General features: G+C 32.5%; 2 protein-coding genes across 2 annotated transcripts; both read left to right on the top strand.

The window, feature by feature from the left end:
- Nucleotides 1-5,281: 5,281 nt before the first annotated feature.
- Nucleotides 5,282-163,082, top strand: LOC126734964 (CD109 antigen). Its single transcript, XM_050438830.1, has 31 exons — nucleotides 5,282-5,514; nucleotides 68,725-68,821; nucleotides 68,874-69,098; nucleotides 73,234-73,414; nucleotides 73,488-73,656; nucleotides 73,709-73,805; nucleotides 73,863-74,019; nucleotides 75,259-75,497; nucleotides 90,638-90,824; nucleotides 90,903-91,061; nucleotides 91,116-91,368; nucleotides 91,429-91,604; nucleotides 97,793-98,076; nucleotides 99,514-99,704; nucleotides 101,606-101,743; nucleotides 101,804-101,896; nucleotides 102,483-102,630; nucleotides 131,384-131,517; nucleotides 132,430-132,590; nucleotides 134,672-134,782; nucleotides 134,855-135,009; nucleotides 144,786-145,082; nucleotides 145,826-145,935; nucleotides 145,992-146,180; nucleotides 149,004-149,178; nucleotides 149,240-149,434; nucleotides 155,705-155,931; nucleotides 155,993-156,170; nucleotides 157,106-157,280; nucleotides 161,604-161,709; nucleotides 161,835-163,082. Exons 2-31 carry the CDS (start codon nucleotides 68,739-68,741, stop codon nucleotides 162,020-162,022), a joined length of 5,181 nt encoding a protein of 1,726 aa, XP_050294787.1. The 5' UTR covers nucleotides 5,282-5,514; nucleotides 68,725-68,738; the 3' UTR covers nucleotides 162,023-163,082.
- Nucleotides 163,083-212,743: 49,661 nt separating this feature from the next.
- On the top strand, nucleotides 212,744-228,433 carry LOC126734969 (60S ribosomal protein L10a). Its single transcript, XM_050438837.1, has 4 exons — nucleotides 212,744-212,890; nucleotides 213,008-213,163; nucleotides 213,608-213,929; nucleotides 228,223-228,433. The coding sequence occupies exons 1-4, from the start codon at nucleotides 212,886-212,888 to the stop codon at nucleotides 228,391-228,393; spliced, it is 654 nt and encodes a 217-aa protein (XP_050294794.1). The 5' UTR covers nucleotides 212,744-212,885; the 3' UTR covers nucleotides 228,394-228,433.
- The last annotated feature ends 15,360 nt before the right edge of the window (nucleotides 228,434-243,793 follow it).

Genomic DNA, 243,793 nt, shown 5'->3' with positions numbered 1-243,793 from the left:
GTCAAGAAAATTTGACTCTACGACCGTAGCCGTTGTGACAGTGCGTTCCTCAAAAAAGGCATTAGCAGAAGATAATGTAGTTTTGTGACAAGGAAATTAAGAATTTTGTAAAATAGGAGCGGTCCACCATAAAGAACAATTTACTAGTTCGGAAGGCAGCTTGAAAATGAGGTTAGCAAACAGTGTTGCCAGGTATTACTAACTGTCACGCGCCAGTTTTGACGCTAAAATGCGCCACCAAAGCGCCACCTTTTGACAGGACACAAAAACTATTAAAAAATTAGCGGAAGTTTCAAATATTGGACTAATGTGGATTTCCTTTTATTCACAGTTTCCTATATAGTTCAGTTCAGAGATCTATTAGAATCTTTGATGTACCGCAAATAGTCCGTGTGCCGGTGTTGCTTATATTGTCTCATGACATGCATCTTTAAACCGCAAAATTTTATGTGGAAAGAGTCATAAAGTATTATTCTAAGCGATATTTAATCATTTCATTAAATAAATAAATGTTTTAAGCATTTTTTTAAGAATTTATACATTTGATTCGTAAAATGTGACTGCATGTGCCCACGTACTATTTTGTTAATCGCCTGACCTTAGTCACAGCCACTCAAGCGTGAAAAGTTGCACAGGTCCGGCCTTAAAATTCATTTGTATTTAAAACTTTATTATTCGGGATTTTTGGGTTTAGTTTTATTAAGTTAGAAATTCAGGATAGTTGATAGCAAGATAATATTTAATTTAAATATAAGATTTAAGTACGTTAAATGAGTTTAAGCAAAATTTTTATTTTCATAAGTTTAGTTTTTAGCGCCATCAGTCCCTTATGTCAAGTCTCTTTACTTTGCAATATGTCAAGTTGGAATAATGTATTGACTACTGTTAACCCACTGCATAGCTTTCATCAAATAGTATTAAACAATTTTAACACTCCTTTTCCTGTTGTCAATATTAAGAAACGAAATAGAAAACCTCGATATACTAAGGGTTTACGAGTATCTGAGAAAAATATGCGCTTCCTTTTTTACATTAGGAAATACGCTATGAACAATGCAACATTTTTAAATTATTATAACAGATACCGCAAGATTTACAGAAACTCAATCAGAATGGCTAAGTGGACCTACTTTCAAAGGAGGATAAATAATTCCTCCAACAGAGCAAAAGAGTCTTGGAAGATTTTAAATGAGCTTAGGGGTAAAAATAATGTTTTGGTTATTCCAAGTACCTTAGATTCCAATGTCCTCAATTCCTTCTACTGTGATATTGCTAGTAACCTTACAGCCAATCTCTCACAAAAAATAGATCCCAGGAGCTATCTCAGCAATGTGGTAGTAGCCGAATCTTTCTTTTTTGCCCCCACAAGTGTAGAAGAGCTTAAACAGTTAATGGTTAATATTAAGAATAAGAGTTCATGCCACAACTGCAGGTAACTGGTGTGCCGATGATACCACCATCCTCTGGCATGACTCTGATGTTTCTCAAATGGAGGCCAATATACGTGCAGATTTGTTAAAAATAAAAGACTGGTGTGATGCAAATTTTTTGACATTTAATGTTTCCAAAACAAATATCCTTAAATGTAATACAAATAATATATATTTAAATAATGAAGCCATCAACATGCCACCGTTCAGTAAGTTTTTGGGTCTTTCCATAGACAAGTTCCTTAAATTTGAAGACCATATTGTGAATGTATGTAGAAAAGTCTCATCAGGCTGCTACGCCCTAAGGGTTATTGCCACCAGTCTTAATTTCTCCATCGCCAGATCTGCATACTTCGCGATTATCGAGTCGCACCTTCGATATGGAATTTGCTTTTGGGGTTCATGTTCAAATTCACTTTTTAGTTCAGTGTTTGTACTCCAGAAAGGGGCAATTAGATATCTATGTGGGGCCAAGCCTCGCGATTCATGTCGCCCGCTTTTTGTAAGTCATAATATTTTAACCCTGTGTTGTATTTTTATTTTGGAAACAGTTTGCTTAGTTTTTAGAAAATATAAACAGGAACTCCACTTAGGAAGCCACTATAATACGCGACAAAACTATTTGTTGAGGCTACCCATTCCTCATTTTGAACTTGTCCGTAGCTCTATCATATATGGAGGTAGAAAGCTGTTTAATAAACTTCCACTAGAAATAAGACAACTTAAGACTGAAAAAAGCCTACGTACAAGGAAGAAAATATTTCTTGCTAGTAAAGCGTACTAAACTATGTAGCACCTAAACTATGATGAATTTTTAATGATTAGCATTTAGGTATTTTTCAAAGTTTTACTATATAATTTTATTTTATTTTAAATTAGTTTCTCGTTTTTATTCCTTTAATGTACAGTCTATTGGCTTTGTCTACAACTTCTATGTTTATATTGACAATAAAGCATTTTTGAGTTTAATGAGAGAGTAGGTGACAAATTACTTAGGCCCATTTATTCTGTGGATTAAGGCATTAAATAGTTACTTTTTGACACAAAAGTGTAAAATGTTTTGGTTTGTCTTCAAATTTTATATATTTCCTTTTTTTGGGAATTGAGATTTATTTTTACATGGTGGTGATTATTAATGGGGATTGTGGCTGCCATATTCAATGTCCTTTATTATAGTTTTTTTTAATTAATACATATTATGATATATTATTATAATAATATACTCATGAAAACCCCCAATCTCTATATTTAGTACCAACTTCTTTTGATAAAAAGTAATTATGTAGTCAGAAAATTGGAAGTATATTTTTTTAAATAAACTTTTACATTAAAAATCATCTGGCTGTCTATACTTTATGCCTTTAAAAGACACAAGTTTAAGTTTTACTTATAAAAAAAAAACCCACTTTACATCCTGAACGTATTTATTAATTTGTTTGCCTCGTATTTAGTTATTATGCATATTAGGAGAGATTAGATAAAAATTAACAAAAATAAATGCTTATACTAAAAACTAAAAATCTTATACAAAACGCTACATTTTAAGTATATTGGATCCTAAAACTACAGTGAGGATACTAAATACTTTTATAAATTTAACCACTCTTTTGAATCTGGCCCAAAAAGTTAATACAAATTTTGTAAATTCTGTTTTTTTGCCATTGTTCTTTAGCAGTTTCTTCCATTAAGGAAGGAAACAGTTTCTCTGTTGCCGCCATGGATTCCAACTTCATCTCGCACATCAGCATATGGATTCTAAAGCATTACATTATATATACTTTATTGTGTCGGTGAAGGACAAACAGGGGCAGTAAGCTGAAAAAAACAAAACTTTAAACTTGTTTAATTAATAAAAATAGGATTTTCTTACTATGGCAAAAAAGGGACTTTTTTCCAGAGAATGGAGGAAGAAGCAGTCTTCATTGTGTTGCTGAAGGACAACAGGGGTAGTAAGCTGTAAAAAAACAAAATTTTAGATTTGTTTTCTTATTAAAAACAGTGTTTTTCTTACCATAGCAAAACAGGATTTTTCCCAGATAATGGTGGAAGAAGCAGTCTTTATTGTATCACTGAAGGACAACAGGGGCAGTAAGCTGTAAAAAACAAAATTTTAAACTTGTTTTATTAATAAAAATATGGTTTTCTTACTATGGCAAAAAAGGGACTTTTTTACCGGGTGCTGCATCTTATTACGCACCATAGGAATTACAATGCAAAAATAAAGAAATAGAAATTCCTGCTTCCCTAATTGTCTTAGCTAAAAAGTCTATAGGACCTTTGTTGTATAGCAAATTAATTTTGCTATAAGAACGAATTTTTATAAAACTTAAAAAAGATTCAAAAAGATTTTTGAATCGTGGAGGCAAAATCGTCGAAAATATTCTTTCCCTTTTCCCTTCCCATCACCTGTTTGCTAATTAAGAAACAAACATTACCTTTTTTGAAACTTCAAAAAATCTGTCATATTATGTTATAACAATATTTATTTGCAATAAACTACTGTACAAAGTTTAAACTAATAATTACACTATTTCATAACTATTTTATAAATAAAGCACTTATTTCCCGTGTACTAGTTCCAGAATAATAAAGTTTTATCATCTTTACTTTTTCCTGTATAGAATAAATCATTTTAGAAATTTGATACTGTAAAGTTTCAAAAAGGGTAATGTTTGTTTCTTAATTAGCAAACAGGTGATGGAAAGAGAAAAGGGAAAGAACATTTTCGACAATTTTGCCTCAACGATTCAAATATCTTGTTTTATAAAAATACCTTCTTATAACAAAATTAATTTGCTACCAAAAAGGTCCTATAAACTTTTTAGCTAAAGCAATTAGGGAGACAGGAATTTCTATTTCTTTATTTTTGCATTGTAATTCCTATGGTGCGTAATGAGATGCAGCACCCGGTATAGATATACATATTTATTATTTTATTAAATATAATAGTAATTACCTAATTTTAATTTGTTTTTTTTTTGTAATCAGAAACAAATGTGTTTAAATACTCATATACTTTATTTTAAAAAAATATAGGAATAAAATAAATGGGAATTCTACAAAATAACTTTTTTCATAAAAATAATGACAACAAAAATATTACATATTTCTAAATTAAATATTCTAAAATATTTAACAAAAAAAAACTATATATAAAGCAAAATCAATCAATTTCAATTCAAAACACAAACCACAAACAATAATGTTGCCGCCATGTCAACTGTCAACATGACAACTGTCACGGTTTGACGGTTGACGAGCAAAGTTGTCATAAGCATCTGTAGTGCTAAAGTCCAGTTTACGTTCACGCTCATTCAAAGGCGAATGGCAGACGATCCCTTTTGGTAGTTGGATTTGTTTATGACATTAATAGTATTAAGAACCAACCAAAACCAATGCTTCTTTTGACTAGGGACACTTTAGGCGCCCGGCGCATGTACCAAAATTTTACACGCCATTTGAAATTTAAAAGCGCCACTTTGGCGCAAATGCGCCACACCTGGCAACCCTGTTAGCAAACCACATCAACAGTACCGCTGATTATTTCGACGATGCCGACCGACAAAATCCGAAGGCGTGATTTTATTGGTCCGCATGGGTGCGGAAATTAATGTATCCTGCCAACTTCATTCTACGAGCGCCCTCTTTTATTTTGTGTATGTATATCTCCTCGCGTCATGACCTGAATAAAGAAATCTGTAATCGCGCTTTTACAAAAACTAAGCAGAAAAGCTGAAAATCAGTATCGTCGAAATAATTCTGCGTTCTGACAACGTTGCAAAATCGTCGTTTCATTTTTCAATGTTGCCGTTAGCTTTTAATTTTTCTCTTTTTTTCCAGTTTGCAAGAAGTCCTTCACGTAAAAGGTGTCGCAAGTCGCAGTAGCATTTTGTTCGGCATAACCTAACCACGACTGTTCGTAAAGTCCCCGCGAAATACCGCAATGTTTGGTTTTGGCAAATAAGCCTCGGATACAAAGTGATAATATCCCAAGTTTGAAATAACCGAGTGCGTGTTGTTTTTTTTTAACTGTTTATGGGTAAAAAGACCTTTCGAAGGAATTGAATAAGAATACCTGCATCAGGTGAGCCATAGACCGTTGGTTGTTTTGCTGGTTGACGTGTTGGGCGTCGTCCATCATGGTATAGAGACGTTTGTTATGATTTACCTTTTTCTCCCTGTCATGAAATCGTTTCAAGGTGTCTTTATTTTGAATGTGTCTTCAAATTGATTTGACTGAACAGTTCTTATTTCTTGCAAGAATATCTCTTATTTAAGACATATCTTAACAGCATCAGCACAAATTATGAACATGTGAACTTAGATAATATTGTTTCCCTGGCTTAATTAATTACCTGATTCGCCTGTTCTTAAAAAATAGAAATTACATGATTCATTCAATTAATGTTCATACCTACATTGTTTGTTTATTTCAATTATGAAACTGAATTGACAGGGAGTATTTCTATTTATATTCAGTGGATATTACTTTATAGCTTCAAAATTGTTGGATCTGAATTTTCACCTTGGTTAACTAACATCCTGTGTTTGACTTGAATTTCTAGATTTTACAGTTCATGTCTATCTTCTATTAGAAACTACCAAGATTACAAAAAAAGACTTACAAGAAAAGAAAGTTTTTGTTTTTTAGTCGTACCTAGAAGTTCTTGTAATTTCAGGATTAAAACAAGTGAACTTATGGGAAAATAGGGTATAAGTTTTACACTAAAATGTGATAAAATGTTCCTATAATTTATTTTACAATAATGAGTAAATTTTATACATTAATATAAATTATCAAAATTCCATATTACAAAGCTTTTATAGTTTAAATGGGTTGTTAAATGGATGGAACTCACATTTTAAGCTTTTTCCCATAATTTCAGGTAAGATTAAAATGAATAAATGTTGAAACATTTGCTATACAAATAAACTGTACATGCTGAAGACATGAAAGTGTTTTAATTAGATCGTTTTTTTAGAAGTTTTTTAACTACATTGTTTGCATTTTCCAAGGAGTCATTGATATAATTATCATTTATGACCAATGTTTTCAAGGTGTATGCTATTTGGTACACCGTCATTCTATTTTGCTTTTTATTGCATTTAAAGGTCCTTTAGAGTCTTGAAAGTTAAATCTCTTTTAAATGGAAGCAAATCTTGGCTCCAATCTAAAATGTATTTAAACTGATTTTTGTATTAACATGAATAAATTATTTGTATTTGAATTTATTATTTGTAATGTACTTTGACTTAGTGACTAGATGGTAGAATTCTTTTTTGTAGTATTCACGCACCCCTCAAAGATCTTTTAGCATCTTCAGGAGAAGATTAAATCTGTTTTAACCTTCTGTCACGGATATTAACATCGGTAGGGAGTAAAAATAATTTAGTAGGTTATTGGTAAAACTGTTCTGTGATTTGAGAACTAGAGAGAGAACTATGAGATTATTTGCATATAACCAAAATAATAATTTTTACTTCATTGCGTTAGAAGTATTACTTAAGTACCTTTCTCCTTAATATATCTTAAATCTCATTTTTTAACAAATTTTCTTTAGATCCCCAGTACCATTAATTTCTTGTAAGTCTAAGTCTAACTTAGAGAGTTCTTAAGTTACGAGTATTTTTTATGTCTATATGAATTTGATTATGATGTACTCAAAAATATGTTGCAATCTCAAGAACAAGAGTAGAACAATAGTATTTAGAAATTTAAAAAAAATTCTTAGGATTTTTATTATTATTAAATTGATATAATTTCTTTTATAATTATTATTCCTTAATTCAAAATGTACAGTTATTGAAGTTATACCTACACTAGGTTCCAGGAAAACCCATAGTTTATGGTTTAGCAGAAATACAATTTTTTTAATAGCTTGTAACTTCTGAACAACTCAGTATTTTTTTCCTATTGATGAACTTGTGGCCTAGCCAAAACCTAGGACTACCAAAATATAAAAATTGTGGTTGGGCTTTGGTAAGATTTGAAATTACAAATAAAAATTTTATTAGTAATTTAGGAAGACATATACTTAACCTAAAACTTTCACATAAAAGTTCTAGGTTAAATTAATGAATTTGAAAATTTAAGGATGTAAAATAAATAAGGATTTACATGCTTACATTTTGTTTACCTGCTTTTGAAAAAACTTTAGTAAACTAGGTTATTTTGTAATTCATTACAAGCATTTCTTTGATAGAAAAGCTGCTCCTAACTCCTCTATATGTGAATATGTACTCTATAAACTTTTAATTTTAGATGTCTCCAAAGGTTGACGGGATTACAATCAGGTGCTCGAGAATAATATTGATTGGGGTCCGGTAAAGTTAAAGGGACGTCTAAAAACCGATTTTCTTTTGAAAATTTTTACATAGAATGTTGAGTGTGGTCAAAATATTGATAAAAAAGTGAGGATGATTGGAAAAAATACAAAATTTTGGAAATTATGAAGGTTTTTCTACATACGTTAAATACGTAATTATTGCCAACTTGCACAAGGTTTTTTAGCTCTTGATTTTGCTATAGTTAAAAAATATACATATTGGGGCAATTTTGGAACTTTTTGGGGGTTATTATTGTAAATTTATATAATTTTTTATCGCTTTGGACCCCTTTTAATTACATACTTTGTAATTTACACACAAGAAAAATCAAACAACAACCTTCTTGACAAAAATGGCAGTGGCTTCACTACGTCCCCAGTAGTATTTTTTTGTTTTGCCGGGAACACTTTTTAGTTGGATGGGTTGGCTGTGGACTCAATTTTAGATAATAAAGGCATAATATAGTTAGATTTTACATTACATGAACAAAACACATTTATCAGGTGTTAAAAAATAGGTAGTATTTATTTAAATTATTTGATATTTTATGTAATTTTATATATAATAAATATACATTTTGAAAAAAAAACATAATTTAAGATATTTAATTATTTATAGGTAAATAATAACGATGAGGTTTAATGTATTTTAACTTGTAGTCAAAACAATAAATATCTTTAAATTCATTATAGGCATTAGGAATCGCGTATTTGTGCCTATAATTCCCATTTTCTAATTATTATCCCATTCGCTAAGTAGGGCTCAAACGACTACCCAACCCACTATTTAAATAGTGGGCACAAATACGCGGGGCGGAAGCCCCGCGTACTTGTGTCGTACTTGTGTCGCTACTTTGTGTCTATAATTCTCATTTTCTAATTATTATCCCATTCACTAAGTAGGGCTCAAACGACTACCCAACCCACTATTTAGCGCCAACCCAAGGTTCCAATCCCTTTTTGCAATCCCAACTCCACATGTGCGCCAACCACACAGTCCCATGTGCGCACACGGGGCTGCCGCCCCATGTGCGCCCATCTTGTATGCGCACACGGGGCTACCGCCCCGTGTGCGCCTATGATTATATTATAAATAAACAAATACTTACCTATAATGAGACAGGACAGAAAATTACGATAATCGTACTAGTACAGTAGACACTCCCAATAAATATGTGACACTGACAGTTTTTTTTTATTTATGAATAAATCCGTATTTACATATTTGATATTCCTGATTTGCGTGTGAATGGAAATTTCTGTTTATCACCTAAAGAAGTGATGTAAATCCTTCTAAGTTGCAGAATTTTGTTACTTAAGGTTTTAAATTTAAATTAATAGCATAATAATGGTCAACGTGATGCCTAGTCGCAAATAGAGTGTAGTTAAGCCGGGTGTAATTGATGTGTGTGAAGCTAGCGTCCGATCGATATCCAGCAACCAAAATCGAGAACGCAGCATATGCCGGTTGCCAGCGACCAATTTATAGTCCGCGCTCCCTGTTATTTAATCAATATAATGCCCGTATCTCCAAAAATTCCCAAGGGATTTTAATAATTTTTTGTCCAGATATTAACAATGAATACCTAAATCGACTGACGATGGTCTCAAACCTCTACAAACTAAGGTTTTGTTGTGAAAATTAATTAAAAAGTCAAATGGTAAAAAAATGAAAAAGGCTCTAACTCCCAAAATTCCCAAAGGATTTGGATAAAACTTTTTTTTATAAAAGATAATAAATATCTAAATTGATTTTAGATGGTTGCAAACCTCTACAAACGAAAGTTTTTTGGTAAAAAATTATTGAATTTTTAGATTTACAAAAAAAATTTAAAAGCTATAACTTCCAAAATTCCCAAAGGATTTGAATGAAACTTTTTTACGCAATTAGTAATAAATATTTAAATCGATTTTACATGGTTGCAAATCTCTACAAACGAAAGTTTTTTGGTAAAAAATTATTGAAGTGTTAGATGTAGAAAAATATAAACGGCTATAACTCCCAAAACTCCCAAAGGATTTGAATGAAACTTTTTTACGCAATTAGTAATAAATATTTAAATCGATTTTACATGGTTGCAAACCTCTACAAACGAAAGTTTTTTAGTAAAAAATTATTGAAGTGTTAGATGTAGAAAAATATAAACGGCTATAACTCCCAAAACTCCCAAAGGATTTGAATGAAACTTTTTTACGCAATTAGTAATAAATATTTAAATCGATTTCACATGGTTGCAAACCTCTACAAACGAAAGTTTTTTGGTAAAAAATTATTGAAATGTTAGATGTAAAAAAATATAAACGGCTATAACTCCCAAAACTCCCAAAGGATTTGAATGAAACTTTTTTATACAACTAATAATAAATATCTAAATCGATTTTACATGGTTGCAAATCTCTACAAACGAAAGTTTTTTGGTAAAAAATTATTGAAGTGTTAGATGTAGAAAAATATAAACGGCTATAACTCCCAAAACTCCCAAAGGATTTGAATGAAACTTTTTTACGCAATTAGTAATAAATATTTAAATCGATTTCACATGGTTGCAAACCTCTACAAACGAAAGTTTTTTGATAAAAAATTATTGAAGTGTTAGATGTAGAAAAATATAAACGACTATAACTTCCAAAACTCCCAAAGGATTTGAATGAAACTTTTTTACGCAATTAGTAATAAATATTTAAATCGATTTTACATGGTTGCAAATCTCTACAAACGAAAGTTTTTTGGTAAAAAATTATTGAAATGTTAGATGTAAAAAAATATAAACGGCTATAACTCCCAAAACTCCCAAAGGATTTGAATGAAACTTTTTTACGCAATTAGTAATAAATATTTAAATCGATTTCACATGGTTGCAAACCTCTACAAACGAAAGTTTTTTGGTAAAAAATTATTGAAATGTTAGATGTAAAAAAATATAAACGGCTATAACTCCCAAAACTCCCAAAGGATTTGAATGAAACTTTTTTACGCAATTAGTAATAAATATTTAAATCGATTTTACATGGTTGCAAATCTCTACAAACGAAAGTTTTTTGGTAAAAAATTATTGAAATGTTAGATGTAAAAAAATATAAACGGCTATAACTCCCAAAACTCCCAAAGGATTTGAATGAAACTTTTTTACGCAATTAGTAATAAATATTTAAATCGATTTCACATGGTTGCAAACCTCTACAAACGAAAGTTTTTTGGTAAAAAATTATTGAAATGTTAGATGTAAAAAAATATAAACGGCTATAACTCCCAAAACTCCCAAAGGATTTGAATGAAACTTTTTTACGCAATTAGTAATAAATATTTAAATCGATTTCACATGGTTGCAAACCTCTACAAACGAAAGTTTTTTGGTAAAAAATTATTGAAATGTTAGATGTAAAAAAATATAAACGGCTATAACTCCCAAAACTCCCAAAGGATTTGAATGAAACTTTTTTACGCAATTAGTAATAAATATTTAAATCGATTTCACATGGTTGCAAACCTCTACAAACGAAAGTTTTTTGGTAAAAAATTATTGAAATGTTAGATGTAAAAAATATAAACGGCTATAACTCCCAAAACTCCCAAAGGATTTGAATGAAACTTTTTTATACAACTAATAATAAATATCTAAATCGATTTTACATGGTTGCAAATCTCTACAAACGAAAGTTTTTTGGTAAAAAATTATTGAAGTGTTAGATGTAGAAAAATATAAACGGCTATAACTCCCAAAACTCCCAAAGGATTTGAATGAAACTTTTTTACGCAATTAGTAATAAATATTTAAATCGATTTTACATGGTTGCAAATCTCTACAAACGAAAGTTTTTTGATAAAAAATTATTGAAGTGTTAGATGTAGAAAAATATAAACGACTATAACTTCCAAAACTCCCAAAGGATTTGAATGAAACTTTTTTACGCAATTAGTAATAAATATTTAAATCGATTTTACATGGTTGCAAATCTCTACAAACGAAAGTTTTTTGGTAAAAAATTATTGAAGTGTTAGATGTAGAAAAATATAAACGACTATAACTTCCAAAACTCCCAAAGGATTTGAATGAAACTTTTTTACGCAATTAGTAATAAATATTTAAATCGATTTTACATGGTTGCAAACCTCTACAAACGAAAGTTTTTTGGTAAAAAATTATTGAAATGTTAGATGTAAAAAAATATAAACGGCTATAACTCCCAAAACTCCCAAAGGATTTGAATGAAACTTTTTTATACAACTAATAATAAATATCTAAATCGATTTTACATGGTTGCAAATCTCTACAAACGAAAGTTTTTTGGTAAAAAATGTTTGAAATGTTAGATGTAGAAAAATATAAACGGCTATAACTCCCAAAGGATTTGAATGAAACTTTTTTACGCAAGTAGAGGTTTGCAACCATGTAAAATCGATTTAGATATTTATTATTAGTTGTATAAAAAAGTTTCATTCGAATCCTTTGGGAGTTTTGGAAGTTATAGTCGTTTATATTTTTCTACATCTAACATTTCAATAATTTTTTACCAAAAAACTTTCGTTTGTAGAGATTTGCAACCATGTAAAATCGATTTAGATATTTATTATTAGTTGTATAAAAAAGTTTCATTCAAATCATTTGGGAGTTTTGGGAGTTATAGCCGTTTATATTTTTTTACATCTAACATTTCAATAATTTTTTACCAAAAAACTTTCGTTTGTAGAGGTTTGCAACCATGTGAAATCGATTTAAATATTTATTACTAATTGCGTAAAAAAGTTTCATTCAAATCCTTTGGGAGTTTTGGAAGTTATAGTCGTTTATATTTTTCTACATCTAACACTTCAATAATTTTTTACCAAAAAACTTTCGTTTGTAGAGATTTGCAACCATGTAAAATCGATTTAGATATTTATTACTAATTGCGTAAAAAAGTTTCATTCAAATCCTTCGGGAGTTTTGGGAGTTATAGCTGTTTATATTTTTCTACATCTAACACTTCAATAATTTTTTACCAAAAAACTTTCGTTTGTAGAGATTTGCAACCATGTAAAATCGATTTAGATATTTATTATTAGTCGTATAAAAAAGTTTCATTCAAATCATTTGGGAGTTTTGGGAGTTATAGCTGTTTATATTTTTCTACATCTAACACTTCAATAATTTTTTACCAAAAAACTTTCGTTTGTAGAGATTTGCAACCATGTAAAATCGATTTAGATATTTATTATTAGTTGTATAAAAAAGTTTCATTCAAATCATTTGGGAGTTTTGGGAGTTATAGCTGTTTATATTTTTCTACATCTAACACTTCAATAATTTTTTACCAAAAAACTTTCGTTTGTAGAGATTTGCAACCATGTAAAATCGATTTAGATATTTATTATTAGTTGTATAAAAAAGTTTCATTCAAATCCTTTGGGAGTTTTGGAAGTTATAGTCGTTTATATTTTTCTACATCTAACATTTCAATAATTTTTTACCAAAAAACTTTCGTTTGTAGAGATTTGCAACCATGTAAAATCGATTTAGATATTTATTACTAATTGCTTAAAAATGTTTCATTCAAATCCTTTGGGAGTTTTGGGAGTTATAGCCGTTTATATTTTTCTACCTCTAACACTTCAATAATTTTTTACTAAAAAACTTTCGTTTGTAGAGGTTTGCAACCATGTAAAATCGATTTAAATATTTAATACTAATTGCGTAAAAAAGTTTCATTCAAATCCTTTGGGAGTTTTGGAAGTTATAGTCGTTTATATTTTTCTACATCTAACACTTCAATAATTTTTTACCAAAAAACTTTCGTTTGTAGAGATTTGCAACCATGTAAAATCGATTTAGATATATATTATTAGTTGTATAAAAAAGTTTCATTCAAATCCTTTGGGAGTTTTGGGAGTTATAGCCGTTTATATTTTTTTACATCTAACATTTCAATAATTTTTTACCAAAAAACTTTCGTTTGTAGAGGTTTGCAACCATGTGAAATCGATTTAAATATTTATTACTAATTGCGTAAAAAAGTTTCATTCAAATCCTTTGGGAGTTTTGGGAGTTATAGCCGTTTATATTTTTCTACATCTAACACTTCAATAATTTTTTATCAAAAAACTTTCGTTTGTAGAGATTTGCAACCATGTAAAATCGATTTAAATATTTATTACTAATTGCGTAAAAAAGTTTCATTCAAATCCTTTGGGAGTTTTGGGAGTTATAGCCGTTTATATTTTTCTACATCTAACACTTCAATAATTTTTTACCAAAAAACTTTCGTTTGTAGAGATTTGCAACCATGTAAAATCGATTTAAATATTTATTACTAATTGCGTAAAAAAGTTTCATTCAAATCCTTTGGGAATTTTGGAAGTTATAGCTTTTAAATTTTTTTTGTACATCTAAAAATTCAATAATTTTTTACCAAAAAACTTTCGTTTGTAGAGGTTTGCAACCATCTAAAATCAATTTAGATATTTATTATCTTTTATAAAAAAAAGTTTTATCCAAATCCTTTGGGAATTTTGGGAGTTAGAGCCTTTTTCATTTTTTTACCATTTGACTTTTTAATTAATTTTCACAACAAAACCTTAGTTTGTAGAGGTTTGAGACCATCGTCAGTCGATTTAGGTATTCATTGTTAATATCTGGACAAAAAATTATTAAAATCCCTTGGGAATTTTTGGAGATACGGGCATTATATTGATTAAATAACAGGGAGCGCGGACTATAAATTGGTCGCTGGCAACCGGCATATGCTGCGTTCTCGATTTTGGTTGCTGGATATCGATCGGACGCTAGCTTCACACACATGTGTAATTGTGAATCATACGTAAGTAGAAAATCCTTTATAATTTTTAAAATTTTGCATTTTTTTACTTCATCCTCACTTTTTTATCAATAAAATGTTCAAACTCAACATTCTATGTAAAAATTTTCAAAAAAAAATCGTTTTTTAGGCGTCCCTTTAACTTTAACGGACCCATTGATTGAGACTGTTGCTCCCTCTCCACATATTTTAAAAATGGTTCTTCAAGAAACTTTTTATTACTGATAGCAGTATTAATTGAAACATAGTATATTTTTTCACTATTTCCATCATTCTTGTTATTCAATCAACAGAAATATGGAAGGTGTGGGGGACACCATCTCTTGTAAATTGAGCCTCATCTGTAAACAAACAGCTCTTAAATATTTTTGGTTTCAAATGTCCCACCTGCTAAAATCTGTGATATGTTTTTTTCAACATGTAAATGACACCCTCTTGATGTTTATTTGATTTTACTCTGAGAAATGTACCTACCATGTTCTATAAGGTATCCAAGCACTCTTGAAGTTTTAAAGTTAGGTGATTTTCTGTTAGGAAATCTTTCATTTTCCACTTTTGCAGCATAAGCACTGTCGGCATACTTCTGGCATTGCTGTGGCATATTTAATTATTTTAAAAGTTTCAGTTTAAACTTTGTGTAGTTCATGATAAATGTTAAAAGTTTGATATTAACTTAATAAATAATGTCAATTATAATTGTTATGTATTAATTATACTGTAAACATTATAATTGTTTGACATTTGTGGTACAAATTAAAGCAAAATATGTCGAACACAGATACTTTAATTCCAAAGCCTACTTTTGTAAAGAAATAAAAAAGGAATGAGATATCTTCTGGAAAAAATGACAATTAAAAGCTGAAACCTAAAATTTTCAAGTAGGAATAATTGATAATTAGAAATATTTCATTCTGGAAATTTTTCCAAAGCTTAACCAGAATTTTTTATTTTGGTAGTCTCCAGAGGCTGGATTGCTAAATTGTTTGAATTCAATTTGCACATGAAAGCAGGTGGATTTAGCACAAAATTTCATAATTTTTAATGCTACCACCAGTTGGTTGCCATGGAAATAACAAACTTTTGTCCACAGATTTTATTCGAATGCCCCAAAAATCCAGCTACAGGTAGGCTACCATAAGTAAGTACACCAAATATGGAAAAAAAATAACAGCTTGTTAAGAATTTATAGTTCTCTAATACTAGTTTGTAATAATACTACTTGTTATAAAACTATAAATTCTACTACTTGTATTCCACAAATAATCTTTTTAGTTGACCCTTTTTCTTTTTACATGGCTATATAAAGTTAGCCTTAGTCATGAATTTTAGGTTCATAAAAGATCAACAGATTATGGAAAAAAGCAAGAAGAAAACATTTTTCTGACAAGCTTGGTCACCTTTTGATCTAACTATATCCTTTAATCTTTACATCATATTATGAAAATAAGGATTCTTGCCTGGTTTTAAGATGTTATCTTTGGCAAGCTTCAGTTTCTATATTAAAGTGATAAAAGTATCAGCCATAGGCTAATCTGTTCTATTTTTGATATTTTTAAATGCTATTTTTTTGTAAAAAGTAAAAATCATATTGACTTAGCTATAGACTGTGTTAATTATATATTATTACAGGGCTAATTTTTATAACTAATATAGAACCTGTTTTTCATAAAAATGTAACCACCATCATCCTATAAACATTCCAAAAAAAAACAGCCAAAAGAATTCAGATAGTATGAAAATTTATTACCACAAACACCCACATAAACATGACACTCTGACCTCATGCCTTAAAGAAAGTCACTACTTTTAAAAATCAGATTAACTCAAATCTATTTAAAGTTCTTATTGACTTCTAAAATGTTTATTTTAAGTATTCTTGAACAATAAGCCATCTATCATGTGGTAATTAACATCCTCAGGATGTAAAAAGCCTAGAAAACAGCATATTTTCTATTTCTTATTGTTGAATGTTTTTCCAACCAACAGTTAATTTATCATTATTAAGTGGTCTGTGCCGACTGTCCCAAATTATAAGGTAGGACATTAAAACTGATATAAAATATGTATAATCTATTTTTGAAGGTAAGTATGCTAGTTTATACTTTTAGAGATATTTAACCATTTTTTTTTTGAAGTTATGTTACTGAAACTTTATAATTTGCACCTTTTCTTGCGTCTTTTAGTTATCTTAGTCTTAACAAATATAATGGGTAACAGCAGCTTATTTTCCGCTTAGTTAAAAATACACCTGGTCAATAGCCTAAATATGCAGACTTGCAATACAACATGTCTGGCATATATTTTAAGTTACTTTATGAGCCCCACAATCTTTATAACTAGTTGGTTATTATGTTTATTACGTTAATTTTCTTGAATTGTAATTGTCCTGAGCATTTTTTTCCCAACAAGATTTTTCTCGAATCACTGTTATACGGAACAGAGTTTCTCTTGAAGCACTGTTTTCTAGACAAAAATTTCACTTGAACATTTAAATTGCTCAGGATGTCAATAAAAATAGGCGTTTTCCTTTAAATAAAAATTGTTGGATGGAAGTACAATAACCCAACCCAACCATGAATAAATTTTACTGCTGTATAAAATATGAGAACTAAAATAAAAGATTTTCAGCAGGCACTTAGTTGCTGCTGCTATGATATTGTTATGATTGCAGAGACTTGGTTAACATCTGAATATTCAGATGCTGACATTGGAGTACCAAACTATGATTTATATAGATATGATCATCAAATAGGTACAAATACTACCAAGGCTTGTGGAGGTGGTGTATTGATTGCGGCTAAAAAGAGTTTATGTACACATAAAATTGGTATCACACTTGTTGATGTGGATATTTATCAGATCTATTTGACTTTTACAATTGACAATCAAAGCTTTGTTGATTGTCAATTGTAAAAGTGGTTGCATTTATATACCATCTCCAATTCCACTTCAAGCCTATTTAAGCCATTGTGAATCCGTTGATCATGTATATAGTAGTAATTCAAGTAGTTTATTTGTCTTGGCAGGTGATTACAATTTACCTCATGCTAGATGGGAAAATGATGATCTTGGTTTGGTGGTTGGTGGTCGTCTGAAGAATGACAGAGAGTCTGTGCTCTCTCTGGCCAACTGCTTTAGCTTCTATAACTTTTTTCAGGTAAATGGGGTTTTTACCAATGGGGTATTTAAAATACCTTAGATCTTGTATTTAGTAGCTCAGATTTAATTAGTGTGGAACATGCAATAGACAAGATTTTTGAGAATAGCTTGCACCATACGGCAATTAGTTTTGACCTTTGTTGTGCAGAAAATTCTGATGATATGAGGAATATTTTTATGATTTTGGTAAGGGAGATTACATAGCAATTAACGATTGTCTTGCTGGGATAGACTGGAATCAATTGTTTTTAGGAGAGACATCTATTGATGTCATAGTTTCAATTTTCTATAATGTGATCTACTCCTCAATGGACAGGTTTATTCCTCTTAAGAGGTACAAAAGTTTTTCTTTTCCATGTTGGTTTTCTTTAGAGCTTCGCAGTTTGATCATAAGAAAGAAACAAATTCACAAAAAGTTTAAAATTAGTGGTCAACAGCAGGAATATGATGAATTTGTATTTTTGAGACATCAATGTGAGTACTTAAGAGCGTTGTGCTATCAACAATATATTAATAAGGTGGAAATGAATCTGGCTAGCAATCCGAGGTACTTCTGGTTATATATTCGAAACAAAAGAACTGGTTTTAGCCTTCTCTCCAGAATGACATACAATAACAGGATTAGTATGAATATCTCGGATACTGCAGATATGTTTGCAGAATACTTTTCATCCGTCTATTCAGATGAGCAAGTCAATGACATACTATCTTTTGATTTTGATAAATCAACTTGTCTGAGCAATTTAACTCTGTCAACGCAGGATGTTTATGCGGTTATGACTTCCTCTAAGAATAAGCTCAGCCCTGGACCAGATGGGATTCCGGCATTCTTCCTAAAGAAATGTGTTTGTGTTAGTATGAAATCAATACTGTAAATTTTTAACACATCTCTGGGTACTGGTTCTTATCCCACTCTCTGGAAGAGAAGTTTTCAAAAACCCATTTTTAAATCTGGTAGTAGAAATTAAATTTCCTATTATCGGGCTGTGTGTAACCAATCTGAGTTGCCAAAGCTGCTTGACTGCCTAGTCAGTCATAGGATTGCCTGGAGTTTTAAATCTTTATTTAATCCTGAGCAATTTGGATTTATAAAAGGCAGATCTACTGATGCTAATTTGGTGCTGTATGTCAACTACCTCTACCACAGCTTGAAGGGACTTTAGGTTGACTCAACATATACAGATTTTTCGAAGGCTTTTGATAGGGTTAACCATTGGGATACTCTTGCAGAAGCTTAGGGCTTTAGGTATTGTGGAGCCTCTTCTTTAGCGGATCTCGGGATTCATCAGAGCTAGAACCCAGATTGTTAATCTTGGAGGTACATGTTCCTCTGAAATTTTGGTGCCATCTGGGGTGTCACAGGGCTCTCACTCAGGCCCTGTTTTGTTTTGCCTCTTTTTGATTGATTTAGTTTGGAAACTTAAAAAAATTGTCATGTGCTAATGTTTGCTGATGATGTGAAGCTATTTAGGCCTATCACATCCCTTTCTGATGCTGTGCTCCTGCAAAAAGACCTTAATTTGTTCTTTGATTGGTGCCACTTGAATAGAATGTCCCTTAATATCAATAAGTGCCATAAGATTACCTTTTCTAAGCAAAGAAACCCTATTGCTTTTCTTTATAAAATAAATAATGTAGCAATTCGGTAAAAATCTTCGGTGTTTGCACTCCATAAGAAAGTTTGCCTTGGACAACTCCAAATTCATATCCTACTTTAATAGATATCGCAAAATTTACCGTGATACAGTGAAATTGGCAAAAAACTTATACTACTCAAGTAAAATAAACCAATCAAGAAATAAGTCTAGAGAGTCTTGGAAAATTGTTAATGACTTACGTGGCGAACATGGGAACCCTTCTGTTTCTAATAGCACGGTGTCGGCCGAAACACTCAATCATTTTTTCCAGGGTGTTGCTTTGGGTCTATCAATATTATTGCCTCAGTCTGTTGGAGATCCGCGCTCATACTTACACAACATTAAGGTGCCTGAAACATTTTTGTTTAGACCAACAGATTCTAGTGAAATAATGGAAGCTCTATCCTCAATGAAAAATAAGAACTCCTCTGGATGGGATGGGCTGTCACTAAAGGTCCTAACAGCGCTACCGCTACCAACCCTTGATTCTTTGGCTGAGGTGTTAAATGTTTCACTTTCAAGTGGGTCCTTTCCACATTTACTCAAGGATGCCTTGATTATAACATTATTTAAGGGTGGAAACTATGATGACCCATCAAATTTCAGACCCATAGCCCTGCTTCCCACGCTTGGCAAGCTTGTAGAAAGATTGGTAAAAACTAGGATGATGGAATTTCTGAAACGGCATAATGTTCTTAACCATCAGCAATTTGGATTCCGGACGAAACTGGGTACATCTGATGCTATTTTCAATTTTTTAGAGAGTCTGTACATGGGGTTGAACGCTGGGGAGAGTGCGGCGGCGGTGTTCTGTGACTTATCTAAGGCGTTTGACTGTGTAAGTCACAGAATACTGCTACAGAAGCTAGAAACCTATGGATTCAGAGGAGTTGCTCTCGACTGGTTTCGTTCTTACCTATCTGGAAGAACACAAAGGGTATTCTTTGACAATGATATGTCATCCCGTCTGAATATGGACGCTGGTGTACCCCAGGGTTCTGTTCTTGGACCAATATTGTTCCTGCTATATGTCAATGATATCTCTCAAATTCCAATTAGGGGCAAATTTACTATCTTTGCGGATGATACAACATTACTTTGGCATGACACTGACACCAAGAGATTAAGGAATATTGTTGATGAAGATTTAATTCTTGTAAAGTCATGGTGTGAATCTAATAGATTAACTTTTAATATTTCTAAAACTAATATTTTAACTTTTAAATGTAACCTTGGAACTGTCACTTTGCAAAATGAAACAATAAGTCCTTCTGAAACATGCAAATTTTTGGGCCTGACGATTGATAAGCAATTAAAATTTGAAAATCATATCTCCTCTTTATTAGGGAAGTTATCATCCAACTGTTATGCTATTAGAGTAATAACACATTCTCTGGGACGTGATGTGGCCAAAATTGCCTACCATGCTCTTATAGAGTCTTATCTGAGATACGGTATTGTGTTTTGGGGTGTGTGCTCTCAGTATTTGTTCAGTTCTCTATTTATTTTGCAAAAAAGAGCCATACGCTATATGTGTGCAGCTCCCTTTCGTAGCCCCTGTAGGCCATTGTTTTTAAAACACTCTGTCCTGACATTGCCATGCCTTTTTATTTTAGAGACTGTTTGTCTTATCCACAAAAAATATCGCCATCAACTTGGCCCCCCCTCCTCGGGTTACAATCTCCGAACAACCTTCTCTTTACCTCTACCTATCCCAAAAAGTGAGCAGATTAAGTCCTCTTTTGTATATGGGGGCAGAAGGCTTTTTAACCACCTACCCCTTTATGTAAGGCTAATAAATTGTGAAAAACGTTTTAGGAAAAATATAAAGAAACTCTTGCTTGCTAAAGCATTTTATTCTGTAGACCAGTTTTTAAATACAATCTTTTGACAGTGAAGAATTTTGCGCAGCGTAATGTGAATTCTTACTACCCTTTCTTTGGGTGTGTTCTATATTCTATGTATGTAAGAATTGTTAAAATTTTTATATTTTTGTAAAAGATTATGTTGTCAACTATCTTTAAGATTTTATATAATGCTTTGTTAACAACAGATGATGTTATGTAACAATAAAGCTATTTTTGACTTTGACTTTGACAATTGGTGTGAAAACAGAGGTTTCTGACTTAGGAATATTTATTGACCCAGGTTGTCTTTTAAAAGTCACATCAATCAGGTGACTGGTAGGGCAATGAAAATGCTGGGTTTTATCCAATGGTCTACAACTGATTTGTCTTTGTTTACTTTTTGATTACTTTATTGCTCTCTTGTTAGGCCCATCTTGGAGTATGGCTCAATTGTGTGGTCCCCATCATATAACTGCTATATTAAGCAGATTGAAAAAACTCAAAATAAATTTTTAAAGGTAGCTGCTTTTAGATGTGGTCACAGGAGACAGGAGTATTACTATCAGTGGGTCAGGGATAACCTGAACTTACCCACATTAGAGTCACGAAGAACATTACTCGACTTATTCAAATTCAAATAGTTTATTGTCCAACAGGAAAATTCCCAATTACAAGACAATCAAAATAATTAAAATTAAAACAGTACAAGTTATAAGTACCTTAAATAAGTAGTACAAAAAAAATAATATAAGACATATAAATACAGGGTGTCCATTTATAAACTGACACATTTTAACTGCTTATAAGTCGAGAACGAAAAATGACAACAATGTGCGGTTTTCACAGAACTTCATCAATATTTTTAAAGTTTTTTTTGACAGTGTTGCCAAGTTTTAAAATTTACCTGAAATAGGAGGAAAAAACTGATGATTTTCAAAGGACGATTTCTCAAAAATTTTAAATGTAACACCCTGTACTTTTTAATTTCACGTGAAAGCCTGTTAAATCCCCTTTCTGAAAATGTATAAATTTTCTTAAATTCATTATTTTTTTTTACAAATCCAATTTTAGTAAATGACACCTTTTTGAAAATTTTCCTACAATAAATACCTATTAAATAACATTCTCGGTATCAAGTGACAACAATACCAATTGTAGCTTGTCAAGGAGGCTGTGAGTTGCACAATTTGTTTTGTGGGCTTTAACTACTGTCAAATCTTTTTAACATCATTCGTTGGGCAGTCCCAATAATTTGATTTCTATATGAATTTTTGCATTTTTTAAAGATTTTGAAAGATTTAAATATGTTTACCACCCGGTAAAAGGCACGTTGCGTGTTATTATTTAGTGAATGCAAATCAGTTACGTAGACGAGAAGAAGATTTAGGCTGATTTTTGAAAGAGCTCCACCTTCACGCAATTCTATACTTCATTGGGTACGCCAATTTTCCCAGGAGGAAACAGTTAAAAGAAAAGCCTACGAGAACAAACTTACTATAGATAGACTACTTAGAACAAACCTAAATGCACAAGATAATCAGTTGGATGATATTTTGCTGGTAAAAGAAGTGTTGTCCTTAAAAAATAACCAAATATCTATTAGGAAGATAGGTCAAACGACAAATTTGTCAAAAAGTAAAGTACATAAAATTCTAAAAATAATTAAGTTTAAACCCTACAAAATTCAAACTTTCAAAAAAATAGAAAATCGCGCGCTTGAAAAAAGATATTTAATGTCCGAAACACTACTGGATCTTTTTAGAAATGAGCCGGATACCAATTTAATAATGTCTGATGAGGCAACATTTCACATCAGTGGTCGAGTAAATAAGCATAACTGCCGAATTTGGGGAGATGAAAATCCTCGAGTGTATAACGAATTTGAGATTCTCCTAAGCTGAACGTTTGGTGTGCAGTACCGAAATCTAAAATTTATGGGCCATTTTTTTTTCAAGAAGCAACAGTGAATGGAAACAATTACACCGATATGTTGGAAACATTTTTTTAGCCTCAACTTCAGCAGGATGGAATTTTAGACACGGTCTACTTCCAGCAAGACGCTGCACCACCACACTTCTCCAGGGACGCAAGGGATTTCTTAGATATTACTTTTGGAAACAGATGGATAGGGCGAGCAGGTCCAATCGAGTGGGCACCTTATTCTCCCGATCTAACCATTCCAGATTTTTTTATATGGGGATATGTAAAAGACCGTTGCTACAATCCAACCCCAAGAAATTTGGATGAACTGCGCAACAACATAGTAAACGTTTTCAACCAAATTACACCGCGAATGCTACAAAACGCCTTCGGCAACTTATTTCCCCGTCTACATTTGTGTTCCGAGCAAAATAGGGGTCATATTCAGCAGCTAATTTATTAGTTATAAATTATAATTAATTTCTTCAATTGTTTGTTGTTAAAATTGTTGTAAATAGTTGTAATTTAATACATAGAATAAATACTTTTTATAGACATGGAAATAGCGCAAATTATTTAATTATGACCATGCTAAAGTGATACATAGGAAAATGTTCATCAATCACCGAATATGTATTCTAGGAAAATTTTCAAAAAGGTGTCATTTACTAAAAGTGGCTCTGTAAAAAAATAATAATGAATTTTAGACATTATATACATTTTCGGAAAGGGGATTTAACAGGCTTTCATGTCAAATTAAAAAGTACAGGGTGTTACATTTAAAATTTTTGAGAAATCGGCCTTTGAAAATCATTAATTTTTTTTCTCCTATTTCAGGTAAATTTTGAAACTTGGCAACACTGTCAAAAAAAACTTTAAAAATATTGATGAAGTTCTGTGAAAACCGCACATTGTTGTCATTTTTCGTTCTCGATTTATAAGCAGTTAAAATGTGTCAGTTTATAAATGGACACCCGGTAATATAAATAATATAAGGCACAGTGGAGCTTTGCTGGACAGATTTGTTAAGTTAAGAGAGGGATAAAATATATGGTGCCTCCTTGTATTGGCAGGAGGAACAAATAGAGGTAGCCTCTCTAAGAGCTCAGAACAATCAATTTTATTATTGCAAAGTTTATATAAAAATATCTGACTAGAGGGAATAGTATTTTGCTTTAGTGACAAATAGTTGAATCTATTCAGCAGGTACTCCTGTTCCACACCTCTTACTGGATATACTCCATCCAACTTAACAGAAAGTAACTTTAAGATTCTGCGCTGTACATACTCCAGTCTGTTAACATGAACATCATAGATAGGGAACCACAACATAGAGCCATACATTAATTTAGACTTTACTAATGAATTGTACAATACAGTCAAGCTGGATATATTCTTAAATTGAGAAGTGGACCTTACTATAAACCCGAGGGATTTTAAGGCTGAACTAGTGACCTGTGCTATATGCTGGTTGAATGTGAGCCTCTTATCTACTTCAATGCCCAAATCCTTCACTGAAGAACAGTCTAGCAACTGAGAACTACTCATAGAGGTACTATATACAAAACATACTATAAGAGATTTTATACTCATATATATGGGTATAAAATCTCTTTATGAAGAATGGAAATTGTCATTTTTTTACATTTGTCACAGTTTAGGGGTAGTTTATTTTTTTCACACCATTCAAAGACCCTATTCATGTCCTCTTGTAGCTTCAGGCAGTCCAGCATAGTAGGAATGATATGAAACAACTTCAGATCATCAGCGAATAAAAGACAGAAACTCTCCATACAATCAACTAAATCATTAATAAATAGATCGAACAGCATTGGGGCGAGGTTACTGCCTTGGGGCGCACCACTCGAAGCCATGTAATACTCAGACCCAAAACCATTAAATTCAACATACTGAAGCCTGCCAGTCAAATATGAAATGAAGAACTCCATCAGACAAGGATGAAATCCAGCCAAAGCCAGCTTCCGTGCCAGCAAACCATGATCCAGCCGATGAAAAGCCTTCGAGAAGTCTGTGTAAAGCACATCCAACTGGCTTTTCTGATTTATAGCTAGATATGCTGTTTCCAAGAAACAAGCCATATTAGTGACAGTAGATCTTTTTTGAAAGAAACCATGCTGCTTTTCTGTAATTATGTGCTTAATTTAAGGAGACAATTTATCATGCACACATATCTCAAAGGCCTTCGAAAAATTAGAGAGAATTGACACCGGTCTGTAGTTTTTTAGTAATTGACACTGGACATATTTTAGCCTTTTTCCACTTTTCCGGAAATGTATTGGTCTTGAGTGATAAGTTGAAGATTTGTAAGAGTAGTACAGCCAGGGCCGATGCACATTCACGCAAAAGAAATGAAGGTATTTGGTCAGGACCCGCAGTTTCTTTGTTTTTTAACTTCTGTAAAGCTTTTCTTACATCTGCCTCAACAAAAGATTGGACCAAAATGTTGTCTGAACCATATGTATCAGATTCTTTGGGCTGAGCAATAGAGGACTCAACATAAACACTCCTGAAAAAATCAGAAAAAGCATTTACAATACTTTTAGGACCCACAACAGTGGTATCTTTATAGCTCATAGAACCTGGAATGCGAGAGTTGTTTCGTTTAAGGTGAATGAACCTCCAGAATTGCTTTGGATCACTCCGAATAGCTTACTCAGTCCTGGATATATACTCGTGATAAGCAAGATCCATAGCTATGTTAGCTATGTATTATGAGAATAAGACAGCATAATATGTTGGTTTAAAATTCAAAAAAATAATTGCCTAAATTTATATAAAACGAATTGATAAATGAAATGTTTAGTCTTATTTAAACTAACGTCTCGTTTTTGTTTTAATAAAATAATACCGTCAGGTGAGGTCATGACAACCTATTTGTTTGTTTAGCTTATCATCTCTGGACAAAATACGTTTACTGCTTGATGTGGTTATATATAAATCAATATATTTGCCTCCATCAATATTCAATTTTGCGGTTATTTGGCAAAGGTGCCGCTCAAAGGTTCAGCCAATATCTCAAAATGGAATATCCTTGACGTCAACTATACTCATATATATCCAAATCTATTAGGAAATGTCTGTACCCATGCTCGAAGTAGTCTATTTTAAATAGTAAATACAGTTTAAACTTGGGAGGACGTGATAGCTTAAGCAAAGTATATAGATTTCAACTTCAATAGATTTCAAATTTCAATTTCAATTGTTAGACTGTGGCTTAAGAGTTTCTGTAATTGGCAAGGTCATACATATACTTTTATTTATTTATCATCTATTAAATATACCTATGGGTTAATTAATATTAAAAGCTATATGTATAGCGCAATATTTTATTATTTTTAATTAAAAAAAAAACTCGTCACTTCTTAATTTAATTTTAATAAAAGTCAGTTGCGAAAACGAAGGAATTATTTTCCAAAAGTAGTAATAATCCGCTGTTATGTTTATCTTTGGAGGCGATAAAATTAACATATTTGCCCCTTTGGTTTCGTAATTTAATAGGGTGAGGGGAGTAGTAGTAGTAGTAGTTGTAAGGGTGGGGGAGGCAGAGCTCGGCAAGTAGGCCTGAACAGTCCCTTTTCGCCAACCTCAGAATCGCCCACCCCTACGCCTCCACTCCCAATGCGCGGTCTTCACTGAGTCGGCCCGTCCTTTTAATAAAGGCTTGCACGTTGTCCCAGTCCAGATCTTTAAGATCTCCCCGTTGGAGTGTCGTTGCTCCGAAAATTTTTCTTCTCAGGCGACTCCACCTATCACAGATACCTAGTATGTGGTATGAAGTTTCCTCCCCTGTACCGCAATTTGGACAGAGTGGGCTTTCTCTTATGCCAAGAAGGTGTAGATGCCTGTTTAGACTGTTGTGCCCGGTCAGTATTCCCACCAAGTATTTGATACTTTGTCGGGTCTTTGTTAGCAGTCGCCTTGCTTTAGAGCTTTAGCGTCGTGGTCTGGTATCATTTCCTTGGCCTGTCTACATCCTTCTGTCCTTCTCCAATTCTTCCTTGTTTTTTCCCAGGCCCCATTATTGAGTGCCTGGGAGATTTGTTTTTTACTAAGAAACTACCTACGAAAGGGTTAACGGAACCTTGTCTTGCCAGTTCATCGGCCCGCTCATTGCCCTCGACACCTTGGTGTCCTGGGACCCACCTCAGTCTCACTTTTCTGTGTGCTGCAAGCCTTTCCAATGCCTCTCTGCATTCCTGGACTAGCGCTGAGCTGGTTCTGGGTTTCTGAATCGCCTTGAGGGCAGCTTGACTATCGGAGTAGGTGCAAATCCCCCCGTTACCTTCCAATGCCTCTCGTTTGTTTGATACTTCGAGTATAGCAAACACCTCCGCTTGGAAAACTGTGGTGTGTTTCCCTAGCGCGCAGGATTTCCCTGTGTTCGTTTCCATTCACCAGGCACCAAAGGTGTGGCGAAAGGCAACTGCCTTGCGAGCAGCCGCCCTTCACCCTGGCCTCGACACGACAGTCTCCCAGTGTAGCACTGATCTTCCAGCGCGGTTTTGACCCACCTGACAAGATGAGCCGGAGTGCCCCTGGTCAGGAGGGCTTTGCAGATAGTATCTGTTTTTGCCTTATCAAATGCTTCTCCACGTCAAAGAAAAGAGCAAGTGCTATTTCCTTGTTCGCTATGGCTTTTTCAGCTTTGCTCACTACAGCGACGTGCAGATACAGTGAAGTGCTGTGTCGGTCGACTTCCCTTTCATGTAGGCATGCCGATTCCTATGTAGTGGCGATTCTATTAGTCTCCTCTGTTATATACCTGTCTATAAGCCTTTCTATAGTCTTTAGTGGAAATGAAGTCAGTCTTATTGCCCTAAAGGACTTTGGTTGACGGTAGTCTTTCTTGCCCGGTTTTGGGATAAAGACCACATTTGCCGCCCTACATGTTAGTGGACATACCCCATTGCAATGCTAGCCTTAAAAACTCTCTTTAAGGCAGTGTGGTTTCAAGGCCTGCCTGCAACATCATGGGTATGATTCCATCAGGTCCCGCAGCTTTATATGGACTAAACTCACCCATTGCCTAAGCTATGGCTCCGGATCTGGTTCCTCGCCCCAAGGTGCAGCGTTTCCTTCTCCAGAAAAGTGAGTTTTAAGAACAAGCTCGTCGGACTTCGTTTTTGAATTTCCTTCTAGCTGTTAGGTATCAATCCCAGTTCTCTTGAGTCCCCTTTGAGAGCGCGGTGGTGCGACTTTCTTACGTTTTTTTTTTGAGACGGTCCAAAGTGGCATTCCACCAGGGTAATCTCTTATTGCCAACTCTCCTGGGAGGACATGTGGCCTCGTAAGAACTGATGAGTATACTGTTTAGCCGTACTACTTCTGTGTCTAGTTCCTCTTTGGAGGCTATGACTCCACCTACAGTACCCATGGACTGAACAAGGCCCTTTTAAAATTTGGTCCAGGCTGTAGCCCTCGGGTTTCTCTTGAGAGGCTGTTCCTCTTTATCCGAACCGATTTAATTTTTTTAACTTAACATAATTCTTTTTTGGGTTGGTGATGTGTGTTGTCATGTTTTGCACTTAGTGCGTGTGCTTATGTGTGTGGGTGATGTATATGAGGAACTGAAGCAAAGCCGCAGCGACAGTCGGCTCACCCACGAGTTGACGTGGTCAAGACTTTACCTTTCAGGAGGATCCGGCAGCCGCAACTGTATCCCCTCGATGGATGCAGCAGAGTCTTACCACAGGTGCTACCTGGCACTACTACATCCATCGAGACTTTTCGCCAGTTGAAAGGGTAGCCCTTTACCCTGGCTAGGCAAGGGTGGACCCCTATACTAAATGACGGCCCGTGGCAGCCCTGAAACCTTGGTTGTTACGTTGCTACCTCTCCGGATGGCTCCATTTAGGGCTCGGCCTTGTTTTCTCATAGGTTATGCCGAGCAGCGGTACGACCCCTCTCAGCCCCTGCGTGTGTTCCCTCCTCCGTCTATGGGCTTGGGACCATCTAGGTAATCGGTTTGAGCCCTATTAGCTTACGCTAAGTGGATCTCTATCCAACGCTTCACTAGGCGGAGTTAGTCAAGCGGATGAAGGGAAGAACCTTGAACATACTATGTGATTCACCAATAAACTATACGGACTTACACAGGCAATATAACATATTTCCACAACATAAAACATTTTCATAAAGCATTTTTCCTAAGATTTTTAAAATTATATTTATAAGCTTGTTTGCATCATATAGTGAAGCCTCTAATTAAATTACAAATAATTGTGTGACCTATCGTCCCACTCAATTCATGATTCACAAATCAGAATAATCGAATCAATTGGTTAGTTTCGACCAAAATGGGCCATTTCCGTTGTTCCTTTGCTTCGGTTGAGGTATTATGCACTCTGTCACATACTGTTGTTTGTTATTGTACTAAATATTTGTATATATACTTTTAAGGTAAAATGTAGGCATTTTCAGATTCTTTATTGTGCCTTTAATTATCTCTATTTAAAAGGCAGGAACACAATAGTTGTTTTAAAAATTAGCAAAAGCCTATCAAAAGGAATAAAACGATCATTACTCACAGATTCCAATAAAAATCAGAAAGGACTTCAAAATTTATGGGAAAAACTGGATACAAATTTTAGGAGTAAAAAATGAGAGCAAACACTAAAGAAACCAGAATTATTTATTATTTTTTCCCCTTTATTTATAATGGATTATAATGCAATGGGAATATAAATGAAGATTTTTAATTTGCTTTATTTTTTTTACATTTTGTTAACATTATATTTCTTTATTACATTGGTCAAATGTCGCCACGCGACTAGTTACGTCACAACGGACCTGCGACTTTTTAAGGGTTAAACGATATTCAAGGAATTCACATCCTGAAACCTTTGGTATAGCCTGCAAATCTAGACACAAGCAGCAACACTCTGCTCGTGTTTTCCTAACGATATAAGTTTTACTCGCTCTTATAAAGCGTGTTTCAATAAGAGCGCTAGATTTGTGTTCAATAAAACCTTTAAAAACATTGTTTTCTGTACCAAAGCGATGAAATATTTATTGATTTAAAAAACATACATTTGGGAATTATGTACGATACAAAATATCTTGTAAATGGCCGCCACGGCTTTGCCGGGATATGCAAGCATACCCTTTTGACGAAATGCTCAATAATGTTATTGTATACATTTGGTGCTTCGATAGTTGCAGGCTCATTGGCATAAATCTGACTTCAGATAACCCCAAAGCCAGAAGTCTAAAAGGAAATGACACGACCAGGAGCAAACTCGTGGAAGATCGTCAATGTTTCATGTGGGGGTATAACATTTGGAATCATCCTGGTTTCCAGATGTGGTCAAGATCAATAGCTTTCAAATGAGGAACAAGAAACTGTTATCATAGTACGACCATTCATCATTCACCGTTACCTTCTTCGTTTTCCAAGAAAAACGACAAGACATTCTTCTAGACCGTAATGAAAATTATACAGTGATACGTTCGTTTTGTGTCTGTAATTTTGTTGTCCCACTATCTACACAGATCAGTACAAAAACATGCTGCGCAAACATTCAAGACCTGAATCTACATCCTTTTAAAATTTAGATCGTGCAAGAATTAAAGGAAACTAACTAAGATTATCCTAGACAATTGATGTTTGCCAACCAAATGTTGAGGAATTTGATAACTTTGACAGAATTTTCTTCTTGAATGTGGCACATTTTCATTTGCATGGATACGTCAATAAACAAAATGTTCGTTGTTGGTCGGAAGAAAATCCCGCAATTTTAGCCGAAATTGCGAATCTGGAAGAAATTGCGGCCGTTTAGGCCGTTTGTGTCAGTTATGCCGCTATGATCCATGATCTTTTTAGCCTTGCCCTCTAAACCTTTGAAGGCTTTAATGAGCAATGGTTTCAGGCAGAGCAGTGGTGTAATAGCACTTTTCCCAAATAACCTCTGGCTTCAAACGGTTTGTTTTGTGGGGCTATTTAAAGAGTCGAGGTTATAACAGCCCCCAAGAAATGTGAGAGAGCTTAAAAATCGTATTCGGCAAGAAATTGAAGCCATTACTAAGCACACATGAATTTCCACTAAATGTATGGAATATTGGATGCATTGGATTTTTAATACTTACACTTCAAGTCTTTTTTCACTCTCAACCTTCTGGATATTAAGGAGTTAAAATCCACTGCCAAAATAATATAATTCTCGACACGACTTTCATATTTACCCTCAAGTGGTTGAAATATAAACCTTAACCTTAGTACAGCGGCTAAGGAACTTAAAACTTCATACAAATTAGAAAGATCGCTGCTGTCACTTGAGGTTTATAATTGAAATTTTATGCCGAGGAAAAATAATTGTCACAGTAATCGCTACAGTCATCAACAACAAAAAGAGAGATTAACCTTGTTTAATATCTGCTATAGGTAACATTCCACCTGGCTTTGGACTAATAAAAAATATACTTTTGGTTTCAGAAAAGGAAATTTTATTTGAATGGTTGGTTCTGTTGGTTGTTCTTTGAATCAATTATATGTAATGTGTCCACTACATCTAATATTTAACCCAAAGTTTATTGCACCAACTATAAAATGGGTGTTTTTCAGTGGCTAGGCCGGGTCCGGTGGTAAAAATTGTATAGTGAGATGTATATTTTATATTATGATGTAAATATAATTCTAGAATTATATCCTGTATGTACAAAAATATTAGATTTTCGAGATGAACATTCTAATATTTTAACCTGATCATCCAAGAATTAACACGTAAATCCAATAATTTACTAAACTGCTGCTTGCCTCTTTATTAAATTATTTATTATTTTTGTCTCTTTATTAATTAAAATGTGGTAATTTCAGGGTATGTTCGTGCAATGTTTATTTTCCAGACATTTGCTTACGATTATCAATATATCTTTTCAATCAATTTGTACTTTTTTAATGTTATTTGTTAAAAGTTAGTAATTATTAGTATATTTAGGGGATGTGTTAATTAATCATCTTTTTACGTTAAGGCTTAAATACCGAATTTTGGAAGAAAATAAGCTTAAAATGTTTGTTATTTTGTTTGCTCGAATAGTCTTGTGTATTTCGGTTCCCCTAAGTGTATTTTTATTAGTATTTATATAGTCTACGTGTGGTTTGAATTTCCGTGGAAAGCGTGACTTTTATATAAACAAACTTATACAGACTACACATGCCTAAGAATGAAATTTTTAGTTACACTGAAATCTAGATTTAGATCCGAATTCTGAGATTTTAAGGATTTTTGAAAAATCTGGCTTATGGCAGCTTTGACATGCTAATAATGGGTCCGTAGGTTAACATAATAGCATAATATAAAGAAACGATTTTTTACTCTCCTATATAGTAACCATGTTTAAACCAACTTTTTATATAAATATTTTTTTCCATTTAACAAGACTAAAACAAGAGTTTTCTGGCATAGTTCTATACGATCTTTACCTTGGTATAGTTATGTAAATAATGCTAAACAATCCTAGTCTTATGTCGAAAAGCTCAATTCTCAATTATTTTCGTTCCATATTAAACATGTTTTTGCTTGATACCTATTTTCTTTATAGTAATATAAAAAAAATAACAGCATTGTTGGAATATAAAATATATAATTTTATTTTAATTTTAACAATCCACATATTTCAAGTACATAATATGAAAGATTATGAGTCCTTTATGTAAAAAACGTAGCAAATATCAGTACATTTGACAAAATTTTATGTGTCGAATAAGTTTGCAATATTCATGTTACTTTCATAAATAAAATATATTCATTCCTAGGCAAGACATTTTTCTCACACTTTGCTGTCACGTCAACAAGAATGCGTTTATCTTTTGGCACCCACATATGTTAAACATAATTTAATAAAATGGCATAAGAACTTCTTCCCGCAACGATTTTATTTGATATGGAACTTAGAATCGAGTTACGCAAACGATTTTTTTTAATTTCAAACTTGTTGAAAGTTTGAAATACCGTCTTAGGTTAAAATTTTTCATTCACGTTAAGACCATCTTCTTCGTTTGATTTCTTAGAGAGATAATTAAGTCCCGTAAGTATTTGATCGACCTATTCTGATACCAGATTAGCATAGCTAAAAATCAAATATCATCTTTTAACGAAGTGGGGTGTAAAGTTTGTCAGGGTGAATAAATATTCTGTAAACGATCGCACTATTGCTTTAATATAAAACATACATTTAAGAGTTTTGAAATATATGCGCCAATTGCCAAGCAAACTTTCCGGTAGACCGCATTTCACAGCCCATAAATCGGAAAATATCAAAACCAACGACCATTACTTTCACGCGTACTGAGGGGTATTTGCACACCCCCCTGGTTTTATTATAAAAATGTAGCGGCACGAGCCAACCAGAGGGTGAAATAAAAAGCCCAGCTAAAAACAGCTGCCTGATCTAGATAATACAATAGAAAAGAACATGGCAGATCATGACTGGAGGTGAACATAGGCCTAAAACCGTATTAAGTTTCAAAATAAGATAGTTTGACGATTTGACTAGTGTAGATAATTTTTTTACAGATGTGACTATCCAATTTTGTTTAAACATTGCAATGATAAAATTGGCAAAATAATTCATATTTATGTTAGATTATTTTAAACATGTTTCCAAAGACAGGTATAAATTTCCAAAAACATAGCTTAAATAGCAAAGTTAAGGCAACAACCAGAAAGTCTTTTTAAATACTCAACAGTGATTGATACTTCAGCTTTTTTTTTGTATCAGAACCATTAGGTCTGACAGGTCTAAGAAAAAAAGATTCAAAACATGAAGGCATAGGCAACGCAGATATTTCAAGAACTTTCAGGAGAGATTTTTCACCTTAATTATTTTGTCAACTATATTTACTGTGTATTAAAATTTTATTTCTGTCTATGTTTCTTCTAACTTTATTCAGGCAAGACTGGTTCTAACTATGTAAGACATTTAAAGCATGTTTAAACCCAAATGGCCAAAAAAAGAGTAAAAATAGATAACACGTTTATTATTATTAAAGAAATTACCAACGTGTCTTTTTCCTACCTTTCATAGGGATGTTTTTCTGTTTGCAGTTAGGAAGCAGTAATTTTGTTGGCCACTTTTTAACTTATTTTTTATCGACAGAGTAGCTTTAAATTCCTCACTAAGACAAACTAAAGGGTGTTTAAATTTGATTAAAAAAGATATTCTTAGTTTTTCTCTTTGTCTGCTTTTGAGTTTTAGCTGAAATTGGGTTCGTTTTTGTTCCCATTAATTTGCTTACTCCTTTGAACACCGCCCGATATATCCCTTACATTCATCAGTGGACATTTTAAATTCGATAAATAGTCTGTTCTCTAAGCGGCTCGGTAAATTAAATACAAATGCTGGCTAAAAACATAAAAGTATTTAAAAAATATTGTAAAACGATTTATTATAAACCAACACATCTTAAACTAAGTTCATTTATTCTTAAAATGTGTCATTTGTTTTACAATATTTTTAAAATTCTTTTTAGACAGCTTTAGCTTTAAAACAACGTATTTTTATTAGAAGATTTGATGATGACCTGATAGAGGGTGGAACACCTGTAATTTAAACATTTGTGACTTTGAATTTGTGTTTTTACTTTGCATTTTGGACGTTTTAACCACTAGATATTTTAAATGCCCTCTTAGTAAAAGAATCAAAACCATGTGTTCTAGGATAACCTCCACTTATTTTATGATTTTAATTCTAATTCTCTACCAAAAACTCTAGTAAATTTTTTAAGGAAAGAACCCTTGCACCTTTTGAATATGTTGAGAATATAAAAGAGTATGCCAATCGGCATGTTTCGGCGGCATTCTTTTTGTGTTAGTGTTTGGATGCTCTTTTTTTTTCTTCTTCTAAAAGACGATTATCAGGTATATTAAGATAGCGTTCCATGACGTTTCAGAAATCATGAAATTTGAGAATCTCAATTTAAAGCTTCAAATTGTAAAACTATCTATTTTAAAAGTCTAAACTAAAACTTTGATATTGACTTTTCGATTAGGAGTTAGGGTCTGTTGTAATCTTTTTACATACACGATGTGTTTTCTTGAATAGGACCACCTTTTTGAAATAATCTATTTAAAAAAATTAACGTGGAGGTGTTATGATATACTAAAAAATCGTTTAGTAGTCAGTTAAATATGTTTGAGAAACACTGGTTATATGAGCTACTTAAGATTTACTCGTTTAGTAAGCTTGTACATTTAACACTGCGCAATGTAGATAATTTTTTGTATTATTCCAATTGCTTTCTTTGTTTTGAAATTTTATCCCTCAGCTTGAATTTTAGAGGCTCCCTGTGCTAGAATATTGAAATTATTACTTACGGTCTAAGAGATATTAAAAGGAAAATTAAAAAAAAAAAATTAAAAGGAAATGAATATCAAATAACCCTATAAACTATATTAGTTAAAAGAATGCCTGTTCGATAAGCCACGTTGGGTTTGTTTACTTTCAAATATAAATCTGATGCCTAGAATACATAGAAGGGCTTCAATCCTTAAATATTGCGGTGTAAAATTAACCCTATATCTTGCATTTTCTGGAATGTTAAGGTTTCTTAAAAACCAAAAATGTATTAAATAACGATTGTATTTTATTCGGCTTCTTGGCCAGCAAATAAAAAAAATCTTATGACCAATAATTAAACCCATTTCCTAAAAAAATAACAGTTATAACACAAACTTTCATAACATTCATAGACTAAAAAAAGTAACTGTTTATTAGTTAAGATTTAAAAACGCTGGGACCGGGCACCTGCTATCACGTTTCGAGGAAATTTCTTTTGGGTCGATCATTGGGTCAGATGCATTTTAAAATATGCAGGTTGGAATATTTCGTTAATGGCCAATTAATGTTCGTTAATGACTATTAGAAAATCAAACAACTATGCGTAAATTCTTATTTAATTCAAAGAATATTTATTTTAGTCGTAAAATTAAAATACAGTATATCGGATAGAATAGAACATCAACAACAGAGATCTGCATGTCACCCCTCTTCAACCAACATCCTCTTGGTTAATTAGATATGAATAAAACTGGGGGGCGAAAGCCCAAACGGAGATCAACAAGGAATTTATACCATAAATCAGAACGTCAGGGGTAGAGGATTTTCAAATAATCGGGATTAGCAATTGCAGATGAAATGGTCTAACGATTTTGAATCTTTCATGAACAGTAACTTTTAACAAAATAAGCGTCATTGCTTGTGATTAAGTAATGACACTTATGATGACAAGTATTTTTTTTTTAAACGGAGTAAATAAATACGGGGCGGGCCAGAAATGTACGGAAAAAATCGAAAAATTAATTGTGCTAAACTAAACTACATCTTGCGGTGTATTATAAGTTAAGTGTGAGGCAGCTTCAAAATTGAAAATACAAACTGAGACTTAATATATTCACTGGTAGAACTTATAAGTGAATTGAAACACTCTTTACACAAAAATAGTGAACTGATTTATTACACAAGTATACACCAAACATGATGACTTAAAATACTAGAAACATTTATTTATACACTGTATTTTTTTTTATACTATTTATTTCGATTTAAAATTCGCACCAATAATTACACTTGAACTAGTCTCCTAGCGACGAGAGCTCCTTATACAGGGTGATTCGATCCCCCTGTGCAGGGTATCCTAAATTCGAGGGTGACCATTGGGATCTCGGAAACCGTAAGAGCTACGAGGTCGGTTAAATAGAGGCAATGTTGCGCCATTTGGAGCTTAATAAAATGACGTTTAAAATATTTTAAAATTCCGGATACTTCCGGAGATATCCAAAATTGAAAAAATAAAGTTGATGATGATCGAAAAAAAAAACAAAACGTCGGATTAATTTTTTTTTTCGTCATCTTGTAGGAAATAAAAAGTGGCAATGAAAAACTGTTTTTAGTTTTCCGATGTCTCTTAAAATAAAGTCGGTAGAAGGTAAAAACGATTTTGACAATTTTCGATTTTTTTCGGATAACTCCGGAAGTATTCGGAATTTTAAAATTTTTTAAACGTCATTTTATTAAGCTCCAAATGGCGCAACTTTGCCTCCATTTGTATCCACTGACCCTGTAACTCTTACGGTTTCCGAGATTCCAATGGTCACCCTCGAATTTGGGACAGGGTACTTATGTGTGGTATAAAGTCATGCCTGGGGTATAAGAAAATAAATATTTAAATTGATCAATTCGGCTTTATTACCAATATACAGGGTGATTTCCGCATTTTGTTAAAAACTTGTTTTCCCTGTTGTGCCTAAACTTTTTTTTAATTTTGTATACAATCACCTTTCGCGCATTTACCCTTTTTGACGTTTAGAAAGTAGCAAAGTTCCATTGTCGGATTCAGCCGATACACAAAAAGGGCCTTTTAATTATGAGATATCCTGTACATCCGAATTAATTTCTTTGACTATTTTCCTAAAAACTACCCACATTCTGGAGAAAAATATGCTACTATGTTGAGTGGCACACTTTAAATTTTTTATAGGTCTCCATACTCGTTACTGTGGTAACGCTAATTGAGCGGAAATTCGGCTAGTGCTAGTGGTGGAATTTTCTCGTACAAGGTTTGAGAATATTCTCTTCTTGAACCACGTTGTTAGCACCCATTCTTTCAACATGAAAATCCGTTGTGGGAAATTTAACCTTCTCACGCAATGTAGTAAAAGTTGTGGCAAACGTTTGGTGATTCGGAATTCTCCGCAAATCGTCTTCGTTACCATCACAGAATCCGTACAGAAACACGATATCTGCATACTCAACTTTTGTAAATAACGTAATTTTTACCATTGAAACTTACAAAGTTCTTGCAAAGGGAGAACAATATGTTGTGCTTTTAATAAGCATCGTCAAACAAAAACGAAATAGGTGCATAAATGTCATCTTAAAAACATCTGTCAAAAATCCCAAACTTACTTGATTAGTTTGAAACATTAAAATGTATTGAAATTAAATGATGTTTTCTTTAGCAATCGTAGGTATACATACATATAGCTTTCTTGATGTTTTCTTTAGTACAGCTTAGATATCGCTTTAATCGCTAAAAAAACCTGCGTAGCATCTAAAGATTTTTTTTATACATAACCTTTGGTGTGCCACGGAACATTGACATATTTTTCTTCAGAAATTAAAAAGTGTGGATGCCCAAAAGGTATTTGCATACAAAATTGTTAAAAAATTTACTAAGCCTTTTAGGAAAAGAGAATTAGAACTACAAGGTGAACAAGTTTTTACCAAAATACGAAAATCACCCTGTATGTTGGTAATAAAGCCGACTTGATTAATTTAAATATCCATTTCGTTATATCCGAAGCGTGCCTTATAAATAACATATGTACAATGGGTCATGAATTACCCTATATATTAGTAAGACCATTTTTCCGAAACATTTGCCAACCTTCCGCATGTGCTTCTAAATGTATAGCAAAATGTAAAATTTAAAAGATTACAGTATATATACATACATTTATAGATTACATTTTTATTAAATTAATTGTCATTGAAAAGTTTAGTTTTTGTTAATAAGTATCGTAGTGTGTTTTGTGATTCAAAAATAGTTCTTATATTAAATTTTTTAGCAACTCTTATCAGAAAAACCTGAAATAAATGGTAAAATAAGATTTGTCGTAAAAATTGGTTGATTCAATTTTATACGTGGATTACCAAACTCTTTCTATCAAAGCAATTTTGCAAAAATTCTTTGGGATAATAATTTTGTATTAAGATATTTTTAATAAAATCTTTTTCAGTTGTTAAAAATTGATTATTACAAATAATGTGTGTGTTTTTACCACTCCTCTTTTTACCATTATTGTATGATTAGAATTAAAATTCAGATATCTATTAGTATGAGTTGGTTTACGGTAAATTCTAGTTTCAAAATTTTGTAAATATTTTTTAATTAAAATAATAAAAGCCTCCTTTTTAAGAATAAATTTCATAGTAGATTCTTTGGAGTTAATGTAATTTAAAAAAATTATCTATTTCGTTATGGTGATGCAACAAATGCAAAATTAATAATTTAATACCAATTGCATAAGATTATAGACATACTAATGCTTAAGATTACACACATCATACAAAAATAATAAAACACATAAAATCTTAGAAAGGGCAAGTAAAGCGTTATTAAGAGATAGAATTCAATTTCATAGATGTAATAAAATTAATTAAAATAATGAAATACAAAAATTTAAAAATAACTTATTTAATTTAGTTAATCAAAATGATTTCAATCATATATGTTTCTGTATAAATAATAGTTATTTAAATAATTTTCAAAAACAAAAACAAATTCACATAAATAAAATAAATCTACTTTATAATGAAAATATAAATCAAGAACTTTTAAACGTAAATAATAATGAATTTATAAATAAAAAGCTTTGTTAAATCTGACGTACAACCGAATACAAGAAATGTTTTTTTCGTTTTATCAATCTCACAACCATACATTCAAAGTAAGGTATCAAAAAGCCGCCAAAATGATATTTTTATTGTTCAAAAGTTCAGACGAAAGTAAATAAATCAAAAGATCAACGGTATTTGCTATAAATAGAATAACAGCAAGAACTACAGTATAATATAAACGCGAAACCGATTTTAGGGTGAGCCAAGTCTGCACCATGTTAATGAAAACACACTGACAAAATTCAAAAGTGTTATAATTGTTACCATATACAGACCATATATACAGTGGCGACCAGCTAATTAAAAACGACACAAAATTTAATTTTTTTGGAAAACCATTTTATGCAGTTTTACGAATTATATTTATTTATAAGGGTTAGACATATTAAACACATTCTACCATAAATCAATAGTAATCTATTCAAAAATCTAGGAAAAAAAAAAGTTTACAAAATTAATGGACAACAAATTAAAAACGAATTCAATATTTTAATTTTACACCAAAAAAAATCAGTATTTGGTAGGATATCCTTTAGCTTCTTTTATTGCTAGACATCTTCTTTGCATAGATTCTATTAAAGTTTGACAGCGAGTAATTGGGATGGAATACCAAGCTTCTTGAACGCCTTTCACTAGTTCGTCCATGTTTTTAAATTGCTTTGGCTGAATTATTCTTTTAAGATCATTCCACAGATTCTCTATCGGGTTGAGGTCTGGACTACACGAGGGCCATTCAATTACATCAACGTCGTTTTGTTCAAACCACCTTTTTACTGAACGTGCTGTATGCTTGGGGTCATTATCCTGTTGAAATTTCCAGGTAATAGGTAATTTTTCTTCTGCATATGGCAGCATCACATTTTCTAATATAGATTTGTATTTCTCCTGATCCATAATTCCATCTATTTTATAAATTGGTCCAACTCCATACCATGACATGCAGCCCACATCATGATTGAACCACCTCCATGTTTAACAGTTAATTTTGTGAATCTTGAATTTAATTCCTCACCAGGTGGTCTTCGTACGTAAGTACGACCATCCGATCCGATGCGATTAAGTTTTGTTTCATCCGACCAAAGTATATTTTTCCATTGGGTAAGGGTCCAACTCAAATGATCGCGTGCGAACTGCAATCGGAGTTTACGATTCTTCTTTGAGACAAGTGGCTTCTTTCGGGAAACTCTTCCAAATAGTTGAAACTCATCAAGTCGGCGGCGAATTGTTCTGATGGCGAACTGATGGCTTCGGATCGTTTTGTGCATACATTTCACGTCTGATATCTACTGCTGTTAAATGGGGCGACTTTTTTGCTAAACGTACCATAATTTTATCCTCTCTTGCGGTTGTTATTCTAGGCCTTTTCTTCCTAGGTACATTTCTAACCGTGTCGTGAGTTTTATAATGTTTAATAGCATTATGAACCATAAATTTGGAACATTTTAGCATTGCTGCAACTTTACTGTATGAATGCCCTTCTTGAATGAAATTTAAAATTACTTGTCTTTTTTCAGGGTCACAACTCTTTTTTTTACCCATAACGTTTGTTTTATATTGACCTTGAATTACTTAAGTGAGACACCAACTAAATGATAAATAAATGCTACACATTCATATTCGACAAAAATTGATAAAAAAAAACAAAAGATGAATCGTTTTTATTTAGCTGTCCAAGGTATTTCTAAATTGTTAAAATATCAGATTCCAAACCTGTTTTAAATCCAAATATTTATGCATGTGTAAGCTTAACATGAAGTGATAAAAACATTTATGTGCAAATAGAAAATATACCGTATGATTTTAGCATAAAATATTAAAAATTGTATCGTTTTTAATTTGCTGGCCGCCACTGTATATTATGCCACGCCTATGGCCGCCTGAAGACCTATCTTAAGAAATAGTTGATTCTTCGAAACTGTATTTCCACGTACAAAAGGGGTGGTCCAATAGCGCCCCAACAAAAAATATAAATTTAAATACTTTTTATACAAATTTTGAAACGGCACAGTTTTAGGCTCAACAATGCACAACTTTGCCCTAAATTTAACCACCTTCTTATCTCTTATATTTACGGAGATCCCAATAGTGAACTAGGAATTTGTAATACGCTGTATAATTATGTATGATTTTATATACAGGGTGTTTCAAAAGTCATGGTCCAAACTGAAAGGGGAGGTAGGGAAGGCTATTTGGAATCACAATAACCCCCTATTTTGTTATCCGATTTTTGATGGTTTAGAAGTTATAGCTGTTTTTCAGTTTTTTTCTATAATTTACTTCTGGCTTAAAAAATTATTTTTTTCTATGTCTGGGGCTTTATTTTTTAAATATATTTTTTTGTTTTTATTCCAGCAAATGTCGAGTCTTTTTAATAAAAGTGTAGTGTAATTTTTTTTTGTTTCACTGCAGAAAATCTTGTTTAATTTGTTTTTGGATTCTTCAAAAATGAATTTTAACAATTTAATGAAGCACTACACAGTACACAAAGACCTACAGGAATTTAAACCAATGTTTAAAAACTTCCTACTATTTCTAGTCTTTCAATAAAAACATTTACCTCATAGTGTTTATTATTTGACCAATGTATGTTAAGAAAATTTTTAGAAAAATGAAACGTAAAAGAAATAAAATTATACCACATTTTTTGCTTGCATACCACAAATTTGGTACTATTTAAGTGCGCTTGACCTTCAAATTGGAATTCAGAATGCTATCAAGAGCCACAAACAAAAATGGTATTCTCACATGGACCATTTTAATTAGCCAAACCGACTATTGTTGGTATTTTCTGTATTGTTTTCTGTTTGTCTTTAGCTAAGCTAGCTTTTTTTTTGTTTTCTGACCTATTATACCATTAAAGTAATAATTAATCTGCATCGAGATGCCGGATCGGTATACCCCACGGGAATATGCTGAAATGCATTACATTTATGGATTGTGCGGTGGGAACGCTCGCCTTGCTGCAAGAGAGTATCGTGATCGTTATCCGGATCGTGAACGCTTTCCCGATCACAGAGTGTTCATACGAGTACATAACTCATATTTGCGGGGAGAAATACCTGGTGATGTACAACAAATAGACAGACTGCGGTTGGATGATGAAGAGGTGCTTGCTTTGATAGAGGCGGACCCTTCTACAAGTATTCGTAGAATTTCTAGAGCTACTGGATTAACTATAGCTACGATACATCGCATGTTGCGGACGAACAACCAGCATCCATACCACGTGCAACGTGTTCAAGCCCTCTTACCGCGTGACTACGCGCCTAGAGTAGCATTTTGCAGAGAAATGCTTCGACGCTGTCTGCAAGACCCGGACTTTTTTGACTGCATTTTGTGGTCCGATAAGTCTTCATTTCAAAGACTTGGTATTTTAATATTCACAATCTTCACTATTGGGCTGTAGAAAATCCGAGAATAATAAGGCAAGATCGCTTCCAGTACCAATTTGGTGTAAATTTGTGGGCCCTTTCGAGTTACCGGTCAGATTAAATGGAGAGAGCTACCTAGATTTTTTAGAACACCAACTTTATGATCTTTTGGAAGATGTGCCTCTAGAATTACGGGCAAGAATGTGGCTGCAACGCGACGGAGCGCCAGCGCATAGTGCACGAATAGTCAGAGACTATCTAAATGGTGCTTACCCAGATCGTTGGATAGGCAGAGGAGGAGTGGTATCGTGGCCGCCGCGCTCACCTGACCTTAATCCTCTTGACTATTTTTTATTGGGAAACTTTAAAGAACTTGTATACCAAACGGAAAATAATACTGAAAATCAGCTTCGTCAAAAACTGCGAGATGCAGCAACAAGCTTACGAAACAATGCTCGAGCATTTAGAAACTTAAAAAGAAATTTTATAAGACGATGTCGTTTGTGTATAAGAGCCGGCGGCGGCCATTTTGAACATCTTTTTTAAATAAATGCCAATGAAATATTCGAAGTTTTATTTTAGCTTTTATTTCTTTTACGTTCCATTTTTCTAAAAATTTACTTAACTTATATTAAACAGATAAAGACCTTTAAGTTAAACGTTTCTATTGAAAGGCTATAAGTTGTAAGAATTTTTAAAACATTGGTTTAAATTCTTGCAGCGCCTTTCTGTACTGTGGTGCCTCATTAAAACGGTAAAATTTGTTTTTAAAGAAACCACAAAAAAATTAAACATGATTTTCTGCAGCAATAATACAATTTTTTTTTATGATATACTTTTATTAAAAAGACTTGACATTTTTTAAATAAAATACTAAAAAAATATATTTAAAAAATAAAGCCCCAGACATAGAAAAAAATCATTTTTTAAGCCAGAAGTAAATTATAAAAAAACTGAAAAACAGCTATAACTTCTAAACCATCAAAAATCGGATAACAACATAAGGGGTTATTGTGATTCCAAATAGCCTCCCCTACCCCCCCTTTCAGTTTGGACCATGACTTTTGAAACACCCTGTATATATAACGATTTTAAAAAAATATTTTATTCAATGTTTCAGTTCTTTAAAATAAATTAAAACCAACTTGTTGTAAAATTTTGATTGTTCATCACAACAGCAATATATAATTTATTTATAGACATTCCACTAAGAAAATTTTAAGGAATGCAGAATATAAACACAATTTATAGATAACACAGTTGGCCATCTACTTAGAAACGACGAAAATAAACGGATCACAATTTGTGTTTTTTGTATCTACAAGCCTGGTCTTGTGTCTTCCACAGTTTCAAATGGGTAGAAAAAAAAATTGTGATCCGTCAATGCGTAAAATAATTTTTACGCTAAGGGAAAGAGGTTGGACTTATAGTAAAATAGCTGACCACCTAAAATGTTAAAAAAAATGGTTTTCTATACAGTCAAACACATAAAAGAACATAAAAGGTATGAAAATATTCCACGCAAGAGAAGATCTAAAAAAACCAGCCAACGAACTGATGAAACTATTGTTCGAATGGCTAAAATGAATCTATTTTTAACCTCCAACCAGATTAAAGAAGAACTTTCTCCAGCTATCGCGATATCATCACGAACTATAAGACGACGACTTAATGAGGCCAACCTATTTGGACGAGTATCCCGCAAGAAACCACTGCTAAAGAAGAAAAATCGCCAGGCTAGATTAAAATTCGCTAAGGACCATATTAATTGGACCATAAAAGAGTGGAAAAAAGTATTATGGTCTGATGAGACAAAAATAAATCGCATTGGTAGTGATGGTAGAATATTTGTGAGAAGACCAAGGGATGCGGAAAATAATCCGAAGTATACAACCAGCACAGTCAAACATGGAGGTGGAAATATAAAATTATAGGGATGTTTTTCCTGGCGTGGTGTTGGTCCATTAGTGAAAATTTACGGTATTCTTGACCAAGAAAAATATAAAGATATTATGTAGATGCACATGTTGCCGTTTGCTGATGAAAATTTGCCGGTGTCTTGGGTTTTGCAACAAGACAATGATCCCAAGCACACGGCTAAGTCTGTAAAAAAATGGTTTGACGATAACCATATTGATGTACTTGATTGGCCCTCATGTAGTCCGGATCTCAATCCCATTGAGAATTTTTGGAGAGACAAATATTTAAAACCTTAAAGATCTGGCGGAGAAGCAGAGCAGGCGTGGAAATCGATACCACTAGCGAGATGTCAATGGATGTCATCTGGTGGAGTCAATGCCCAGGAGATGTAGAGCTGTCATTGAAAATAAGGGATTTGCTACAAAATATTGATTTATTTAGGGTTTAGAGTTCTTATTTTGTTTTTTTAAATTGATAATTCTTTGGTTTCTAATTAGTTGTCCAATTCAATATTTGTATAAAAAATTAACTTTTTTTTTAAAGTATATATGTGAAGACAAATCCACTAAATTTATGGTAATATTAAAGGTAAATGTTAGTTACGACAATGGGCGAGAAATTTAAGAATAAACAATTTTATTTACAAAAGATTGACGAAAGAACGTCAAATTAGATATACAGGGAGACGTTTAATTATGCATTTACTGAAGTTCTGTCAATTACTTCCTCACCTCCAGCTAACCTCACTTTAATATGTCAAATGGGAACCCCCATCGTGTGATTCGTCAGAGGAATAGATTGTTTTTGAAATAATCATAAAATCATTAGTTTTTGCTTTATGAAAAATTTATTGGTATACCAACATTTGATAATACTCGGATGGATTTTCAGTTGTGGAAAAGAATATCAGCCATATGGTGACCGTTTCCATCGACGTAGTTTTGAAGGCGTTCGAGGAAATTAGCCTCGACTTTTTGTAGAAAATCTCTATTGATTTCACTAATTTACGACGATTATTTTCATAAACTTGCGGTACCGAGAGGCCATAAAACGTCACCGAATCTTTAAATTAAATGGTTGGCAAACAAAGGAGGAAAACAGCCATAAATGCCCTGGCAGTGTGTGCTGTGGCTCCATCTTGCTGAAACCACAAACAGTTCCGGTTAATACGTCTTCTTTTTAACTCGGGAATAAATAAGGTGTTTACCAAATTAACGTAACGTTCAGACGTTACTAAAACGGTAACCCTATTTTCTTCAAAAAAATAGGAAATAAAGTCAAGGCACCGAATGTAATCTGACGCACACCCCTCCCTTCTCTTATGGCCAATCGCTACCTGTCCTAAGAACGTTCGCTCTTTGTGCCGCACCCTGTATAATATCTAGTAAAAAAAAACGTTTATAAATAATAGAACGCAATACAAGTTAATATTTTACTTATATTCGTTTATTTGAAGAAAACTGTAAAATAACAATAATGAAACGTCTAAAATAATTGCATTTCCTATTTATGAGCGCGCGACTCTGTTTCATATTCCCGGCCAGTCCACAATTCAACCCCAGCAGCATCGAGAGAATCTCGTATCTTCGTCTGTTTCACGTTATCCGCGCCGAACTTGCCTATCTTTATCTGACAAATATTAATTGTTGAACAGGCCGAGGTGCCGTGGAAAGACTCGAATCGACCGTAAATATATACGGGGATCGATCACTAAATATCGTAATATATTTTGCAGAGTATTTTAATGCGTATATGTATTATGTTGATTGTATTTTGTACATACTCAATTTTAGAGCTTGACCAAGTAACTTCACATAAACTATTAAATTACTAATTATGAATTCTAACTAATTATGAATTCGTCACAACAATAGAGGTTTTACTCATATTTTTGCTTATAAGTCTGCTAGCAATTGGTTTACTTGAGTCATCTCGGAAGTGTGTTTTGTGGTTTTAGCCATAGGTTATAATTTATTTTAATTGATGCGTATTTTTCTGGTAAATATCCCACTATTAATGTCTGCCTTCCCCTACCCCCTCTGGTTATGAAGTATATTTCTTACTAATTTTCGCACTAAAACTAACAGTTAAAAATATTACTGATTCAAGTTTTACTTCCTTACTTTTATTTCCTTCTCTTAGGCACCATTTTTTAATATTAATAATATCCGCCAAAAAATACCTATTACACTATGGTAATATCAATTTTTGACAGCCCGGACTGAATATTATTAAATTACTTAGCAAGGTAAATTAGGAAAATTAATGCGTAAGTTAATTGATTCTGTGGGAATGCATACGTCTAATGTTCGGCATAATTATAAAGAGTACTACTATTGATTTCAGAACCTTCATGATCAACTGAATAATTTTGTTTTACAAAGGTTATTTTTTAAAGATTGCGTCAAATACTTTTCTTGGCTCCGCCTATAAAACATAAGCGAAGAATTATTGAGAACACATCAGAAAATGTACCTATTTATGATATAAGTCGATACCCGTGTTCGGTTCTAGAAGAGCATGGTTCTAAATAAGCATCTCACATTACAATTAAGAGCAATTATCATTTATCAAGAAGAAATATATATATATATATATATATATATATATATGACAGTTATATTAGTCATAACTAATTATTTGTTTGATTCTTTGGTTGTAAAAAGATTCTAAAAAAAATAATATGTATAAAAAAATTTTATGTGTTTTCGTGTTTTTGCAATTGTACTCACCTCCAAACGCACTGTAAGTCTTTATTCTTTTTATACATTTACGTTCCAACAATAAATAAATTATCCTGGGCTGTTCGAAGAATTTAGCAATGAACCAGTGCTAACCAAATGACAGTACTGAACGACGAACGATGCTAACTAGTAAGTTGATGCAACAAGAGATATGACGATCATAATTTACGTCCTAATATTTAGATACTTTTATACCAATTCTTCTCTGCAAAAATTGGTTTTAGATGAAGCTTTGAATTAACCTCGGAATTAACGAAGTGAATGAGCGACTGATACCAATTTCATACATGATCTTTCAACAAGGTTAGTTTTATTAAAGCTTATTAAACGTGTGCTTTGTTGTGTGTTTTGCCGTGAACAACCGTAAAAAGCACCATAACGATTTAAAGAATTAGAAATACAAAGATATTTTCTTATATCTTTTGGTTGACGAATTTTATTTTTACTATCATTTAAACTTTAAAGTAATCTCAATGGACAGCATTGTTTGTCTGGGCTCTGCACTGACTATTTCTACTTTGTTTTTACAATTTTCAAAAATCATTAAGTATTATTTAGAAGAATTTTAATGAATAGGAAGCAGAAAACTTACTTATCTTGATTCATAAGTGGTTCCAAGCGATAGCTCTGTCTTTATAAATAAAAATTTTAAAATGAATTTATGTATTATCTGCGTATGCCGGAACCTGCTAAAGCTTAGATTTTTAAATGTTGCTGAAAAACTAAAACTTCTTTGAAAAAGGAGAAGCCGTTAAAGAGAAAAATCTCGATGTCTTGTAGTACTACTGCGTATCAGTCAGTAGACCAACTAATATCTATAATTTTATATTTTTATATCTTAAAATATGTTTCTTCTTTAAGTAAACCTGCATTTATGTTCTAATTATGTTGGTAACAAATACTACCGTTTTACCCCATTTGATATTCTCAACCACTTTAGCTGATTTATTTTGCTTAGTCATACTTCCTTAAGTTGCTAACAAAGCTACATTATGAATGTATTATAGTCTGTTTTTTGAAACATCTAAACGAGGATAATACACTACATTGTTCCTCAACTTAAAACTATTGCTGAAACGATCTGCATAAAGAGCTTTTAGTTTTATATGCTCTCTAAATCTATATACATGGCAATGTTTTTGGCGCATTTTGCGAAAGTTAAAACTTGACCATCTAGCATATGGTCAAGCTTTAACTCCCTTAGGGCGCCATTGTTATTTTTTTATTTGATTTTACCACTTTTGTTAGCCCCTCATATTTTCAAATTGATAAGTCTGAAACTTTTTCAGATCATAACTCCCCAAATTTTTATATAACACATTCTTTTTGTCACCTTTAAACAGATAAAATACATCTTGGCTATCAAATAATGGAGATATTTTTATTCTTCACCAAACTCATTAGGTATATAACTGTTGGTCTTAATTGAATTTTAATGAGATGCAGAAATATCTTCAAAAGCTAGAGATCAAAAATTCAATCGTATCCCATGCCGCAGGCCGATGATAGGCCCCTTTATTTTCGTCGGCTTTTTTAACTGTTTTTTTTAATTCCACAAGCCTTTTTGACCTTTTCATTGTGGATTTGTTGAGTTTGAATTAATCACTTCAGTCGACTGTTCTTATCGCTAAACCGGGTGACATAATAGCAATATTTTAAAATAAACTGTGTTAATGACTCATTAATATCTTAAAAACGGTTAACACTATTTCACTATTCATAGAATAATAAACAAATGAAGCTGTTTTATATAAAGCGAAACACATTTTTGATTATCTAACATGAAATTTACGAGGATGCGGTATTAAAAAATAATTATTTATACAAAGATCCCAGACGTTAAAATTAGAGCCACTACTACTAATTGCCTTACAGAGAACAACTAAGAGCATACGACAGACGTACTCACCTAAATGATTTAGGCCTAAAAGTGGCATTTACAAATCTTTTTTAATTACTTCTATTTTTAACTTTTAAGTACTTATTTAACTTAGGTATCCTAATTTATCTAAATTTAAATTTATACCTAATAAGTATTTTCGTGGTCTAGTGGTGGTGCATTCGGTTTGTATATGAGTGATTCGAAGTTCGAGTACTATTATTGCCCTTTTACCTGTCGTTATTATCCACGAAGAAATTTTGCGAAAAAAAATACAGCGTGTTGAAACTGGAGATATTTTACAATCTTTTTCATGTGATATTTTTATAAACTAGCATTCAGTCTTTCAAAATTACTTTATTGATAAATATTTTTTCTGTTTCCAATAATTAAAGAACAATTAGACAAATTAAATTATTACAACAGTCTATTGTTTAGCCTGCCTAACATACAGTGTGAGTCTATAACTTGGAATAAATTCAGTAGTTCGTATACATTTTTTTTCTGAAAAAAATCCTCGGATCCGTCGATTAGTCTTTTTAGTTGGGCTCTTTTTTGTTGAAAACAAAGTTATACAGTGTGTCCCAAAAATGAGATATGACGTCATCGACAATTTTTTTAAATAGTAGCCCTAATTTTTTATTGCGTATTTTTAAAATTTCTGCTGCAAAATTTCAACATGTGATTAACCGTTTTCAAGATAATTAAAATCTTTTTTTTTTTATTTAATATAAATTGAAATGGATATAAAAGATAATAAAAATATTTTTTTTAATTTAATATAAATTATAAAATCTATTTTACTCAAACAGTTTCTTAACAAATGTTTAAAATGTAGTGCATTTACTAGTTAGTATTATCCTAAACGTACATTTTTCAGATTCATGTAGAAGTTAATATCCACTGTGTCCCAAATTAATGTTAAGGATATTTTTTGTTTAATGGCTTTTATTGCTTATTTCTAAAGGGCACATCGACTTATACGAGACAGCAGAATTTCAGGAAAACCTCGTTTTTCAGAAAAACAAAAATTAACTCGATTTTTCTTCTTTTTATAGGTGTTCAACATGTAGCCCATTTACTATTTGGCAATGCCCTAAATGTATTTCAAATTGGCTTTTAACATTTTTTATAACTTCTAAAGAATTTAATCTACCTTCATGTTTATTCTGGTTTTTAACTCCTCAATTTTTGCGGGCTTAGACACCTAAACTTTGGATTTCAAATATCTCCATAGGAAAAAATCTACAGGAGTTAGATATGGTGATTTTGGTGGGCATTAAAATTTTCTACCAATTTAATTTTTTCTACCAATCCATCAGCCTTGAAACATGTACCTGTTCGAAATCGTTCCTATCCAGTCGTACAGGACGTGCAAAATGGGGATGCGCACCATCTTGTTAAAACCAGATGTTCCTATTTATTTTTTAAGCATATCAGCTTCTATTTGATCAGGAAACAGAGCAGCTAGATTTGGAATAAGTTCTTCTGCTAAAAACTGGAAATATCTTGATTCATTTAGATTTTCGTCAAAGAAAATTTGGCCTACAATTCCTGTCCAAACATTTACTTTTTCTGGGTGTTGAGTGTGGCCTTGTCTTATCCAACATGGATTTTCTTGTGTGCAATAACGGCAATTTTGCCGATTTTCTGTTTTAACAGTATTATTCCGCAGTAGTTCCCTAAATTGTTTGCAAAAATTCGATTATTCCATCTGCATTCTCTTCATTGAGTTCCTGAAGAATAGTTAGTTTAAATGGATGAAATTTCCGTGCCTTTAGAATCATTGCTCCTGAAGACTGACTCACTACCAATTCGCGCGCTACTGTGGAAATACTATTATATAGCGCATATTTACGAGAAATAGTTCTTCTAACGTGGCCATATTTTCCCGAAACTGATTTTTAATTTTGCTTACAGTACCTTGCGATATCGATGGTAAAAATCTGTAACTGATTTTAAAATATTCAAGCCCTTTTTAGCTTTTTGTAATATATAATTAATATGGGTTCAATTAAAAAGTAAAAGACTTACACTTAAACCAAATCTTTTAACAATGTTAAAATTTATTATTTTTACTAGTTGAACGAATATGGAATGCCACATTATTTCCAAATTAATAAAATTCCTTACGAAAAAAAATATGTACAAAAAAGCAGTACTCTTAAAATTATGTGGTTCTAAAACTTATTATATATTATATATTTACATATATTATATATATACTATATATTTACAGTATTATTCAGTAAAAAATTAAACCAAGTGGTTTAAATTAATAAAAAATAAAGTCATCGATAGCATCGTAACATGTATTTTAATTTTGAGACACACTGTATATTAATTTCTACATAAATCGTTAGAAATGTTCAAAACGATTTTTAAGTATGCTTAGGATAATATTTAATAGTAAATGGACTACATTTTAAACATTTGTTAAAAAACTTTTTGAGTAAAACAGATTTTATAATTTATATTAAATAACAAATTTTTCTTTTAATTATCTTGAAAACGGTTAATCACATAAAGTTGAAATTTTGCAGGTGTGTATAATCTGATATATTCTTTAAAAAAATTCACAATAAAAATTACGGGTTACTATTTAAAGAAATCGTCGATGACGTCATATCTTATTTTTGGAACACACTATATAACCTTGTTTTCAATAAAAAAGAGCGCAACTTAAAAAAGCAATTGACGGGTCCGATTTTTTTAAGAAAAAAAAAGTATATAAACTATTGAATTTATTTAAAGTTACAGACTCCAATAGTTAACCACTGATACATTTTAAATTTATTTTGCAGCGCTTTTCAAACATCGTTTAATATGAACTAATTTGTGTTTAACTTAAACAGGCCTTTTTCGCTTGATTAATTATATACGCGGAGCCATAAGGCTTTTGAATTTCAAGTAAGTTTGTACTTAGACTCTCATCGACTATCTGGGGAAGGACAGAACAATCTCAGAGCTCTACTATGCCGAATTATTGTGCCAATTCGACGCTGACTTACATATATAACGGTCCCATTTGGAGAAGGAAAAAATACTCTTCGCCATGCCTAAATTGGTTGAAGTGGGCTATAATTTTTTACCCCATCCATCGAGTTCATCAGATTTGGTCCTGTGCGACTTGTTTCCAAACCTAAAAAAAAAATAACTCGCAGGGTAGAAATTCAAATCGAATGAGGCGGTTATCGCCGTCACTTAGGCCTAATTTGCAGACCTCCAGAAAACGTTTTTCAGGCGGGTTAGCGAAGTTTGAGCATCTCTAGATGAAGTGTATTGAGTTAAAAGGAGACTATGTAGAGAAATAAATTGTCACTTCTCTCAAATTTTCGTTTTTCTTTTATAGGCTAAGTACTTATCGGACCACCGTCGTGTGACTTGCTAGTTTTATCTCAACGTAATTATGGTGATGTGGTCTATGGTTGGTGCTTGGACTATGAGGATAAGAAAAGAATACAAAAGCTACACAATTCACGACTTATTTTTGGAATTTGCAGACGAGAACATGTATCACATAAATTGAATGAATTAAAATGGCTAAATATGTCTTATCGGATTCATTGTGTTTTTATTATAAAATTAAAAAAAAACCGTAGCCCACCATACCTTTATCGAAAAATTTCTTTTATTACTGATGTTTATCATTTGAATCCTGGAAGAAAAACGCTTCAAATTCCTAAACATCGAAGTCAATATTTTGAAACGATCATTTTCTTACAATATTGCCAAAGAATAAAGTCTTAACATATATTTACAGTGCTGTGTGATGGCAAGTTTACTGAATAAAACAGAGACAACCAAACAAAAAAAAACAAAACTTTGGTTGTCTCTGGAATAAAATACAAGTTGCTTCACTGAGCTCCACGCGCCGAATTACCTATTCACCGCCCCACACTTCATATGCCGGGCGACGCTCCAACAATCGAATCTGTTGGGTTACACAGTGAGTAGAGTTTAAATTGTTTTGATGTGCGAGCGTTTTATTACTAGTTGTACCGGGTGGACTCAGTGGACTAGCAAATTATTATAAACTATTATATTAAAATGTCGACTTATTGTTCGGTAGGCAGTTGTTTTACAAAGCGTGGAAGTGGTTTGTTGTTTTTTAGATGTCCCAAAAATGAAAATATATGTAAGCGGAAATGCCTGTGTATAAGCCTGATGAGATCATCGACTTGATTTTGGTTCTTTGCAAGCTCAGCAAAGCTGAGCTTGAGGCGAGGGGAACACGGGAATGGGTCGCGCGTTCTGGCACCGTTGCATCAGTCTTCGCGGGCACCGTATAACTGTAGCGTCAAGTTATTTTGTATAAGTTTAATAATAAATGATTGTCCTTTGTTTTGAAGATTTATTGTTTTATTTAGGGTTAAAGTAACCCTAGTGTTTACATCAGAAGTGGGATACACTACGTGCGGTGTAATTTTGTATCAAGATAAACTTCTTTTGTGTTTTTTTTCCTTTATACCAAGAACAGAGCTGAAGAAAACAGTTCGCGTCGCGGAAGTATCGAGTCCGTTAACAGTGTAGTGGGTGAAGTGGATGGGGATGGTGAACTTCCACCTCAAAAACGTCAAAAAGTAGATTGGCAAGAAACTTTGGTGAATTTAGTCGCTGCTCAGCAAAAGCAGTTGGCTGAATTATCTCGCCAATCAAAGATGCCTACACAAATGCTGACGTGTTCAACGCCAACGCCCAGTACCTCGGGCGTAGATTTTTCTCATGCACCTGTGCAGGGAATTATGAACGCAGGGTCTGTGACCTCATTTAACTCACCAGTTATGATCCGGATAAAAGTGCTTACTCTATCGAAGAATGGGTTGGATGACGCAAGCAAACTAAAAGAAGAACTCAATATAAGTGATTACCTCATGATTTCTAAGGCGAGAGAAGCTTTGAAAAATCGTGCCTACCGCGATTGTTGTGATTGGCGGCCACTTTCTCGCAGCTGGGCAACCTTTTGTGCAGATTTGACAAGTGCGTTTTCAGATCGAGAAACTCCAGGTGCACGTGCATTTAAAGCCGCGACGCTTCGCAGCTGAGAGTGTGATTCACTTAGCGAGTATGGCATTCAAAAATTGCGCCATGTCAGCCGTTTTCATGAAAATCCATGGTTTAAAATTCTTAGTATGGTGGAATTTGGGATGGATCATGGAGAGGTACGTTCTGCATCGCACATCCAAAATCCACAAAATGAGCGGGAATTGCTAAAATTATTTAGCGAGTTTGATGCACGACGTCCTGGCTCATCAAAAATTCCCAGAAATTTCAATTCTGTTGATGTCAGCAGAAAGCCAGATCGACGGTTTGAAACAACAAATAAACAATTCTGGGGAAGTTGTTTCAAGTGCGGCCGTCGAGGACACCAACAAGATGCATGCCAAGTTAAAGAACAATTAGAAAATTAGCCACACTGAGGCTAATTGTTGCTCGAAAATGGTAAACCGAAGAAGGCATTTGTTCTTAAAAAATGACGCCAGATGCGGAGAACCCCTATTGCCACTGTTTTATGTTCCAACCAGGCCCCAGTGGTAAAATATCTCATTGACACCGGTTCCGATATTTCAATTATAAAGGAATCTGTTGTGAAAGCAATTAATGGAATTATTAAGCCCGAGAACAGCGTGCTTGTTTTTTCGGGACTCGGTTCTCAAGTGGTTTATGCCGTTGGCGTTAGTGACCTAATAATTGTTTTGCCTACGTTGACTTTGGAAATTTGTTTTATGGTAGTTTACGATAATGTTATTCCTGGCCATGCTGATGTTATTATAAGATGGGATGTCATCAGTCGACCTTCCATTGAGAAAGGTCATGATGGGATCGAATTACACCACTCAAATGCGATTGAAGCCAGAGTGTTTAGTTTACAAGTTGATGTAGTGCGAATTAAGCAATTAGATTTAGAAGATAGTTTAAGGTATCGTTTAGAGAGTTTATTGACATTTTATAAAAATAGAACCCCAGATAAAATTACCTGTGCCAAAATGACAATTCGGTTAAAAGGCAATACTCCGGTAGTGTACCGTGCACGTCGTTTGGCGTATCAGCAAAGAGTGGAAGTGAATAAAATAATTAAAGACCTTGTAGATAAAGGAATTATTCGAAAAAGTCGTTCTGAATATGCTAGTCCTATAATACTTGTTCAGAAGAAAAACAATAAAACTCGAATGTGTGTTGATCTTCGCGATGTGAATAAAAAGGTGTATAAGGAAATTTATCTCTTGCCCATCATTGATGATCAAATAAACGCTCTATATCATGCCAAATATTTTACAACGTTGGACATGAAATCTGGATTCTATCAAATGGAAATTGATGAAGATTCTAAACACATTACCGCCTTTATTACTCCAGATGGACTGTATGAGTTTAATCGGATGCCTTTTGGTTACATCGATGCTCCAGCAATTTACCAAAGAGCTATTGATGAAGCATTGGGTGAGTTAAAAGGTAGTAAAGCCTACATTTATTTGGATAATGTTCTCGTGCCTTCAAAAACAATCGAAGAAGGAATAAAGAATCTCGAAGAGGTGATTAATGCTTTGTCAAGTAATGGATTTTCTTTAAATTATGAGAAGTGTGCGTTTTTTAAGTTGGAGACAGAGTATCTTGGTTTTTTGCTAAGTGAGAAAACAATTCGTCCTAGCCTGCGAAAAGTGAATGCGTTACTTCAATCGCCTACTCCTAAAGATGTAAAAGGTGTTAGACAGTTTATGGGACTTGCTGGATATTTTCACAAGTTTATTAAAGGTTTTTCTATGCTGGCTGCTCCGATTACAGCATTGTTAAGAAAAAATTGTGTTTTTGAATGAACTACAGAATGTGAGAGTGTTAAACAATTAATTTTAAAGAAACTTACTGAAACGCCAGTTTTGCGTATGTTTAATCCGGCATTAGAATGTGAACTTCACACTGATGCAAGCTCAATAGGATAAGGAGCTCCTCTTTTTCAAAAAGAGGATGGGATTTCTCGACCTATTGCTTGTTACAGTCGTCGCACTACAGACTATGAGTCGAGATATCACTCATATGACCTCGAGACACTTGCTTTGGTAGAAGCAGTAGAACACTTTCGTGTCTATTTGTATGGTGTCCATTTTGTAGTGTATACTCATTGTATAATTCGGTGCGCGCAACAGCTATGAAAAAAGATTTACACCCGCGAGTGGGTTCAACTACAGGATTATGATTTCTCTATTGATGAGTATAGACCTGGATATAAAATGGCACATGTGGACTATTTAAGTCGAAATCCTCCGGATGATGAGTGCATTTTAAAAGTGTGTGCGTTATAGACTTTAAAGCCCCAGAAAATATCAGAGATAAAGACTCTGCGAGATTTTCAAATGAATGATAATTTTTGCCGTGATATCTTAAATAATCCAGACAGTGGTCCAGACTTTATAGTCAAAAATAATATAGTGGTTACTAAATTAAAACCTCATAAGTGTTTTGTACCTTGTGCTGCGCGACTCTTAACAATGAGATTGTATCATGATGAGTCATCACATATCGGTTGGGATAAGTGCATCGGCAAAATGCGAGAAGACTTATTTTGGCCAAAAATGGGACAGTGCTTAAAAAAATACATTAGAAATTGTCGGGCATGTGTTTTAAGAAAATCGCACACAGGGCGTCGAGCTGGAATGTGGCAGCACGGTGAAAAGCCGGATGATATTTTGCATACCTGGCATATCGACCATGCAGGTCCATTGGTGAAATCAAATGGCTGCACCTATATTCTAGTGATTGTTGATGCTTTTTCTAAATTTTGCAAGTTACAACCAATTCCCCGAAAAACGACAGAACACTCAATTTGTGCGTTATATAAAGTTTTTGAAGAGCTCGGTGCTCCAAAACGAATAATTGCTGACAGAGCCGCTGCATTTACTTCTATGACTTTTCAAAACTTTTTAAGTGAACATAAAGTACAATGTCATCACATTGCAACTGGTATGCCCCGTGGAAACGGACAGGTTGAGCGTATCATGCGTACACTTTTTAATCTGTTACGGTCTACACTAACAGACAAAAATGAAAAACAATGGACGTCAATATTACCTGAAATAGAGAAAAATTTAAATTTTACGATTCACGCAACAACTGGGTACGCCCCTGCAGTGCTTCATCTCGGAATAAATCCCAGATTAAGTGCCACTCAACAAATCAATTTTTGGGTACCTCGCCAGCTAATGAAAATTTTATTGACCCTGACAAGGCCGTCGCAGCAGCCCGAGTTAAAATAACAAATCGAGTAAAACAGCAAGCTCAACAGTTTGATATAAAACGGTATTGTACCAAATTGTTTAATGTTGGCGATCAGGTGGCTATTGAAGACTCTCAGTTGGCTGGTGGAGGAAAATGAAAACAGAAATATAAAGGACCGTATGTTGTACGGAATATTCTGCCTAATGAGAGATATGTTTTGTCTAAAGAAGGGTGTAGGACAACAGTAGCTGCTCATGAACAGCTTAGGCGGTGGCCTTCTTTGGCAGAATAAATAAAATCTGAGTAATAATTATTTGTTTACTATTTTACAGTGCATTGATAATTTGTTTTGCTGAAACAAGTTTTGAATTTGATTGTTTGGAAAATATGATATGATTAATATATTTTAAAATGTTGTCTAGAACAATATCATAAAATAAGTATTTTATGATGAGAGGATAGTGGCGATCCCACTATGCCTATGTGAAGATGGCAATCCCATCTTGGTTTAAAAAAAAACGGGTAGTGGCAATCCTACTATGCCTAGTGTGAAGACGATCCCATCTCGGTTAGATAAAGGGTAGTAGAAACGTTCTCACTACACCTGGTTGCAAGATGGCAGTTCTTGGGTTTAAATGGATCAAAAGTTAGGATAATAGAGACGATCTCACTATGCCTGAGCAATGTGGCAGAACCTTATTGGGTTTAAAAGTGGATAGTAGCGATCCTACTATGTCCAGTATAAAATGTTGCTGAGTAAAAATAGTGGAATTTTCACTATGCCTACTATTGTGTGTTACCTTCCCTTCATTTATAAAACAAAGATGATAATAAAATAATTGTTGTGCTTTAGTCTCGACAGTTAATCTGTTGCTGAATTTTTACGATTCCAGATGTTGATTGATGCAAACTTATTGCTTGAGCGAGGACGCTCTAAGAACAGGATGGCCGTGTAAGCGGAAATGCCTGTGTATAAGCCTGATGATGAGATCATCGACTTGATTTTGGTTCTTAGCAAGCTCAGCAAAGCTGAGCTTGAGGCGAGGGGAACACGGGAATGGGTCGCGCGTTCTGGCACCGTTACATCAGTCTTCGCGGGCACCGTATAACTGTAGCGTCAAGTTATTTTGTATAAGTTTAATAATAAATTATTGTCCTTTGTTTTGAAGATTTATTGTTTTATTTAGGGTTAAAGTAACCCTAGTGTTTACATATATATATAAAATATATAATAAAATATATATTTATATATATAATAAAATAACAAATACGAAATAAGGGTAACCAATTACATGCCAGGTTATAGTACCTCTCTGTCTTGAAAGGGTGTGTTGTGACCAAAATAACGTGCGGAGTTTCATTTTCACATTAAATAAAATATAAAAGTTGGATTTTGGTCAACTTCTTATTTTATTCTTATATTATTTTGCTATATAAATGCGTTATGGAACTTTTGTACATTTAACTCTTATTTTAATTTATTTGTCTGTATAAATCCAGCTTAAGAGACTACATTGTTTACATTTTAAAATGGCAAAATATATTTTCCTCTCAATCTTTTGTCCTTCTTTTACAATATTGCACGTTTGCCAGAGCTATTTATCCGCTTTTTAAGTATTAAAAAATGTAATACCTTTTAAAGGTTATTTGAGTCAGAAACATAACTGAGCTTATAATGAAAAAAAACTAATCGAAAATTAATAAAATTCATAGAAAAATCGACTTAATTTAAAAGCAAAAATATTAATAAAAGCAGCAGTCAAAACAAAAATATCTTGGAGCATTCAAAAATTTAGTCACTTCGGCAACGTTGCGCTACAGTCTTACGCACGTTTTACTATTTTTCGAGTTCTCTCAAAAATTATGAATGAATGAATCCCGAGCGATGTTGCCAAGGAATTAAAACAAATAAACGCTTTAAATTATTGAGTCTAAGGGCGTATTTTGTGTTTAGAGTGTTTTATCAGTTTTTTGTTGTTTTCGTACTTTTTTGGAGAAAATTAATGCCAAAATTAACGATCATGGTGCATTCTTGTGTAGTAAAGAGAGTAGAGCATTAAAATCCAAATTTAACGTTTCATCGGTAAGTTTATTTGTTTACGTTTAAACAGCAAAAGACTTTTGTATTTTTACCACCAGCGTCGTCACATGAAAAATATTAAGGTTAATTAATTATGTAATGACATTTTTCGCCTCTATTTAAAATTGCACAAGAGCGACGAAATGAACACGTATAGATATAGAAGATTATTTGTACAGTACACAATCCTAAGCCGATTTGTAAGGGAGGGAAAATGAAAATTTTGTCGATTATTATAATATTATTTGCACTACTGCATAAGCTCTACCCCACTGGCAACAAACCAAACAAAAATTAATTGAAAATATGCATTGTTGGCAAGGGGTACTAACAACACTTTCTCCATCCTTTTCTCTCTCACTACTAATTTTAAAACAATAAAATTCCACATTTTTGGGCTGGTTATGAATAAAACATTACGTTTATTACTTATAATGTCTTTGGTAATGCTATTATTAGTCTGACAAAATAACAAAAACGTCAAAAAGTGTAGTAATCAATCATTTAAAATTCAAACATGTCATTACTTAGTATTTATGTCTATCTTTTAGTTGTTAAGTTTAGTAACAGTAATATATGCATTTTTTTCACACAAACTTTTGACTTTGATTTAAAAATAAATCCTAATGAAACCAGTCGTACCAAAATAACCTTTAATAAGATACCTAATTATTAACAAAAAAATTTAACCATTTAGTTCTTGAATTACGTAAACTTTGATAATGTAAAACTTATTTAGTTTGGTGGCTATAAAAACAAATAATTTATAGTATTATCAATTTACATATTTTTTCCCAAGTAGGTACATTAAATAATAATTTTATGCCAGATAATAAAGTTATTATAAAATCGTGCTCCGTCTTCCCCTACAGTTCGAATTGGATGAAACTCGTAAAATAATAGCTATTTTTTACCAGAATTCCCCTTTACATTTTTTGGTAGTTCCCAGTCGGCGAGGAGCTCGGCGGCCTGCCTTTGAGATCGAAATATGAAAGGTTTTTCGCCGAGTGAAGCAACTTGTATTTTATTCAGTAAACTTTGGTGTTGGTCAGTAAATAGAGGATACATTAATTTCCGCACCCATGCGGGCCAATCACGGTGCTTTGTCTGTGATTAGCTCAGATAATTAAGGCGCGTATTTCAAATCTAATTATAAGAGGAATTATGGTATTTGAGAAAAATAAACATACGGAGCGTTTTACTTACGTAAAGAAATTGTTTATTTTCAGCAAATGGTGGTAAATAATTTTGTTACATGATCTTATTAATTTTGTTTTTACTAAAATAGAATTTATCTCATTTCAGGCACTTATTGGATAGCTTTGAATTAATTCTCAGGCTCTAAACTCCGCTCAATTAAAATTTAGTATAAAAAAATTGATAATTTTAATAAATAAAAGGACACATTTTGTTATTATTTCATGTAGTAATCCATTATATTATTTAAAATTTTCATTTTAAAATGAAAAATTTTCTTTTTATTAAATTTAAATTTAAATTTAAATCTTCTATTTTAATAATTTTTAAGAAAAAAAATACCTACCATCTACTAGAATTTTAACTATTATTCTTGATGGACAAATTCCTTGCATATGAATGCTTCCTTTAGACTTTAAATTCCGTTGCAAACATGTACTGACATATCCTAAAACATGATTAATTATTGAAAAATTACTGACTTAGATAATTATAAAACTAACTAGGTACCTTTTGAATCACTTCTATTACAATTATAGTAAATAAATTCTTCCCCATTAGCACATTTCTTTCTTCGATGAACAGCATAATCTACCTCTCTGTTTTCTGCAGTTTACCTCCAAATTTCAAACTCTGCCAAATTCCTAAAATTTAAAACAGATTCTTTAATATGTATATTATGAATACTAAGAAAGTGTCTTATTAAAGAATCATAGGATGTAAACTTCTCTTTGTCCAGGCAAAGGGGGCAAATAATGTGTTGGCTCTCTTTTTCACTCTGTTTTTTATTATGTATATCCCTCATATGCCGATACAATGTTGAAGTAGAAGAAAATGACTTTCCACAATCTTCACATATTAATTTATTATCCCTCAAAAAATATATACTGTTCAATAAAATTTCACAAAGGTACTTAATTTTAAAAGCACTTACCTGTTTATATCCATGTTCACCGAATAAATTAATGTAAATATACAGTGGTGTTTTGAATTTGCAAGGAAACAAGATAATGTAATTAATAATAATTACTCTTGGTCGCACAAATTGTAAATAAACAACAAAACGTTTCAAAAACTCAAAGCTCAAAGCTGAAAATTGAAAGTGAGGTTAGCAAACCACATCAACAGTCCCGCCGATTATTTCGACGATGCCGACTGACAAAATCCGAAAGCGATCCGTGATTTCATTGGCCCGCAGGCCCGCATGGGTGCGGAAATTAATGTATCCTAGTAAATAGCCTTCTAAACCTTCTGTTCGGCATAGAGTTTGCTTTTAGGTTTAGTTTAAAAGTGTGTTTTATTTGTGTTAAAAAAGATTACAAATAAATGATGGAATTTTCGTATTGTGACACTTAAGAGTTGGTTTATATATTGATGATTGGCCGCAGTGTTACAGAGCAAAATCTGCTATATGCAGAAATCTCAATCTTTTTTTCCAAATGAAATCTTGTTGTTATTTTATTTTTATTATTTTATTTTTTATTTTTTATTATTTATATTATATTATTATTATTATTATTATTATTATTATTATTAATTATTATGAATATGAGCTCTAGCGGACTCGAATCGGGCCTTTTTTATTCTTCTTTAATAAAAGCGACCTATTAACAGACCTCTTCCATCCTCCCCAAGATTTCAATTAAGCAGACGGTTTTCACTTAACCAGTACGTTAATATCAAATTGCTTCGAGAGTTCGTTTCTAATTTGTCTGGAATTTTATCTGGGATGAAGTTTTGATATTCTTAAAAGAGTTTTATTTTATTTAAGAAATAAGAACTTGTGAAACTAGTTTTTTTCTTTTTAAGCACGATACTTTTACTTAACTTATATAGAAATCAGAGTGAAGGAGAACCATCAAAAAATATAACCCACGTACTAAAACAACGATCGGAAGAGATAGCAACGATAACTGAAAAAGAGGTCCTAAAGAAATTGTCAGATTTGAAGTTGTTGTAGAAGCCATACTCTAGCCAATAACCAAACTCTTCAGTATATGTCTAATTGAAGGAACAACCCCACAAATATGGAATAATGCTTATATTACTATTATCTATTAAAATGCCAACATCACAGACCTTCAGAACTATAGACCTATCTGTCTGTTGACGCACCTATACAAATTGTTCACCAAAAAGCCGGATATGGAACAAATGACCATCTCCAAGTGATAAAGCTCTCGCTAACTGTCATACAGACCATCGGTATAAATACATGCGGAATTATAAGATCGGTTCAGGATTGAAAAAGGCGTTCAACAGCGAGACACAATCTCTCCCAAACTTATGAATATATATTTAAACAGATCGAATTAGACAATAAGGGCATAAACGTGTATATAGAAGAGCTGAACCAAGCTGAATCGTTCTGATCTAACACGGACGTGACGAGGCAAACGAAGTCTTAGAACTGCCACAGCTTTTCAAAAAGTAGGCTTAAAAACCAACATTGTCAAGACCCAATTAATGACAAACTTAGTTCTCAGTTGTAACATAATGCTAATAAGAAATTGATTACGCAACATCTTATAAATGTCTGGTACAGGATATCCGAATAGGAAGGGACAATCAGACCTGCGAACTAACCAAAAGGACAGGACTGACTTAGTCTGCCTTTGGCAGGCTAACCAAACAGTGGTCTATTGAGACTGATATTGCGAGATAAAATTCGGAATGAAGAACTACGTAGAAGCAAAAGTTATGGATGTAATTGGAAGAATTACACACTTAAAATGGAACTCCGCGTCGCAAGAATTTCAGATATAGATGGACAAAAAGAATGCTAAAATGGCATCCCAGAGACGAAGCACACAGAAACAGACGGCGGCCACCGATTCGATTGACGGACGAAGACAAGCTACTTTATGATCATTATGATGAATATGAACGTTAATAAAAGTTTCGATATATGCTGAGGTCATAAATCGTAAGTCACAAAAATATCTGAGGGTATAAATCAATGCATTGATGTGCATAAATGTGCCATGAAAATAGTTGTTACAGTTATTAAAGTTGAAAATTAGTGAATATTTAAAACACAAAAAATAATATAGGTTTTCCAGTAGAATCCAAATATGCAATTCCATGCGCAGGCTGTTCCGTGTAAAAAAATTTAACCTGCTTGGCAACCAAACCAGGAATTACAGGAAAAATTTTTTCCGGTAGAAATGTGAAGAATAATTACTGACAAAAAATATTATAATTAATAACAACTTGCATTAAGGTCACTTTTTTGTATACTGGGTAATTAGGGTAAATTACCGGCATTATGCGCAACTTTTTTTTCCACTCTGCAGGTATAAGTCTATGCTTGGCGTAGTCTAGCTTCAACAAATAGTTTCCTTTTAATTGTACTTATTTCAAGCTTAAAATGTATGAAAAGCTTTATTGAAATTAAGCGCTTTGATATATTTGACTTTGTAAAAAGAATTGAATGTTCTTATTTTAAAATTTTAAAATGTTCTTTTAAAAAAAAATTTAGCTTGACTAGCATTTTCAAATAGAAACGTATCATCCATTTTTCTCTAAGAGACCAAACGAAAACTAAAACAAAGGTAAGGACACAAAGTCACGGTCTCATCCAATCTATATAATTTATTAAAAAAGCTTAAAAGCTACACGTGTTTTAGGTCTAGGCCTGATGATGCTCCGACAGGAGCGAAACACGTGTAGCTTTTAAGCTTTTTTAATAAATTATATAGATTGGATGAGACCGTGACTTTGTGTCCTTACCTTTGTTTTTTTGTTCGTATCAAGGCAAGCTTGATTTAAAAAAAATAATAATATGCTAAATTTTATTTTTTAATCAAGCAGGGCTGGATGCCAAACGGATTTTTGCACTTTGTTGTATGCTGGATGCTCGTTATCTCATGTTTTATATATGTTCATAATCACTTCCTTTTCAGCAATGATCAAATGTTTTCGTATTCTTTTCTTGGGGGGTGACAATGGGGGTGTACGTGGCGCGTCAGCCATTATTTATTAACAAAAAAATAACACAATCTCAACTTTTCAATATTGCGAAGATTCAAATATTCGAATAGCAGAAAATTCAACCAAAACGATCTGAAGCCCCTCGACTAATAAAACTAAATAAAACCCCAAGTCATGAACCCTATCGAGGCTCTAGGCCACGCCTCCGGCGCAGAACGATCACGTGACCACTCCATCTGTTCGGTAATCCAAGTTATAGTGCGGGTATACACGATCCGGTTTCAACGGATGCGGTAGAAACGCAGCGGTACCGCATTGGTACGACAATACATAGGTTTAAATAGGAGGCGATACACGATGCGTTAGCACCGACGGAAGAGAAACGCAGCTTGCTACGGAAGACGGGATGGTCCTAGCCAACACATGTACTTAAATGTATCGCGATACACGTTCCGGTTGTAACGTGCATTTTCGCCTAAATTATTAAATTAAATATCTTGTTTTAACACAATTAACAATTCACCAAATGATTTTTAAACATTCTGCAATAATTTTTTCATTATACTGCCAAATATTTGTATAAAATTTGTGGATTTTTTCTGATAGGATGATGGATGGTGATGGGTGCTTTCAATGGTTACGTTATATTGGCTTGCGCAAAAGATCTTCTGTGAAGACCACAAATAACTCATAGCAATTAAGACATTATCTCTCTATGAAACTCTCAAAGCAATTAAATTTTGGAAATTTTCTTAGTGCATATCCGTTTTCAACGCAGTGTGTATCGCGTATATCCCATGCGGTGGAAACGCATCCGTTTCTACCGCATCCGTTGTTAAAACCGGACCGTGTATACCCGCACTTAAGAACACGTGCCTTTTGAAAAAAAAATCCCGTAGGAACAAAATACCGGAAACGGGTGTTGTGCGTATCTACCCTTGAACTTCTCAGCATCTGGACTGCATTATGTATGGATTTAGTTTATTTTCATCCATTTATACATATTTCTCTCATGTATAGCATTAATATAGGACATGTTTATTGAGATTGGGAACTGTAGCGGTGAATGCTTAGCTGTTAAACGTAAACTTAATCCCAGTATGATTAATATGATCAGTCATTAAAAGGATAATTTCCAGCTAGTATAAGAAATTACAAACCGTTAAATGTTTTAAAAAAATTATTCAAACAAGTTTACTTAACGGTAATTAATCGGCTGATATTACATCTCCATCGGAACTTAAATTTGTTACGATCTAATTTGGTTTTCATCCATCACTGCACTAATAAGGTTTCCAAGTTGTCTTGTTGTAAAATAATTGCTTTTCAAATAAAGACAATTCATATTTACCCACTGGACCAAATAATTATTTACCTACATTATAACAAAATCAAACACTATTTTAAATCATAGTTTACTCCCCCTGTTTTCCTACACATCACGTAACTAACTTATTTGTGTTACATCTGTTTATACTTACGTATAATAACACCCCCTAAACACAATAACCTTTTAATGTCGCATCAGCTATAAATCTTAGGAACTGGCAAAAAGAACCCCAAGCAGATCCCTGAAGAGAGTGCAACTTATGTAACAGTTGGGCACTAAAGAGTAAGTAAGAAGTAAAACATTTTATTGTCAATGAGTCGAAAACTAGCTCTCTTATAAATCACATAAGCACTCTATAAATTATATCCGCTTATTAGTAAATTAATCTAAATTGAATTAATTAATAAATATGAAATCTTAAAAATGAGTAGTGATTAATGATTAATTACTTCCAAAAAAGAGAAACATTACAAAATTTTTCTCTTATTACCATATTTATATATTTTTCTGTTAGTATCATATGAGAAAAAATACTTCCAAAAGATTATCTTAACAGAAATTGGGTGATTTGCGACCCACAGGTTTTTAACCCTCTGTTCATTGATTTTAAAGTGGTAACAGGTTCTACTGTGCGAAATTATTGATTTCACAATCGCGATTATGAGGTTAGTTTAATTTTTGCAACTAAAATTTAAATAAAGAATGGATTAAAATGAGCTTTTTTTTAAAATATAAATTAGCATTTTTGTTATTAGTAGTCCCGTATCTTTTAATTGGCGATATATATACAGGGTGTTTGATTAAGGGTCAGAGACCATTTTAGGAATGATAGTAAATCTAGGCTTTTTGAGGAGAAAATCGGTTAATAAAAGGGGCCAGAAGAAATTTCTGAAAATAATTGTTAAGTTTCTAACTCTGCACCTACAGGACATAATTGCTATGGACAGGAAGAAAATGTGGTTTTCTTGAAAAACGCCCCCATTAATATTACAAAGAAACATATCGATAATTACACTACCATTCTATTCTACATTTTATTAAAAAATTATGAATAAATGCATTTTATTAAAAAATTATGCGTGAAAGGAAAACTAAAATGACAATTATACTCAGAAATTCATGACAAACCGTTATCAAGTAGGTTCCAAAATTCAAAACTGTTCGAAAATAACAAGGTCTATTTACTTTGTAAGAGGTCAGATTAAAATTAATGTTGGCGTCTAATTAAACATTAGTTTAGCCGATAATTGAAGAATACATTTTTGTGTTTTTAATTTCATATGTTTTGTTGGTCTGTTACGTCTTATTTCACAAACTATTGACTTTAGGCATATGGTTTGCTATACAAAAAGTATTTAAAATATATCATAGAATTTTAAAGCGTCATAATATACAGGGCGTTCTATTTAAAAAAAATGAAAGTCGACCCCAGAACTTCTACTTGAGGTACCCTGTATTAGAATGTTTTTATTTCAAAACGCGCAAGTGACAATACTAATCGATGTGTCCAAATAATAAAAGAAGAAGAAAATACCTGAATTTCAAATGAATTTATTCCTTTCATCGTGAATACACTGTATATTAGAAAATTTACACCAAATATTTTTCATATATAACTTTTGGTCGCACATTCAAAATGCATATAATAAAATGTCTGCTTTTTTACCTAAAAATAATCGTTATAAAAAGAAATCATATCGTTTTTGCATTTTTTAACTAAATGGCACTAAATAGAAAACGTTTTTCGTCATCCCGTATTTTGAAAGTTGATCGCCAAGATCTCTACTATGCCACTGGACTAAATAATTGCAATTTAGTTAGGGCTAAATTAGTCCCTTTCTATTAAAAATATTACTGCTTTTTTTCTAGAAGATTGCCTTAACGGTTTAGTTATCTTTGACACCTTATGTTGTAAATGAGCCATTGTTTCATGTCTATGAATAAAAATTCTCAAAATTTCTTTATACAAAGAATTAGTTTTATATCACTTGATTCAACAAACCCTATATTTCACTTTTTCTTATTGATTGAGAACTCAATTATAGTATAATAAAATAACTACTATTGTTACTCTGTATGGTTTGCCTTTGTGTAATTTTTCCTTAATTTGCAAATTATATTTAGCCTCTATTTTGAAAATCTTTCAGACTTTCTTGCAAGCTAATTTACATAATTCCAAAATTATACGTATATGTACTTTACTATTTTAATTTAGCAATATTTTAATTTCTTTTCGTTTTGAGTTTATTTGTTATTTTAAAAATATCTTTGGATGCAAATCTGTTAACTCCTAATTTATGTATTTTCGTTTAAACTTTTCAAACATTTGAAAAAAAAAACAGTTAGTATGATTTAAGCTTCCATTAATAATAATGTTTTTTTTGTTTTGTGTAATGTCTATAAAACGTACTGAAAATTACATGATAGAAAATCATTAACTTAATTTGATTTTTGTCTTTAATTTTATATTTAAGTATAAGTTCTAAGTATATTGCCTACGTACTGAACTTAGTATTAATTTTTCTGTTTTAGCAAAAACAATTGGTATGAGGTGGAAAATATCTGCGCTATGGACTGTCCTTTTCTGCGCTACTTGCCTTACCTCAGCACAAGATACAAATCAATTTAGGTAAATTGAATATCATTTTAGCTCATTTAAATTATTTTGTGGTTTTTAATAGGTATAACCCTTCAAGTGTGCCCCCCACTGATCAATTTAGAGGAAATCAGCATCCAGACCCGCAATATGGCGGCGGTCCAGATCATAATTCTCTGGATCCTTCTGAACCTTATGGGAGAGATAGAGATCACTATAGTGATCCTGGGAATCTCGATTATAATACACCTTATAAAAATCCTTCGGAATATGATCGGCGGCAGCAACATTCCACTATCATTAAAGAGGCGTAAGTTTTTTTTGACCTAAATTATATATATCATTTGACAGATACAACTATGGTTATTGCTCGAAATTTAATTTTAGCTGATACGTTTTTAAACTTATATAGTGGTTATTTTTTTAATTCGTGTTAAAATTTTGAAATTAGGCGTAAATGTAGTAACATGCTTTTCTGTAGTAAATATTAAAATATTTATTGATTTAGAAAATATACATTTGGGAATTATATATGAAACAAACAAAATATTCTTCTATATGCCCGCCACGGCTTTGCTGGCCTTTCTGATGAATTTTAATAATTTCAATACTCAATACTCAAATATTTATTTCCATAGACTCATACAAATAAGTATCGGATAATGTCAAAAAATAAAATTATAAGATCTAAACATACAACTTTTAAAAAGGCCTTAAGCAAAAACAATAAAATCTACAATTAACTAAAGACTAAGAATATAGGAAAACTACAGCTTTTAACAAACAAACAAATACGAATTATGGGAGTAAAGATGAGACGCTGCAATTTAAATATTCTGTTACCGTATAAAAGGAATTTTTAATTAAAATTCTTTTCAATAAAGCTTTGAAATTATTAACCTTCTCAATTTTTTTTATTTCAATGGGAAGATGATTGTATAATTTAATTGGTAAAACTACTGGGCTGTTTGCCACTTTGGTTAATTTATGTTTTGGTAAACCCAAATTTAAGTTAATAGTGGGGTTCCTCTAGACAAAGAATAATCAGACAGGTTATGCCTTATATGCATGACCGAGTTGAAAATAAATAGGCAAGGAAATGGCATAATTTTCAAGTCACTTCTAGAACACATTATGTCATATGACAAACATGACTGGACATAACCAGAGTAATAAAGAAGTATCAGGTCAATATCGATTTTATTACGTAGCTGCCAGATCACATAGGCATAAATTGATAATTTCTTTAAAACCATATCTACATGATAAGACCAACTAAGATGTTCATCGATTAATATTGCTAAGTACTTGACAACCTTATTTTGTTAAATGGTTTTGTTATGCATTTTAACAAGCAAGGTTTTATTCAAATCGGTAAGACTAAAAAATATCATTTCAGTTTTTGATTTATTAAGCACTAGGCTGTTCTGATGACTGATACTTACCATTCGGTCAACTACCCCGGTTGAACCTCTAGATAGTTCTTCTAAGTCACCACTCGACATTGATATAACAACATCATCTGCAAACGCAGCTATATGGTTGCCAGGAAATTCGTCCAAGATGCTATCAAAAAATATGACAAATAACAGTGGCCTCAAAATGCTACCCTGTGGGATACCACTAACAACTGGTAGGGACTCGGACGCAACTGAAACATTTCCATTCTTTAATATTGTTTTTTGATATCTACCGGTCAGGTAGGATTTAATCCATTTATGGGCAAGACCACGCATACCACAGTCATTAAATCTATCCAATATTAGGTTAATATTTATTACATCAAACGCCCTATTTTTTTACTTAAGTCAAAAAATAGGCTTACACATTTATTGTTTAATTCCAAATTAGACAAAACATATGAATATAGTGACAAAATTGCATCTTGTGTAGAGCGACCCGTCCTGAAACCAAATTGATAGTTACTGAAAAATTTTTATTTGAGTAGAAAAGACTCCAAACGTTTAGAGAAACACTTTTCAAAAACTTTCGAAAACACCGATAGGAGTGAAGTTCCTCGATAATTGGATATCAGATGCTTATCACCTCCTTTATGGATAGGGACAACAAGAGAGTTCTTCAGAGCCGGCGTAATCGGTGTCACCAAAAATTCAAGGACGTGTTTAATAACACAGCAGGGAATTCCATCATCACCAGCCGAGTGCTTATTAGTGACGACAGATAAGATAATTTCACGTATTTCAATTTCATCATACGAACATAAAAATAATGAATTTAAAATTATTTTATTATTTAATATTTTTGGCCATTTATTTGTTAAGGCTAAATTCCTCCTATTATTTACAATTTTGTTTACAGACTCAATAAAAAAATGATTAAAAAGTTCAGTGGCTTCCTGCATATCAGATTATAGCATAAATTAGAACCGTTTTCGTTAAAAAAATATTCCGGTTGTTTGGAATATTCCGAATTGTTGGTATTATTTTTAATCACTTAAGCCATACTGTCTTCGAGATAAAATTAGACTTAGCAAAAAGTTCATTATAATAGGTACGTTGGGCTATTTTGGTTTTTAAAAAATTTTGTTTTATTAATATATTATATTTCTTTAAAATATTTTCTTTATGTGTGTTATATTTATAGCTCTTAAAAATTGACCTTCATTAATCAAATCTTCTGTCATCCACGGCCTGCGGGTGGTTCGACTTTCAGGATAGCACCTTTCCAAAGGAAATGAATCATATACAGCAAACTGAAAAGTGTTAAAAAAACTGTCAAACTGAGAATCTAAGGAGGATCCATTACAAAAAGTTGAATTTAAATTTATATTTGACACCATAGAATAAAACTTTTTAATATTATATTCCTATGTAAAGAACCTTTTTTTCATAAGAAGATGATATATTATTATCATTATAATTAATTTGATTAATATCGATTTGAACTGTGGAGTGTCAATAGGTTTATAGGTTTTGTTGTTCATTGAATTATTAGTAGATGACATTAATGGTAACTGATCTGTGGATTTGTTAATGATTTGTAACATTAAAATAAATTGTTTTTGTTCCAAAATTCTATTTTCTAGGTGAGAGATTAATTTAAAAAGATCACTCACCTTAGAGCATATTTTAACTCCATTCTTGTTTTGGAGCAATCTAGTTTGCCACACACATTGTTTTGATCTGAGTTAACCTCAAAGCCACTGTTATTGTCGGAAAATGCATTTTCTCGCACACAAAAAACTGCAACCAGCCTACTTTTAATGCACAAAGCACTTCACTATTAGCAAAAGTTGATGGTAATTTTTGAAGAACAATTAAGTCAATTATTTCATATTTTTGTAACTTTTTTAATACCGCTGATAGAACAACCTGTTATGTGAGCCATCTTGTGGTACATCCTGTGGTATTTCATTGATACAGTGTCTAATTTCGGCTTTTAATGCTTCCATGGTTGCAGGCTTATTGGCATAAACCTGTGACTTGATATAACCCCAACAGCCAGAAGTCTCAAGGCGCAAGAATGTGGAGGTCATTATGATCACGAAATTGAAAAATAACACGACCAGAAGCAAACTCAAACAAGTGCAAGATGCTTGACGGGCGATATGACATGTGGCACCGTCCTGTTGAACCCACATGTCGTCAAGATCAATACCTTCCAAATAAGACACAATAAACTGTGTTATTGATAGCACACGTTTGCCATTCATCGCTACTACATTACTTTTTTGTTTTCGAAAAAAAAACGGTCCAATTATTTCTCCAGACCATAATGCACACCATACAGTGACACATTGTGGATGCTTTGCTTTCTAAAGAATCATTTGTGGATTTTCTAAGCCCAAAATGTGACAGTTTTGCCTATTAACGAAGCCATCGAGATGAAAATGGGCCTCATCATTGAAAATGATTCTGTTTGCAAAATCAGCTGATTTTATTCACATTGAAGATACTTTTTTTTTGTAACCTACAAGAAGTGGGCTTTTGACCAGTCCATTAAAGAAAATTATTTAATTATTAAATTAAACTAAATTATTAATTTAACTAGATTATTCATTATTCTTGATTACTTCCTCACATTTTCTGGGCAGCGATTCTTGATTGCAGTTTAGCTATTTTGAATATTGCCTGTATCTTCATATTCCTACTTTTTGAATAATTTCCTTCAAACTACTTTGATTTGTGATGTTATGTATAATCAGTATTTTTAACTCCACAAATTGTCAGTTAGATTTCGATTTGGATAATCTAGGACCTAATAATATTTTTTTAGGTCACTGTTGCTGCTTTGCCCCTTTCTTCACAAAATTTACAACTAGGCTTACAAAATTTCCACCACATTTATGTATCTTTAACAAAAATTAACTATTTCTGTTAGTTATCAATCGGAGTAAAAAAATTTATAACTGTCAAATTTGTCAATTTAATAATTATAAAAATGAATCAACAAAGTAATTTAATTTCACTTAACTACGCTTTTAGCACCTATTTTATAGTAGCTTCGAGACTAGTACGTCCAGGTCAATTGTACAGGGTGTCTGTCACGATCTTAAAAGAAAAGCAGCCTCTGAGTGTTAGAGCGTCAATTTCTCGAAATGGCGTTGAAATGTCCTCAGATGTAAAAGCTGTTAAGGAGGGAATCCCAGAGACTCTTCTAATGAGGGTAAGCAATCTCTGAATAAAATATTTGTTAAAAAAAGTCGTGTGATTGTTAGTTAATAACATTTAAATTTTAGGTGCCTAAAACTAGTGCTATAGGGGAATATAAGTTAAAAGTGGACGGCCTTTATGACGATATTTGGGGAGGCGTTGCTTTCACCAATGAAACCGAACTTGCTTTTTCACAAAGGTCCATGACTATATTTATACAAATAGAAAAGCCTGTATATATGCAAGGGGAGACAGGTAAGAAATTTTAAACCATTTATATAAGTTTTTACATTTCTTAGATTTTCAGTTCGTTTTCGGACCATACCCATTAATACTGAACTAAAAGCCTTTGACGAAGCGATTGACGTATATATGTTAGATCCTAGTGGGCATATTATGAAGCGGTAAAGTAGCTATTTTATATTAAAAAAACTATTAGTATTAAGTTTATTGTTTTCTAGTTGGCTTTCAAGACAGTCCAACTTAGGTACCGTTAGCTTGGACTACCAACTTTCAGATCAGCCTGTCTTCGGTGAATGGAGAATTAAAGTGGTGGCGCAAGGGCAAGTAGAAGAATCTACTTATATGGTGGAAGAATATTATCAAACACGTTATGAGGTAAGATTTTCATGGTATAAACTTTTGTTAATAACTATAGAAGTTCTCATAATACAGGGTATCCCCAAAAGCTCTTTTCAAAATCTCACCACATATTCCTGATATCACAATAGATCGATTTAAAGCAACTTACATTAGTCCGAAATTGCTCCGATTCTGATTTACAAGACGGATAAGTTGAAAAATGAAAATCGATTTTTTTAAATATATGCATATAACATTTCTTAACGTATTACCTTAAAAGTCGATGTCCAGGGTTTTTTTCGGATGCGAAACCCGAATATACACACTTTTCACTGTGGCCATCAGGGGGCGCTTCACACTGCACTTCTAATGGTTTAAAATGTCCATAACGTCCATGTAGTTTCTTACTTTTTTGTTAGATAAAAATCTCATAAATTTTCAACAAAAAAGCCTTTTGTTAGCTATTAAAAAGTTAGCGGTTTTCGCGATAATTCGGTTTTTAGTTGTTCGATGTCTCCACGGTATATTCAAATATTTTAAATTAAAAACAATTAGTCTTATTTAAGCACGAAATTAATCTATTAAACAAAAGTAATTTTTATAAAAAATGTTTAAAATGTCTATCATTTTCAATTTCGAATACAAAGATTTACACGCCTAAGAAAATTGAAATTAACTCTCATCACTTTTGCATTAGCTCGAAGAATATTTGTTATTTATTTATATTATTTATGTCCTGTGTACGTTCTGTTTGATAATTTGGTATAGGCCGATTTGGAAATCTTTCTCCGAATTTAAAATATTTGAATATACCGTTGCGACATCAACCATCTAAAATCCGAATTATTGCGAAAATGGCTAACTTTTTGTTTCAAATTGATAAAAAAAATTGTTTTTTTTACAAAAAATTAAGAAGTTACACTGAGAAAAAATGTATAGACATTTTAAATCAATCATCAGAACTGCAGTGCGAAGCGCTTTCTGATGGCCATACTGAAAGAGTGTGCATATTCGGGGTTCGCATCCCAAAAAACCCATGGATACAAATTTTTAATGTAATACGTTAAAAATGTTCATAAATTAAAAAAAATATATATTTCTATTTTTTAACTTGACCTGTCGGTCGGAATGGGAGCAATTTTGGACTATAATAAGTTGCTTTAAACCAGCCTATTGATATTTATGTTCTCAAGAATATGTGGTGATATTTTGCAAAGACCTTGTGGGGATACCCTGTGTATTTAAGAGACATGTAATGTAAGATATTTTCTTTAGGTTAATGTAACTATGCCTGCTTTCTTTCTAAATACGGATCCATATATTACTGGAATCATAATGGCGAATTATACCAGTGGCGCTCCTGTGAGGGGTAATCTAACACTAAAAGCCTCTGTCAGACCCATTCGACCAATCGATGTAAATAGAATGTTAAAGAAAAATAGACCCAGACCCATAGAAAGTAATTTGTACGACCATTTTGGTCATAATGATTTTTGGAAGGCTGATAATTATGGGTAAGTATGTCCTCTTTAGAAAATATCAGAACTTTGTTAAACAATATTACATTTTATGAATCTGAATCTTGAACTGATTTTTTTTTTTAATTTGTTATAATTTTTCCGACATTTAAATAATAATAATTCAGTTACCCAGTAATAATGCAACCTTAAAATAGGTTATCTCTTCACAGTTCTAATACACATGATACTAATTATTACTACAAAAGGGATTTTAAGGCAGTAGAAACTAATATTAAATGAACTCCATTATAACTCTAACTGGAAACTAAGTAAAATTGATTCAGTGTTGACAGTATTAACTAATATTGCTAAATATTAACAAAAAATAATAAATAAAATTCTATTTCCCATATCTAGGCAGTAGCTTATTGTACCTACTAGAGACGTGTTCACCAAATCAAGTATGTATTTAAAATTACTCCCAAGTTTCTAGCTTTTCTAACAAAAAATAGTTTTAAATTATTTCATTCGGAAAATTTGAAAAAGGTATGAGAACGATGTTTTTGTGCTATGAGTGGGTAGTGATGAATTTCTTTCTGATTTCTTAACTTTTATCAATTCTATCTATCATAATATAGCATTTACTTTGGAAAAGGAATCAGAAAGAAACAAGAAACTACCCTTCTTAGATCTGATCCATCAAAGAAACTTCAGCAATATCTCTTTCGAAATTTACGGAAAACCGCCATCCACTGACAATGTCATTCAATTTAATTCTAATTCTCCTCATCAACACAAGTTTGCTGCTTTTAATTTTGTATTTTATCGCCTTTTTAAATTACCTTTATTAAAGACTGCCTTTCTAAAAGAACACAATACAAATAAAACCATAACTTTAAATAATAATTTTCTTTTAAACAAATTCTACAAACATTACTTTAAATTTTATAACCGGTACAAGCTAACGATGTTATTTATCCCCCTAAAAATGACACTGAACAAAATTTTAAAAATTTTTGATGCTTAAGCTATTTTGGTGGCATTCCAACAACTATGCAACATTTTTAAGTCTTTTGTTACTATAGCTTTTAAGACAACTATTTCACGTTGACAGGACTTGGTGAAGATTTTAGATAAGCCAGAGCCTCTCTCTAATTCTGGTGTATATTACCTACGATGTGCAGATTGCTCTGCTGTTTATGTAGTCTTACTTAGTCTCACGCTTACTTCGTTTATTCCTAAATAAAAGTCAGTTCTCGGTGGCGCAGTGTCATAAAGGCAAATTATAGGCCTTTGTGACACTAGGAGATGTGAAAGCTATTAAGTCAACTTCATGAGTTTTATTTTTAATTTTTATTTGTTTAGTTTTATTGTTTGTTTGTTTTTTGTAAGAAATATGTTGTTTTGTTTAGGTTTTATTTCTAGTGCTATCATATAGTTCCTTGGTAGCGCCTGAGGGTGTATTATTGGTCTTCAACCTTTCAGGTAATGCTTTTGAAACTTTTTTAAATCGTTATTTAAGATTTATCTTGCAATAAGGTTTATTTTATGTTTTTAAATTTGATGATGGTTAATTCTTTAAGCGAAAGATGTAACCGTTCTGATCGTTGACTTTATATGTGAGTTTTAAGACCGAGAATTCGTGTTTTTCGCCTTGTTTAAAATTTCAATTTGGTTTTAACTGGTTTTCTAAATCATTTTTTTGTTTTTCGAAAAATAGTAGTTTAATTTTTAAGGGATTCAATTTTAAGTGATGTTTTTCTGAGTGTTTATATAGGAATCTGCTAATTGAATTTTGATAATTATTTAAAAATATACAATAAACCCAAATAACATAAACTTAGAAAATAAGTCAATAATCAGTTGAAATTTCTTTACTTGGAAAAGCCTCACAAAAATGTGATTCAAGACTATTCTGCGGTATTTGCTAAATTCATTTTAACACAAACATTAATTACATATTCTCCGTTCAAAAATAACATTCATTTGATAGATGAGCTATAACTACTCGAAAAACAAACAAAATCATAAATATAAAATTATAAATTTTGTAGATGTAGAATGACTAAGAATCAAATTATATTTTTCGATAAAAGATGATTTTGATCTACACCACAGGTACGCGTACCAAGATAACGTAGTTACCAAACTATTTAGAAGAAAAAAATAGGTCTTTTTTTATACAGAAAGCTCCACCGGAAAGTGAAACGGAAATCTCTGTTTCCTCAGGTATTTTATGTGTTTCCTCAGGTATGTAAAAAACATTTATTCTTCTCATTTGTTTTTATCCTAAAGTGACATTATCATTTTGGCATTAGCAGAATTCATTTTAGTTATAGTCACCGCCCAACATATTTGATTTTGGACACTTTGGCTCTAAGTAAATTTGGTTTAAGTCAGCGAAAATCCCTATGATGTTGATTATTATGACTTTCAGTTTGAGTGGTTTAAGTGGTAACTTTTAACATTGTTATCCTTTGTAGTCCTAATAACATCTATTAATTATCATTAGTATCCTTTGGGGTGGTTGAAGTCATACCTGTCTGGCCGCACCCAGAGGGTGGTTGCATCTGGATTTTCGTCAGGGATAGCACACCTTAAATGTGGTTTACCTCAAGGGTCAATGTTAGGTCCTATTTTATTTTTATTATACGTTAATGACTTAAGCTCTCTATGACTGCATGAACTAGTGGTTCAGTTTGCCGATAATACTACAATTCTGTGGAATAACAAAGATCAAAAAGTAGTCAGATCTCTCATAGTAGAGGACCTTCACAAAATTAAAGAGTGGTGCATCTGCAATCAGCTTGTAATCAATGTTGATAAGACTTTTGTTCTGGGCTTTAAGTGTAATGTAGAGGGTTTTTTGTTTGATGAGCAGAGCCCACTACATGGTGGGGATTATTGACGATTTCTCGGACTCTTCATTGATGAGAGTTTAAGGTTTTTGACAACCACGTTTTGGGCCTCGCTGCTAAACTTTCTTCTAGTTGTTTTGCAGCCAGGGTTGCCAGGCATGAGTTGGGGGGGTTGTTTGCTCGTTCAATTTATTTCGCCTTAATAGACTCTCATAGATTGCCATTTTGGGGTTTGTGCTCCAAGGGACTCCTTAACATAATTTTTACTATTCAGAAAAAAGCATTAAGGTATCTGTGTGGTGTTGGTCTGAGAGTCTCTTGTAAACCTCTTTTTGTAGCTGAAAGAATTTTAACAGTTTTCTCACTCTTTATATTGGAAACTGCATAATCTCCGTAATCCACCATCCTGCACCAGTCATAATACTCGTCAAGTGGCCAACTTATGTCTTCCAATCCCCACCTCCTCACTTACGAGAAACTCTCTTATATTTATTAGTCGTAATATATTTAATCATATTCCTTTTTCGATTAGGACTGTTACAGACCTTAAAAAGTTTAGGAGAGAACTAAAGAAATTAATCTTACCAAAAGCTTACTATAGCATTGAAGAGTATTTTAACGACTCATTTTAATATTTAAAATTAATTATATATCTGTTGATCAGATTTATTTTTTATTTTTTTTTATTATTCTTGTTTTATGTTGGTTCTCGCCTTTTCTTTTCTTCTTTTTTGATTTTTTCTTTGATTATATAAAATACGCTATGTACAATCAAAATCGATTCTGTATTCTGTTTTTGTCCTGTATCCTGTGTAACCAAATAACTACTAGTATTATAAATTCTAGGATTAAGAAGCTTTTAGCACAAGTTTGTAAACTTAGCAAATAAAGTATATTTTGACTTGACTTTGACTAGTCTCTATATTTTGTCAGATCGTCTGTGAACCGTAAAATACTTTACTGTTTTATAATTTTCTGAAAACTGATTTAAATATATGTATTACTTAAAGAAGTGAAAATTATTATCAGATACAAAATGTGGATCCAATTTTTGGTAACATTTGGTGGAATAATCGGGACTCTTGGAAACTAAAAAACTGTTCGTTGATTTTTGGGTACGATAAAAAATAACTATGAACCAGTAGAACTAGGGATGCACTACTGAATCGGATCTCAGAAGCCTGTATTGAGATATGAAATATTCCAATTCAAATATGTTCTTTGGTCTAGCCTTGTAAATATGTATAATAGATGTTGAAAGACATAGTTTCTAACATTTAATTTAAATTTAGTTAAGATCGTTTTTTTAGTATTATATTCCATTTTAGAAATAGGTAATACAATTCGAAATAGATTTATAGTACAGAAGCACAGTCCATAAAAATATCTAATTATTGTAAGAAATACCTTGAATAACATTTTTTTCTTGTAAATAATTCGGTGACGTGCTGCGCTGCTGGTACATATGTACATATAAAAGTTATTCGTTTTTTGTAGAATATGTATGTTCCTTAATCATCAACTTCTATAACATAGTATTAAAACATGTTTATGCCGTTTAAAGAAATTTATGATTTTATATTTCTTTTGATAAAAATTTAATATTCTGTATTTCTTTAACGGATCATGTTTTGCGTATAGTTTGTATAGCAAAAAATATTATTTTCGAACCTAGAATACGTTATCAAAGATTGTATATTAAAACCTGAAATACCCCGTATTAAGATTAGTTTCGATATGAATATCAGTATTCTGCCACGGCCAGCTAAATACTAGCTCCCTCCCCCCACTTATTTTTTTATGTGAAAAAGCAAGCACACTATCCCTTGCAATTATATCAAGGGGTGAATTCTGGGGGTAGTTGTAGTTTAATATGAGCTAATTAAAGCACGGTTACTTCAAGTTTCTATACAGGAAAAAAATATTAATGTAAAAAAAAAGTATTTTTTATATACATTTTAAATTAACTATAACTTTAACTTAGGCATACCGAGGATTTTTCGAAGGTACTTTACCCCAAAAACGTTTTTTGTTTTTAAATTAAAAAAAAATAAATTTGTTGGTAACAGCTAGTAACTATTGATAAATGAAATTCATCGATTACTTACATCAAAGAGCTAATACCCTATTATATGTTCAATTAATATACAGTATGTTCAACACAATATTTATGTTATATTTAGATATATCAAACGACATTTAAAAAAATAAGAAGTGTGAGGCTTGCGCTATCTTTAAAAAACATCTCGTAAGTATGACACACTGATATGATTTTTTAAGTAATATTATTTTTTTATAATTATTGGAAATTATTCGATGTCCCAAGCTGCACAGAAAATATACCACAGAACAAAATTATTTATATTAGTTATAATAAGAGCCTACTGAATAATAAAATATTACTTAATGGCTTTAATTAAAACAATTCTGTCTTCTAAACAAACTTTTATAACAAAGTTTTAGATATAACTATGTGACATGTGACAGTTTAATAAAATATTTTTATAATGCAATAAGTAATTTGGTATAAAGCATTTATAAAACAATCTTATATAAATACATATATTGTGTATGGAAAATTTGTTATTTACTTGCTTCATATTTGTTTTAAAACATCTATAAAATATATATAAAATCATTTTATTAGGTGAACGAAGGCTTTATTATAAAATAAATTACACTCTCTAAAATGTTATTCATATAATATTTCTAAAAGTTTTATAAAATAAATATGTGTTTTTATCCACAAAATTATTGTTTAAGAAGAGTATATACATTTTTGAAGACTACGCTTTAAACGAATTTATGATATCTGCTAGAATAGATTCTGTTTTGTTTTTTCTTGCCAATACTTATTTATAAAGTATTTTTTTTTAAATGTCTAGAAATTCTTCTTGAAAAAACATTAAAAATCAGGACATGTTAAAGGAAAAGTAAAGAAGAATATTTTAAAAACCATATCATCAAAAATCATTCATTCGGATTCAAATATTATTGAGGTGATTAGATTGCCGTCTTCGTCAAAGGACATTTATCAACCTGAAACATTGGAAATTGGTCAGAATGCTGACATATCAAATATCGATGATAAAGGAGAAGCTACAAATAGTACTAATAAAGTTAACGAACTTACTGACATTTTTAAAAAGATAGAGACGAGTAGTGAGATAAGGTTGAGGGCAATAAACAATGAGTCCAGATTTTTAATCAAAGAATTCAAATTATTATTCCTTCAGATCTCTTAGAATAACAAAATCAAACCTTTTTTCTTGAATTTTACACCTATAAAAGCGCCATCTGTTAAGTGTTGATAGCGTTTTCGAATAAAACAATTATATTTTACGCAGATTCTTTATAAAATAAAAATCTATATCGCTTTTATCACAGAGAAAATAATTTTGTTATAGTAGCATTTCTTATAAAATTAAATAGATTTATCTAATGACGCCATTATTTTAATGACGTTTATTTAGATTTGTTTCCGCCATGTTGGCCTTTATAGTTAGGTCAAAGTTTACTGAATAAAATACAAGTTGCTTCACTCGGCGAAAAACCTTTTATCTTTCGATCTCAAAGGCAGGCCGCCGAGCTCCTCGCCGACGGGGAACTAGCAAAAAATTTAAAGGGGAATTCTGGTAAAAGATACCTATTATTTTACGAGTTTCGTCTAATTCGAACTGTAGGGGAAGACGGAGCACGATTTTATAATAACTTTATTATCTGGAATAAATTTTTATCTGGAATTAATATTTAATGTACATACTTGGGAAAAATATGTAAATTGATAATACTATAAATTATTTGTTTTTATAACCACCAAACTAAATAAATTTTACATTATCAAAGTTTACCTAATTCAAGAACTAAATGGTTAAATTTTTTTTGTTAATAATTAGGTACTTAGGTATCATATTAAAGGTTGTTTTGGTACGACTGGTTTCATTAGGATTTATTTTTAAATCAAAGTCAAAAGTTTGTGTGAAAAAATGCATATATTACTGTTACTAAACTTAACAACTAAAGATAGACATAACTACTAAGTAATGACATGTTTGAATTTTAAATGATTGATTACTACACTTTTTGACGTTTTTGTTATTTTGTCAGACTAATAATAGCATTACCAAAGACATTATAAGTAATAAACGTAATGTTTCATTCATAACCAGCCCAATAATGTGGAATTTTATTGTTTTAAAATTAGTAGTGAGAGAGAAAAGGATGGAGAAAGGATTGTGTAGTGTACAAATAATTTTCTATATCTATACGTGTTGTTTTTGTCGCTCTTGTGCAATTTTAAATAGAGGCGAAAAATGTCATTACATAATTAATTAACCGTAATATTTTTCATGTGACGACGCTGGTGGTAAAAATACAAAAGTCTTTTGCTGTTTAAACGTAAACAAATAAACTTACCGATGAAATTTGGATTTTAATGCTCTACTCTCTTTACTACACAAGAATGCACCATGATCGTTTATTTTGGCATTAATTCTCGTCGGAAGCGTCACTGAATTCCTTCCTTAATGTGTGACATGCAATGATGTTAGAATTATCTGTGCCTGGAAAAATAGTACGTAAATTTGTAAATAATTCTGATTTCCCTATACACCAAAAAATTGCAAATATTAAAAGGTACCTTCTATAATACATATTGCCATTATAAGTGCACAAATTAGAAGAAAACATAAAATATACTTGTCGATGCTCTGGTCAGGAACAATGTAGGAATTGCGTCGGGTCTAAGATGTTGATTTGAAGGGGACATAAAACTGCTCTTCGCAAAATGCAAGCTACAGATATTAACCCTTTTATAACATTGTTCCGGAGTAAGATCGGCATATCTATATTCGCCAGTAAATCCCAAAATACCTTTCCAGAGTTGGCACCTATAATTAAAAAAAGAAACAGGAACCAGATCATAAAGTAACTAGGAATGCAATCATGAATTTAATAAACAACTAATTCCAATGTACTTACCTATTTTCATTTTTCGGACATCTAAAAAACATTAAATCACTTCCACGCTTTGTAAAATAACTGTCTACTTAACAATAAGTCGACATTTTAATTATAATAGATTATAATAATTTGCCAGTCCACTGAGTCCACCCGGTACAACTAGTAATAAAACGCTCGCACATCAAAACGATTTAAACTCTACTCACTGTGTAACCCAACAGATTCGATTGTAGGAGCGTCGCCCAGCAAATGAAGTGAGGGGCGGTGAATAGGTAATTCGGCGCGTGGAGCCGAGTGAAGCAACTTGTATTTTATTCAGTAAACTTTGGTTAGGTGAAGTTACTTGGACAAGCATAAAAACTAAAAACGTTTAGCACGCGGTTTTTATTTTCTTTATGATGCATTGGCGTACATATAACTTTTGTTTCTCTGGTTTAATATATATATAGTAAATATGTTATTTTACAACCAACAAAAACATTTATCAAGTCACGCAAAAGTCATGGTTAGATTAAATGACCCATATTTTTCACACTGTTTTTTTTTTAATTTATTACAAAAATTGTCAAAAAAATAAAATACCTAATAAAATACTCATTAATTTTAATGTCAATGCTATTTAACCTTAAATTTTTATCTTAAAAAACAGTACTGTAATTTTTTTTTATTAAGCAGATATTTTAATCTATTAACAACGATCATTGTATTTAAAAATTGTAATTCAGGTTTAAAATATATTCAGGTTGAAAATGACACATTAAGTTAAGTTTTGATACTCTCGTTATCGTTATCGTTAAGAAATTGATACTCTCTTAAAATGTGATCGGTAAAACGGTCATAAACTAACACAATTTTTTATCACTAGTATCAAAAGGCATTTTTATTGTTCAAAAGTTCAGACGAAAGTAAATAAAACAAAAGATCAACGGTATATAGCAAATAGAATAACAAAAACTACAGTATAATATAAACGCGAAACTGATTTTAGGGTGAGCCAACTCTGCACCATGTTAATTAAAACACAGTGACAAAATTCAAAATTGTTATAATTGTTACCATATACAGACCTATATATTATGCACGCATCTTAAGAGATGGTTGATTCTTCGAAACTTTACTTCCACGTACAAAAGGGTTGGTCCAATAGCGCCCCAACAAGAAATATAAATATAAATACTTTTTATAGAAATTTTGAGGTAGCACATTTTTAGGCTCAAAAATGCACAACTTTGCCCTAAATTTAACCATCTTCTTATCTCTTATATTTACCGAGATCCCCATAGTGAACTAGGAATTTATAACACCCGTATAATTGCACGGTCCGTCAGAGAAATATGATTTTTTGAAATAGTCATAAAATCATTAGTTTTTGCTTTAGGGAAAATTTATTGGTCGATCAACATACACAAAGATATAGCATTTGATAATACTCTGAGGGATTTTCAGCTATGTAAAAGAATATCAGGCATATGGTGACCGTTTCCATCGACGCAGTTTTGAAGGCGTTCGCGGAAATTAGCCTCGACTTTTTGTAGCAAATCTATTGATTTCACTAATTTCCTGGCAGATTACATCTTTCAATTCATCTAATTTACGACGATTATTTTCATAAACTTGAGGTCCCGAAGAGGTCATAAAACGTCACCGAATCTTGAAATTAAATGGTTGGCAAACAAAGGACGAAGAACTTAGAACATTGAAAGGCTAGAAGTAGCATGCCGTGGAACTATGGGCGGGTTTGTTTGCTTGCAACATCTCTGATGCAATGATGCCAAATGTTCATAGAGAAATGGCAAAAATCACTTTATAATATCATAAAAATTTTCAGTTATTTCCGAAGGCTCAAAACAATACTACTGCTCCCCTTTAATAAAATATCAAGCATTTTTTAAAAATAAATTTGATAAGATACTCTATATCGAAGTCAATATACGTTAAATAAATGAAAATAAAGTACGAAGCAACGAGAAAACGGTAATGGCATCGCAACGCCGCTCGATCGCATTGTTGATCCCACCGATACGAGCACTCTCTACCAGTGACGTCGTCAACAAATATTTACCTGATAAATTTTTATTAATTTTTATTATAAGTTTGAGTATAAGTAATATTACCATTTACGAGCTATTTATGTGTTTTTTTAACGGACTTCGTTAGAGGAAGGTCCTAATAAAAGGCAGCATTTTTGTCAAAGCATTTTTATGGAAATTAAATATTTTATTAATATAATATTATAGATTGCTTAATAAATCATGTTTTAAGACACAAATTTTTATTATTTTGCATAATTTTATTGTTATTGTTATATTGGACAAAACTCAGTTTTACATCACTTACTTTATATCACATAATATATACTTCTATGGTGCTGACTTTTTCAAAGGGACAGTATTGCTTCAGCGGAAAGAGTTAAAACTACAAGGATGTTCAAATTGTGAAGGAGTTGCAGGTTTTTTATAGGTTATAAGATTTTTATTATGAGTATTTAGCCTGTACAATGGTTTTGAGACATTTAACAGTAACCTATGTAATACCTAATACCAATTACTATATCATATTATTTTATACTAAAAAACAAAGCTTACCTAAGAATAAAGACTATGTACAATAGATTAGATTAGATAGTTTATTAGTAGTAATATACAAACAAGTACTTTTACAAGTCAAATAAAATATGTAGTATGTTGGGCTTTTTCGAAAATCATGTTATTATTTCTTAAGTATTTTAATAATGACTTGAGAAATCTAATTCAATTTCTTTGGCGCAAATTTGCTTGTTGCAATCTTTGAATTTTAATTTTTTGTTCTTTATTTTTTTTTCCATAATTTGGTGACGAGTGATTTAGCTTTTGAAACGGTGGAATCATCAGTGCTTAGGTCCTCAGGATATCATTTTCATTTTACCCTAGAATAATATACATAAAAATATAGTAATACCAAAATTAAAAAGAAAAAATTTAAAAAATGTATTATGACAATCCAATTGATCAATAAAATGTATGTTATTATAAAGAATCTTTATAATATCATACATTTGATAAATTGCATTTAATGAAACAAATATAACACAATAAAATACTGTATCACTTTTAAATAAGATATATAGAATAGGATGATACATGGCATAAAACTAGTAGTCTATTCTGAGTGTATTTTTACCTTTTCCTTGGCAGAGTCAGGAAATGTGTAGCAGTTAAACAAAAACGGCTTGGGATGAGAAATAGTAATTGTTGACCTAGACCCCACGGTAACTATTAATCTCAGATGCAGTTATTGTTGATGATGAATGATCAGATCTGTAATTATACAAAATTTGGTGTCTCAAGAATATTAATCTATTTTAGTTATCCATACTTGTCTATATTAGCTTCACTGTTTGTACTATAAAGGGTGTCCAAGATAAGAATCCTAAGCATGGGGATCTCGGTACCTGTTGGAGATACAGCTTCGGTTAAATTAGGAAAAAGTTGTGCACTTTGAAGCGTATTATGCCTGGTTACTATTTCAGATCAAATTACCTTTGAAGTAGAGCTGATTTTTTTAAGAAAGTCTGGCTACTAATAATATTATCTTCCTTATATAAGAAATCACTTCTAAGGATGTGATCTGAACAAACAAATATGTTCTTTTTAATTGTGTTGATTTCCGTTAATGAAATCCATTGTTCCCTTTGGGCATATATTAGACAATCTATAATAAGTATTTGATATTTAATCAAAAAGCAAAAAAAATTACAGTAATAAATTAATATGTGGTGCCAATTACTATATGTATTATTGTAAGTTGCAATATGGTAAAACAAACTTTAACTTAACTTTATACATACATATCAATATCTAAATAAATTTCAAAATTCTTTAAAGGCAATAAAAAATTAGTAATTTCATCTATCTACCTAATATCTATATTAAAAAAACATAACTATATATAGATAGATACATTTAAAAATATAAATATTTTGGCATTTTACGCACACTTTCACATTCACAAGTTTTTATTAGGTTTATATCTATAAGATCCCCTATTCTACGTTTATGATGATGGTTACCCCATGCTGTGAGGTTATGAAAGTATCGGTACTTACTTGTGAAAAGATCGGCTGGAATCACCTTTTTATCATGATGCGGCACAAACGACACAAGTTTTTGATATCCTAGCAATTTAAAAAAACACTAAAATATGGCCTTTTTCCTTTTTAAACCAAAAATGAATAAAAATACACGAATCCCGAAAATAAACAAAGAGGCCGTTTGACAGATGACACTACGCGTATGGCTCAGGCGCTTAAGCTCCGGTGTTGTCGCTTCAAATTTTTTGGAAGCAGTTTTAGGGATAAGAATGTTAATAATTTTGTTTTTTTTTTGCTTAAGGATATTATATTTATTCTTAAAATAGGTTAATTGTAGTATTTATACTTTTTATTTTAAATTTTGCTATAAAATACAACACAAATAAGTTAAATTAACGTTATAATGGTTGTTAAAATATAGCTAAAAATTTCCTCCGTTGGAAATTTGTGTCGACTTGACAACAGAGAATCGGCGAATATGTTTGTAAACAAAACACCCCTCTTGCCCCTGTGCACATGTTGGACTCAAACAAAGTTGTTGTTTACTAATTCTAGCCTTTCAATGTTCTAAGACGAAGAACAGCCATGGATGCCCTGGCGGTGTGTGCTGTGGCTGCATCTTGCTAAAACCATAAACGGTCACGGTCAATATGTCTTCTTCCTAACTCGGGGATAAAGGTGTTTACGTAACGTTTAGACGTTACTGAAACGGTAACTCCATTTTCTTCAAAAAAATAGAGACCTATCAAGCCGAATTTGAATTCAATTGAAATGCTTTGAGTCAAGGCACCGAAAGTAATCTGACGCACACCCCCCCTTCTCTAATGTCCTAAAAACGTTCGCTCTTTGTGCCGCACCCTGTATAATATCTAGTAATAAATGACGTTTATAAAGAATAGAACGCAATACAAGTTAATATTTTACTTATATTCGTTTATTTGAAGAAAACTGTAAAATAACAATAATAAAACGTATAAAATAATTGCATTTTCTATTTTTGAGCGCGCGACTCATAATAACGTTTCATATTCCCGGCTCATCCACAATTCAATCCTAGCAGCATCGAGAGAATCTCGTATCTTCGTCTGTTTCACGTTATCCGCGCCGAACTTGCCTATCTTTATCTGACAAATTTTATTATATAAAGCCCGGAGGCTGTGGAAAAAATCGAATCGACCGTAAATATATACGGGAATCGATCACTAAATATCGTAATATATTTTGCAGTTTATTTTAATGCGTATATGTAGTATCTTGACTGTATTTTGTACATACTCAATTTTGGAGCTTGACCAAGTAACTTCACCTAAACTATACAAATAATCAAAAATCTTCTTAAAAAGCAACCTGACTTAACAGGCAACTGACGGAAAGAATAGTTCAAGAATGCCGACCTGTTTCTAGAGAAACATTTACAGATGTACGTCAGGAGCTTTAATACAGTGACAATATTTTTTTAAACGCGTATCTAAATAGGGCTCTATGCTTATCCCAACTTTTATTCAAACTTATCTAATAATGTAGGTTCTTCTAGCTCACACATATAAAATGGGTATTATACTCACTTGGATGAGATATCTTTAAATATTTCATTAATGGAGAAATCCTCCACGAGAAAACTTATTTTTGCATATCTTGCACTTGGCCAAACATTTATTTTATTTAGATATTTTTTAAAAATCCCATACTTTACTTTTATTACTTGATATGTTTAAGACATGAATAAAAAAGAATTTAAACTAAAAAACAAGTCCATAGATAAACTTATACCGGGTGGTGCGTCGCCGAGCGGGACATAGGAAATCTTATGTAAATTTTAAGGGGGTCAATTATTGGCTTCCCTGTAGATTTTACAGAAAAATTTAAGATACGTTACCATTACTTTTTTATCCAAACTTTTATTTAATGTATTTTTCGTCGATTGAATAATTCATACTTGTTTTCAAATATCGACTGTCACTGATTTATTGTCACTTTTCCTCACGTCAGTGACAACATTCATTGCCAAAAATTTGCTAATTTTGCAATTACATTGCCAAAAATTTGCTAATTTTGCAATTAATTATCAGCTAATAATTACATTTAATTGAATAATTCAAGATTCGCTTATTAAAATTTTTTGAAACTTTGCACAAGGGTTTGCCAGATTGGTCTTTTTAAAAAGTTATCTTACATTTTTTCTGTAAAATGTACAGGGAAGCCAATAATTCACCCCCTTTAAATTTACATGGGATTTCCTATGTTTCGCTCGGCGACGCACCACCCGGTAGAGTGAGAACCTCAGTTCACTCGTTCAAATTTGTTTACGAGAAACACACACATCTCTCATTTCTATTGGTTAATGGGCCTATGTAATCCCTGTAAACTCCATCTTTGACATTATACGTGACTGGGCAATAGCAATAAAGGAATGGGGATGAGTCCCGGAAATTAGATATATTATATTTTCTTTTTCTGACGTGAATAAAGACATGGTAAAATTTGGCGCTGAACTTCCGGTGGCCGATCTACTAGGCGTCTGGAAGTTCGGAGCTCGGTAGTTCGGCAAAATATGAGTGTGTTCCAACTCTATATTTTACTGTCACTTTTTCTTATGACGTAGTGCCGTATTTTAAGGCAATTCTTCAGATAGCTCTTCCGCTTTTATTTTAACTTAAACTTTGCACATTACACAATTCGTTCAGTTTCTCAGCACTATTCTTCATTCATGAAAATAAATAGCTATTATCCTATCGTAGATTTAATACTGTGCAGATTTTTTTAAGCAATTTTTCTTTATAATCTGTAATTTATAATATGTAAGGGTTTTGTGCTGACAAACAATCTTTTAAACTTGGTAAAATGATTACTTTTTTAGAGATTCAAAAATAAAATATAAAGCATTCTCAATAAAGCCGTAGATGTGAATGTATATAAGAATAAATAAAAAAATATTTCGGTGTTCCACTGAGCAGAATAGAAAATAATTTTATGTTGCCTATTGTTTCAACTTCTTGATCTTTAAGCGTATTATAATATCTATTATAATCCCAAAAATTATATTTTATTAAAAAACTGGATTGGGTTGCTTCTCCTGTTTACTTATTTAGACTTATTACACTTTTCTTGGAGATGTGTGAATTACATAATATCTTAAATTTAGTGTGAAGCATATTATTGCTATTTAACCTTTATATTATTGTGTGTTATTATGTCTTTATATTATGTTTAGTGTGTTCTATTTGGATCAACCGTTATTGTATCAACTATCTCACATTTTCACAAACATTTATATTTTGTTTCTTGAAATAAACTTTACGTTGCAGGCCAGATATTAACCAATACGGCAGTAATCCATACGATGGTCCCTATGGAAACAGATATGACAGTTACTATGGAGATTATGACATCTATAATAAGCCCATTATAGAGACATATTATAACTTTCAAGAGGAGTTACCCCCATGGATGCCACAACCACAATATCTGGAAGCGGTACCTAGTTTGAAATTTGTAGGTTTATTTTATTTGCAAGTTTTTTATTTCATTTTAGCATTATCTGCTTATCCAATAATATAACAATAATTTTAGTTTTATGGTACCTGTGAGTTCAAATTTCCATTACGGGATCTTTTGGCCAAGGTTCCTCATCAAGAAGGTTTAGAAGTCGTTATAACAGCCGCAGTTGGTGATAGATTTTTAGATGAAATCATCGAGGGTTATTCCACAGCTAGAATTTTTAACTCTTCTGTTAGTTTTAGTTCTACATTTAACTCAAAGAGAAGCTTCATGTAACTTTTTTAGGTTAAACTAAGATTCATGGGGGATTCTCCGCAAGTTTTTAAACCTGGAATGCCAGTTACTTCTTATTTAGTAGCTTCTTATCATGACGGATCACCTCTTTCGAAAGAAAGTCTCGCAAATAGCTACCTGGAAGTAAACGCTTTTGTGGAAAAAAGAGGAGGTGGAAGACTCGACCTTAGACCGATGAACCTATATATGATGGATTCACAACCTGGTATTTGGGAGTATTACATTGACTTGCAGAGTGAGTTAGGTAAGCGTATAAACTACTTCAAAGTATTAGGATTGAATCCCATATTTCTTTTTATCAAAGGAATTTCGGGGGCAAGAGAATTCGAGGAGCTAGCCCAAATGCACTCGTTAAAAATTCACGCCACTTTAAGGGATGATTTTACCAATCAGCATTCAAGTGCGGAAATGTTGATGTTAGCACATCATAGTATTAATGATCAACATATACAGGTCACTACGAGCACTAATAACCCTAGGGTAAGTTAGCACCTTTTTAATCCTTGACTAATTTATAACGTTCATCTTATTTATTGAAACCATCTTTAATGCATCATAACACTTTTATTATATGTCTTTTTTTTTTAAGATTGATTTTGGTATTTAAGTGTGAGGGCAATGTCAAATATCTAATTAAAAAATCATTATATTTCGTATTGCCGTTCTCGAATTACAATAACTACTTGTAGTCGCAATTTTTTCTTAGCTCGGTCATCACGAATAATTTAAAGCAAGTTCCCTTAGTACGTTCCACTTCCCTGCTCCCCACTCTAGCCCATATTCAGTCGCCGCCACAACCAGTCTTCACTGCAATTTTTTCGTGCGCTCGGTGTTGACGCGTAGATTTTCAATCTTAACATTTAATTGTGAAAAATCGGAAAAATTTCAAAACAAGTGTCGATCAAACAAAAGAAGAGGAAGCTAAAGAAGTTACTTGAATTATTGGACAGCTCAAGTAAGTAAAATATTGCTATTCTGTTTATTTATTATTTCTCTTAGGATCCCTTATATTTCTTAAGAAAAACAAATGACCGCGTGATTTACAGTAGTGTTCACATATGTGATATGCTTAAACTGTATATTTACCATAGGATTCATATGAATTCCTGTAATTTTCGATTATTTAGAATTTTCAAATGAAGTCTAGTTAATAGAATGCCATACAATTTTTTTACAGTATACACATGAATGCTGTATTAAAATTTATTTTTACTTGTCCACCTTTTTTTCGCATGAACTCGAGGTCGGGGCGGTTGGAATTTTCTTATGGCGTAAATATTTACGACAGATGTTCGAAGATGGTTTTATATTTTTCTGCATTATTGCAGGTTCGTCCGAAAGTTTTTGAAATGAGGAACTAGGGACGGACTCGGATTCGGATGCGCCATTAATAAGTTTGATGACACCGACTTCCGCAGTTGATTTGGCTAATGAAGGTGCGCAAGATATTTTAGCGTTATTAAGCAACCAATCATCAATTACTAAAGGTCCTGATAAAGAAAATCGTAATGCAACCATAGATTCTTATCCATGTATTGCTAACTGCCCAGCACTTCAACCACCTATAATTAATCCAGAAATAAAATGTTGCCTGGATGCAAACGCATTAAAACAGGATAATTTCCTAAGAAAGTTACAATCTCAGTTGGCGGCTGGTATAAGCGCGATAGCGATTCCGCTTGACCAACAATATGGAGTAGCCAAGAAAACCGAAACTGAAGAGGCAAGGAAAGAATTAGAAAAAAAATGTGCTCCTGTTAAAATATTTTCGAATTTTTTCCACGCCCTGTCTTTACATCGACGTCATGGTATTGTTCCTTTTTTGGACATTAGGGTGAAGAAAATTTTGGATGATTGCCCAATAGACGAATTTTTGTTTGGAAAATCTTTCCCGGACCAATTAAAAAGCTCTAATGAAACACAACGTTTGGGTTCCAGTATTAGGAAGAAATCTATCCACAATATACTACTTCCAAATCTCCAGTTGTACAAAAAACCAATCAAGCTAAAGCCGGTCCTTCAGGCATATCAACATCTTTAAACTATCGGCACTCACAGCGCCGGACTCGTGTCAAAAAGGAGGAGGGAAGCTGGACCCACCATTCCAGGAGAGCATATCCTCCACGTTAAGAGAAGAACCAGATCAGTTATTAACTAGACAGGTAAATAATAAACACGCGGGCCGCCTTTCTAAATATTTAGAAAAATGGGCTCTTATCACTAATGATCATACTGTTCTCTCTTGATGAAATTCTAGATCTTAATCTTTGAACATCTAGTAACAAGTAGTTATTGTAATTCGAGAACGGCAATACGAAATATAATTAAATGACCAATTGACTTACCTTAAGGATAATTGATCTATATTATATGAGTATTGCCGTTCGAAGAATTACAAACCCACCCCAGTATCCCACCCGGATAGGTTGATCCAGCATTTTCAGCAAAATTGCAGTGAAGACTGGTTGTGGCGGCGACTGAATATGGGCTAGAGTGGGGAGCAGGGAAGTGGAACGTACTAAGGGAATTTGCTTTAAATTATTCGTGATGACCGAGCTAAGAAAAAGTTGCGACTACAAGTAGTTATTATAATTCTTCGAACGGCAACACTCATATAATATAGATTAATTATCCTTAAGGTAAGTCAATTGATCATTTAATTATTAAATAAAATAAGATTAGTTAGCATTGAGAACATATTTATGTACAGAAGATAATGATTATCTCTTAATGCGGATATTAGAGGTAGAATCAAGGATGTGTGGCAAGGGAAAACGAGCTAAACGGTTCATGCTACCGTACGTTACACGTATAATTTGCTAATCATATTTACTGAGAAAGAAATGGTTTCAGAGTTTAGGGCCACAAGATAATTGAATTGTAGGTTATTCTTTAATTTGTTTTATTTAGCAAGTTATATATTCGGTCAATCATCTCCTCACCTCCAGCTAACCTCACCTTGATATATCAAATGGGAACCCCCATCGTGTGACACATCATTGTAAGCAGTATTAAAATGTCTATTCAACAGTGCCAAAAAAATTAAATCGGTTGACATTATCAGCGAATAGTGAGCAAATATAAAATTAAACGTTCCTCTGTATGTTTTAATTGTCGTTTTGAAATGAGAGAGAGAGAGAATTTAGGTTTGTAAAGGCGCATCAGTATCTGAGGCCATTTAGCGCCCTGTACGTTTTTTTTTATATTTTATTATATAGATTTACTTCTTTTAAAAATTCTATTATATTCTTTATATTTTCTTTGTTTGGTTCAAGTATATGTTTTAGGTTAGTGGTGATTGGTAAATTGTGTTTTATTTTAAATGTATGCAGTCTATTGCAATGTGCAAAAATATGTTTTATGGTGAGATTATAATCGTTGCAAAATATTTTGGTTGATTTTCCTTCTTTAAGATATATTCATGAGTGGTTTTAGTGTGGCCTATCAGAGTTCTAAAAATTATTGATTGGTCTTTTCTGTTTAAATTTACATCTAGGTAAGGTGAAGGTTGTATTTTGATTATCTCAAGGAGCTTATTGTCGGTTTCGTCTAAATCTAGTTTGAGTTGAGTTAAATTTTGTATTTTGTTATTTATTTGCAGGAATAGATCTCTGTAGTAAAAGATATTTGATAGTTTAGAACAAATACCAGTTGGATTTTTTGCCATGTTATCAGCTGTTTCATTCCCGTCTATACATATGTGACTGGGAATCCAGATAATACATACTCAGGAATAATCTCATTCATCTACAAAACAGCTACAATGACTGTTAAATTTGACGAAATAACACCAACGAAGAAAATCGTAATGGAAATAGGAATCAGACAGAGACATACTATTTCTTCAAAAAACTCTTCATACTGACGCTAGAAAACTTCTTCAAGACGCTGTATTGGTAAGAAAATGGTAATATAGTGGACGCTAAAATGCTCAACCATTTGCGATTTGCTGATGACGTTATCATTTCCTCATCGTTAGAGGAACTTCAGAGAATGCTCGAACAACTAAATCACGCATCTGCAAAAGTAGGCCTTCGAATGAATCTTTAAAAAATTAAAATTTTAAGCAGAAATGAAAAACAAATTAAGTCAATCAACAAAAAAAGTCAAAAATTCCGAACAGGGACGTTTTTCGATAAGTCCGTTTTTTCGGTCATGGTGTATCCCAAGCAGCACACAAAATCTACTACGAAACAAGATTATTTTATATTAGTTATATTAAGATTATTATTGTACAATAAAATATTACTTGACGGCTTTAATTAAATTAGTATACGTCTTATAAACAACCTTATTTTATAACAAACTTTTATAGATAACTATGTGACAGTTTAATAAAATATTTTTATAATGCAATAAGCAATTTGGTATAAAGCATATATAAAACATTATTTAACTATTGTGTTAAGCAAAATTTGTTATTTAGTTGCTTTATAATGGTTTTAAAACATATCTAAAAAATAAGATATAAAATACTTTTATAAAGATTTTGTGGTAAGTTATATTAAATGAACGAAGACTTTGTCATAAAACATATTACTTTCAGTGATTTTATATATAAATATTAAGGATTATGTTTATAAAGATATAAGTTTTCTAAAATAAATATGTGTTTTTATGCACAAAATTGTTGTTTAAGAAGATTATATAACTTTTTGAAGACTATGCTTTAGATTAATTTATGATATCTGCTAGAATAGAATCTGTTTTGTTTTTTCTTGCCAATACTTGTTTATAAAGTATAATTTTTTTCAAAATATCTAGAATTTCTTCTTAGAAAAACATTAAAAATTGGAACATTTTAAAAGGAGTAAAGTAAAGAAGAATATTTTCAAAACCATATCATTGAAAATCATTTATTCGGATTCAAATATTAGTGAGGTAATTAGATCGCCGTCTTTATCAGAGGACATTTATGAACCTGAAACATTGGAAATTGGTCAGAATGCTGACATATCAGAAGATGAAGTGGAAGCTATAAATAGTACTAATAAGGTTAACGAACTTACTCACATTTTTAAAAACATAGAGACCAGTAGTGAGATAAGATTGAGGCAATAAAAACAATTATAACAATTATATTTTAATCGGATTCTTTATAAAATAAAAATATATATCGCTTTTATTACAGATAATATAATTATGTTATATTAGTGTTTCTTATACAATTAAATAGATTTATTTAATGACGCCATTTTTTAATGGCATTTTAATTTATTTAGATTTATTTTTGCCATGTTGGCTTTTACGAATTAAATGCATATTCAATTTTAAGAAAAACATACTTAAATTACTCTTTACTTTAGTTAGTTTAGTTGATATTCCTAATTTATTTATGTACATAATAATTATAAATGTAAGGCAAAATTGAGCGAAAAAAATTTCCATTTTTTAATCTTAATTTTAGGAAATTATTTTTACTTATTCAAAATCTAATATTCCAAAGAGGCATCAAAAATTAGATGCGAATATCCACCTTTAATATCAGTAAAATTCGTTGCGCAAGAAAATATTCGTCCGAAGAAACCTAAAATAATGTTTTCCTTTATAATAATCATTACAGGTATGATCAGCTAAGCCGCTATGAGGCGTGGTGTTGTTTTCAATTTCGCCATTTTTCTTTTCTTTTTACAAGAGGTATGGAGCTTATAAACTTTGGTAATTTTATTAATCTCTAATAAATAATCTCAGCCGAATACAAATGGTGTTGATTGAAATATTTATATTTTATAATGGTATACAGGGTGTTACTTAAAGGTATGTCATAATTTAAAAGGGACATTCCTGGACCGATCTTAAGTCAAAAAGTTCATATAAACATGGGTCCTAAAATGATTAGTTTTTAAGATACAGGGTGTTTTATTTTTATTGTTTAAGTTTTTTTTTTCGTTTTTAATAAATTTTTCAAATACGGTTTAAAATATTGAACTGAATTTTGGCACAGGATATTATGGCATAAAACACATTTTTTTATGTTCACCTACTTTTTGTAGCAACCAGTGGCGTAGCTATGATGAATTTTTAATACAATTTTAGAAAAAAATTACTACGCCATTGACTTACGAAAAAAATTATAATTTTATCTTAATTATCAATCAATTATAAACAAAAAAATCTTCCTTGACTTACTGTAAATCTTACCGTTTGGGTGTAATCGTTAATTAAAAAAACGTCTTTTATACATAAAATGCATCTTTAAAAATTATGGAAATAAATCAAGTTAGCTTTGCTCGTTGCCAGCAACTGTGTTTTTGTTGTTGTAAACATTATGACACTGACATTAATGATTATTTTTGGTTGTGTTAAGTTTGAGTTTATTTTCAGTTTTTATCAGGTACATTTTTCAAATATTTATTTTCAAGCTATTTTTTACAAACTGGTGAACAAAAAGCCACAACAATTAAATACAATACATACATACATAATTTACAACAAATTTTGGAAATGACCACCTCTTGCCTCTATGCAGGCTTCTGCTCTTCTTCTCATAGAATCACGAACTCTTTCGAAAATTGCAGGCGTGTTTCGTATAGTTTCACATCCGTCAATAATTCTATTTCTTAGTTCTTCTAATGTCACAATTGGTGTCAAGGATCTTACATAGTATCTTCATACAAGTAAAGTGCAGCACAGCATATTTTTAAGTTATATTTTTACTTCATTTGCAGGTAGGCGAATTCATGGTGTTCCACATACGCGCAAACCACTTTATCAAAAAAATTAACTATCTTATCATAGCAAAGGGTATAATTTTACTGACGAGTGACCACGATATGAATGCTCATGTCACCAGTATGGCGTTGGCTCTAAGCGCTGAAATGGCGCCAGTAGCCACTATTGTAGTGTGGCACGTGGGTGAATATGGTGATTTGACTGTTGACAGTTTAACGTTCTCTGTTAATGGTATCAGCAGGAACAAGTTCCAGGTTATGATCAATAACAAGAAAGCTAGGTAAGTGCGTTATCCTGACACCAAATGCGGTTAATATTACTAAAAATATACTAATAAGTAAATGCAAAATGTTTATTTTTAGGCATTATATTGTTTCATAAATAATACAAACTTGTATTTTTTATTTTGGTTTTTAGCTTTTTGTATAAATAATAACATCTGTAGGCTAGGCTCCTGAAGATTTAAAAAATACTTGATGTAAATTGAATAAAAAGATTCTTTTGTTGAACTGTTAAGAGTTAATTAAATTTTTGCTCTAAGGAAGAATAATTAAATTGAAACCTTTTTATTCTGAAATCTCGATACAAATTAATAGAGAAACTGTTTAGAATATTGGATAAGTTTTTGAACTAATTAAATTCTCCGCCAACATTTGAATTAATTAACTAAACATAGGTTAACTGAAAAAAGTTTGGAATAATGCAATTTTATGTAAATCTTGTTGTATTGGTCTACACGTGAGAATAATTTAGGCCGTGGTCCTTTTTAGATTACATCATGTTTATTACAAGCGTTAAAAGCTAGAATATAATATAATAATGTAGCCTACAAATTAGTAAAAATATTTTTAGTTACTGAGACTTGTTTCGTCCTCAATCTGACTACTTTTTGCCAAGGTTTTTATATTTTTTATAAAAATAAGTTGCATAAACTCTTACCTTCAATTACATTATAAACTATTTTAACTTTATAACGATTTTAAAGCTTTACCAACGGAAGAATCTTTTCACTAATTTCTATCGTTGTTATGTTAGGCTAAAAAAGGTTAAAGGCTAGAAAAGGCTACCTAATTTCTTCTGTGACTAGTTCTTATAATTGGAAAGTTAAGTAGGATAAAAACAAAGCCAAACAAAAACTATTATTATAATAAATAATATTAAATTTATTAATTTAATTTTAAATCGGTTGATAAATAAGCCCATAAGAAGAAAAAAACTAAGTCTAATTAATGAAAGGCTTTGATTTCTTGAAAGGCTGCGTTCTGACGCGTTCTTCCATTATTTTCCAATTGACATAATACGTCATGACATCTTGTCAAGTGATATTTTAGTGTTTACTGATATTTCAAATATTTACTAACTGTATTTCTGAAAAACTGCATTTCAAAAGTGGTTGTTCATAATAAGATGCTATTTAAAAAAAGAAGGTCAATGGCAAAAATGCTTTAGAAATTTTAGATAGATTGTATAGAAGATTCAAGAATAATCAAATACAAAGAATATTATTTTTCCGTGATTACTTGAAGTCAAGCCTGTCCCCAAGGTTCATTTTTAATACATTTAGTGAAATCGGCGGAATAATTGAAGATTAAATTTTAAGGATTAAATTTTAATATAACTTTTTTAATGATCTAAACATTGAATTATCTAATACCAAATTAGTTTTAGGGAAAAAAATATAATAGCTGTTTTAATATCTAAGTAAACATCTTTTTAGAACTGGCCATAAAGTTGAAGTGGTAATCTACGGAGAACCAGGATCTTATGTGGGTCTTTCTGGAATAGACAGATCATTCTATACTATGCAGGCTGGAAATGAATTGACATACGCAAAGGTAATTACTAAAATGATGACATTTGACGAACGTTTAAACGGCACTCGACGTCATGGCTGGATGTCACACGAAGGTAAGAGTAAATATAGTTTGATTCATGTATCATAAATATACAGGGTTAATCAAGACATGAAATATTTTAACAGAGTTAAAAAAATTGGGAATATCAGAGGCGTTCCAGAAGCATCTTTTAAAATGGTTTTTATCACATACAGGGTGTTTCAAAGTGCAAAAACATATCAAAGTTATGTTTTTTTGAATGGAACATTCTGTATAATATTCGATTTTTGTATTCTACATCGTAAATAAAGCTAGGTTTTATTAAGGTTTACCTAGTCTAAACATTAAAGTTCTTGAAATATTTTGTGTTTTGTGAAAATACTGACACAATTTCAATAATAAATTTCCTAATATGTGTTTTCTCCTTTTTCACTAAGGAGCACTAAATTATTAAACTTTATATTTCATTTGTAAAAATAGTTACTATTTTATATAGGACGTTCAGACAAATTAGCTTTAAATTATTGCAGTTTTTACAAGGCAATAAGTTGCTTAATTTAAATGCAACACTCTCAATTTTATATCGCCAATAAATGTGACAATTAATTTTTTTTCGAATTTAATAAGGTCTTCTTATACCTAAAATATCACATTTTTATGAAAATTACATTTTTTTAAAATACATGTTGCATTGACAGGTTGGCGGGTCGTGTTGTTTATAATTTGTTGGTCAGTTACTTAAATGCCTTTTTAAAGTTCTCATTTAATAATAAAATCTTTATTGTACTATTAAATGAGAACTTAGATAATATTTTTGTTTGCTTAAATTACGTTATTGAAAATGAAACTTTACCCTAGAAAAGAACGAATTGACATGGTATTTATTCGTCGTGAATTTCTCCAAAATAGCTTGTTGGCATATCGCATCTGCGCTGAAAGGTTTCCCAATAGAAATCTCCATCCAAATAAGGCCGCTTTTGTAAGACTGGCTCAATTTAATGAAAGTGGAAATGTTGAGTACAAGACGGATCTTAAAAGAAAACCCTTAGCGGAAATAGAACATATTGAGTAGGCCGTTATTGCTGAGGCTGTCGAAGATCCTTATATCCGTCAAAACCAAATTGCAGAAAATCAAAATATTATTCAAACAAGTAGGGTACTAAATCAAAACTATATCCATCCCTATAAAATTCAAGAACTTCTCTACTACCAGCAGCGTCTTGCGTAACTCTGTAACACACTACTAACAGCAGCGGCTTGTGTATTAAAACATCAACAGTCAGTCGTATTTAAACATTTTTATCAATTTAACTGACATTTAAAAAAAGTTGTTGTCTCATAAAAACTGTAATAATTTAGACGTATTTTTTTAACGTCCTGTAAAAAAATAGTAACTATTTTACAAATAAAATGTAAAATTTAATATTTTAGTGCTCCTCACTGGTAAAAAAAAAGAGAAAACACATCTTAAGGAATTTTTTGTTGAAATTGTTTCGGTATTTTCCGAAAAGAATACAAAATATTTCGTAAACTTTAATGTTTAGGCTTAGTAAACGTCAATAAATTCTATCTTTATTTACGATGTCGAATCTAAAAATCAAATAATGTACAGGGTGTTTCATTTAAAAAACGTAACCTTGATATGTTTCTGCACTTTGAAACACCTTGTATGTAATGAAAATAATTTTAAAAGATCTTTTAGAACGCGTCTGATAATCCCATTTTTAATTTTTTTTTACCCTGTAGTTTAGCCATAGTATTCCGTGTCGTATATCGTGAATATCCCCGTATATACTAGAATTTATTTTAGATATTTGTAAATTCTAGGATGTCCTTAATTGTCCGTGAATTAATTATTTAGTTTAGTTAATAACTCCTTAACAGTAGTTGGATGTTTTTAGTTTTTATTAAATAAATTCTAAATATTTATTTTAAAATGTATTAATCTTCTCAACAATAGAATGAATTTTTTAGGCTATCCCGACGAACTAGTATATTTTCCCACGGGCACTTACGGTATAGATGTAAATAGAACATTTGAATATGCTGGTCTTGTTGTTTTTAGTGATTTTGAGTTACCAAGAAGGCCTACGTTTTGCAACGAGTCATTAGGTAAGGTAATTTTTTTTTGCTTCTCATTTTTATATTTATTTTTTTATTATTTATATTTAGGTTATAGAGAATGTCTGAATGGAAGATGCTATAGATTGGACTTAAGATGCAATTTTATCAAAGACTGCGAAGATGGGACTGATGAAGCAGGATGTAAGTTTGACTATTTTTCATAATTATTAGTCTTTCCTTGTTTGCTTCATTCGCTCGTTGGATCAGATAACACGTATATCAATCCCGTTTAGGCATATATTATTGAGCATTGTTGCTTTCACTGGTTCAAATAAATAATTTAATTATAGTTAAATAATTAATTGTAATTATTGGTTGTGATAGATCCCAAAACAAAGAGTTTACTTGAGTTAGATGTTCTGATCCCCTGCAAGACCTTGCTTGCTTGGTTTGTTTGAAACTCAAAACGATTCTGGCGGTTTACACTACGATTATACTTTTCGAGCGATACTTGGTTATTCACTAACTCGCGCATCAGGGACTATTGTTGTAGAGATTTTGATGCATGACAACTATGTGCGTTAATATTCTTTAGGAAATTAGTGGCAAAATTAATAACTATGTACTTCAAAAAATATAAAAACGCTACATTGGATGTTTTGAAAAAGATCTAAAGTTATATTGTTCGCCCCTACAAAATCAAACATCTTTTCTAATTTAAGAAATCGGAACTTTTCTTTATCATTTTAAAATTATTATTATATTTTTCTGTTATGTGTTATTTCAGGTACTTATGAAAATAGCACTGAGCTAGCCTTGTTTAGAAAATTCAGGTTCAACCGTGTTCAAAGGCAATATGAAAACGTTTGGGTGTGGAAGGACGTAAATATTGGACCCCATGGAAGATATATTTTTAATGTCGACGTACCAGCTCGGTAAGAAAACAATATTCATGTAAATTTTAATATATTTTTTTTCAATAGATTAATAAGTAAGAAGTCATTAGTTGAAATACTGTCATTGTTGTAATTCTACAACGGATAAAAACTGTAAAATCTAAAATTGAACACAATTTAAAATAAGTTAATCCGCGGCAACGTCGCTTTTCTACCATGCCGCTACCAGCCTTTTGATGTTCTATAAATAACCGCCACCAGCGCGGCGTCTTTGTGTCAGTCGCTCGTCACCTCGCAGCGAGTCGCATTTGAACCGTCTCGCGGTATCGTCTCCGTTTCAGTTGTAAGATGGAAGACACGCTCGCAGCAAATCAAAATTGAACTTTGTTGTTTTCTCTTGAATTAAATTAACTTTACAACAAAAAACCGCTGCAGAAATTGAAGGCGGTTGAGTGAAGCAGTAATCGGCCCCCATGGTGGAGCAGTTCTTCTTAAATCCTTAAATTTGTAAGTAAGGTCTCTCCTTACATAGGAGACCGCTACAAGTGATTGGGGCAGTAAAAAACCTCCCCACATTTGTTGGTCCTACGAGCTCGGATATATTCATCGACTTCACTTAGTTTATGTTGTAAAGATTGCTGCTGTTTCCTGTTTAAAGTTCCTGATTCCTCCTAATGTTCTGGGTCTCTCCTAGAGTGGATTGGTAACCAAATCTCCTAGTACACAGTACTCTCTCATTTAACTTAAGTTTTCCAAGTGGACAAAAAATTGTATGGAAAATCGCAAATCGCTAGTTAATGCGTAGTGCTCGGTTAGTGCTCGCGTTCTCAAGGACTTATTGGTAAGTTCGTTCCAAACTCTTTGTAAATACTCTTTTGGATTCATAAGGATAATAACTTTGCTATAAACTATTGTGTTAAATTTGTGCATGTGCAAAAAATAAGGTTTTAATCTCAGTTTAATAAGGTGCTCTAAATAAATCTCTTAGCTAAGTATAGCTTAAAGTAGCTCTGACTCAATCTAAAACTGTAAATTGGTTTACAATAACTACTCATGTAAACAAAAACCACTCGGTTCTCATAATTTGTAAAGTTTAACTAGGTTTTAACCTAATTATATGTTTTATTTACCGTTTTCTCTTATCTCAGTTCTCTATATTTAACATATAGTATATCAAATTCACAATGACAGAACCTAGGGAAAGTGCAGAAGCACCAGACTTGACAGTGGGTGCAAATAAAAGACTGGCTAGTTTAAAGACTAGAATCACTCGTACTTATAACTGGGTGCTGCAAAACCCAGACTGTGACTCGATCAGTACTCTTGAAATAAAAAAGGAGCAATTAATCTCTTATTTTAATGATTATGAACAAATTCAACAAGAACTTGAGCAGTTTGACAGTACTTTAATTTCCACAGAAGTAGACGAGTGGGAGGCAAAGTATGTCACAACCCTTACTTTAATAAAAGATAAAATTTATGCACACACCTCTTCAAGATCTGGTTCTTCTACTACTATAGTGAATAATTCTAGTAGAAACACTGAAATTGGTAATTCACCAGCCTCATCAAGTGTCAAACTACCTCAACTGTCAATAAACCCATTTACTGGGAATTTTTCTGAATGGAACTCATTTATTCAATTATTTTCTACGCTCATTATCCAAAATAATGATTTGACGGATTTACAAAGATTTATATATTTAAAATCCTACCTCAAGGGTGAACCGTTAAATCTTATTCAAAACATTGAGGTTGTTGATACTAATTTTCAAATAGCATTAGACACATTAAAGGATAGGTATGCAAATAAGTCTCGTGTTATTAGCCTTTTAATTAAACGCCTGCTGAAGGCTCCCTCTTTAGTGAAAACAAGCTCTCAGACCTTAAGAGATTTTTTAACTCAGTCTAAACAAACACTGCAAGCGCTCAGAAATATGAATGTACCAGTGCAACACTGGGATTTAATTCTCATTGAAATATTTTTAGAAAAGGTTGATCATTCTACTCATAGAGCCTATGAATATGAAATAGGTCCTAAGTCAATTCCCACTCTTGCTCAGTTTCATGAATTTCTGGAAAAAAGATGTGAAATATTAGAAAAGCTCAGCTTTAATGAATATAAACAAGAATCTAAGCCATCTAAGGCAAGGGTTACCCTACATAATGCTGAAAACTTTAGGTCAACTGGCCCCTCGACTGGCCCATATTTAAAATGCTTGTTTTGTTCAGCGACAAATCACAAGTTATATCATTGTGATAAATTTAAATAAATTTCTCCACAGGATAGATTTAATTTCACTAAAACTCAACAGTTGTGCAGAAATTGTCTAGGCACAAAACATATGGTTGGGACCTGCAGCTCTCAGGTCTCATGCAGCATCTGCAATGGTCGACACCATTCCCTTTTACACCTAAGTTACCCAGCAACAAGAAGTATTACAAGTACTCCCTCAAGTGCTTCTCAGACAAATAGAAATCAGATTTCATATCTCTCTTACAACCCCTCCAATAGCGCCCAAGTCTCTGGTCATCATTCATCGCAAAACCCTGCTAAAACAGCAAGTTTTTCGAGTCCAAGACCTCAAACATTACACATAACTACACAACAGGAGGAAGATACTTCCGTGGTTATTCCTAATTCCTCCAGTTTTTCGACACAAGATATAACAGATCCCTTAGAATGTTTTTAGCCTGAAAATCAAACCTCATGCCTCTCAGCTATTGCTCAGACAGGCCAAAAAAGTCATATACTTTTAGCCACAACCCTTGTTACACTGTATACTAAGGATGGAACTCCGGTAACAGCAAGGGCACTTCTAGACAATGGAAGTCAGACTTCCTTTATAACCCAAGAATTATGTAATAAATTAAAGCTTACCTCATATTCAAGAAAACTTGAAATTTCCACTCTTTCTGAGAAGTGTTCAATGTCAGATTTGATGGTGGATGTAAAGATATTTCCACATAACAGCACTACTAACAATTTTGATGTCTCTTGTGCAATATTGCCAAAAATAACGTCAAAATTGCCCCAAGTAAATATAAATAGATGCTCACTAAGCTTACCTCAGAATATTAAGCTTGCTGATCCGACATATTCTGTGCCTGGTCCAATTAATATACTTCTCAGTTGTGATGTTTACAATGAAATATTAATTGATGGACTCATTAAGTTAGGAAAGGGATTACCCACCCTACAAAATACTTACTTTGGATATATTATATCTGGATCTCTTCCTAAAAGTTCCTTGAATTATAAGAGGAACCTGAATTACAATACTCAACCTGAGGAAAACTCTTCAGATATGTCAAACTTCTCATTTTTTGTTCAGACTAGCCCAATATGTGATCCTAAACAAAATTCAATAGAATCTCTTATGCAAAAATTCTGGGAGGTTGAAGAAATAGAAAGACCTGCACTCGCTTTAGAAAATAAGGCCGAAGAGATTTTTAAGGCCACCACTACTTTCTTGCCAAATGGAAGATTTCAAGTCGATTTACCTTTAAAAACTCCGAATGAATTTCAAAAGTTAGGTGACTCTTTTTATAGAGCAAAACAAAGATTTTTGAATCTTGAATCAAAACTTAGTAAAAATAAGAAACTCTACTCTGACTATAAATCCTTTAACGAGGAATACATTTCCTTGCAGCATGCTAAAGTTATTCCTCTTACCCTTACGAATGAATTGTCTCACAAAAAGTTCTTTTTGCCACATCATTGTGTGTTACGAGAGGATAATCTCACTACTAAACTCCGGGTAGTGTTTGATGGTTCCATGAAAACCACCAGCGGAGTCTCCCTTAATGACATTATGCTTAAAGGCTATTCAATTCAGCCAGAACTCTATGATGTCCTTTTAAATTTTAGACTCTTTAAGTTTGCCTTCACAGCAGACATTCAAAAAATGTTCAGGCAGATCAGAATTAACCCTAAGCATACGTTTTTGCTGAATATACTGTGGCGTGATTCTCCTTGTGAACAATTGCAATGTCTAGAACTTCAGACAGTGACATATGGCACAAATTGTGCCCCATTCTTAAGTACACGTTGTTTAGTTGAGTTGGCAAATTTAAATAAAAATAAATTTCCTCTAGGAAGTATCGCACTCCTAAAAACATGTTACGTGGATGATATTCTCTATTCAACCCATGACCTTGATAAATTAAAAAAGACTTATTCTGAAGTGACTCAACTTCTTAACATGGCTGGTATTCATTTACACAAATGGTGCTCCAACTCCACTTTATTTCTCAAGGATATTTCCAACTCATCACAAGAGCAAAATTATATAATTGCTCCAGAAAATGGTTCGAACAAGGTGCTAGGACTCTATTGGGATCCAAAGGGTGACTATTTTTCAGTGTCCTTACCCAATCTCCAAATAAAGAATAGTTATACGAAGAGAGAAGTCCTCTCTATAATAGCCCAAATTTTTGATCCAATTGGTCTCATCAACCCAATCACAGTAATTGGAAAAATAATTATGCAAAAGGTATGGATCGCTAAATTAGACTGGGATGATTGTTTAAGTCCAGATATTCACAAGGAATGGTTAAAGTTTATAACAGAATTTCCCGCTCTCAAGGGTCTAAATGTACCGCGACCATTACTGACTGAAACCAATATCTTAAAACTAGAGTTTCATTCCTTTTCAGATGCCAGCATAAAGGCATATGGCTCCTGTGTTTACATGCGTGTTGTTTACTTAAATAAATGTACATCTTGCATACTTATCTCCTCAAAAAGCAGAGTGTCTCCAATAAAAAATATTACACTGCCTAGATTGGAGCTTCTGGGTGCTCTTTTGTGTAGTAAATTGACTAGAAGAGTAGTAACTATTCTACAGGAGCAAATTCCTTGTTCATTTACGGTAAACCTGTGGACAGATTCTGAGATTGTATTAGCATGGATTCGTGCTTCTCCCTCTCGATGGACTCAGTTTGTGTCTAATAAAGTAGCAAAAATACAAGAAGTGGCCTCTAATTATACCTTTAGATACGTCAAATCAAAGGATAATCCAGCGGACATTCTCTCTCGAGGAATGACACCTTCAAATTTGATAAAATCAGATCTCTGGTGGCACGGCCCACCTTTTTTGCAAGATACTAATTTTGATTTAGAAACCTATAATGTACAAATCAATGTTCCAAATCCACCCGAAGAAAGGGTATGTAGTCATCTGAGTAAAGTTTCATCGGAACAGTTTTGTGATTACTTATCTAGCAGATTTTCAAATTTTACAAGGCTACAACGTAGCTTTGCGTACTGTTTACGATTCATTAATAAATGTAGGAAATTAGCTCAAGAACAAGACACATCTCTTACAGTAGAGGAGCTTAAAAACTCTGAGAACAAATTAATTGCTTTGGTTCAAAATCAATATTTTTTCTACGAAATTAAACAACTCTTGAATGAGAAACCCCTGAAAAATAAACCATTTTTAAAGTTAAACCCATTTATTGGCAAGGATGGAATGCTGCATGTTGGTGGTAGACTCAGCAACTCAGAAGTTCCTATTGAACAGAAATTTCCTTTATTATTACCTTCAAGATCTCATATTGTGCAACTTCTTTTGAGAAGGGAACACATAAGATTGTGTCATGCGGGACCCCAAAATACTCTATCCAATGTTCGACTTAGGTACTGGCCTCTTGATGGGCTTAGAGAAATTAAAAGAATCATTCACTCTTGCTTAACTTGTTTTAGATTTAAGGCCCAAGCAGCTGCCCAACTTATGGCTGACTTGCCAAGAGAACGTGTGTGTCACCGTGTGTATCTCTCACCCCTTTTCAAATGTAGGTATTGATTTTGGAGGCCCATTTTTTATTAAGAGCTCTAATCTTCGAAGGGCACCAATAACTAAATGTATGGTTACTCGTGCAGTCCATATCGAATTGGTGTCTAGCCTTTCAACTGAAGCCTTTTTACTCACCCTGAAACGTTTTGTTAGCCGACGAGGAAACCCAAAGATAATTTTTAGTGACAATGCAACAAATTTTTTAGGTTCCAGTAACCATCTCAAGGAGGTTCATGATTTTCTCTCTAAACATAGTATCTCTCAGGCTATCCAAACCTTTCTGGCAACTTCTGAGATTAAATGGAAGTTCATACCCCCTCGATCTCCACACCATGGAGGTATTTGGGAAGCCGCTGTTAAAAGCGCAAAACAGCACCTCATTCGACTAGTAGGGAATACAAAATTCACATTTGAAGAACTTAGCACCGTTATGACCCAAATTGAGGCAGTGTTAAATTCACGGCCACTCTGTGCCATATCAAATGATCCCTCAGACTTGACATTCCTTACTCCCGGACACTTCCTAATAGGTAGATCTCTTACCTCATTTGCTGAACATGATGTGACCAACGTCCCCGAAAATCGACTAGATTTATGGCAAAAAATTACTAACGTTCGGCAAATTTTTTGGAAAAGATGGTCTGTAGATTACCTTAACAGACTTCAAAATCGCCCGAAGTGGTTATATCCTTGTCCCAACCTTAAGGTTAATGACTTAGTACTCCTAAAGGAGGATAATACCCCTATTTTACATTGGCCTATGGCTAGAATAATTGAACTTTTACCAGGCAAGGACAAAAGAGTCAGAGTGGTTAAGGTGTTAACTGGAGATGGAACCTTCACCAGGCCAATTACCAAATTATGTCCTTTGCCTAATGGCGCTAACCAAGACTGTTAAGTGTTTTAAAGAATAGATAATGTGTTAGCCTAATTTAAATTGTTGTTAGCATAATTTTAAGTTCCTGAAATGTTTAGTTTAAAGATGTAGAATTAAGTGTTTTAAGTTCTAAGTGACTTTAATTTGTAACCAAGTTTTGACCTAATGTTTAGAATTGATTTAATTTAAAGGCTACCTCTGTAATCTTAAATCTAGATAATATGTATTTTTCTTGTGCTTGCAAACTTAATCAGTTACTTCCTTTGTTTGAAGTAGTTACTTCAAGGGGGGGGGAATATGTTGTAATTCTACAACGGATAAAAACTGTAAAATCTAAAATTGAACACAATTTAAAATAAGTTAATCCGCGGCAACGTCGCTTTTCTACCATGCCGCTACCAGCCTTTTGATGTTCTATAAATAACCGCCACCAGCGCGGCGTCTTTGTGTCAGTCGCTCGTCACCTCGCAGCGAGTCGCATTTGAACCGTCTCGCGGTATCGTCTCCGTTTCAGTTGTAAGATGGAAGACACGCTCGCAGCAAATCAAAATTGAACTTTGTTGTTTTCTCTTGAATTAAATTAACTTTACAACAAAAAACCGCTGCAGAAATTGAAGGCGGTTGAGTGAAGCAGTAATCGGCCCCCATGGTGGAGCAGTTCTTCTTAAATCCTTAAATTTGTAAGTAAGGTCTCTCCTTACATAGGAGACCGCTACAAGTGATTGGGGCAGTAAAAAACCTCCCCACAGTCATAATTAAAAAATATTCTTTTTACAGGAGAGTAATAAACTTAAATTAAGTATAAACAAAAAAAGATGTTGTTAGTGTTTTAATGACGGTTTTGTTTTAACAATATACATAGTTCTAACTCTATATACCATATATACTCTATATCTATTTTTTTTTTAATAATTGATAAAAAAAAATTTTAGTAAATTAAAAATGTTTCTTTTTTAGGTCTACTTAATTCATTTTCTTTATTATGAGGTCGTTTTAATTCTCTTTTTCTGACGCTTTATCAGGGAGTGTGTCGTATCACCCTCATTTTGGGTGCGATATTTTATATTTTTGGGTAGTGCTTTGGATAATCATAAACTCTTTTTATGGACATGATAGTTAATAGTCTGAGTAAAATATTTTATTTATTCGTTACTAGCCGAGGTTTGATTAGTTAAATATTTTAGTACACACATACCCAATTCATTAAAACCTCCTTAGAACATTGAAAGGCTAGAAGTAGTATGCCATGGAACTATGAGCAGGTTTGTTTGCTTGCAATATCTCTGATGCAATGATGCCAAATGCTTATATAGAAATGGCAAAAATCACTTTATAATATCATAAAAATGTTCAATTTCCGAAGGCACAAAACAATACTACTGCTCCCCTTTAATAAAATATAAAGCATTTTTTTACGTAAAATATGATAAGATACTCTATATCGAAGTCAATATACAACGTTAAATACATGTAAATAAAGTATATTAGAGAAAACGGTAATGGCATCGCAACGCCGCTCAATCGCATTGTTAATGCCACCGATACAAGCACTCTCTACCAGTGACGTCGTCAACAAATATTTACATGATAAATATTTATTATCATAGAGTTTGAGAATAAGTAATATTACCATTTATGAGCTATTTATGTGTTTTTTTAACGGACTTCATTAAAGGAAGGTCCTAATAAAACGCAGCATTTTTTTCAAAGCATTTTTATGGAAATTAAATATTTTATTAATATAATATTATAGATTTCTTAATAAATCATGTTTTAAGACACCAATTTTTAACAATTTGCAAAATTTTATTGTTATTATTATATTGGACAAAACTCAGTTTTACATCACTTACTTTATATCACATAATATATACTTCTATGGTGCTGACTTTTTCAAAAGGACAGTATTGCTTCAGCGGAAAGAGTTAAAACTTCAAAGATGTTAATTAAATTGTGCAGGAGTTGCAGGTTTTTTACAGGTTATAAGATTTTTATTATGAGTATTTAGCCTGTTAAATGGTTTTGAGACATTTAACACTGACCTATATAATACCAATTATATCATATTAATTTATACTAAAAAACAAAGCTTACCTAGGAATAAAGACTAAGTACAATAGATTAGATTAGATAGTTTATTAGTAGTAATATAAAAACGAGTACTTTTACAAGTCAAATAAAATATGTAGTATGTTGGGCTTTTTCGAAAATCATGTTATTATCCATACTTGTCTATATTAGCTTCACTGTTTGTATTATATATCGTTTTGGAAGCTAAAGAAGTTTTTGCACTCTTCAGGAAAGCTACCCCTGCAGCTGTGAAGGGAAAATCACTTGGTAATTTAACTGAATTATTGGCGGCTGTGTTTTTAACCAGTGCATCAGAAATCCTAGTAAAAAAATACTTTTACACACATACCTAATTTAATAAGTATTAGGTATAAATAAAGCTTATAAACACTAATACTTCTTGTGACGAAGCTGTATGTTTTACACAACCCAAGCACAAGTTTTAAAAGGTTGTTTTTTTAGCTTACATAATGTAGTAAATAAAAACATTGTAAGTTGTAAGTTGTAATAAGGTAAAACAAAAAAAAATTATCGACCAAATTTTAGGGAAAGACAAAATTAACTTTATACATAGATATCAATATCTAAATAAATTTCAAAATTTTTTAAAGGCAATAAAAAATTAGTAATTTCATCTATCTACCTAATGTCTATATTAAAAAAAACATAACTATACAGGGTGTTTCAAAATTCACTACATATATTTTAAGGGCGTATTCCTGAGGTCAAAATAAGACTTTTTTTTACCTATAAACATGGGTCCTAAAATGCACCCCCTTCAAGCTACAGCCATCGCAAGAAATGTACAAAAATCGATTTTTTTAAACTGTGTCTACAGTTTTGCATCAAATTTAACAAAAATTTGGAATACCCCCGTTATTTTAGGCGGTCTATTTACCCTTTATCTTAGAAAAGGTGTAAAACTAATTTTAAGGGGTAAACTGAGGGGGTGCACACTTTTGACGGCCAAAATTTTATGTACGCATACATTTTTTTAAAAATTAAGCTACACCAGAATATGGGCCATACAAAAATCAAAATTTTATGTCTCTTGCATTTTTTTGATAATACGAATAGTTTTTGAGAAAATCACCGATTAATAAAATGCTACCAATAACGTAATAATTTAAATTTAAACAGATAATATTAAGTAGTAGGCTGTGTCTATTTGTTTTAGGACATTTTTTAAGCGGCACCACATTTAACAATAAATAGGTAAACTGGTTTTGCTATTGTTGAAACTTTGTTATTGAGGTTTTTTCAATAAATTGATGAACAATTATTTTCATTAAAGAATGACGGTTTATAAAAATACAAAAATTGGTTAAAAAATTATTTAAAATTTATTAACATAATAATTAATTATTTTTTAAATAAACAATAAACTTCTGAGAAACAAATATTTTTTTTTATAAAAAGTGCTCGAAATGCGCACCTCCCTCTGCAATACAAGCCTCCATTCGTCTTCTCATAGATTGTCTTACTCGCTCTAAAATTCCGGGAGTATTTCTTATTGTTTCAAAGCCATCAATAATTCTTTGCCTTAGGACCTCGAGCGAAGGCACTTGACCAGGATTATAGACGAGGCTTTTTACATATCCCAAAAAAAAAAAAAAATCCAGAGGATTGCAGTCCGGGGAGCGTGGAGGCCAGGTATTGGGCCTGCTCTACCAATCCATCTCTCAGGAAACACAAAGTTTAAATAGTCACGCACTGTTATACGGAAATGAGGGAGGGCACCGTCATGCATAAACCACATGTTCGCTCGCACATTTAAAGGTACATTGTCTAGTAAACCATTTATATGGTGCTGTAGAAAGTCTAAATTGTCTAAAAAGTCTAAAGTGTCGCCAACTAAAATTCTAAGAAAAGAAAGGACCAATTAACTCATCTCCCACTAAACCTACCCATACATTAAGGCTAAAGTGCTCCTGGTGGTGAGATTGCCTAATTTCGTGCGGATTAATACTTGATAAAAAATTATTATCTCTCGCGCATCTCTGAAGTAACCACCTTACGAACTGTAAGCGCCTTGGGAAATCTTGAGGTAGCAAAGCTTGAACTCTTTGAATATGGTATGGATACAAGCTATTTTCGTGCAAAACCCGCCAGACAGTTGCATGAGAAACATCCAAATTCCGAGCTATTTGTCGGGTGCTTAGGCCAGAATCGTCGTCGATGGCATTCAAAATTTGCTGCTCTGTCACTGGGTTTCGTGCTTGTTGCGGTCTGCCTGCATTGTTCCTGGGGGTCCGAAAACTACCGTATTCCCTAAGATGCCGATGTGACTCTGAAAATGTTCGTACATTCGGGAGTCGGCGATTAGGAAACCTTAACTGATACAATCTTTGAGCTTCATACGCGTTACCATCAGCAAGACCATAAACAAAATGGATGTCTGCAAGATGTTCGAATGAATAACGTTCATTTTTCATTTTAGCAATGTTAGCGATTAGAAATAAAACATGGGAATAAAAACTACACTTTAAATCTAAAACAGGAAGTAAACTACTGGAATTAAACAAAGTCAACAATGACAGTAAATTTATTTTACACCAAATGTCAAGCAAGTTAAAAAATATCTAAAACTCACAGCCTACTACTAAAACCTCAAAAATAAAAATGTCAACAATTGCGAAACACAGCCTACTTCCTAAATTTTTTCTTTGATTTTTAATTTACGATATTGCTATCCTTTTATTCACCAGCGATTTTCTCAAAGACTAATAGTCGTATGAAAAAATGCAAGAGACCAAAAATTTAAATTTCTGTATGGTCTATTTTTTGATGTAGCTTAATTTAAAAAAAAAATATGTACATAAAATTTTGGTCGCCTCAGTTTACCCCTTAAAATTAGTTTTACGCCTTTTCTAAGATAAAGAGTAAATAGACCGCCTAAAATAACGGGGGTATTCCAAATTTCGTTAAATTTGATGCAAAACTGTAGACACAGTTTTAAAAAATCGATTTTTTTACACTTCTTGCGATGGCTGTAGCTTGAAGGGGGTGCATTTTAGGACTCATGTTTATAGGAAGAAAAAGTCTTATTTTGACCTCAGGAATACCCCCTTAAAATATATGTAGTGAATTTTGAAACACCCTGTATATAGATAGGTACATAAGTATTATGCCTTTTTTCTGTCAAAACAACAAAAAAAAACATAAAATCCTGTAATAAAACCACGGACAAAACATCTAGTTTTATATTTTTATAGCCTATTAATAGATGAATATGTTAAAAAAAAAATTTAGATTGAAAAATATAAATATCGGTATTTTACGCACACTTTCACATTCAAGTTTTTATTAGGTTTATATCTAATAAGATCTGATAAGATCCCCTAATCTACATTTATGATGATGGTAACCCCATGATGTGATGTTATGAAAGTATCGGTTCTTACTTGTGAAAAGATCGGCTTGAATCACCTTTTTATCGTGATGCGGCACAAACGACACAAGTTTTTGCCATCCTAGCAATTTAAAAAAAGCACTAAAATGTGGCCTTTTTCCTTTTTAAACCAAAAATGAAAGAAAATACACGAATCCCGAATATAAACAAAAAGCCGTTTGACAGATTACACTACGCGTATGGCTCAGGCGCTTAAGCTTCGGTTTTGTCGCTTTCAATTTTTTAGAAGCAGTTTTAGGTATAAGAATGTTAATAATTTTTTTTGCTTAAGGATATTATATTTATTCTTAAAATAGGTTAATTGTAGTATATTTTATATTAAATTTTCCTATAAAATGCAACACAAATAAGTTAAATTATCGTTATAATGGTTGTTAAAATATAGCTAAAAATTTCCTCCGTTGGAAATTTGTGTCCACAACAGAGTATCGGCAAATATGTTTGTAAACAAAACACCCTCTTGCCCCTGTGCACATGTTGGACTCAAACAAAGTTGTTGCTTACTAATTCTAGCCTTTGAATGTTCTAAGAAAACCTCTATGCCCATTTGACTCGTCCCACACGGAACATTCGCATATATTGTTTTTTTAAATTCAATATAGTAAAGTGGAATACGCCCAGCTTTGTTTTTTAGTAGAGGATGGAAACATTCCTTAATTTGCATAACGGCTTATAAATCGTATTAAAGTTTCGGTTTTTTCCTTCGATAAAATATCGCACATCACCTTTTAGAGGAGTATCTAATTCTATCTGGTATTCATATTTTCCTCTGATATTTTCTACTATACTCTTATTTCAGAAGTGTGTAGAGCAATAAAACCTCATTAGGTATGCAAAAGTGGTACCTGGTGATCCTTACCTGGTGGTGATATGATTTAAAAGTATTTATAGTCTGTATATATTACCTGACCCCATTTTTGCATGTTACAAAGCGTTAAAAGATAGGTACCTATACAAAAGGATTAAAAGTATTTATTTAGTATTTAATCTCTTTCAAAATAAAGGCATTTAATCCGTGAAAATTAAATTCATAAATATTATAAGTACCTGCGCCTATGAACTACCACGAAATGTAGCCAAACAGAATAGAATTCCCCAGTTTATTGCTCTATACACTTCTGAAATAGAGTATAATAAAACATTTGCGACTTTATTTCGTATTTCTTGCACAATACCAATAATACAATTATTAATATCCAGGGTGTTTCTAAAAAATAATTTACAGACACGTATTTTCGTATTAACAAAAAAAAAATAATTAAATTAGGAATACAAAAAACATTATTGTTGTCTCTTTTTTTCCTTGTTCCGCCAATACAACAAGGTGTCCAAATTTGGACACTTGTAGGTTTTCTCAATTGTTATAGAAGATAAAACCATGCCGTTTTCGCATTACTGTGCTAAAAAATAAACTTATGCTTTAAAAAAACATAAGTTTATTTTTTATCTCAAAATGCTAAATTATTACAACAAAAGAGATTATATATTCGTATTCTATAAAAAAACTCATTAAAATGTTTTTTGCAATAAACTGCCGATCTTTTTTCAAAAGCCTAAAATCCCAATATGATTGAAATATTTGCATTTTTTTGGCGTAAATAAAATTGCAAAAACTTGCCTTATTTAATAAAATAAGATTTTTTTATGTGCATGGAGGTTTCAGATTACTGGCATTTCAATTTTTTTATTATTATTAATAATATTATTAATTTGGTATTCTTTTCTACTATTTTCCAATTTTTTGGTGCAATTATTAAAATATAATACAAAACCAAAACAAACATTTCTCTAGAATAATATAATGTCTTATAGAGAAATAATAAACTGCGGGGTAGAACACTTATTTTATCATAAAGGACGTCATAAATTCAAATAACTGATTATTAAATTAAAAAGGTAAATGGCTAAAATATAGGCATAACGCGCAATAATAGTCTATTTTAGAAGCTTAAAACGAGTTTACTAGACAGCGGTTAATACGGAATTGAAATGTGACAATATTGAAATAAGCCTTGTGCGGAAAATCAAACGTTAGTTACTTGTAGTCAGAGCGATAGTCATCTAGCCGCACTTATATTTCAGAGAAAAAAAGATTTTTTTAATACGCTAGTAAATTTTTTAGTCACCACGTTATTGCAAAAAAACGAGTGGAAACTTTTAATATTTTAGTATTTTCATGAATTTAGTTATATTAATAATAATAATATGCAAAATTTAAAAAAATATGAAGAATTTACTCCCTCAGCTATTAAACTTGCTAAACAGCCTAGACATATTTAAGCATTTTTTGTAACTTTTTTGACATTAATAAAGAATTTGAATAGTGCCAAAATGCATGTATTGGTCATATATTTTGAGAACACAGTTTTCTTTTCATATGAAACTTTAAGTCTGCTTGTGATTTTAATTTTTATGCGCTAATAAATGTAACTGTAGGCGTGGTATATTATTAAGCCGAATAAATTAGATTTCATCAGAATTAAACAAATTACATTTGGATTCATTTGATTTATCTTTTGCCAAATCTGCTTCATTTTTGTTAAGACTGGAGTTTAGGTTATTATTTTTGATCATGTTTTTCTACAGGGCGTCCGGAAATTACGCGTCAGGATTTCGGTGGGCGAATCTACATGAAAAATTAATGCAACCAACTTCTATACAATTTTTCCGAAAACTCAAAATTAAGGAAGGCAGTGTGTTAAAAAAAAAGTATTTCTTTTCTTATTTTTTTTAATAACTTTTTTTCTAGTGTTCTGATTTTTGCCAAATTTTGCATCCATGTTACTATAGTGTTTCTTTGTATTCACCCTATTAATTTGACTCTAGTCGTCAATGACAAAAGGCTTACGCTGTTCTTCACCTTAGGAAAATAACTTAGAACTTTTTTGTTTTAATCTTTTGATAAATTTGGATGTCAAATTAGTAAAGAGCATCAAAATATCTTTTAAAAAGGTGCAATTGTTGCATCATCGTAGAATTAACGGTTTCCGAGAAAACGACTTTAAACATTTACGTGTGTTTAATTAGAAATTTTGATTTTCAAAATTAACAATGCAAGCCTTGAAACGAAACGCTTTGGTTTCCATGGAAATGAGTTATAAGATTCTATTATAAATTTTGACAGATAATATTATCTGCAATTTTGATAATTTTAAAATCATTAAGAGTGAAAATAAGATTAATAATAATAATAATAATAATAATAATAATAATAATAATAATAATAATTTGTATTTTAACGCAGAGCTACGCGACATGCATTATTGAAAGAACTCGTCCATTATCTCAAAGAGACCTGCGTAACTAGAGAAAAAATAAAAAACTCCACTCTCACCTGCTCAGTACTTGGCAGGTCATCTAGCTATAAGGTCTGATGATGCTTTATTAGCGAAATATGTAACCTGATTGACACATATGAAGATGTTTTGAGACTGAGCCTTGGAGTTTTTTATTTTTTCACATGCATTATTATTATGGTGCAGCTGGGGAAAATGCGATAAGAGCACAACGTTGGGTCAGAGAAGCATTTCCAAATAGAAGAATACCACGATCGCAAATGTTTAGCCCTATGCATTAGAGACCAGGAGAATTTGGATCATTTAAAATTAGTCGACAGGATGATCATTAAGATCAATTGCAACTCAGGAAAATATTCCGAAAAGTGCAGTTCATGAAATTTTACAAGAGCAACTCCTACATTTCTTTTATTATCAAAAGGTTCAAGCTTTAGACGCTGAAGATCCAGTGGCTCGACTTAATTTTTGTAGAACCATTAGAATCCTTTGTAATGATGCTTAGCTCCATATCCTTATTAAGTTTCTTTTCAATAGAGATAAATCTCTTTAAAGCCATATTCAATGAATCACCTAAACTTGGTACCCCTAAACGAAATGGAAGTTTGACAATAAACCGACCATCCTTATGCCTTGTTGTCCCAGCAAAACAATTCTCAAACTTTTCTTCTTCCTTTGTTTGTGGTTTGTCATACCCCACTTCCTCCAAGATCCAGAATCTTTTAAATTGATCTTGGACCGAAATCTTGGAAACCAAACTACAATTCTGAACGGAACTTGAATTTCCTACAAACCCTAAACTCAAATCTCCTCCCAATATGTAGCCTAGTTTAGTTTCCTTAATAATTATTATGCCTTCCCCGAATTCGCTCTGGGTACTGAATGTCCCAAAAAATAAATGCTCCAAGTAACACATCCACTTTACCCACATTACCAAATGACTTATCTGCTAAAATAATATTAGGAGGTATTTTCAATGCCGTTACATTAATATTCATAGATGGAACAGTATTAGAAGTTTGATATATTATTAAAAAGCCTGAATCAAAATTATACTCTGTGTTAACTGAGAAAATTTTTTGTATTTACGAATTGTCTAATTTTTGCTATGCCAGAACCAATACCCAAAATAGAAATATTTGTGCGCTTTATTGGAAGCTTATCTCTTAATTTCCTAGTCCTGAAGGATGATGTGGGACCCACAATCTAGTAAGGCCCTACATTCATATAGATCACCATCATGGCCTTGAACCTTGATTATTAAAGTAGAGAGAATAGTCTCTGAAGCCTTATTTCCCTTATTATTTATCATTTTCTTTATGTTCGTAAAATGATAAATTAGCCCTAGACTCATCAAAGTTTTCCTCATTTTTTAAATCCGTACCTATTTCTGATGTTCAGAATTATCTTCCTTGTTTTCCCCTGACTTGTCACTATGTAACAAGGAATGATGTTTTCCCTTACAATTCCTACAACCCCGCGATTTACATGATTGTACTCGATGCCCTAAATGTAAGCAATTCCAAATGTCTTATTTACAACTTCCCTTTTTTCTTGTAATGGCATATCTAAATATGACTTACAAACTACGCATCGTGATTCCCTTTGAGCGCTGTAAGATTTCAAAGTAGAATGAAGCTGCGCCTGCCTTGTTTGTAGTTTTCCTTTGTCAACGTGTTCGCCAAGACCCGTATTCCTGAAATTTGTCTCCAATAGTGAACATTTGTTTGCCAAAAACTTGAGAAAATCATCCATAGTGGCAAAGGTTTCTATAGCGCTGCTTTTTTGCCATTATTTTCTAGTTATTGGATCCAATTTACCTTCAAAAATAAAAATGATTAATGGATCCCAGTGATCAACCCTCACCCCCAAACTTCTAAGCGCCCTTAGATCCTTCTTTATCTCATTCACAAATTTTCTTAGATCCCCATGAGATTCCTTTAACATATTTGGAAAACTATACTTCGCCTCAATATGACTTAACGCTATAAGCTTTTTATTTTCATACCGTTCCTTATAAAAGTTCCTTGGGCTTTATTAATAGCTTAATAAAGCCCAAGCTTCCAGATAATTTGATGACGAAACCTCTAAGGAATGTATAATATCCGCTGCCTCACCTTTTAATGCCCCTTTTAAATCGTAAAACTTTTGTATATTTGATAAATTAGGATTGCTTCACAAGCGAGTTAGATGTGTCTACAAATTCACACCAATCCCAATATAACCTTTTCTACAGACGCACTGCTAATGCTTGCCACATTATGCTCGCGTCGATTGTTACGAGTATTGTTAATATTGTTTTTGGAACTTTGAATACTTGTCGGTCTTTTAGTGATGCAGCTCTCCGCTTGCATTTGCAGATTTCTGTTTGTTTCTACGGCCGGCGTTCGATTTGGTTGCAGATGGTTACTATAATTCGGCTGACTGATTGTATGTGGTGCTAGGTTTTGTTGTTTATCTAATTGTAGTTTAATAACTTGACATTTTAATGTTTAAGTAAGATCAGATTGCGTTTTTATTATTATTTTTTCTCACGAATTAAGTTATCTTTTACCTCATAACTTCTTTAGATCCCCACGTCCAGAATTTTATTTGTTCCAGTGTCAACAATGGTTTCTATGCTGCTGTTTAATGACTTATCAAGGTCGACAGTATCACCCACACAACACTTTAGAAACTGATGCTCCTGCATGATTTGCACACAATGACTGCAATATTTTTTATATGCGTTACACAACTAAGATGTAACTCAGATCCACAATTAACACATTTTATACCACTAACAGGCGTGCTTTTGCATCTACGACAGGGTCGATTAGGAGGTAAATTTTGCACGTCATTCTCAGTCGGCGCCGTGTTACCGGTTATTCTATAAGATATGTTAAAAATAAAGTTTTTATTTAAAAGCTTATTTTAAAAAAATCTCAGTTATAGAAAACCGGCAATTTTTATCGTTCTATTTTGCAATTGACTCTATCACGTAGTATTTTCCTAGGTAAAAATGTCTTACACTGCCTTACGTACGTACTGGGCTTTTTTTTAATCTTAAATTTAAATATATTTCTCTAATAGATAAAACACAAAATAATATTTATAAATCCATATAATTTCATATAAGTCAAATAATGGTCACTAAAAGGCATATTATTTACAAATAGATTTAAAGCTAAATTAACAAATTAATGTAGATTATGTCCTCCTCGACAGTTAAGTTTAGTGGTCCATAATTCTATTTGTAGGATGAAGATTCTTTAAAAAAGTCATTACAGTATCCCACAACTTGATTAAAATTAAAATTCTGTTTGCCACATGTCGTGTTAACTCAGCCCAAACTAACTCGATTAGGTTTAAATCTGGATAATATGGTGGTAATCGTAATACGTCATAGTCTTTTTCATAAAACAGTTCATCTATTTCTATAGCACTTATATTTTGGTTTGTGAAGATTTATTATATTATCGTTGATTAATATATAATATTCGGGATGACAAGCAACCTTATTGTCGAAAATGTACCCGATAATGGGATAGCGACAACGTCGCCTCGCTTTAGCTGAGCCCAAAAATTTTGCCAAAGGCGTGTGCCAACAGTTACTGTCTGTTTGCTTTGCGTAATTCGCCTTAAAAACTTAAGCCGTTTGAATTAATATCTAATTATGTTTTCAACAGGTGTATTTCGAAAGGTTATTTAAATGTTTGTGGACATTTTTAATCTGGTGATAAATATTAATTTATTATCTTTAGTAACGTAGTTAAAAGCTGCTTCTCCTTGATAGCCTAGTGTGTAAAAGACTTCAAGATACAAAAAAGCTTTAAAATTACGTCAGCTTATATATGAGAAGAAGTGGTTTATACAGGGTGCCATTACTATTACATTACCATTTACTTATGGACAACTTACCTTTTTTAAATTTCCGGGAATTAATTCAAAATGGCGCGTATATCAAAATGTGTTAATTTATGTAGTTACCATCCACCCCAAATTTGTTAAAAATCGATAAAGGTATTTAGACGCTACTAATTTTTATCCTCGGAATAGGCAGGATTTTATTCGCAAACTTGCTATTAATTTTTAAATGTAAAGTGTTGCTACCACGCGCGAACTACTTTTTTACTCATTTGTTTATCCAAGACTCTCTTGAAAGCGAATAAATCTTTCTTTTTTTACTCGAGATGTTAGCTTTCTACCATCTTCTACCCCGCGAGCGAATCCGCGGATGTAGGCAAGAATTAAATAAAAAAAGGTCTTTAATAATAAGTATTCTATATTCTATTTCAGGGTGTTGCACGGCCAGGCGGGATCTAGAAAATCCCATGTAATATCATGGTGGTGCAACATCCTGTATATACAAGGCATATTTTTAAAGTAAGTACCGTTTTTAAATTACTCCGCCACAGCGCTGCAGTCGTCATTTAGCATATGCGCGTAGTGTAGCTACATCAGTTGGGAAGCCACAGACGCTATTACGACGCCGTTTGATCGAGTTTTCGTTTGTTTACGTGATTTTAAAATGCCGCCGACTATCGAGAATCCCGCGTTTGTGTGAAGTTATCCATAAAATGCCAGCCATAAAGTTACCGCGTGACCGGCCTACTATTTGCGTCAGGCCGGATATTTTTAAAAATCTAGGAAAATGAACATAATCTGTAAAAAATTATGTAATACTACTAATTTTTATCTTTTTTATGCATTACAAAATAAATTTAATCTTAAAAAACAAGCATGAGGACAAATAATATTTTTTAAAGTTTCATATTAGTTATTTCATTTAAATTATTTCTGATATTTTACGGTGGATGAGTTATGAATTATGATATTTTTTCTTTCGATACTTTTAAATATATAAATTTAAAAACACTTTTAAGTATACACTACACTAACACAAGTTAAAATAGTTGCCACCCCTTCATAATCTCTAGAAAAAATTAAATTTCGACAAAATCCCGATTTTTTCAAGAATGTTCATTATTTAGTGCCCTCCTACTTTTATGCAAATCAGAGTGCATGAGTTTTGTTATATTAGGAGTTTTGGAGACACTTTTAGGTATACACTAAAATAAGTTTAGATAGTTGCTACCCCTTCATAACCTCTAGAAAAAATTAAATTTGGACGAAATCCCAATTTTTTCAAGAATGTTTATTATTTAGTGCCTTCCTACTTTTATGAAAATCAGAGTGCGTGAGTTTTGTTCTATTAAAGGTTTTTGGGACACTTTTAGGTATACACTAACATAAGTTTATATAGTTGCCACCCCTTCATAACCTCAAGAAAAAATTAAATTTGGACAAAATCGCGATTTTTTTTCAAGAAGGTTCATTATTTAGTTTCCTCCTACTTTTATGAAAATCAGAGTGCATGAATTTTGTTTTAATAGGGGTATTTAGGATACTTTTAGGTATACACTAACATTAGTTTAGATAGTTGCCACCCCTTCATAACCTCTAGAAAAAATTTAATTTGGACAAAATTCCGATTTTTTCAAGAATGTTCATTATTTAGTGCCCTCCTAGTTTTATGAAAATCAGAGTGCATGAGTCTAACAACACTAACTGCTTCTCACCCGTTTATGGTCGAGAAGCAAAAATCCGATCGTAGGGCATCGCTGCCTTGAGAAGGCGGAATTAGTCCTACTCAGATTTTGTCCTACGGTCGATCGGAACGGTTCGGCTTTTCCTCGAAAATCCGGGGTTTGTATTTCGATATAGAAGCAAGGATAGGAGGTATTTATATTTGAAACGCCGTATTTACGAATTTCGGCAGCTAAATAGCGACCGATGCGATGGATTGTCTGTGTCGCAACTGTTAATAGCTAGATGGCGCACGCGGGCGGCAACTGTATTATTAAGTTATATGGAAATATGGGGTATTCTGTATAGTGTATATGTTACGGTCAATGATAAAAATTCGCACATTAACGATAATGGCCGGGCAATAACGTAACGATCCAAGTAAAATATATGAGGTAAATCGAAGCTTTATGACCAATATTCTCTATTTTCTTAAAATATTCAAAACCTAACCCAACCTTGGGCCAACCCAAGTCGCCAGGACGTTGTGTAGCCAATTAATTTTAATAATGCCTAAATTGATGTCCAGTCGTTATCATTTGATTAGACAAAGTTAGGGCGAGTTAGGTTGGCCCAAGGTTGGATTAGGTTTCGTATATTTTTAAAAAAAAAAAGAGCATATTGGTCATAAAACTTCGATTTTCCTCATAATTAAATTGTCTATTTTATAATAATTTGTATAAGTATAAAACTGATTTAATTTTAAATTTAAATTTAATTAAAAGTTTCATACCTTCTGGCTTCATTAATAAATTCTTGATCAAAAAATCTTTGATTACCAAATCCTTCCATCTTTGCAACACACACACACACACAACAATAAGTTCTAGGTTGAACGGCCTTATTCGTTGTAGTTGTTGTATGCTTGGTATCACATTCAATTTCACACAGTATCCCTCTCCCTGAACTGAATACTGAATTTCGGTCACATTGATAAGAATATTTTAGAGTTCTGACAACACTGTTTTTAACCGTTCGGCCGGATTCGGAAACGTAGGACAAATTCCGAGTAGGACCAATTCCGATCCCCCGCTGCCTTATATCTTCTTTCTTGATCGAGGAACCGAGAGATCTCTGAAAGTTAATACACCGATTCCCGAGCACCGGCCGCGGCCCTCAGCCTTCCGATTTGGGATTTAGTGATCAGAGTTTTGGACTGCGCTAATTTTTATTTCGTTTTTGTTATTGCGTTCATCGAGTTTGTAGAGTAGAAGTAGAGGTTTTTGTTGTGATTATTTTCGTTTAGATTAATAGTTTTAATTTAAGGTATTTAAGTGTTTTTTCTAATTTTTTTAGGAATAAATTTTATTATTATTTTTTAAATTTTTGTTAGGTATACTTTAGAGAATCTGTATTTTGAGATCTTCTGTGTTTCTGTTTCTTTCATTCGTTAAAGGACCTTTAATAACCTTACTTTAAAGGGTTAAGGATTTAAGGATATATAATATAATTGCCCTCTCGATTGTTTTTTTCAAAAAAAAGGACATGGGACATAGGAGGGTTTGCCAGATTGGTCTCTTCAAAAAGTTATCTTACATTTTTTCTGTAAAATGTACAGGGAAGCCAATAATTGAGCCCCTTAAAATTTACATGGAATTTCCTATGTTCCGCTCGGCGACGCACCACCCGGTATATACAGTATCCCAAAAATGAGCATCCTCGTTTATATTTTGACAGGAACTTAATATAACCTTAATGTAATATTATATAATACATCTCATTATTGTTATTATCCATAATATATTATTCATCTTATTGTAGATAAAAAGCTAAAAAATTAAAACTGTCTGTCAAAATCCTGCTAATATTCTACAGGAACTTAAAACTGCCACTTTCTTGTAAATGCTAAACCCAGGATATCCACTATGTGCAGCCTATGCATACTTGAAGGAAGAAATTATTTTAGTTAGATGAACAATTTAATTATATTTTTTTAATATTTAATTTTTTATTTTATTTGCTTTTTTTAGGTGTAAAACGTTGGCTCTGAAGTTTTTTTGGTATTTATACTCTATTTCAGAAGTGTGTAGAGCAATAAAACCTCATTAGGTATGCAAAAGTGGTACCTGGTGATCCACCAATATTTTATGCCACTACCTTAGTTGGGTATTAGTTTCAATGTAAAATTTTTTCTTTTCGTTGATTGCAGGTAGTGCCACCCGGTTTTGGGTCAATTTATGAGTTTTGCCCATTGTTACCCACTGATAAACATTGAAAACGGTTCGCCAAAGGCGTGCAACTGGGACTTGTTTTTTACCTTATAATTAATGTACTTAAATGCTATTTTATTTTAGAAAGTTACTTTTGTTTAAATGGAATAATATATTTTTTTCACAAATTTATTGAACATAATATGTAGAGTAAAACAGTTGAAAATGTCACTTTTGGATCTGGCACTTTTTGAACAGTGTATAACAATTTTAAATTATAATAGATTGTAGTCTTCTTCGTCATCTGACGAACTGTCATCACCTCTTGACATTATAATTAAAGGATCGACTGTCTGATCGATGAGGTTGTCAAGATCCCACATTTTGTCCTCTTGCTTAATTACATGCTGGACTGCTTTTCGCCAATTCTCTGGTGTCGCTTCCGTAATGGCTTGATCAAACAGTAGCTTAACATCTTTCATTTTAAAAGTCGTGTTTTGTCTTGCTACAAATCCTTTTACCTGCGCCCATATCAGTTCTATAGGATTTAGTTCGCAATGATATGGCGGTAAGCGCAGTACAGTTATATTATATTTTTCGGCTATATCTTCCACGGCGTATTTCATGAAACGAGTTTTGTGTAAGTTTGCTATTGCCAGCAGTTCTTCTTTTATCAAATTTGCTTCAAACGCAATACCTTTTGCAGTCAGCCAATCGATAATTTCTTGCTTTCTCCAACTTGAAGTTGGCGTCTTCTCTATTCGCCGTGAATGATAGCTTGCGTTGTCCATAACCACCACCGAATTAGCCGGAAGAAATTTTATCATTTCACCAAAATAGTCCTCGAAAACGTCTGAGTTCATGTCTTCATGGTAATCTCCTGTGCGAGTCGACTCAAAGGTTAGCAGACCTTCTTTTAAAAATCCCTCTTCGCTTCCAATATGTGTGATTATAAGTCTTTTTCCTTTTCCCGAAGGTACTTTAATACCCGTAGACAGGCCTTCTATGAAAGCTTGGCGAGCACTGGTTATATTTTTGTCTTGCCACATTTTTTGGACTATATAACCTTCATTAATCCACGTCTCATCAAGATAAAAAACTTTCTTTTGCTCCCTGCGGTACTGCTTGATACTTCTCAAGTATTGTCGTCTCCAACAAACAATTTCGTCGCTCTCCAGTAAAAGTGCTTTGCGGTTATGCTTTTCCCAGGCAAAATCCATATTTTTTAAAGTTTTTTGTCATCTCGGCCAAGCTCCATTAAAATTTTGTCTAGGGTGGGTATTTCCTTTTTAAAATAAAAAGAGTGAACTTTTCTTCGAATTGTACATTTAGCATTTTCATCAAGGACTTTTGGTAGGTCGTCCTGGCTTTTGCTTGGGAGATTCCACTTGACCTGCTACTTTTCTTTCCCGCAACAATTTGAAAATGGTGGACTTTCCAATTCCACTCATTCGAGAACATTTTTCAACAATTTCTTGCACAGTAAAACTAGGGTAATCGTGTTTTATGGAATCATGTACATTTAAAATAATAACTTTTTCACTTAGCGATAGTGGAGAATTTTTAGTACATATTTTCGTTGGACTGAATACCTCCATTTTTTAAATATTGGGATAATAATATTGTGATTACACTACAGCGTAGCAGTGACTACTAACGTTTAAAATATGATTTAAAAGTATTTATAGTCTGTATATATTACCTGACCCCATTTTTGCATGTTACAAAGCGTTAAAAGATAGGTACCTATACAAAAGGATTAAAAGTATTTATTTAGTATTTAATCTCTTTCAAAATAAAGGCATTTAATCAGAAGCAGACAAACAAAAACTACTGGATTTAGAACAATCCCGTAAAAGACCGAGAGAGGAGGCAAGCACCTCATCGCCCGACAAGGACGATGGGATGCAGGTCTCTGATGAAAAAATAAACACAAAAGAAACTCAAAACATTGACTCTGATACTCCGGCTTCCTCAGATGAGGGGGAGGAGGGATTTGTGACGGTGGATAAAAAAGGCAAAAGAGGAGCAAATATGTATGAAAAAGATACAAATAAGGAAAAGAACCCGCTCTATATGCCACACAATGACCTCTCCCTGGCGGGAAAGAGCGTCAAACCCAACATACAAAAAGTCCCAAAAGTAGTCATTAGAGACACGTCAAACTGGGCAGCTAAATATAAGATGATTGCGGAAAACAAAATTAATTTAATTAAGACGCAAAAAGATAGGTTGGGTTTGGCGCTCTTCCCAAAGACGCCCCAGGATCACAGGGCTTTAACAGGCCTCCTCCGGGAAAGGGGAGTGGAATTCCACACCTTTTTCCTAGAGGAGGACAGAAAACTAAATGTCATCTTACGTGGATTAGACAGGAATTTTAAACTCAATGAAGTCGAAGAGGAGCTAAGGTTGATGGGGTTCGAGCCCGAAGAACTGGGCTGGTTCAATACTGGCCCAGGTCGGAAAAGGCCCACGGACCTCATCAGATTTTTAGTACCCAAAGAACAAGAAAACATCTTTCAAATCGACAATATATTAAAAATAAAAGTGCGCGTAGAACGTTTGAAAACTTACACCATAGATAACATCAGACAAATTGGACAATGCCACAGGTGTCAGGAATATGGTCACTCAATGACTAATTGCACCGCCAAGCCGAGATGCCACAAATGCAAAGAGGAGCATTTCTATAGCGAATGCAAAAAAGAAAGGGCTTCGCCGGCACAGTGCTGCAATTGCGGGGGTGACCACCCTGCAAGCTTTTGGCGTTGTCCAAAAAATCCAAATTTCCTAAACCTAAATAAACAAAAAAACACTAAAAGTTTTGCTGAGGCTACAAAAAAAACCAATACAAACATTCTAAAAAAGGGGGAGGAGCCTATGGGGGCCATATTGGGGGCGGGCACCTCAGCAGTTTCAACGAAACAAGCTGGGTGGCCTACCCAAAATAATGGTCTGATACATCTTTTAAGCATGCCTGATGATGTACTCGACAAAAAAATAGATAACATAATGCAAAAATTAAATAAACTAAACTCAAACCCGGCGATAAAATTGCTCTTAGGCGCAAACTAGAAAACCTGGGGGCCTCCCCAAATGCTGAAACATCATCAGCTGAACAAAATTCCAACTTTCACTAAAATGCAACTTTCATAAACCTTAAACTAAAAGCTTCAGCAAAATCATATCTCTCTCTGTTTTTTCTTTCTTTTTTGTATTTATTCTCATTTTCTTTTATTTTTTTTAAATCTTAACTTTTATCTTTCTTAACAAAAAGCACACCAAAACTTTCAGAAATCTAAAATATCAAACGTTCCACGCGTACTAAACCCAAACCTCCAAAACAAGCCAAATCAAAAATAACCTAGAAACAACACCAAACCCAATCTACCGCATAAACACAATGCGGTGGTAACGTGGTTCACACCGTCAAGAGCGAGCAAAAGTTAATAATAAAATCGCACCAACAGATTTCACCTTGGGGGGCGGGGCTTGCGTTTGGGCTCGCAGCCAATACCAACGTCCCGCCGAATATATAAATATAACCACACACACACCATCTCCCAGTTCCGACGTGACACTCGCCAGAGTTAGACCTCTGGTGTGCGCTTAGGTACTTTTCGACGCGACGCGATCCGATTCTAATCGAGCGGCTCCGTAGTGTATGTTTTCCTTGTGTTCAGCGAGTGTTCAGTGAAGTGAAGTGTAGTGCGAGACCAGAAGAGTCATGTCCAGCGGCGACGAGTCCGACCGCAGCAGGTCACCTCTGAGCCATGAAGAGAGACCCAGCCATAGCCGTCGAGAGATGGACTATGACAGGACATCTCTGCTCCAGGCGAACCTGGCCTCCCAGGAACGGCTAACAGCGCATTTCCAGGAATGCCTGGAAAAACAAGCCGCCCAATCCGCGGAAAGAGAAGCCCGTCAGCTGCAACTGTCCCTGGAACGGGAAGCGCGAATGCAGCAAACCATCAATGAGTTGACCGAAGAAATAAGGCAGCTCCGACGTCAACTCACCGAAAAATCGGGTAAGTCGCATGATCCAATTTCTCGGGATATTAATATTGCTACCCCCGCCTCAACCCCCGACATTCCCTCTGCTATCACTCCGGTAGCAGCTACCCCCTCCGCCCTTGAAACCACCCCAGCAGAGGTATCTGTCTCCGTAATGGAAAGTCCATCTGGGATGGACCGCTGGAGATTGGAGGTCAACCCCAGGAAGACCCAGCTGGTGTTCTTTTCCAAAAGGAAAAGAGCACCCGCTGGCCATCTGAAATGGGGAGCCACTAATCTCGGCTGGTCCGTCCAGGCCCGTTATCTAGGTATAATCTTCGATCGGAAGCTGACCTGGGAAAAACACGCCAAGGCCCAAGCTGGCAAGGCCAAAGGCCAGCTGTCGACTCTCTACTCCCTCCTCCATCCCAGAAATAAATTGTCACTTAAGACCAAGATCCGGATCTACCAAACATACATCCGTCCAATCATAACCTACGCCTCCCCCACCTGGGCAGACATCCAGCCCCGCCACATGCAGAGGCTCCAAGCAGTGGAAAACAGGGCTTTCCGGATTATGTCAGGCGCACCATGGTACGTGCGCAACACCACTATACTGCGAGATCTCCAAGCTCAACCCTTGGCAGACCACCTGACGAAACTAAAGGACAAGTACCTGACCACTGCCCCGGGAGCACCACAACCCCCTGATCCGGATCACTCATTCCACCCGAGCTCCCCCCAACGCCCCGTACCAGCTCCCCGGCGACACACTAAGACGTGATTGACCTCCTGCCCCGACCAACCCTCCGCCCCCGTCCAGGTCAGCAAACCTCCCCCACACCAGGTCCGCCAGCCCAGGACCCACGAAATGCGGCAGCCAATATTAATATTAGTATTGTGTTTTGTACATATTATTAGTATTAGTTTTAATCCGCCTAGCTTTTAAGATCTATGTTATATAGAATAAGATACACTTAGCTAATTAGATATAAAAATGTATATTTTAATCTAGTAAAATAAACGTGAGTTTCAAAGTAAAAAAACACCATCTCCCGACAGTTAAATCCCGTGCTCCGCGCCGTCAAGATCCAAAGCACTTTGATGCGACCCAGTAAACAAAAGATAGGCGCCTATAAACAGCATAAAACTCATCATAAAACCGGCAAGAGCGTGAAACTGCTAGACCGGAGAACCAGTGGATAACAACACAGTGATTTGAAAATATATATGTCATAAAAATTGTTTTTAATTTGATAAAATGACTTATAATTTTCACGGTCAACAGTCATAGTTTTGTGCTAAATATTTTCTCTTTAGATCACTTATTGAAAATGAAACTGTAAAGGGAAAAAAATTGATAAATTTATCGACGTCAATAAAATACTTAATGTGTTTTCAAAGCATTCATTTAAGATTCGTTTCCTGTTCGTTTTCATTCTGTTTCTCAGAGGCAAAACGAGTTAGTTTAATTCTGTTTGCAATTTTTGTATTTGATGCATTTGAGTTCAGTAACAGGATTTCTTAAAATTTGAATATTTTTCGCTTATAAATTATATTTATTTTGATCGATTTTCTATATTTAGATCCGAACATTTTGTAATAAAATGTATGTTTTTCATCCTTAGACCGGTACACTGGATGGTTTCTGCATTTTCCATGAGTCCCACATCAGGATTTGGAATGTTACAGAAAGCAATAGAATACGTTGGAGTTTTGCCATTTTATATTAATGTTGAGATGCCCAATACTTGTATGCAAGGTAAGTGATTTTTATTAGATTTAAATTAATTTTTATATTCTTTTTGCAGATCTCCTGATAATTAACCAATGTTTCTTTTTTATTTGGTGGGTTAGAGCGTCCTCTAGTATAGTTGTTTATAATTACAATCACTCTAAGTTGCATAATATTAAAATGAAAATTATAAATAATGTTATATCTGTTGAACCGAATGCTTATGAAGCAGAATTTTTAAATTTATGCTATAAGTAAAAATTCTAAAATAAAATGCCACATCGTAATGAATATTCCAACAGTGAAATGCGTGATATAATTTGCGTTTTTGCTCAGTTAAATTATAGTGGACTTGGTGCAGCCAGAAGGTATCGTCTATCTGGAGAATTTTAAAGAAAAAGAATCTCCGCCCATATCACTATACTCCTGTCCAAAATTTGCTACCTCAGCTTTTACAGTTTGCTCAATTTATACTAGATAAGACTCCGAAAATCCACATGCTCCAGAGGACCGACATTTTCTTTCATTTAGCATTTAATAATGCTAAATTTATCACAAAATTCGTCATTTGCATGTCAAAACACATAAAGTCGCCAATTTTCAAGACGATACTGCTTAAATTCACAAAATTATTATGAAATTTCCTTTAAAATGACCTTTCATTGGTCAAATATTTTCATTTTGCCTTCGACACCGTTGCACCTCAATTTTCTAAATAACTGGTTATGTAGTAGTCTAAAATTAGAAAGTACTCCATAATACATTCAAGAAAATATACAGTAATACCCATATAGCACGTTTACTGTATGTAGTTTGACAATGGCCGGTGACAATAATAGTCGATTACTATTTCGTATTATTAGATCTTCCATTTAACTTGGTTTTGCAATTAGCATTAAATCATAGCTTGTTTCTTCAACATTTGTTAAAAATTTTTAGGAGAACAAGTAGGAATAAGAGTAACTGTATTTAACTACATGGAAGATGAGATGGAAGCCACCGTAGTCCTTAAGGGATCTCAGGACTATAAGTTTGTCCATGTGGAAGAAAATGGTTTTGTAAGGGCCTACAATCCTAGAACATCATTTGGAGAGCATCAGGTAGGATTGTACATACAGGGTGTCTCGGAAAATGTAAAAAAGAATTGTCGAAATCAGATAGAAAATAAAAAAATTATATGGAATTTTCCTATAGGCTCTCCCTACGAAGATCCGCCCCTTAAAGACTCCCCTGAAAATATTTTTTTTTTAATAACTTTCAAAGTACTTGGTATAATTTAATAAAAATTTTACATGATCAGCACTATAAAGGCTTCTTAAAGCGAAGTCTTTAAAACACATTTACCTTGTTTATTTTACCAGGGGCAGACTAGGTTGTACATTATATAACGTACGTATATAAAGTAACGTACATTATATACATTGATAACGACTCTGAAATAGTAAATATCTTGCACCTTAAACTAAAGAAAAGACACTCTTACTCATAATCGAGAAAATGAACTGTTTTGGAGAAAAAAAAATTAAATAATCACTGCTTTAATTTAATTAAAAAGAACCGTCATATGTTCTTTTTTTTCAAGGATGCGACAGTTACTCAAATAACAGAGAAGTTTTATTTTAAGTTGTTTAATTTGAAAAAGTACATGTTTTTAAAAATGCAGTGTAATTCTTAAAAAGGCACCTTAACGAAATTTAAAAAAAATGTAAATCTACGTTTTTCTTGAAACGGAAAAAAGAATGTAATAATTAAAAAAGCTGATAATTCGAAACAATTAATTAAAAATATTGTGACAATTTTGAGTTCCCGAACTGGCTATTAAATCAGCAGCGAACTAATCCAAGCTTCATTAGCATTGTTCTTTTTACGGATGAAACATGGTTTACCAAAATGGTATTCCGAATTTACACAAGTCGCATGTACGGGCTGATGAAAATCCTTATGCCGCTGTTGTTTCTCATCATCAACATCATTTCCGGTAAATTAATATCTGGGCAGAAATCATTACTAATTTTTTGATTGGGCCAATCGTAATAGCGCCATGATTGAATGGAGAACTTCATTTGGGGTTCCTTCAGAACAATCTTCTGGATTTGCCACTTGCGATCCGCCAAAACATGTATTTTATGCATTATGGAGCCCCACCTCGTTTTAGCGTTGCTGTAAGGAATCACCTGAGTTTTTCTAAACCGTTGAATAAGTAGAGGAGCATACAATGGCTGGCCTTCTTGGTCTCCCGATCTAACCCCATTGGATTTTTACCTATGGGGTCACTTCAAAATCTTGCTGTATTCAACTCTTGTCGATACTCGGGAGGAACCTTTACAGAAAATCAGGATTTATTGTGATGTGATAAGGAACAATCCAGGTTTGTTATGGAGAGTACAGCAGTCCACGATTCGTCGTACCCGCGACGTTACGGAGCCCAAGTTGAACCTACTTATGAAGTTTTTAATTAATTGTTTTGAATTATTCTTTATTTATTACATTCTTTTTTAAGGTTGTTTTTTCGTTTGAAAAAAAACATAGGCTTATATCTTTTAATTAAACAATTTAGTTAAGGTGCCTTTTTGAGAAAAACACTGCATTTTTAAAAACATGTTAAAAACAATCTGAAAGAGATTAAACAACTTAAAAATGGAACTTCTCTATTGTTTGAATAACTGCCGCATCGCTGAAAATAAGAACATATTGTTCTTTTTAATTATAAAACGGTGATTCATTAATTAGTTTTTTTCTCCAAAAGGTTCATTTTATCAATAATGAACAAGAGTACCTTTTCTTTAGTTTAAGGTTGAAGATATCCATATTTATTATTTCTCTTATAGAGTCTTATAATACAGGATGTTAAAAATTAAGCATTATAATGTACAACTTAATCCGCCCCCTGTAAAATAAACAAGGTAAATGTGTTTTAAGAACTCCGCTGTAAGAGGTCCTTAGTAGTGTAATAATAATCGCGTAAAATTTTTATTAAATTATAGAATATAAGCTCTTCAAAAGTTATTAAAAAAAAAACTGATTTCCAGCGGTGTCTTTAAGGGGGCGTATCTTCGTATAGAGGGCTTTTTTTTATAGGAAAGTTCCATTATATGAGTTCAAGAGATTTTCCACATTTTCTGGGACACCCTGTATATTATGTGGTTTAAATTCAATTTCTAAATTTTTTATTTTATATTAGTTTTTTATATTTATTAACGCCCAAGATGCCGCGCAAGTCTATATTCCAATTGTTCCAACTAGACTAGGAGATATTTATGTTACCATCTATGCATCTACTCTTATAGGAAAGGTAATTAATATTTTCTTACATAAGCTATATATTATAAGCTATAGCACTACTTAGTACTTTATTAAAACGTAGGATGAAGTTACTAGAAAACTTCACGTTGATTCAGACGGTATACCACAACACAGACACCAATCTGTGCTCTTGGACTTGAGCAATAGGGCATATATGTTCCAGTACATGCATGTTAATATTACTGAAACTCCTATAATACCTTATGAATATGATAGGTAAGTCATTTAGCTTGACTTTCTAGTATGTTTATTTATATTAATAAAACAAAAGCTATACCACCGATATAAGCATATTTTACAGCTGACTATTAATATTTAAAAATTTTAAAATCGACTGCAATTGTGACTTTTTAATAAGAAAGCTTTTTTGCAAAGAAATAATGACGTATTTTTAGGTCTCTTGGAATTAAAAGAAATAAATATTTAAAATTAGAATCTACTGTTATTTCATTGATTTTTTTTATGAATATTTTTTTTTAAAATAGGTAAAATTTCTGAAATTTGATTACCTAAACAGGAGTATACACTTTTTAAAAAATAACGGTTAAATTTGTTTTTGATTTTTATTCACATGAGATATTGCCATTATATGAACCTTCTTTGAAAAACGAAAGGCAATTTTTCTTTAATTTATATACCAAAATGCTTGCCCAGGCAATTGTAAAAATAAACTTCGCACCAAAAATCAGATTACTAAAGAAATAAAAATGATTATTCAAAGAAGGTAGTACTAGTTAAAATTAACACATTTTGTTCATAAATAGCAATCGTAAATTTAAAAAAAAAACTTTGTCTCGTTTTAAAAGACATACAAAATATTTAAAAAAACAACTTGTGTACAAAAATTAAGAGCTAAGATATAAAAATCATTTTATAAGTAATTTTTACAAAAAGCTTATTCAAATTATGAAGCAAAAATAACACCATAATTAAAAATGAAAATGTTGATATGACAGTCCCTAAAAGGAGACCTTTGAAACATTGCTGATTTGACATGATCCAGTCTTTTTCGTTGCATTTATAGTAACTGTTTCTAAGGATGTTTTTTTTGCTTGTTGACAAAAACTAGTCAAAAAATGTGAAGTTGACAAGAATTACCAAGACGTATTAAGATATTTGTTATACTAATTATGGTGCGTGTGCCTCAGGTTGCTTGTTTCTTATAAAAATTTAAATAAAATTATATTATTGATATAAAAAAAAAATAATTATGTTGTAAAATGTCAATGTTACGTTGTTTAAAATAATTTAATATATAACAATCTCAATATTCCCTTTTACTTATAAAATGGCGAAACTTCTATAGTAGCATTCCATTGCTCAGATTTTGCATAGATGACATTGGTTACTAGCTATTTAACAATTGTTTTGGGCAATCATCTACGCAGAGTGTTTAAGGTCTTCACTCTCCATATTGTAATGTGGTCATTGTTAAGATAACTATGTATTTTGTAACTATCATTAATATTAATTTTATATTATGTATCACCTGAATTGTACGATTTTATGATAATGTAATTTTGTAGTTATTTTGTTATCCTCTACTTACAGGAATTTTCTTGGAATCTTATGCCAACCGTTATTTTATAATTTTCATTAAAAATATTATTTGTAATTTTGTAAGTAGCTAAATTCAGCTTTACTCTCTTTAACTTGGCAAAGTGCGGGTTGCTCATGCTTCGAAAATGTCTGTCTAAAGATTTCACTATACGTTTAGATTTCATGTCAGTGGTGCTAATTGCCTATGACCTTATTATGCTGACCTGATCGGCCGGCATGACAGGTTGATGGATTGCGGGCAATCAGTCAGATCAGATGAAATTACTGTATTAATAAGCTTTGTTTGGATTATCTCACAAAATTTAAAAAATTTTATAATATATAATTTTTTCGCTTATCTATTAAGTTAAATGATATTAATTAAAGAAAAGAAAAACCTTACGATTTTTTTTAAAGCGAAAAAAATTATATAACTTATCAGATATAGAAAAAAATTAATTAATTAATTTAAAAGTTGAAGATTGACCACCGTTATAGAATATAAAAGATAAATGAGATACCAATATGGTTATGAAACTAGGAATATCATAACTTAATAATATAAGGCTACTAAATCAACACCCGCCAATCTCAAAGTAAGTTTTAAGTTAGCCAGGTTGCCCAACCCTACTAAAATAGATAAGGGAACCTCGTTCACTGGCTTTATGAAAAACGCCCCCGAAAGATATCGGCATATACAGACGGCAAAACAGGTAAAAAAATAATGATTTCGGGTTACCCCAGAGACCCACTAAACAAAAAGGAGTGGATTTAAGCACCCACCAGACCAAATAGTTATAGCACTTTTGTATGACCTGCCAGAAAAATGTGTTCGGTTTTCTAAAATATTCTTTCTGAGGTCTAAATACCAATTATCAAGAATATCAAGAGATACATTTAAGAAATCTGTTTAAAAATATCAAAGAGATCTGTTTAGAAAGCATCTGCAGGTATAGTTTCACGACAAGGAGTATGAGCTAAATCAAAATCAAACTGTTGAATCTTTGTGAGCATTCTGGCTAAACGTAGGATATTCTACATTTTTTAGCCAAATTAAAGAAGAATAGTAGTAGAAGAATCTACTAAAACTTTAAATTTTGGACCCAACTTTACGAAACATCGAAACTTTTCTAATGCGAAAACCAAAGCTAGCAATTCTTTCGTATTCACTGAACACGTGCTTCTGCACCGTAATCACTGGCGTCACATTGAATTAAAAAAGTAAGGTAGGAGTCAGGTGAAGCCAAAACTGGTGCTGAAATCATACGCTGTTTAATTTCCCTAAAAGCTTCCTGTGTTTTATGTGTCCAAATAATGGGTTGCTTTTTATCTTTACCTTTAATTAAATCATTCAATGGTGCAGCCAAATTACCAAAATGTTTCACAAATCTTCTATTCTCTTCTATTCTCTGGTTCTGGTTTTTTAAAGTCTCAAATAGCTTGTACTTTCTCAGGGGAAGTTCTTAGCCCTAAACCATCCAAAAGATAATCCAAATAAACTAACGAGTCGCGAAAAAAATTAATTTTTTTTAAAATTAATTGTCAAATTTGCATTATGAAAATGTTTATAAACTGCTTTTAAAAGATAAATATGGTGCTCAAATAATTTCCCTAGTATAATCGTGCATGTAACAGAAGATACGGAGCTAGATTCTGGACCCAGAACTCTATCAATCAATCTTTGTTGAATATGAGCATTATTTGATACTCCAAAAGGCAAGGTCCTAAATTGAAGAAGTCGACGACCCAGTATAGAAAAAGCTGTTTTCTCTTTGCTATTTTCAGAAAGAGGTATCTGCCAAAAACTGTGTCTTAAGTCGATATTGGAAAGGTATTTAGTATCCCTTAATATGGATAAATTTTATATGATGTAACCTCTGGTTACACCATATATATGCGAGCCTCAGCAAAGCTGAGTCTCGTCGGCTAACTTTTACGGCTCGGCTTGGGGGGTTTATGGTTATGGTCATATGTCAATATTGTGCTAATAGGTTGTGGGTCTTAAAAGGATGGTTCTTTACACACGGTTTAATTAGTGAACCCACTAACCTACCAATATACCCCCGTGTGTAGGGACAGTGGGAGCAAATAAAATTAGCAATAAAATAGCAAATAAATTTATAAAGAGAACACACTTTATTAGTACCGGGTGGCGTATTTACCAACCCTAACCCTTTACAGTGCTAACCGATTTCGACTATGGCCGACAGCGAAATTTACAAACCATATCCCCATGCAGTTCTCTGGTACCTGTACGAAGTTAGGATTCGTAACACCGTGCTTTGTTTTTTATGATAATTATGACATAAAATTTTCAGTTTCATCCTAACCTAACATTTCTAAACTGTTGTTTTTTTTTTCGTGGCATACTTTACAGTATTCATAAAGTGTTGTGCAAAGTGTATTGCATAAAAAATGGAAGTTATAAAACAACTATTTTCGTTTGACGACTTATCAGATATTGATTTGAGCAAAGTCGATATAAAAGACGTTAATTGTTTCCAAATTACTGTAAGAACTAAGTTTCAAGATTCAAATTACTCAGAAGCAATAAAAAATTGGATGCAAGGGTTTCAAGAGTCTTCTGCAACAAACTGGATTGTGTATAAAACGTTTCCCAATCTTAAGAAATGTTTATACAAGAAAATATTTAAATGCCAGCACAGTGAAAAAAACAAAGCCAAAAGTAATGTTAAGAGCCGCCGACGAAATTTTGAATGCAACGCCAGCATTTACCTTTGTTATTAAAAAAATAAACAAGGGTACTATTAAGAATGATTCGTTTTTATTGAAGGGATTGAACATTGTTATTCTGGTAAGTGAATTGAATTTTGTTATAGTTTTCTACATTTGGTTACTTTCTTATTTACATTTGGTTATTACTTATTCTACATACATAATAATATAATATAATATAATAATAATTTATGGTTTTTTCGATAATATCAAATATTGATTACGTCACTTCCGGCGCGGCACCGACCAATCACAAGCCAGCGGGTGAGGTCAATAATGGGGTCACATTCACTGTACAGTTAGGGTTAAGCCGCGTTTTAACCTACCGAAGGTATACGGCCGAATGCATGCGTTCGGTTAATATAGACGTAAATTATTTCATTGACGAGCGCATAATTTACGTCTATACTAACCGAACGCATGCATTCGGCCGTATTTTATAATTATCAAACTGTTACCAACATCAAAAGAACACAAGCAAAGCCAGAGATGGCGGCCATTATGAAGAAGTCAATTTGATGTTTGATGAATCAGCAGTCTAGATTTATTTAGGAGGTTTGTGCCTCCTGTATACTTATGACGTCACCAATACGTAACCATAAACAAAATTGCCATGTTAACTGTAGTTAGGACTCAACTGTCGATTTTCATCATTAGTGAATCTGGATATACAGCTCTTAGTAGTGTATTTTCTTTGTATCGGGCATCACACCAAATAAACTTTTCGAAAATACCCCTAAAGCTGTACACACCTACCGAACGTATACGGCCAAATGCATGAGTTCGGTTAGTGTAGACGTAAATTATTTCATTGACGAGCGCATAATTTAGGTTTAGGCGTGATTTAGGTTTGCATATTTTATTCTATAACTATTATGGTTACAAACTTCCAATTTTAAGTGAAATTACAAAAATAATTTACAAATTTCTATATATCTATCGTAAAACTAATGTTGAGCTTTTTGCGCTAATTAATAAATTTAATAATTATACCGGCTAATTGATAAATCAACCAATTTCTTGGAAAGGGGGATTCTAGAGGTTATTAGTGACAAAAAACTCCCATAGTCCTTGGAGGTCGAAAAGTAGCGGTTTTCGAGATATCTGCATTTTAAGATGCATCTTTACATGCAACATCGGCATCTTAAATTGAAATGCTATATCTTTCGATCCGATATTTAGAAAATTGGTTATTTTCGAGCCTCCCCGCAGTTCTATAGAATTTTTTGTCACAAATAACCTCTAGAATCACCACTTGCAAGGAATTGGTCGATTTACCAATCATCCTATAGACCTAACTATTTTTCTAGAACTGAAAACTTTGGAAGCCGAGATCCTAAGAACATGCTGGTGGTATTAAACAAAAAGCGAGCATTGTATGCCGATCTTGGTATAGAGACAGCTATTAGAGAAGATGAGAATGGATCAGTACTAGCTTTAGCTTTAGTAACACCAATAATGCGTCGTGCTCACAAAATGGAATTCTCTCAAGATATAGTATTTGTGGATTCAAGCGGATCTTGCGACCAAACTAACACGGTAGTAACGTTTATGTACGGTGTTTCCAAAGTTGGAGATATTCCTTTAGATTGTGTTTTACATATAAGTCAGTCAAAAGACAACTACACACTTGCCTTTAAGATATTAAAAGATGTAATAGGCTTAGAAGGTTTTAATGGTAAGGGGTTTCCTAATGTAATTATGAGCGATGATAGTGCAGCTGAGCGAGGAGCCTTAGCCGAAGTATTTCCTCATACTTCACTACTTTTCTGTATTTCATATAATGCAAGTTATATGGAGGTGGTTATGGAATACTAATAATAAAATTGGGAAAGATGATAGAAAATATTTAATGAATCTTTTCAGAAATATCTTGTATGCACCCAACGAAACTAATTGTCAAGATATGATGACTACACTTCAAAACGATAATGTGGCCAAAAATATGACAAATATTTGAATTACGAACAAAATTCATGGAATCGTAAAATGGATTGGTGCTTATGTTTTCGATCCAAACTAACCACTAGAGGGCATAATACAAATAATTATGTTGAGTCATCTATTAGAATATTTAAAGACGTAGTTTTACAAAGATGTAAAGCATTTAACATGTGTGCTTTGTTAGATTTTATGGCATCAGTGTTGGAAAATTAACAAAAATTGCGGCTTTTAAACTTTTCTAATAAATGTGATACAAAATACGATCTCATATACGCGAGATTCGCAAAGGCTGCAAAAAAATTAACACTCAAAAAAATATAACGAATTTTTAGTGCAGTCCTCTAAGAATGATAACGAATTTTACAAAGTTTTTACAGATATAAAATTATATGAATGTATCGCAGGCCAAGGCGGAGCTTTTTGCAAGCATTTGTGTGCGATACATGAAAGATATGAAAATATTATTACAGCCTCAAATCTGTCAACACATGATAGAATACAGTTAGCAAAAATAGCTTTAGGGGATATAGAAGCAAAAGATGAAGGCTTTTTTGCAGGAATGATACAGACTACCGCTATAAATATTAATATAGAAAACCCCAGCGGAAAGACAAATACCATAGAACCTGATGTTGAAATGGCAACCACTGATAATAATTACATTCTATTAGAAGAAGAATATAAATTGAAAGTTGAGAATTTTTGCCAAAATATCAGTAGGTTAGTAGGAATAGCAGACGATGACCAAAAGACTATTTTACCACTTTTGAAAAAAGCAAATTCGAAATTAAAAAATATAACAACATCATCGCAATTTGATTCATATTTAGTTGATATTAGTAAGTCCGCATTTTAACAAACTGTTGAAATGCGGCAAAAAATTGGAGTTCAGCCAGGATCAATTTCAAGAAGGAAAAAAAGAGCTGGTCTAACTAGCGGTGCTAGTCGCATGCAAGCTAGTCGGCCATCCAAATTTGAAAGTGCAAAAATAAAAAAACGAAAACGCAAACTTGGGTTAAGTGTATCTTTAAACATATCCAAAGCCAAACCTCATTAATTTTTTACAAAATTTTGTAGTGCTAATATTTTGTCTAAGGCGATTTTGTGTTATTTAGTTTAGGTATATGTATATGTATGTACAGGGTGGCCCAAATTCGACCCTCATCATTGGGATCTTGAAAACGGTAAGAGATACAGGGTCGGTTTCGGTTAAATTATGGAAAAGTTGCGTAATTTGATGTTTATTAAAATTCCGATTAAAAATTTAAAAAAAGTCGGATACGTTCGGAAATATTCGGAAGAAACCGAAATTTTGAAAAAATGATTTTATTTTTTTCTAAGCTTATTTTTTATCTGATTTTAAAATAATTTGCATTTTTCCATTGCTACTTTTTCCATGCTACATGGTGGTTTTTTTAGTTTTTTAAAAAGACGTTTCATCTTTTGCCGCCCATCATCAACTTTTGGTTTTTCTTATGGACGCCATATTAGATTCTTGCATTTTTAGAAAGTCCTTTTTAATACCTTTTTATCGATGTATCGCACGTGCATATCAGATGTGTAGTTTTTTTCCTGTCGCTCCTATAGGGTTCTTATGGGAAGTTCCCAAACCGCTTTTACGATATGCAAGTGTAATACATACATAAAAAGCTACTTTTACTCTAAAAGTACCTTTTAAAAATGTAAAAATCCAATATGGCGCCCATAAGAAAAAACAAAGTTAATAATGGTCGGCAAAAGACGAAACGTTTTATTGAAAACCACCATGTAGCACGGAAAAAGTGGCAATGCAAAAGTGCAAATTATTTTAAAATCGGATAAAAAATAAGCTTAGAAAAAAATAAAATCGAATTATTAAAATGTCGTTTTTTTTTCTCGATATTTGCAAACGTATCAGAAATTTATTAAATTTTTAAACGGAATTTTAATAAGCATCAAATTATGCAACTTTGCCATAATCTAATCAACCCTGTATCTCTTACCGTTTCCGAGATCCCAATGATAAGGGTCGAATTTGGGCCACCCTGTACATTCCATGTAATTTTGTTGATTATGTTAAAAACCCAAGTATTTTGTATTTCGACTGTTTAAAAGTTTACGCACAATACAAGTATGTAATTAAAATATAAACTATTTTGTTTTACTTTTATTTTTATCACTAGATAGAGCTCATAGACCACCGACCTAGTTTTTTAGCCTTACAAACATTTTTACACTTTACCATACTTCAAACAGATTCCGCCACCATGTAGCAAGGAAAAAGTGAAAATGCAAAAGTGTAAATTATTTTAAAATCCGATAGATAATAAGCTCAGAAAAAAGTAAAATACATTTTTAAAATTTCGATTTTTTACGTTATTTTCGGAACCAATCGGGAGTTTTTAATTTTTTCAAAGGCATATTTTTGAGCTCAGAAATGCGCAACTTTGCCCAAATTTAACCATCTTCGTATCTTCTATGGTTCCCGAGAACCCATTAGTGAGGGACGAATGTAAAATACCCTATATATTGTCTCTCAATCAGCAGTCAATGTGATTTTGCCTTTAATTTGTTTTGTTCCTAAACGTTCTTAAATTAGTGCTGCGAAAGCGGTCATTATAATATTAGATTGGAAATTCAACGCAGTTGACTAATCTCCTGATCCTAATTCCCTGCAGTACGAGTGAACTGTGTCGGGATATGGTTTGTAAATTTTTCGTTCGGCCATAATCGGAATCGGTTAGCACCGTAGCGGGTTAGGGTTGGTAAATACGCTACCGGGTGCTTCTTTTCCCTGTGGTTACAGAACCTACTTGGTATTACTCGATTTGCCCCTTTTGTAGTCTTTCTAGGTAACTCTAAGTCCGCTACAATGTACGAGGTGATTGAGTACACTTCAATAATTCAAATCAATCAGTTGATCTCCAATAAATATCATATAGCAGATATCAGAAATGACGATATCATGACAAAAAGCAAATATCAAAGTAGCATATAACAAATAGCAGCCGATTTGCTGAAACAAAATGCACATTACCTCATGCTTCAGAACAATAAAATTGCTGACATTCACAATTGAAATTTAAAGAGAAGTAAATCAATTTCAGAAAATAAGAAAGGAATTTTTTAATTACATTAAATTTATTCCTTTCGTTGGTTTTTGCTGAGTCTCGCTTATCCGTGACCAGAGGTTACATCATATCAAATTTATCCAAATTAAGAGATACTAAATGCCTTTCCAGTATCGATTTGAGACACAGTTTTTGTGCTAATCAGCACCACTGACATGAAATATAAACGTATAGTGAAATTTTCAGACAGATCGAAGTATGGACAACCCGCATTCTGCCAAGTTAAAAAGAGAAAATCTGATTTTAGTTACTTATAAAATTAGAAATAATATTGTTAACGAAAATTATAAAATAACGGTGAATCGCATAAGATCCTAAGTAAATTCCGGTAAAGAGAGCAAAACAAAGGTTAAAAAATTTATTCAATTAATTTATCAATGGCCACATTACAATATAGAGAGTAAAGACCTTAAACACTATGCATAGATGTTTGCCTAAAATCATTGTTAAATAACCAGTTATGTCATCTATGCACAGTCTGAGCAACGGAAAGGTACTATAGATTTTCAAGTTTCGCGATTTTGTGAGTAAAACGGAATATTGAGACTGGTATATATTAAATTATTCTAAAGTAACATTGACATGTTACAATAAATTTAAGAAACATTTCTTTGAGAAATTTAAAAGTAAGTCGTATTAACATTTTTTTAATTATTATTTTAGGTACTATGTATATGGATCAAATAAAGCCAGAATATCAATAGTTGGTGATGTAGTGGGTCCAATATTCCCTACTATGCCAGTAAATGCAACTTCATTATTGCATCTCCCTATGGATTCCGCTGAACAAAATATATTTTCATTCGCTGCAAATATGTACACACTATTATACATGCGATATACTCAGCAGAAGAACAAAACCTTGCAAAAACTCGCTTTCCATTATTTAAATATAGGATATCAAAGGCAATTGAGCTTTATGCAACCCGACGGTAGCTTTTCCACTTTTAGGAGTGACTGGTAAGTTCAATGACACATTCTTTGTATATACATATGTATATTATACTATTGCATTTAAATATTAATTATAATGAATAATAAATAAGATGTTTTTTTTTAAGTCTTTTCTTCACAAAATAAATGCTAATCTTGTTTTAATTGTCATCGGGCCCAACATTTAGTTTTGCTGATTAAAAACAATCCTTCAATACAATTATAATGAATGTTAATTGGTAGTGAATCGAGTAAACAACTTTAAGGCAGTTATCTTATGGTTCCAATTATCAATTTTTTCGTAAAAGATTTTTCTTTTAATTACCGAAAGACCTTAAATAAATATTCTATAACCACGCCCGCTTGAGGGATTAAACTTTTTGGTCAAAAGTTGTCCCTCTACGTAACGTTCTTAAATAAATTTTAAATGATAGGGAATCAAATCTTTTCCTGAAATTGTACATTTTTTAAGTTTAAGAAAGCCTAATCAAGACCTCAATACCCAGAGATTTGTGATAAACATAGAGAAGATTCGTTAGCTCTACGGAAAAAAAAGTTATTAACTGAACTTAAAAACTATAAATATGCTATAATTATGTTAGTTAGGGTTTGCTATGAAAATTTAAACCTTATACAGCCTAGCCCAAAAATCCTCAATATAAATCATTTAATATAATAGCAATTTCCTTTCATTGACCATTTTCTTAAGATAAACGCTTTATATCTTTTTATTATATATTGTTGTCGGTTGATTAACTTTTAATTTACAGGAACAATTCAGCTCCATCAGTGTGGCTAACGGCGTATTGCGCCAGAATTTTACAGGAAGCTACTTTCTATGAGTGGGAAAATTATATTTACATTGATCCCATTGTAATATGTAAGATATTCTTAGTTCTAGATTAAGAATTTTATAATAATATCTAATTATCTTAGCCAAGGCAGTTGAGTGGGTGCTTAACCGCCAAACTGAGGACGGATCATTTTATGAAACCACTTGGATTCCAGACCGAAAGTACAATTCTTCTTTAAACTTTGATACTAATGACTATTATAAAGCGCAACGAAATATTACACTGACTGCTCATGTACTTATTACATTAGAGAGTGTTAAGGACTTAACAAGTAAGTAAACCATATGAATAATATTTCTTAGTTATGGTTATTTGTATGTACGGTTACTTCAAACTAGGATAATTTATTCCATAAATCGTTTCTCCCCATTTACACAAAGGAAATTTGTTGATAGAAAATAGATAAAACCTTAGCTCCTATATATATAAAAAATCTAATATACTTCAAGTAGATTATTGTATGTAAAAATAATATTGGACTTAATCCAAACATATACAGAGTGGTCCAGTTTCCAAAGCGCAAACTTAAATGGCAGATAGAAAATCTCTAAATAATATAATTTTATAATGTAAATTATTTTTCAAAAATGCTTTATTACAAAGACATAGGGTGGCAAAGTTTTAATGAAAAATTTTAATTTGATAAATATTTTAGATATTTAAATGAAACTGGGCATGTTTGGTTAGATAATACACCAGTAGCGTGCGTACGGAAACATCTTTGCACAATTTTATTGGAAATAATTGTCACGGATTTTATTTTATAAATAAAAATTATTTCTGGCTCGCTTAGTTGATGACAAAAAATATTTTTTCATTTAATACGTAATTTTGTAAAAAAAATAAGTCATTAGGCAATTGAACCTATTTTTTTTCTATTTGAATAAAATGAAACCAAAAAGACTATTACTGTCAATGCTTTTATTATGACAGTTTCTTGAATGTTGGTGATTTATTTTCAAAATATGTATTATTAACATTGCGATTAAAGTTGTCTGTATTTAGGTATTAGTCTAAACAATGTTCTTTTCTAGCAACGCATACGCAAACATTTATTTTTGCTACGGATTTTGTGATGGAAATTCGGAAGCAGCAGGTCGTCAATATCGTAGACTTCGTACTTAATAAATATATAATAATTTAAGGCTTAGCTCTCGCAAGCAGCTTAGCATGTTCATCTCTTAGCATATCTAGGTCTAAAATACTACGAACATTACATGATGACCACAGATATGCATGGCATCTACAGCTGGGTCGGTATTTGCATCCCAGTGATAATATTTTGCCAGTGGCTTCTTATTTTTTAAATAAGAAGCTTTGGACGGATGTGTTTTCTATTACAATACGTGGGGTAACAAATTATCATAATATCCATATTTAGGCATATCAAAATCTTAAAGAAATTCGGCCAAGATCATTTCAAAATTAATTTACCGTAAACGTGTGGTTGGGCGTTATTAATGGTAATATGGTAAATGGTATTGGATCAGTGGCGTGGCCACCCAGGTCGTAACGGGCTTAAAACTTAAATCGTTGGCTGAATCGTACCTATTATTCAATCAACGCTTAAATTGTCCCATAATTTCTAGTGTTAATTAATAATTAAATAATGGTTAAGTCCTAACAAGTAAATTAAAAGAACTATTTTCTATGTAATGATTTATTTCATCTAAATTCCATAAAACAAGGAAAAAATAAATAATCATTTAACACTATTAATGATAAAATAATTATTTGCAATAAAATTTTAGTTCTTTCATTCTGTATGTATCCATCGAGAACTTGTTAACGTTTTTTGGGCATTCCATTTAAAATATTTCTGTTAAAAAGGTGCTTTGAAGGCTTCTCGCATGCTTGAGGAAAGAGCAAAACTGCTAGTCTTCGATATAGCTGGCTGTATTTTTTAGGATAAACAAATCAGAAAAAAAGGGTTGTCTATAAATGAGAAATGTAAAAGTCGTTTTGCTTTAAATTAAACTGTTTTGTCGTTACAGGACTTTGTTAAAAATGTGAATTTTCATACATCGTTTTTTTAAAAACTTATGGATTCAAAAACTAGTGGCTAACTAAGAATGCGAGCTAAAAAATATTAACTAAAATGACCAAACCTGGAAAATATTTTTACGTTTCTAAAATTCCCCCTAGGGGTCGTAATTGCAATTTTAAATCTAAAAGAGTAAGTCCAACCAATTGAATTCAAATGGGATAAGTAGTGTATTTGTACGGATATTTTGTTTTATACAATAACAACTTTGAGAACTTATTTTAAACCTTCTTCAAACGGTTAACATAACGTGTATACAATGGACCCCCTTTCACAGAACTGAACAATTTATTAGCTTGTAGCTTATAATTTGGGTTAATGGCATTTTCATTAATAAAATATATTGTAATATACACATTTGGCAATAGATACTTCGTGATGACACAAATCATCTCTTAGCATTTCTTAAAGGAAGCTACGTATAAGATAATTAATTATAGCGTTGATTGAATATTTGGGAAGATACGCAATCCTGCTTTTTAAAATGTATTCGGTCGACTATCGATTACCGTCCAGTTTCTTTTACCATGTGGTGCTGCCGCCAAGCGGCAAACCCAGAAACAATTCATTTAAACTCTTGGTTTCTTTCACGGCGGTTTTAAACGGCGCTGAAACCCTCGGTTACGTGACTGTGCTGGTTATTTTTCTTTAGATAACCATGATGCTGCGAACTACGTTTTTTTTAACATACAGTGCAATAGTGTCATTTAGGGCCGGTATTATAAATATTTTAACTTTAACCATCAAGGTACCATTAGCAATAAAATGTCAGTTTTATAAACGTCCCATTTCTTCATCTTCGTCTTTTAGACGTTTTAGACTGTCAGAAGATGAATTTTTCGTGTTTTTATCTTGGCTTGGCCGTAGATATACTTCTAGAAAGAAAGCCTGTATAATATAAAGTACTATGAAAAATGGCGGCATTTTATATGGCATATTACATTCTTGACAGTCCGGTAGTCTCGAGGAGATAATTTAGTTTTTTTACCGTCGTCCATATTAAAATTTGATTTAATTTTATGATTAACCAGTTTGATTATACATTTTTAGGTGGTTTAAGTTCCCGAGTAGCTATAGCAGCGAAAAAAGCCATTTCTTGGTTAGAAAGAAACATGGACTTAATAGAAACCAAAGGACAAGCTTTCGACACAGCTATTGTAGCTTATGCACTTATGAAAAATAAAGCTTCCGTTGCAGAGAGAGCATATTTGGCTCTCTCAACAAAGTATAATTAATTTATTACACATCAACAAAGTAAATACGTCAATGACGTTTTTCATTTGCAGGGGCATTTTTGAAGGAGGGTTAATGTATTTTGCAAGAAAACGAATACCACAACCACCATTTAAATTAGAAAACCAAAGGCCATTTTTGCTCCCAAGGCTACCTTATGAATATGATAGTGAAAATATAGAAGCTACAGCCTATGCTTTGATGGTATATGTAGAAAGGCAAGAGCTATGGGTAGATAACATTGTAAGGTGAGTAAAAAGTCGACATTTGATAAAATCTATAAAATAAAGTACACTTGAGTGAGTTTTTTTGAAAATTAGAAAAGAAAAACAATAGGAAAATTTAGAGACATTAAAATAAGTAATTTGTATAGTAAAGTTAAAACCATTTTTAAATTTAAATGAAATACAGGTTTTTCGTTTCCTTCAGTTCTGCTTTGTGTAACCTTTGGACAATTTTTTTAGCGTTACTAGAGTCAGTACTTAGCCATTTTCCTGTTTTAAGCTTGGTTTCGTTTTATTTTCTATAAAATTTTTGAGTAACAGCTATAAGCAGTTGAGCAATATAGAGATTCAGATTTATTCAATAAATAATACTCTTCAGTAAATAGTAAACTCTTAATTTCTAAGAAATACCAATAAAGAATGTTATGCTTTTATGAATATATGCTTTTATCTATAATTTGTAATTATTTAATATGAATGCATACTTGTTAAATATTTCTAATTTGAAACCTTAAAATAAATTCTTAAAGTTTTGTTAGCTTATCTAAAGATGTCTAGTGGGAATCTAATTTGAGACTATTATAAAATGTTAAGATTTAATGTCTCAGTGTGGAGTTTTTTGTTTTTATAACTCGTGGGATAAATTTTCTGTTAAATATATGTTACATTTTGCAATTACACTAGCATTGAGATATCAAGATGTGTTGATAAAAACAAAGAAAATAAAAACGAAGAAGTTGATTAGGAAAAAATGTATTTGTCTTAATTTCTTGTCATGCAGATTTTAGTTTTAATTTAAACACTTTAAATTCATATTATATCATATATCATTTAATATATTAAACATTTAAGAAAGTTCTACCTGTTAGGAATAGAATACAGAATAGATCGAAAGAATATTTTTGATAACCTTAATTAAAACCATATCTCATACCATCTTTATATCTCAATTAATAATAATTCGACTGAGGCATCGACTGCTTCGATAAATAATATTATTTAATTTGCTTCCGCTATTTATTATTTCATGCTTTGCCTTTTTGGATGAATGACACAAAAACCTCACGTTGCTTTCGTTTCTTCTTCTGAATTAAATTGTTTGGAGGCAGTGTGCATTTTTTTAAAACAAAAACTTCTTGCAAGTTGGCTATAGAACTAGTTCTTATTTTAGTAAACAAAGTTGCCAACTTTTGGGATTTTTGTGGTTTGCAATCAATTAAAAAAATAACTAAAATTATGTCAGTCTTGGCTCGAAATATAATTAATAGATCAAACCAACTTACCTGTGAGATTCGATCTAAATTATTCCCTGCATCCACTTCAAAGACATTTTACTATGTAGTCCGGATATGGTACTTAATACGCACAAGATTTTAAAGACGCAAAAAGGAGCCACCGGTGCACCCATTTCACGGTCACTCATTTAGTTTAAAGTATCATTTTGTTTTATTTAAAAATAATTGGGGCTTATCGGGTTGGGAGGGTTTGTTGTCTTTAAAGTGGATACAGAGAATAACTTAGATTGAAATTCACAGGTTCGTTTGATTTATTAATTATTCTCTGCATCCACTTCAAAGATATTTTACTATGTAGATGTTTAAAGGTTTTTATTTTTGAGTAAAACAAATTGCATGTTGTAACCCATTAACCATTATTTTTTTTATTATAATTTTTTTTTAATAATTTAGATAAAATGTAATTCATGTATAAATATCGTAATATATAGCCCGTGTACAGACAAGAAAGAACTTTATATTATTTGAAAGAAAGTCAACAAGAACAACAAAAATTATTAATATCGTGGGTAAACAGATTATATTAAGTTTTTAGTACAGTATTTTGGTTTCAAAATTAAATTTAGATTGCGCGTATTGCGATGAGAAAATAGAGGCATGTCTGGTGGAGTATAGTTTAAAAATGGAAATGTCTACACCAGATTTATGCATAGCATCCTTAATCCATCTATTAATCGTGTCTTTAGACGCGTGTTTATGAGGTTGTTTAAATGTCAAAAATAAAAAATCGAAATTGTCATTTCGAATGTTCTTTGTTATATCAATATATTTCAAAACAAGAAGGCTACACATAATTTAGAGTTGTCACTAAAAAGAGGGGATTTCAATCAAACTCTTTTAAATAATCTCCTCAAATAAATCCTAATATTATAATTAACTTAATAACTCAATCTCCTTAAATACACGGCTGTGTATTATGACTATTTGATCTTTTTATTAGATCTGGAATAAAATATGAATAATAATTTAAATAATATTAAAATATTTGAATGCCTTATTTAGATTTAATATTACTAGAGATTTTAATTGACGAAGCTGTTTGTATTCTATGTACTGTAGCCAGCAGAACGTATGTCGAGTAGATAATTTAGAAGAAATATATATTTTTTAAGCTATCTTCATTAACATTACTGATAAATGATATTACAACCTCTGGATCCTAGTTGGTATTATACCTGGCTTTTGAAGGCCGCTTTTTTTATATATTAATAATAAGATTGATGATAATGGGGATCTCTCAGCATTTAAACTACCATATGCAGAGGATTTATTTTTAAAAGGACGTTGTAAAAACTCGATAACGTTTGATATATTAGCCACAGATCGAATAAGATTTCTTGTGAAACAGTATTATTACAGTATACAGTATATTAACAATATATTTTTATGTGCTGTAAACATAATATTGGCTACCTCAGGGTTCCTATCCAGAGGGCTAAATTGAACATTAGAGTCTTCTTGGTATTTGGAGTTTATTTTGACACATTGTTCGCTTGTCAGGCGATTTCGGATTATAAATTGCCACCTTGAAGGTCGAAAGACTTGGAATCTTTTCGATGTGGATTTTTACCAAACATGTTTAAAAAATCTGCAGATATACTAGGTATCTGAGAAGTGTTTTTATCACTGTTCTCGTTATTTATGAAGTAGAAGTCAGGTAAAGGAGTTGTAGATCACTGGATACAACCTTTACCAGCGACATTTTTTGAATTGTTCTTAGTATAAGAGAAAATGAAGGAAATGCGTAAAACCGTATGTTACCCCATGACATAGTAAACGCATCAATTATTTCTGCGCCTGAGTGAAGTAAAAGATCTTTATGTGGCGTCCCAAATTTTTTAGCAATAGTTTTAAAATCATAATGGACCAGTATCCATTCCGTTTCAGTTTTTAAGATATGAGATTCTTAATCTGCTTCCTAGTTTTCTTGTGATGAAATATAAGAGGCATAAGTCCCGCTTTTCACACCAATGCCAAATGTTTTTCCCCAAAAATAATGCTTTTAACTCTAAGAAGTTATATAAGAAGAATATGGTTCGTTGCGTCGTTGACCCTGAGCACAGGTACTATATCCACTATTAGAGATATCCGTAAATATTTCTAGGGCATAAATATCTTAATTTAAAATAATCATCCATTATTCTCAAAGAGACTTAGATATATGACCAAAGGGGGAGAAAGTATACTCAAAGTCTCACAAATCAAGCGTCTATTAAAAGGTTACGCGTTTCGCCGCATTAGGGAGACATCAGACCTATCTAAATACAAAAACTACACACTGACTCACACTAACATAAATAAAAATAAAAATGTCAACAACGGTACACGATGTTGTAGACATATTATATTTTATATTTTTATTTATGTTAGTGTGAGTCAGTGTGTAGTTTTTGTTTTGTTTCAAAACTACAAATTTTACATTCTTTAGACATTCCTGGAATGAACATGTCATTATTCAAAAACCAACTTTGTGTTGCCAGTGGTACCAGGCGACGTTGCTACGTTTCGTCTGATAACGTCGCGCCCCCCACTTCTCTGTTTTCTATGTTTTTCTGTTCTTCTCTGTTTTCTATTATGTTTATGCCATAATAGACCAATGGCTGAATACAGTGTTTTTCTTTTTCTTTCCAGCAGTTTCGTCAAGAGTGTTTGCCATTCGGAGGGCCAAATTGCACATTAGAGTGTTTTTGAAATTTTGAGTTTATTTTGATACATTGTTCGTTTGTCAGACCTTTTCGGATTATACATTTCCACCGTGAAACAATTTCCGGAAAAAGATCGAAAGATTTAGAATCTATGCGATGTGGATTTTTAGCAAAAATGTTTTTTAAAAAATCTAAAGGTATCTGAGAAGTGTTTTCATCGATGTTCTCGTTATTTATGAAGTAGAAGTTAGGTAAAGGAGTTGTAACTCACTGGATACAACCTTTTTCAGCGACATTTGCCGATGCACGCAAGTTTCGGTCTCTGTCGCCACTTCTGACAGAATGTGACTCACATATCGCACATGTAATGCTATGTACACTCCTTTTATAATAATATTTTGTAATGATAATTACCCACTATATTTAATTTACTAAACGAAAATATTTTGTTTTTTCATAATGGAAGCTGTCCATATTTAAAGTTGTGTTTATGTTGTATTTACCAGGTTTTTGAATATTTTGTTTTAGGAATTAATTTTTTGTTTTTGCAGTTGTTTTTATAGCTTTTTATATTTTTTTTTGTAGTTGTTTTTATATAATTTTTATATTTATATTTGGCTTTAGTGCCCTTTCTGTATCAGTGATGTAAACTTTTATTGGCACAGTGTAAATTTAACCGTAGTTTAAAATTTAAACGTAAACGACAGCTATTTTGTATGAATTTGAATGGAAAATAACAGTGATGGTTTAAATTTTAAGCTATGGTTAAGTTCGCGGTGCATAAGTGGTCATTTAGATGGTCGGTTTAAGTTAAGTTAGTAGTTAAGATAAAAAATATTTTTTAGAAGTACCTACCTACATCATTTTTTGTTCAAGCAGTTGTGTGTAAAAATAAATGTTTCATGTTTCATTTAATATAATAATATTATGCTTTTCTACATATTTCTATTTTTTTTTAAATTTTATGGTTTGAAAAATTTTGACAAATTCTAAAAATATTGTATATAATAAATGGAAAAGTGACACTATAAATCAAAAAACTAAAAAATAATTAAATAAAAGAATCTATTTTCCATTTCTGTTTAGTAAAATGGTTAAAGCCAAAACATCGTTCACTGTGATAAAAAAATCGTTCATTTTAATATCAATATAATCACCGTTATTTGTCTTTCCATTTTGCCGAAAACTTTAAATTGCTCTCCTGAAAAATTTACATTTTTTGTATAGTGACACTTTTGAATTACATGTGCGATATGTCTTCTTCATATGAGTACAAAGATGAAATAATTCTACGCCTTGGTTACCAATACCAGAATTATTTTTGCACCTGGTCTCGGAGTAATTTTCGGAGGAGCAAGAACGACTGCGGTGTTTTGATTGTCTACGGGACGAAATCGAAATCGCTGTTATTGATCCTTACCTTTTTCTAATAATAAATAAAGCTTTAATAACTTACATGCAAGGTGTTAATAAATCCAATTCCTCCGAATTAATATCACTTGAACTGGGTCTGAGGATCTCTTGCTTTTTCCCATCTCGAACAACACAAAAAGCGATATAGTCCAAATAATTATCAGGCCCTAACCCGGAACGATGGCGATGATCGGAATTTTTACCGATAGAGAAAACGTCTTAACGCGTTAAGCACAAGAATCCAAATGAGTAACCACGAAGTAGGTGCACCGGTGGCTCCTTTTTAAGTCTTTAAAATCTTGTGTGTACCAGAGTACCAGATCCGGACTACATAGTAAAATGTCTTTGAAGTGGATGCAGATTATATATAAACAATATACATTATTTTGGGTTTACATCAAATAATGAATAACCAACATATAATTTAGAATGTGTACGAACGCGTAAAGAAATTAGGTTACAAATGTTAAATGGCATACGTGTTTACCCATTTATATGTTTTTAAACGGATCAACAAGTAAGTTTAAAATAAAATAATTTTCTGTAAGGATGTTGGTGGTCTACAGTTAAACAACGTTATTTATTCTGCCGTACTTGCAGTTTCCATTTCCGTCTAATATAAAAGTGTTTCCCGCCAGATGTACTTTTTATTTCAAGTTTATGTTTTTTTTAAGTTAATTACAAGACCGTCATATTTTGAAAATTAATAAACTTCATTTTTATAATTAAAATATTTAAATCTACAAAAATGTGAAATATGTTGAAGAAATCATATTAGCAATGATTCTTAAAAAATTTTACCTCAGAACAAACATTTAGGTCGAAAACAGATCAATATTTTTCAACCCAATACTTTACTGAACAGTAATATCATTTACGATTAAATAAATGTATTGCTTACACAACATTTTTATTTGGAATTTAGATTATTTGGATTTTAGGTGGTTAAATACCCAACGGCTAACAGAGAGTGGATGGGCCTCGACTTCTGATACAGCCAACGCTATGAAAGCCTTAATAGAATACACATCTGCTCAGAGAATCAGAGATATTTCTAGTTTAACGGTGAAAATAGAAGCGACATCCTTACCAGGCAAAAGTCAAATTCTTTACGTTAACGACAAAAACAGAGCCAATTTGCAATACATGGATATTCCTAATGCTTGGGGTAAGATTTATCAAAATATGCAAAAGGCAGTTTTTATACTTAATTTGTTTTGTCTAACTAGGTACAGTGAAAGTGGAGGCAAGAGGCACCGGATACGCCATTCTTCAGATGCACGTGCAATATAACGTCGACATCGAAAAGTTTCAAACGCAGCCACCAGTTAAAGCGTTTGATTTAATTACAAAACAGCATCCTTACGGCAGGAATCAGTCTCATATCACTTACATTAGCTGTCAAAGGTAAGTTGGATTCGTCCATTTAATTTAACGAAAAATTGTTTTTGGTACAAGACAAAGATAACACCCTAAATATTTAAGAATACGAGCTGCCTAGAATGAGGCATGGCTATGTCTGTTTTTTTCAAAAATCGTTTTCATTTCTTTGACCAAAATGTAGGTAAATGTAAATCGCTTGGACGTTATGTACTATTCTACAGATTACAAAGGCACAATCTTTGTAACAAATGTGGGACTATTTGGAAGAAGTAAACAGATCAAACCCATTAAAACGCTCCCTATCCTGGAAGCCGGTCCAGCGCCGCTCCATATTAAAAAAGGTTTAGTGAGGGACTAATCAGGGAACTCGAAGAAGGAATTCGGGAAAGGGAGCTGCGATTTGACAGAAGTTTGAAAAGTTTAAAATTCAAAAACAGTCAGCAAATAGATAAATTAAGAATTCTTCAACATAACATAAACATTGAATTTTGAAAACCATTCTTTCAATAAGCAGCTTGCGGATCTGAGTGACAAACATTAAAAACTTGGCCATAAATATTGAAAAGCATGTGATAATGAATGATCATGCTAAAGACAAAAACAAATCGGAACAACCACGAAAAAGGCCAAAGGAAGATGATAGCCTTTCGAGAGTAAGGAAAAGTAATTTTTAGCCGCTAGATGGACTCCAGTCCTCGAATAGGCGCCATACTCGCCTGATTTAGCGCCTCACCCTATTACTTTGTGAAAATTAAGTTTGCCCTAAAAAGGGGCCCAATTCGAGTAAATGGAAAAAGTCAAGTGAAAATTGTCTCCTAAACGCTCTCAATGGTTTCAGAAAGTAGTAAATATGTGGAGTAATTGCTCTTAATAAAACTGCAAAATCTTTTTTTTTTTAAATGTTCACCTATGGTTTTTGTACTTAATGTAGAATTTGACATTGTTTTTTTTATATTTAGGTGGTCAAATTTGAACGAATCTGACCGTTCAGGCCAAGCAGTTCTTGACGTAACTATACCGACTGGGTATATTGTTCAGCAACAGGATTTGGATGCGTACGTAATGTCAAGAAGAATTAGAAACTTACAGCGAGCCAAGTACCAGGAAAGAAAAGTACTATTTTATTTTGATTATGTAAGTTATAGCATGGGCATGGATTTAAATAAATCCATGGACCGTTGTTTGTAAACATATTATTTCCTATTTCTGCTATAGGTAAATGAGAAAGTTTCTTTGCCAGAAATTTCCTTATTAGTTGACCATGATTTTATTAATTATATTTGTGTTTGTAGTAAAGATACGTCAAGAGTGAGCCACTCAATGGCATCAATTGCAACATGAACTCTCGTAGATGAAAGGTTCATATAAAGTTAAAATATTTTTATAATAGCATCTGTTAAAAGAATTACGTTAAAACATTATTCCATACCAAGGTTTAAGGCTGAACAAAACCATAATATGCTGACAGGGGTGTACTTTGAATTCAATGAACTATTTCATTGAATTTGATTTGTTTTCATTGAACAACTTTAGTCGCATATTAGCTACATTTATACGAGGATTCCAGTTGAAAGCCCAGTATTTTTATCTTAATTAGCGACATACCTGACTCGTTCTGATCAAGTAACTGGCCACTTTTTTTATCACTTTGATGTAAATTTGGACAGCTTAAGACGCCTATTCGACTTTTATTCTCATTCTGCAAGTAATATCAAGTCGAATTAAACCATGTCAAAAATTATTCGCAATCGGGGTGACGAAGTAAGTAGGATTGGCTGGCGTATACTAATAGAAACGGCATTTCGTACATTCTAACGTATTTTGCATTTCAGTTGTTTATCGAAATGATCACCCAGAAAGGATAAGATTTCAATAGATTAAAGTTTGCTAGTATCAATTAAGATCTTGTTCATTTTTTACATCAAAGATCAGAAGCTTCATTTTTTGATATCTAAGAGTAAGTTGTTATAAGTAAACCCCATTCTTAGAACCGATTTAAGTTTTACAGATTTTGGGCATTATTAATTGGCACCTCTAGTACCATATATGGTACATCTTTTCTAGTCTTCACTATCCTTGGAGAGGTCTAAATCTAAAGTAACAGTTACTTTATTACTTTTATTGCTTGTAAAATTGCAATTAAAGTTGATTTCTCTTTTATGAAGACATGTTATTAGTTTTCAGTAGTACTGTTTACTTTAATAAAGTAAAATAATATTTTCTCAAAAATTTTAGGAGTTGTTAAAATCATCTTTTTTAGTTTTTAGGTGTATGGGTGTCGCAAATGACATCTTTAAAATAAAGAAGTTATTAAACTAAAGAGGTTAATGTTATTTTTTTCTGGAAAAAAATTTGAAAATTTCAGTATTCTGAGTTTTTCTAATGGATAATTGTTTAATAAGTTGTGTTTAATAATCGTTTTATGATTTATGTTCCTATATTTATGTTTCTTGTTATCCTATATTTATATTCTGCATTTGTTATTATTGAGTAGTTGTAATGATAGATGATATTTGAATATGACTGGTCTTTGTCAAGAAGAGCAGCAGTAATTTTTGTGACCTTATAGGTTAAAATATTCCTGGCTTGAAATTAAACCTATATAAAATATCTAAAAACTTATCATTTTCATTGCTATTTATAAGGTTGGTTGAATTTCGGCAAAGTTGCATAATTTTCAAATATCTTTTTTGAGAACACTAAACAATTAGTTAATACTTAAACTTAATTTATATCTATAATTATTATTTATAATGGAGATCTTATGGAAAGTACCCGATATATTTGTTAAATATACAATGGTAGTTACAAAGACTATTTAAATCTGGTAAAATACAAGATGAAATGGTATTGCTGATCTCCAAAAGGCGAAACGTCATCACCGTCAATATCAGATCAAGATTTTCAGATAAAATATCTAAGGTAAAAAATGTGGCCATGAAAAAGTAATTTTTTTTACACTACGGCTTTAAGTACTAAGGCGGATTTTTTTCAGATAGTTTTGGAGTTTTCTAAATGTTTAAATGGTATTTATCACAGATGTAAATAGCTCCGCACCAGATAAATATTCGCATAGCCGAATTCGGCCCTTCATCAATTTCTGCGACAGGCGGCGCGGCGCACCAGTCGAAACGCTTAATATTTTGCTTATTTTTGCTGTAAAGACGTCGCTATGTTGCCAAACTTAAAACTAAATCTTTAATATATATAAAGCGCTTGTATTAATATGTAAATTATAAAAAATTATTGTGTAAGCGTTCTGATTAAAAACATAGAATATCATAAATGTAGATTCACAGTGTGAATCCTTTTAAATTCGAAATATAGTAATGTTTTAAAAATCTACATTCTAAGGATATATAGTAAGTTTTTTTTAAGTAGTTTCAAATGCTAAAAAAATTAACACAATTTCCTTATTAAAGGGAATAAGTTTAATGGACATAGTTTCTATTACTTGAACATTGTAAAATATTTTTATAATATGCTAAACTTTTAACATGTGCACCTTTTAATTTCCAATAGAATTTCTATTTCTATTTCTAAAAAAGTAGTCTTATCGCGGCTTTTTCATAGAAAAAGTGATTTAGTTAGGTACATCTAATTAATATAATTATCGGGCTTATGTAGATTTACTCAGCATAGTATAATAAATATATAAAAGTAAAAACTGTCCAGATTCTTTTATTTAAATAATACACAGGGGTATATAGATAAGTATAATATATATTCCAATTTTCAGGTCATTAAAACCAGACAAAAATACAAGCATGCTTTTATTGTAGGCACACACTGTATATTATGAGCTTAAATAACTTAAAAGCAAAACAATATTTATATATAGATAATCTCTTAATATCTATAATAAAATGCGAGTTTATAACTTTCACTAGAAATATTATCCAGTTCCAATTTAATTATAACTTAAATAGTACTATTTTGCAGAAAGTTTTTGAAATTAAAGACTTATTAGGTATAATTTTTCATTCTAAATAATAGACATAACATAAACATGGTGAATATTAACTAGAAAATAACAATCGAAACAATACAAAAACTATAATGTTAACTAAATAGCTAAATAACTATAAGTATATCAGCTTATTATTTTTTATATTATATAGTTAAGTTCTGAAGTTCTAATTTCGACGTCCTTTTCGGAATTTTCATTGTTGTCATCTAGACTTTTAGTGGATATTGTCGTTATGGTTTGTTTAGCCGGATCGGGCTGATATCTGTATCTATGATGTGCGGATATCTGGATTTATCTCGGAATTTGAAATGTTCGACGACATAAGTAAGTCTGTTGTACTTTAAGTTTTAAAAAACAGCCGAAAAGATCTAGCTGTTGGATTGAGATTTATGCCTTTAAGACATTTATTTCAACAGGACAACGATCCCAAGCATTCTTCTCAGTTCGTAAAAGCTTGGTTCAGAAAGGAAAACATTAATGTAATGGAATGGCCTTCACAATTCCCTGATCTCAATCCAATTCAGAATTTGTGGAACATTTTAGATTCCAAAACCAGAGGAAAATCTTAAAAATCAGCAAGAATTGTTTGAAGCATTGAAGGAAGCATGGGTGAATATGGATCCAGGGATTATTTCTAAGCTAATAAGATCTATGCCAAAACGTTGTGAAGCTGCAATTAAGAATAACGGGTACTTTACAAAATATTAACTTATGTTTTTTTTTTATTTATTAGAAATGAAATAAAAACGAATATTAAAAAAAAGTAATTTTTTAATACAAAAATACTAAGGACAAGGAAACATGTTTTTTTTTCTTAATATTAAATTGCTTGTGTAATAATAAATTACTGGAATTAATTTTACTTCTGGTTTACATTCACTGCTTGAAAAAATAAAGTATTTTCAAATGTTGCTCTACTTTTTTCCACTTCTGTAGAGGCACGCAACGAACCGGGATGCTCGATTTGGCAACGTAGACTAATAATTTTGGCTTGGGATGCTAGAGCTCACTCAGGCCAGCATCCTTTTAGGGTCCGCAAATTTAACATTGGAGTATTTATCTGGTGCGGAGCTATTTACATCTGTCGTATTTATGTCCTGAATTTTTATGCTTTATATCCTGAATTTAGGTATCTGGACGCGAAAAGGTTTTGAACTATTGAAATAAATATTAATTTAAAAAAAAATGCAACGAAACTAAATTGATAGTATTGCAAAAAATATAACCTATATTGTGTGCGAAATACAAAATTCCACACTTAGAATATACTATTTTTTTTCCTAAGGTGAAAATATATCAGTATATATTCTCCATTTTACACATTTGTATGCCATATGGCTCTTCTGTTTCTGGGAATAGAAACTCTATATTGATATTAGTGGATTTTTTTAGTGAGCTAGTAATATTTATATTTTATTGTAATTTTTTTTTAACTAAATAGATATTACATTTTCAGCCAACAACATAAATATAAATTTCATTTGCAGTTGGACTCTGAAGATACGTGCGTCCGATTTACAATAGAGAGATGGCATCCAGTGGCTAATATGTCCAGATATTTGTCCGCCAGGGTTTATGACTATTATGCCCCAGGTAAGAATTTTATAAATAACAAATAGGGTTTTGGTATATATTCCAAAACGCATACATTTCTAGATTTCTATTACTATTATTATATATTTCTATACATTTATAAATAATTTTATGTCATATTTCAGAACGCTATAACGAAACCATAATAAACGCACATTCAACCTACATGTTGGATATTTGTCAAGTCTGTGGAAGTTCTCAGTGTCCTTATTGCTGGATTTACAACTCAACTACGCATTTAAATGCCCATCTATTGACAATTGTTGCTATCAGCTTCATATTAGTGTTTAAAAATACACGGTATTACCGTTAGGTTGTTTTCGTTTTGAATGAAGCTGGGTAGCTAGTGTATATTTTTTTGTACAAAGGACTTGGAACATTTGTATAGGTAAAAGAGGTAAAAATTGTTGCCTTTAAAAAAGAATCGACTGGGTAGCCATATCCGCATATAAATAGTCTGATATCTCTATATAGATAGATGTTTTATACATATTTTTTGTATGTACTGCTTTTAAAATTACGCCACCATGTATTAACTTATAATTGCCCTAACATGTTTTTGGCCTATTTAAATAATTTTCTTAGTTTCAATAATTTTTTTAGTTGAATCTTATATCTTGAATACCTCAAAAAGCAATTATTTTTTGTGATTAGCAGAGATTACTATTTTGCTCTATCACTCGATGGGAAAATTGGATGGAAAAATATATTTTTTGCACAACTAAGCTTATTCCTTCACAAAAACATTGTTGCCCAAAAGGCAAGAGCTGCCAAAAAAATGCTCATTTAGTCTTAAAATACCGTCCATTTGTACTGATTGTCATCAGTACTATTTATTCTCTCGATTATTTATATAGACAACCTTAGACTAAAATTTATGATGAATTAAAAACTAGTAATTCAAGGCAGTTAGAAATAATAGTTTTTGTTGAATAATTTTAAATGTAATAGTATCTTCAAAATTTTACTTTCTGTGCTGTCTTTAGTTTTAAGTTAAAACTCTTTAATAAAAATTAGTATGGATAGATCTTTTTATGTTACATTATTTTAAGTGTGATTTCTTTTTTTATATATTCTATTCCTGATCATAGATGGTTTGCCCTGCTAGTTACATCTTTCGCGATATTTTTAATTTGTCTAGTAATCATATGATTAATATTGATTATCGTCGAAATAGGTAGATATAATTCCATAAATTATCAGGAGTAAAATTACATTCATTTTCATGTTACATTTTGTGAATTATTTTTTATACTTGTAAATATATTTATCCGCCACATACTACTTCTTAAGTTGTGATAAGCATTGAGGTTTGTAACAAAGAGATAAAATATGTCGTTCTTTAATAAAATAAGGAATCTCATTTTTCATAATGGTTTGTTTTATTTATCTTTTTTTTTTTAATTTAATAAGTTCATTTAAAAGAGATTATTGAGGCTCTTATTTATATACAAAACCAATCGACTTACCACTCACAGGATCTAAATAGTATTACGCATCAATTAGTTTATATATATTATATATTAGGTATAGTTTATTGTACAAAGTTTAAATTATCTGGTTTGAAATTTTATCAAAAGTGAATATTGCAAGTAAAAATTTTTTAAGTGCTATAATTGCTTGAAGTGAAATTATTGCTTCGTCTTTCTTAACATAAAATTCTAGTCCATTTAGGAAGTTTTAAATTATATTTATAAAAATGTAATTTTCATATTTTCTAATTGACAATTTTTAACCCTACAAAGGAGTAATTTTAAGTTTTGCTTTAAAAATCCATAAGATAGGTTGAAAGGCCAATAATCTGGCTTTTAGCCTATCCTGGCTACTATTTTATCGAACACCTTCAGATACAATTCTTCTAAATTAGTGATATCTAACACTTTTTTAAATGATATAATCCATAATCAACATCAAAGAAGCTTAATGGAAAATCACCATGAAAAGTCACAGAGAATTCGATAATTATCTATTCTAAAAACCTCAGACAATTGAGCATAGTCCAGCTGTGAATACAAGAATAACAAGAAAATGACATTGACAATATTGACATTTTGACTTTTTTTAAATTTTAAACCAATCCAGCACAGCCGGATTGCGCCCATTGCGCTGGATTGGTTTTAGGTGCTTTACTTTGATTCTCCATATCTGTACCAATAATAATGAGTTGATTATTTATTAAAAATGGCATTAAAAACTAGTCGGGAACAATTTAAGTTTATTCCAAACATAGTTTCTTCTAAAGAAGCTAAGATATTTAAAGGCATATAATAGGTATTATAGGAAGTTAACAGAAATAATATTATGCATGTATACCCACTTTTTATCTATAATGATTTGCAATTGCAAGGTGTAATTTTACATAGGATATTATTTACTTGAGGGAATGGATGAGTACTTACCTAGTAAAATAATTTGATTTCTCCTTTTCCTTTTACCCTAAATCACAGAATATAAATAAAAAACGAAAAACTGAAAATAAATCATGACATAACACTTAAAAAAATCAGGTAGTGACTCCCGTCCATCGCACGTTAAATTTTTTCTCCCTCCTAATAAAATTTCCCCGTTCACGGCGTACGGACGGGGAGTCGATGCCAAATCCAAATAATTAAGCCAATAGTTTATTCTTTCCCACAATACACGCTAAAAAAGGAAGAAAATAATATCTTTAAAATAGATAGGTCCTTTTCGTTGTCGCTTAAGAAAGCAAGGTCGTCTATATTCGTTCTGTAACGAAAAAGCCCGAACGGCGTACAGAGTACGAAACACATTAGAGATAGAGAATAAAGAGTTATTTGCTATATTGCTATTTGCGTTACAGAGTCCCACCTCTGTCTAGTCGTCCAAGGCCAATACGTTTGCTAAAATTGTTTAGGATCACCAAAAGTTAATTGCTCAACAGCTCTTATCCAAAAAGCTGAGAATTCGTCGTGCAAGATCCTCAAAGTCAATGTATCTACTATTATTGTGCAAGCCATTACCAATTTTTTAATTGATAATCCCAACTACCTCAAATATACAAATCCAGATGCTCTGTGATTCAAGAAGAATCGTCCTCGCAACGAGACCCAGTTTGGTCCAGATACCCTATAAAGGTAGAGTCGAAATCATAGGATCCCAATTTTGGAATGAAGAAACAAACTTGGATATGTACCAGTTAGCCGAAATATCATTTGCTAATATTAAATTCCAGTTACCTACTGAAACGATCCAGCTCGATTCTATCGATCCCATCTTAATCAAAGCACTTCTAGATCAGGCAAGAGTTATTGAAACCCTCCCAGAAGAAGATGAGAAAGTCCATCAAGCTACATGGAGTTTTGCCCCAACCCTTGATACTGATGCTGTGTTGCATAGCACTTTGCACGATATGAGTTGTTCTTCAAGAAAAGAACAGTTAAGGAAGATCCAGAACAGAAGGAAGACGCCACCAATGTTGAAGCAAACACGAGATCCCTGTTGTTACAATCTTATGGAGTTATGGCTACAATATTAACCACTCTGTATATATATATATATACATATATATATATATATATATATATATATTATTTATATTATATATAAACCTAATACAGCGTATATATATATATATATATATATATATATATATATATATATATATATATATATATATATTATTATGAAAATGTAAATACGTTAATTATTCTGCTAGTTTTTGTACAATTTTATTAGTATTGTGTAGTTAAAGTTGATTCGTAGGGTTTCTTTAGGGTTCTACTTACGTTTGGTTTATTATTTTCATCTATAGTGTTTAGTTTTTAGGTAGTTCATCTTGTTTGAGAGCCCCATTTTGGCCCCAATTTAGGTTATTTAGGTTATATTATTGTAAATCCCTGTAGTTCTAATTTTCTAGAATTTGTATACTTGCTTGCTTTGACTGTCAGTATTCTCCTAAAATTATTGGTCTCTTTGGGCAAAAACAATGAAGATAATTCTAAATATTTCGAAACTGTTCCATCGGGTTTTAAAAAAGGAGCGCTTCGTGACAAATCATTCAGTTTTAATTGTTTAGTCAGTTTTTACCTTGGAAACAATTAAACGACAGTCAAAGCGAGTTAGGTTAGTGTTTTTGACGTTGATAATAAAAGTGTGTTCCCGAATTTCGTTACAATTAGTGTCAGAAGTGGGATATTTGGAAGCTCATTTTAGTGGATGCCTTTAACAAGAAGTCAGGCCAAAATGGAGACCGAGAAATTGATGGAGCTGCTATTAAGGAAGTTTGAAGAGCAAAAAATAGGACAAGAAGAACGAGACCATAAACAGAAGGAAGAACAAGAAGAACGAGACCGTAAACAGAAGGAAGAACAAGAAGAACGAGACCGCAAACAAGAAGAACAAGACCGTAAACAGAAGAAAGAACAAGAAGAACGAGATCGTAAACAGAAGGAAGAACAAGAAGAACGAGACCGTAAACAGAAGGAAGAACAAGAAGAACGAGACCGCAAACAAGAAGAGCGAGACAAGAAACAGGAAGATTTACTAAAGACAATTAAATCTGACCTGAAGAAGGAAAATGAAGACCTGATAAGGACCATGAAAGATGACCTAAAGAAAGAAAATGAAGACCTGATTCGAACCATGAAAGATGACTTACTTAATTTAAAAGATAATCTTAAAAAGGAGCAGGAGAACGAGACAGAAAACAAGAGGAACGAGTTTTACAACTTAAAGAAGATCTGGGGAAGAATCAAAAACAATTAATGACTAACTTTGGAGCAACGGTAGAAGAAGAATTGGGGCAAGTACAAAAAAAGATCCAAGAACTAGAGATGAAAGTAAAACGGACTACTCTTCATCCCGATCCTGGAATGCAAACAATGATGAAAGTAAAGCCACCAAAATTCGACGGCAAAGAAGCATGGAGTACCTATTTGAATCAATTTGAGGCCGCTGCTAGGGGAAATCGCTGGGATAACGAAGAAAAGGCAATCAATCTTAAGCTAAGCCTTAGAGGAGAAGCTACAGAAATATTAAGAATGGTGCCATCTGGGGATCAGCTCAATTTCGACGTACTGGTGCGTACCTTAGAGATGAGATACGGTGAAGCTCATCTACAACAAGTGTACCAGGCTCAATTGAAATCAAGAAGACAACAACCCGAGGAAGGACTCCAACAGTTTGAGGCCGATGTTGCTCGATTAGTAAATCTGGCTTACCCTTCAGCCCCAACAGAGTTCCGAGAACAAATTTCTATAAATTGTTTTATTGACGGAGTTCGAGATCCAGATACTAACCACGCTCTAAGGATGGCTCATCATAAAAGTATATCAGAAGCTTTGGCCCATGGACTAGAGTATGAGGCAGCTTTTCAAGCAACTAGAAGGCAGACACGAATAAGACAAATCAGAACTTCGGAAAGTGATCTCGAAGACCGCCTAAAGAAGCTTGAATCATTATTAGCGAGGAAACCTAAAAGACCATTGCAATGCTGGAATTATTATTATAATTTATATTTATTATTATTATAATTAATTATTTATTATTATAATTAAACGTCAATGCCCCAAGCCTTTAAGAGATCCAAGGAACGAGGAAAACTTCAACTTCAAGCTGGCTGGGTGCTACCAAGCCCCACGTATAAGACTAAACCGGCTGCCACATCCTGGAGAGAGCTTGGTAGTACCGGGAAAAAATATGCGGCCGTGAATGTGAGATGCTGGTGGATACAGGATCAAGTCATACTATCGTGAAGCCGAACATCGTAGCACACTGTAGGCTCTCAGCACCACTCAATTTAATTCTGGAGTCTGCAAATGGAAAAAGGATCCCGATTCTTGGATTGCACGAAGCTACAGTCACCATTGGCTTAACAACATTCCAACAGCCAGTACTAGTGGCAGAAATCATGGATGATGTCATATTAGGATTAGATGTTATGAATGCTCAGCAGTTTAAAATGGATGTATATAACCGGATATTGACGACGAGAAATGAAGAGATTTTTATGCACCACCTATATGAAGATAAAGTAAATACCAGAGTCGTTAAGTTATTCAAGGATGTTACTATACCAGGAAATTCAGAGGTGGTGGTTTATGCTACAACTGGAGGAAAAGAGGGAGAAACTGTTTTGATTGAGCCCATGGAAAACTGCAAACTATATGGTCAAGGAATTTTTCCAGCCAAGACGTTAACTACGCAGAAGAAATCTACTATTTTGGTTCGAATGGTAAATTTAAAAGGATATGATCAACACCTGAAACAAGGAGAGAACATTGGCGTATGCTCTGAAGTAGTGGCAGTCATGAAAAATGCTGATAGAAGTCGTAATTTAAACAGACCTTTTCCTGTATGTTTACAAAACCTATTTGAAGAATCTTCTGCCAATTTAACCATGGACCAGTGTAGTAAATTGCGACGTCTTCTTGAAGAAAATCAAGATGTGTTTTCCTTGCACGATAAAGACCTGGGAAGAACTGATTTGGTGCAGCATCGAATTAACACTGGAGACAATACTCCGATTAAACAAGCACCTCGAAGAATTCCGATAGCTAAACAAGGAGAAGTTTCCTCAATGCTTCAAGAAATGAGGACACAAGGAGTGATAGAGCCTTCTCAGAGTCCTTGGACATCTCCAGTTGTGCTAGTGAAGAAAAAGGATGGATCCACTAGATTTTGTGTAGACTATCGGCGACTGAATGATATTACCAAGAAAGACAGTTATCCCCTACCAAGAATTGACGACACCCTGGACACGCTATCAGGTTCACAATGGTTCTCAACACTCGATCTAAAGAGTGGATACTGGCAGGTAAAGATGCACCCAGAAGATAAGGAAAAGACCGCATTCTCGACTGGAACAGGACTTTGGCAGTTTACAGTAATGCCCTTTGGACTCTGCAATGCTCCAGCTACCTTTGAGAGACTTATGGACACAGTTTTACGTGGAATGACTTGGGAATCATGTTTAGTTTATCTGGATGACGTTATCATACTGGGGAAAACATTTGAAGATCATTTGAAGAATATTCAAAAGGTATTTGTTAAACTGCGAGAGGCCAACCTGAAGCTAAGTCCTAAAAAATGTTGCTTATTTCAAAAAGAAGTTCGATACCTTGGCCATGTAATATCAGAAAAAGGTGTCAAGACTGATCCAGATAAAGTAGAGGCGATCGAAAAATGGCCACGACCCACTGACAAACACCAGTTAAGAAGCTTTCTGGGCCTTTGTACCTATTACAGAAGATTTGTAAGAAATTTCGCTAATCTTGCAAAGCCTCTACATAAGCTCACGGAGGACAAAGTGGTATTTAGTTGGTCAACAGACTGTGAAGAAGCAATTCAACAGTTAAAGAGAGCACTATGCACATCTCCAATTTTAACATATCCGATTCCTGGACAAACTTTTATTTTGGATACCGATGCGAGTAATGTTGGAATTGGGGCCGTTCTATCACAAAAATATGAAGATGGCGAGCAAGTGATAGCTTATTTCAGTAAAACATTATCAAAACCAGAAAGAAACTATTGTGTCACTAGACGAGAGCTATTGTCAGCAGTAAAAGCTATTGAACATTTCCATAAATATTTGTATGGTCAACGATTTATCCTTAGAACCGACCATGCTTCGTTGAAATGGCTGTTTCAGTTTAAAAACCCCGAAGGACAAATAGCAAGGTGGCTTCAACGATTACAAGAGTATGACTTTACAATAGAACATAGGAAAGGCGCATATCACCAAAATGCCGATGCTTTATCGAGAAGACCCTGTATTGAAACATGTCAACATTGTTTTAAAAAGGAATCAAAACAGCATCCAGAGATATTTACTTGTAATCGTATTGGCCTTCACAGTTCTAAAGAGTGGGATGTAGCTAGTTTAATCCAAGATCAGTGTGATGACCCAGTATTTGGTCTTATTTACGAACTGAAATCTCGAGAAATTTCAAAACCAGAATGGAAAGACATTTCTGACAAATCTCCAGAACTTAAAGCTTATTGGTCTCAATGGAATTCATTGGTTATAAAAGATGGATTATTAAAAAGAGTCTGGGAGAGCGTAGATGGAAAAGAAAAGACATATCTGACAGTCCTTCCTCGAAAACGTATTCCGGAAGTCCTTGAAGCTGTTCATGGCGGTGTCGGCGGAGGACATTTTGGAGTTAGTAAGACCTTGGCAAAAGTGAGAGAACGGTTTTACTGGCTGAACAGTCATCAAGATGTTGAACGCTGGTGCCGACAGTGTGAGCAGTGTTCGTCAAGCAAGGGCCCAAAAACCCGGACAAGAGGAAAGATGATGCAGTATCTTGTTGGTGCACCTTTTGAACGAATTGCCATAGACGTAGCAGGACCCTTTCCTACTAGTAGCTCCGGAAACCGATATGCTCTTGTTGCTATGGATTACTTTAGTAAGTGGCCCGAGGTTTATCCGATTCCAAACCAAGAAGCAACGACAGTAGCTGAAGTGCTGTTCCAGAACTGGATTTGTCGATTTGGTGTACCCAGAGAGATACATTCAGACCAAGGAAGGAACTTTGAGTCACAAATATTCCAACAAGTATGCCAGTTGCTGGGAATCAATAAGACCCGTACAACCCCACTACACCCTCAGTCTGATGGAATGGTTGAAAGATTTAACCGCACATTTGAAACCTATTTAAGGATGGTAGTAAACTCTAAGCAAACCGACTGGGATACCTGTATACAACCATTCCTATTGGCATATCGTTCTTCTATCCACAAGTCAACTGGAAAAAGCCCGGCAAAAGTTGTCTACGGTGATGAACTTCGTTTACCTTTGGACATTATTACTGGAAGACCCCATAAGTCTGAAACCCTGGAGGAGTACGTCGACCATTTACAAGAGCGTTTACAAATTGTTCACGAACAAGCACGGGATAAACTTCATCTAGAAAGTAACAGAATGAAATCACGTTATGACATAAAGGCAAATTCTACCGGTTTTAATCCTGGGGATAAAGTCTGGTTATACAATCCACAAAGGACGAAGGGCAAGTCACCAAAGCTCCAGAAGGATTGGGAAGGTCCTTTCAATGTGGTCACCAGAATCAACGACGTGGTGTACCGTATCCAGCGACATCCGACAGCGAAGATGAAAATTGTAAACATCGTCCGGCTAGCGCCCTATCATGACTCAGGTGGTCCCATGTTTGATCGGGACGATCAAACTTGAGAGGGGAGCAGTATTATGAAAATGTAAATACGTTAATTATTCTGCTAGTTTTTGTACAATTTTATTAGTATTGTGTAGTTAAAGTTGATTCGTAGGGTTTCTTTAGGGTTCTACTTACGTTTGGTTTATTATTTTCATCTATAGTGTTTAGTTTTTAGGTAGTTCATCTTGTTTGAGAGCCCCATTTTGGCCCCAATTTAGGTTATTTAGGTTATATTATTGTAAATCCCTGTAGTTCTAATTTTCTAGAATTTGTATACTTGCTTGCTTTGACTGTCAGTATTCTCCTAAAATTATTGGTCTCTTTGGGCAAAAACAATGAAGATAATTCTAAATATTTCGAAACTGTTCCATCGGGTTTTAAAAAGGACGCGCTTCGTGACAAATCATTCAGTTTTAATTGTTTAGTCAGTTTTTACCTTGGAAACAATTAAACGACAGTCAAAGCGAGTTAGGTTAGTGTTTTTGACGTTGATAATAAAAGTGTGTTCCCGAATTTCGTTACAATATATATAATAATAATATATATATATATATATATATATATATCTCTGGGTATATATATATTGCCATAGGCTAAGCCCCAGTGCAAGCAAGTGCCAAGCTAATACAGCGTAGCAATATATATATATATATATATATATATATATATCCCGATTACAAGATGAGATCCGTTTTCGGATCTCGCCTTGTAACACGTGTAGTATATTTAAACGCTAAAGGTCTAAAACGACTTTTTTCAAAAAATTGTCCGGATCTCGTTTGGCACGATTATGTATATTATATACTAGCATGTGTTCCGTCCTAAATCTCTAGGTGGCGCTCGAGCCGCGTTTTAAAAGGACTTATCTCTCTCTTGCTACGTATACAAATATCGTGAGAATCGAATATCGTCAGAAATGCATCTGGGCAAACAAACAGATTTGAGATCTCATCTTGTGGAGAAAATATACTCATTTTAAATTTCCACTGTGATGAGTCAGCGTAGTGATCAATAGGCAACATTTTAGATTGCTTCAAGAAATATTTTAAATTTCAAAAATTACTAAACTCTGTCAAACACCTCACCTCCAGTTAACCTCACTTTGATATGTCATAATGGGAACCTCCATCATGTGACACATCGTTGTAAGCAGCATGTAAAATGTTTATTCAATAGTGTCCAAAAAAAATGTGTAGTAATAAAAGACATTTTATCAATTTAAACTTTAGTAGGCCAAATGGTTACTCTCATTGTGTCACACATTATTTTAAATGGCAAACACTTTTCCATTTTACTACGCCAAAAAAAAATTGGATGCAAGTTGAAGCGATTTACTAGTAAAAATGTATGGTAATAAACTGTTCATTAAGTCCAAATAGTCCATTTTTTTGAAAATACAATATATCCTTGAATTGTCCAATCTTTGGAAAACCAAGTGGATATCTTTTGATAAAACAATTTGTATTTACAACAAGATCCCCCGCACTACGCTTTGACAGTTCGAGAGTAGCTTAATAAACAGTTTCCAGGGATGTGTATTGATAAAGGAGCGAATAACTCGCGAATATAGAGATATTAGCGGACAAACACTTGCCAATGTTCGTGAGGAATTTCAAAACAGACGTTATTAGTGTCTCGCGAATGACAGAACAGATTTTGAGCACTTTATAAAATAAATTCTGTGAACTGATTAAATTGTTTTTTTAAGCACCTTTTCACACCTTTACTCTTTATAAGTCTATAAACTTACATTTTTATACACGACTATAGGATACCCATATGACATACTTCAAGTATGACTTCGATAAATATTCACTATTACCAGACATTTTGGCTCATTATTCGCTGGTACTTCAATCTATTTAATTATTTTGGCACTTGAATAGACATTTTAATGCTGCTCACAATGATGCATCAAACGATGGGGATTCCCATTTGATGTATCAAAGTGAGGTTAGCTGGAGGTGAGGAGGTAATTGACAGAACTTTGTCAAATATAAAATTAAACGTCAACCCTCTATATCAAGATTGATGTGTGTTATTTTTTAAAGAAGTGTTAAAAAGAAAACGAGAATATTCTAACATAAGTGTTCATTTTTTGGCGTATTTACTTGATTTCTATCACAACTCATCTAATCGTAAATTGACTTTGTTTTATTTAAAATTTTCTAATTTTACATACCATAAAAAAATTAAATTTTTAATTTTGGAAAAGAGCGCTATGAATAAGCTAAAAATGTTAAATTTGGGTCAGTCTACATACAATTTGATATTTCAAATTTTGTTAATTTCTTTCTCTGCAGTTATTTTTTGGCGGATTCTAATAAAAGCTACAGCGTATAAGTTAAAAATGTTTTAACAGTTAATTTTTTTGACGTTATGCAAAGAAGTTCTAGTTTTAGAGAATCAAAGTTTATTTCCTCTATTTATACTTTTATCACCTGCTTAAAGACATTAGTCATGCTGGTCTGATGGATCTCATCTTAATCGTAATATACTTTAGAAAACGCTGGCAACTAAAAATAATAATTTATGTCCCTATATATTGCAAATCATCAAGTTCAAGACAAAGCTCATTTTCTAATGCCCCATAAAAATCCGCGCCTGCAGTTAAAAAATAATTCATCAACGTTGCCGCGATTGACGGATCTCGTCTTAACTGAAATACAGCATACAGAGGAACGCGGCTCGAGCGCCACCTAGAGATTTAGGACGGAACACATGCTAGTATATAATATACATAATCGTGCCAAACGAGATCCGGACAATTTTTTGAAAAAAGTCGTTTTAGACCTTTAGCATTTAAATGTACTACACGTGTTACAAGGCGAGATCCGAAAACGGATCTCATCTTGTAATCGGGATATATATATATATATATATATATATATGTTAGATAAGAATATACCATGAAACCCGATACCAAGGCCAACCCACATGTTTACCGTCTCAACCAGATCCGTAGGCGTTTCCGGGAATAAGCAAACGTAGCACCTTTTATGCTTAGCTGTTGTTTGTTTAAAAAGACTGTGAAAAGAACCTTATCTTATTGTTCTCATGATAGTCAGCATTTTCTGTTTGTATAAAAAGCCATTGCTTGTTAGCTCAATAATCATTATTATTAAGTATTTAGTGTAAGATAAACCTATGTCGGTTTTTATTTTTGTAATTTGAAATAAAAGTTTTTTTAAAAAGTTATTTTTGAAATCCACAATCTAACATTGGCGCAGTCGGAACGGATAGTTATACGCCGCGAAAACAGGTTGATCCAAATTCGCGAGTAATATTAGCTACAGTAAGAACCACTAGCACCCTAAGGTAATCCAGCGTCCTCACTCAGCAACAAGGGTACGGAAGGAACACCTGGTGAAGCCCCTGGTATCCAACAAGCAGAGAACAAGACAATGGTTAAGAAGATTCTTTTGTAAGTAAAAGCATTGAATCATTCGTTTATATTTTTGTTTTTGTGTATTTTAATATTTTATACACATTTTATTTTACTATTTTTATACTGTTCGATTTTCTAATTTCGTATTTCGAAAAAATATTTAAAATATTATAATGTCTACCACAAACGAAACTGAACAAACTGAACAAAATAATCGACAAGCGAATACGTCAGCTCACGATATTCACCTTGAAACTTATAAACTATCTGAAATTTTTTCTTTAATTCCTGAATTTGATGGTGATGCAATATTTTTAGGCTCATTTTTACATGCGTGCGATTGTGCTTACAACATGGCAGTCGGTGAACAACGCGATCTTTTAGTTATTCACATAAAAAATAAATTAAAAGGAAAAGCCGCACAACTTATTAATTCTAGAAATTTATTATCATATTTAGAAGTTAAGCAATTATTAAGTTTACATTTTGGTGATAGTCGAGACCTCTCTTCTTTAATCCAAGATTTGCAAAGATTAAAACAATTACCAAATGAATCCCCGTTAATATTCTTTAATAGGCTTCAAACTCTTAACTCTAAAATGCACTCTGCCGTGCAAAAACAAAATTTAACCGCACCTCAAAAAATAGCACAAACGAATTTAATAGACTCGATGGCTCTAAACACACTATTAACTGGTTTAGACCCACGTATTGGTCACATAGTACGTGCAAGTAATCCCAACAATTTACTTGAAGCTCAAGCTAGAATTAGGCGAGAATTGCAATTGTCCTATTTTGAAAACCAAAAACAAAATAGACCCATACAACCACATCCATCATCCAGACCAAACACTACCTTAAGACGCCCGCAAAATCCTAGTATAAAATGTTTTAAATGCGGAAGAATTGGCCATACTTCAATTGAATGTAGAATACAGTCAAGCCCCAGACCTAATATTTTTGGAAACCCAGCACCAAATTTAAATAGTAACCCAAATAATTTTCAAAGGCCATATTCACAAAATCAACCTTCATTTCAAAACCCTTCTAACCCCCAACCACGACCAAATTTTGGACAAAGTAGCCAAAACCAGTATCGTCCCAGTGTCATCCAAAGAAACCCAAACTATCAAAGAACCTATCATATGAAGTTTGATGATGGTTCACAATATAACTATTTTGACGAAAATAATTATTTTGATGAGAATAGTTATTCTGATAACTACCTCGAGCAGTACAACTATTATTCCGATAATAGTCAAACCTATTATTACGATCAAAATGTCGAAGATTTTTCTAATCAAATTGATTATAATTCATTTGAACAACCAATAGGAAATCAACACGAACCTAATAATAACTTGGCAACACAACAAAATCCTTTAGTAATGTCAAATCGAAATTTTCCATTAATATCGAACCAAAACCACCCACCAGATCAGAAACAAACAGACCAGACAATGTCGCAAATTGCAACACAAATCCAAACATTGCGGATCAACGAACCGAAACAAAATCCCGAACAAAGCTTTCTTTAAATAATTTACACACCGTAAGCTCAAAAAACCTTTACTACATTTACGATGCTTCCAAAACATATAAATTACTCATAGATACAGGCGCGGGAATTTCAGTTTTTAAAGATCATGTTGCAGACGGTTTTAAGCAACGCTTTGCGGAAAATATTGTCGTACAAGGTATCACTGATCAAAAAATATTGATCCAAGAATCCACTTTGATTCCTTTTAATGTAGATAATCCTTGTAAAGTTTATATTTGTAACTTAGATATCGAATTCGATGGTATTTTAGGACTCGATTTTCTACAACACTATGAATGCGTTATCGACTTAAAATCAAAAATACTTAAGACAAATTTTAAAGATATTCCTATGTATAAATTTACACCAGAGGATGAAAAACCTGTAGTAAAATCAAACTTAGCTAAAAACTCTTCTTATCTACCTCAAATTCTAACCCCAACAGTTGCTACTGAAACTAATCAGCATTTTCAAAATAAAGCAATAAAAAATAAAAATTTAATATCAATAGAACCCCGTACTGAAAAAGTCTTTAAACTAAAATGCAATTTAAAAAACACCGATGTAATTTTATTAGGTCAAGAAAAAGAAAAGGTAAAAGTCCCAAATGCTATTATTCACGTAAACGAACAGGGCGAATTTTTAACAACCATTATTAACCCTAACGCAATTGATAAAATAATCGATTTCTCGAATTTATCTTTTGAACCTCTACCTGATCTACAATCGATAAATAATTTTAATTATTATGAGTCAGCCGAACCTGTTGATAGACGGCAACTAATAAAAGAACAATTGAGAATTGACCACCTTAACGAAGAAGAACGTGAGGAAATTACTAAACTTTGTTTAGAATTTTCCGATATTTTCTATATCGAAGGTGATCAACTTACGTTTACCAACGAAATTAAACACTCGATTGATACTAATAACGCCAAACCCATTTACACAAAATCATATAGATATCCTCATATTCATAAAGAGGAAGTTAAAAGACAAATTTCTAAAATGCTCGACGAAAACATTATAAGACCATCCGTATCTCCCTGGTCAGCCCCGGTTTGGGTAGTTCCTAAAAAACTTGACGCTTCAGGCAAGCAAAAGTGGCGAGTAGTTATCGACTATCGTAAACTAAACGAAGTTACGGTTAACGATAAATACCCATTACCTAATATCTCAGATCTCCTCGACCAACTTGGTAAATGCCAATATTTCACTACTTTAGACCTAGCGTCAGGGTTCCATCAAATAGAGATAGACCCAAAGGATATTTCTAAAACCGCGTTTTCCGTAGAAAATGGGCACTACGAATTCGTTCGAATGCCATTTGGCCTAAAAAACGCTCCATCAACTTTTCAGAGAGTTATGGATAATATTCTTATGGGAATTTTAAACGAAAGATGCCTCGTCTACATGGACGACATCATAATCTATTCCCCTACTATCCACGAGCACATTAACCGCCTACAAGAAGTCTTTAAACGCCTAAGAAAATCCAATCTAAAAATACAACCAGATAAGTGCGAATTCTTACGCAAAGAAGTAGCCTATCTCGGACATTTAATAACAGAAAACGGTGTAAAACCTAATCCGGCAAAAGTCGTATTTTAAATTTTCCAGAACCAAAAAATCAAAAAGACATAAAATCTTTCCTCGGATTAGCAGGTTATTACAGACGGTTTATTTCAAATTTTGCTAAAATCTCGAAGCCCCTAACAACCCTTCTTCAAAAAGATACCCCTTTTATTTTCAGTAAAGAATGTCAAGAATCTTTTAATACATTAAAAACTGCTTTAACCACTGACCCACTTTTAATTTATCCGAATTTCGAAGAACCGTTCATCTTAACTACTGACGCAAGTGCTTTTGCAATCGGAGCCGTTTTATCCCAAGGACCGATCGGGAAAGATATGCCCATCGCTTACGCATCAAGAACCTTATGTGCCGCAGAAACTAAATACTCCACTATAGAACGTGAGTTATTAGCTATAGTTTGGGCCGTAAAACATTTTCGACCGTATTTATTCGGCAGACAATTCACGCTTGTTACTGACCATCGTCCAATTACATGGTTATGGTCCATTCAAGACCCCGGAAGCAGGTTAACGCGTTGGCGCCTCAAACTCGAGGAATATTCATTTAAAATCGAATTTAAACCCGGTAAATATAATAAAAATGCTGACGCACTTTCTCGAATTAAAATAAATCACCTTAAGGAATGCGTAGATTTTCATAAAAAAGTAAACATTTTTGCATTAGAAGAAGACACTGTTATCCCTGAACCGAGCCCTCAACCCTCATTTACTGAAGAAGACGATCGAAACATAACCGAGGAATACAATCGATTTGTTGATAATTATAAAACTAGATCTTTAATCGATTATTCTAAAATAGAGGTTACAAATGACCAACTACTAGACAAATCAAATAAAAATATCGTTACATTCTTTAGGCAAAACAAAATGGAAGATTTACATTTTAAAATTATTGACGACATTCTTGAAGAATATTTAGATTTCCAAGAATTAAAAATTAATGTTGCTAATAGTAAATCAGTTAAAAACCGGAAGTATTTAATAATCCCTTTACCATTTGACAATAATTCTTGTAGCCAACACTTGTTTTATTGTTTATTTAAATATCAAGACTTATTTGAATTAAATGAAGTTTATTGCATTGAAAATAATTTAGATCTACCTTCTCTAGAAATGATGTCATTTATTTTTGCCGACAAAGAAATCAAATTAAAAATTTGTCAAAATATTGTAACTACACCTGATGAAGACCAAATACCTATTATCATAGAACAATACCACCTTGGCAAAAACAATTTACACCGCGGAATTAACGAAACTTGTCGAAGAATTAGACAAAAATACAATTGGCGCGGTATGAATAAGAACATCGAAGACTTTATAAAAAAGTGCGAAATTTGCCAAAAAGTCAAAATTGTTAGGAAAAACTTAAGTAGACCTCTAGTAATTACGGAAACCCCCCGAACACCATTCGAAAGAATAAACATTGACATTTTTGAATACCCAACTCGTAACTACGCTTTAACCATTAACGATGAGCTCACGAAATTTGTTCAAGCTTATCCTTTACAAGACAAGAAAGCTTCTACCATTGTAAATACACTCTTAGTTTACTTCCAACACTTTGGTACGCCCCTAAGAATTCATTGCGATTCTGGCAAAGAATTTGATAACACACTTCTAAAAGACCTATGTCAACTTTTTGATACGAAAATAACATTTTCAAGTGTAGGTCATCCCGAATCGAATGGCTCTTTAGAACGTTTCCACGCGACTCTAGGCGAAATGATAAGAGTAAATCTGGCCGAACATCCCGAAGACCAACCCTTCTCGATTTTACCTTATGCTGTTATTTGTTACAATAACACTAAAAACAGAACACACGGCTTTACTCCGTATGAGCTTGTATTTGGCCATACATCAAATAGACCCCCAGAAACACTTTACAATCAAGAAGCCCTTATTTCAAAATACATCCGCGATCTAAATAATAGAATGAGCTATTTTTATAAAGTTGCTAGGCAAAGAACCGAACATGCCAAACAAAAGTCAAAAGAAAGATTTGATCAACGTATATCGGAAAAACAACCCGAATTCTCCGTTGGTGATAAGGTTTACGTCCGAGAATCACAAATAAAATCCAAATCAGAAAACAAATTTAACGGTCCGTATGTCATAACTGAAATCCTTTTAAATTCAGCCAATTTATTAAACCCCGAAACGAATAAAACAACCAAAGTAAATTTCGATAGAATGAAACCATATTTCGAATAGGTTTTATCTCCCTATCATTTCCTTGCAGGTTACTGGGATTGACTTCGATCGCCAGCAGCCAATACCGAATAACGCCCATTAATAATACAGTTGGACTCTTTTTCAATGAAGAAATTAACATTAAAATTTCAAACGGCAAATGGACACTTTTAGTATATCAAGATTTACTTCCCTTTAAACAAGCAATTGAGCATAATGATAACATCCTAAACGGTTTATTAGACAGCCTGTCAATCGAAAAATCTAATCGAATGATGGCAGCTTTTGTTGAAATACAAACTCACACTAGTCTTCTTAAGCAAATTTCGAAATACGTAAACGTCAAATATCAAGAATTAATCATCGGTACTAAAGATATTAATTTTAGAGAAAAACGAGGAATATTCGACGGTATCGGAACTGTTTGGAAAGCAATAACTGGAAACTTAGATGCATCAGATGGACAATACTTTAATGACTGTATTGACAAAATCAATAGTAATGAGGCAAATATCGAACGGCTTATGCAACAACAAATTTCAGTTACAACTTCTGTTATAAAGAGTTTCAATTCTACCATACAAAAACTTAAAATCGATGAAGAAACCTTTAATCAGAATATTTGCGAAATAGAAACCTTAATTGCTTCACTTTCAGATGATCTAGCTTTTTATCGTGCACAATTTAAAATCCTAGACTTATGTGAATCGCTAATGGAAAGCTATACATTCATTAAAGACACTATAAATGACGCATTAAATGCAGTCACCTTTGCACGCTTAAAGATATTACATGGCTCTATAATAAAACCATCAGATTTAGAGGATTCACTTGGGGAAATCTCTCACGCTCTACAAAAATACAACTTACCTTTGCCAATTTCAACTTCAACTATTGCTTAATACTTAGATTTAATCGAATTAGATGCTTATCAATCTGATACAAAAATAGTATTTGTTTTAAGAATACCTCTTGTTGAACCCTCAGTATATACCCTGTATCGCCTTTATCCAATCCCGATCTTAGATAATCGAACAGGTCTTTATCACACAATATCAACTACGAATAATTATATTGCGCGTGATTTTGATTCATTGTTTTTCACTACATTTCAAAACTTGGACCATTGTAAAAATATCGACAGGGCAACGAAAATCTGTACTAATGTACTTCCGTACCCCATCGACAGTGATGCGATCTGTGAAGCACAACTCCTTAGGCAACATACAAAACTGCCTAAAACCTGTAGACCTTCCATTTTCTATGCAGAGGGTTACCATGTGCAGCCTATCCGTCAAAACTCATGGCTAGTCACAACATCAAGTCCAGTTCCAATCACCATTAAGTGTCAAAACAAGGGTATAGTCTCAGAAATTCTCACGGACAATACCATAGTAATCCTTGGAACTACCTGTGGTGCGTTTGTTGGAAGTACGAGGATCCAAGCTTCACTTGAACGAGAAACAAATGAGACTTGGTCGAAGCCAAACTCATCTCCAATATTGATTCCATACTCTTGCTGTGATCAATTGCCAGAGAAAACGAAAATGCCGAAACTGAAACCATTACGCATCAGTGAACTAAATGTTGATGACCTGAACATTGCCGAACATAATCTCAATCAGTATTCCGAACAGCTTGACAAACTAATCAATCAACCCTTCATCGAAAAACACATGAATTGGTTCACCATTACAACAATTGTATCCATAGCTCTGCTCATAGTCCTTTACATTACTTGCAAATGCCGAAGACGTCGAACTCCAACCATTGGTATAGTGACGAATAGTTCAAACAATGATGACTTCCCACCATTCCAACCTAAGCCCAGAATACGGACATTTAGAGAGCAGCTTTCGAGGATGGTCCCAAGAAGACGTCCTAGTATCCACCTAGGAGACCAAGAAGAAGCAATGGAACTCAACACCAATAAGAGTTCTGCTTAAAAGTTGCTGTTTAGATTAACACCAACTTTTCTTTTAAAAGGGGAGCTGTTAGATAAGAATATACCATGAAACCCGATACCAAGGCCAACCCACATGTTTACCGTCTCAACCAGATCCGTAGGCGTTTCCGGGAATAAGCAAACGTAGCACCTTTTATGCTTAGCTGTTGTTTGTTTAAAAAGACTGTGGAAAGAACCTTATCTTATTGTTCTCATGATAGTCAGCATTTTCTGTTTGTATAAAAAGCCATTGCTTGTTAGCTCAATAATCATTATTATTAAGTATTTAGTGTAAGATAAACCTATGTCGGTTTTTATTTTTGTAATTTGAAATAAAAGTTTTTTTTAAAAGTTATTTTTGAAATCCACAATCTAACATATATATTGCTACGCTGTATTAGCTTGGCACTTGCTTGCACTGGGGCTTAGCCTATGGCAATATATATATACCCAGATAGATATATATATATATATATATATACATATATATGTTTTATATATATATTTTTTATTTTATATATATATATATTTATTATATATCTAGGTATATATATATTGCCATAGGCTAAGCCCCAGTGCAAGCAAGTGCCAAGCTAATACAGCGTAGCAATATATATATATATATATATATATATATATATCCCGATTACAAGATGAGATCCGTTTTCGGATCTCGCCTTGTAACACGTGTAGTACATTTAAATGCTAAAGGTCTAAAACGACTTTTTTCAAAAAATTGTCCGGATCTCGTTTGGCACGATTATGTATATTATATACTAGCATGTGTTCCGTCCTAAATCTCTAGGTGGCGCTCGAGCCGCGTTCCTCTGTATGCTGTATTTCAGTTAAGACGAGATCCGTCAATCGCGGCAACGTTGATGAATTATTTTTTAACTGCAGGCGCGGATTTTTATGGGGCATTAGAAAATGAGCTTTGTCTTGAACTTGATGATTTGCAATATATAGGGACATAAATTATTATTTTTAGTTGCCAGCGTTTTCTAAAGTATATTACGATTAAGATGAGATCCATCAGACCAGCATGACTAATGTCTTTAAGCAGGTGATAAAAGTATAAATAGAGGAAATAAACTTTGATTTTCTAAAACTAGAACTTCTTTGCATAACGTCAAAAAAATTAACTGTTAAAACATTTTTAACTTATACGCTGTAGCTTTTATTAGAATCCGCCAAAAAATAACTGCAGAGAAAGAAATTAACAAAATTTGAAATATCAAATTATTATCAAAGATATTAAGTCTTTTAAAAAATACAAAACATAAACATGAATATCCATCTGATTCAACTTATTATTAAGTTTGTAAGTTGATAAACAAAAATATAAAAATCCTATAATTCTTTTAGGTAATAATTCCTATAATTCTTTTAGGTAACGTGAATTATATTTTGGAATCAAACATATTTTGAACAAGTTTGAGATATTTTTTTTCCTTAAATGAAATCTCTTGTATATTTTTGCATTTTCAAATTCACCGAATAATTTTGTACATGTCTTATGAATAATACCTATCTTCAACTGTTTACGAAATAATTATGTTTAAATAATAATTATAATACTTTATTGCAACCGAAATTAATAAATTATATTGCATATTCCTAAAATTTATTTTATCAAATGCTGGAAGTGACCGCCATTAAGATAATTTTAAACCAATTATTTATGTCTACACAATCATTTATCTATATAGATCATTCACGATGAAAAGGCCAAATTCATTTAAAATTCAGGTATTTTTTCTTTCTTTTATTTTTCGGACACGTCGATTAGCATTGTCGCTTGCGCGTTTTTTACAATAAAAATTTTCTATACAGGGTACCTCAAGTAGAAACTATGGCGTCAACATTAATTTTTTTAAATGGAATACCCTGTATATTATATTTTACAATTATTCTACGATATACCCTGAATACTTTTTGCATAGCACACCATAAAAGTCAGCGGTTTGTGAAATTTGACGTAATAGACTAGTGAAACATACCTTATTAAAAAATTAAACTTTATACAATATTTATTTCAACTGATGTTTAATCTTTTGTCAATTCAATGCATTTTCGATCGACAAGTCTAATTTCTTGTTAAATTCTTGGCTTTAAGGCATCAATATTATTTAGTCTATTCACATCAAGTTGGAATTTCAAATATCCCTATTAAAAAAATATAATGGGGTTACATCGGGTGGCCACCATTTGTTAGAAAAAGTTGCATCCAGAAATTGTCGAACAGCAATGGCAAAGTGAGGAGGTGTCCCCTCTTGTTGAATCTCGCTCGTTACTAGGTATGTCAGCCTCTTGTGGATCAAGGAATAAAACAACTAAAGCAGGGATAAGTCCAAACTATAGAAAGTCTCAGTAGCGCTTTCCGTTCTATTGTATTTCCGAAAAAAAAGGAAAAAGGAAAAAGAGGACTTTCGGTTGTCCAATATCTGCAATTTTCCCTGTTAACGTGAGTTGGGTTAACGTGTTAACTTGAGAACTAGTAACTAAAATTTTCATTGCAAAGGACGTATTGAATCAAATGGACAACAAATTAAATATTACAATACTAATCGTTAATTTGTCAAAAGAAAAAAAAGAATAGGCTTTATGAAAAAAGAAGGCAGCATGACAAAAAGGACGGTTTATCGATTATAAAAAAAAAACGCTTTACATGCTCCTTATATTAGGGAAAGCATATGTAAACTATCCTATACATAACAAACAAAACAGCTAAATATTTCTAAATAATTCTAAATAATCATTAGTATTTAGTCCATGAAAGAATTTAACACGAGCAGTAGTCGCAATAAATCTGGAATTAATTTTTATTTTTTAATGTCTTATGTTTCTTTAGATATATGGTATGCTATACAAAAAGTATTCAAAATATATCATAGAATGGTAAAATATCATGATATTCCATTTAGAAAAATGAAGGGTGACGCCTTAGTTTCTACTTGGCACCTTGTATAAAAATTCATTTATTTCTTTAAAATTTTTATTTAAAAAATGCCCAAGTGACAATACTAATCAATGTATCCAAATAAAAAAAAGAAGAAAAAAATATCTTAATATAAAATTAATCTGTTCCTTTCATCGTAAATGCACTATATAACCAATCATTTTAATTACCTGTATCTCTGTAAATATTTGTATATATATTTAAATAAGTGTTAATTATTTAAAAGTTTCAACTGGATTGTTAATTTAAAATATTTACAATACACTAAACTCAGACTTAGAGAATCGAAACAATAACTATCCTGTGATGAGAAAACTAGAACACACAACGAAGTTTGCATAATCTTGATGTCTAAATATTTGAATAGAGAACCTGTAAGTCAGTAGCAATGTAATTAATATGAATATCTTTCTTGTATTTTGTAATTTAATTAAAAATAACAACCTCCATTTTGCTCGGCCAGCAGAAGGTATTCTCTCAAAGCACACATAGTATAAATCTATTGAAAATAAGTAGACTGAAGTTTTGAAATAAATAATTGATTTAAAAAAACTCTTAAAAGTGTTAAATTTAATTAAAATAATAAAAATACAAACATTTGAAAGGAATCAATTATATTTAAATGTTATCACAATAAAACTCATTCAGATTATTGTAAACACTTCCGAGGAGAAAATTACAGACCTTCTTCCGAAATAGCTTAAAGAAAAGAGAAAAGCGCTGTTTAATGTGTTCCAGTAAACGATTACAGATTTTAATTTTATAAATGATTGATTTGTTAATCAACGTAGAATGGGGCATTTGCAATACTAAATTAGCAGCAATATACAAAATCTTCTCCTTAAAACTAACACACTTTTGAAAAGCCAAGAAGAGAGTGCTGACTACACAACCTCACCCCAAAACCTCATGCCGTATAATAATCTCGACTCGACGGGACTGAAAATACTCCTAAGTCGATAATCTCAAATTGCATTCTGTGACGTCATCAAAATCGTGATAAAATACTTCTTCAATTGACTTAAATGCTGAATAACGCCTATTAGTTACTAACGCCTATTATTATAATGTTATGAATTAATCAGAAAAGTACATATTTTCTCGAAGACGGTGGGATAATAAAAGACCAACTTCAATTTTAATTCGATAATTCGAAAACGTGTAAAAAAGTATTGTTAGAGTAGAATATTGATCGCCCTGAATCCTGGCTATTACTTAAAATGCAAACATTTCAAACGATTGTGACAATTCCTTTTTTCTATTACTTTAAAATTAATAGGTATTTTTATATTTTACACACGTAATTATCAAAACATTTAATAACTAATATCAGCAATAATTAAAATATTTAAACTTCCAGTACGTAATTTCCAATATATAACATTTCTAAAACAAGAGTACTCATGATTCGATATCTTTTATTCTGATTCATTTTTTTTGTGAGAAAAATATTATTTTTTGAGTATAATTTAAAAAAAAAATTAATCTAAAATCTTGCAAATAACTTATTACCAGAAGAAAATTCTAAAGAAGTCAATTTACGAGTAATAAATACAATGAAAAATCAAGCTACGTCAATAAATGAGTAGCCATATAAATTTACTTCATATTTAAGCCAATAATATTACTAATAATATTAATAACCAAAATATCACAGATTTACGAGATTAATATATTTAACTAATTAAAAAAAAAGAAATTAGTAGTTTGTTTAGTTTGCCTTCATTAAGAAAAAAAAAATCATCAATCCGAACACATAGACTTTTATGGGATTCGACCTCTTCCCTTAATATTGTGGCACACCTATCTAATACATATAACCGTAAAGAAATATAAAATATTAGCGGAAGATTTTTAAAATATAGTCTTACTTTCTGTTTAAATTACTTAATTATCGTCAGCTACATTATCGTCACAGTTGTTACTATACGTTCATCTATATTTCCATTTGTATTAATACAGAAATAGTTTATAGGTAAACATAAAAGATTCACAACCATACATTCAAAGTAAGAAACTAGTTAGAAAGTAAGAAAGAAGTTAAACCAATAACAGTTATTATTATCGATTATTAAAAAAATAATTTTATCATACTTTAATAACTTATTTTCAATGTATTTTCTCATCAAGCCTATCTGGTTCATTTCAACCATTAAACCTATATTTAGTAAATTCGAGTCCAAAGACATTGCAATAAATAATTGTGAATGTTTAACTCAGAAGATCGAAAATAGATCCGAAAAAAGAGAACAGAACTCTTAATATTTTACTAAGTGTGGAAAAATAAAATACAATACTTTTTTTTTAAATAATAGAGAATTACATAAAATCATAATAATATCAACAATATCCTAACCGATCATAAAATTCATTTCTAACGTTACTAAGTTGATATTGGGAAATTTTATTACATTCTAACGAAATAGTGTTTTACTTTTATAAATGACACTTTTTAAATGACCCCACAAAAAGAAGTCGTTCGGTGAAAGATCAGGTGACCTGGCTGGCCAAAGTATCCGGTACCGTGGACCAATAATATTGCCGTTAAAAGCATTTTCCAAGCACTCTCTAACCATACGGGCACTATAGGCCGGGCAACCATCTATTTGGTACCAGATCATTTGATCTTCCTGAACAACTTCTTCCAAGGCGGGTCCAATTTGATTTTGAAATAAGTCGAAATAGGTTTCAGCTGTTAGGTTATAGTCCATAAAAAAGGGTCCAATGATATGGTGTCCGATAATTTCCACGAATACACTTGTTTTTTGGGGATATTGTGTCCGAGTATGAACAAAGCTATGTTCATTTTCTTGGCTCCAATACCGGTAATTCTGAACATTTGGTTCATTGTTGAGGGTAAATGTACATTCATCGGTAAAACAAATATTTCTTAAAAAATTCCTATCATTATTTGCTCTTTTCATCTTTTCAAAACAAAATGCCATTCTTCGCTCTTCATGTCCTTCCTGCAGCTCTTGATGTTTTTCGAATTTATACGAATAATATTTGTGTTTTTTTAAAGTGCGCAATATCGTTGTATGATGTTTATTTACCTCTTGCCCAAGAACCCTCGTACTAACCATCTTGTTTTCCCCCACACTCAGTAGAATATTAAGATCTCTGTCTTCGGCTCTATTTTCGATATCCTGAGTTGAACATTTGCAATTATTTATTACAGTACCTTTGGACTCGGAACTTATTGACAATACGTTTAATAGTTGAAATGGACAGAATGGGCTTGGTGGGGAAATAAACTGAAGACATTTCAGATACTGCTCTAAAACTGTTAATGCCACTTAATTACGGCTATTTTTTTGTCGATTGAATAAGTCATACTTGTTTTCAAGTATCGACTGTCACTGATTTATTGACACTTTTCCTCACGTCAGTGACAATATTCATTTTACTGGTGCCCGTTTGGTTTTACCTGAACCGAAAATTTGCTAATTTTGCAATTACATTTAATTGAATAATTCAAGATTCGCTTATTAAAATTTTTTGAAACTTGCACAAGGGTTGCCAGATTGGTCTCTTCAAAAAGTTATCTTACATTTTTTCTATAAAATGTACAGGGAAGCCAATAATTGACCCCCTTAAAATTTACATCTAATAATTTGTCATCTTCGGGTTTTCTTATGTTCCGCTCGGCGACGCACCACCCGGTATATAATTTTTTATTAAGATAAGAACATGTATTAAAGCATAACATATATCATAGACACACAGGTAATATCTTTATTAAAAATTATGATTGTATGTTATGTTGCATTAAAGCCTTAAAACATTAAGGAGAATAAAGGTCGTGATTGGCAAATGCATTCTCTTTATTTCCTAAATTATTGGTGAAGGGAATAGGCTCTGCTCTAAGAAGCCAGGTTAAACCAACAGCCAAGAACAGCCAGTTTAGAGCTCATAAGTGTAAGTAAACCTTTCTATTGAAAAGGCCAACCAAGATAAAGTAAATATGCTAAAAATATTTACTAATTAATAAGGACGGAAAAATATTTAATAATTTACAGGGACGGAGTTGCAGCACATGCACGTTAAGTCTTTTACAAAAAAACAGGTAAGCCTGTTTTTTGAAAAAAAAAATCAGAATATTTTGTTTACTTTTAACAAATCACAGCCCTTGCATTTTTGGCGGTCCGACACACCGTCTTGGTGGAAAAAAATAAAATCCATACCAGAATTCTTTATTTTATTTTTTTTTTTTATTTCCTAAAAATATTAGGCAGTTTTTCATGGAAACCTCCATAAAATAAATAATAATAATAATAATAATAATAATAATAATAATAATAACAAAGTGTGTACATGTTTTTGTCATGTTTAGTGTCGGTGCATACTTATTATCGTATTTTTACGGCATGCAAGTCATTTTTTTTTTAGGAAAACGGATCGGAAGTTAATTTTTGCAGAAGGTCGAGATACCATATCCAATTGCAAATAATGTTGTCAGACAGAATATTAGAGATCAGAGAGAACTCCAGCACGCATTTCGCTCGTATTGTAAGGGCTTTTTTAGATCAGACTACAACTACAACAACAGGTGGATTGGTAGAGGTGGTCCATTACTTGACCAGCAAGATCACCTGATCTGACACCTCTAGACTTTTTTGTCTGAGGGAGCCATGGAACACCTGTAACCAACAGAGAAGACCTAGTCGCCAGAGTTGCGGTGGCTGTGGACTTTCTGAGAAACGAACCAGGGGTCTTTGCTTGCGTACATCTTGGGTCAACAGGTGCAGAAAATGTGTGGAAACGCATTGGCGGACACTTTGAGCATTTGGTTTGAATTGTTTATTGTTTAAATTGTTTTTTTTTGTTTATTGCTTAAATTGTTTTTTATTTAAATTGTCGTTTTATTGTTTAGTTAAATTATTTATTTTTTATTGTAATGATATTAAAATTTTCGTTATGACAAGAAAGTGTTCAAGGATCTTTGTATGGATTTTTTTTGCACAAAAACGGTGCGTCGGAACGCAAAAATGCAAGGGATTTGTTTTATTAAAACTAAACAAAATAGTTCAAAAAAAACAGTGGCGTATTTTTTTTTATAAGAAAATTACCATACATGTGCTGCAACTCCGTCCCTGAACAGGTCAAACCCCCTGCAATTCATGAAAAAGTTTCCCCACCACCAATCATTTAAAACCTAAAAGTTTCGTTCAAATCGCTATAAGCGTTTTTAATACAAAGGAAAAAAATCGACTTTTTAAAAATTTCAATACCCTGTATTTTCGAAACGGCGCTATTCCGACCATCGGTATCCTATCTCAAACTACTTCTTTATGCCTCCTGTATGTACTCTAGCATTTTTGACGATTTGAAAGGGGACGCCCTGTATTTAGAGATGGGCCAATTGGGTTTTTAGTCAATTTCTTTTTATTTTTTATTTTAAAAGACAATTGTAATAAAATATGGAAAGAATTAAGAAGAGGAGAATAAGCAAGAAAAGAAACCATCACCGAATTGAATCCTGAAACTGGTAATTTCCAGTAAAAAAATCCAAGAAAAAATTATTTTTTTTTGGCGGTAAATCAAAGGCGTATACCTACATAAAATTTAGAAAAAAATTATTTTTATTTTTAATAAATATACTGTAACTCTGACAACTTTTTGTTTCAAATAAAAGTTCTGGGGTGTATTACGAGGTATCCGTATGTCAAGGTGAATTGATTCTAGCTATGACAAAATCGGAGAAAATTGGAAAAAACTATTAAACATAAATATCGAATTATCAAGAGCCCTATGGAAAACTGTAAATTTTTCTATAGGATATTTTTTAGGATAATCATCAAAATGGGCATTTTTTCAAAATATGCTTCGAATTTAAAATTTATTTTTTCTGGTTAAAGACTGTTCAAGAACTAGTAAAAAAGCTTAATGACAAAATTTTCCACGATTTATACGAGTGCCACAATACAGGGTGATTGATGGTTGATGGTACCTTAGACGTTTACGAAGAACGGAAAATAGAATTTTTTTGGAAATTTGTCATCATGGGTTTTAGCTAGTGATCTAACGATTAACAATATTTTTAGCGATGCAGCGTTACCTTTTATACCAAAAAGTAGTAGCAACTTTGTTATTTTAAATAGAATATCCTGGATAATATTTTATTTTCTGATCCGCTATCGCTTTATGATTGTTTTACCTAACCACTAAAAATACCTATTTTTACTGGTTTTTGAGAAATTAATTATTTTCTATATTTTTTGACCAAAACATAGCTCCAAATAAATTTTTATTACTACGGCACTGGAACGCGCAGAAAATTGAAACTATGAGCGTAATTTAGGGAAGTATTGTACATTAGTCTTCACTATAAAAATTTGTTCTGCATTGTACAGGGTTGGTCAAAATTACTGATTTTACCGCTAGATACAAAAAAATTTGAAAAATGCATTTCTTTAAATGGAACAACCTGTATATTTTAACATATTCTAAAAGGACATTGAAATCCCTTTCTAACGAGGTATCATATTCCTATATCTAAGTAGTTCAATTTCTGAAATAAAAGCAAGTTTCTGTAAAAATCGGAATATTTTGACATATTTGCCTTACGCGACCATGAAAGGTCATGACCAAACAATGCTATGCTATTGACGTTTGACAGTTACATTTAGTTGATTAATAGTAGTAATACACGTGAGTGTTTCTTGAAAATAGTTACCTAAAAATTAATTGAAATGGAAAGAAATAGTTATTTAAATGTAGTTTTGATGAATCTATTTATTATTTATGGACAATGTGACAAAATTGTAGCAAGAACATGCCGAAAGTTGAACAAAATGTACCGTAATGTGCAAAAAATTAATAAAAGAAAACTTGTGCGAATACAAAATAACTTTATACAATTTGTTTCATAACTTAAGAATGATTTAATTAATTATTCTAAGATTATAAGTCATTTAAAATAAATTTTCAAAATGATTGCCATTGACTTCTAATCACTTTAAAATCCCGCGTTGTACAGCATGTGTTGTCGCTGCTTGTATTTCAGAAGGATGTTATTGACCAATGCAATTGATAAGTCGTTGGCGTAGATCCTGTCTACTGTTTACGGTGTCTTGTATGCCATTTTCTTCAAATTACCCCAAAAGTAAAAAGCAAGTGGTGTAAAATCAGGTGATCTCGTAGGCCAATCCCATGGTCCCAAACGTCTAAACCAACGGTCATCGAATTTCTCAAATAACTCACGTGTCACCTTCTCAATGCAATGAGCGGGTGCCCCATCCAATTGGAACCAGCAGGTGCGATAATCTTCAAGCGTTAAATTTTCCAAAAAATCTACTACTGAACGCAAAATCTGAAGGTATTTATAGGAGTTTCATGACTCGTCGTTCGAAATCTATTTAATTGGCTTTTAGTAAACAAAAAACATTAAAACTGAATTTTTCTTGAAATCCCATTTCCTTAACCGCATGTGGATTCTGATTAGCCCAAAAATGTTGATTTCTTCTATTAAAAATACCTTTTCTAGAAAACTTTGCTTCATCTGTCCATATTATTTTTTTTAGAAAGTTTGGATCCTCTAGAGGGCGTGTCAGAAGTATCTCACAATACCAAACGCGACCTTGGTAATCATCCGTTTCGGCTGATGTACTTGAAAATTTAAAGGGATGGATATTATTGTCGTCCAGAATTTTTTGTACAGAATAATAAGTTAGCCTAAATCATCTACTGCACTCCGGATGGAAGCTTGTGGATATGCATGAAAGTAGGCTAAAACATTCACGATGTTGTCCTTATCAGTTGTTACAGACTTGGGTATAGTTGTTCATTCATCATTTTTAAGTTGTGAACCAAGTTGTATAAAATTATTTTATATTGGCACAAATTTTCGCATGTTCTTGCTATAATTTTGTCATATTGCCCATAAATAGTAAATAATAATAGATTCATCAAAACTTCATTTCAATAACTATTTCTTTCTATTTTAATGAATTTTTAGGTCACAATTTAAAAAAAAAACACCCAAGCGTTTATATTTTTATTATTTACTATTAATCAACTAAATCTCAAACATTAATACTATAGCATTAATCGACCTTTCATGTTCACCTAATGCAAATATGTCAAAATATTTTGATTTTTACAGAAGATTTTATTTCAGAAACCGAACTACTTAGATATAGGAATATGATACCTCTTTAGAAAGGGATTTCAATTTCTATTTAGAATATGTTATAATATACAGTGTGTTCCATTAAAAAAATGCACATATCACAACTTTTGTATCTAGCGGTAAAATCACTAATTTTGAGCAACCTTGTATAACATGTTTTCAAAAAAAATCCATTTTCCGTAAACGGCTAAGGTACCATACCATTAATCATCCTGTATAAAGAGAAAGATTAGGTCCCATAAGAATTTATTTATGGGGATAACCGGGTTTTTTCGTCGATTTTTTTTTTTCATTTTTCAGTCTTAATTCTAAAAGCCAATGATAAAATATGAGAAGAATTGACAGGATGAGAATAAGGAATAAAAGAAACCATCAACGAATTGAATTGAAGCTATAGAAGCGAGATATTAGTGGGATAAATAAAAGAGAACTCGTTTTTTCCCATTGTACTATTTTTTTTTCCTAAAATGATTATTGACAAATTTTAAAGCAAGCCTAAGCTGGCAATTGCCAGTAAGAAAACCCAAGAAAAATATAATTTTTTTTGCTCGAAAGGGGATATCCACGAAAAATTTTCTAAATAAACTGTAACTCTGACAACTTTTTGTTTCAAATAAAAGTTCTCAGAAATATTACGGGGTAACCGTATGTCAAAATGAATTGATTCTAGCTGTGACAGAATTGGAGAAAATTGGAAAAAACCATTAAACTTAAATATCAAATTATCAAGGAAAAATGGAACAATTTTTTATTTTTCAATCCTGTACTACTTCAGAATACCTTTAAAAAAGGTTATTATCGATTTGACTTTAAAACAAACGGAAAACGTAATTCTTTGCATTTTTCGATTTTAAAGCAAAATCAAGCACCAAAATGAGCATTTATTTAAAATATGCTCCGAATTTAAAATTCTTAAAGACGATTTAAAAAGTATTAAAAAAGCCATATGACAATTTTTTCCACGATTCATACGAGTGCCACAATCTAAAGAGAAAGATCAGGTCCCCTAAGAAAGGATATTAGGACTATTGGGATAGGATTAGGACTATTGGGAGAGGATAAGGGGGTTTGTTATTTAATTGTTTATGGTATTTCTATTTTGAAAGACAAATATAAAAGAAAAGTCGAAGAAGGCCTCCAATAATAGTAAATGCAAGCCACAATACACAAAAATAAAATCAGAAGCCTCGCCCACAATTGCCACGCCCTTTTTACTTGAGGTCAAGGAGCGCGATTAATATAATACAATTATTTTAAAACGAACACACAAATAATCTTAAAAATGATTCATTAGATGCAGAGCGAGCGGTAAGACTGAGTCGAGTCACCTCTCGGGTATCAGCACATGGATGAAACTTGTATGGTGAAAATCGGAATCGTATATCGGCCATCTTGCTTGGCAAAATTGACAGGGAGCTGACAGACAGTTGTTGACATTGACTGATAGAACATCATTTGTCATTGTCATACCATTTGAGTTTGTTTTTCATTTCAATGAATGCCAGCGTGGGTTGAGTTTGCTTGTTTGCTATTTGTTTTAAGGATGTTATTTTAAATTTATGACTTTTTTTCTAAAAAGTTCTCTTACAATATTGGGAGTAGTGTTTTAATTAATTTGCGGCAAGCAATTCCAGGTTTCTGGTAAGAAACTTTTGTATTGTCAATCTTTAGTCTTTAATAAAATCAAATTCAGTCGATTTCAATGAAAAATTTTCACTTTTCAAGTATTTAATTTTTAACTTGATTATTATAAATACATATTACAAAATATCTGGCCTCTCATTTTCTATTCAACAATTAAAAATTGATTAAAATTTTCCTGACCTTGATGTAAGAGTATGTATATTTTAAATATTTCTGAGAAACAGTAATAAAAGATTTTTTAAATTTCCTTCAGTTCATATTACAAGAAAAACATGGAGAGGGATATGCAATGTAAATATTATTAAAATTTACATTGCATTTGAGCTATAGAATTTCTTCTGATCAGTTCTCCACAAATTTTAATAATGCTGATACCCCTGGCTTTACACTACAATACATATTTATTTAAACATTTATTTTGTCTTTTTTTTTACATGAATCATTTAGTAAATTGATTTATAAGGTTTGCATTGTCTATTTTTTTATTTTATTTCCTGCTCGTATCATACCACTTCCTGTGTTCACTGAGACAAGACATAGGTATAGCGGCTAAGAGACCTGAGCACCCGGAATGGATCAGAATTAATGTTTTTCTTACAGCTTGTGTTTTTTTAAGAGTTTCTTTTTATGTAAACATCTATCCTTGAATTAAGTTTTTAGTAATATTATAGTTCCAAGATATGTTGTTAGTATTATAAGAGACCAACAAATATATTCTATGTAAGTGATATATGTTTATACTAAAAAGTTGTTTTCATTTTGAAAGAGTTTATTTTGTTTTGTCGATGGATATATTGTTTCTTTCAATAATACTCTGTTATAGAATTTTTAATTAATTTTAAAAATTAATATTTAGATTATAATTTAAATAATTTTAAAATCTGTTTAATTTTTCTTTAGGAAACAGATACAAGTACATATTAAATAAGAATAATTCATCCTCTATTGACTCTATGTGTTAATAAAATGAGGATATTTATTATTAACCTAATGGGAATGCCTTTAGATGTATTATGAGAAAACAGCACAAAAATGTTGACAACCTTTTCTAATCTGTATAAAATTAGGGTAGTTCAGTGCTAACAAAATAATTTTAAACATTTTTAGATTAATTCTAATTTATATAATGTCTGTTATAATGAATTATTGAATATTATGTATATCATTTTAAGTAATTTTTTTTTTCCAGGAAAATTAAATAATAAATGTAGTAAAGCAAAAAAAAACATTGTTTTATTTCCATTTGTCCAATTGGTGATATGTCATACACTATTGTTAGTACACTTTCGTAGATTATTGCAGTAAATTAACCTATTTAGATATGTAAAATAAAGCTGAAGTTTTATTTTTGTTCAGATCAATATCTGATGCTAACACCTAAACAAAAAGGCTCTTTTCTCTATGAGTAACCTTTTTGATTAGGCGTTTGCTTTAGATATTACGATTAAATGATAAGATTGTCAGATTAAATAAAATGTGATTTCCCGCCTTAATTTGGCCACGCCTTTCTACCATTTCGATTGGTCCAATTAGACACGTCAAACTGTCAAGTTAGTTACAACAGTTTCCGCTGCCAAGCGAGAGGCCGCTAGCTGATTAGTCAGAAGAATTTCTTTCAGTTTGTATGCAACCACCGCTTCTCTATATATTTGTGTTCTGTGGGTATCAGTCTCGGATGGACCCGCCTTGTTGTTATGTCTACCAAAATATAAATAATACAGAGGCACTTTTTCAATCGTATTTATTAATCAGTTTCATGCCGCTATGCGATATTTATCATATCGCTAACACCCCTTATCGGTGGAATTTCAAAAAGTTTGTTCGTATCGGGGGCCTACATTATAAAAAAACATTGTTGCAGTTAATTTTTTTTTCTTAAGTTGATGTCTGCGACTCGTTTGTGCGGGCAGTCTCCCTTCAAACTCCGAAGCCAACTTTCAAAACGTTTTCAACGCCCCCTTAGTTCTCGAGGTCCCGGGTAACAATTTTCCCATTTTTTACCCCTTATCGGTGGAATTTCGAAAAATCCATTCTTATCCGGTGCCTACATTATAAAAGGAACCCGTTGGCAAAATTTCACGTTTCTAGCTATTGCAGTTTGGGCTCTGCGATGATGAGTCAGTCAGTCAGGACAAACTCTTTTATATATATAGATTACTGTTATTGTAAATAATATTTTCCTTATAGATGCACTAAAAATTTAAAACTATCTAAACAATTATCCAATCACATTAAATAGTAATTTTATTTTTATCTGGTTGGTCAATCAAAGATTTTAATGTCTAATATAAAGAAATAAGTATAATGATCTTATACTTTTACCATATATGTTTAATTTAAAATACTAAAAAAACATAGTAAATTATATTTTTTAAAAGGAAAGAAAAAATTGTAGGAAAATATTTATGTTTTACTGTTTTATTACGTCTTAACTTATTTCCATTGTCTTAAAATGTATAAAGTATTAGTAAAGGAATTTTCAATCCTATTTAAGTTTCTAAAATGGTAATAACATTTACGTTTATATAGGTTCTTGGTTATGCGGATTTCAGTGTAAAACGAAAGTCCAGTGCGAGACTAGGTAGATTATATACGGCAAAAAATGGAGGAATTTTATCAGAAATTGTGTAATTTTACTGTACTTTTAATGTGTCATTTTACTGTACTCTAGCTCATAACCTCTCAAAAAGTATATCACAGGCTTTTTTTTTAGTTTTTCTCTCTAGAATTAAAAATAAAACTAGTTCAGGTTGAGATAAGAGATCCTTGCATATTTTTCTGGCTGTTCGTATAAAAAACACCTCCCATGTTTGCGGTAAAGTCTCGTCTAAGTGTTATGCTCTTAGTAATAACAAATAATTTGGATTTTGCAATAGCTAAAAATGCCTAATTATACCCTAATTGAGTATAATTAGGCATTTTTAGCACCTTCGGTATGGTATCCCGTTCTGGAGATCCTGTTCTCAGCACCTTTTTAATGGCTTGTTTATTTTTCAGAATAAAGCAGTTCACTATTTATGCGGGGTAAAGTCTGCTAATCAGTTCTGTCGTCCTTTATTTGTTAAATGTAAAATTTTGCCATGCTGCCTCTTTGTTTTGAAAAAATAACACTTATTTTCGGGACATTTAGAAGGGAACTTGAGCTTGAAAGATACTATGCGACTCGTCAGGTCTGTTTACTTGGGTTGCCTGTTTCTCACTTTTCATTTGTATTTGAAGGTAGAAAACTTTTTAACCATTTACCCTTAAACATAAGATAACTACATTTCACAAAAAAACTTAAGAGAGCAGCAAGGGCACTTTTGGTAAATAAGGGACTTTATAGCTTGGAGGAGTTTTATGCAGATAACATGATTTGATCCTTTTAATATTTCTGTTTATCGCCAATGACGAACTTTTAATTTTATTACATCTAGGTTACTTATGTGTTATGTTGTGTTAAGTATATAATTTTAATGTATGGCTGTTCTTATTGTATTTTTTAGTGTTTTAGATTTTCTCAAGTTTTTTGTATTTCTTGGTTCCTGTTGATTTAAATCTTATATCTACATTAAAATTTTTGTAAAGTTATTTTTCGTCATTAAGCCCAAAATTGGGCCCCAAAAATGCGAGATTTCGGCTTATATGAGAACTATGACCCTACGGATAGTCTCGTTGGATTTATAAGATCAAAATTAAGTGAAAACCATCGGAGTTTTCCCGATAATTTCCATAGAAGCCGAGATATCGACCTCCTAAATTGGGATTTTTCATTTTTAGGTATTGAATTTTTCCACCAAAAATTGTTTTTTTCAAAATCAAACTAACTATACCACCGGTTTGCTCCCATCACAAAAATTGGTCTACTAACAGGATTAGAAACAAAAATTGGTCATTTGATTGGGGCAAGTAATCCGAGAGATCTTTTAGAAGCCCAGGTTCGCATAAGACGTGAACTTCAACTATAAGACTTACTTTCTTTTTCTAACTTTTAAAATCGACTTTTTTTTTACTTTAATCAAAAATCCATAAAACCGAACCTTCCTAAACCAATTTTGAATCAACTAATAAGAAGATCCAATCTTCAAGCAGCCAAATATCACTCATGCGGGCGCATCGGTCATTATGCCAATGAATGTCGTTCACAGCAACGATCAAATTGTTTCCAAAATGGTAACAACAATTTCCAACAACTCCTTCTTAATAACAATTAACCTAATCCTAATTAATAAAACAGACATAATGAACAAAGACCTCATTTTTCATTTGCTAACCCACAATCAAATAACTTTCAGTCACGTCCATTAGTAATTCAAAAAAATCCAAATATAAATCCAGGCAAGTTTAGAGCCTATTTGATCAACCATGATCCCAATTTCGAAATTAATTATTCTAATGATTATTATGACTATTCCTCAGAATATGATCAAACAATCAAATCAAATCAATGTACAAAATTATCAGAATTTTCTATCCCTATCTAGTCAAAACTACCCACCGGACATCACGTCCAATATGATCCAAGAATCGGAAAACCATCCGGAAATGGCAGAAATTCAAAACCAAATTCAAATATTGAATTTAGACGATTTCGACCTATCCCTGAATTTCAGAATTTTGTATAAATCCGCTCTTAACAGTTAACCCTAAAAATTTATACTACATTACAGACGATACAAATACTTTAACATTATAAGTTGATACAGGTGCAGGTATCTCCATATTCATAGAAAATGCCGAAAAATTTCAAACAACGTTTTCCAGAAAAAATTGCAATTAAAAGTATTACCGATAAAAAACTCCTTGTTACAAAATCAACCGTTATACCTTTTAAAGTCGGAGATCAACATAAAGTCTATATTTGTAATTTAGACATAGACTTCGATGGAATCCTAGGCCTTAATGTTTTGGAACACTATAAATGTACTATTGATTTAAACAACAAAGAATTAATAACATATTTCAAAACTTCACAAAATTGGAAAAATTACAGAATTTAAAAATGAGCCCTCCATAGAAAAAAATTGAAACAAAATTAATATTGCCGCCAGAACAGAACAATTATTCAAACTTAAATGCAATCTCTCAGATACAGACGTTATTTTATCTATACAGGAAATCGAAAAAGTCCACATCCCTAATGGTTTGGTTCACATAACTAAAAATGGTGAACTAATAAATGGTCAATAGTCAATACTAATGCCATCCCCAAAAGCATAGAATTTTTCAGTATTCAAATTGAACCCTTTGTTTCACATAACTTATTAAATTACAATACTTCTAAAAATTAATCCAATTTTTCCATCAATCGAATTGAGAATATCAAAAACCAATTTCGCACAAAACATCTAAATAAAAAAGAAACTAAGCTCATTACCGACCTTTATCTTGAATATGAAGACAGACAATCCTATAGATTCCCTCACATCCATAAAGAGAAAGTAAAAAGCCAAGTCAATAAAATGTTAGATCAAGGAATTATTAGGCCCTCTGTTTCTCTATGGTCCTCCCCTGTTTGGGTTGTTCCTAAAAAAAGGATTCTTCCGGAAAACAAAAGTGGAGAGTAGTTATCAACTACAGAAAACTCAATGAGACTACTGTGGATGACAAATACCCACTACCCAATATCCCCGATTTCAGCTTGGAAAGTGTCATTACTTCACCACACTTTACCTCGCATCTAGTTTCCACCAAATAGAAATGGACCCAAAAACAGCATTTTCGTTAAAAACGGCCATTATAAATTCATGAAAATGCTATTTGGTCTCAAAAAAATCCCGCCCACCTTCCAGCGCGTTATGGACAACACTCTCCTTGGCATTTTAAATGAACGCCGTTTTGTCTACATAGACGATATATTAGTTTACTCTTCTACAATTCAAGATCATATTAATCGACTAACGCGACTAACTAAATGCGGATTCCTCAGGAAGGAGCTAGCCTTGGGCACTTGATAAAACAAGATTGAGTAAAACCCAATCCTGAAAAAATTAAATGCATTAAAAATTTACCAGAATTAAAATCTCTAAAAGACATCAAATCCTTACTTGGACTCACTGGTTATTAATTTTTTTTTGCCAAAATTTCCAAACCACTAACGAGATTACTCCAAAAGGATATACCCTTTGACTTTAATGCAGATTGTAGACATGCTTTTAACGAGCTCAAAAATGCATTAATTTCAGACCCTATTTAAATATATCCAAATTTTGATGAACCATTCTTTCTAACCACAGATGCTTCTGCATATTATGCAATAGGCGCCGTTCTATCTCAAGGCCCTGTCAGCAATTATTTACTCATTGTCTTTGCGTCAAGAATCTTATGTAGTGCGTAAATAAAATATTCCACTATTGAAAGAGAACTTCTTGCAATCGTGTGGGCAGTAAAACAGTTTCGTCCATATTTATATAGAAGGAAATTTACCCTTGTCCACCGACCATCGCCATCTCACGTGGCTCTTCTCAATTAAAGATCCAGGAAGTAGATTAGCACAATGGCGCTTAAAGTTAGAAGAATATAATTACAAAATCATTCACAAACCCGGAAACCTAAATAAAAAAGCGGATGCCCTTTCTAGAATCATAATTAACCATTTTCAAGATTGCTCAAATTTCCAAAAAAGATCTCAATTTTCAAGTAGTAATAGAAGATGATGAAATAATAACTAAAGAATATAACAATTTTGCCTATCTATGCGAAACAACATCTTTAATTGACTACTCCAAAGTCGAAATTTCAAATGAACAACTTTTAGAAAGCACCCACAAAAGAATAGTCACCTTCCTTCGACAAAACAAATTAGATAAAATTCATTATGAAATATTAGATGACATCTTTGAAGAAGACCCTGACTTTAAAGCAAACCAAATTAACATATTTGCTAAAAAACTGTCAAAATACAAAATTATTTAATAATATACTACTATATATATATATAAATATAATATAAATAATATATAATATTTATATATATATATATAATAATATATAAATAATAATAATATAAATATATATATATACTTAATAATATAAATATATACTTAATATATACTATAATATACAACTCCTTTTCGACCCTGAAACAGTAGTACAACATTTATTTTACCACCTATTAGACCTATGTCAACCACCTATTAGATTGAAAACTGCTTAGAATTACCTATTTTAGAGACTTTATCTTTATCAATACCAAAAATAAAACACACGGGTTCACACCATATGAAACCACTAAATGAAATGAAAAATCTTTAATATCTAAATCAAATGCAATATTTTTATCTATAGAGTTGCATGATCCAAAACTGACAGGAAGAAAGAAAAAGTTAAAGAACGTTTCGATCAACATATTTCACAAAACCCTTCGAACTATCAAGTAGGTAATAAAGTATACATTAAAGAATTTTAAATCGGAAATAAAGCAGATAATAAGTTCAACGAACCTTTCGAAATTTTTGAAATCCTTAAATTCGGCAATTGTACTAAATTCCCAAACAAATCAAATATCAAAAATAAATTTTGATAAAATGAAACCCTATCATGAGTAAATCCTCTTTCAGGCTCTTCGGACTGTTTCTAGTCATCTTCTGCCAATATTCTACAATACTACCAATCAACAATGCTATTGAAATTTTCTTTCATGAAGAATCGAAATTCAAATTTTCTAATAGTAAATGAACCCTTCTTGTTTACAAAGACTTAGAACCAATAAAAAATACAATAGAAAATAATGAAAAAATATTAAACCACCTGTTAAACACTCTTGATCAAGACGTACCTCGTATGTTAGCCTTTAAGAACGAATTCCAGAAGTCCAAACTCACGTTAGTCTCCTTAGGCAAATATCAAACTCCCTAAACCTAACCCACACGCAAATACATTATTAGAGAAAAACGTGGATTAATAAACGGTATGGAATTAATTTGGAAATCTATAACCGGTAATCTCGATACTTCAGACGGAGGATACTTTAACGAATGGATAGACAACCTAGCCCATTGTCTAGATTTGTATACCCACAGATATAACTAGCTAACGCAAGCTTGCGTTAGCTAGTTATATCTGTGGTATACCGTTGGGGTTTCAATTTATTTTATTATTTTTACATCAACGTGGCAACAACGCTTTAAGAATTCTTGGAGCCGCCAATCACGCCATCGGCCGTATCGGTCGTTCACTGAGCGGGAGCGGGGACTACTCGACTTCAGACCTTCGATCTAATCGTATCGAGAGTTGCTTTCGTGTCAATTTTACGTACGACGACTTAATGTTGTGATCGTCCATTCTGGCGATTACATATCTTTTAATTACGCCACCACCTTGGCATTTTACTTCCATTATTTGATTATACCACAGATTATACAGTCCACTAAAACAAAAGCATTGTTTTATTAAGTACACGCGACCTGTAGGTCCAATTACAAACATAATTTTGGTAATTTCGAACCGTGATTGCCAGTAGATTTAATAGTAGTAGTAATAGATTTAAGATGTTGTCTCAAGGGCGATGCGGCTCAGCTTATTCAATCTTTAGAAACATCAAATATTAATTATGAAGTTGCTTGGGGCATACTAAAGAAGAGGTATGATAATAAACGTTTGATCGTGCACACTCACGTCAAAAATATTTTTGAACTTAATGTTATGAAAAATGAATCACATTTTCAGTTGAGAACTTTACTTGACAGTTTTACAAAAAATGTAAATTCTTTGGGTGTCTTGGGGCAGCCCATAGATTAATGGGATACCCTCTTAATTTATTTGCTAACCTCAAATTTAGATTCTATCACAAAGCGCGAATGGGACTAATATTTAAATAAAGAGGGTATAGAATTTCCGTCGGTAACGCAGCTGACAGCATTTTTGACAAAACGTTGTAATTTTTTGGAGACGTTAGAAAATAAAGGTAAGAGTGATAATAAGGGGCAGCATAAGGTACTCAGTCATATTATCACTGGAAGGGTAAGCTGTGCATTTTGTACTAAAAATTATTTAAATTTTCAATGTCATAAAATTCAAAATATGAGTAATAAAGAACTTTTTAATGAAATTAAAAAGCATAAACTCTGTATTAATTGTTTACGCTCATTTCGTATACAGTGCTTTCATTTCAAAACGATCCACCCTTAATAACTTTCTTAAAAAAAAAACACGTCAAATTAGATATACAGGAGGACGTTTGATTATGCATTTACTGAAGTTCTGTCAATCACCTCCTCACCTCCAGCTAACCTCACTTTATTATGTCAAATGGGAACCCCCATCGTGTGATAATTCTCTATTCAACGGTACCAAAAAAAAATAAAATCGGTAAATGTGTAAGCAAATAGTTAGCGAAAATGTCTAGAAATAATGAATATTTTATTTACGCCAAACTTTGGTATTTTAAATGAATACTTTTAGTGTGGTACCTACATCATTTTAAAATTCTTACATTTTTTATAATAGATCATCAAAAAAAAAACAAGCAATTTAGAAGTTAAAATGTGTGGTAACAAACAGTACATTTAGTTCAAGCAAATTATTTATTTTTTTAAGTAAAGAATGTGTACCGTTATTTGCGAGAAAAAAGAGTGTCTTCAAATTTTTTGCAAAAATCTTTGCAGTCTTATAACTCTGTATGTGTATTTATTTCACTTATATTTTTTGCGAAACCTACCTAATAGGTACAAAAAACACTGTAACACAAAAACACACAATACCTTATATTTTTAAGGCGTTTAAAAAGCAGGCGATTTATTATTGTTAAAACTGTCAGTTTGACGCGTGCAATTTTTCAATTTTAGTTGAAACAGTGAGTTAATAAAATGGTATATATGCTAGCCGAAAGAATAGAAATAATTTTCCTTTATGAAGCTCAAAATCGGTGTGCTCGTAGAACCGCGAGAGCATTTAATGAAAGGTATCAAGATAAAAACGTGAGCCATAAATACGTATTAGAATTGATTAGAAAATTTGAAGAGACGAGAACGATTTGCAATAAAAAAAATATGAAAATAGAGTTGTCGATGAAGCATGCCAAGTTGAAGTACTAGGACAATTTGCTATGGATCCAACTTTGTCTATACCAAAGGCCGCAAAACTAACAAATATTTCCACTGGTTCCGTACATAAAGTTTAAAAAAAAATAAGTTCTTTCCTTATAAAATTCATATTCTTCATGAACTCGGAGAAGATGATTTTGATAGGAGAATTCAATTTTGTGAAGTGATGTGCCAGCGAATTGACGACGATCCCCATTTATTGAAGAACATTTGCTTCAGTGACGAATCGATCCTTTTTTAAAGGCCATATCCAATATCCCCAAAAAATTAATGTTTGGGCAGGAATTTATGGGAATGAAATAATCGGGCCATTTTTTTTGGAAGAAATTTTGACTGGCGAAATTTATTTAAACCTTTTAGAAAATGCAATATACCCTTCCATCATCCAATCTATGGAAAATCAAGTAGATCAACATGGTGCTATATTATTGAAAGAAAATAATATACATTTTCAGCAGGATGGAGCTCCCGCGCACTACACTTTGGTAGTTCGAGAGTGGCTTGATGAAAATTTTCGAGAAAAGTGGATTGGCAGACGTGGTGCAATCGAATGGCCTGCGCGGTCTCCAGACCTAACCCCACTAGACTTTTTTTTTGGGCTACTTAAAAAGCAAAGTTCATAAAACCCCACCTGAGAGTATTGAGAATTTAAAAAATAGAATATTTCAAGAATGCAGAGAAATTAGCGGGCAGACCCTTGCCAATGTTCGTAAGGAGTTTGAAAATAGGCTTTTTTATTGTCTTGCTAATAACGGCGCGCATTTTGAACATTTAATAAAATAAATTTGTTAAACTAATTAAATTTGTTTTTCTACCCTACCGATTTACACTTTAATTGCTTCTTGGTCAATCAATTTTATTTTTTTTACAACCATTGATTGCATAATGAATGCCCTTTAAAATAATGTATCACACCATGGGGTAGCCATTTGACATACCAAAGTTTGGCGTAAATAAAATATTAATTATTTCTAGACATTTTCGCTAACTATTTGCTTACACATTTACCGATTTCATTTTTTTTGGTACCGTTGAATAGAGAATTTTACGCTGCTTACTATGATGTATTACACGATGGGGGTTCCCATTTCATATATTAAAGTGAGGTTAGCTGGAGGTGAGAAGGTGATTGACAGAACTTCAGTAAATGCATAATTAAACGTCCCCCTGTATATCTAATTTGACGTGTTTTTTTTTTTGTTTTTTTAAGAAAGTTATTAAGGGTGGATCGTTTTGAAATGAAAGCACTGTATACAGACAATGGTTCTAATTTCAAAGGGGCAAATTCAGAGTTAGGTAAAATATACGAAGCCGTTAAACAATCTCTTAAACAATCTCTTAAAGAGCGGGAGTTATCTTTATTTTTATTGGACAATGACATTAAATGGCACTTTATACCGCCACGTTCTCCATCCTTCGGGGGATTTTGGAAGGCCGCGGTTAAATCCACTAAATATTATCTCCGCCGGGTTTTAAAGGAAGCTTACTTAACGTTTGAGTCTCTCTCTACGGTATTGTGTCAGATTGAAGCAATACTAAATTCCTGCCCTTTGACTCAACTATCCAACGATCCTGAAGATTTATCCGTCCTAACACCCAGTCATTTCCTGATTGGCGACTTGCTTACAACGATTCCTCAACGAGACGTCACTGAGGTTCCTGCCAATCGATTAAATTTGTATGAACGTCTGCAGCAACTAGTTTTGCACTTTTGGCGTCGTTGGTCTTCCGAATATTTAACTTCGTTACATGCCAGAGCTAGATGGAGGACCAATGATAATGATCGGCTGAAAATCGGTGCATTAGTTCTGCTACGAGAGCAGAATACTCCACCACAGCTATGGATTATGGGTAGGATTACAGACATGCATCCTGGAAAGGACAATATCGTGCATATGGGTTCAGTAAAAACTAAATCTGGAACATTCAACCGTGCTGTGAATAAAATAGGTGTTTTGCCTGTTCAGTTCGAATAATAATTTTAATGTTATCGGGTTTTTCAGGTTTTGGTGACTAAGAATTTTTAAAACTAGTTTTTAAGTTTATTTTAATTTATATTTATATAAATATTGAAAGGTTCTTTTAAGGTGGGCGGCATGTCTAGATTTGTATACCGTTAGGGTTTCAATTTATTTTATTACTTTTACATCAACGTGGCAACAACGCTTTAAGAATTCTTGGAGCCGCCAATCACGCCATCGGCCGTCTCAGTTGTTCACTGAGCGGGAGCGGGGACTACTCGACTTCAGACCTTCGATCTAATCATGTCAAGAGTTGCTTTCGTGTCAATTTTACGTACGACGACTTAATGTTGTGATCGTCCATTCTGGCGATTACATATCTTTTAATTACGCCACCACCTTGGCATTTTACTTCCATTATTTGATTATACAGTCCACTAAAACAAAAGCATTGTTTTATTAAGTACACGCGACCTGTAGGTCCAATTACAAACACCCATAACGAACATGAACTAGAGAACCTTCTAAAAAATCAAAATTCAGTAACAACCTCAGTAATACGGAACTTTAACGCTATTATCCAAAAATTACAAGTTGACGAGGAAACTTTTAATAAAGACATAGAAGAGATTAGGAACTTAATAATGAATATTTTTGATCAGCTTAAATACTACTCATCCCAAATTGCAGTTTTAAACATTTGTGAATCATTAATGCAGCTATTCATTCATTGAAAACTATCTTAATGATGTCATAAATGCAATTACTTTTGCAAGATTAAAAATACTACTTAGCTCAATTATTACACCGTAAGACTTAATTGAATCTCTAGAATACATATCACAATGGTTACAAACAAAAAACCTTCCATTACCAATTTATACTGGTAGTGTAGCCCAATATCTCGATATAATAGAACTACGAGCATATTAACTAGATTCAGGAATAATTTTCATCCTCAACATACCACTGGTAGATCCTGAAAAATATACGTTGTTTAATTTATATCCAATTCCAATATTAGATAGTCGAACTGGTCTTCACCAACAACAAACAAACTTTGTCTTAACAACAACGTATAAACATATTGAGCGAAACGATGATTCACTGTTGTATGTAACAATCCGGAACCTAGAAGCCTGCAAATCTCTTGGAAGAGAAACAAAACTTTGTTTTAATGTCCTTCCATAACCAATAGACACAGATGCTATCTGTGAAAGTCAACTCCTCAAAGAGGATATGCCAGTTTTCCGAAGTACTCGCAAAAGATTACAACATCCAAGAAATTAGCGAAAACCTATGGCTAATAGCCGTTGCTAACCCTCTTCCTATTATTATCAAATGTGGTACCAGAGACATAGTAATAAAAATCACCAACAACAACACGCTCTTGAAACTCTAACAATGTATTGCCTTTGTTGGCAGCGCGAGAATCCATGCTCAGAAGCTGATTGACGTACATGACATCACTTATAGCAACCATGCAGTCATTATACCCTACAGTTGCTGTGACCACCTACCAGAAAAAATACATCTGCTAGAATTAAGCTAAATAAATTGAACGTAGAGGACCTCAACATTGCACAACATAAGTTAAGGCATTTGGTACAGTTAAGATGGCGTCGCCTGAGAATATATTACAAGTTACAAATGACTTAAATAAGCTTACTAAATAGAAATTAATTTACATAATTGTGCATAAGAGAGATCTCTGAGGGTTGAATCCCTGCTCTGAGTGATGGAGTTCGTAAATTCCTCCTGGAGGAAACTGATAAAAATAGTGAAACTGATAGAAAAAAGTGTTTTGTGACCCACTGATCGAACGAAAACATTGTCTAAAATTGGACTGCATAAACAGGTTGACTTAAAGATTGCAAAAGTCAAAATTGTGGCTTCTCGAAAATTAGCTGAGGAGCCAGAAAGGTCTATACAATATCTAAATACTATAATTATACTGTTAAAAGCTAATCTAGAAAGTAAGACTAACGTTTTCTACAACAAAACAGAATCTAGTGCGCACATTATTGATGCAACTAAAACATCTTTCGAATGGGCCCTTCGTAAATTTTAACGGTAACTCCGCTGCTAGCAAATCAGGCTCAAGTCGCCCAGAGAGCCCTAGCATCGAGATTGCCGGCGCAAGTACGAATACTGCGAATCTAGCGTCGATGACGTCACAGCACGAGATCGTGAGGGAAGCAGACGCTTAAAATTATCATCGGCTACGCAGAACCGGCAGAACGGCAGTCAATTGCTACCACAGTACGACGCTGCTGCTGCTATACCGAGTGCAGGCCCGAAATCCTCTTCGTCATCGTCTCATATGAAAATTGATGGTAAGCATGTCAAGCTACATGCAGTGCGATTGAATTAGCTGCATCCGGAGGTGCATCAAAGGATCATGATACTCAGTGGCGAAGCGTACGAGTAGACAAGGTAGACACTGTCTACCCAAAATTATCCAGTTATTTGTCATTAATTTATCACGTTATTATTTGATGTAATTGTTGAATTAAAATTTTAAAAAATTAACACAGAACGTAGTCGCTATCCTTACTATTATTATATAGTATCTAAACATGATTAATCCGAAGGTGCCGCACCGATTAAGATAAAAATACAGCGCTGACACCCAATTAATGTATACGAGCCCCAGGAAGACACGTTGATATTTGTCTTCCGAAATTTGGAGCATATCGAACCAAATACGCATCAAGCAGGCTACAGAGGTCCGGCCGCATTCAGCCTATTACGTATGCAAAATTAACTCGCGGGGAAGACATTCGAGCTTTTGTCTATCGAAGTCGACCAGCTATTTTATTATGCTGTTGAGGGTTATTGTTTATGGACACGCTTCATCCGGTCGGCCGCAATACATCTTCAGTTTTGTCTGCATTTGGTGGGGGCGCGTGCTATAGTAATTTAATAATTAGTATTTTTATTTTTGGGTGTATAGAAAAGGTTTTTTTAGTGGTTATTTATGAACGACTGTTCGATATTGGCAATTGTATTTTAGTTGTGTTTAGTTGTTTTTGTAAGTAGTATTTATTTTTCTCTATCTATCTTTTTATGCTAGTAGTAATTATTTATTTCTTTTTTATATCACTACCTAATTTTTTTCTTTGAGTTAATATTTCATGCGCTTACATTCTATATTTCATTAAAGTAAATAATATTGAATACACATTTTTTCTAATTAACAAATTTTATTGTTTGTCTACCCGAAAAAAAAGTTCACGCTTCGCCACTGATGATACTACATGTGCAAAGATCGCCGTGAGAGAAGATATTTTATCCAAAAATAAGCCAATTATAGATTGTAATTCTGATAAAAATGCGTATTTGAAACCACTAATTAAACTAGCTTTCCTACATGATTATAAACTTCACCCTGATACAACTGTTAATGATAGTAAATTATCGGCTGCCATGGCACCTAGATAGTGGCCTAATGGGGTTTGTGTCAATCGTTTTTTTTTATCCCAAGACTGTAAAACTACCACAGAAATAGCACCTGACTGCTTATATTTTTATGACATTATGTTGTTAAATATTAAAGGTTTCACTTCTTCTAAATCTGACTTTTTTTTAAATTAACTATACGGAAAAAAATTAAAATTTTTCTGTCTTACAGAAACTGAGATAATCAAAATAATATAAATTTTATGGTTATTGAGGCATATTGTCTACGTTCACACTATTGTCGCAGTAATCTGGCTCATAGTGGCGCAGCTATCTGGGCATATAATGATATAAATTGTAATATTATTAAATTGGATGATTTTTGTTCAGAAAGGGATATCGAATTATATGGGGTATCATATACTTGTGCACCAAATAAGTTGATTTTTCACATCAACTGGTGATTTTAATATTTTTATTCATAATTTATGTTGTATGATGGAAACGTATTTTAAACCGAATCGCGAAATTATATTTTTAGGTGATTTTAACATGAACTCACTTAATTTTCCAGAAAATCAGAAATTTAACTATGGCCAGTTTTAATTTAAAAAATCAGGTTCATATACCAACTCGTATTGGCCTTGAAAGTGCTACTGTATTGGATTTAATTTTTACAACTTTGTTCAAAATAATACAATATTAGATTACCACATTTTTTAATACCATATTTTTTAATACCGGTCTATTTAAAAACAACACTGAACGGCTTACTATGTTCAACAGAAATTTTACCCAAAACAATGTAGACAATTTTAGGCAAGTTCTTATGAATGATACGTGGCAGGAGGTCTAGTGAGAAACTAATTTTAATTTGCAATTTCTTATATTTTATGCATCATATGTGTGGGATTTTATTGTAAGCTTTCACACAAAAAATTATGGGTTAATAACAAAGTTCGTAAATCTAGTAGGCCGTTAAAGGAGCTGCATCAGCGTCGACGTGCGGTTCCGGCACTAAATGCAGTATACAGAATTGACAGCGCCAAACATAAAGCTTTGATTATTAATTGTGAAAAACAATTTTACCAGCAAAAAATTATTGATTCCGAAAATCCCAGTAGAACCATGTGGTCTCTTGTATCAGAGTTAAATGGAAACAAAAAAAAAGATATCTAATATTAAAATTAATAATAATGGAATTTTAATTGATAATCCCAAAGAAGTGGCTACTTACTTTAATATTTTTTTATAAAAGAACCAAAAAGCATTTTAACCAATATTGCTAAAAATAAAAATATGGCTAAAGACATAAACAGTCAGTTATTTTACGGTAAAGCATGAGCATTATTCCATTTAATGAAAATGATATTTTACATATTATTAAAACTAAAATTAAAAACAAAAAGTCAAGCGGACCTGATGATATTTCTTTATATATTTTTAAGAATACTGCTGGGGCTTACCTTAAACCTTTAACTGATCTTTTGAAGGGAATTTTTCCAAATTCGTTAAAAATATCTAAAGTTATACCGGTATTTAAAAAAGGGGATCGAGTTATGCCTGACAATTACAGACCCATAGCCTTAACCTCTTGTTTTTCTAAAATTTTTGAATATGCAATGCTTAATCGGCTTATGTCTTATTTGAAAAAAAATCAAATTATTACGACAGGCCAACCTGGCTTTGTGTTTGATATGTCCACGACGTCTGCGGTTTTAGCATTTTTGTCGAAGGTAATCGAGGCTCTTGAGGCAGGTGAGCGCCCTGTTGGGATATTTTGTGATCTCAGTAGGGCGGGTTGACTGTGTAGGTCACACTTTACTCTTGGATAGAATGGAATCCTATGGTGTTAAGGGAGTAGTGTTGAGCTGGTTTGCATAATTTTTGGCAGATCGCTCACAATCAATATGTAGCAGCGAGGGATAGCTCCGGATCTAGTATGCGGTATGAAAACCTTAAAGTGAATATTGGGGTCTTACAGGGTTGGTGAGCCCGGTGTTGTTTCTTTTATTTATTAATCCGTTGCCTCTGGCAATAACACATACTGTCATCACCATGTATGCTGATGATACATCTGCGCTGGTCCGAAGACAGAACATGGAAACAATTGATGTATCTGCTGGAAAAGCCTTAGAGGAATTTAGCAATTGGTTTATTTTAAATCAACTTTATTTGAAGAATAAAAAGACTAATTTTACATGGTTTTTCATGCATGTCAAATAAATAGTGATATTAATTAATGTGTAACCAACGATAACGATTGTTTGGAACGCAAAAACTCAGTTAAGTTTCTTGGCTTAACGTTGGATGATTTACTTTTTTGGGAATTTTATTGTGCTGAGTTGTCGATGAAACTCGGTAATTTATGTTATGCCATTAGGAACCTTAGGGTGGTAATGGAAATTATTCAACTAATTTGTCTATACCACGCTATTATATATGGTATTCAGCTCTGGGGCTGTACGTCGCATGCACGTCGAGTATTTATTAGCCAAAAACAGGTGTATTGCCCGACTATCATCGATGACTTCCTGTAGACCTCTTTTTAGGGAATATAGAATTTTGACGGTCCTGTGTATGTATATATTTGAAGTTTTGCTTATATGCCTCATAGCAGGCTACTTATTTCTAAAAAATGTGTATTAAGAATAGGTCCAAAACTATACAACAAATTACCGAAGGATATAAGATTGGCAAAACCGTTTTGATATTTAAAAGAAAACTAAAGGAATTCCTATCCAATAAATGTTTTTATGATGTAGATATCTATCTAGTCGATTATGCATTTAAGTATTATAACTTTATTAATGATGTAATGTAATGTTTTCTCTTTCTTTTTTTCTTTTTAAACTTTTTTTGGATGTACAATGTCCCTTTGCTTTTGACTATTTCAACTTTTTTTGTAATGTATAATATAGGTGGATATTAAATTTTAGTTATCTAGGTAGTTAACAATATTTTTTTTTAGGCCGAGATTATAACATGTAAAACCGTTTTGAAATCCATACACTTAGGTAGGTATAATCACCTTTCGCACTTAAAATATTGTCAGTGAATTCATCTCGTATCTTAGATTTATGAAAATCCGCCTTAACACGTGAGGCTACATGTTTGACATAATGAGTTGACATTGACATTGACAATTGAATAAAGTCCACCCAATAAATGCCTAATTTCCCTTTAATATCTTTCTTTTCTTGTTTGACCTCTTGTGGCGTAAGCTAGCGCGCGGAAGGATATTTATCGGAAAGAAATGACGTGAGTAAAGCAATATTGTTCTTCAAATATTTCGACAATCCTAAATCTTTTTATCTGATTTAATAAAAAAACTTATTTTTTAGAGTCAAATATTTTTTATTCCTTTTATATTTTTAGTTCAAAAGTATCCAGAGATACCCTTTACGAATGCGTAAATGGGGTTCTAAACAACTCTAAGGAAAAGAAAAGGAATTTTCTTGAGACTGTGGAAATCCAGATTGGTTTGAAGAATTATGACCCCCAAAAGGACAAGCGTTTCAGCGGCACTGTTAAGTATGTTACCTGGTTTTTAGTCAATTTAAGGTTCACATATTGAATTCTAAACATTACCTAAATTAGATCTAGTTGTTAGTTACCAATTGACTGGTAAGCCTTAAATTGTCTAATAATTATTCAGGAAGCCACGATGGCGGACCTGCACCCAAGGTCTTAAAACAATTGGGCAGATATTGCTTAGATATGTTCTAAGCTTATCGAAAAAAAGTCTTATTAAGTAAGAAACCTTTTTTTGTGTGGTAGGTAAGTTAACAGGATGCCCCGATTGTATTAACTTTTTAATTCTCTATCTAAAATTATGAGTTATACAATAAAATTATTCTCATTGTATTAACATTTTAATTCTCTATCTAAAATTATGACTTATACAATGAAATTATTCTCAAAGCCTTCTCTGGCTGCCAATAATTTTCCTATTTTTAAAATTTCCTGTACTTTCAGGCTTAAGCACATTCCTCGCCCAAAAATGCAAGTTTGTATCCTTGGTGATCAACAGCATTGTGACGAGGCCAAGGCTAATAATGTTCCCTACATGGATGTTGAAGCGTTGAAAAAACTTAACAAAAATAAGAAACTTGTCAAAAAATTGGCAAAAAAGTATGATGCTTTTCTTGCTTCTGAAGCCCTTATCAAGCAGATTCCTCGGTTATTAGGGCCTGGTTTAAACAAGGCTGGTAAATTTCCGGGTCTGCTTTCTCACCAGGAATCCATGGTGCAAAAGATTGATGAGGTGAAGGCAACTATTAAATTTCAAATGAAGAAGGTAAGCATCAATTTGTGTTCTTGTTCTAAAAAAAAATAATTAAAAACTATAAGAGGCAATATATCTACAATAATTCATTTAGTTATCCATTTGTTATTAAGAGTTCAAATTTTGAAATATCCAAAACAATTGTATAGAGTATTAAGTTTCATGGATGTATTAATTACTCATTTTCTGTTTTTTATGATTAGTAAACATAAAATAAAACAACATGGAAACCATAAAATATGAAATTTAGATCAAATTAATTAAACAATATACTTACACAAATTGTAATAATAAATTATAACAATCATTATGACAACAAATGGTATGTGATAAAAATGTCAGGATCTGAGATCAGTGTAGTCTGTTATCTGTGAGCAACTATTTTATCTTTTGAATTTAAATATGCTATGTCTTTGTGAATATGTTATTAAGGCTATTTATTAGAATTATGCAGAACAACATTCTTACATTGTTTATGACATCAGCCAGTCTTAAATCATGTTTCAAAATCTGCATTAAGTTAATAAACAACTGAAGTCAAAGTTAATGGGTGTTGATGTTATGGTCATGTCTTGTTCACTCCAGAACTTACTCAAAAGTATTCGCCTAAGAAAAAGGTAACCAGTCACAACAAAAATTTAGATGCTGCTGGCACTAGTGCAAAAGACTATGTGTGTGATAGAGATGGAGAATAAAAAATTTACTACTTAGCAGGATGTGCTGTGTTAATGCTGCATATTTTAGTTACAATTTTTTTTAATTAATTATTTTTAATAAAAAAAAATTCCCAACTGCATGTAATAACCAAATTATCACTTTGAAGAGCTTGATAAGTTACTTTTAGGAGTTTAAATGTCTTAAAAAAGTGTAAAATTATTTGGGCACCTACACATAGCTATAAAATGCAATTTATTAAATTATATTATTTTAATAAATCACACATTTTAGGTTAAAGATGACTAATTTTGTTTATTGTAAAATAGTTTTAAAACTTTAAACATTTTTTTACTTTTATGTTATCAATGTTACCAATTTTCAAAAAAAAAAACTTTAATTCTAATTAATTCATTTATTAATGTTTACAATAAACTTTAAAGTTGTGTTGCCATCTGTAACATAAGGTACCCATAATCATATTTTTATAAATGAGATGCAAATTCACTTAATAAAATATGATTTATTACCAAAAATTTATAAATTAACATAGGTTCTATTGTCTTTCAACAGTTAAGCTTTGTGCTTCATCATCTTTGTCAAGCTCCTCTGCCAGACATTTTGCTATCTTCATCTTCAGTGTCACTTTCTGTATAACGGTTTGTTTGATCCAGGTTAAAAAACTCTGAAGCTTCATCACTCCAGCCTTTTAAGAGTATGGGAGAAAAAAACGTGTTTTGTTCATGTATATTATGTCGCAACATTCCTCCCTATACTGATGCACCCATCTCAGAAATTCTATTCTAAGCAATTTTATAGGTTGATGCTCCATTAATATTTTTTGGTTATTGCTTAACTTTCTCCAGTGAAAACCAATTTTGTGGATCCTTTTATGTAAAGTCTCTTTACTTCCTTGATAGCCAGTATCTTGTACAAATTTTGTTGTATATTGTTTTTAGTGTAGGGACAAACTTTTCTATCATGTGATGGTTTATTATGGTTTTGCGCAAATCTCCTTAATTAACGTCGTCAAGAAAAGTATCTGTTTTTCTCTTTTGAAGTCTTTTTCTTGGTGTTGTAAATTTTGTTGCTTCGCCCATTTTCATTTAGGTTGCCTTAGGGAAACTTAGGAAAATTATTCAAAAATATTAGGAAAAATTGTCCCATAAAATAGAGGGAAAGTTTTCTTAACCCTTTTGATACCTAAATCCATAATCATTTGGTACGTTTAAGTAGGTCAGTTTTAAAAAGCATTTGATTATTAATAGTTCAAGTTCATAATAACACCATACTAAAGTATGTTTAGAAGGTAACAATAATGGTAAAAAATTTACTTTCCAAAATGTATTTTAAGCTGTAACACTGTAAGCTTAAACATTTGCATATATTTTATGAATTTGCCACATCATTCTTATATGATATAAATTAATTTTTTATTTTGGGTGACAAAAGAATATTTATTATATTTAAATATCAACATATATATATTTTTTTTAATTAGAAAACTAAAGAGATTCTTACCATCTAAGAATCACTTTTCCATACAATAACAACATTTAAATAAGCCTCAGCAAACTTAAAACAGCACTTTAAATTTCATGTTGTACATTTAATTAAAACTATCCAAAAAGAACAATAGCCCATAGAAATTTGTTTATGCAAAAGGGTTAAATAAAAGAAATTATGCAGAAATACAGTTAATAAACCATAGTGGTATTTAGAGATGTCAAATTGTTGAACTTTACCATAAAATAATAAAAGCTTATCATTACTTGATATCAAAAGTAAATTTATGAAAAAAAATCTAAACATACCTTTCCTAGGGGAATACTGACTTCACCAGCAACTGTTTCTGATTGCATAAATCTCAATAAGTAACATATTTTATTATCTCACAACTTTGACCATGTAAATAAAAATGTTAATAAGTAACTATTTCAATTTTTCTTAATTAACTTTAATACGCTGATGTAAATTCAACGAACGCACAAGAAAAATGAGCTCTCCAGCTGGACTGAGGTTCTTGCTACCGCGCACCTGTTTCTCAGAGTATCGCTCAAGGTGAGAAAATTAGGTAAGGCTAAACTGTCATGTAAAGTTGTGGTTTAAATTAAATTATCATTGAAAATTCGTCCTATCGTACACATGCACACAAATTATTATAATATAAATCATGAAATTTAAAAAAAAACTTGTAAACTTGTCTTAATGACCCAAATGGTTGTAAAACTAAAATTTCTAACATTCGCTAACTGATAAACTGAAATTTTGTTACATTCCATCGAAATCAAATTTTTTAACTCTTTGAGATTTGGATAATTTTTATCCTTGTAAATTTTATTTTTTCAATGGCTCCAGTCTCTACAGAAAAAAAATCGTTGGGAGAGAGATCTTGATGCCAATTTTTTACGTATCGCAGGCCGATAACATTCCCATTGAAAGCGTTGTTTAGATAGTCCCAAACAGCAAGCGTTGTATGTGCCGGGCGCGTATTTACATACTATACTACAGCACAGAGCACCCTAGAACTCCGCGGTTCTGCACCGCAGTATAATATGTAGTTGAGAAATGCACTTATTTATCACTACATACTATACTACGCTACAGAGCATTAGAAAGATAAATGTTTTTATATGATTTGTTTGGTGCTGTAAAATTGGTAGTAACACATTTAATTATTGTGTAATTATTTTTTCTGGATATTTCGGTATACAAGATAAAGGATGTTTAAATATTTAATGAATATGATGCGACTGGAAAATTTGAAAACAAATACCTTATGCTGTGAAGGTGTGTTGTACTCTAAAAATTTTAATAATGGCTTGTGGGCTTTTAAAGGTTCGTAAATACGTACGCGTAAAACGTAATTTCTTTAGTCCATTCCTAAATTTGGTTTAATTTTAAAATATAGGTTTCGGTTCAGAATGTACAGATTTATATTTTTTATTATTAATCTGCTTGTATGGATAATACGGTGGCGTAAACTTTTCTAAAATAGCGAAAAAATGCTCTTATGTTGGTAAAAATGTTCAACATAGCCACACATTGTACCACAAAATACTAATGGTGCAAAAGTTGATTTATATTATTCTGCAATTCATATAAATTAAAAACTCCTTCAGTGGTTAAGCTTGACTAAGTTAAGTATTCTTTTGAAGTTTGCTTTACATTTTTTTGCAATTTCAGAAAAGTAAGCAAACTGTTTAGAATTAGAAGGTGTACCAAGTAAGGATACGACTATAAGACATTATTTTATTAGATTAATTTTAATAAAAAATTATAGATATTAAACAATTATTAATTAAAAATAAACACAGGTACTCAACGTAAAATAAAAATAAAATATCTCGGTCTACCAAACTTTATGTTAGTATCCTAACTTTATTATCTAATAAGTTGTAATAATTAGTATCTAAATTAGTATTTTATTATAGTTAATTAGCCTAAAATCAACTTTTTAATGAGATTTGGCGATTGCAGTCAACAGCTTGATTCAGTGACATTGGAACCGTACGTCTTCGTATGATTTATTTATTTTTTGCTGGTCTTTCAATTTTTTTTGATCCAGATGTCATTCCAGGTCATTGCATCTTCTACTTGTGAACATAGGCTGTACTTTAATTATTTTTCCACAACAAATATTCTTCATTCTACTAAAGAGACTTAGCAGCTCCTGTGAGGTTTTTATTTTTTCTAATGTTTTGTTCACTTTCACCACCATATTTGTTGCTTCAGGAGTCGAGTCTCTTTTAACCATGTGTATGAGATTTAAAATATTTTGACTTAATTGTTCTACTGCAACTTCTTTTCTCTTAAGTAGATCATCTGGCTGTGAAAATGATGAAGGCATATTTGGAACTATATCTTGTTGAAAAAACGTAAGTGTGTCATCTTTTTCTTTACTGTTATTTTCATTTGTGATCACTTCTATGTTAGAAGTATCCATCATATCTTCAAAAAACATGTCATCAATATTTTCCTCTAGGGCTATTTTAGTTATGCTAGGTACTATTGAATTTAATCTTTTTGTTATGAGTACTAGGTATCATTTCTTTTATTTTTTTTTATATAAAATAGACCTAATAAAATATTGAATGATTTCTTACAGCTTTTTCTTACCAATTAACAGTGGTGTTCTTATAAACTCCTTAAGTTTGGTAATATTGTCTATAGATAGGTAACATGTCCAATCTATGGTAGATAATATTAGGTAGATGAGTAAAATAAAAAGAAAATAAATAATAATTTGTATATTCCTATACATTCTGTCTCGATTAATACACAAAAATATACTTCTTCAAGTCTTGAGGTTTTGCTTTCATAGCAAAAGTAATTGCTTTATTTTTATTCATTAGACCCTTTAAATTTCAAATCTAAACTAAATAGATAGCACCTAAATAAAATCTAACAATTTATATGTTCTTATTTAGATACATAGTTTGTATTCATATACATTAAAATAAAAAACCTAGCTTAGAAACAAAGCACTATTGAAATTCTAAAACCCAAAATACGACACACCTTCACAACATTGTTTTTTAGTTTTAAAGTAGCATTGTATTCATTAAATATTTTAACACACCTCATCTTGTATATTAAAATCAACAACAAAAATGAAACAAAAACCAATAATAATCATAACACATTTATTCACTCTGTTACTACCAATTTTACAGCACCAAACAAATCACCTAATTTTTACATGAAAAGCATTTTTCTTTCTAATGCTCTGTAGCGTAGTATAGTATGTAGTAATGAATAAGCGCATTTCTCAATTACATATATTACATATTATACTGCGGTGCAGAGCCGCCGAGTTTTATGGTGCTCTGTGCTATAGTATGTAAATACGCTGCCGGGCAACCATCCATTTGATACCAAACCTCTTGATTTTCTCTCGCAAGATCATTTAAACTCTGGCAAATTTGTTCTTTAAGTAGTTCTTAATAATTGTATTTAAATTTCTATTGAAAAAGAATGGTCGTAAAATATGGTGTCCGAAAAGCCCTGCCCAAACATTAACTTTCTGTGGATACAGAGTTCACGTTGTTACATATCTATCCTGATTTTCTTTATTCCAATAACAATATTTTTGAACTTTAGGTTCATAGTTAAAGTAGAAGTAGAAAAGAAGCAAATATTTCTTATACAATCCCTATCCATGTCTGCCCTTTCCATCATATGCAGACAGAACTCCTGCTGCCCTAATTCATCTCCATCTCTAAGCTTCTGATGCCTGAAATGCAGTTGTATGATCAATGCCCCTGATCTCTCCAAGATTTCTTGTACTTATTTTTCCTTTATTTTCTTCCAGTCTTTACCATTTTCTTGCCTTTGATGATTGTTTCATTACTTTTTTGCTTAACCTTTGTAACAGTTCTATTAACTATTAATTTTGGGTATCGGCCTATTTGGAAGAAAAGCTGCAAACAAGTCTGAAATTTTCCAGTAACTATTGCCTTGGTAAAACTATTTAAACATTAGCACTTGATGTAACTCATACCTGAGTTTTTTAATGTAGAATTTTAATGCAATGAACTTATTATGACAAATTATTTGATGTTCATCACCAATATTAAATTTTGGCTGGCATACCTGTACAAGGCAATAAAAAAAGACAAATTTTCGTCAAGGTTTTTTACGTAAAGGAGAGCCAATAATTGACCCTATTAAAAATTACATAAGATTTCCAACATCCCATCTGGTGGTGCAACACCCCATATGTAATTAGTTATACACACGCATAGCATAACTTATGAATTATAAAATACCATTGATTGGGCAAAAAGATGCCATGAAATTAAAAGATCTTTCAAATCTACATAAATATGATGATTTCAAACACTTATAATTAAACAACAAGGCTGATTTTTTAAAATATTTTTGATAGAAACATTTAAAACTTTAAATAAACCTTTTTTTATGCTTTGAGACTTTAGGATCATACACACTAAATATTTTAATCACACATTAATATTTTAGGTGGTTTCCACAATACTATGCTACTTTTTTAAATGGCTTCACCATTAAAGTTTGTTCGCTGCTTTCATTTTAAAAGTCAGTTATGCATTTTTTTTTAAATATCTATATAAACCATTAAATATACAGGGTGTTTGGCAGGTTTGCCAAATTTTACTGTTAGACCTCTAATAATGTAAGTAGACCCTTCAAATTTTAACTTCTTAGCTAGTTAACTGTTTTTTAAAAGTGGGATTGATAACTTTATGATATTATTCTTTTTGTTGGCGTAACTTTTTGTTTTTATCAAAAGTTCTAGAATTATCAAAAAAATTAACTTAAATCCAACTTTGGAATGTTAGTACCTGCTTATTATTCCTTATATAAGATTTTTTGCTGATAATGAAAATGAACAAAGACTATACAAATAAGATCTTATGTCCTGAGTTTTCTTTTTACAATCCTGATTCTTAAAAGAAAAAGTTATGAAAGGAAGGAGGAAAGGGAAAGTTTCTAAATTTGATAGTAACTCAAGATTGATTGCATAACTATGTAGAATCTAAACTATGTATTACATTACAGGTTGACTCTTCTATTAGTAAATACTTTCCTTTTTTGTTATATTAATTTGTTATTACACTATCACAATATTAATTAATTTAAAAAAAGCTTCAATTTTAATAACTTGATTCAATAAGTTTCAGAAAGGTATACATATTATAAATAATAGTCTTGCAGTTTATAGTTTCTTTTGTTTAATGCTTTATCTTTTCTAGCCTTTTTATTATTAACTATAAAAATAGCATCATCAAGCCAACAACTCTATGTTAAAAAACTGGTTTTGTATGGAAGAATGGTGCAAAATAGTGTGCAATTATAACTACCACTTTTATGTTTGTCATTGTAATTGTGGCTTTAAAGTTGCAGACATTTTTATTTTAGCCTTATATTTAATTTAAAAACTTTATGCTCTGTCATTGTGCCTGTAGTGGCCAGGGATAAAGAGGACACTATAAATTTTTTTGGCATAATTGCTTTTTGAGAAAAATGAACGAAATTTGGTATGTAGGTATGTAAAGAAACGTTCATTTTTAGATGTATTCAATTGCTTTTTGTCAATGCTGGCAATTAACTTTGAAATTGACTGCTGTGGACAAGTTACAAATGTTATATTTGCAAAGAGTAATTTTTATTGTACTCTGTTTATGGTCCTTTATTTCTATTTATAATCCCTCTCTCAGAGAACTTCCCTGTATTATAGGTACATATTCTTTAAAAAAAAAGAGGATATATGGTGTTCATTTAATATCGCGGTGCTCGATTGCGTCTAAACCTTAAAACGAAAAAAAAACTTAAATAGGGGTAATGTTAATTATGTTAGAGGGGCTACTTTTTAAAATTAGTTTGGTTGATACAGGGTATTCCAAAAAAGCGTGTCACATAATTTGAATGTTTTTTAATTGAACATAAACAGTTTTTCCCCAAAGTGCGACTTAAAAACTTAACCATTTAAAGAAATTTTCACGAAAATATAATTGTTTCACTTACATTTTAATATTTACCACTGACGTCTTTTATTTTTTTTGAAAAATGTATAAAGTTCTTCGCTATGTTTATTTTATTTTTCAATATTCCATTTTTTTTATATATACAGGGTGATCAAAATCGTAACTCAAATAATGTCAAAGTCAAAATATACTTTATTTACTAAGTTTACAAACTTGTGCTAAAAGCTTCCCAATCCTAGAATTTACAATAAAGTCTGCCCAACCAATCTGTAGCTAAGCGGTATCGGTGCGGGGAACGTGGTTGTAGACTAGACCCGCCTCATTTCATTCATGAAATGGCCAGTGACGTGCGAAATTTTATAAACCGATTACACAGATTTGAATGTATTAAATATTAAAAAATATGGTTTGGTTTTAATTTTAAAATAGGTATTTGTAGGTAAGATATTAATTTGGAAATTAAGGTTTTCTAAAATATTTTATTTGTAAATATGTAATAAAAAAATGACAGACAAGATTAGGGAAGTTTGAGATAAAAGTAAAGTAAAGAAAACACAAAATTTGTAATACACCTACTTAGTTTATTCACTTAAAATAAGAGTGCCGTACTCGATGCCTGGATATCGCGAGGGAAAGAGCACGGCAGATAATCCGAATTATGCTGTTTAAACATTGAATTTACTACATAATATGTATAATTTAAATTATTATTTAAATAAGTATAATCAATTTGTACCTGTTGAAGATATATTGCTAACCACTCCAGTAACAGTCTCACTCTGCCAGCATTTTTTAAACGTTAGGTCATTGTCTATCCAAGTTTCATCTAAATAGACAATATTGCGACCTTCGGCTCAGTGTTTTTTTATTTCTCTTAGGTATGTATACCTTAAAGATGTTATTTTTGGAAAATTTTTTTCTTCTGGCAATTTTTGCAACAGCTTTCTGCTAGTAGGCACAACTTTAAACCCATATAAATTCGATTTATTAGGTGTTTAACTATTTGAAAATGAAAGTAGTCGTCTTGTTCCACCTTCGTCATTCGCGGTCTTTTTTTGCCGGGACTAGAAAGCATTTTGTTGGGGTCCGTCCGCATTCTTTCTTCATCTTCTTTGTGAATTTTTTTCACCATACTCTTTCAAGTTTGCGCTTTACTGGTAGATTAACGAAGTTATTAGTAGCTTCTTCATTGCAAACCCTAAGAATTTGTACAAGAAGTATATAATCCTGATATTCGATTTTTTTTAGTCGTCGTTCCAATTCATATTACTTATATTTATAGACATTTTATATTCAAAATAACCAACATTAACTTTAAATCTTTTTTGTTTGTAAAGCAATCGAGCTTGGTTTTAATTCATTGAATATGATTTTTATTTATTACAACATTAGGTACATAATTTTTGAAATTTAGTGTCGCATAAATTATGATTTTATTTTAATGTTTTTTTTTCATAACTGAGCTTAGGCTTTATAATTCTCTTATTATCATTTTACTTACCTATAAACATTCGCAATCACTTCCTTGGCTATGAATAAAGTTATTCATTTTAACGTAAATAACACAAAAACTGTTAAAAATTATGAACTTTAACAACAAAGAAACAAATAACACAAAACAACAACAATAATAGCAAATAAACTAAACTATACTACACTACTCAAAATTCATAGGTCAGAAATTAAGTAGGTACCTAAAAATACAACAATAAAAACAGTTTAATGAAGATAAGGCAAGAACTAACATAAAGCAAAAATAAAAAAAAATCTGATAAACACATACATAATTAATTTTAAATATTAAAAATGAGTCGTTAAAATACTCTTCAATGCTGTAGTAGCTTTTGATAAGATTAATTTCTTTAGTTCCTAAACTTTTTAAGGTCTGTAACAGCCAGATTAAATATTTTATGACTTATAAATATAAGAGAGTTTCTCGTAAGTGAGGAGGTGGGGATTGCAAGAGATAAGTTGTTTATTTGATGAGTATTATGACTGGTGCAGGATGGTGGACTAACAGACTTATGTATGAGTCTAGCAGTTTCCAATATAAAGAGTGAGAAAACAGTTAAAATTCTTTCAGTTACCAAAAAAAGGTTTACAAGAGACTCTCAGACCAACACCACACAGATACCTTAATGCTTTTTTGGTGAATATGATGTTAAGGAGTCCCTTGGAGCACAAACCCCAAAATGGCAACCCATACCGGATATGAGAGTATTAAGGTGAAATAAACTGAGCGAGAAAACCAATCTCCACCCTCCCCAACTCATTCCTGGCAACCCTGATGAATCCAGATGCAACCACCCTCTGGGTGCGACCAGACATGACTTCAACCACCTCAAAGCCACTCCCCTAAATTCGTAAAAATCAAGGTTTGACGGCAATATTTCATGATCCACTCAATCAAAAGCCTTGGACAGATCACAGAACACCGCTGCTGCATCCTCCTTAGAGTTCATAGATACACCCCCTTCAAGAATCTGAAAATGGCATCCTGCGTATCCTTTACATGATTGAAATCCATACTGATTAGGGGACAGCACATTGTATTTGGTCAAAAAAAGAAACAATTTTTTGTTTTCCAAGCCACTCAAGAACCTTGGAGAGTGTAGACAAAATTAATATGGGACGGATGTTAGAGGGTCGGTCCAAGCTACCACCTTTATGAAGAGGGATAATCATAGCTTCCTTTAAACAGGATGGGAACTCGCCCTGAAGCAATGACTGATTGCCCAAAGCACTTGGCAGAAGTGACAGCAGGCGTGAAGAGATGCCATCGGAACCCGAAGACCTATGATTCTTAATTACTGAATTGTTTCGAGGACCTCAGTGGCATCTACAGGGTGGAAGAAGAATGATTGGTTGATAGCAATCCTATTTAGATACTGCAATGGATTACCGTCACTGGGAACTGTTTCCAGTAAATTCTCAGCAAAGGAAAATAGTCATTGAAATCATTGGGCCCAAAGTCTGATTCAACCAGCCGCCGACGAGAAGACTGCCTGCATTCGTTAATTATTGACCAACTTTCTTTCTGACTTATTAGACGCCTATAAATTTTCCGATAATCCTGAAAATAAAACCTGATGAATTGGTTGTCAATAGATTTGCGAAGTCTTGCAAAAAATCGCAAATTTTGGGCAGATGTTTGTATTCCCGCGGTGATCCATGATTTGAATGAATATTTTCAATTCAATTTTGCGCTATTTTTTAAATGAAACACGCTGTGTCTAGTAAAGCGTTTTGATAAAGCATTCTTCTATCAATTTGATACCAACAAGTTTACCTTTTTCTCAAAATTTGTTCTTAAAGGAAAGATTACATATTTTTTCAAAGGCATTACGACATTTACGTCGGAAAACAATTAATAGATATTTTATGGAATAATAGTGACAAGCACTCTGTTCAATTCTGTCGTTTCGAACACTTTTTAGTAAGAAAAAAATGTCAATAGTTGTAATAACCGTAATCAAATAATAGTAGTAAAGACAAGTAATATTAATCTCTGATGCTAATCTCATTTAAAAATAAGGAATTCATTCTTACAAGTAAAAAGTTGGGCATGATTCATTTATTTTTTGTTTTGTGATGTATGTTAATTATAATGTTTACTTATCATGCATGTTAAGTAAATTAGCCAACATGTTTAAGTAAATTTGTGTCAAAATGAATTACTCTCAGCGAGAATTAGATTTACCTTATCGGTAAATGTATTGGGAACTGTTTTTTGGCTTTAAAAGTTTATAAGGAAAATTTCCTTATAAACTCGAAGAAGAAATTAAAAGAACGATTCGAGCGTACTGGAAGCGTAGAATACAAAAAGCATACTAGAACGAAAACAGTTTTAAACGAAGAAAACTAATTGGCAATCAGCATGTCGGTTGTAGAAGCACCGCAAATTAGTCTAAAACAAATAAGTAAGAAATATCAAAATTCTCCGTAGGGAAGTGTTTAAAAAAACAAATATCCCTTGATGTACCTGCTCAGTTACATCAAGAACTCGAAAATGATTTTGAAAAAAGAATAACTTCTTGTTAATGGACATAAAATCAAACAACAGAAAACGAGAAATTTTTTAAATTTGTGCTCTTCACTGATAATTGTACGTTCCACAGAAATGATTTTGTACATGATTTTGTTATTGGTCCATGCTTTTTTGAAGATCGTGTAAATAATGTTCTTAATTAACGCTGTTAATTTTTTTTTTTTATGTAACTTGAACTTGATGGGAGTGACATTTATTTTTGTGGCATTTTCCTACGAACAATTTTTGTATTTGTATGTCCTTATTTGTCTAATTCTAAATTTCGGATTTTCTACAACTGACTTGGTGAATGCCAATTTGATTTCTTCTTTTATCTTCTGTTTCTGTTCTAATTTGGTTTTTGTACTCTTAGTAAAAATAAACGTTATAATGCCTATGAAAAAAGTCATTGATGATGAAAAATATCATTCCTCCTTTAAGAACAAATTTTGAGAAAATGGTTAGAGATAAAGGCAAGTTTGTTGGTATAAAATTGAAGTTAAAAGAATGCCCTATCAAAACACGTTACTAGATATAGGGTCTAACATTTTAAAAAATATCATAAAATTAAAATAACATTATTTGAAAGAAGAATTTCTAAAGATAAGATGAACTTATTCAAGGACTCCACATAGATTTTTCAAAACATGATAAAAAACGTGGATGGTAAATATTACAATTTAGGTAAAACATTGATTTTCGTGAAAGTTTTATTAAATTGTTAATAACTAGGTAACCTCGCATTTTAGGGCAAATTGAGTTACAGAGAGGGTCAAATGAGACTCCCATTTCGATAAAAGCAATTAGGTAAATCCATTTAAAAAAATGCAAATTATGTACCACGCTTTTTAGGACACCCTGTATCAATTAAACTAATTTTAAAAAGTAGCATTTCTAACTTAATTAACGTTTCCCCTATTGAATTTTTTTTCCGTTTCAAGATTTAGCTGCAATCGACCACTGCGATATTAAATGGACGTATACAGGGTATACTTAAATGATCGGGTGACACAGGAAAAAAGGAACACTTAATACTTTTTTTACCTTTCAAGATAAAGAAATGAAATTTGGTATGTCGATAGAACAATAAGAGCATCTTTTGACCTCTTCTGTTATTTTTCGTTGCTTTCGGTTTAATAGGAAGTGACACTAACTTCGTTATTTAAAATGGGACAATTGGTATATTATTACGTATTGTGGTAGAAAATAATATTCCGAGAATAATAGTACTGGATTTGCCACTTTTTGTTTTAAACTCAGAAAAAAACTATTTTTAAAATTTTTAAAAAGGGTGCCATGAATGCGTTGAAAGATTTAATTTTTCTTAATTCCGGTGACACAGGAAAAAGAACACTTTCTTTTCAAGATAAACAAATGAAATTTCGTATATTGCTAGATGACTGCCTTTTTTTTCAACTAGCAACACATCATATTTTGTCAAACGACATATTATTATTTAATAAAATAGTAGAATAAGAGATTAAAACATCAAATTTTTAATGACATTATGTTTTGTACATTATGTTAATACTGCATATTTCATTTTATTATTTTCAAATAAAAAATACATTCTACTAAAATTTATCTAGTATAACGTAGGTACCCACAAGCGGTAAACAAACAGGAAAACAATATTGAGTTTATTTTCATATAGAACTTTTTACATGTATTCTTAAAAATTGTTCCATATTGTACCTTCCGATGACGTTTGGAATCAATGTTCGAGCAAGAGCTCAAACATTGATTCCAAACCGTTCTTCGACCTGTCCAGCAGGAACGCATATTCGCATTTTTTTATTTTCTTGAGACCAAAACCTATTATTTTGTCAAATAAATATAGCATTGTTTGAGGGACCCCATATACAAAAGGGATCGATATACAAAAAAAATTAAAGTTACTATTTTCATCATCAATTCGTATTATGTTAATTGACAAACGAGTCAAAACGCAGTTTCCTCTTCAAGAAATCAAAATCTTCTGTGGTATGACTATTGAACCTGTTCTATTAATTAAATTTGTTTACATAAGCCGTAACGTTACGTAAACCGTAAGTGACAAAAAACAACTCAATATGTCAAAAAATACTTTTATAACTACCGATATACCAAAATCTACCTGCAAATATAGTACATGGTTTAAATATTTATTCCTTTTTAGGTCCTTTGCCTGTCTGTTGCTGTTGGACATGTTGACATGACTCCAGATGAACTGGTACAGAATGTTCATTTATCAGTTAACTTCTTGGTTTCACTATTGAAGAAACATTGGCAAAATGTTAGATCTCTGCATGTGAAGTCAACAATGGGACCACCACAAAGATTGTATTAATCTATACTTTCTGTATTAAATCTTTATTACGAATGGCTTATTTCTTTATTTTATTTCTAAATATAGGCGTTAGTGTCGGAAAAACTTTTAAACCTAAACCTTTTTAACGGCAAAACTGTTCATTGATGGAATTTTCTTACATACGGTCTAGCCTGTTCTGAAAAATAATTTATAGATAAAACTAAGAGAAGCTTATAGAAACCAGTAACAAATGACATTATTATATAAAAAATTAAATTTGGTATAAGATGTTTTTTGGTCATTGCACAGTATCAGGTCGGGCACAATATTTTTTATTCGGCATTGACCTTTCTTATAGAACATTTAAGCTGCGAAGAGCGTTTTCATTAGGAAGGCTTATCGAAAAAAGGCAAGGGCTAAGAATATAAAGTATCAAGACTAAAAATATGTCTTGTGATAAATAAAAAGTTGCCCCACTATTATGCCAATGTTACCCAAATTAAAATCTACAAAATGTACTTGGGATTATATAGAAAAATCATAAAAAATAAATTCTAGACCTGCTTTTCTCTTAGGAATAAGAAGTCACCCTCGAACCCTTTAATTATAAAGTGTTTAGAGTAATGCCCGAAAATTTATTTAAAAGTGAAAGTCTTGCCACATTTAGTTTCCTCAGTTCCCTGCCCGTATCCAAATACGCTCGACATGGTAGATTATTAATCATAATATTGGAAAACAAAATTGGTATTTTATACTGAGCCTTTTAATAAATGTATCTGGGTAGTCTTAAGGGGGCAACAATCCTCCGTTAGATGTCCCAATTTGTGACAATGCGTGCACTGGTTAATAGCCTTCCTATCAGAAAAGTCTGAGGGTCCGGTTTTGTTCCTATCCTTATTGAAGAAACAATTACCGTTTTCCTTTTTAAATTGACATTTGAATTTTGTTTTTCTGATCCCTCTTTGTGCCCACGAAAGACTTCATTAGCCTTCTAAAATTTGCAGTAATTTGATTTTTTAATGGCAACCCATCAATAATGCAAGAAATCAATCAAATTTATTCATGAAATATATAAAGGGTATTTTCAGTAGTAAAATGTTTTGTTTACATTACAAAATTTGAAAACATTTTATACATACAAAGCTAAAACTTTTCGTGTTAGTAAGTTACATTTCGTGTTTTTAATTAATAAGTAACAATTAATTAAAAAGACGAAAATTAAAACCTGTTTCTGACATTTTAATCTCATGCGGTAGTTTAAAAAATGGAGCAAATTATAGGGTGGAGTTGCATGCAATTTAAGATTTTGGTGTGTTCTAGTGTCATGATGGTGGACATCTGACACAACTCCATAAAGATCTTTATTTTTATGCACATATCAGGCATTCATAAATAAACAGATGGCAAAGTTAGAACTTGAAGGATTTGGAAGAAGAAAGGCTGTTCTGAATTTGTATATTTAGAAAGTAATAAACAACTTTTTAAAAATCTCTTCAGTAAGAATTGTCGACTGGATCTCCTGTAATAAATATCCACCTTATGATGTAGACTCACAATGGAACCTTTTTATGGAAAGTATCAAGTATCTCATATGCTTTTGAAGAGGGTTTTCCAGAAAAAAACACTCCAAAAAGTCATGGATCAATCACCAGAAGCGTTGGAGGGCAGGAAACGTCTTGACACACACACTGTTCTTTGTCGAAATAATCCTCATAATATCAAGACCTCTATCGGGAGAAAAAAGCTATATTCTAGAAAACAATTCCAAAATAAAACTGTTTGGCAGGTTGTCAAAGAATTAAATGGTTCTAATATAAAGCAAAGTAGTTGCGAGTTGGAACGGGTAACCAGGAAACTGGAAGTAGTTTGCAACAATTTAAATAATTTTTTTGTAGACATGGCAGCGCGAGCAATTTTACACCAAAGAATACTTCAAAAAAAAAAATAAAGTTCAGGATTTGATGGTATCTCTAATTATTCAATTTTGCTCACCAGAATGAAGCTTATTACCTCTTAGTCTCATAATTCTTTTCTTGGAGCATATACAGATATATAACAGCTTGTGTCATTGGACCGATACTACTTTATATTTTTTTTCATTAATGACTTTTTTTCTTTTATATCCTCTGAAAAACACAGGTATTCTCCAGATGATTGTGGAGACCCATCTGGAGCTTGAAAAGTTAGCTAGTGCTTGGCATGGTGAAGGCTGAGGTGACAATTCTTTGCGTGTAAACCAAAAAAAGACAGAATTTATTAATTTTCATACTCAACAAAAAACCAGCCAACTAGTATAGAAATCTGGTCAAAAGATACACAGCTTGCTCAACGTATCAATTTTTAGGCATTTACATCGATCAGAAAGTAGTGCATATAGATATGCTCTCAGGAAAACTTAGTAGCGTCTGTTACAGTTTTAGAGTGCTAAAGCAGTACCTGGACCAGAAATCACTAGTCTCAGTCTACTGTGCAACCTTTTACTCAGCTTCACGACAATAGAATAATAATATTTTGGGGCTGGAGGGTTAGTGGGGAAGTCTTTTCATTAAAAAAGTGTTACAAGGCAAATTTTAAACTTTAGAGACACTTGTACGGGGCAGTTCAAACACTTCAAAGTTGTAACTTTCCAAATATTTATATTTTTTTAATGTCTGATATTTTTGCATAAACACTTTCTAATTTGAGGGGTGCCTCCCACAGCACAAACACAACACAAGAGTATTTCTTGTATGCAAAACATAGACTCACTAACAGAGACAAAATATTAAAACAACAACAAAGAACAAATGTTTAAAAAACTTATTACTAGAATATTTGTCTCAGTTGAGCCTTACTCATTAAATGAATACCTTAATAATTAAAAGCAGTTTTTTTTATCTCTTATGCCTCATATTACTGCCCCGTCCTGTTATTAGGTCCTGTCTTGTAAATTGTTAATTTTTAAATAATCTTTGCGATGATTCTAGTTTGTAATATTAGATTTTTTAACTATATAAATAAAGTTGGTGACTCTTTTTTAAGATAATTTGAATATTTACGTTTTGTTTTGGCAATAAGAAATAAAATAAATTTAAGCAGTTTATAGGAATAGGAAAGTATTATTTATTAGGAAGTATGTATTAATTAACATAAGAATCAATTAATTTTTGCTGTTTTGACACTATTAATTAAAGTCACAAATTTCTGTTTTGAATTTGTAAACTTTTTTTGAATAAAGATGCTCTAATTCTGCAAGCTGTATCATTAGCATATACCAGAAAAAAGCAGCGGTCCCAATATAGACCCCTGAGGAACTCCATGTGCAACCGTCCTCTCCTCCGAAACCTCGCCATGAAAACAAGTAACCTGGTTTTTTCCATGGAGATAACCTTTAATCAACCAGAAGCTATTGACAGAGAGGCCATAGAACCTTTTTGCCGCAAGTTTTTGAAGCAGGATCTCGCAAGAAACACAGTCGAAAGCCTTGGAGAGGTCACAAAAGATCGCACTCACGTGTTTAGCTCTCTCAAAGCCCCCGAGTATGCCTTCACATATCCTGTTTAAGGCCATTGTGGTAGATCTGCTCCGCCTAAAGCCAAACTATTCGTTCGAGAACAAACTTCTTCATTCAAAATAATCTCAAAGCTGTTTTACTAGAATTGACTTAAATAGTTTTGAAAAAATAGGTATTAGCAAGATTGACCTGTTTGTTTTTGCGTCATCAAGGATAAAGTTATTATAAAGTGGTTTGGGTATATTCCTTGATTAATGAATATACCCAAACATTTATTGAATAATTTGGTTAAAGGACCAATCAAAACATTTTTAAGTGACTTTATTAGAATGGTGTCATAGTTGTATATAGTGCGTGCGAAAGAAGACTGCTACAAGTCAAAATTTCATATTTTTTGAGATTCATATATCAAAAGGCTTAAAAGACTATTTTCTTAAATCTAGAAAAGTGTTACATATTTAGTTAAAATACTTCTCAAAAGATAGCGAGATGACACATATGTGACACTAGATGTGCCGAGTGTGACTGAGCCCAGGTATACTTCGAAATCTTCGAATATCCTCACAATATCCTAGACTATAAGTATATTATTGTTAGGACACAATTATATCTACAATCGTAACAATTTTATGTTAAAAAATTATGCAAAAAAATCAAATCTACACTTTTCTTTCTATATGTAATTTTAATTTTTTGTATACCTTAGAAGTCATTATATTATAATTAGTAATTAAATATAAATAATTAATTATAATATTAATATATTATATCTTTATTTTAAAGTTTATTGTTTCATATTTACCTAATTGTATGTACAGGGTTACAATAAATAAATAATACTGTGGGGTGTCAATAGGACCACCCGTTCAAAAGAAAACACAACAAAGATAATATCAAATTTCATCCAACAAACTCGGCATTTCCAATATAAATACAAAACATTTATGCCGTAACTAAAAAACTGGCAAGCTAACACGGTTAATCGCTTTCACCTCACCACATGGGTCTTTACCTGACGAAACCTTTAAAGAATCCTTGCTCTTAACGTCCACATCTAGAGGAGAAGTCGCAGCGTCCAAAGGGAAAATGCGTTGAATGGGACGAAGCATTTGTGCCCGCGACGTCATGACACGCATTAACCGAACATGTCCATTCTTGCCCAGTAACAACTCGACCACCCGACCGATAGGCCAATCGATTCATTTACTATTGTCATTACCTACAAGGACAATTTCATCGATACCGATTTCACGAGAGTCTTTTAATTTCGAAAACGACCGCAACTGTCCAAGATACTCATTTCGGAAACGGTTACGCAAGTCTTCACGCAACTTTTGCATATTACGAATTCTTTTACTTAAAGAACTTTTATCAACAGCGCCAAAGTTTGGTAAGGCACTAGAGTATTGTTCCCGTAAAAACCAATCAATCAAATCGAGCACGTTCTCGGTGCCGACAAAATTAGTCCCATTATCACTAAAGACCACTCTGGGTCGACCCGTTCGAGCGACAAACCGACGAAACCCTTTTAAAAACAGTCAGTTGACAATGATGATAAAAGTTCAAACTGCACTACACGATATATAGCGCAACTGAATAAACTAAATCAACACCAATGACTTCGAACACTGTTGACTTTAATCGTAAGACACCATAATCATCGTGAAAAACATCCCATGTCCTAAATCTCGGATCATTTTTAACAAAAGTCTCATTCTGAACCGCCTTAAGTATAAAAAGCTCTGCTGAGTCTAGCTCATCCGCACGTAAGTATCCTGAAAATTTACAATTTTTATTTTTAAAATACCCATTGTGAAACAAATGTAGAATCCAAGCCATCATTCGAACCATCTTACTGAAGTTTGAAAAATAACCAAAGTGCCAATCATCAGATACATTATTAATCTTTTTACATTATTAATTTATTTTCTTTTCTTTATTTATCTCTACTTCATCAAACATCTGATTTTCCTGAGGCCAAAACTCTTCTGGACCTCTTAACCATTCGGGCCCCTCCCACCGTCTGGACTCAAGTAACAGCTTTGTAGAACATCCTTTAGAGGGTAAATCCGCAGCGTTCATGGTACCTGGTACCTGTCTTCAAGATTCAACTGGTGTTAACTTTCTTATTTCGGAAACCCTGTTACCAACGAAAGTGGCCCACTCCTCTTCTCTACGAATCCATGATAAAGCAGTGGAGGAATCGCTCCAAACATGACAAACTAAATCCACATCCAACGTGGCAGCAATGGTGGCACTTAAAAGTTCCAAACGGGGAATACCTATCTTCTTTTTAGGGGTAATTCTAGAGTTTGAAGCCAATAAATAGAGAAGCACCGTGTCATTTGTTACTACTCTGAAAAATATAACACAAGAATAAGCTTTAATAAAAGCATCGCAAAAAATATGTAAGCTACATTTATCGTTCCAATCTTCACTTCTAGCCCACCTAGTAATTTCAATATTTTGCAGGTATTTTAAATGATCCACCTATTTACAAAATTCTTCTTTTACGGAATCATCGACTGGCATATCCCATCCTAGATTATTTTCCCAAGTTTTCTGCAACAAAATATTAGGACAGACTGAGATGGGTGAACAAAATCCAATAGGGTGGAATAATTTCTGCGTTTTAGACAACATAACTCTCTTGGTGACACACGATTCTCTAATATTACCAATATTTTTCACAAAACTCTTTAAAGACAAAGTATCACGATAAGTGTTCCAAACTAGACCCAGAACTGAGATATCACCCCCAGAACCATCTAAACGTATTCTCTCCCACCCTCAAAGGTCGAACTTAGCATGTAACATGATATAAATTGAATCCTTTATAAACTGACTCAATTCTGTCTCATCCTTGCAACTCAATGCACAATTGTCCACATAAAAACTCTCAGACAATTTTTTAGCCGTGATAAGACAGGGATCTTTGGGATCTGAGCAATTCTTCCTATACTGGTCAAGATGATATTCTATTGTAGCCCCCAGAAGAAAAGCACTACTGTTCACCCCGACTACTACACGCCTTCTACAAACACTAGAGACATTAGCACTACTTTTACTGTCTTCCACCAGTTCGTGTTTTGCCAATAACGTTTGACACTTTACATTTATTGTTTTAAACTTCTTTGCATTACACGAATTTAAGTCAGCGGTTAAGTCTCCTTCACTCGCGTTTTGCTCCATCAGTAGGTCGAACACTTCACCACTCACCGTTTTTAACTCGTCCATCTTTTCTTGCAACATTTCCCATGTTACTCTAATTACATCTAAGTCCGGCTCTGCCTGGGATAAATAACTTTCAAATTCATTTATACATCTAGTAAACGAGCTACGAAGAACCGTGCGGCACTTCCTTTTCATAGCTAGGTCTGCCATTTCTACTTTTCGCAATTATCACCCGGCCAAAACACTTCCTTACTAATGTCCTGTCACCGTCGCAATTATGTGGGGTTCAATAGGACTACCCGTTCTAAAGAAAACTTCCGGTTCTTTTCTCTAATCAACGGTTATATAGAAAATGTTTTAAAGGTGTTTACATTAACAAACAGAGGGACAACAAATATAATATCAAATTTCATCCAACAAACTCGGCATTTCCAATATAAATACAAAACATTTATGCCGTAACTAAAAATAACTGCAAGTACGGATAGACTACTCAAAATAAAAACATCCGCACGACCGGCAAAAACGAACCAAAAAAGGGCTAATTATGCGTTCGTTCCTAATTCGCGATGCTCAACTATCCGACTGACAAAATATTACAAGGAATGCACCTCAAACGGTTAATTTAAATCTGTGCAGTTACGCTGTTGCCGGCGTGCGCTAAGATTTATCAATATAGAAATGCACACTTTTATAAATTAATAAAGGAGCTTTACACAACAACTACACTTCCTAGGAATATCTGAAAAGAACATTTCGAAGACATAATTTTTTATTTTAAAGGAGATTTTTTCGAAACACAGACTTAGACTTTTGTGGCATCAAATTCCAAGATCTAACCCCTAAATATTAGAAAAAGGGGATCTATAAATGATATCGTTTGATATCATTTATAGATCTTTTGTATCTTGTATCATATATGATATATCTTCTATGAAAGATATATCGGTGTAAAAAAGACAGGTATCATTAAAAAATATTTTATACCAATAGTTTTTAAAAATCTTCAGACAAAGATTAGATTAGACTCTTTGTATATTGTATAATATTTTCACCAATCATTATTTTATATAAAAATATTTAAATGGTATATAAGAATACGCAGAGTATTTTACATAGAACTGCTTGCTTAAAAATCTGTTGAAAATTTATTTTTAACGTAGAAATTAATATTACTATTTAATCATAGCCTTTTTATAACTATTTTTATACGCATACCAAGTTAAATCAATGAACCAGTTTTAGAACTAACAACCACTTAGTTAATGTTATAAACTTAATTCAATTTGAATCTTTTGACAATCAGGAGCTGCTTTCAAGATAAGTTTTTATTTTTATAATGTTAAAAATATTATTATACGTTAATATATTATACGTTTTTTATACCTTCATATAAATACATAGATGGATTTTTTTTATTTACATTTTCATAATACTGCTCCCTTCTCAGGTTTGATCGTCTCGATGAATTAACACCTTCAGGGTCACAGATGGCCCCTTTCATGTTTTTTGACTCATGATAAAGCGCTGGCCGGACAATGTTTACAATTCTCATCTTCCTTGTCGGACGTCGCTGGATCCGCTACACCACGTCGTTGATTTTCTTGACCACATGAAACGGACCTTCCCAATCCTTCTGGGGCTTTGGTGACTTGCCTTTCGTCCACCGTGGATGGTATAACCAGACTCTATACCCAGGATTAAAACCGGTAATGCGGTAACTACCGGTAATTTGCCTTTAGGTCATAACGTGATTTCATTCTGTTACTTTCTAGGTGAAGTTTATCCTGTGCTTGTTCGAGGACCATTTGCATCTTGTAGATGGTCGATGTACTCCTTAAGGGTTTCAGCCTTGTGCAGGTCTTATTAATTCCCAGCAACTGGCATACTTGTTGCAATATTCGTGACTCAAAGTTCCTTATTTGGTCTGAATGTATCTCTCTGGGGACACCAAATGGGCATATCTAGTTCTAGAATAGCACTTCAACAATTGTGGTTGCTTCTTGATTTAGAATGGGATAAAGCTCGGGCCACTTACTAAAGTAATCCAAAGCAACAAGAGAATATCGATTTCCAGAGCTGCTAGTAGGAAAACGTCCTGCTACGTTTGTGGCAATTTGTTCAAAGGATGCACCAACAAGATACTGCAAAATTTTTCCTCTGGTTTCCATTTTTCTTAGGCCCTTGCTTGACGAACATTGCTCAGACTGTCGGCATCAGTCTTCTATCTTCATGGCTGTTCAGCCAGTAAAACAGTTCTCTCACTTTTGCCAAGGTCTTACTAAACTCCTTCGCCAATATCCGTTTCCCTCGAATCCGTTTTCGAGGAAGGACTGTCAGATATGTATTTTCTTTTCCATCTACGGTCTCCCAGACTCTTTTTAATAATCCATCTTGTATAGCTAAGGAATTCCATTGAGACCAATACGCTTTCAGTGGAAATTTCTGGAGACTTCATAAATAGAGCTCAATTCTGGGTCATCACACTGATTCTGAATTAAACTAGCTGCGTTCCACTCTTCGGGACTATTAATGCTGACAAATAAATATCTCTGGTTTTTCGATTCCATCTCTTGTTTGGATTCCTTATATAATAAGATTAAATTTGGTGGTGCTGAAATCCTACAGTGAGCTACGATGTTCGGCTTCACGATGGTATGACTTCCTGTATCCTGTTCCTGTATCCACCACCATCTCACATTCACAGCCGCATAGTTTTGTACTACCAAGTTCTCTGTTCTCTCCAGGACGTCGCATCCGGTTTATATATATGGGGCTCAGTAGCACCCAGCCAGCTTGCGCCATATGAAGCTGACTAGTTGAAGTTTTACAGAAGCCTTTGACAGACCCAAGGAACTACCTTGAGCATGTCAAAGGCTTGAGGCATTGACGTTTAAGGTGCCCCTCCTCATTACAATTCCAACTGCGGAATGGTTTAGTTTAGGTTTTCTAGCCCAGAATGAGTCAAGCCTCTTCAGGCAGTCTTCGAGATCACTTTCCGCAGTTCTAAATTATGTTATCCGTGTCTGCCTTCTAGTTGCTTGAAAAGCTGCTTCATACTCTAGTCCATGGCCTAAAAACTTTCGGAATGCTTTTTTGGGGAGCCATCCTTAGAACATGCTTAGTATCTGGATCTCGAACCGCGCCAATAAAATAATTTTTGGAAATTTGTTCCCGTTGAACTTCGTTGGGACGAAAGGCTAAGCCAGAATTACTAATTGGGCAACATCGGCCTCAAACTCTTGCAGACCTTCCTCAGGTTGTTGTCTCCAAGATTCCAATTGAGCCTGGTACACTTGTAGAAGGGCTTCACGGTATCTCATCTGTAAACCAGTACGTTGAAATTTAGCTAATCCTTAGCTAAATTTTTTTAAAATAGCACCATTCTTAATATTTCTGTAGCTTTTTCTCTTAAGCATATCTTAAAATTGATTGCCCTTTCTTCGTTACCCTCTGGCACCGGCCTTAAACTGATTCAAGTAGGTACTTAATATGTTTCTTTGCCGTCGAATTTTGGTGGCTTAACTTGCATAATTTATATTCTAAGATCGAAATGAACAGGGGCACGTTTTACTTTTATTTCTAGTTCTCGTATTTTTTCATGTAATTTCAACCGTTGCTTCGAAGTGGGTCATTTTTTCTCTTTGCTTCGTCTAAATATCTTGAAGTTGTGAACCTCGTTCTTCTTGTTGTCGATCCCGTTCGTTTTTTTCTTCTCTATTTTTCCTATCACGTCTGCTAACTCCTTTTTAAGATTTAATTTTAAGTTTAGCAAGTCTTCATTCATCACGTTTTCTTGTTTTCTATCTCGCTCTTCATCAGTTCTTGATGTTGCATATCTTGTTATTTATTTTTATTATTTATGTTATTTTTTAATTATATACTTAATTTTGTTTCTTTTGTCGTTCTTCCTGCCTCCGTAGACACCGTTGTTGTTATTCTTATTTTTTTCTTGATTTACAGTCTCTTTTCTCTTGTTCTACTCTCTGCTCATCAAACTTCTTTAATAGCAGCTCCATTAATTTCTCGGTCTCCATCTGACTTCTTGTTAAAGGCATCCACTAAATTGGGCCTCCAGATATCCTTTACTTCTGATAACAATTGTAACGAAATTCAGAAATCCTACAGTTAATTCAGAAATACTCTTTTGTCAGGAACACACCTTTATTAACAACGTCAAAAACTGTAATTGTTTCCAAGGTAAAAACTGACTAAACAAGTAAAACTGAATAAAATGTCATAAAACGCGATCCGTTTAAAAGGCCCATGGAATAATTTAGAAATGTTTAGAATTTTCTTTATTGTTATTACCGTTGGAGACTAACAATTTTAAGAGAATACTGACAGTCAAAGTAAGCAAGTATACAAATTCTACAAAATTTAAGATTCAGAGATTTCCAATAATATCGATGGTATAGCACGCAAATGTGGTAAGTGCATTTTCTTATCACATTTGGTTAACTACGCTATCCAATAGTTTAAAACGATATTTTTCTACGCACAAATGTGCTAAAGGCTAAATCATTTTTAAAATCTATAGCGCTATCTAGCACTTATGGCAACTACTTCAGAATTACAGATGACTGCACCAAATATGTTAAGTGCACTTAGCACATTTGCGTGTAAATAGATGATGCTCATGAATCTCCGAAGTCCGTAATTATGTACTTCGTTTCTAACTTACAAATTTATTGTTTTGGTGCAGTTGATCAGTTTAATCCTGTGAGAGCGCAATAATGTAGTATGTTATCAAGAGCGAAGAAAATTGTTAATTTAGCATTAAATACTGATGATAATAGTCAATGCGGTAAGTATATTAACACTGTGTGATTAAAGCTTTAAGTAGTACCCTTACTTTTAGATGTTATTTTAATATCAATAAAACTGGTTTTTGGATTCATTGCTATAATTATGTTGTAATTTGTTAGGAGGAGAAGCAAGTGTATCGATAAATGACCTATTTGATATTTTAATAACACCACCTGTGGATATAGTGGTCCCAGCAGTCAATAATGATGACAATATAAACCTTCACCTGCAACCACTGATGTTTTTTTGTCTCTATAGACAAAAACAACGACTTCGCAAACGAGGATATTCCTGATACAAGTCCGCTAAATCTTGGCCAAAATTTACCAGGGCCGTCAAATTCTTTTAAAGGTTGGCTAGCTAATAGCTCTGTGCTCTGGTGCCCACTGACACGCCACTGGACCTAATAATTTCAATCTCGTTACAGCTAAATAAGCGTCTTATAACTTCAAATAACTGCACCAAATTTCAACCAAATCGGTTTAAGGATAGTTATAGTATTTTTAAAATACCGTTATTTTTTCGAACCTTCATCTGTATCTCACCGTATCTCAGAAACAAAGCAACTCCCGACATACGTTCATAGGAACTTTTTTTCATAAAACGACCTAACGATTCACCCTGTATAGTTCCGTACCGTAGTTAGGAAACACCCTGTATATACTTCTCAATGCTGAATAAGCTGTGACGATTATTATCGTAAAATAAACTTATATTAAGCATAAGTGGCCATATAATTTTATATGTAATTAGTTCTTAAACATAAATATCAAAAAAGAAAACTTATTAGCCATAATAAATTTTGTGTCGTCTTTAAAAAGGAAATAATTGGTTATTTTTTTTTTATTTTTCCCCGCACTTATTTCAATATCTTTGACATTTGATGTTTAGAAAACAGCTCCGGACGTGGGTAATTACTGTTCCAAATTGATGACGTATAAAGGGCTAATTGGTGACATCACGTATCTCAAGACGGTTATAACTATATCTCAACACGGTTATAACTATAACCGCTTGGACGTGTTTGGTTAATAACATTTAGGAACGGTAATTACCGATAGACCGCTTGGAATCGGTTATACAGTAAGTCGCTTGTAAACACTGGACCTGTGAGTTTTATTTCCCGAGATAATCTCAGGTTTACAGGTTATGGGCCCAGGCCGCTGAGATTTAGCGGAGTCCTGTGTGTGTTATCGATATAGTATCGGGACTAGGTTCAGTGAACGATGGCCGCTTCGAGTTTTATGTTAAACGTGCCGAAGCTGCATTGCCGAGAAAATTATCGCGATTGGTCTTTTACCGTTGAACAAATCCTTGTGTTAGAAGTATTAGAAAAGTGCTTATCGGAGGTTGTCACCCATAGTGATGCGAAAGCAAAGGCGAAGATAATTTTAACTATAGATTTATCGGTATACGTTCATCTACGCAATGCTAAAACTAGTGTTGAATTGTGGTCAATTTTAAAAAAGTTTTATGATGATTCCGGGTACAGTAGAAAGATAAGTCTTTTTACGTAATTTAATTTCTATACGGTTGGAGAATTGCGATACAATGCAATCCTATGTTAACCAGGTTATAGAAACAGGACAGAAATTGCGTGCTACAGGATTTAAAATAGATAGTATAGTCCTCAAAATAGATCTGAGAAATCAGGTAATGATCAGAAAAGAGTGAATGCTTTTAGTGTTGTTTTTTTGAGTAGTCATTTTAATAAGTCTGATTGGTATGTGGACAGTGGTACGAGTATCCACTTAACAGCCAATAAAGATTGGATATTAAATGGGTATGAACCTGAGATCCAAGAGATATAGCTGATCGAACAGTTGTAGAGGCGAAGAGTTGTGGCAATGTTCTAATTAATACAGTGGTTGGAAATAAAACTGTGCCTGTGACAGTCCAAGATGTTTTATATGTGCCAAAATTGACTACAAATTTGTTGTCGGTAAGTCAATTAATTAAGAATGGCAATACTGTGGAATTTGACAAAAATGTTTTTCTGATTTACAACTTGGTTGGTACAGCAGATTTAGTTCGAGGAGTCTATAGGTTGAATGTCAAAAATTCAAGTAGTATGTTGTTTACTGGTTTGACTATCGAAAGTGGAGAGATCTGGCATAGGAAATTTTACCACATCAATAGCAGTTATCTTAACCAGATGAAGTCTCAATAAATGGTGAAAGGGCTGGATTACAGTGGTTTGGTTAAAACTGAAAAGGCAAATTGTAAAATTTGTTGCGAGGCTAAGCAGTCAAGATTACCATTCAAGGAGGACGGTAGTACACACAGATTTCTGTGGCCTAATGGAAACGGTTTCTCTAAGTGGGTCAAGATATTCCTTGCTTTTTATTGACGATTATAGTAGAATAGCTTTTGTGTACATTCTTAAATCAAAGGATGAAGTCTTTGAGAATTTGAAGAAGTTTAAAGCTAGAGAGAGTACTTCACAGAGAAAAAGCTTAAAATTATCAGGAGTGATCAGGGTGGAGAATTCGCTGGACGGGACATAGAAAGGTTTTTTGCACGGAATGGTATAGTACACCAGAAAACTAACAGTTACACACCAGAGCAGAATGGAATATGTGAGAGGTTGAATAGGACTGTGGTTGACAAAGCAAAGTGCTTGTTATTTGATGCACAGATGGACAAGCTGTCTATTTACGAAATAGAAGTATGGCTTCAGGACTTAGCAAAACTCCATTTGAATTGTGGTATAGCAGGAAGCCTGATGTCAGGAATCTAAGAATATTTGGTAGCATTGTGATGGTACATATTCTAAAACAAAGGAGATTGAAATGGGATAAGAAAGCTGTAAAACATATCTTGGTTGGTTACAGTGACACAATAAAGGGCTATCGAGGGCTATCGAGTATATAATCCAGAGACAGGGGCTAAAAAATGTTTTTAATGCATGTAGCAACTTATTGCGGTGCGTTACATATTGTATGTGAACTTGTCTTAATACGTGTCACTCTTATGTCAACCATACTGTCAACGGATGAGTAATAATAAAGTAAGTCGCTTGTAAACAATGTGAGTTTTATTTCCCGATATAACCTCAGTTTTTACAATTTGTTGTCTTGTTTAGTTGATGGCTTTGCTGCAAGGCATTTGCCAGATACATTTTTACAATTTAATCATTTAAATTTTAGGGAAAATACGAACATTACCGACCCCATCACAGCAATATGTTGACTTATTTTTAAATTAAATTATAAGTTAAATTAATTTCTTTCTGTATACGATGACATAGATGAAGAAAGCGACCGATTTCAACATTCTTTGAATTTATGACCCTTCTGAGAAGGATGAATATTTGGATACATCCAACGACGTCTAACCAATTGATTCTTATTTAGCGCAGAAACGAAAAAAATGCCATAACGCTAATAGAAAACTTTGGAGGTTTTCAATTAAAAAGAATCTAAGACTTAACAGCAAAACTTACGTCAATCGAGGTGGTAAAATGGTTTCTGAAAAAAAACAGCTATAATGCACTATCTTTTTTTGGACTTGAACATTAGAGTAATGTACAGGATGTATTTAAATGATTGTATAGAAAAAAATCAGAAACCAGTTTCTCGGTTTGTTTATCAAAAAATGTTTCATGAATATGAATATAACAGTTACACAAGACAAAGCTAAATTTAGGGCCATCACTGTTGACTTGCAAGCTATCCTTTTGTTCCACATGCGGGAGAAACCAAATTTTTTACAACACAAACTCAACGTAGCATCATTTTCTGATACCGCTATCGGCCAAAATCGTAACAAAAATGTGGATGCATAAATACTTTACGCAGTAAGCAAAATAGAGAACCTTGAAGTAATTGATCTGAAATTTATGGTATCTGGGCATTCCTTCTCTTCATTCTTAAGGCCGATTCTATGCACACCACTATAGAAAGGGAAACACAAAAACACAAGAACACAAAAAAGTCTTTTCAACCCGTCAATGAGATTTTT

The sequence above is a fragment of the Anthonomus grandis genome, chromosome 4 (assembly GCF_022605725.1).
Source record: "Anthonomus grandis grandis chromosome 4, icAntGran1.3, whole genome shotgun sequence".
NCBI classification, from domain to species: domain Eukaryota; kingdom Metazoa; phylum Arthropoda; class Insecta; order Coleoptera; family Curculionidae; genus Anthonomus; species Anthonomus grandis.
Note: the sequence above shows the minus strand (reverse complement) of the source record. Positions and strands in the feature narration are given on the sequence as shown.

Bases quoted from the DNA above. Each gene is read 5' to 3' on its own strand.
- LOC126734969 (XM_050438837.1), top strand. The intron at 213,164-213,607 runs GTATGTTACCTG...CTGTACTTTCAG, and splicing joins CGTTTCAGCGGCACTGTTAA to GCTTAAGCACATTCCTCGCC. The intron at 213,930-228,222 runs GTAAGCATCAAT...ATTCCTTTTTAG, and splicing joins TTAAATTTCAAATGAAGAAG to GTCCTTTGCCTGTCTGTTGC.
- LOC126734964 (XM_050438830.1), top strand. From the start codon at position 68,739: ATGAGGTGGAAAATATCTGCGCTATGGACTGTCCTTTTCTGCGCTACT. The intron at 73,806-73,862 runs GTAAAGTAGCTA...ATTGTTTTCTAG, and splicing joins AGTGGGCATATTATGAAGCG to TTGGCTTTCAAGACAGTCCA. The intron at 149,435-155,704 runs GTGAGTAAAAAG...TTTGGATTTTAG, and splicing joins TGGGTAGATAACATTGTAAG to GTGGTTAAATACCCAACGGC.